This window comes from Lynx rufus, unplaced genomic scaffold (genome assembly GCF_022079265.1).
Source record: "Lynx rufus isolate CCGP_SWC_20201006 ecotype Redwood Valley unplaced genomic scaffold, mLynRuf1.p SCAF_6, whole genome shotgun sequence".
Lineage (NCBI taxonomy): Eukaryota > Metazoa > Chordata > Mammalia > Carnivora > Felidae > Lynx > Lynx rufus.
Genome location: NW_025814878.1, coordinates 101,995,095 through 102,283,452, shown reverse-complemented (window position 1 = coordinate 102,283,452; position 288,358 = coordinate 101,995,095). Strand labels below are relative to the sequence as shown.

At 43.0% G+C, this 288,358-nt stretch overlaps 2 protein-coding genes and 1 pseudogene across 4 annotated transcripts in view; all 3 read right to left on the bottom strand.

The window, feature by feature from the left end:
- ENPP5 (ectonucleotide pyrophosphatase/phosphodiesterase family member 5) overlaps positions 1-6,931 on the bottom strand; it is a 12,189-nt gene extending 5,258 nt beyond the window's left edge. The window contains exons 1-4 of one of the 2 annotated variants that reach the window (XM_047102956.1): positions 6,821-6,931; positions 6,413-6,515; positions 3,359-4,222; positions 1,463-1,639 (exon numbers count right to left, since the gene is read on the bottom strand). In XM_047102956.1, coding sequence (XP_046958912.1) covers positions 1,463-1,639; positions 3,359-4,187 — 1,006 coding nt within the window. In that variant the 5' untranslated portion in view covers positions 4,188-4,222; positions 6,413-6,515; positions 6,821-6,931. The remainder of the gene's footprint in view (positions 1-1,462; positions 1,640-3,358; positions 4,223-6,412; positions 6,516-6,820) is intronic. The other variant, XM_047102957.1, reaches the window with a different exon arrangement.
- Positions 6,932-50,719: 43,788 nt separating this feature from the next.
- On the bottom strand, positions 50,720-283,608 carry RCAN2 (regulator of calcineurin 2). 2 transcript variants are annotated; one of them, XM_047103198.1, is made up of 4 exons: positions 283,384-283,608; positions 77,480-77,653; positions 72,470-72,641; positions 50,720-52,737 (listed from the first exon to the last, which is right to left on the bottom strand). In XM_047103198.1, exons 1-4 carry the CDS (start codon positions 283,606-283,608, stop codon positions 52,577-52,579), a joined length of 732 nt encoding a protein of 243 aa, XP_046959154.1. In that variant the 3' UTR covers positions 50,720-52,576. The 2 variants fall into 2 exon arrangements, with proteins under 2 accessions (XP_046959154.1, XP_046959155.1); XM_047103199.1 differs by lacking the exon at positions 283,384-283,608 and adding an exon at positions 150,983-151,268.
- On the bottom strand, positions 227,101-229,261 carry LOC124528379 (heat shock cognate 71 kDa protein-like; annotated as a pseudogene).
- Positions 283,609-288,358: the final 4,750 nt, after the last annotated feature.

Here is a 288,358-nt window from a genome sequence, read left to right as displayed (position 1 = left end):
GTCATGTTAATATCCACGTCAACCAGGAAAGCAGAACCTACCCACTCAAGGTAGCCCAAAAGGGGGAATTTCATATGGGGACCAGTTACAAAAGTGTTAAGAGCGGAGAAGCACTCAGCGATGGCAAGGTTACCCAAGGATGAGGAATAGTAGGAATCTCCTATGTCCCCTTGGCCTCACAGGGCTGGAGAGACAGAAGGGAAGAGGTGGGGTTAACCAGAGCCCAAAAGTCAGGGCTGCCCAGTAGGAGCTCAGGCTGTAGACAGAAAAGTTGTCCAGAGGGAGGTAACAGAGGAAATGAAGTCACTGTTAGAGACACAGCCTAAGACAGAGAACATGGGGGACAAATATCCTGGCTTCTTCCAAACTCCTGCCTCCCAAACTCCTGTGACTGTCTTCTATTGGCCAACTGGTCAACATTTACCAGAAGCCAGTTTGCAAAGGAGCCTGTGAAATTTAGTCTGTAGAAGTCAGTCACTGGCAATACAAAGCAGAGTGGGGAGAGGGCAGGAGGTTTGAAAGCAAGTATGCAAATGACAGGCCCAATAAAGAAGAGTGAAATCCTATGGATGGCTTTTCCATCTCACTAACTTGTTAAAAGCTATATAAGAAAAAAAGTATACATTAAGGATGGCAGAAAGCACATTATTTTGCATGTTTGAATTTCAAATGGGATTGCCATTGTATCTGACATTTATTCTCCAAAATTATATTGCTAAGTATTAGAAAAATATATCTTGACATATGATTATCCATGCCAGATGCACTTCTTTTTAGAAATGTTTCCAAGGTACAAAACAAAGTTGGCCTATATTTGGTAGAGACAGAAGGGCAAAAAAAAAAAAAAAAAAAAAAAAAGAAAAGAAAAGAAAAAGAAAAACACCTAGAAAGCTAATTAAATTAGAATGCAGAAAGAGATTAAATTATTATGATATCAGAACATAAAACAGGTGCAGAAAATAATCCAATTTATACATTTTAGTTATGTTTTTCTCAGGAACATGACAGTTATAATTAGAGGTATAGGGCACTCTGAATATCTTTGGTCTGACGACTTCAAGAGAAATAAACATTTGGGAGATTACCTCTTTTTTAAAAATTTATGTTCGAGAGAGAGACAGAGACAGAGCATGAGCAGGGGAGGGGCAGAGAGAGAGAGAGAGGGAGACACAGGATCCGAAGCAGGCTCCGGGCTCTGAGCCATCAGCACAGAGCCTGATGTGGGGCTCAAACCTACACACCCTGAGATCATGACCTGAGCCGCAGTTGGACACTTAACCAACTGAGCTACCCCCCGGGCGCCCGAGATTACCTCTTTTTAAAGCCCCAGGGATCTTTGATTTGCTATTAATGTATGACACCAACTAGTTATTCGATCAGGAAATAAACTGCTGTATTACCCATAGCCTCTACTTTAGCAAATAACAATGCAGAATGGGAAGACACAATATAACATACTCACACAGAAAGTTGTCTGACTTGTTCTGTAAGATATACCACCCTTCATCAGCCACTGCTATGATCGGTTGAATTCGGCTGTTGTATTTGTAATGCCATCTCTCCGGAATCTCCTCTTTTTTGTAGACAGTGAGATTAGGATGACTGTGAACTAGTGCTTCATACACTTCATCAAATTTACCTAAAAGAGGAAGGATGCAGAGAGGCACTCAGAACAAGCCACTGTCCCAGTCAAAGAAACCACCATGGCAACAGGCGTCAAGGAACATTTCTTCCTTGCAGAAACGCCACTGAGGTAAAACGCCAGCAGGGAGAACATAACGAAAGAGAGCCAGATACCTGAGAATTCCTACCCCCTTGAGGAGAGAATCTTGAGGGGGAAACAGACATGATTCATCTTCTGTTGTAAGTAAAGTCACTTTACGGAATTGAGAGCACAGTCTATAGAACTAGAAATCTCTAAAGACTTAACCATACACATGCACGTGCGCACACGCACCCCCCAACTGGTGGCACTAAGTCAAATGTCTAGGGCACCGAAATACCCCCCAAAAAAAACAAAGAGCTAAGTTCTGAGAGATACGAGTGCAGAGAGTCTCTAGACCAAAAAATACGCTGACTGGAAGGTGAGAGAGCCATTGAGAAAAGGACAGATTCGCGGTGGAGAGCAGCTTATAAAATAGAAAAGTTCTTCAGTTTTTAAAAAAATGTATTGATTTCTGTCAGAAAGATAGAGAGAACGGGGTGGGGGTGGGGGCAGAGAGAGAATCCCAAGCCGGCTCCGCGCTGTCAGCACACAGCCTGATGCAGGGCTTGAACTCACGAACCATGAAATCGTGACACGAGCTGAAACCAAGAGTTGGACACTTAACGACTGAGCCACCCAGGTGCCCTGAAAAGGTTCTTTAAAACCCTGGAGGTGTGGCAAAGTACTCCCTGTGGCTTCAAGCAGTGAATCTGGGACCAGAGCTTTAATCCTTTTCTTGTTTTTTACACTGATTTGTTGGGGCTTCCTCTCTGCCTCCCACCATCCAAACAGGGAACACACTCCAAATTTATAAGGAAAACTGAAGAGTTAATGTGATTTTTCTCAACAAAAAAACTTGCTATTTTATACTGAATTTGTTAAAAAGTCTGTGCACAGGTGCCTACGTAGATCTTAACATTCACCGTTTCGTATTCCCTTGTAAGGAATACAATGCTCATTTGTGAGGCATTTGGTTTTTCAAAATCTGGTCTCATTTGATACCTAAGTTAACTCTAGATGGTGACAAAACAGAAGGCAAAAGTCCGAGTTTTGCTCTGCACTTCCTTTGTGAACTGGGGTGTTAAACCTGAGTTTGTTCACCCGTCTTTACAATCGAACTAACACTTAGGTGACGAGGTTGGTATGAGGCTTTGAGGAAAGGTTTGTAAAAAGTTCAGGGTGTTGTTATTACTTCCTCTACTTATACACAAGAAAAACAAATCTTCAGATTGGCCAACGCTTTCTCCTTCCCATACTGCACTGCTTCCCTATTAAGTGGGTCCTGCAAAAGGATCCATAGAAAGCTTTAGAGCTTCCATAAAATCACTGGAATTGCACGCAAATTCTACATGTTTTTCCATCTCAATTTTTCTGAGAAAGGAGGCTGTAGCTCTCATCATATTCAGTGACTCCAAAATGGTTAAATCCATCTGCCGTAAGTATATAGAGGACATCAATTTCAATATTCTTGGAAAAAGTGAAAAACCACGTGCCGAGAGAAGAGATTTTGTCTTTTCAGAGTCTAAGGGTTAAATCCCAGAATATTACCAACGCACAGGCACGCATATTTAAATTACAGAAACAAAAATTCCCCTCTCCACTGCACTGGGCACAAGTAGCCCCAGCCCCAGACGGCCACCCGGTCAGACTTACCTTCTTTTGGCAAGATGGCCGCTACTGGAGATTGGTCGATCAGAATATAGTGGTCTTTATCCAGATACTGATCAAGTTCTATTACTCTTTCTTCAGAGCACTGGGTCATTCCGTGATCGCTTGTGATAATTAGGTTCAGAATGTTCCACAACTTTGCCTTCTTCAGCATTTGTATGAGATATCCCAACTTCTTGTCAATATCCGAAATGACAGGCCCCATGAGCGGACTCTCAGGTCCCAAATGGTGGCCCATATCATCGGGGTCTTCCCAGTAAAGAAGACCGAGATTTATGGGCTCTTTTGATGTAAACCATTCAATAATTTTGGCAACTCTATCTTCAAATGAGACAGATTCATTGTAAGGCATGTAGTGAGTAGGAAAGCTATTATGTATTTTTACATCTGCTCCAGGCCACATGGCTGCACCACTAGAATGTCCTGCCTTCTGATTTGTGATCCATATTGGCGTTGCTTCCTCCCAAAACTCAGAATCATAAATGGTCATGTTATCCAAGGAGAAAGATTTATTCAGAATAGGATCAAACATGTCATTAGCAACAATCCCATGATTCTCTGCAAAGAGGCCAGTTACCAAAGTATAATGGTTAGGGTAGGTCTTTGTGATAAAAATATTAGTAACTTGCTTCACATGAACACCGTATTTCATGACATAATGAAAATGGGGTGTTGGAACTCTATATAAGTAATCCCAACGGAATCCATCAAATGAAACCAGGAGAACCTTTTGCTGGTCTGGTTGGAGGGAAAATGTAATTGAAAATATTAATGCAGCAAGTATGAAGGATACCCAGAGAAGTTTTGCAGTCATTTTCAAAGTATGTGATCAGTTCAGTGCAAGATAATCTGTATAAAAAACATATAGAAGTTAATGGCAATAATTTTTTTTTTTTGGCATACTTAATACCTTAACCACAACTGTCAGTGATGGTACCTAGGAATCCCAGTAAGACCATAAACCACAGCCTGGAAGAATTACGTTGTGCCATTTCAAACAAGAGACCGGGGGCTACCTGCATAATAAAACTAAGTTTAGTTGCATTTTAGAAACTTCTCCTTCCCAAGAATTTTAAAACATTTCTCAAAGTAATCACTTAACTAAACTCCCCAAAAATCATTTGAAAATAGGATATCATTTACTTTTTTCTTAATGTTTATTAATTTTTGAGAGAGCTAGCATGAGCGGGGTAGAGGCAGAAAGGAGACACAGGATCCGAAGTGGGCTCTGTGCTGACAGCAGAGAGCTAGAGATGGGGCTCGAACTCTCAAGTTCATGACCTGAGCCAAAGTTGGAAGCTTAACGGACTGAGCCACCCAGGTGCCCCTGATGTCATTTACTTTTAAGAAAAACAAAAGCTTTTTAGAAACCTTTGCAGGGGACCCAGACTTCTGGTCAGAAAAAATTATATAGTCAAATACCTATGAACACATATTTATCATTATGGTTAGACCAACTACAGGAACCTAGAAATAAGGAAGTACCATTAGCAAATCCAACAATAATGCTTTAAACACACACACACACACACACACACACACACACACACACACACCTCTATTTTCAAAGCCAAGGCCTTATGTTTGGTTCATCATGGTTAGGCATATTACTGGAAAAAGGAGAAAATAGATGAACTTGTTCTTCTGAAGTGACATAAAATTTGTGACACTCAAATATACTTGTGAAATGTAATCTGCATTCATTTAATAATTAAAGCCATAGCCTTCTTAAAAACTAAAACAATTAGTTTCCGAATTAAGTACAAACAGAAACATAATTCTGCAATTTGGTGTTGACTCTCCTGATGCTGAAATTCACCCACACTTAATCTTAGGGATATGTGAGAAAAAGGCACTTGACAGGATTAAAGGCTCTCCTTGGGTCAAGGTTGTTGAGTGGCTGGTTGTTTAAAATCTGCACAGACTTCTAAAAAGCGGTTATGCTATTCAAGAAAGCTAAGAAAACACAATATGGATAAGCAAGACATATGTAAATTCTGTCAGCTCTCAGTGGGCTTGCACATCAAACAGGATCTTTGGTTCCCTCCTTTCCTTGTTCCTTCTTGCATGAAGGTATTTATAAACCCACCAAAACCTGGATCCATCCACACTTTGTGCCAAGAAGTCTCCCGAATTCAGCTTTTGCCACCCTCCTAATTTGAATATGCTGAAGATACTTTTTTTAATGTTTATTTATTTTTGAGAAAGAAAAAGAGACAGACTTCTAGTGGGGGAGGGGCTGAGAGCCAGGGAGACACGGAATCTGAAGCAGGCTCCAGGATTCTCCACGATTCGAGCTGTCAGCACAGAGCCCGATGCGGGGCTGGAACTCACAAACTGCGAGCTCAGGACCTGAGTCGAAGTCAGACGCTCAACTGAGCCACCCAGGCGACCCGAACATGCTGAAGATATTTTTAAACCTCAAACACAGATCCTGTCTTGCCTCCTTGCTATATTACAAGTACAGGGAAATAAAAATGGCTCAGCATGCTCGCTTTGCTTTCAGATGCAGTAAATTTTAACTATGATTTCACCACACCTAGAACATTACCTAAACCGAAATTGCTTTAGGTACTGGTCTCCGTACAATGGTTCAAAAATTAAATTTAAAAAACTCTTTTCTCAAATGACCATAATGTTTCCAGTTCTGGAAGGAACGTTACAAATCAGTTCCAATAAGGAACTGCAAATATATTGACTACCATCTAGCTGAGGATGCTGTTTCCTCTCCCCTCTTCTGTTCTCCTTCACCTTCCAAACACAAGGAAGTCTGTTATGAAACAAATATAATTTAAGGCTAATAAAACAGTCAGCTACATGAGACACCTGATTTTTCCTCTAAGTAAATTAATTTAGCAACTGTGGTAAGCAGGAAAGAGCTCCTTTCCTGGACAAAGGAAAATAAACAAAGGCTAAGTGTTGCCTACAGCTTAGGAATGTTTGGTAAGAACCAACATTATCACATCGATGACATAGAGCAATAAACAGAGAGGTGGGGGGTGGGGATGAAAGAAATCTCAGATTTCGTTTCTTCCATACACAAAATGCTGCACGGTGCAGTGGAATCCCTCGTTCTGGGTCCGGATTTCACCTGGCTGCTGTCCAGTTCCTCCTCCCCTCCAATCCTTCCACCACAGACAGCCTAAGAAATAGAGGAAAGGGGCGCCTAGAAACGGGGAGAAGGAGTCGGTGTGTATCGGGGGAAGAGACGTCGAGAGGAGAACGAAGTAGCGCCCCATCTCCTCCCATGGGATTCCATCCTAGTCACTGGGAAGGGTCGCGGGTACGGTGCGTTCTCAATTCGTAGACCTCTACCGACCGAAGCCGGCCGGTGACCCACGTGGCTTGTGCGCTTGTGCAGTGGAAAGTGGGGGGAGAGGTCTGAGAGGACCACAGGACCCGTGTGAGTCTCCTGGAGGCAAGCCGCCCACTCCCCTGGACTCTTACCCTTGCAGCGATCCGGACGGTCCGCATGGGCTTGGGACACCTGGAGGGTGAGTCTGGAGGGGCCTCCCTCCCGCAGACCCGTGCGGAGAGCGGGGAGGTGGCGAAAGCGAGCGGCGCCCCTTGAACTTGCAGCGGCTCACCTGCAGCCGCCTCGGGGCAGAGCACCTGACCAGCACCGCCTCCCGGCCGCAGGTCCCGCCTCTTGGCTGCCATTGGCTGCGGTAGGACAGTTCCCTCTGCCGGGCTCCTGGGAGTCGCTGCACAGCCTGTCAATCAGCGGGACCAGGGGGCGGGCGCTGCTTGCGTTAGGAGGGCGAAGGGGCCACAGTCCTCGGGAGCAGAGGGTCACGGGGAGGCCCCAGGGGCGGGGCGAATGTGCCCCGCGATCGGCTCCAGCTGAAGGCCGCTCTCAGCCGGGTCACACAGCCTCCTGCGGTGTGCCTTTAACTAGCCCGGCAGTTTGTGTTGTAGTCGGTGATGCAGAAAGGTTATAAAACGCTACCCCAGTGGTTTGTCAACACCGTTTTGGTTAAAAGTACTTTTATTCTCTTATCTGATCTCTCAAGTTTTTTTGGTCATTTTTTTCTTCTTATCAAAAATTGGTGACTCCATACCCTAGACTTTGCTCAGAGGAACCCTTGAGCACCCCAGGGCCAGTGAAATTTTAACTCTTTATTAGTTGGTGTGACCGGCTTTATCTCAGAAAAATCTGATTTAAAAGGGTTTAATTCAGTCAGTTCTGCAGCCCCAGTGTTGAAGGTTTTTTTTTGCACTATAAGCCCCAGGTTTTTGCAGCATGAGGTCTCTGTGGTACCAGAGACTGCTCAAAGTCAACCAAGCCAGGTTCAGGGTTAGGTGAATCTGCACAGGGGGAGAGGCTACTCTGATAGTTTCATCTAGGCTCTAGACTCCGCTTCTAGCTTTTTTCCCAAATGCACCATCAGGCCACAACCATCAGGTCTCATTTCTCTTTCAGGAAGTTTTCTGGTTTGTTGGTGGCCGTGTTTGCGTGTGGGCATTGTGCAATGGTTTGTCAATTTCATCCCGGCTGTATTTACCATAAATTGTAATAATGACCTGGAGCTCCCTTGAAAGGATTTGTCCATCTACGTGATCCCCAGGCCTAATTCTGACCATTTTGCAATGGCAAATAATATCTGCCTGATTGTCACAATTTCAGTTTCCACATCTAATTAGCCCACAAAACTGAGGACAACCAGTGGCTTTGACTCCTCTCTGGAGCTTCCGTTCCCTGTCCAGTGTGTTGGCACTGTAAACTGAATAGACATTCTTGCTGGTAATTAAGGGTAGATGCTTAATTATGGGAATGTTGGGAAACATTTTGGTCTTAATTTTTTCTGTCTCTCAACTTCTTGTGGAGGGACAGCCCCTAACCCAATTTGCTTTCCTCTGATTGCATCATATCATCCCAAAGGGTATCTGGGCACTCACTCTTCCATGGCCTTTTATTTGTAGTACTTGGGTTTATGGTTTTCCAGACACAGGGCGGGGATTAGAGAGGCTGGTTTCTGTGTTTAGCCAGACCCAGTGACAGTGAAGTTGGACAGATTGTTCCAAGTTCCCTAAGCCCTGTCCTTTGAAATTGCTCAACCTTGGAACGGGGTGGCCTGACGTTATAATTCCTCGTCCCCCACAGACAGGCCAACCCTGTGTTCTCCCAAACACTCAAAGAACAGTGCATGCTGACTAGTGAGCAGAAGGAGTGAAAAACTGGATTTTTATCCGGGTCACTGAACAATGTTGGGTTCTGATCAGATGATGACACTTGGCCTTGCTCCGCAAACTTGTTATGGAAGGCATGATTGCGTTCGCCAGCCACCCTGGTGAAATAGGTACGGTGCACCTGTTAATCGCAGCACACAGCACGAACATGACTCAGGAGGGGCTCAGCAAGTGCCAAAGACTCTTCCCAGATCTCCCTATAATGACGCGTAGTGTTGTACTGATAGGCTTGTGGTATATCTCACGTCACTACTGGGGAGAAACTCGGTCTTGAATAGTGTAGGTAGAGGAATGACTGTAAAAATGTGGAATTTCTACTCACACATCTGTACCACATCGTCTGCCCTGTTGCCTCGATTTCTATCCAATTGTAATAGCTGCTGAGCTATTGGTAACATAAGCTACAGCCTGTTATTGACTTTTGTGGACCGCCTAGTCCTTTATTTTATGTTATTAAATTAATATAATCATCACCGAGCTAGTAATGTGTTTCTGAATAACAGGGTACCAGAAGAGCCAACTTCTTTCATGAGTTTTGGAGCAGGAATGGGGTCCCTCTGCCTATCTAAGGAAGTTTAATACCGGATTATTTTCTTCCTCAGGAGCCGGAAGAGGTGTTTGTGCTAAAACTGACATATGAAGTGTGATTTATGATAGCCAAGACTGGCTCGGCCACAGCAGTTTTGTTTTCAAAACTGGTTGGGGCGCCTGGGTGGCGCAGTCGGTTAAGCGTCCGACTTCAGCCAGGTCACGATCTCGCGGTCCGGGAGTTCGAGCCCCGCGTCAGGCTCTGGGCTGATGGCTCAGAGCCTGGAGCCTGTTTCCGATTCTGTGTCTCCCTCTCTCTCTGCCCCTCCCCCGTTCATGCTCTGTCTCTCTCTGTCCCAAAAATAAAATAAACGTTGAAAAAAAAAAAAAAATTTAAAAACTGGTCTCATGGCAGGGGAAATGAGCAAACTATTTTACAATTAAAAAAAACCCGTGGGGTGCCTGGGTGGCTCACTCGGTTAAGAGTCTGACTCTCCATTTCAGCTCAGGTCAAGAGCTCATGGTTCATGGGTTCGGGCCTCGAGTTGGGTTCTGCGCTGACAGTGTGGAACCTGTTTGGGATGCTCTGTCTTTCTGCGCCTCCCCTGCTCATGCTGTCTCACCCTCTTTCTCAACAAACAAACAAACAAACAAACAAACCTTTAAGGTTGGCTACATTGTACCACAAACTGCCAAACTAAAAGAAAGTCGACCTCATGATTCTTTATAGAACAGTCTGCAAAATGTGGGTCTCCCATATTCAACAGCCATAGGTTAGGAACCGTTGGGACTCTGGTTCTGGACTGACCTTGATTCTTGATAAAAAGTAGGTCTTCACTAATTTGGACGTACTGATGGAAGTTCAGTCTGATGACTGTAAAGTTGAATTAGAGACTTAGTCCAAGTATTTTATGACTATTAGTAATTTAGGCTGCTAATGATATATCTGTACCGATGAGAACTATGTTCTCCCGCCAACAATTACTATGTGTTTTATCCTCCGAAAGCTTTAGGTAAGCCAAATGTAACCTTATAAACTTCTTTGTATGCTGGTGTTTTGTAGCTTGTATTCATGTGTATCATTTTTATAGGGCTGCTGTAACAAACTCCGAAAAGGAGGTGGCTGATCACAGCAGAACTTTATCCTCTCACAGTTTTGGAGACTAGAATTCTGACATCAAGATGTTGGCAGGGCCACACTCCCTCCGGAGGCTCTAAGAATCCTTCCTGTCTCTTCCAGCTTCTGGTGGTTTCCGACGTTCCTTGACTTGTTGCAGGGAGCTCCAACTGCTGCCTCCGTGGTCACATGGTGGTCTTCTCTGTCTCTGTGTCTTCGCGTGGCCTCCTATAATGACACCAGCCACTGGAATTAAGACCCACTTCAATCAAGGAGGACCTCATCTGCGCACAAGTAATTGCATCTACAAAGATCCTATTTCCAAATAAGGTCACATTCTGAGGTTCAAGGTGAAACGTGGATTTTGAAGGGACCCTATTCAACCCGGGAGATGCAGCTGGCAGACATGTTCAACTGATTTATTTTTTTAGAATGTGGAGTTCTATAGCTCAGGCTAGAGAAAAAATTCGTGAAGAATTATTAAAATGGCTCACATCGAGGAAACTGACAACGTTTGGCCCTGACGAGGATGCAGAAGGATCACAGCTATCCTACACTGCTGGTGGGAATGATGCAGCCACTTCGGAAGATAGTTTGGAAGTTTCTTATAAAGTTAAATATTCATGTATTACACAAGCCAGGAATCCCACTCCGAGGTATTTAGACTAGAGAAGTGAAGACGGTGACCCCTCAAAGCTTAGATGCAAATTTTAGTAGCAGCTTTGTTCGTAATCATTAAAAACTAGAAACAGCCCAGATGTCCTCAACTGTGAGTAGATAAGCAAATTGTGGTATATCCATGAGTGAAATACTGTTCACCAATAAGAAGCAATGAAGTGGTGATACATACAATAACATGGGTGAGTCTCAAAAGCATTTTGTAAAGTGAAAGGAGCCAAATACAAATGACTATTCACTGTTTGATTCCACTTATATGACATTCTAGAAAGGGTAGAAGGATAAGGACAGAAATCAGATTGGTGGTTTCCAGGAGCCTGGGGTGAAGGGAGGGCATTAGCCTCAAAGGGGCACAAGGCAACCTTCTGATGTGAAGGAATTAAAAAAAATTTTTTTTACAAACTTTTTTTTTTTTTTTCAACGTTTATTTTTGCGACAGAGAGAGACAGAGCATGAACGGGGGAGGGGCAGAGAGAGAGGGAGACACAGAATCGGAAACAGGCTCCAGGCTCTGAGCCATCAGCCCAGAGCCTGACGCGGGGCTCGAACTCAGGGACCGCGAGATCGTGACCTGGCTGAAGTCAGATGCTTAACCGACTGCGCCATCCAGGCGCCCCCCAAAAAATTTTTTTTAATGTTTATTTATTTTTGAGACAGACGGAGACAGAATGCGAGTGGGTTAGGGGCAGAGAGAGAGGGAGACACAGAATCTGAAGTAGGCTTCAGGCTCTGAGCTGTCAGCACAGAGCCCGACGCGGGGCTCGAACCCACGAGCTGTGAGATCATGACCTGAGCTGAAGTTGGACGCTCGACCGGCTGAGCCACCCAGGCGCCCCTGATGTGAAGGAATTTTTTTAAAAATACATAATTTATTGTCAAGTTAGCTAACGTACAGTATACAGGGTGCTCTTGATTTCAGGGGTAGATTCCCGTGATTCATCACTTACATACAACACTCAGTGCTCATCCCAACAAGTGCCCTCCTCAATGCCCATCACCCATTTTCCCCTCAGGAATTTTTATTGTGATGGTGGATGCCTGACTCCAGGTTATCAACCTCATAAGGTTGTCAAAACTCAGAGAACTCTACACCTGAGAATATTTAACTTTACCATATGTAAAGTATACCTCAGTAAACAATAGCGGCAAAAAGTTAAGTCCTATTCTGTAATCATCCGCCCGAAAGTTCGCAAATCGGGCCTAGCGGTGTTTGACTTTTTCATTGGTACTTTTTGGTGTGTAGGTCAGCATACATATACGTTCAGTCTGTAGGATCTAAGAACTTGCAACTGCAGAAACCCTGTGGAGCCCCTGCTCTGCTGGTTTTCATGTCCTTCCACCTAATGGAGGGAAGTGTGGAAGTTACACAGCAGAGAAACGATTATTATTTTCTAGGCTAGAGCTGGGTGTCATCTGTTGAGTAACTCGGTCAGTCTTGCATGTGGTAGTGTCGGGCAGAGGGCACTTGTCTTTCGGTATCTGGTTTGAGGCTTATCTGGAAAGGCACATTCTCAATGCAAAATTGCACGTAGACTCACAGAGTTTGGGGTGAAAACATTTGGTCACGACCACATCCTTAGTTCTTCGTAAAGAATGCATTCCCTAGGAAGCCTCAAAGTACTTAGTTTAACCTCACCGTTTATTTTGACAAGTATTGGCTCATCATGGGTATTATAATCCTGCAAATTCACTGTGAGTTGGGGAAGGGCCTAAAAAATACCGTCCTACACTTAGATCAAAAAAGATATTTTTTCCCGCTCTAGGTATTACCTTCAAAACATAAATGTGGACATCCTTTGTAACTATTATGTTGCTTGAGGGTACACTGGGTTCTTTGGTAAGTGTGACAATATAGCAAGAGGCAAAGCAGGTAGCAATTGCTCTATAGCTTTATGGGTTTCTTGGAGTGGCAGCATGGGGCACATCAGGGCAGGCGTCCCCCTGCCCCCTTCCTGCATGGCTCCAACTCCATAATCGGAAATTCATCACTTCACCTTACGGTGTTTTTTGGTTTTTTGTTTTTTTCCCCAGGAGCCATGTCAGATCCACTTCTCTTAGCCATTTACTTACACATGTGTGTGACTCAAAGTCTCTCTGAATCCCTCAAAGTAGCATGCTTTGCTGGAGAGAAAGGCTGAGAAGAATGGGTCAGTAGGCTGGGCGTTTTCTTTTGAGAGATGAGTAAACGGACTGGCACCTAGAGGAAGGTGAAAGCGGAAAGAGAAAGTAAGGGGCAGCCCACCCAAAGCTGACATCTCCCATAGCTTGCTCAAGGCTGGCTCTGCTCTTTGACCGTCATTACGCAGCAGGCCGCTGGAAGAAGGTATAAAGCCACAGGCGACAAAGAGGACGCTTGGCTTATGGAGGTTCGAATAGTCTTTGGCCTGGAAAACTCATCTTAAATGTTGAGATTCGTCAGAAAATTCAACATCCTTCTCATAAATTTTCCGATATGACATCCTTGAGAGCTTCTTGACTCTTCAAGTCACTTTCACCTTTATTCATTTACACCTGTTGTCACCTGTTCTCCGATTTCCGAAAGGACTCCATCCATCTCCACCTTGCCTGGCTATGAGCCACCTGCTGGTCTAGTTCCTTCTCTGCTCTCTAATGGGGACTCTGTTTCATAGGAGAATCCATCTAGTGTGAATGGCTTGTTGCTGATTTACTCATCTGTTCTTGCTTAGAACTAAAGGTGTATGTTGGGGCACCTGGTTGGTTAAGCGTCCAAGTCTTGATTTCATCTAAGGTTGTGATCTCGTGGTTCGTGAGATGGAACCCTGCGTTGGGCTCTGTGCTGACAGTGTGGAGCTTAGGATTCTCTCTCCCTCTCTCTCTGCCCCCCGCTCCTGCTCATGCATGTGCTCTCTCTCTCTCAAAATAAATAAATAAACTTAAAAAAAAAAGAACTAAAGGCATATGCGTGCCTGAATTCACTGGCCAGAGTGAGCTATGTTGCTCATGGTGGTGGGGCAGAGTAAACTCACTGACCCATCTATAAAGATTTAACCTACTATTTTCTAAATAACATCTTCATTGAGGTACAATCCACATAAAATAGAATTCACCCATTTAAAGTATAAAATTCAATGTTAGCCACCATTTAAGGTCTCCTAGGCCTGCCTTAACCAATTGAATATTCATTCATAGGACATGAATAGAATAATGAGACTATTTTACATTTGTATAGCGCTTCATAGTTTTTGATGTATGTTTGGAACACCTTCGCCAATGTTGTTGAGTTTGTTTCTCATGGCCACGCTCTACATTCAGTGAGAATGAGTGTCTTAACCAAAGCTACATATTTAAACATCAGAAAACAGGGCAAAACATGGTATTTTCTACAAGAGAGGAACAGACAGAAGTGATACAGAAATATACAGGACTGAGAAATTGGCTGTGACTGAATAAGACATTGGGATTTCATGGCAAGAGTAGGCAATGGAGAGGCTAGTGTTCAAGCAACGTCTTGAAAGACAGGTGGGATTTCAATAAAGTAGATGGAACAGAGAAGACGGCAAGCATTTAAAATCATGAGGTGAGAAAGTTCGAGGTATATTTGGGGGTAGCAAATAGAGACCCCCATACCAAAAGGCCTTGGAAACCGGACCAGGAGTTTGGAGTTGTCCTTGTGGACAGTGGATAGGGGGGCAGATGAAGGTTTTTGCTGAAGGGCACATTGTCACCAGAGCAGTAAATATCATTTTTCGATCACAAGTGGTGCTAGGTGGCACAATGGCCCAGCACACTGACATTTAACTGATGTCAAGGTTTAATTGTGACTGAAATGAACATCGCTTCTTTAATTCATCTGGCAGGAATTGCCAGTTCTCATGCCATGGGTCAGGCTCACCCGCTCTTTGGACCCTTGTACTGAAAAATGTAAAGTACTTGGGCTTTTGGTTTTGTACACGTTGAGAGTCAGTATGGTTTTCTTTTCTTGTTTTGTTTGTTTGTTTGTTTTTGTTTTTTCTTGTGGTAACATCTATTGGCCCATTCCTAGTTTACTGTGTGTCACATGCTGTCATGTCATGTGTTTTCAGTGCTACCACAATTTTAGGATATGAACCTGTCATTAAATCACAGACTTGTGAGTCAGAAGAAATAGGCATGTCAGCACAAATGGGTATATGCTTTCCAGTCGTTTGTGGACGTGACTTCATCGTCACATGCTATAAGTTTGTTTGCACATTTTTTATGAATCATGAAGTCGATAAGAAAGGGGATGGTGTACAAGGCAAGGTGAAAAGGAGAAGGGGCATTTAAAAAATCCAAGAATGGGTACTATAGCCTCATTGAAAAAAAATATTAAAGTCCACTAGGGAGCCGGATGTAAGAGTAGGAGGGACGTAGAAGAGACGGGGACAGTGGGACAATTATAAAGCTGGAATAATTATCACCTGCACGGGAGGGTAAATGGGCATGAAATGAAGTAAATAACAGTATTACTAAAATAATACTAACAATATCTATTGTTTAGTGGAAACCAGATACCAGCCACTGTGCCAGGCAATACAACAGCCTTGTGAAATACAAATGACCCTTTTCTTATGACAGCTCAGTGACGGGATCTTGGGGAGACACGCACAACTAGTACGTGGCAGAACCAGGCTATTAATGCGTCTCAGTAAGACCCCAAAGGGTGGACATCAGAGAGATATTCTGGGGACAGACTTGGAATTCAGGCTGACAAGACCTTAGCTCTGTAGAAACCAAGCCCATGTGTTTACTGGCAAGGTGTCTGTGGTCTTCAGAGTGGGGAATTCTAAATTTCCTTCTAGACCAGGAGGTTTTCAATGGTATGAATCTGCAGGTTGAAGAGCACAGTGGAGGACTGCCAGGGCTCAGTCTTGCATCTACGGAAGGAGGATTTGGTATTTTGCCAGTCAGTTTAATAACTCAGTTCCCTTATCAGGTGATATGGAAACGTGGAGCTTTCATAGTCTCTTTCTTCAACAGCCATCACACAGATACTGTGTAAGAGAGAGGTAAGCAAACGGCACTGGAGTGGTCACTCAGAGAGGAGCCATCTTTAGAATTGAAATGACACTGGGTTAAGGATGGCTGCTTTGTATTGAAATAAAAGGTAGAGTATGAGTTTGAAAACCTTGGTGTCTAATTGAATGGGATTCTGCTCACCAAGGTTTATCCAGCCTGAATGTCACCAGCCTGCTCACCAAGGTTTATCCAGCCTGAATGTCAGCACCATAGACCAATGCTAAGCCCTCAAATGAGGAGAACAGCAGCAGTTTTTCCCTACCAGAATTTATATCTACACCAGTTACAAATCAATATCTCCATCAAATGGCATCTGGATGTCTAGTCTACCAATGTGGTATCCCGCAACAACATTTCCTTAGATGAGGGACCAATTTTACTGCAAAGGAGGCAAAACCAGGGCTTCCTGGTTTCACCATATACCTTATCAGCCAGAAGCAGCTGGTCTAGTTGAATAGCACAGTGACCTCTCAGAGAACACACCATGAGGACTAGAGTGTAGCCCTCTGTGTTGGAATAGATGTATTAAAATAAGGGCACTATATGGTGCCATATCGTTAATAGTTGGAGTACACAGGTCTAGGAACCAAGGGGTGGAAGTAGGAGTAGTCCCTGTAGCTTTGATCCCAGTGACCCATTTGTGGAATTTGTTCTTTCCATTTTCATAACTTCAGGCTCCACTAGGTTAAAGGTCTTAGTTCCCAGAAAGAGCTATGTCTAGAGTAGCAGACAAATTAGGGGTTCTACTAAATTTGAAGCTGTGTCACCATCGGGCCACTTTGGGCTTCTCACGCCAGTGGATCAGAAAAGAGTTACAGTAATGGGGGGATGATCGACTCTGATTCTCTTGAGGGGGGAGGGTTGATACCATATCATAGACACAAGGTGGAGTATGTTAGCTCTTCTATTTTAATCCTTCTGGCTACTGAGAGATTTCCTTCATGTCTGATTTTCCAATTTACTAATTCATTCTTTAGCTGTATCTATCATGTTCTTTATCTCATTTTTTTGTGTATTTTTCAGCTATTATACCTTACAAAATTCCATTTTTAATAATTTCTTATTCTTTTTTTTCAATATATGAAATTTATTGTCAAATTCTTATTCTTTATAAAGTAATATTACTTTATTCCTTTAAGAATATTTATCGTGTTTACATAAAATTCTTGACCCTCCTTTTCAATCTTTTGCTTCAGATGGAACATCTTAACGATTTCTGTCCTTTTTTGAATTTGAAACAATTATATTCCTTAGATACATGGTAATTTTGGACTTCAAACTTAGGGTTTTCTGTATGTTAATACGGAATTGAGAGGAACTGAAGGCCAGGATTTAACCTAATCTGAATCAATCCTGATGGGTTTAAAAAGGATGGGAGAGAGTCTGAGCCTGAGGGCAGATGCTTTTTCCTATAAACTTATAATTCAAGGTTCTCGAACTTCTATTTACACATCTTTCTACCATCCAGAATGAATTTTTGTGCATGGTGTGAAATAGGGATCCAAGTCGGTATTTTTTTTTTCCCATGTGGATATCCAGTTGTTCCAGCACTGTTTGTTGTAAAGTATTTCTTTTGCCTTTGAATTTTTTTTTGGTTCTTTTGCCAGAAACAATTTACCACATACATACCTATTTCTGGACACTCTTCTGGCCCATTGATCTATCTGTATTTCCTTATGCCAATACCACAGGGACTTGGTTACCAAAACTTTATTATACACCTTGAGGTAGGTAGGATGAGTCTTCTGGCGTTGTCTTTTTGAAAATTGTTTTGCCTATTTCAGTTCCTTTGCTTTTCTTGTAAAGTGTAAGAGCAGCTTGTCCATTTCTTTTTTTTTTTTTTAACGTTTATTTATTTTTGAGACAGAGAATGAACGGGGGAGGGGCAGAGAGAGAGGGAGACAGAGAATCGGAAGCAGGCTCCAGGCTCTGAGCCATCAGCCCAGAGCCCGACGCCGGGCTCGAACTCACGGACCGCGAGATCGTGACCCGAGCTGAAGTCGGACGCTTAACCGACTGAGCCACCCAGGCGCCCCGCAGCTTGTCCATTTCTATAGAGACGTTGGCCTGGATTGAAATGAAGATTTCATGGAAACTATAGAGAAGTTAGAAAATTGACCTTAACAATATTAAGTATTCCAACCTATGAACGTGGTAAATAGCCCCAAGTTTCAAAATGAGCAAATGGTTTAGAGAGCCTGAGTGACCTCCTAGGGTTATAAAACTAAAGCAGCAGAAACTCTCTTAATATATTCACACCTAATGGACTCACCAGAATCGCCTACCTTCTTACTTCCTTCTGCAAATCATACTGACTGCTACCCCATGGCATTGTAAGCCATGCTGGCTCGTCTCTATTTCCGTCTAACATTTCTGCTTCTGCCAGGTGATTCGAAGGCTTAACCAAAGTCAGCTCTGTTTTTCCAGTATCAATTTTTGCCAGTGGTGCTGGCGGTCGTCATTCACTGATTTAAGGAAAAAAATATAAATTCTGACCTAGTAAGTCTGTTTTTGAAGAATTTATCCTGTCAGAGATGGGAAACACAAATTTTGGCATGCATTCACCCAAGTCTTAGTACTAATACTCCTCAATAAGGAACGACCTAAGTGACTTATGAAAAGCAACGATTAAGAACATTTTGATATTTTCATATGATGGCTACAATTCAGCCATTAAAGAGCATATTTTTGAAGAATATTTAATAATAAGGGGAAATTCTTATGACAAAAGAGAATAGCAGGTTAGGAAACTCTCTATGTAGAAGGATCCTGTTATTTATAATATTTATATTCCTGGTTTTCCAACTACCCTTTGCTGAGTTCTCCATGGTCTTTCATGTTATTTGGGGGGATATTTCCGTTATCACCTCAGTTCTCTGTGTGAGGCACTCGTGTGGTAAAGCTGACACGTCCACATTGACTTCTTACTCCTCCAACCCCGGTGACTTTATTACCAGTGATTCCTTTTCACCACCGTCCTCCCCACCTGTGCCCTCTGGACACATCTCTTTGTGTCCTGTACCATCTCTTTGGATGTTCAAAAATATGAGCTCCTGGAAAGGCCAGTGAAGACAAACTGCCAAATTCTGAAGCAAAGGATATCCTTCTGGAAATTATCTTGATTTGCATATGTAGTCCCTTCCTTAGTAGAGGGACCAGCAAATAAAATCTCTCTCTCTCTCTGTCTCTTTCTTTCAGAACAATTCAATACTGGAGACTCAAGCCACCTCTGCAAGTCCTGCCAGAACGCTGACCCCATACTCTGCCCTTTATGTGCTCCTCTCTCTCCCTCATATGATGCCCTTTATGCTGTTATGAATGCTGTGAAGAACAATCTTGCCATCTCCCATAATTAAGGGCGTTTCGTGACATTTAATTTCCTCTGTGAGATCTTAGCATTATCAGGTAGAACATTCAGTGATGTGTTTTGTACCCCACAGCTGGCCACATGAATTTCTACGTCGTAGAAATGATGTTAGATGAATCCCCTGGCATTCTACACTAATGGTTGTGTCACTCTACTGGGACCACTGTTTATACCCAAATGATGAGTTCTCTTTCTCCATATCAAACTGGGCAGGAAACAAAATGAACAGGACCGACCTGACCTCAGGATTCTCGTATCTTTTATTCGTTCATCCATACGTTCCCTGAGAAATTTTGAAGTGCGATACATTAGACTCACTGTTTAATCCTTGTCACATCGGAGTTAGAAAGGAGAGGACTGCAGGCCTGGAGGAAGGTAGAAATGAAATCGGGAGGTCAGTGAGGCTCACACATTGACACCTGGAGGGATGAGTTAGCCTGTGCCATCACTGACTCAGTAAAAGACAGGAAACCGAATGGGTGTCACGGATTGCTACTGCACTTTCCCTACAGCTCTTGGACAGGTTGTGAACATGTCTGTTAAAAAAAAGAACAAAAAACCTACAGCTGCAGCATAAACTCATGAAGGGGCCACGAAGAATCCCCAAAGTGATCCGGAGGTGATCCCCTGACGACCTTCCATCTCTGTCCCTCTGTATTGATAGCATTCCAGGACCTGGAAAACACGATTTGCTGGGGGCCTTGACAAAATCTCCCTGGAGGAAGCTACTCATCAATTAACTAATGGCAGAGAGTCTGTATCAAACGCTTCCATAAGCCATTTCCTCCTGTGAATTTCTTTAGCTCTCAGTGACCTGGCTACTATTGTCATTCCCCAGTTTACACAGGAGGAAACTGGCCCAGAGACATTGAATCGCTTGCCTGGTTCACAGAGCCGCTAGGTGTTGTGTCAGAGCTCAAATTTGACCCTAAGAAGTTTGGCTCCAAAGTGCCACTATCAACTCTGTCCTGCCTCTAGTACATCCTATGATGCTAATAGCCCAAGGATAATTTTTTTTTAATGTTTATTTATTTTCGAGACCGTGGAGACTACTTGAAACACACACACACACACACACACACACACACACACACACACACAGAGCATGGGTGGGGAAGGGGCAGAGAGAAAGGGAGACACAGAATCTGAAGCAGGCTCTAGGCTCTGAGCTGTCAGCACAGAGATTGATGTGGGGCTCGAACCCATGAACAGCAATATCATGACCAGAGCTAAAGTCGGATGCTTAACCGACTGAGCCACCCAGGCATCCCAGCACAAAGATAATTTTTGAAGCAATGAAATAGCTTGCATTTTCTATCTATCACTTCGGCATTTCTTTTAAGTCTATTTACAGTTGATGTCCTTCCTTCCTTCCTTCCTTCCTTCCTTCCTTCCTTCCTTCCTTCTTTCCTTCTTCCCTCCCTCTCCTCCCTCCCTTTCTCTTCCTTTTCTGGTTTTGTTTGCTTTTGTTTTGCTTTATTTCATTTTGTTTCCTTTCTTTTTCTGAAGTGACTAGTTTTCAACCTATCAATAACATGGGGATGAATTTAAGAATCTCCTAGTTTCACTGGTACATGTTTAACTTGGACTTACTACTTAACGCAAAACTAAATATACAAAAGAGCAAGCTACATCCTCTGTTGTCAAGCTACGCAATCTATTGAAAAGAAAAACCAAGAACAAATAATCCCAACCCCTTCTGTAACATTTCTCCCCGTTCTCGGGCAAGCATGGTGCTTCCAGAAAGCAATACTATTCACGGCTATAGATGAAATAGCTGAGGTGAGAAATCTAGTCTGGATATATCTCTGTCTACTCTTTACCTGCCTACCGCCTTCAAATTTGTAAAGACCAAACTCATGCCTACCTTCCTCCAGGGAACCTCCGCCTCCCTCAGCCCTGCCTGGATATGCGCCTCTCCCTCGTGCTTCCAGGGTGCCCTGCACACCTCTGCTATTGCATTAAAAGTGTTGGTTCGTGTGGCAGGTAGCCAACACTGGGCCTGACAAGCCACACGCACCCAATAACAGCTCAGTAAAAGTTTACTGAAAAAAAAGTATGAGGGAGTGAGGAGGATCGTGTTGAGTTGCCTTGTTGGGTTCTCAACTTTGGTGTCCCTTGTAAATAAGGACGATGCTTCCTTCATAGCACCAGGCCTGACACAGCAGTCTTGTTCAACGTTCTGAACTCACTGTTCTTCACCACTTGAGGATGAGACTGTTCATTGAGTGACACAGCGCTTGTGTCCCAATGGTCTGCCACACTTGCCAGCCATGTATTCACAACAGCTTTTCTACCGGCTCATTTCGTTTTTTAGAGGACATGTATCTGGAGTGTTTCCAAGCAGAGAGATTGGCATGCTTAACAGAATGAACAACTTATGTTTGGCTGATAATGATAGGGCAACTAATCCTGGGAGGAGTCCCCGTGGGAAGTCATGGGGGGGGCGGGGAGAGAGTTGTGGAAAGTTCTAATAGCCAGCCAGGCCAAGCAGTTTGTGCTTTGACCTGTAGGCAAAGGGAGACCATGGAAAGCTTTTGAGTTGTCAAATAACAAGAATACATAGTTACTAGAAGAGATTTTCTTAAGTTTATTTATTTATTTTGAGAGAGAGAGAGAGAGAGAGAGAGAGAGAACAAGTGGGGGAGGGGCAGAGGGAGAGGGAGAGAGAGAATCCCAAGCAGGCTCCGTGCTCTGTGCTGAGCCTGATGCGGGGCTAGGTCTCACAACCGTGAGATCCTGACCTGTCTTGAAATCAGGAGTCAGAAGCCCAACAAACTGAGCCACCCAGGAGCCCCTAGAAGAGATATTTAAAAAAAAAATTTTTTTAACGTTTATTTATTTTTGAGACAGAGACAGAGCATGAATGGGGGGAGGGTCAGAGAGAGAAGAAGACACAGAATCAGAAGCAGGCTCCAGGCTCTGAGCTGTCAGCACAGAGCCCGACGTGGGGCTCGAACTCACGGACCGCGAGATCACGACCTGAGCCGAAGTCGGACGCTTAACCGACTGAGCCACCCAGGCACCCCAAGAAGAGATATTTTTTAAAAGAAGCTTAAATGAGTCTATTATCTGCTTGAAATGTATCTTTCAGCCACTGAATTTGGGGCTTTATTGGCAGCCACAGCTTAGTTACTTAAGTAATAGCTCAGTGCCTGTCACACAGTAGGAACACAATATAAATATAAATATAAATATAAATATAAATATAAATATAAATGTATGATGATGTCCAGAAAATTAGTCACTGCAGAAAATAAATGCAAGGAATAATGTTACAAGTGTTTGCAGACCAGAGACATACAGCAAACAGAAAATGTAAACTCCATTTAAGAATCAAAATGAATGGGGGCGCCTGGGTGGCTCAGTTGGTTAAGCCTCTGACTTCAGCTCAGGTCATGATCCCTTGGTTCGTGTGTTTGAGCCCCGCGTCAGGCTCTGTGCTGACAGCTCGGAACCTGGAACCTGCTTTGGAGTCTGTGTCTCCCTCTCTCTCTGCCCCTCCCGTGCTCACGCTCTGTCACTCTCACAAAAATAAATAAACATTAAAAAAAATGAAAATCAAAAAAAAGAATCGAGATGAATAGATTAGTGATCTATCAGGTCAAGAAAGAAAGGATACAGTGGAGCAGGGGTCTGCAAATGTTTGCTGTAAAGAACAAATGGTAAATATTTTAAGCTTTGTAGGCCATGTACAGTGTCTTTTGTGTTTGGATATTTTGGTGTTTTGGTTTTTTCCCATCATTTCAAAATGTAAAAACATTCTTAGCCCAATGGACTATATAAAAACAAGCTGCATGCCAGATTTGGCCCATGATCTCTGTTCTAGAGATCTAGGCCACTAACAAAATTACTCCTGACCCCTTTTCTTTACATCATTATCAATGTTCTTTTTATTTATAGGTCACAGTAAATTCAATTTTTGGTATTAACTGTTGAATTTTGCTAAAGCCTAATATTAGTAACCTTATGAAAACCTAATAAATAAATACTTAATCTCAGGGACAGAGTCTCAAGTAGGAAACGAGAGAGCAAGAGACATGTCAGTCTTTTTAAGGTCTTTGTAAAGAAGGGGGAGAAAGAGACAGAGAAGGCAGGGGAAGAGAAAAAGCAGCGGTAGAAACAAACAAACAAACAAAAACAGATTAGCCCAGGGCTACTTACTAAGCATTCCTGAGTGTTTGTTTAAAAAAAAGAAAACAAGGAATTATTCCTCCAGGTTGAATTTTGACCTAGATTCAAATACTGCCCAAACAGTCCCATTTCTTAGAGTCATGGAGCATATTTTCACAGGAAGCTGTTTTAAAAATGAGATACTTTTGGGGCGCCTGGGTGGCGCAGTCGGTTAAGCGTCCGACTTCAGCCAGGTCACGATCTCGCGGTCCGTGAGTTCGAGCCCCGCGTCAGGCTCTGGGCTGATGGCTCGGAGCCTGGAGCCTGTTTCCGATTCTGTGTCTCCCTCTCTCTCTGCCCCTCCCCCGTTCATGCTCTGTCTCTCTCTGTCCCAAAAATAAATAAACGTTGAAAAAAAAAAAATTTAAAAAAAAAATGAGATACTTTTACCTTTATTTCGTAAAACCAGCCCTGACTGAAGGTGAACCACGGAAGTCTACAAATTGCACAACTTACTTCAGAGAATAGTAAATAGAAAAATGCAACCGATTCCCTATCTTAGCCTTTTTATAAGGAAGTAGGCTCACTGACCTCAACTTTTTGGAAGATATTATGGGCAAGAGAGAAAGTATTTTTGATAATGACCTTGAGGTCTCTTCCTGGATTGGCTGTTCAGAGAAAATAAATAAGCAACTTGATGTGTCATGTCACGAACACATCGACTGACCCCGCAGAGACATCGAAACATCAAGGCATCGTGGAGCGGAGCCCTTCCCTCCTTATTTTGAATATCCTGGTGTAATTTCTGGATTTGGTGGACCCTTCAGATGGTGTTGACGCTTTGGAGCTTCTCTGGCCCGAAGACTGAAATAAAGGAGGAATGAGATAGTGAAATGACCCAGAGGGATGTCTTCAGGAAGAGAGATGACGGTGCCCTTGAGTGAGCCCAAGGCTCTCCCTGGGTTCTTGGTTAGGTTCGAAAAGCCTTGAGAGGAGTGCAGATGAAATTTCTGCAGGTGTGCAGCCTAAAGGACAGACTCTGATGATCACAGGGCATGTGGGAGAAAAGAGTGCAGGAGAAGTGTTCAGAGAAAAGAACAATCACCCTGCTTACAGCACGCTCCGTAGTCAACTCACTTGTTGGACGTTGGTTGGTGATTCCAGGCCTTTCCTTTTCACAGGTGGCTCACACGCAGGTATTTGTTTAAATATAGCAGCTATCCAGCCGTCCTCTTGCTCAGTTAAGAGATAAATCAGAAAGAAATCCAAGAATCTGACTTCTCCTCCGTTCTTCAACAACCTGAGCACAGACTGTTATTCCAAAATGCCCTTAAGCAGAAAGTAGCAATAAACGCTTTATCATATTATCTCTTAAGAAAAATAGCAGAGGATCATACTGGGCGGGTGTTAGAGATAGCAGTCTTGAATAGAAAGGAAAAACTGAGAAAAGAAAGCATAAAAAAAAAAAAAAAAGCCAAAGTCGCAGAAGAGAATGTTAGCAATGGTCCTCCCCGCCTCTGCCTCTTCCCTGCCCCATCCGGCCCTTTCTCCAGCAGAATGGACCATGCTTCTGCATTGCACATCTTGTATGTGAATTTTACATCACACTGGACTGAGCCCAGTAAGCCCAGACTGAGACTGAGATACAGAGTCCAAAGGAAATAATTTCTAGAAACTCATGGAACTCAGAATGATCTTCCTGGAAGCTATCTGGGCCATAGAAAGAGTGGGTGTCAGTAGGTGGTTACTCCAGAATTGGGCGAAACTATGCTTTAAGGACTCACTTAGACATTGGAATTTATGTAAATATAAGGCAGTACTCTTGCGTTCTAGCTATTTATCAATGACAACGCAATAAATTTTCAACAGCTTGCCCAAAGTCACCCAGCTAGTAGGTGACAAAGGCAGAATTAATACTGTGGGGGCTCACATGGAACCTCAGAGTTAGTATAGATTCTTTTAAGCTGCAAACATTAGAAATTCAGCAGCTGTAGAAAGAAGGCTTCTCAGTTTCCCTTATCTGACCAAAAGCAGAAACTTACGCGAAATGAACACGATGTTAGTTCCACCTTAGAAGCAACTTGTACTCCCAAGAGAGCGACCAAGAGTAAACCTGCCATAAATCCCCTCTCTGGGGGGAGTATTACAGTCCTAAAGAAGACAGAAAGACCACTCGCTGTCCCAAACTTTGTCTCCTGTTCTTCTAAGACCCATTCGTATTTCCTAAAGAAACCTATTTGCTCTTCCCATGGAACCCTTTCTCCCCTCTCCCTCTCCTCTACTGAGTTAGCGGTATAAACCTTTAACCATTCAATGAGCCAACCCTGGTGTGCAAATGAATATACCCTTTTCTCCTGTTAGAACCTGCCTATTATCAGTTTAATTGGCAGGATCATCAGCGGACAGAGGAAAAAGCTTTTCCTCCCCTATAAAACCCAGGCATTCTGGCTACAGAATCCATGCTTTAAAGTAGGGGTTCTCAAGGTCAGCCCTCCCGACATTTGGGACTGGAGCATGTTTTGTGTCAGGACTGCCCTGTGCATTGTAGGGTGTGAACAGATCCCCTGGCCTCTGCTCACTAGATGCCATTGGCATCTCTTTGTGATAACCAGACATGGCTAAATGTCCCCTGGGTGGGGGTGGGGGCAAAATCTGGCCCTCTGGTTGAGAACCACTGTTCATTACACTGCCACCCCTTTTACTCTGTTGTCTCATTTCTGGGGAGGGCTTTCCTTTTTTTTTTTTTTTTAATATTTGTTTGTTTGTTTATTTATTTATTTATTAAATATAATTTATTGTCAGATTGGTTTCCGTACAACACCCAGTGCTCATCCCAACAGGGGAGGGCTTTCCTGATTCTCTGTCAAGGCTCAGTCAAGTGCTCTGTGATTCTGTAACACTTAACACTAATGATTACTGATACTTCTTGAGCTCTTACTATGTTCTAGGTGAAAGCCCAGCTTTTTACATGTATTTGCTTATCACTCCTCACAAGAAACCTATATGGGCAGGACTTATTGGTGGAATGTATGGAGTTTGGGGACATCAGAGACTCCATTTTGAGACTCGGGTTTCTTCTCCAGCAGATGAATTCTTGAACTGGGCCAAGAGCGGCAAATGTTTTACAAGCAGTTGCTCAGAAAGTTTCCACAGAGTAGCTGGCACGCTGATCATCGGACAGTGAAGTTAATCGATACGTACCAGGGACGGTTTCAATCGACAGCACCCAGGAAAATAATCAGTAAGACAGAAATCAGAAATGGCTCAACTGCTCAGCACCAAATTAGCAGGGTTTTTTCTTCTCTTCATTATCCAAATCATGTGGTCACCCTTTCCCTCTTTCTCATAAAACCCCCCTACTTGACCCACACGAGCGCAACACTTTTCTGGTTACTCCAGAATCTGTGCTCCCCAAATTGCAATGCTGAGACCCCAAGTAAAGGCTTTTTGTTCTTGTTTAGTTTTGCCTCCTTTTCCGAGTCGACGTATTGTGATTTGCTTCTGTAAATGAGAAAATGGACTTTGCAAGGTTCAGATCTTGCCCAAAGGCAGAGAACCAGGATCCCTGAAGCTGAGATCCACAGAGTCTGTTGCTTTCCACCCATGGTTTGTGCTCTGAACTATCCTCTGCCCTACATTGCGAGGCCTTGTTTCTATCCTGGCTTCCTCCACTTGCCTGTGGACTTTTTGGGAGCGGATGCCAGTGTGGCCCTAACACCCACCGCATAGCACTCAGCTCAATATTTCTTTTTTTTAAATTATTTTTAATATTTACTAATTTTTGTGTGAGAGAGAGACAGAGTGCGAGTGGGGGAGGGGCAGAGAGAGAGGGAGACACAGAATCGGAAGCAGGCTCCAGGCTCTGAGCTGTCAGCACAGAGCCCGACGTGGGGCTGGAACTCACGAACCGCGAGATCACGACCTGAGCCGAAGTCGGTCGCTTAACTGACTGAGCCACCCAGGCGCCCCTCAGCTCAATATTTCTTAAGTGAGTAAATAAAAGACAGTGGATTAAAATCTTCTTAGCTCCGAGGGCAATATTGTGTAAACCACGAAGCAGAATGTCCAGGCCTTACCTGATATCAAAACACTCTGCGTTAGAAAAACGTTGAGAATAATATGGGATATGTGTCTGGATGTTTCCCTGTTTTAAAGCATGTCTTTAAAATTAATTCAAGTGACTAGAGAGAGAATATAATTAAATTAACTGCACATTCTCCTTCAAAAAAAAACAAAAACCAAAAAAACAGAAAATCAAAGAAACCATACATTCCTTTAGGATTTAATCACTTCATTCCAATATGGTTTAATAATTTCTTTCATCCCACATAGGATTTTATAGGTAAGTATGCTTAATGAAATGTTATAACCAGCTGAATTAAGTCTTGGCTCTGTTACTGACTAGATGCGTAACATTAGGCAAATCTCTACTTCTCTGGTATGTTTCTTTATCTGTAGAATGGGGAGTTTCCTTGATCTTTTTCTTGTTTTTTTCCTAGTGCGTCATAAGGTTAAATAAGAAAGAAATATATTAGTTACCTTTTTAAAACATTCTAATTTCTCCTACGTTAGCAGGGAGCTGAACTGACTCAGGGCTGTTGGAAGTGGCTACTGGAGAGAATGTTTTCCAAGCAGTTGTATGAGGGCCTTTGTGTGACTCCCTATTCCTTTTCTGGGTGGTTCCATTTTTGTGTTTGTCACTCTCCCTCCCAGACACTATCAGCATTGCGGGGGAAGCCACAAAACCGTTCTTGGGGGCATTCATCTGGGGAAAGTTACACTGTGTTCTCTCCGGTCCCCAGCACCCACCAGCCCCCAGCCTGAGGGAATTGTAGTTGGTGGCCTTGAGAGAATAAAGGAACTGTAAAACATGTGACCAGAGGGATTTGGGGGGCAGCAGGGAGGGGCAGTCCAATGACGCTTGCTGTGATGGTCTGGTGTTTTCTGAGCCAATCGTATGTACATGTCCCTCCGGGGTTTTTTGTTTGGTGTCTCGGGTTGTTTTTTTTTTTTTTTTTAAATTTTTTTTAACTTTTATTTGTTTTTGGGAGAGAGAGAGGGAGAGAGTGAGCAGGGGAGGGGCAGAGAGAGAGAGAGAGAGGGAGACAGAGAGACAATCCAAAGCAGGCTCCGCGCTGTCAGCGCAAAGCCTGACCCGATGCACCATGAGATCATGACCTGAGCCAAAGTCAGCCGCTCAACTGACTGAGCCACCTGGGCGCCCCCCTTCCAGGGTTTTTTATGCTTGTGTTCTCTGGGTAACTTCTCCCTCCATAACTAACTTGATTTGGGAGACAAAATGATATTTCTCGGGCAAGGTCGGATTTACCATGTGTAGGAAAAGATACATGTTCTATTTCTATTATCCTGTCCCTACTTTCTAGCTGAAATCATTCAGCATGGGCTAAGCATCCATTTGGTCTTTCAAAAAATGAGATTCTGCAACTTTTCTTAATGCCCGACTCTACACGTGGCATTCTATTTCAGAGGGAGGAGTTAGAGCAGGTTAAGAAATGGGTCATTAGCGTCTTTCTTTCCGAAGAGACCGGAAGAAAGCTCCGATACAGTCAGAACGATGAAAGTTATCCTTCTGATTTTTTTGCATGCTGCTGTTTTTCTCAACAGAAGTCAAAGGATGCGCCTACAATATTGCTTCACCCTCATTATTAGGACTTTTGTCATCTTAAACAGTTTTCCACACTGTGGTTTCTCAACATGGAGAAAGGCCTTTCTTTCTGGAAGATAATGACAAAAGTTGTGTGCCCACACAGACACGCAACAGACACCCAGGCAGAGTCGTGCTGTCTAGCCAGGCCTTGGAATGGAGCCATTTCTTCCCAAGCAAAGAACATTTCTTCCCGATAGAACGTTTGTTGTTGCTGTCCTAACTGGGAATTGAAAGAAGGCTTTCTTCTTCAGTTATCAAGAGACTTTGGACAAATTTCCTTTTTATTTACACATTCTGGATTCTAGAATCACCATCCACAGGAGAAAGAAGAGAAGAGAACACGGTGAGAGATTGTGTCCCAATTAACTGGCTCTGCCAGAGAGGGGCCTAATGGATCCTGTTTCTCTCCGCCCTATGTGGGAATCGGCGGTCCAAAAGAAGTCTAGGAAAGAACCTGGGTTTGCTACCATTTTTTGCTCCTTGGATTGTGACCCATTAGCGAGCCCTGAAATCAATCCAGCCCGAATCACTTTGCCTCCATGACTTCTTTGGAGATTCCAGAGTCAAAGCTCAGATCCCCAACACCCAGGCCAGACAAAGATGCTGGCTGCCATTTCATTAGGTGCCCCAATTCCCTTAGGTATAACTCTGAGATTGTTTTTCAACCCGGGGTTTGTGGTTTATTGGTTGTCAAACTCATTTAGCAGTTGGTGACAACATTTTTAAAATAATAGAACTGGGGTGCCTGGGTGGCTCAGTGGGTTAAGCGTCTGACTTCCGCTCGGGTCATGATCTCGCACCTCCGTGGGTTCGAGCCCCGCGTCAGGCTCTGTGCTGACATCTCAGAGCCTGGAGCCTGCTTTGGATTCTGTGTCTCCCTCTCTCTCTCTCTCTCTCTGTCCCTCCCCAGCTCACACTCTGTCTTAAAAAATTAAAAAAAATAAAACAATACAATGTTTTTTTAACGTTAAAAAAACGTTAAAAAAATTAAAAAAAATAAAACAATACAATGAATTGGAATAGAAAATATCAGAGTGCGTCACACATAACAAGTACAGGCATTATTTTGTAAAAACTTTATTTCAATGTATACATACCCACACACCCAAACACACACATATATGTATTCATGCATTGAGTCTCATTGTAAAATGTGCTTTCTTTAAAAAATTTTTTTAAATTCTAGTATAGCTAACATACAGTATTGTATTAGTTTCGAGTATACAACACAGCGATTCAACAATTCTGTTCATTACTCAGTGCTCGTCATGATACATGTACTCAATCCCCATCACCTATTTCACCCATCCCCCACCCACCTCCCCTCTGGTGACCACCAGTTTGTTCCCTATATTTAAGAGACTGCTTTTTTATTTGTCTCTTTTTTTCTTTGATGGTTTGTTTTGTTTCTTTAATTTCACATGAGTGAAATCATACAGTATTTGTCTTTCTCTGGCTTATTTCACTTAGCATTATATTCTTTCTAGATTCATCATGTTATTGCAAATGGAAAGATGACATTCTTTTATGGCTGAACAATATTCCACCATCCATCTATCTGTCTATCTATCTATCTATCCATCCCATACCACATCTTTATCCATTCATTTATTGAGGGACACTTGGGTTGCTTCCATATTTTGGCTATGATAAATAATGCTGCAATGAATATAGGGGTGCGTATATCTTTTTGAATCAGTGTTTTCATATTCTTTTGGGAAATACAAAGTAATGTGGTTACTGGATCATATGGTAATTCTATTTTTAATTTTTTGAGGAATCTGCGTACTGTTTTCCATAGTGGCTGCACCATCTTGATGAGATTTGCAGTAGAGTTTGGGAGCAAACCACCAAGAAAGAATTCTTGAGACGTTTTTAGTGCAAAAAGGTGGTTTTATTATAGCACAGGGACAAAAGCCGTGGGCAGAAAGAGCTGCACTGGGCTTGTGAGGAGTGACTGATGATATACTTTTAAGTTAGTGGAGGGGGGTAGCAGGGGGATAGAGATCATGTTAGTTTCCAAGGAATTTCTGTATGCTGAAAGCAGGGTCTGACAGGAACCTGAAGATTTAGCTATTGTCAAGATGAGTTTGCTTTTAGTTTTCAATGACATGTAAACATTAAGGCATTAAAGCAGCTGTGAACTCTTGAGGAATGTTACCCCTCTGTGGGTGTCTGGTATCTATCAGTGGGCTGTAAGCTGTAAGGAGATTTAATTTAAACTACATATTTCTTGCCTTTGTTGCTCTCATCAAGCTTGCATTCCCACCAACAGACAAGAGCTCCTTTCTCTCCACATCCTCGCCAACACTTGTTTCTTGTGTTTTTGATTTTAGCCATTCTGACAGGTATGAGATGTTATCTCATTGTAGTTTTGATTTGCATTTCTCTGATGATGAGTGATGTTGAGCATCTTTTCATGTGCCTGTTGACCATCTGGATGTCTTCTCTGGAGAAATGTCTGTTCATGTCTTGCCCATTTTTTCATTGGATTATTGGTTTTTTGGGTGCTGAGTTGTATCAGTTCTTTATATATTTTGTATATCAACCCCTTATTGGATATATCATTTGCAAATATCTTCTCCCATTCTGTAGGTTGTCTTTTAGTTTTGTTGATTGTTTCTGTTGCTGTGCAGAAGCTTTACATTTTGATGGAGTCCCAATAGGTTATTTTTGCTGTTGTTTCACTTGCCCCAGGAGACATATCTAGAAAAATGTTGCTTCCGCCAGTGTCTAAATTGTATTCTCAGTTACGGGCCCCAATGTAAACAGATTTACAAAAACAAGGTGGGGCAGGAAAGAAAATGCAATAGCCACACTTCCTGGGCTGGCAATCCTCTCCCCTGATGGTGCTACCCAAGCCCACCTTCAAGAAGACAGTCTTTTCTCTTATAGGCTGGAGGTGGGTGAGGGGGTGGAGGTTACAGTCTTCATGGTGCTATTTTGTAACTAAATCCCACTGCGGAATGTGCCTAGTGCCTTTAGAAAGGTGTAATCGAGGGGGTACTTCTCTCCTGTCATTCTCAGAGTCAGGGCCTCAGCTGCATATGGAGAGAACTGGAAAATAGGCTCCATGCTAGACATCGGGAGTACAAAATAAACAAGACAGCCAATGCAGCTACCTGGGGGAGCAATTCTCCAGCTTCCTGATGACTACTTTCTCTGCGGTGGGAAGAGCCTCTGTTTGAGAACAGATAGGGGCAGGAAACCACAGAGTGGCCTCTGGGAAGCTGAAAAAGAACATGTCAGATGAGAACCAGCAACCATTTGTGAGCCCTCACCTACAATTGTACCCCCCCCCGCCCCCCCACACCCGCCATGTGGACCAGACCAGAATGTGGATCTTAATGAATCTTACTTAAGGAGATAAATGTAACTCACAGACTGGTAGACGTGTTGACTGTCGACGCCCCAAAAGATCACTAGAAAACCTATCACTCAAACAAAGATAAGTTTAGTAGACCCACTGGAGTGAAGGGGAACTCCACTTTAACAGAGTCTTAACGTGTCCCCGGGGGTGGTCAGAGAGATTATTTGTTGGATTTTGTTGATTGGGGTCCAGTGGGTTAAGGCAATTCCTTCAAGGCAGAGAGCTGACTGAGAACTGGACAAAGATTATGCATCATGTATTCTGGATTAGGGGTTGCAACCAAGCATGTGTCTTGAAATACTGTTTGGTTGGTGAGCAGTTTGCCCAGGCAAGGACTCCATTGTTCCAAAAGGAGAACCGCTTCTCCATTGAAGCAAACTCTTTGTCTGGACACATGTATGTGCGGGAATTTCCTGACACAGTCAAGTTCTTTATTGGTGAGCAGTCTCATTTTCGTGAACAAGAATTTTCTGGAATGAACTGTTAAGTAATACTGACCCACGAATAAAACATTTACTTATCTTGACCATTGGGAAGTTGCTGAGACAGTCAGCATCTCCAGACAGAAAGAGTTTGTAATTTTTTAACAGTGTATTTGTACCCTGCCTAGTGTTTTTGGAAAGAGTAGGGGTCATTAATGATATATTACCATATAGCACTATTGTATTTAAAAACTGTGTTTGGGTAAATGGGAAAGAAGAGGTGTGCTTGGAATTGGAATTAGGTTGTTGAATTTTACTGGAATTTGTTAAGTATTGAAAATTTCCAAGGTAGAATAAGGAAACTCAAAATAAGAATATTCTAGAGTTGTTGGTTTTTTTTTAAACAAATAAATAAGTGGTATTTATGTTGTATGTATTATTCTTCTTTTCAGTTAATGACATGTCTTGGGAGTAATTTCTTATATAATTACTTATATATAAATGGAAGACTATATAATATGTGTAATATCTGTATTTTGAATAGACAGATTATCACTGGGAAGAATCCTCCCCTGTGCTGGATGACTGCTTTGCTTGGTCTTAGGCAATGACATTTCTATGGTGACCTCATAGGGGCAAACCCAACCTTAGTTCTGAAATGCTGGTGATTGGGGTATGTTCGTACAAATACAATCATTTAATTAATTAATTAATTGAACTTCATACAACTACAAATAAATTATTGCAGGTAGCAGCTTGTGATTTCTACTAAAGGGGGTGGCTGGAGTTCCCACGGTTATAAAGAAGACATTATAAAGACGACCTCCAAAGGGTCTGAGACCTTCTTCCTATTTCTTTTTCTGCCTTTTCCTAATCGGCTCTGTTCCTCCCAGAGGATCTTCCCCACTTTTCTTCTTAATCCACGCTTTACACGTGGGATAAGGCAATCAACCCAACTAGTATGTATGTGTATTTTCCTTTTCTCAAATCCTCTTACCCCAAATCGTTCTGTGAAAGTTCTTGGATTTCTTTATGGAAATAGAATGGCATGGTGGGAGGCAGCATATGTGAGAAAGAGTTCATGGAATTTGGAATCAGATGGATATTGGTCTGGATCTAGGCTCTGGTTCTCTCTAGCTTTGTGATTCTGGGTGAGTTAGTTAGCCAGGTGGTGCTTCCGGTTCCTCATTTGTAAGCTGGAGAGAATTTTTTTGAAGAACACTATGAGGGAATGTGTGTGCGTGTGCGCATGTGCGTGTGTGCGTGTGTGTATGAGAGAGAGAGACAGGGACAGCGACAGAGCTGGAGACAGAGACGGGGACTGTTACTTACCTGGCATAGTACTTGGAGAAGTATGAACCCTCAAGAAAATAGTGATAACTGCATTCTGCACATGAAATGTGAACACAGTGTAGTTATTAATTCTCATAGGAAACTGTGTTATCATATGCTTTAGAAATCCACGGGCAATCCAAATATAATCAATTTTCGTGAAGGACGTTAATATTCAAATTGATTGAGTAGCTGATAATTGAATGAGCATTTCCTTCGTCCCAGCAGTGTGTCACAGGTAAGAGTCAAATGATTTGGCATTGCTGCTCTTATCAAGCTCTCTGTTTTGTGAGGGTGGTGCACCATATGCAGGAAAACGATCAGAATATTGCAAAAGGGAATAGCATCAGAAGATGATGCGAATTGCAAAATCTTCTATAAGAATAATGGCCAAAGTGACCCATTTCCATTTAGCTTATCATCTATATCCTTATTACCTCTCAGGAAAAAAAAAAAAAAAGTCGATGGTGGTGTCTAATAGGACCTAAGCTGCACGTAACATTACACTTACCTCCAGGTGGCTTCAACAATGGCATTTGTTATCTCCCTTAAACATAAGCCCGGAGAGATGATTCCAGGTTTCGTTATGTCAGCGGCGTAACCAGGTGAGGGACCCAGCTGCGTCCCTTCTTTCTGGCTCTGACTCCCCAAGCTTGCACCATGTGGTAAGCTGAATGATTGCCCCCCAAAAGTTATCCCCATCCTAATCCCTGGAACCTGTGAATGTTATTTTATATGGCAGAAAAAGGCTCTGAGGTGGGGACATCTTTCCAGATTTTCTGACTGGGCCCTAAACGCCGTCTCAGGTGTCCCAATATGAGGGAGACAGAGGCAGATTTGACACCATCCAGGAGAAGAGAAGGCAATGTGACTGCAGAGGCAGAGACTGGAGTGGTGTGGCCACGCTAAGGAATGCCAACGGCCACCAGAGGCCAAAAGAGTGAAGAAACCCAGGCTTCCCTCGAACCTCCGGAGCAAGTGTGACCATGCTGACTCCTTGCTTTTGACCCAGTGATACCGATTTTGGACTTCTGTCCTCCAGAACTACAGGAGAATACATTTTTGTTGGTTTAAGCCACCAAGCTTGTGATCATCTATGACAGCAACCATCAGAAACGAAGATGGGGAACAAAATGGACATTTCTTCTCATGTGTTTCCTTTTCCAGAGACAAACCCTTCCCAGAAAGCCTACCGCCGACTTCTCTTTAGATCCTATGAACTAAGTTCGAGCTTCAAGGATGCAGGAAAATTAGTATCTGGCATTTTTAGCCTCTATACACCTCTGTTGGCAAGGACAAACTGTGGTGTAGTTTGGGAAAAGCAACCAATAGCATCTGCCGTCGAGTAAAGTGACCACTTCATGGGCAATAGCAGGGAGATGCATGTGGAAAAGTGTACTGGCCAAACCCAGAGTCAAGCATTGGTCATATGAGGACCACCAGCATGGGAGGTTCACACTGTCTTTCTCACCAGGCAAGTCAATGGATTCCCACGTTCTGCTGTGAGGGAACGATAGACACATGGCCAAAGAAGCTGGCCACTTTTCCCAGGGTGAATTTTTACCCAGCCATGGCTTGGCTGACCTTCCCGAGTGAGCACACAGCAAGGAAAATCCTTCTGGGGGTAGGTGGGTTTCCTTAGCAACTTCAGCCAACAAATTCTGTCTTCTGACTCCTGGTCTGTCCTCCTGGATGCTGTCCACGGGCAAGTGAAGTATGGTCTCAGCTTCACCCTCCCTTGTAGATGGCTTCCCTATGTTTCCAGCTTCCTAATTCATATGTGATAGTCATGAATGCGACATTCCTAGCAGCCGTTCACCAACTGATTTGGGACAAGGGGAGGGGAAGCGTTCTTCTTACCTTCAGGGTTTGGTATTCATGGACCATTTGCCTCTCTTTCATGCTCACTGAGTTGGCTGAAGGCTTGAGGCCCTGGAATAGCTTGGCTTCTACTACAAAGATCAAGAGAAGCCCTTGACAGAAGACCTCTATACATAGGGCATTTGTTGGAGTTAAACATCCTTCAGTTCTAACTAGTAACTCCCCCCCCCCCAAGTAAATGTATTTTCTTTTTGCTTCGTTAATCTTAAAAATGTGGCTGGTTTGGGGTTTGGCTTACAGAGCATTATAAAACAAAAGTCGTGTCATTTGGAAAATGCCCTTGTTTTCGACACTCTCAAACAGGACTAAATTTAAAAGGAACCCACAGAGACCACCAGGTAACAGAATGGCTTTTTGCCCAAAAATCGTTTAGAGGCGAATGCTTCTGCTGACCCACAACCTGGGCCTAGTGAGGTTTTAAATCTATTACTTATGGGATTGTAACTCTCCTACTGGGCCGTTAATCTGATTGTTTATTAAAGCTCCGCTGACTTGTTCATTTAATGAGTTTCTCCCGCACAGCCGATGCTCTTCAGAGAGCAAATGCTATGCGACTCCAGGCTCTTAATGGAAACCGACGATATATCACAGGGGATGGAGGCCTTGAAGGCTTCAAGAAGAAGATGGACGAGGTTCCCTACCTGTAGCTCATTTCAAGAGTAGTTCAGCAGTTCCGTGACTGAGTTAACTGCCTGGGTCTCTGCTGTGCGGAAAAACATCTGTCACTTTGGTTCCATTTGCTCACCTTGCAACAGGAGTTCCATAGAAGTGGCCCCAGGGCATTCAAATCCTTCATCACGCTGGGAGGCTTGGAAGGAACTGGAAGAAGCAGCCAAGTGAAATAGCTCATGGAGACCAAACATCCCTGGGAAGGTGATCAAGGCAGACAAATAGTACAAGAAACAGAGAACAGCGCGACAAGATGGGTGGAATGAGCCCCAGGTGGGATTAATGGTCTGAAGACAATTTGTAGCCAACTGTTGTAAGGATCTTCCCTTTTCCTCCACACCCACCCCCCCACCCCCAGCCTCTCATAAACCTAGTTAAGCCTGCTCTCCATTTGTCAGAATCACGCTCACTTTCTGCTTAGACCTATCTGCCCTGCACATGGAAATGTCCACATCCAGTGGCTAGTCTGTTGAGGCTCAATTCTTTTAATCTGGTACATGAAGTTGGGTCATTGTTCTTCTGAGAGCCATGTTCTAGAGCAGTACTCTCTCGTAGAAGTGTAGTAAGAGCCATATGGATAAAGTAAAATTTTCTATTGACCGTATTAGAATAATGGACACAGGTTAAGTTGATTTTGGAGCAGGTTTTATTTTATGTTCTAAAACTTCCACAAAACATTTTCATTTCAACATGGGGCACTGACCACACTTCAAGTGCTCCATGGCTAGTGGCCACTGAAGTTCTAGAACCAGTCTCTTTGCCATGTTCTCTGCACGGCAGGAATTCTCATGGCTGCATTTTCAGGTAAGTCTTGGCATTTCTAGGCAGGACTTGGACTAGATATTTTGTAGCAGGTGAATCCTCACTGGGCTCTCATACTGGTTCGGCACAAATTTACTTTGCATATTGCCCATTTGATATCTGTATATGGAGGTCTTTCACGATCCTAAAATGTCACTCTTGAGAATTCTTAGGAAGAGATGAAATGAGGGGGGAAGTTTCATAATAAATATACTCCTGTAGGTAAATTCTAAGATCAGTTCTCTAAAAACTTTGGAAATTAAGGGCTGATGCTGCCTATGGTTATATCAATATACTTTTCTCCTTCTTCTTTTGTTTGTTGTCTCAGAAGTTCTGCCTTTTTTTTTTTCTCCTCATGCCTTTTCTCTTTGATGCTTCTTTGACATAATATTAGAGCTTTGAATATGTGGAACTCTTTTCAAGGTCAGGAATATGCTTTTGAAATAAATGTAGTAAATTTAATAATAAGAAGAACAAATAAGGGTGCCTGGGTGGTTCAGTCAGTTAAGCATCCAACTCTTGATTTCGCCTCAGGTCATGATCTCACGGTTCCCGAGATCGAGACTTGTGTTGAGCTCTGCACTGACAGCAGGGAGCCCGCTTGGGGTTCTCTCTCTCCCTCTCTCTCTGCCCCTCCCCTGCTCACACACTCTCTCTCTCTCAAAATAAATATTGGAAAAATATAAGAAGAACAAACAGAGCATATTATAAAGTTCACACAATTTCCTTGTGTTTATACCATCTATAAGAAGCTACCTAATGTGGAAAAATAGAATTTCAAATATTGGATTAAGGTCGTGACCTTGGTCCAGATTTCTGGCCTAAAATTTCAGATAACTGAATTGCAGGGTATTGAAACACATTATCTGTGAGGAGGGCTTTCAACTGCAGATAACAGAATACCTGACAAAACGGTGGTTTTCGCACGACAAGAAGCCTGAAGGTAGCTGGATATTGGCCTTGGTTCTGCTGTTTGGCAATGTCATCAGGGACAGAAACTCTTTCTGTCCACCGTCCTTAGTGTGTGGCTGTTCAACCACATGCTTGTTATCTCATGGATGCAAATGGCTGCTAAAATTGCAGACACTGGATCCATCTGTCTTCAAGGAAGGCAGACGTGCTTAACAACAGAAGCACAAAACAATTCCAAACCTGTGTCCCTAGATACCCAAGGCTATGAAACGGGTTGGAAAAATGTGTGTTGAGCTTTTTAGCCTCTAATGTGGAGGCTTTGAGAAGAGACTTCTGAGGTAGTAAGCAAACAAAGATGGCCACAGTGTGGCTCTCTAATAGCTCGATAGGAGCAAACATGTACTGAGGGCTCATATGATGTGGGAGAATATGCTAAGCTTTGTACAGGTATCATTTCATTTTATCCTCAGAACAGTCCTTTGACGTATGTTTCCTATTATTATCCACTTTTTTTTTTTAGTTTAAAAAACTAGACCTTAGAGAGGTAAATTAATTTACCCAAATCACACAGGAATCCCCTGTAGGCTCCATTATCAGCAAATAACAACCCTTATGACTATGTAGGTCCTCTGTCACGTGACTTACACTTTATCCAAATACTTGTTTAATATTTTACTCCGTGAAGGTAGGGAAAGAGAGAAAGGAAGGAGTCAGGGGTAACTTTGTAGTTTCTGGCTTGAGACACTACTGTAGGATGGTCTATCACCTGGGAGAGGAAGAGTAGTTTTTGGCAGACATTATGTAAGTTCTGTCTAGGATGCGTTTGATAGGTGGTTCTTGTCAGTCAGCCAAGTGGCTGAGGATAACGGGTATGGGGAGTGCAGGAGAAATTGCACAGTTAGAATTTCTCACTTCTAAGAGGTTGACAGTCACAATGAAACCGATATCACCTTCTTCCACTTCCTTTTCTTTTCTTTCTTTTTAAAGAAACGTTTATTCTTGAGAGAGAGAGAGAGAGAGAGCGCATGTGGGTGAGGGGCAGAGAGAGGGAGACACAGAATCTGAAGCAGGCTCCAGGCTCTGAGCTGTCAGCACAGAGCCGGACGTGGGGCTTAAACCCTCGAGCTGTGAAATCATGACCTGAGCTACAGTTGGACACTTCACCTGTGGGCCCACCCAGGCACCCCAAGACTTCCTTTCTTAAGAAACATGAAGATAAATAGCTCTTTCAAGAATGCAGAAGAAACTTAGAGATGACTGACACATCACGGTGGCTTATTTTCTGCTCATTAATACTGTGGTGGGTAGCTTCTAAGAGGGTTCCTGATGATGCCCATCTCCTGCTATTCACATCTGCATGTAATCAACACACAACTGCCTTGAGGGGTTTGGACCTAGTGACTTGCTTCTGATCAATAGGACAATGGCAAAGGTGATGAGATGTCATTTCCGTGATTAGGTTACAAGAGATTGTAACTTCTGTCCTGCCAGCAGCTTCTCTTTATATGCCCTCTTAGCTCTCATGCTTTGCTGAAGTAATGGACATGTTGGAGAGGCCCATGTGGCCAGGAAGTGGGAATGGGCTTCGCCAACAACCAGCAGGAATCTGACGCTCAGCCCAGCAGCCCCTGGAGGAAAAAATTCTGTCGACAATCTGAATGAGCTTGAAAGTGGATCCTTCCCCAGTCAAACTTTCAGATGAGACTCCAGCCTTGTCAACAACTTGATGCAGCCTGTGAGAGACCTGAGGTACAGGACTCAGCTGGGCTGGATCCCTGACTCCCAAACATGGAGATAATAAGTCTGTGTTATTTAAATAACTGACATTGTGGTAATTTATTCAGCAGGAATAGATAACAAATATAAACACCCCAAGTTCAGCTGTGAGAGCAGAGACCAAGCCCATGTAACAGTTAGCTGGGGTATATACTTACCTATTTCCAAGACCCAAGGGGAAGGTAGACGGTCTTTGGTGATTCAGAAATACTGCAGAGAGATTGCTTATACATGGAAACAAATTACCTTGTTGGCCAGTTGAAACCAGAACTGAAAATCAAAGCATTTGGTTCATAGGAGAAACAAGAAAACCCTGGGAGGGCTGTAGCTATATTTAGGCCAGACTCCGAGCAGTGGCAGCTGGCATATGAACTAGGCCGAGACTTGCTTTGGGAGTAGGCTAGGAGCCTCAGGAGGTAGATAAACATTAAACATAACCATGCAGTGAAAGCTTTAGACAGGGTTGGGAAAGCTAAGTGATCAGCAAGGGAAATATCAAGGGAAACTGTAGATTTTCCTTTACTGGAATCCATGAAAAGTAGAAATGATCTTAAAGATCCTATCTCCAAATACAGTCACATGGGTGTTAGGGTTTCAACATATGAATTTGGGGGGATGCAATGCAATCCCTAAGACTTTCCAACCACTAAATGCTATAAAGACTTGAATCGTCTCTTCCACCAAGATGTCTTGTTTTTCAAAGAACTATTTCAGCGCCTGGAGCATAGGAAGTCCTCAATAATTGTTTGTGGAGTGAATGAATGATGGTATCATTTTCTTCCATCAAATGGAGATTGCAGTTGAGGAAGTCTGTGAAAATAGGTCAAGCAGCCAAGTATTTATTCTTTCATGGCAAGTTTTCATGTGGTCTTGTATAAAGTTTTTGTTTTGTTTTATTATGATTTGTGCTTATCATTTGGATTTTGAATCATCTGATTTATTTACCCATTTTGGTCACCAAAGATTTATTGAACACTTACTAGATGCTCAGCATAGGACCAGGTGCGGCAGGTCAAGCTAAGCAGAAGGGACCATCCTTGCTCTCAGAGCACTTGCCATGTGCTTATCGAGGGATGTGGTCAGCACAAGAAGCAGTTGTGTAACCACGCAATTATATTATATATAACAGAACCATTGAAAAGATCACACTTCTCCCTGAGGGCTAATACAAGAAAACAGTCCTAAATAAAATACAAAGGATTCCTGCTAGCTAACTGTAGTGATTTCTTTATGTCAGAACTGCTTAAGGATTAAAGGAAGCAGCTCAGGTAAGCTCAGGAAATGCTTTAAAACTCACTAGTATGAAAGTCTACTATAAGGCAGTTGAGATAATATAAAATGAGCCTTTGGCGATGGGCTCCCATCTTCTGTCATAATCTCATACACGAATAGCAGCGGATTCAAATTTTTTATCTTTAAAGGTTCAGGAAGGGGAGAAAGGAGGACAAGAAAAGGAGGGAAAGGCCTGGGGGGCAACCTGTCTCCAGGGGCAGGTAAGGGGTGGGAAGGTCCCCATGTTTTTAGGATTCCCCCTTGCCTGATCTTCCCAGGCTGGGCCAGCATCTACAATGAGGTCCCTTGAACCTTTGCTGCTGTTCTGGGAATATCAAACAGCCACAGAACCCAGAATTGTCCCTAGTTTTACTTAAGCTAGAGAGAACGAACACTACGAGGTGGTATCACCTCACAGCCAGACCTCCAGAACCCACCGCTGGCCAGCTACTCGGACTAGCCCACTCACTCATTGGTCTCAAAATAATGTGACTCACATTTTACATATTTGCATTTTTGAGTTCCACTTACTTTATTATGATTTCCCCTATCAATTTATGAATTGACTAGCTACCCATGTGCCCTGAATAGATCAGATACAATCCTCTCGGGGCATAGGACCCTGATCCCCAGCCTTTCTCACGTTTCTTTCTGCTCCTGGATCTGTGAATCACAGGAACGAACGTCAACTTCTGCCGTCCAATTTCAGAAAGAAAGAATGACAGAGAGAACGAACAAGGATCTGAGATCTCCTCGCTAAAGTGTGCCACTCCTGGAGAAGCCCGCCTCCCTCTGGGACCAGAAACGATGTTAGACACAAACCGAACCTTCGTGCTCTCTTGGAAATCACTGAGCTGGGAGCAGACCCAGAGTGGAACTTGAGCGGATCCAGGGGCCGGAGCAAAGGTAGTGCCCGAGCACGACTGCCATTCTCTCTGGAGATCTCACACGTTGTGGTATCTTTGCCAAGCTCTTCGGTGTGGGTAGTCCACCCACGGCATCAGCTAGTTTCCTGTGGGTGTTCGATGAGGTCAAATAATACAGCACACGTGAAGGCGTTTCACAAACCCCAAGGTCCAATGATAACGTGTGAGTTAAGCTTCTGTAGCTGCTACTGTGCCATCGGGAGTGGATCGCAGTTTCGGGAAGTGGGCTTCGGGGGTGCCTGGCTGGCTCAGTCGGTTGAGCTTGAGTGTCCGGCTTTGGCTCAGGTCATGATCTCACAGTTCGTGAGTTCGAGCCCTGCATTGGGCTCTCTGCTGTCAGCTGGAGCTTCTGGATCCTCTGTCCCCGCACCCCCCTGCACTTCCATTGCTCTCTCTCTCTTTCGAAAATAAATAAACATTAAAAGAAAACCCACAAACTCCCCCCGCCCCGCACACACACACACACACACACACACACACACAAACCTGTTGGACATCAGACCCAGACCATCTGAGCTTGAAGACTAGTGCTTTGCTAATCCAGACTTCCTCATCTGCAGATTGGAAGAATAAGAACAAAGGTCAACTTTTGTAGTCTGTCATGGGGATCAAATGAGGAAAACCATGTACAGGACAGGACTAGGAACAAAGTAGTCAATAAATGTTCCTTATTGTTCCTCCAGTGAACAGAGCTGGTTGCTGACTTGTCTTTGGTCTCCTTTCCTTTAGGCGAGGTTTTGAGTTCGTGCAATCAACGTAGATCGCAGTGGTCCAGCTAAAGGCCAGAATGAGGTACATTTACCTATTAGGAATTGTAACAAAACAACACAAAGAGGTAACACGCTTCTGTAGGCTGGGGGAGATCGTCGCCCTGAGGGAAATCATGCGTAAGGCCTTGGGAAAAGCACCGGCTGTCAGAGGACTTTTGTCCAGTGCTCTTACCATTTGTGGGGAACTGATGGAGGTTTAAAATCTACCTTTGCTTCTCTCTTCTCTGGCTTCACTCAGGTAACTTGGTGACACATTTCTTATTGTGACACACCCAATAGGTAAAAGAGCCTCAAGTCCCATTTTCAGAAATTCTGTAATTCTTCAGAGGTGAGAGCGTCTGAATGACTGCCCATGCACTAGAATGGTCCTTTCGAGAGGACACCATGCCTCTGCGCCTTTGGTAGTCTAAGGATATCAAAGTCTTTTGGTCAAAAGGATGCATGTGAAAGAAATCCACTCCAGTTTCTGGCTACACATGGTCAAGTGAACTCATGAGTTCATTTTTGCTTTCTTCAAAATCCTAATGGAAAGAAAAAGATAGTTATAAGCCCACAAGGTCAAGGGGAATGGAAAAGGGGAATAACAACAACCTTTTGGAAGCTAGATAGCTGAATAAAGCATGGTTGCTTACTTTCCAGACTAGGGAGAGCTAAAATCTCAGCAGGTGTAGGAGACAGGCAGGGGACTAGTTCATGGGGAGGGACCTCAGTAACATTAAGCACCAGCTTCCTCTGAAAGTGGGCGTTCAGGTGGGGTCAGTAAAAGGAAGATTCTTTGAAACATGTAATAAATTAAAAGACAGTCAGAATCCTCACGCAGCCTCCCTGCCCTGCCAGGCGCAGGACTTCACTTAATAGACTATGGTCATTTTTGACTGTAAAGATTCCTACTCCCCGTGGTGATATAATTTGATGTTTTCTGTTGTGGTTATTCCCGTTTCAGACTTTCTAGAAGCCGGAATCCCTGGGGAGACTCCAGGAGAAACATTTGGGTGTCAGGGATAGTGGGTACAGCTGGGGGTTGTGGCAGTGGGTGTGGTGAGCCTCTCTACTGAAAACAGTCTACAGACAGAGGCTGTCTGTCTTGTGCCTCTTGGAATACAGGTTGCCTGAGTTCAACCCTGTAGGCAGGAGGTTGGACAACTCTTCTCTGGATAAACTGATTTCCTATGAATGGTAGTGAATGATAATATATTAATCTTGGTCCAAGTTCATCAGGGCAGTCATAATATCCTGTTATTCCTAGCCTGGTATCTGAGAATATGAATAAAGACGGAGGTTTTCATGGTGGCTCACATACCGTGGCAAGCGGAGATGACTTTAGTCTTATGCTAGCCCAGTATATGCAGTACTGGGGTGCTTACCTGAGACTATTCTGTTATTCCTAGCATCACCAGGAACGGCTGTTTCCCAGAACTCTGGCGTGCTCCTGGGGTATAACTTCCTTTCTGGAAATCACACGGTAGCTTATTCAGAAGCACATTTGCTGGAAATCATTGGAATGGCCATTGGCAAAGCTTTATCTGAGCCTGACACATGGCAGTGATACCTGGGTATTTTAGTCAAAATACCGAGGTCAGCAAAACGCGAAGGATGGGCTGTGGATGGATGCAGAGAAGGCAGCTTGGCCAAACAAATGATTACTGGAGGAAGGGAAATTATAGACTTAGAGCATTTTCTTTGGCGAGCACTCTACACATTGAAGCAGTTAAAAGTATTGGGTCTACGGTCGTAGCTCGGCCATGATTTGATTTGGCGCTCGATCTTGAGTGGTGTTTAAAGTGTGTAGGAATGAATCATGGGAGTGAGGATCTTGTTTAAATGCAGATTCTAATTCTGTAGGTCCTGGTGGGGCTGAGACCCTGCATCTCTCACCAGCTTCCTGGGAAGCCGATGCTGATGTGGGCAGTGCATGGAGCACCCTTCGAGTATCAAGGATATAACACTTCCGGGATTTGGTTGCCTCACATGTAAAATGAGACATCAGTACCTTCCTCATAGGATCGTCAAGAAAATTAATAAGAATGTAAAAAACTTAGAAGAGCAGCTACTGCAGAAAAAGCCTGTGATAAACGATGACTGTTTTTTTATGAAAAATGGGAGCCGTGAAAGAACCACCATGAAGATTATGTGAGGCTATGATGGTCAAGTGCTCCATGTGAGTCCTGATGCATAGCAAACATTGGCCATGGACTTCCTATGTGCCCAGCCTTGGTGTGTTTTCTTGATTCCTCTCACTCTGTGAGGCAGGTACTAATATTCTGCCCTCTTAGCACAGGTGCAAACCAAGGTTTAGCTTAAGAAACTTGCAGAAGATCTCAAGTTGATTAAGTGGCAGGGCTGGGGTTTAGGCACCAGTCATAATTGCTGTCATTAGTATTGTCATATTAAGTCCTTACGACCAAGGTGGGTTTTTATACCCCTTTTACAGGAGAGGAAACAGGTTTAGGGACTTTAGTAAACTTGCCGAATGTCATATACACAAAGTCTATCCCTTTCTCACATTCAAGGCACACAGGTCAGAATTTGTGGCCTCCTTTCCTTGCCACAGAGCCCTGTGTTTTTCATAAGGGCCTCCAACAGAAGCTGAATGGGTATTCCCTTTCTCACACCATGGGGGAGATTGGGAGAAGCCCTCCTTTCTCACCATGGGACTTTGGGCCAAGTTACTCACATTTCTATTCCACGCCCCCTGAACTCGGCTGAACAATGCAGTGCAACTTTGTTGTACTGCTGTTGGCAAAGCTACTAACCCCGGTATAATGGATCCATATTAGGCATGCACAGGGGATGGCATGGATGGAGAAAGGTGACACAATTCTAGAGAGCTCGAAGCGATGGAGAGAAAGCAATTGAGGTTGTGTTAGACTTGTTTCGTTGGGACACAGACTCTGAGAGGGAGATGCGCATGCAGGAAGTTTGCTGGAAAGCCTTTGGTGTCCACCCCTGTGTTGGGGTGAAGGAGTATGTTTAGGCAAAGGGAAGAGTGGAATTGAGATGCAGAGACCCCTCAGGTGGCCCCACAGGTGGCTCTGGAGCTGGGGTAGCCCTTCTGAGCCATAAGATGGGGCCTTCCCACCTCCCGCGTGATGGGTTACTTCATACACAGTGTCCTGGGGTAGGGGGTGGGACCATGGGGAAGGATTCTGTTCCAGCTGAGTGCAGTGCCTGGCCACTAGGTGGAGGGTCATGAGCCACCAGCGCCCCAACCTCCAGGGGCATGGGTGACCCCCCCTCTGAACGGGGAGCTGGCACTTAGACCACAGCGCCCACTCACTACGGCACATCACGTGGGCTATCTGGTGCTGAATGTGGCAACACTATGGAAACAGCTATACCCTTGCTTTCAGAAAAAATGACCCCACAGACAGACGCAAAGTCTCTTTGGGAAATCATAATGATGTCACTAACGACTGCAACTTACCAAGGAGGCCCCCACATTCCTGCCCAGCCTTGAGAGTCCTTCCAACTCAATTATTGAGAAGGGAAAATAATGCAAAAGAGCCAGGGAGGTATTGTGCATAAAAATGCTCAGCACAAAGTATTTCAACCATTTCAGCCAATTCTGGGTTTTCTATTTCCAACTTATATCAAATGCGCTTGGGTACACACACACACACACACACACACACACACACGAGTTAACCTTGGATATGGCTTCCTTTTAGAAACATAAAAATCTCCTGAATCAGCTCCAATAACATCTCCCAAGACTATCTTTGAAAGGAACAGATGAATGAGTTTGACAGAAAACTTTTGCTTGAAATTTTCCCCTTTCTCAGATTGCATAAATTTGAGGGGAAAGCCTGCCAAGTGTTCAATGACGCTCTGCATGGCGGTTTCTGGCAGGGACACTCTGTATCAGCAGCTAAATGGATGTTTTTCCTGAAACACTGACTTCACATTCTTTATCACTTGCCCTGTTCCCCCTTTCCTGCACTAAGCCCTTCTAAATGGCTTGGGTAAGGATAGAAAACAGCAACAACAACAACTTTTCTAGAACCATGAAAGATACTGCACGCTGATGGGTGCGGAGGGTTCATGTGGCAGATAAGATTGCAGTGATGACGAACCCAGCTATTCAAAGCCGTCTTTTCAAGCCTAAATTGGGTGATAGGGGGTCAAGTCCTCACACCGGAGTATCTATCTGGACATTTAGGGCTGTTGCTTTCTGTTAGGATGCTTCTGTCAGAGCGGGGTGTCTCGCATGATGAACCGAGGCGCATACTCCCTGGCTGAAAACGCTTCTCTTGTGCTTAAAATGAATCCCAAGCCCCCCCAGCTTGGCCTGCCACATTCCACAGAGCCCAGGCCCGGCCCTCTTTCCCACCCACATTTAGGGCATGCTCCCCCTCATCCTGTACTCCCCTGTGCTGATGACACCCTGCGGGCTCCTCCCTCATGAGGAGGACTTTCCAAATCCACGGCCTTCACCCCTGCTGCCCAGAGTGCTCTTCTCGCCCTTGGATGGCCCATTTTTCTTCAGTTCAGCTTCAAGGTCACCTCTTCGGAGAGGCTGACCCTGACCATGGTCTTCCACTTATATTCTCTGTCTTCATAGTGTGCTCTTGCTTTTCCTCACTGTGCTTGCCTACCAGAACTTGTCATTCTTTATTTGCTTGTCTCTGTGTTTATTATCACTTCCCCACACTAGACCCTCCTTCCTGAAACGGCAGGGACAATACCTACCACGTTCACCACTGTTTCTGGTGTCAGGCACACAGTAGTTCCTTGGTAAATATTTGTCACCTGAACGAACAGTGCCTCACCCAGTGCTTAAGGTCTTCGCTTTCTATTCTAGAAAATACTTATAGATTTGAAAGGAGCGCTGCGTACACGTGTGGAAGTATCTCCCAGACATCAGATGAATGAGATGTGTTTTTAGGATGAGGGCATTCCAAACCCTTTTCGCAACCAGGCGTTCCTTCCTCCAGTACTCAGTTGAGGTATAATTTACATACCATATATGGTGCATATTTGAAATGAGTTTTACAGGGGCGCCTGGGTGGTGCAGTCGGTTAAGCCTCCGACTTCAGCCAGGTCACGATCTCGCGGTCCATGGGTTCGAGCCCCGCGTCGGGCTCTGGGCTGATGGCTCGGAGCCTGGAGCCTGTTTCCGATTCTGTGTCTCCCTCTCTCTCTGCCCCTCCCCCGTTCATGCTCTGTTTCTCTCTGTCCCAAAAATAAATAAACGTTGAAAAAAAATTAAAAAAAAAAAATGAAATGAGTTTTACATATGTATATATCCAAGGAGGTCTAGATGGAATGTTTGTAGCTCCTTTTAGGGGAAGGCTGGCAGATGTCCCCTTTCATTCAATACCCTCCAAAAGGTAACCACTATTATAATTTCTATCTACATAGGTCAGTTTTGACTGTTTCTTAACATCATAAATGGAGTCATACATCACGTCTATCTTTTCACGTCTATCTTTTTACTGAAGAGTATGATTTTGTGGGGTGCCTGGGTGGCTCAGTTGGTTAAGCATCCGACTCTTGATTTCAGCTCAGGTCACGATCTCTCAGTTCCTGAGTTCAAGCCCCACACCGGACTCCTTGCTGGCAGCACAGAGCCTGCTTGGGATTCTCGCTCCCTCTCCCTCTCAGGAGAAATAAACCTTAAAAAAGTAGGGTTTTGAGATATATCCGTATTGTTATATATCTCAGTAATTTGTGTTTCTTTTTTTTTTTAATTTTTTAACGTTTTATTTATTTTTGAGACGGAGAGAGACAGAGCATGAACAGGGGAGGGGCAGAGAGAGGGAGATACAGAATCTGAAACAGGCTCCAGGCTCTGAGCCGTCAGCACAGAGCCCGACACGGGGCTCGAACTCACGGACAGTGAGATGGTGACCCGAGCCGAAGTCGGCCGCTTTTCCGACTGAGCCACCCAGGCGCCCCAGGAATTTGTGTTTCTATTGCTTTGTAATTCTCTTCTGTGCGAATGTACTGCAGTTCAGTATTCATTCTACAACTGAAGGACATTCGGGTTGTATCCAATTAACGGCTATTATAAGCAATGCTCCTGGGGACATTCCTGTACGGGTATTTTGGTAGACGTGAGAACACCTATCTGCTGCTTGTATGTCCTGGGGCCCTGGAATGGGATTGCTTCCAGATTGGCATATGTTTGACCTTCAAACAGCGTTCCCAGGTGGCAGTGACAGTTTAGTTCGCCTCATTCCATATCGTCACCAGCGCTTCATAGTGCCTCGTGTTTAATTTTGGCCATTCGGATAGGTGTGTGGTATACCTCTTGGAGGTTCTGATTTGCATTTCTCTGATGAGAAAGGACGCTGAGTACTTTTTTAATGTTTATGAACCAGATGGGTATTTTGGGTTTGGGTGTGTATGCGTGAGGTGCCTGTGTATATGGAGCGCCCATTTAGGTAGTTTGACCATTTTTACAAGACGACTTGTCTGCCTTTTTCGTATTGATTTGCAGGAATTCTTCTCGTGTTTTAGTTCTGCGTCATTTAAAAACTATACGTATTGCAAATATCTTCTCCCAGTCTGGGACTTTCCTGTTAACTCTCCTAATGGTGTAATTTGAGAAACAGACGCTCTTAATTGTAACGAAATACCATGTACCCCATCTTGTACTTTGTGTTCTACATAATAAAACGTTTCCCACTTTGGGTTTCTTACAGTGCTTTAAACTAAAGAAGAGTGTGGGAGAGATGTTTCAAGAGGGGTCCTTAGTACATTTGAAATGGCCTTTCAGACCTATATGTTTGAGGCATGACAATAAGATAGTTCCCCTTATCAGAGCCCAACCCATCCCTTTATGCCTTGCTCAAATTTCCTGTTCCTTCAGGAGATGGTTGCCACCCAGCTTCCCCCTCTGCTCCTTTCAGTAAGAACTCAGAGAAGTGAATCTCACCTGTTGGTAACTTTTTAGAAAGACTATTAGAGGCTGCATTGCACTCTTTCACAATTACCACTCAAAAGTAGCTAAGAAAGACAACACAGAAATTATACTACACGGACAAAGAGTCATTCACCAGGTATATTTGAAGTCTAAGCTCTTTTGAGCTATACACGTGCACAAATGATTCAGTTGGTGGAAATCTCCCCTTCCCCTCCATATTTAAACTTTTCAAACTTAAAATAGTGATAAAGAGATTTGCATAATGTGCGTCATGGAAATGCTGAGGCAATTCTGACTTTCACAGTGCAGGAGGCTCTGCTGAAACCCTTCCAGGAGTCCTTCCAGTTTCTTACTGATCTCCTGGGAAAAGTTCCTCCTCCCCCCCTCCCCAAACCCAGCCTAATGAAAGAAGTACTTGACCTGAGACAGATTAACATCGAAACTTTGCAATAAATGTCACCAAGAGTAACCAGTTCGGTCATACGCTCCACTGTGTTTTTATTTTGTGGAACACAGAATGGTCATTTTAACTTTCACTAAATTTGGCTGGAAATGACTGATGGTACCTGCTCTAAAACACGTCAAAAATTATCTCCAAATATTTTTCTCAGCCAGATCTCCTTAGAACTTGCATTCTGAAAATTCTGAATAGTTTAGAAAGTCAAATGACCTTCAGAGGACTGAGAGATTCAGGACAAAATGGCCGACTGCTGCAGCTCTCCGTTAGTCTCAGGAGCTCAGAAAATATTTCTTCCACTAGAGGGCAGCATTTCTCCACTCCTAAGTCTAATCTTTGCTTTGTTAAGGAAAAACCAAAAACCTCCACAGCAAAGGAAAGCCAAAGCATTTGCTTATTATACACTCCTCAGATTTTATTTTTGAAAGGAGCCTTCATTTTTCGTATGGCAACTCAGGGTTTTACAAGCAATGCTGTCCTCAGTTTCACCTGTACTGTGTTCAGTACTATATTGCTATATTCACAGTAGAACGGACTTTAATTTCTGAGTGATCATTCTGTTTTAAGTTTCTGATGAAACTTACATACACCTTAGTCAAAAACCACAACAATCCTTCCATAAGTTGGCTATGTTCTTGTTCTTGTGTGTTTCTCTGAGGCTTGGGTAATGAAAGTATTTCCCCTCTCCATTGTAACTGGCGTTTGCATCTAAAGTAATTCGTTAAATGTACAGGAGTAGATGAGGCCTTGCACATATAGCAGAAGGTAATGGTTTTATAGGTGTATCTTCTGTAATGCACTTCGGGCTACAGAAATAGAAATATCACATGTGACGAAAACAAATGTTTTTGAGCAACATGGCCATTGCATGAGTAGGATTGGTATACGTTTATCTACTATCCTTTCCTTTTTCAAATGCTCAGTGGCTGCTACGTTCTGGCGATTTAGCTTCATCCAAATTGTCTACAACGGACACTTGCGCCTTGCCTTTATTTAAAAACAAGTGTTCTCGATAGCAAAGATGTTGGCTAATCATTTATATATTGGCATGAGAAGTTTTGTGCCCTTTCAAAATTTAGCATTATCCATAATAGAGTGTAATATTATCAGATTATCTGTATTAGTATATGAATGCATTCATAAGCAATGCACGTATCACGTTTGTAAGCAGCTAATGGCTGAACAGTCACTAAATAAAAAACATCCAGATTTTAAAAGCACAGCTGAAACATTTGTACAAATATACAAAGAGAAAAAAACAATCATTCAGACACCATGAAACTTTTATAATAAATAGGTTTGTCTGAAATCGGTCTCTATCACCCTGGACAAGCCTCCCCAGTGAGGCTGGGAAAATTCTATACGGAAGTGGTGTTCAAAATCTACTGAGGAATATCTTTGGGGCCAAGCTCAGTGCCGCCTCCAGGAATTTTAACAGAGCTATGAAGTATTGACTCAAAATAGTGGATATACCCAGACTTTTTGAGCTGGAGGATGCCAGTAAGTTTTCTAATCTAGATAGGACATGGCTGGATGCTGACAGTCTGTGAGTTATAGTATATCCTCGAATCATGAAAATAAATGCTGGTGATCATGCATGTCCTGGGAATGTCGGGATGCAGAGGACTGAGTGAGACCAGATAGGGATATCTCATGCAGTCAAAGTCAAGTTTACTTATGGTCCTACTTAAGTGGCCAGGAAGGAACAACGCACACACGTCAGGACTGGGACTGAAACAGATCACAAACAACACAGGTGCTATTTGTTACTGATGTCTCTGGCTTAGATCAACAAGAGAGAGTGAAGATATAGGCTGTGCTGATTCTTTAATAAGAAAATACTACTTTTTTTTTTTCTAGAACCTTCTAAATAATGGATTATGCTTGATGGGTATGATATGATCAGGAAACATATCACCTTTTCCTAGCCCTTTTGTCCGAGAGGCTTGATTACAAGGAAGGAATCTCAAACAACCAAACACCCAGGGATTGAAAGGCAATTATTTTTTTTTGACAAACAAACAACAGAGGGAAAAAAAAGCATGATAAAGAGGAGACAGATATTATCGTTGAGGCGGAGCGGTGAGCTCAGTTGGACACGGAGGGTGGCAGGCCAGGACGCCGGGTTTGGATGATTTTTGGCTTTGGGGAAGTCTTTGGATCCTCTTCTTCCTCTATGTCACTGTCACACACGTGCACGACGACACTTGGGGTGGACTCAGTCCCTGCATGGAGCTCATACTTCTCTCCTGAAAAGCAAGAAAAGCGGAGGTGATAAAGCGGAAGGGAGCTCGGAGCAGATTCTTCGGCAAGTTTCGTTCTGCAAGGAAGAAGACAGTGTCACAGTGTCTCAGGAAACCTGGGTCTTATCCAAGAATGGCGGGGGGCGTTGGAAAATGGAGTGAGATCACTCTGTCATTGTGTCCCTGTTCTACCACCTATAACCAGACAGCCCTGAGCGGACCACTCACCCTCTTGTAGCCTCAGCACTCTCAACTGTAAACTTCAACACGGTCGTAGCCACAACCCACAGGACCGTGGTGATGACATAGTAGGTCTGGTAGGGAGTTCTCAGTTTCTTCTGTTTCCCATCATTGCTGCTAATTGCTGAGTGACCTTGAGCCAACAGCTTCACTCGTTCACCTTCTGGACAGCACAGTCTCTAAGGTCTCCTCCAGCCGCATACTTCTTATGGCCAGAGCCGCCCCAGGAGGGAATAAGGCGGGATCATCACTTGTCTGGGATTTGCAGTGGTTACTGGGGGATGGGGTTCGATGGCTGCCGAGGTCCCTTCAAGTTATAAGAGTCTGTCCTTCTTGACTGGCTCATCTTATAGTCAGATGGCTGTTAAGCTGACTGGCTTCGTGCTTTTGGTTTATCTCAGGAGGTATTTACTGAGCATTCCCCATGGGCTAGCCTATTGCTGGTGATAAGGCTACAGGCACAAGAGCACAGCCCTGCGGCCGCATGCAGACACAGGAAGTACCAGAAGATACCATGGTAAGCACTAGCGTGGCAAAATATGTCAAGGACTGAGGTGCCAAACTGTAAGGAGAAAGTAACACTGAAAGGCTTCCCAGTAGAGGCGACGATTGACGTGGGTATAAATGACAAGTAGAAGACCTCCAGGCGGTCTCCATCTGCATGCTTTAACTTCTCAATTTAACTGTTGACACACTCATCATCTTCTCCTGACATCCCAACCTTCACTTCCCCTCCTTCACGATGGGGAAAAATCTAAAAACAAACTGCCGCGTCCGAGCTCCTACTGATAAAGGAAATATTCAACTTTCACGCTTGTGGGCTCTGCCCCTGGGCTCCCAGGGAAGCTATATTTAAAAACAATTTTTTTTAATGTTTATTTATTTTTGAGACAGAGAGAGAGCATGTGTGGGGTGGGGGGGGGTGGGTAGAGAGAGAGAGGGAGACATAGAATCTGAAGCAGGCTCCAGGCTCCGAGCTGTCAGCACGGAGCCTGATGTGGGATTTGAACTCATGAACCGCGAGATCATGACCTGAGCTGAAGTGGGATGCTCAACCGACTGAGCCACCCAGGTGACCCTCAGGGAAGCTATACTTTAACATTTACCAAGGTCAACATGACTCGGCAAAACCTCTAAAGCATGGGCTGTATTTCTGCCCTGCGCACACATCTTAAGTCAGCTTCGTTAAACAACAACAACAACAACAACAACAACAACAACGGCACCTGGGCGGTACAGTCGGTTAAGCATCTGACTCTTGATCTCAGCTCAGGTCATGATCTCACAGTGTGTGAGTTCAAGCCCCACGTGGGGTTCTGTGCGGATGGTGCGGAGCCTGCTGGAGATTCGGTGTCTCCTTATCTCTGTCCCTCCCCAGCTGTGCTCTCTCTCTCTCTCTCAAAATAAATAAATAACCTGAAAAAAATAAAAATAAAAGGCAAAACAAAACAACGACACAACCCAAAACACCAAAAAAAAGAGCATTCCAAACAGAAGAAGAACAAAAAAAACCCCTCCCTGGTTCCCAGAAGATTAAAGTCGTACAGCCTTGCAAAGACTAAAAACATAAAGTGTGTACCTGTCTGGAGTGCCCTTTGTTGTGATGGTTTGTAACTCTTTCTGTAAAAAGCATACCTAACCCTGTCCCCAAATGTTCCTTCCTCAGAGCACTCTCTTCTTTGTAAAGCCTGTGCATTCTGGGCAGCTGTCCTAACTTGGGCTCAAATAAAACTCTCTTCCTTTCTCTGTAACATTTTAGAAAAGGTTTGTTCACTTTTGTGTCCGCACGACCAAAGCAGCTACTTTTCTCTGGCCTTAGGCTCACCTCTCTTTGCGAGCTTCCTAAAACCTGCCCTCCCTCCAGGATGAGAGGCCGATACCACCCAGTCCAGAAGCCTTGCCTGTCATCCCCAATCTGTAGTGGGAAGTGTCCTTTCCGGCCGGCCGGAGCAAGTACGGTCAGTTTCGGGGCCGGGGTACTGTGTATGTGCCGCTGGGTACATCTTGGTGAGCACCCACGGTGAAAACAGCAAATGCTTACGGGGTACAGGCTTAAAATCTGGGCGCTGGCATAAAGGGGTGAGGACCACTACTCATGTAACAAGGGTCAAAGCTCTTCTAAGTGATGCTGGGAAGGACGTGAACGTTCAGAGTCTGCTATTGTTATGGGGTGAATTGTGTCCCCCCCCCGCAAAGACGTCTAAGTCCTAATCCCCGGTACCTGCGACAATGACCTTACGGGGTTCTCGGAGATGATTAAGTTAAAATGAGGCCATTAGGGTAGATCCCTAATCCAGGATGACTGGTGTCCTTACAAAAAGGGGAAGTTGGGACGCAGGCCCTCACCACAGCCCAGGAGCTACCAGAAGCCGGGAGAGGCTCCTGGGACAGGTCCTTCCCTAGAGCCTTCAGAGGGAGGGAGGCCCTGCTGACACCTTGGTCCCGAACTTGTAACTCCAGAACTTGAGTCAGTACATTGTTTAAAATGTTTACTCATTTCTGAGAGAGAGAGAGAGAGAGAGAGAGGGCAGAGAAGATCTGAATCGGGCTCACACTGAGAGCAGAGAGCCTGACACGGGGCTCGAACTCACGAGCCAGCCTCGAGATCATGGCCAGAGCCGGAGTAGGAAGCTTAACCACCCGAGCCGCCCAGGAACCCCAATACCTTTTTTGAAGCCCCTCAGCTCGTGTTTCCGTGGCAACCTTGGCAAACTAATATAGCCACATGCTGCTAAGAGTGTTCTCTTTCTGTTAAGGGTCAGAGAAGTCTTCGCGGGGCTGCCCTTGACATCCTGGTGTGGAGAGCAGAGGCTTTCTTGGGTGAGGGAGAGGAATAGCTCACAAAAATGGAGTGGTTCAGCTCCAGGATTTCCCCGGGGGATTGGCAGGAGCCGAGAGTGACAGCACTGGCCAGAGCCGTAGGAATAGGGCTCATAAAGGCTCTATCTTTTCGAGTCTAGATTTGGTGAAATTGCAGGGAGCGGAGAATTGCGTCAGCGGGTGTGAAATCTCTGGCAGAAGGGAGCGGAGGGGGACCGGTGTGGAATCAGGAGGGGACAGTGACACAAACAGGAGCAGAAGCAGGAAAGAGAAACTTGCCGCCCTCATTCATGCTTGGCTTTGTCTCCCTGCAGCCGGGATTGTTGGCATTACGGGAACCGCGTGGCAACCCGCTCTGAAGTCGTGAGAACGCTCACACCTACAGCTGTGGTGTATACGCGTCGATGCTTATTCAGTGGTGCTCCGCCCTCCTCTGAGGTATTTTGTCATTGTAACCAAAACCCCCGGGGCAGAAGAACCGCACGCGAAGGACAGGAATCTCCATGACGTGGCTCCCGGCGTAAAAGTTGCCTGCGAGGCTCCGGGCCAGGGGTGGGCAGACCTGGCGGGTGGCATCTCGGAGCAGGGCTTCTCGAGCTGCTGACAGCCTAGCGGCGCTGCTTGTTGAAAACAGAGGTGACCGCGGGGCTCCTGGTTGGCTCGGGCATCCGCTCAGGTCGCGATCTCCCCGGCTTCGTGGGTTCCAGTCCCGCAGCGGGCTCTGAGCCTGCTTGGGATTCTCTCTCTCCCTTTCTCTCTGCCCCTCCCCCGCTTGTGCCATCTCTGTCTCTCTCAAAAGAAATAAATAAACTTAAAAAAAAAAATAGTTTACTGGTATGAGGATGCGGCCCTGCCTATTCTGAGCGACATCTCCTTTGGTAGCCAGCATCCCCTGGTGCTTCTTGGTGTTGAAGGGCAGCCACTCTTTCGGGGGTTCACGTGGCGGGCTGGAGGCTGTGGTCCTGCCAGGGCGCGGGCATGCACCCAGCGTGCCTCCTCCCTGCCTCCCTCCTGCATGCTAATTTTTCATCGGAAAGTGAGAACGGTGCAGGGAGAGGGCAGGAGGGAGGGACGCTGGATGCATAGCGGGAAAGCAGCCAGGACTTATCAGCTTGCGAGCCGCCCCCCAGCAGCTCGAATTAATCTGTGGTCTTCTTTCTCATCTTTGTTTTCTGGGGGGACAGCAACCCCTCCCGGTGCCACCGCAAACGGCGGGCAATGACTTCGCTGGACCCAAGCTTTCCGAAACGCTCTCCTTCCTCTGGGGATGCTCTGCAAATTCTGAATGAGAGACGCCCTCCAACAAGAGAAGGAGAAAGGAACGAGTACACAAATAAGGCCGTTCTTTGTTTGCATCCAGGATGTCTTGCAAATTCTCAGGTTTGGAGGAGTGGCACTTCTTGGAGGGACACCGATGGCTGCTGGAGTCCCGCGCGTCGCCCTGTCGCTTGCGATGCAGGGAGAGGCGATGGCAGTTCAGGATGATGGGACAGAATTTGCTGTCACCCAGCAAAAGCGTGGAGACTGTGAGGCCGGCGGGGGAAGGGGTGGTGGCAGGTCCCCAGCCAAGGGGCTGACCAGACACCCTGCCCCTTTCCTTACTCGTTGGCCAGAAGCTAGTTGCTAGCTTTATATGTATTTATATTCATATTACAGTTTTTTTGATGTTTATTATTTTTGGGAGAGAGAGACAGACAGACAGAGCATGAGCGGGGGAGGGGTAGAGAGAGAGGGAGACACAGAATCGGAAACAGGCTCCAGGCTCCGAGCTGTCAGCCCAGAGCCCAATGCGGGGCTCGAACTCACGGACCGCGAGATCATGACCTGAGCCGAAGTCGGACACTCAACCGACTGAGCCACCCAGGCGCCCCTCTATTTATATCTGTATCATAGTACAATGTATATAATGAAGCAAGCCTTTTAGTTAAGTCACTTGTTTGCCCTGGCTTGCATAAAGAACACTCCTGTAAAGATACGTCTAGTTGCAAGGTGTTTACCAGTTCCAACCTGAGTGCTTTCCTTTTAGGCCAGATGTGCCGGGGGTACACTCGGGATGGAACAGGAAAGCCCAGGGCCCTGCTCCGTGCGGGGCAGCTTTATGTTGAGCACGTGGAGCTAACAGAGTCAGACTACTTGGTCGTAGAGAGACTTTATTGCTGTGATCCCATTAACTCTGACATTTCACTGTTCTATATTTGGAAACTTTCTTACTATCAAAATCCAGCAAAGCTTAACAGCTGCTAAGAGGCTACAAAATAAAAAAGAAATAGCTTTGGTGTTGCTGGATTGAATTCTTCTTTTTTTGGCTTCTCTTTCCCTTTGGGCTTCAGGTAATTCCTCTACCACCAGGGCTGACGTCAATGCTGTCACCCTGCATGGTGACCAACTGGGCTTGGTGGGGGACAAGGAGCCCGTGGGGCCCTGGCCACTCAGGGTGGGTCTATCCTGCCACACCACACTGAGCACGGCCACAGCATTTCTTTGAAAGGACAAGCAGAGGGTCACCTATCACACTCCCAATCCTCAAGTCTGTATTCAAACTGTCCTTTCCCCTGTGAGCAGAAAGGAGGCCGGAGCCAAAAGCTTCCAGAAAGTACATCACGCGGGGTTTTCCACCTACCCCTGTTGAAATGAATTCCCAGCCGAGCACATGCAAACTCCTCCAGCACGTGGCCAAAAGTGAAACTGTCATTCAGGCCTTTGGAAGTGATGTAGGCGTGGCCACTGTTCGAAATAAATGTCAAATTCTGTCGCCTCTTTTTCTGAGTGGATGGAGACAGGTTGATGACAAGGTCCTGATTCCTGCGGGTCTGGAGGACATGGAGGTGTCCACGGGCTGCCTCCTGTTCTCAGGAGGGAGAAGGTCACATCCCTGTCTGCGGGGGGTGGGGGGGCACCTGGGGGATGTGGTGACACAGTTCTGTCACACTCACAGAGATGTGTGTTGGTGACCGCTGGTCCCAGTACCCCTGGAAGTTCTCCATCACGCTGCCCCCTTTGGCTTATGGGTCAGGAGTTGGCTCCTTCTTGGATTCTCTCTAAAATAATCAGTGTGATTATGCACAGTGTCTAAAAATCAGCATAATGAGATGCGTTCAAGGCAGGGAGATGTTACAGTGCTATATTTGCATATATTACAGCAGAGCTGAGACCGTTCAGATTCCTGGTAAGAAAACTCTCGAGATGGCAGGAAAGGGAAACCCTCCTGTGACCTGAGCGCCTCCTTGCACAAGTCCTTACCTGAGCTCTGCCAAAGAGATGGGACCCCTGTCCCAGAGGCTTTCAAAAGACTGCAGGGTCTAGCAGGCACGAGACTAGGGTTTGCTCTATTCCTCACGTGGCTTCCATTCATCTCTGAAAGATTCTCTCTTTCAGAGGCAGATCCACTTTCTGTCTCTATGAGATGCTATGTCCCCAGCCTGGTCTCACACCTGCACCTCTCTGGCCTTAGGGACATCTCTGCAAAAGTCTTCTAGTCTTCTCCAAACTCACATATCCAGAGTAGAATTATTTATGTTCCCTGTCAATCTATGTGTCCTCTCCAGCTATCACATTTCTCGCGGAGGTTCTGTCTCCTAGGTGCCAAATCTGTAGAGTTGGTCACCTTGGAAGCTTCTCTGCCTTCCATCCATGGTAGTTAAGCCATCACAGAACATTATTCAACACTGCTCTGAAACATTTCTCCATACGCTCCCTTGCTACCCTGCTTACAATGCCTGCATTCACGGTTCACCACTTCCCACCTGAATGCTCTCAGCTGATGACCCCACCACAGGAACTAACGTCCACTGCCGGAATAAGCTTCCTAACGCAACGTTTGGAGACGTCACCTCATCCTGGGCCAGCGATGTGACGCTGAGAGATATATAACATTCTCCGCCCCGGTTTTCCTCATCTGTGAAATGGGAATAACCATCACATCACCACGCTACGAAATAAGGAAATATTTGTCAGATACTTTAAAGCCCTCCTCAGATGCATGACATGATTATTTAATGATTATTTAGGGTGATGTTGTGGTCAGTGCGGCTGCCCAAAATAATTTCCCGTTTTCAGTGTGATGAACCAACCTGGTCACACGGCCAGACACTTCGAGAATTAAGAAATGAATAATTGGAAAGAGTTTTTATTCAGTCCAGTCACTGTTGTAAGCAGCAAGAGGAGTGGATGGTGACACGCGGAGTCCCATGAAGGGCAGAGGGGTGTCATAAATCCCGACCCTCAAAATGAACTGATCCTTGTTCTCTTTACCACTCCCCACCCCCACTGGTAAGTTTCTCTCCTTTTTCCTGTCTCCCCACCCTTTTCCACACTTGTGTTCCCACAAGAAGGAAGATCTCACGTTGCTTTTGAAATGACATCTCTCTCTCTTTTTTCTTTCTGAGATCGTGTGAATCACTTGTGTATAACGCCTAGTTATAGCACCTTTTCTATTATACGTTAGTTGTTTCATCTGGTGACGTTTTACGTTCCAAGCTGCTGCAGTGGTGGCCGTAGTGACGGATGCGGCTTCAGGTATATGTAAATGCTCCAAAAACACGTTACTGGGTCGTGACACGCTTTTGACACGCTTCTGCCATGTCCAGTAGGCACTCACACATTTGCCTCCTATTGTTTAACGTGTGTAAGCTTTAGCTTTTCCGCTAAGCAGAAAACCAAGTAAGGGCAGGTATTTACTCCGTTTTCAGCATGCCGGCCGTGGTAGGACACGGGAGGTGTCTTGGAAACTCGCCATCCGCTTTACACACGGCAACTATTTACCGCGCCGTCGCTAAATGCCAGATGCGTCTCTAAGTCCTTCACACAAATTGGATATTTAATTATGATGACAGCTCTGTACTGTGGGCGTCATCCTCTCTAGGTTATGCAGGAGGAAACTGACATCACCGAGGAAGTCAATGGCAGAGCCGGGATTCAAACTCAGGCATGTCTGACCTCAAAGAACGTGCTTACAGTCACTCTCAGGCTCTGTCTGTCCTGACTCCCGTGGTGTTCACCTATGACAAGAGCTGGGTTTAACTTTCACTTTTAATGTATCTTTAAGGCAACTTCTAGTTTAGCGAATAGTTGCTCTCTAGCTAAAGAGGAACTATTTATTCCTTCTGCATCCTGCCTCTTCTTGTTCTGGCCAATTGCTAGTTATCCTAGACATGGTCTCCTTGACAATGAATCTTCTCAAATGATAACACTTAATCATTATGAAAAGAAATAGTCTATACCATACATTATAAAAGGATTTGACTCACATCTCTTATGGTAGCTTTGGTCTCTGGCGTTGGGGGGATGTTTCCTTCTGGATTTAATTTTATTATCTTTCATGTGAAAGGCGAATTCTCAACAGGAGAGTTAGTGTCGTAGCAGACCGACTGTGTTCGGCAGAGATGGCCATCAAATTTCTTGCTAAACATTACTCTTCAAGAACCTTGCCACTCATTCATGGAGGACTGTTCCCACTGTGGTCCCTCCCCTCAAATCTGGACAGGCGTTTATTTAAAAAAATTTTTGTAAACGTTTATTCATTTTTGAGAGACAAGAGAGAGCAGAGCGTGAGCGGGGGAATGGGGAGCGGGGCACAGAATCCAAAGCAGTCTCCAGGCTCTGAGCTGTCAGCTCTGAGCCCAATGCGGGGCTCGAACACAAGGACCGAGAGATCATGACCTGAGCCTAAGTCGGATGCTTAAGGGACTGAGTCACCCAGGCACCCCCGGACAGGCCTTTATGACTGACTGCCTTGACTAGTATCCTGCCGCAGAAGTAACCGGTGTGAATTCTGAGTCAGGTCACAAAAACGCCATGCACGTCCACCTTGCTCTGTCAGGATGCTCATTTCTGGAACCTCGCCTCCACGTTGTAAGGAAGTCCAAGCAGCCCATGAAGAGGCTCGCACGGAGAGGAACCAGGGGCCCTGACCCACAGCCCGTCTGAGCCGTCAGCCACACTGGCTTGCCAGCCCTGTGAGTAAACCATCTTGAAAGCAGATTTGCTGGTCCCGGCTGAGCTGCCCCAGGAACACTGCAAGCAGCAGACAAGAGAATGAGCTCTCCCCCAAGCCCTGCCTGAGTAGCAGATCCGTGAACAAAATAAGTGACATTGTTTCAAGGCCTTCATTTTGGGATCGTTGTTACGTAGCAATCGATAAGTCATCGGTCACACACGCTCTCTTTGTTCGGAAGCAAGCTGAGCCACTAAATTGACTTGAAATTAATTGCCTGTGTTTTATCCTCTTTCCCTGCTCAGGTGCTACCTTCGACTGGACACCACCCCAGTTCCCGTCCTTCCTTCCTTATGGACGAAGCTCCACAGAGGGACCTCTCTCTGTGGCCGCTCTCTCACTCCCCTCCAGCGGAAGCGGAGAGGTGACTCCGGGGAAAAGAACTGTCCCTGCTCAGCTCGCCCTCTCCACTTTTCCCTTTGGGCAATCCCTGCCTGCAAAGGTCCTGTGCCCTTCTCTGTGCTGGGCCATGTGCTAAGGCCCCCGGAGGAGACCCAGCCCATGTGGGGTGGTCTGTGGCAGGCATGGCGAGTTAAACTCTGGGTTCTGGATTTCAGCGTTAGGAAACCCGGGCTGGGGTTCACCTCGGCCACATTCTCAGCCTCAGTATTTCATCAGAAACAAAGCTGGCACTACTCATCTCATCTGTCTTATTCTGACCTACCCTTCAATGAGTTCTCAACCCGACAGGGAAAATGAAGGCATCTGTTATTAATCGGCACTGAATTTAAGAATGGATGAGGGCTTCTCAAGGCCCGTGCTGAGAACACTTCCAGCAGGACTTTTGAACATAGATAGAACCATGCTGGGTGCTGAGCGCTGAGCTTTGGTTTAAGTCAAGAGCCAAGATGAGGAATTTTCAGTAAGATGAGGAATAGGGATTCTAATATTAAAACACGTTTAGGCTTATCATATGTAAAAGGCACTGCAAACCCCCCTCCCCAGTATTTTTATTGTGAACGTGCTATTTTCAAGAGGAAATAGAAGCATCAGTTCTGATCTATGGAACAAGCAATGAGGAATTTCTATGTGTTAGTTTTATCAAACATGCTGCCTGTTGATGGGACCGAAAACAGGGACTGAGGGCCGAGTTCAGCGTAATTAGAAATGTGCTTGAAAGGTGTTCATTCACACTTAAGGGGCACCTGGGTGACTCAGTCGGTTAAGCATCCTACTCTTGCTTCTGGCGCAGGTGATGCTCTCACAGTTTGCGAGTTCAAGCCCTGAATCGGGCTCCGCACTGCTTGGGATTCTCTCTCCCTCTCTCTCTGCCCCTACCTTGCTCACGCTTTGTCTCTCCAAAATAAATAAATAAACTTAAAAAAAAAAAAAAAAGAAAGGTATTCACACTTAGATTCCCTTTCCTTTCACGTATCAGGTTTAGGACTTAAATTTGGCAGGGTGGGGAAGGGGAAGAAGGTTGCCAAGCCCCGGTAAACCTATCCCTTGTCAACAGCAGAGACAGAGGCTGCTGGCCCTATGTAGCACTCAGAGGACTGGGGAGGAGGGGCAGGACAGCCCCCTTGCGGGAAGCAGGGGTGCGGCGACCTGCCCTTCCTTTCTTCCACCAAGACCCGGGCTGCTGTCTAAAGTCACCATGTCTTTTAAACCTCTCTCAATCCAGGCAGGGCTAATGCTGGTTTGATGTGGGGCCACAAGCGTTCCTCAGGAGAAAGAGGAGTTATGGGGAAAAGCATCAGGAAGCTTCCAGAAGCGATACCATCCTCCCCCCGCCCTCCATACGCGATTTAACAGTATTTTTAAGTTCTCTTCCGGCATTCTTGTCTTCCCCTATTTTTCCAAAGGGAAGCAAAGAGAGCATGTGCGTGGGCGCGCGTGCGTGCCCGCTCATGCGTCTGGAAGGGGCACGGGCGTGGGTGCACTTCTCTGGACGGCTCCCCTCTCTCCTCGCCCCTCCTCCATCTGCTCCACACTGGTACCTCTGACCCCCTCCTAGGCACTCCTTGCCTCTATGTCTTTCTCGAATTTGAGACCCACCTGATAAATGCTGCAAAGGTGTAATTACTATGGTTCTCAAACAAGGGTGCTAAGGTTTTTTTTGTTTTTTGTTTTTCACAGGGACAGGGTTGGGTGGGGATGCTGGCATTCAGTAGGTGATGCGCGAAAATGCTAAATGGACCACAGGGCGTAGGGCCATCCGTTCCAAAATATCACAGATTTCACACTAAGAAACACGGCGCTAAGAGCTTGATGCAGGCACTTACATTTTAATAAAAGGCTAAGATATGATTTAAAAATCAAGTGACCCAAACCAGGTAATACATATTGAGCATTTACCATGTCCTGTGCTGGACATGGAGATTCATATGGGCTATCTAATTTGATGACTGCAACAATCTGGTTTTACTGTTGAGGCACACAGAGAAATTAAGAAACTTTCTCAACGTCACACAGCTAATAAAAGGTGGTGCCTGGGTTTAAACTCACAAGTTGGAGTCACCATTGTAAAGCAAGAGAAATCTCTTTCTTCATGTTGGAGCCTCTCTGACGGCTACAAAAATAAAAGAGGAGATATTTCAGGGAGGAGGGGCTCTTCCTGGAGACTTTGCAAATCACAGCTGTCTGTTTACAGGCTCAGTCTGGGGGTGGAGAAAGAACTTATTTTCTAAGTAGAAGTGGAAAGAGGCTTCCCGATTAAAAGAAATATTCCAGGGAGGAAGAAACATTCCAGAGAGAGAAGTCCTTTGCAATTTTTTCTCGCGCGGATACCTCTGTGTTTCCATGAGCTCCCATCTCATTTTGATAGACCCCCAAAGAAAAATGCTGTAGGTAGTCTTGAGGGTGGGGTCAAATCATTGAATAGTAACTCTGTCCCTTGTCCTTCATGCAGCAGCTGCTTCTGTTAAAGAATGCCCTAGAAGCTTGGGAGGCAAAGAGTAAAAGCAAAGCACAGACCAACCCAAGTCCATGGGAAGTTCAGAGAACAAACCCATGTGAAGAGCAACCACGACCACCTCAAAGGAGAGGGACACTGTTCTCGCTGGCAGGGAGACACTATTCCAAGTGCTTTACGTACCTTAATTCATGCAATGGCACAGAAAACATCTCTCAGAGGATGTCCTGCTAAACAGTTCTGCTCTGAACAGAACGACCACAGCAACCACCATGGATCTGATAGTTCCTGTGTGCCAGGAACTGGGCTGAGTACCTCATGTATATTAATTATTCCATCTTCACGATGATCTTGCAGGTTGCCCAATAATCACCATTGAAAAATAAAGAGGTGCAGAGAAGTGAAGTAAATTGCTCAAGGTCCAGCTCAAACAAGTGGAGCTAGGATTCCAATCCAGGCATGCCGAGGCCAAAGCATGACCACCATGTTGCCTGCACTCAGGTCTAGTGTGAGCTCATGTCAGGAAATTATTATCCACAGAAACGACTGGGGTTCTTCCTCCTTACCTCCCATCCTCAGTCCCAACCCACATCAAAGTAGGAAACCAGAAAGGGTCCTTGGTAAAAGGGGCTAGGAGGAGAGGGAGAGAAGGGGCGGGGAAGAGAGGCAGAAGGACAGAGAACACTTCTGTAGTTGGGTGATAAGAGGTGTTCTAGTTCAATAAAAGAAAGTTTGCTTATCTTCTGGGGGTTTCCCTCTAAGACTGGATGAGGTGGGGCTGTGTACCTTCAATCCCTCCTGAGTCATTTAGGACCTAAAGTACTTCACGGGGACAACTGATTGACTGAGGACCTGAATTAGTGGTTGAGCCAAGGAAGTAGAATCCTACAAGGAAGGTATGGACAAGAAAGACTAAGGAAACCGTGGAGGGAGGAGGATTGGGAAGATAAAGGGAGACTCTGAAGCCTGTGGGGGGGGGGGCTCATCCACCCAGGTGAGAGAAAAGTAGCAACATAGGGAAAGAAAGAGATGCTTGGTCAAAGAGGCATGAGGATTTGCTCTCTGAAAGTAACCATTGTGTTTGACCTTGGCTGATATTAGGGGCATGGCTAAGGGCATAGCTTTAGGGATGGTCAGGTGTCTTTTCTATTGTTCTACAATGTGCATATTTTACCTGCGAAGGAAGAAAAAGAAGAATTTTATATTGCTACTCATCAGTGATTAAAAATAATTGTGGGGGCACCTGGGTGGCTCAGTCAGTTAAGCATCCGACTCTTGATTCCGATCGGCTCAGGTCATGATCTCACAGTTCAGGGGATCGAGCCCTGCATCAGGCTCCGTGCTGGCGGCGTGGAACTTGCTTGGGATTCTTTCTCTCTCTCTCTCTCTTTCTCAAAAATAAATAAATAAGCTTAAAAAAACATAAAAATAATTGTGGAGTACATGCTGAGAAGAAAAGCTTTTCGAACATTAATTTTTCCAGGGAAGATTCTTTGAAAGGAGATGGAAAATTCTGAGCATGTGGTCCAATATCACAAATCTGCGTGCCTCGGGTGGGGGATGACGGAGGAGATGGTGTGAGCGGAAATCCTGGAGCCTGACTGTTTTATTTGCTTTTCATATCTGTGACCAGGAAATAGCAGTTGTTGAACAAGAACTGAGGCTTATATAATAGTCATACATATGCACCCAAAATATAGGTGTTCATCTATATTTAAAAAATAGAATTTGCTCTACCTTTGAATCAATGAGCCTGGAATAGAAACTCTTTCTTCCTTATAAGTTACACGAATTAATGAAATATATTTTCCTTGTAGAGGAAATGCTGTATACTAAGCAGCAAACCAGCAAAACTGCTTTACTATGGCATGTTTTGATGGAGAGGAATTTGGAAAAAGGAAAAAGGCTAAATATAGCAGATGTTCGCAACTTGAAACTTGGGCACCATTTTAAGCCCTGCTCTGCAGTTAACTAAAATTGATCTCCCTAACAAGATCTAAAAATAGCAGGAGGAAAAAAAGGAACAGACAATGACTTTTCATATCGTTCCCTGCAGGCATTTTCAGTGACAATGAACATGACCTTCCAGAGCCATCCTAGAGAGCAGAATAAAGGCTGGCATTTCACATCTCACTTCTGATTTACCACCCATTTAGTACATTGTAACATCTTTGTGTTTCCATTTTTGCTGATTGGTATAGATAAGCTGGCTTGCTGGGCTGGGTTTTTGTGTTTCCTATTTTGCTGTATATCTGAAAAGAACGTAGCACCGTACTCTTTCTGGAGTCAGGAATCACAGATGTTATAAAATAAACCAAAATACATATTCGATTCATTTTCTTCTTGGTCTAAGCCCACCTTCTTTTGTCTAGATGATTGTTTGATGATGGGCTTCTCTAAATTCACCAGGAGGAATTATGTAAATGTAGAGGGCCTCTGTTTGATAGACATGGTAACTGTCCTTTACACAGAGCAGAAGAAGGCAAATCCTGATTGGCATGTCCCAGAGGACGAGAGCAAAAAGCACCGAATGGACCTTGGAGGCCTGCGTGTGTTGTCGGGCGCTTCCAATAAGCCCAGAAACAAAATGTGGAGGAACAAATTGTGTAAGTTGTTTCACATTTTTAAAACTCCCTCTTGCAACACTCTTGAATTTCTTCTAGAGAAATTAATGTTACCGTTCAGGAGACCTCTCTGGCTTCTCACACTTTTCACTCCCCAGGACAAAGGCGCTGGCTCAATCAAATCTTTCTGCTTCTTGCCTATGGCAGAGGTGCCTGTTTCAACTTACCAGCTGTGTAGCCTTGGGCAAGCTACTTACCCACTCTGTGCCTCACATTCCCCAGCGGTGTAAATGAGGAGAAGTACAATTCCTGTGTCACAGACTTGCTGTGGGCATTAAATGAGATAATATACTAAAGGTGTTTAGAACAGTGCCTGGCCCATTATATTAGTAAGCCCTAATGTATGTTTTAACCGTTATTTCTATTTAAAATGTTTTTCCTAATTTATCTATTTTACTTAGTTTGGATCAAAAACAGAACATACAGTCTTGGGGACAATAGTTAAGAAGGTTTGAAATTGTGCCTCTCCCATTTTCCTGATATAAACTTGTTCTCTCTGCAACGAATAGAACCAGACTTGCTTCTCCAGGGTGATGTGGCCCTTGTGTCTTAAGAGGTGTTGTAACAGCCTGTTAAGGATTTCAAAGGAATCCCACGGGCTTGGGTTTGATCACGGTTCCACCGTAATTGCACTCTCCACGCTTACTTCCAGAGCCTCTCTGGAAGTTCCAGGGAGCTTGCGCTGGCCCTCTCTGGAAGGGGGTCACCAGGGTTCCTTTCCTGATGAAGGAAAGGGGGCACCATGTTGCCCCTGCTTGTTGGAGCCTCCGTGAAAGAGTCTTGGTGATGTCCGTCATTGCCTTTCAGGGTGGCTGGACGCGTCAGAGCTCCCACTGGGGTGGGATCCTGAACCTGGGTGCCATCTTGCCCCAGATCCCTGCTCCATGATGCTCTTTCTTCAGACTTAATTCTTCCTGGCAGCTTCGGATTTCCATGTCTCTAATCAGTCAGTCCGCTCTCCCAATTTTGTGGGGTTGGTCACCCCTCCCAGGCCAACCCCATTCCTCTGACCCTTTGAGTTGCTCTCTCTGCTCTCATTCTGCTGTGTTTCTGCACTCCTGGAATGGAGGCAGCCATCCCTTCATGTGGAATGAGTTATCATTTGTTACTGAAATGATTCTGCCAGAGAATTAAAAATGAATCTCACGAAATCATTTTTTTTTTTTTTTCCCCAGACGGAAACGCTAGAAGTCCTCCCCTTGGAGAAAACATTAATTTAGTGTTGCCTGATGCAGTCTGGCGAAAGCCGTAAGAAAGCAACAATTTGCCAGTGAAGGAATTATCTCTAGGCAGGCTAATGGCTCTGATCTAGTCACTCATTCATGCATGCATTCATTCATTCAATATTTATTGAACATCAACTTGCAAGGTGCTTTCAGGCGCTGGGAGTACCAGAATGAATAAAACATGCTCTCCCCCCTCAGAAAGTAGAGGCTGAGAATCAGATGATAGAAAATCACCAGAGGAGGGAGCGAGCATTTGTGCCAAGGGCCAAGAGGAGACTGAAGAAGCAAGTCCTCGCCCGGGCACCTCGTGGGGAGGGGAGAGGAGATGGGCATGGGAGGGACGCAGGGTGTGGCTGTGCTCCTTCACAGGTGCGGCGGAAAGGGCCACCGGGGGCCCACGCTTCTAATATAACCTCTGTGATATTTTCAACTCAGTGGTTGGCTCCAGATCATCCGTCTGTGTGGAGCGAGGAAGCTTCAAGGACACAGGAAAAGGACAAATGGATAACTAAATAAAGAGAAGCAGACTCAGACTGCTGGCAAAGGATGCAGAGAGAGCTAGCCCAGAAAACGCATCCGAATGGCAGCTGTTCCAGGGGACGCAGTGTCGGGCATCCCTAAAAAAGCAGAAAACCCTCACTATCCGCTCTTACACACGCAGTGCACAGGCCTTCATTTGCACACTGGCCAGGCCCGGGTTTGGCCTTCTGAAAGTCACAGTGGCATTAAAGAGAACTGCCGACTCAGGGTCGGGATAAAGGTTTTGCCAGCATCCTAGGCCTGACGTGTGCTGAGGCCACCAGTATCCTCAATCAAAGGCCATGGGATCTGGCCCCAGATCTCATGGAGTCAGAAGAGCCAGGCTGGACACTTCTCTCTGCCACCACCCAGCTGCGTCACCTTGGGCAAATTCGCTCGCCTCTCTACAGCTTAGTGTTCTCCTCTGTCAAACGGGGGTAGTAATGATTGCTCTCTGTGTGCAGAGCACTTCAGAGTACATTTACTTGGTAAAGGGAAAGTCAAGCCCGGAGTTTAGCAGCACCACTCAAGTAAAAGGGATGCATTTTAAACGGCTGTTGATAAGTTCCTCACAACTCTGAAAAGAACCCCCTTTTTTCCTCCGCCTCTTTAAGACCATTTCATTCCTGGGGCGCCTGCGTGGCTCAGCCGGTTGAGCGTCCGACTTCAGCTCAGGTCATGATCTCGTGGTCCGTGGGTTCGAGCCCCACGTCAGGCTCTGTGCTGACAGCTTCGGATGCTGTGTCTCCCTCTCTCACTGCCCCTCCCCCGCTCACGCTCTGTCTCTGTCTCAAAAATGAATACACTTTAAAACAATCTTTTTAAGACCATTTCGGCCCTCCTTCCTGCCTCCTCTGTGCCAGGCTCTGTAAGCACCCCTTCTGAGGCCTAAACCCCCCACGCTATCCGTTCCTTCTGCCTCCATCAGGTCCGGCTCTCACCTGCCCCTGGCAGTGTCTTCCAGACCTGGGACTCAGCTCCGTCAGCCAGTGAGGGTATCCGAGGCTTGCCCTTATCTTGTCTTTGCACCCAGCTTTGTGAACATGAACTACAGACGAATTTCTTTCCCAATTTTGGATAAAACGTGATTCGAGTTGACTGGGTTACCGGCTCCGAGTGAGTGGACCCGAGGCCAGCTGGGATCTGATGGTCACAAAGTCTGACTCCGCCTGGGCCTCCTTTGTTCAATAGTGAAGTAGGAAGATCACCGCCTTGGAACCCTGACTCTGTCCCGGCAAGTGATTTCTCCCCTGTCGGGGCCTCTCGGCTTCCTCCGCTGTAAAATGCAGCTTGGCCAGTGACTCCTAGGTCCTCCGGCCACGACCTCAGGGACTCTCTGAAGCTCCACTTCCTGCCATCCAAGCAACTGTACAAGGGGTTCAGATGGGTTCTTGTCAGTATCCGTGCGTGAGGATCAGGCGTACCTTGTCTCCAGTCGGTCCACCTAGGGGTGTGCCTTCCTGTTTCTGGAGTGTTCTGAATGACTGTGGGAAAGGCTTGCACAAGGCCTGACTTGAGAAGACCCAACTTATTTCAACTCATTTCATACACTCTACATTTACCTATAGCACAGACACGCGTGGGAAGTGTGTCGGCTCAGGATTCCTGGATATGGACCGGGCTTTCAGAGAAATAACACGTCACAAATACGTCTCTCGTTATTACATTGCTTCTTTTATCAGTTCATCTTAGTCAGGCACCTACTGCTTCTCACAGTGGCTCTTTAAGGGTGGAACCGATGGCCACTGTAGAGGCCCCAAGAAGCTGAGTGATTTGATGGTAATTAGAAAGAAACCCCAAAGGGGCGCCTGGGCGGCTCAGCCCTTTGAGCATCCAACCCCCCCCAAAAGCATTTCTGTGGAATCTCAGAACTGTGGCAACCTAAGTAGTGCCCCCCACCCCAGGGAACAAAAGTCCAGCATTTTTAAAGAAAAAAGGGAATACTTGTAGATGTTGTTCACAAAGGATTCTGGTGGGTGTTGGTGGCAGAATATCTTGGCTGAACAGAACTGGTTGTTAAGGTTGTCACTAAGCAAAGTCTCTCCCTATGGAAAGTTGCCGGCTGAGTTCTTGCAATATCTGTGGTTTGGCCCAGTTCAAAAGTTCATGGTCCTACCGAGTGAGGATGTGCACAAGGCCCATCTCTGGGATGGGCCTCCCAGCGCTGTTTGAAAATGCCTTGGCATAAGCAACCCCATTTCATTTCACCTTTCTTAGTACTTTGGAGTATTCTTTCCAGCAAGATGGCAACATCTGCTGGAAGTTTTCACTCTTATGTGGATCCTGAGAAACTTAACTGAAGACAATGGGGGAGGGGAAGGAAAAAAGAAAGGTTAGAGAGGGAGGGAGCCAAAACATAAGAGACTCTTAAAAACTGAGAACAAACTGAGGGTTGATGGGGGGTGGGAGAGAGGGGAGGGTGGGTGATGGGTATTAAGGAGGGCATCTGTTGGGATGAGCACTGGGTGTTGTATGGAAACCAATTGGACAATAAATTTCATATTAAAAAAAAAGAAAAGAAAGTGAGGACGATATCACTTGGGTACAAAACGTACAGAAATTCTGGGCAAGTGCATAGGAGATATGCAGGAGGATGTTAACTGTAGCTTTTTAAAAAGATGTTTATTTATTTTTCAGAGAGAGAGAGAGAGAGCAAGTGGGGAGGGGCAGAAAGAGGGGGACAGAGGATCTGAAGCATTCTCTGTGCTGACAGCAGTGAGCCCATCATGGGGCTCAAACTCAGGAACCACAAGATCATGACCTGAGCCGAAGTTGGACACTTAACCGACTGAGCCACCCAGGTGCCCCAACTGTAGCTCAGATTGTAATGGCAAGAAACTGGAGACTGTCTTAAGTGTCCAACTCAGGAGACTGGATGAGTAAAGCGTGATTGCATATTCACCCAATGGAATACCGTACTGCAGAGAATGAGAGAACCTGAGCCTCCTGTACCAACCACCAGAATGAGGGGACTGAAAGATTTTTTTTTTAAGTTAGAGGCTATTGTGATCTGGTTCTTGGGGACCTAGAGACTTCACTTTGGCAGGAAGATTGTCTTGTTTCAGAGGGTTCCTGGGCTTTCCTATGGCAGCAGTAAAAGAAGGTTGCATAGCATCGAAGCCTCGTGCCTGTCGCTAGAGCTCATTTTGCCTGTTCTGAGAAAACAAACAACTTCCTCATGGTATAGGAATCCGGTAGCTCTTCCCCGTCTTAAAGTATCTGCATTGCAACGCAGAAGTTGCACAGACAGGCATTTTAGCACCGGTTCCTGAATTGCAGTTAAACAGGGACAAAGTCCGGTGTTGCCTTCCCATCCATCAGCCCTCTCGCTGTCCACACAGTGCAATAAACCCATTAGCAATGCCCATGTTACCGTGAGCCCCGGATTTCAAGGCTGTTAATCTTGTTTGGCTTTTCTAGGTTGCTGACGATGTTTCTTTCGCAAAAGGGTCGCAGAGCGTACCTGGTCCTAGTTTGGCCACGGCATAGAGGAGGTCGTAGTTGAGGACTGGCGTGGCATCACTGATGGGCTGCCAGCCCACGGGAGGAGACGCCGGGGGTGAGATGAGGAATTGTTTGGCAGGCTGTGGTGGAGCCAAATGCAGCTTGTCACCGTCTGTCTCTGGAGTCTGAACCTTTCAAAGAGGGAAAAAATGAAGACGCATTATTCATTAGGGCCTCAGATGTGCCGTGTTGGTACACGATGATGCAGAGTCGCATTTGGAGCCTGTGACAAGTGATCCAATGAAGCAGGCTATAATAATAATCACTACTTACCACACACCATATGCTCAGTTATCTTATTTCATCCTTAAAACAGTGGCTCTCAACTTTTAGCGTGCATCATAATTACCTGGAGAGCTTACTAAAAGCACAGACTGCAGAGCCCCCACTCCTGGAGTTTCTGATTCAGCAGAGCTGGGGTGGGGTCTGAGGATCTGCATTGCTAACAAGTTCCCAAGTGAGGCTGAACTGCTGGTCCCCAGGCTCCTTCCTCCCTCCTGCCCTCCCTCCTTCTCTCCTTTCTTTTTCTCTCATTCTTTTAATTGAGGTGATATTCACATAATATGAAATTAACCATTAGAGTAAACAATCAGTGGCCTTTAGTACATTTCCAGGGTTGTGCAATCACCACTTCTACCTACATCCAAAGCATTTTTTTTTTTTAATTTTTTTCAACGTTTATTTATTTTTGGGACAGAGAGAGACAGAGCATGAACGGGGGAGGGGCAGAGAGAGAGGGAGACACAGAGGGAAACAGGCTCCAGGCTCTGAGCCATCAGCCCAGAGCCTGACGCGGGGCTCGAACTCCCAGACCGCGAGATCGTGACCTGGCTGAAGTCGGACGCCCAACCGACTGCGCCACCCAGGCGCCCCCCAAAGCATTTTTAAAAAATGTTTATTTATTTTCGAGAGAGAGAGAGGGACACAGAGAGAAAAACAGAGAGAGAGAGAGAGAGAGGGCAAGCAGGGGAGGGGCAGAGAGAAAGGGAGACACAGAATCTGAAGCAGGCTCCAGGCTCTGAGCTGTCAGCACAGAGCCCGACGTGGGGCTCAAAGTCACCATCCGAACCCTGAAAACATGACCTGAGCCGAAGTTGGACGCTTACTGGCTGAGCCACCCAGGTTCCCCCAAAGCATTTTTTTAATTTAATCTAATTTTTTTTAATGTTTATTTATTTTTGAGAGAGAGATACACACACACAGTGTGAGTAGAGGAAGCACAGAGAGAGGGAGACACAGAATCCGAAGCAAGCTCCAGGCTCTGAGCTGTCAACACAGAGCCTGATGTGGGGCTTGAACCCACAGAGACCATAACCTAAGCCGATGTCTGCTGCTTAACCGACTGAGCCACCCAGGCGCCCCAACATTTTTTTAAAGTTTATTTATTTTGAGAGAGACAGAGACCGTGTGAGTGGGGAGGGGCAGAAAGAGAGGGAGACAGAGAATCCAAAGCATTTTTATTGCCTTAAAGGAAACCCTGTACCCATTAAACAGCTACTACCTTTTTTGCCCCTAGTCAGACCCTGCAACCAACAATCTGCTTTATGTCTCAATGGATTTACCTATTCTGGATATTTCACATAAATGGAATCATATGTGACCTCTTTGTGTCTGGCTGCTTTTACTTAGCATAATGTTTTCAGGGTTCATCTATGTGGTAGCATGTATCAATGCTTCATTCCTTTTTATGGTTTAATAACATTCCAATGAAAGATGGACCACAGTTTGTTTGTTGAAAGGTGGACCATAGCCGCTGATGGACATTTGGAGTGTTTCTACCCTTTCTACCCTAGTCATAGTACTACTATATATGAATATATGTGTACATGTATTTTTTGAGGCCTATTTTCAAGTCACTTAGATGTACACCTAGGAGTGAGTATTTGCTGGGTCAGATGGGAACTCTATATGTTTAACTTTTTAAGGAAACAGGTGGGGTTTCATTAGATGAAGAAACTGAGGTTTCTACAAATCACATAGTTACTAGCAGCATGGGATCTGAACATGGGTCTAAGGCCAAAGTCTAAATTCTACTTATTTAGTTTTTATTTTATTTTATTACGGTAAGAACATTGAGCAAGAGATATACCCACTTAATAAATTTTTAGGTCTACAGTATATTATTGTTAATGGGTTTTTTTTTTGTTATTGTTTATTTTACTTGTTTTGAGAGAGAGAGAGCACGCAGGAGGGGCAGAGAGAGAGGGAGAGAGAGAGAATCCCGCAGTGACAGTGCGGAACCTGATGTGTGGCTCAAACTCACAAACCGTGAGATCATGACCTGAGCTGAAATCAAGAGTCAGATACTTGACTGACTGAACCTAGGTGCCCCACAGCATATTATTGTTGACTATGGGTACAATGTTGTGCAGTAGATCTCTAAAGCTTATTCATCTCATCTAACTGAACTTTTATACCTGTGGATTAGTAACTCATCGTTTTCCACTCTTTCTAGTCCCTGGCAACTACCATCCTACTTTTCGGTTCTATGAATTTTATTTTTTTAGATCCCTCATATAAGTGGAATCATGCAATATTCGTCTTTCTGTGAATGGCTTATTTCACTTAGCATACTGTCCTCCAGGTTCATCCATATTGCACAATGCCCACACTATCCAAAGCAAACTGCAGACTCAATGCAATCCTTATCAAAATTGCAATGGCATTTTTCTTTTACAGAAATAGTGAAAAAAACAATTCTAAAATTCATATAGAACCATGAGAGACCACAAACAGCCAAACCAATCTTGAGAAAGATGAACATCACACTTCCTGATTTAAAAATATATTACAAAGCTACAATAATCAAAACAGCAAGGGACTGGCATTAAGACAGACACGTAAGCCAATGGAACAGAACAGAGAGCTCGGAAATTAATCCACACACAGAGGGTCAACTGATCTTCAACAAGAGTGCCAACAGTACACAATGAGGAAACAACAGTCTCTTCAACAAATCGTGCCGGGAAGACTGGATATCCACATGCAAAAGAATGAAGTTGAAACCTCATTTTACACCATACACAAAAACTAAGTCAAAATGGATTAAAGATTCTAAACATAAGACCTGAAACCGAGAAAGTCCTAGAAGAAAATAAACAGAAAGCCTCATGACATTGGCCTTGACAATGTTTTCATAGGTATGACACCAAAAGCACAGGCAACACAAATAGAAATAAACAAGCAGGATTACATCAAGCTAAGTCTTCTCCACACCAAAGGATACTATCAACAGAGTGAAAAGGTGACCTGCATAATGGAGAAAATATTTATAAACCAGATATAGGACAGGTTAATCTCTCTACTCATGTATAGGATGAGAAGTTAAGGAACTCCTATGACTCAAAAGCAAAACAAACAAACAAACACCCAAACAAACACAAAACAAAACACAACCAAACACAAACAAACACAAAACAAAACAAAAAAACCACAAAAAAACAAAATAAAACCCAGTAACTCAGTGAAAAAAAAAAAAACAGAGTAAGGACCTGAATGGACATTTCTCCAAAGAAGATACATAAATGGCCAACAGGTTTATGGAAAAATATTTAGGTCACTAAGCACCGGGGAAATGCAAATCAAAACCACAATGAGATATCACCTCACAGGTGTTAGGATGGGGTGTTATCAAAATTAAATAAACAAATAAAAGACAACAAGTGTTGGCAAGGATGTGGAAAAACAGGAACCATCGTGTGCTGTTGGTGGGAATGCATAATGGCATAACCACTATAGAAAACAATATGGAGGTGCCTAAAAAAATTAAAAATGGAACCGCCATCTCAATGACTAATTCCGCTCCTGGGTATTTATCCAAAAGAACTGAATTCAGACTCTGGAAGAAATATTAACACTCCTGTGTTCATTGTAGCACTATTCACGATAGCCAAGATGTGGAGACAACATAAATGTCCGTTGACAGATGATGCGTAAAGAAAAAGTGGCATCTACGTACAACGGGATACTATTCAGCCTTAAAAAGAAGCGAAGTCTATGTTCTTTTTACTATGCCATCTTCGTAGGGTCCAAAGGTGGGAACAACGTTTACTGACCGATACGAGATGGATCAGGATATCTAATGATGAAGGGAGGGCACTGATGGAACTAATATGAGGACACTGATTTTCTATTGCCGTGGACTTTGTGAGCATTGCCAAGAACTGTTCATCCCCGTTTGGAATAGCCAGCGCTTATTTTTGGATGAAATAAAACACACAACTGATTTTCATATGTTTGTAATCTTTTCTCATGAATCGGAGTCATTGGGAAGATATACAGTCCACTAAAACTATCATATAACTGAACTTTTAATTATAAGCCTGCTAGGAAGTTTAAGAGTAGTTGGGAATAGACCATTCTTTTTTTTTTTTTTTTTAACTTTAAGTTTATTTATTTATTTTGAAAGAGCAGGTGGGGGGAGGGGCAGAGAGAGAGGGAGGGATAGAGGATCCCAAGCAGGCTCCGTACCAACAGAGCTGTGAACCTATGAACCATGAGATCATGACGTGACCTGAGCCAAAACAAAGAGTTGGACGCTTGACTGACTCAGCCACCAGGCGCCCTAGGTGTAGACCATTCTTATTACAAGTACTAGCTGATATTTGCTGTGCATTTACCAAACACTAGGTACTTTAACATGCAATAGTCCACTTAATCCTCGTAAAACAGCAGAATGGTGTGTGTATCATTCTCCCTATTTACAGGTGAGGAAACTGAGACCCACTGACATTGTGTAACTTGCCCAGGTGACAGCTCAGGCTGTCAGCCCTCAGAGCCTGCTTTCTAAACCTCTGTGATACCCCTGTCTGGGAATCAGGGCATAGGTTTATTTATCTGTGAACTAATTATAGACTACAAACCAGTCAAAGTAGAAAGGGCTCCATTTACACTTTTAAAAAGGCAAAATAATAATAATAATAATAATAATAATAATGATAATAATAATGTAGAGCAAGAATTACCTTACCTGTGCAAAGTAGAGTTTCAATTTTTTCCCTCTGAACTGGGTTTCATGAAGCTCTATCCTGGCTCGGGCTGCAGATTTGGGATTGCTGAAGTTTATTCGGACACGTCTGAAACTCTTAAATAGCTGGAAGGTCACACAGTCATCATAAGTCCGAAACAGACCTTCAAATTTTTCCTGATAAAACAAACACAGAGGAAAATCCGTGGGTCATGTATCTTGCACGACACAAATAATTAATAAATAAATAAGTAAATAAATAGGCTGTTCTCAACATAACATTCGAGCAGCACATTAGTCATGCATTTTTTTTCACCTGTCAATCTGTTACCGGGTGTTAAACATGCCCGTGGATTCAGTGGAAGGATTCGCAACCTGGGTCTAGGGATCCTTAGAGGAGCAGTGAATGGGGTTTGAAATGCATAACAGACCTGAAAATTATGCAAAATGTTGAGGAAGTTTCTCTGTATATGTATTGTTTTCTGGGGAGAGGGATCATTGTTGTCATAACATTCTCAAAGAAGTTCATTAACTCTAAAATATTAGAGCTCTTTGAGTAAAGTATGCGGTAGACATTACAAGTGACGACCCACTTTGGTGGCACTAGTTAGATGGTGTCATGGGATGAGTCCTGGTCCATAAAATGTGTGCAGAAGGCAAGAAAAAGCCCTTGAGAAAGTTTCCTATCTTTCTCTGAAGATGCCGTGCGTTCCAAATGGTATACCATCGAGAAACAGGACTTTCCTCGGTCCCTCAGGAGATTCTCCTGGGTCCCTGAGGGGCTGTGTGGAGCAGAAATATCTTTCTCCCTACTCCCACCCATCCTAGAGTTGACTTTGCTTTGGCAAAACAAATAAACAAACAGACTTCTATCGCATTAAACCACGGAGATCTGGAGATTATTTTATTCCTACGGCATAACCAAGCCTATCGCAATACAAAGTAATCATTTGAAGTTTTTGATTCAGTACAATTTTCAATTCAACTAAACACATCTCTACTAAATGCTCACTTATTACAAGGCACGGTCGCTAGGCTTTAGGGGAGTACACAGATGAGTATTACTGCGTTCCAGCTCTCAGTGATCTAACAACCTACTGTGAGAGGCAGACACAGACACAGATATGAGAATGCCCGTAAGGCGGGGGCAAGGCACAAAAGGAAAATTAAAGACTTAAAAAATACATATATTAATACCATCTGTCTGGTTTCTCTTAGCTTTAAAAAATCCTTGTTATAAGTAACACAACCAGTGTATGCGGAGTTACTGTATGTGCTTAGCGGAGAAATTGTTGCTAAGTAAAGAACTTCTACGTAAACAAACCAACAAACCCTGATTCTTTTATTTCTACGACGGAAGGTATATCTTTAAGAGTGAGTACAAGTCGGAATGGAGATGCACCAAGGTTCAGCAAGATTCACTGAATTTGGTTTGTAAGGGCCCCAAGCCATTTCCTTCCTCACCTCTATCATTCCACAAATCAGGACCCTGAAGTCTGAAGAGACAAGGACCCGCCTTGGTCACATGGGCACTTAGTGGCAGAACTACAACCAGGCCAAAGTCCTTGTGACCCTGAATATAGAGACGCTTTCAATTATATAAAGAATCACACTGCTGGGCTGAGAAGAAGGGAGAGGTGCCACAGCAGGAGCAAATGATGGGGATCAATAAACTGACCCAAGCTTGTGTGTGACCACATCTGGGAGAATCAGCAGTGTGATGCGAGGCTGTGACGTCACTGACTTCTGGGGTTTGCACAGGAAGAAGAGCCCAGATGGCAGAGAAGTTCTCCCCGCCTGTTGGGCCTCCAGATGAACACGTCTCAGACCCTCAGATCCATGGCTCGCGACCCTTCCAAAAACGTGGCTCGTTTCTCAGATTCCCCAGGGCGTGCCTATGGTTCCTTCCATTTTTGACTCCTGTGTCTTTCTCTTTATGCCTTATCCGTCCGGTCCAGAACCACAAATGATACATTCAAAGCAAGTTCTTTTTTTTCAAGTTTGATGACATCATGGAGATTTAAGGGGCTCTTTCTCCCCTTTTCAGACTGAGTTCTCAATCCCCTTCCCCTAACAAGAACAAAACAAGGAAAGAACCAAAGAAACAGAACAAAGACAAGGATCTTTCCTTGTCTGTTCCTTGGGAAGTTTTTCCTTCAAGTCTCAAGCCATGGGATGAGCCGACCCCTGGGCCTGGGGCCTCTGCTACCACTCCAAGAGGGCTCATTAAGGAATCGTTTCCCAACAACATTGTGTTTTCCTGAACAGGGGTCCTGGTGAATACAATGTTTTCTGGTTTCTCACAATGACAAGTGCCCTCAGCTGCTCACATCACAGCTGGTGGTTTAATTAATTTGGGGAATTTTTAGGAATGGAAGGAATTAAGAGATTAAAAGCTTTTATTTCTATCTAGAAATAGTCATATTTCTCAGGACAAAGTTCTTGGGTCTTCTTTGTAGCTCTATGTTTTTCCACCTCTGGTTTGGGAGTTCACTTCTTCATCTCCTCCCCCGCGCCTGAGCGTGGCCATGAAGACCAACTTGGAGGGAGGGTGTTCTTTTCCTTTGACTCTAGTTCCTTGTTTGCATTGTATATCTCTTCTTTATGCCTCGCATCTCAGTTGCTCAGAGCTGTTTGGCCTCAAGAGCCTGGATTAGAAAAAAAAAACAAGGGGTCTTGGCATCGGGCTTAGGGGAGGGCTGACAATGAATGGCCTATATGCCGACTCCTTGGCGGGCTTCGGCAGATGTCAGTAACTGAAGGCAATCGTTTTCTCCACCGATCTTCAAAAGAGGGCCCCAGGCAGCTCCTGCATCAAGCTAGAGTTGGCAAGTGACAGGAACCTCATTCCTCTCCTTGTTTTGGGCCTTTAGGCTGATCATCAAAAGAGGTCGGTCACCAAACCTGGACTCAGGGGCCAGGGTTTTCACAAACTCTGTAATGATAATAATCATCATCGCAATAAACGAACATTTACTTGGCTTGTCCTCTCGGCACAAGTGTTTTGGGGACTTGTAGTGGCAGTGGCGACAGGCAGCTGGCCAAGAATGGGGGGGACTCACTGGCCCTCTCGATTTGCTTCCAGGAGTGATATGACAACCATTTCGCTGGTGGAGGTGACAGAGCATGAGGAGAAATTGGTTGAAGGCAGGCGAAGCACAGCGACAAACCCTTAGGCAAAACGGAGTCCTGAACACAGGTAGCCACAGGGGTGTCTCACCTTCCTGTAGAGCAAATCTAGGGTTCGATGCCCCGGTTCCCCCCAGACACACAGTGACTGGCACCTCACACGCCCAATAAATTCCTCATTTCCTCAACAGTTAGCTCCCTTTGTAACCACTGGTTTGAAAAGAGTTCCACAGCAGTGATCTCAAATTCTGGTCTCTGGACCTCACCATACGCTTAAAAGTCAGGGAGAATCCTAAAGAACTTTTGTTAATGTGAATTTCACTTACCAATGTTCACTGTACTGCAAAGTGAAAAATATATACACTTATAAATGTATTTAAAAGTAACAATAATAAGCCCATTAGATGTTAAAATAATATTTTTATGAAAAATAACTCTTCCAAAGCAAGAAAAAATTTAGTGAGATGAGCATTTTTTTTCATTTCTGAAAGTTTCTTTAATTTCTGACTTCATAGAAGATACCTGAAATCTCCATTTGCTTCTAGGCTCAATCTGTTATACTATGTGGTTTTGTCTGAAGGATATGAATCAAAGTTGGCCTCACCCAAATACATGGTTGGAGACGGGAGGAGTAACTTAATAGCCTTTCAAATATTCTTCGAAATTCCTTGTGAATATTTTTTCCTGATACTTCATCAAAGCTTGACAAGGGGCAGTTTCGTAAAGTATATTACAATGTTGACTCTGAAGCTATAATCAAATAACATTTTTATTTGATTATACTAAGGTCCATTTATCTATTTTTCACCTTTAATTTTTAAAAAACATTTTTAAAGTTTATTCATTTTTCAGAGACACAGAGAGAGCGTGAAGGAGGGAACAGCAGAGAGAGAAGGAGACACAGAATCTGAAGCAGGCTCCAGGCTCTGAGCTATCAGCACAGAGCCCAATGCGGGGCTTGAACTCACGGTGTGAGATCATGACCTGAGCTGAAGTCAGATGTAACCGACTGAGCCACCCAGGCGCCCCTAATGTGTGTGTGTTTTTTTAAACCCATGCATGATTCTGTAATGACATACGTTGACCACTTGAAAAATATGGTTCCTTGCGTTATGTAGGTTTTCCAAATCCTCACCCATTTCATCACACAGTATAAAAAGTCACATTCATTAATATTACCACCTATCTTATCAAAGAGTCTTTAGAAATTGGAAAGATGTCAGATTCGTGTTGGTAAATACAGGCTTTCCAAAATTCTAATTTTTGCTTGAAAGTTCATTCCTAATCACTGGCAACAAACACTGACAGTTATTTTCCTTGGAGTAACACACTCATCCATTCACTTTTGAGAAAATATCTGACAAATATCTAAGTCTGCATAACTACACTTTGTTAGTTGTTCTTTTAGGTACAAATGGTGTTCCGTGAGAAAAACAAATGCCTAGTTCAGCTTAGGACAGTTTAGAATGTCTCCTCAACTCAGACATTGTATCTCATTGTATCTCACCTCAAACATTGTATCCAAGTATACTTAGTGTACTCCCTATTTTGTTATTCAGATTATTAAAAAGGTGTATGTTCAAGGAAAAAAGATAATAAAATTAATATATTTCATGGCTTCATCAGGGACATTCTTTCTTTTTTTAAGTTCTTTCTTAAAAGTTTATTTTGAGAGAGACAGTGAGAGCAGGGGCAGGTGAAGAGAGAGAGGGAGACGGAGAATCCCAAGCAGGTTCCATGCTGTCAGCACGGAGCCTGGTGCAGGGCTCGATCTCATGAACTGTGAGATCATGACCTGCGCTGAAACCAAGAGTAGGGCTTAACCCACTGAGCCACCCAGATGCCCCCATCAGGGACATTCTTAAGTAACACTGGTGTTTTCTTTCTTACTTTCTTCTATCTTTTTTTTTAGTACGAATAATACTGATATCATTTGCTGCCACTGCATTGACTCATACCAAAGCACCAGCGGCTTTAACTGCCATTGCTTTTGCACCATGGATATAACTGTCAAAACAGTTGAGAAGGAAAATAGTGTCTTAGCCTTACTGTGGAAATAGTTTTGACCTCATGGAAAAGCATCTGTAGACCATCCTTTGAGAACAGCAGTACCATAATATCTCAGAGAAAGTAAGGATTTAGTTGGCTTGGGTTGAAGTCTAGTGAGAATTCTAAGGACACAACATAATGGAAATCCAAGAGGGGCTATCATTCGAGAAAGTGTTGTTATAGTAACTGAATGCTGCAGGGAAGGTGAAAACGACGAAGACGGTTTTGGCCAGTGCGAGACCACTGGTGACACTGAGAGCTATTTGGACAGATGTGGAGGTGAAACCTGGATTATTATGGATTGAGGAGTGAACGGAGGGGAAAAGGTGGAGAAAGAGAGTGTGGTAACGAGAAAGAGGGAGGTGGGATGATAACTACATGGGAAGTCAGGTCACAACAAGATTTTTGGGAGTGTGGGGAGACACTTCCTGGTTGATAAAATGAAACTATGATGAAGGGAAGAGAGGAGACAGGAAAGAGGAGAGGGTAGTGGAGACAAGAAGAAGAGGCTTCAGAGAGACTTGTAGACACTTCTTCCCGTGAGACAGGAGGTGATAGATCAGGATGGAGGAGTATGGAAATGGAACAAGCAAACTGAAGATGGCTTTTCATCTCAGGGAAATGGATGGTGAGGTCCTCTGTTCAGGTAGGGAAGGTGAAGGGAGACTGAGGGCTTGAGAAGCTTGAGAAAGACTCAGAACAGCTGCTGTGGTCAGAGGTAAGGAGAGTAAATGTGGATGAGTCAAAGAACGGTGTAATGGGCTGAATTATGTCCCCTCCAAAGGATACGCTCAAGTCTCCAGTACCTGAGAATATGACCTTATCAGAAATGGGGTCACTGAAGATGTAACTAAGTAAGAGGGGGGGTCATACTGGCATGGGGTGGGCCCTCATCCAGGATGACTGTTGTCCTTATAAGGAGATAGCCATGGGAAGACAGGGAGACATAAGGAAAGTGTCATTTGAAGACAGAGGACTGGAGTGATGCAACTGTAAGCCAAGGAAGACCAAAGATTGCTGGAAGACTGCAACTACCAGAAGCTAAGAAGAGACGAAGAGCAATTCCCCTGCAAGCTTCAGAGGGAACGCCACCCTGCCGACACCTGATTTTGGTTTTCTAGCCTCCAGAATTGTGCGATAATACATTTCTGTGACTTTAAGGCACTTGGTTTGTGGTATTTTGTCACAGCAGCCCTAGAAAACTAACATAGGCAGTTATGCAGCACTAAGGGACCGAATGAAACTGGGGATCCGACGGTTTTAACAGAGCCAGCGAATTCTGTTATGCCATCTTTTTCCAGATGAGTGGGAAGTGGAAAGCGGGGTCATTCCAGGGTGGGGTGTGCAAGACAGGTGTGTGCAGTGGGGGGGAGTGGAAAAAGAAGGAAGAAGGGAAACTTGGTTTCAAATATGAATACTTGGGGATTTTAAATTCCCTGCCTTTCAATGTGTTTGCTTAATACGAACTGAGTTACAGAAATAAAAAAGGAGAACAAAGGTAGAAACATAAATTGGAGCCAAGAACGCCTAGTTATTCTTTTCACATGAGGAGTCTGTATTGTGAAAGATTTACAAGGGCAGTCCCTCTGACAGGACACCCTCCTGAAAACCAGAAAAGCTTCTCACGGGGTCTTGAACACGCGCCATGCATGACTGGGACAACAATGTGCTTCTAATCTTTCTCAAAGCTAACACGATATGGCACTCCCCACCAGCGATACAATGGTCTCGGGGTCCACAGGGTAGAGAGGAGCCTTGTCTTGGAACCAAGAGGAGGGATCTGTCCAGGGTCCTCACAAAGAGGCTCCAGTGATGGGAAGAACCCTGCCCTCAGAAATGATGGAACAAAATCAAGTAGCAGGTGACTAATTATAGTTTCCCAACAACATGGGAACGACTATTGCTTTTTAAGCTTAGGAAGACTTAGGAAGGGCTCAATGCATTCTACTCGATTGGTTGATACAAAACCGTAAGGTATCTTATAGAAAGACTATTAGCATATTAAAATTTAACTCCAAACCAGACAGGCTACAGAAGAACAATTCTGTGTAATATATTATGTCCCCGAATCCTTACTTATCTGAACTGACCCTCTGAGGGAGAGTTGAGATTGTTATTGTCCTTGAACAACATATGAAGCAAATGGAAGCCAGAGAAGGTAATGACCTCCACAAAGTCACTCAACTACCCAGTTAGCAAAACCAGAACTAGTAAGCTCAAGTTGTTTACATGACGTAAACGTCATTGATTAGATGCAGGCAAGAGAGAAGTCTGAAAAGCAAGAACAAGAAAACCAGCTTTCCTTGTCAGCCGGGAAGAATAGTGCTATCCTTGAGGACGCAGCTCCTGGAGAGGTCCGACGCTGCCTTTATCCGCATTCCAAACGATGCTGTATGCCTTTATATATTTTTCAATTTTCTCACTTATGAGCCCGTTGGGTATAAATTATCTTAATAAGAAATTCGGCTTCTTTCAAAATCACAAGGCTCTCCTCTGTCAGATAATACCTCCCAGAAACTGCTGAAGAATGAAATAATTCATTTCGGTGTATCACCTCTCAATGGAGTCCACTGACAAGTCATGTGAAAATCCCATGTTTAAAGATCATACTGGATTTATTTTACAGGCTGCTCAGGAGGGCCTCCTGGCACAGGGACCTGCTGTTATAAATCTTCCCTAACGCAGAGACTGCTTGTGTGAAAGGAATATCAGGACTGCACGGGGGGATTTTTCCTCCTGGATTTTAACCTGCCAGGATTTCTTAGGCCAAGCAGATTTGTATTAAATGCCGTTTCGTTTCGTTTCGTTTGTGGTCCCGATGTTACCTAAATAGAAAAATCAATATGAAAAGGAGGTTCTCAACCCTTTTCTACTGATAAAACAAGCGGACAGACCTTGTGCCACGTGACTGCTTTGGGAGAAGATAATTCACTGGCAAAGGCACAAAAGGCTTTGTCCCTTCCCACTGGGGTCCTTGTGAGAGTCAAAGGTCTAAACTCTAAAAGAACCCACTTTGTCCTAAAACCTCATCACCTGCTTCTCTCAGCAGAATGCTTTCCACGGCCTGTGTTCGAATCTGTTCTTTCTTTCCCACCCTAAGTCTCGCGGTGGCTGGATAATGTTTCTATGCGAGAGTACATTTTGACTTCTTTCTAGTGGAAGAAGTCTCCGTTTCCCTGATCTCACTGTGCTGCCATCTACGCATATAGAACTGGATAAACAAACCCCTCAAACTCCTCTAAGCCAAGAATATGTACAGGGGCTACAATCTGGAATGTTCTTTGAATGGGGGTCAACCTAAGCTTTGTGGAGCTTGAAGCTTTGAGAACTTGGGAAACCCTCTTTAGGCAAAATAATATTAAATAGGTGCCAAAGTGGAATATTTTTAAGTTTATTTTTATTTATTTTGAGATAGAGAGATAGAGAGATAGAGAGCAAGCAGGGGAGGGGCAGAGAGAGAGACAGAGAGAGAGAGAGAGAGAGAGAGAATCCCAAGCAGGCTCCACATTGTCAGCGCAGAGCCCAACGTGGGGCTCAAATTCACGAACTGTGAGATCATGACCCGAGCCAAAGTCAAGAGTCCGACACTTAACCGACTAAGCCACCTGGGTGTCCCAAAGTGAAATATCTTTTTAACGACAATAAGAAATTCTTAAAAATTAGTTTTATGTATTTTACCAAAAAATATATAATCATGTGAAACACATTGTCAGGGTCCTGCCAGGGCCTGGGTATAGGCCCATGCAATGAGGGCCTTAAAGCTGAAATTTCATTCATTTCCCAGGAAATATGCCTAAGAGAAATGACAAATATACTGTGCCATCACAAAGGAGTCTGGAGGCCATGTGTACAATACAGCGAAAATATGGTGTTTGTATGACTCTCGGGCTGATAAGGAACATGTCCCTATGTGTTTGGATCACCTGAAAGAAAGCCAAGAAACTTGAATTTGCAAAATGTCAGTTCATTTATCATACAGATGCCTGAGTATTTCCCTGCTATGCACACCAGCACCCATTTTGTAAATACCCAAGATGGAGGACTGGCGGGGGGCGGGGGGAGCCAGTAAGAGGGGTGGGTGCTCGGAACCTGTCCCAACAGCTGTACAGTAAGGGATGGTAAGTGTTAGATGAGTGGACCAAAAGGGAAACGTACAGGTGGCATTGTCCGTGTGCCTAGGACCCTTGCGGAGTCTAACTCCCTGAAGCAAATATGAGAGACCCTTCTAGCACCTGAGCCCAGGGCTTGTTCTGGGAGGTCACTCTGCCCCCCACCAAGAGAGCCCAGGGGACATGGATCTTGCTGTACCAAGCAAGGTACCATTTGTGGATGGCTGCAGCCTCCCTGTCTGCCGCAGAACGTTTTTAAGCATCCCGAGGGGTCTCTGGATATCCAGGGAAGAGTGGGGAGGAGCACCCCACACGTACCGGGGATGAGTACGGGGTCAATCAGGTAACCTCGAGACCTCTGAGGGAGGAATTATGAGCACAGATCTCAGGTACAGGCCACAAATGGCACATATCTGCATGGTTTTAAATACAAAGGAAGGATCTGATGATCCTTTTAGAGCTGCCACATTGCAGTTTACAGTATCAATGGCTGCCTCGGTTCAGGGCATTTCCTGAGGGCTAATGACAGTTTCATCCTTCTCTGGGCCATCAGCTCCTCTTCTTTGATCATCAACCTGCAAGAGCGCCTATGGCTGTCCCCAGCCCTGACTAGATAGAAGCTCTCTCTAACTGTGCCTGTGTGATTGGTGAAAGGCACAGCCTCCTTCGTAGCTCGTAAGACCAGGAATTGCATTTTAACTTCATTTAAATATCGTCCTACCTATTACATTTAGGCAATGAGAGGGCCGCCTAAAGCCACGTCACTAGCGTAGACTCTGGAGCCACGCTTAGCTCGTTCAAATCCTGAACCCAGGATTTGTGCAACCTTGAACAATTTACTGATGTATCTGACACCTCAGTTTCTTTGTCTGTAAGATGGAATAATAACAGTCTCTATGTGATAGGGGTTCCCCGAACATCAAGTCAATGAGTATGTTTAAGTCACTTAGAAAGGTACTGAGCATTAGTGTGCTCGTACCAGATTGGAGGAGAAGCGATATTTTGTTCATATGTCTGTTCACAGGCCTGCTAGCCCTAGATATGCACATCTCCCTATCCCCAGGTCGAGGTATACCTACATCTGTGTCTATATCCAACTGTATTTATATATCTAGCCTTGTTACCTGGATCTAATCCTTTACAGATGGTAAAGCGCAATTACAGGGATGCCCAGAGTAATAGCTCACATAACATTAAGTCTAATTATACTAATATGATTTTATTGATGTTATTATCTACTTAAGATGTAGCGTCCAAATTAACCATCAGTATTTCTTTCTTGGCTGCGAAGCTTTCAAAGTTTTCTTGACAAAAACGGCACGGTAAATGAAAGAATTCTGAGGAGGAATCAACTGGGTAATTGCTGTCAATTGTTCCCTTTGGAGATCCTGAACATCAGCGGCGGCCAGGGCTCGGAGAGACAGTGAATACATGACAAAGGTGCCAGCCACTACCAAAAATGTTTGAAGTTCAGGTACATAAGGGATTCATTCAGCCCCTCCCTCACACCTGGCTCCTTTCGCCCCTCCAACAACACTTCACCTGTTTCTTAGACAAGCCCATCTCCAGAACTCTATTCCCCATATTCAACTTTTTTCTTGGACGTTCCCTTAGAGGCCCTAGCAGAGAATTTGGCTTTGGAACTATTCAGTTTAAGGCACCGGTTGGATATCTTTAATTCTGCTGCCCCCACCCCCCTGTCTCAATGAACGGTCTCCATACCCAGTTGCTCAAGTCAGGAAGCCGTGGGTCACCTGATGTTCTCCCTCTCCCCCACTCCCACATCCTACCGCAACTCAACAAGACCTGTGCTCTCCCAACCCTTCACCCTTGCACCAATTCCTTGGCTTGTCACAGCTCGTCCCATTACTGCACTAGGTCTCTCTAGATTCAGTCTGGCAACCCTTGAACCAACTTTGAAAGTCTGCCTCAAGAGAGGTCTTTCTAAAAGACAAAATTCCGATATATAAAATCCTTCCGTGGCTTCACACAGCTGTTCGAATACGGCTTGGCTTAGCATTAAAGGCCCTTTATAAAATGGTCCTCACTCACCCTACTAATCTCACATTCTACCCCTTCTCCACCCCATCCCTTATACACCAGCCACTCACTTCCTAACTTCCACTCACAGGTTCCTAAGGCAGGGACTTCTGTACTTCTGGCCTTCCTGCACCTGCTCCTTCTTCTGCCATTGACACCCTTTTCCTTCAGATAACTTTTCCCCCCATATTCTTTTTTTCCCCGGTTTTATTGAGGTATAATTGGCCCCTATAACACTGCATAACTTTAAGGTGTACAATATAATGGTCTGAGATATATACAGATGGTAAAATGATTGCCATAATACATTTAGTTAAAAGATACCACCTCAAATAGTTGCCAATTTCTTTTCCTGTGAGGAGAATGTTAAGATCTACTCACAAAGCAAGTTTCAAGCCTACAGTATACTGTGTTGTTAACTGCAGTCATCACGCTGTATGTTACAGCCCCATCAAGTAAGGTCTCGTTGTCTCTCAAGTACCAACTTAGGTCTCATATCTGAGAAATCTTTCTGATTTGAATCCTCTGGAGGTTAAGACATCCCATAACACAGTGATCTAGTTAGTGAGGGTAACTGCTCCCTCATTAACTAGACTATAGAAACTTCAAGGGCAGAAATGGTGTCATTTTGACCCTTGTGTCCTTTTCACATGTATGCATTATTGAGTGCCCGCTGTGTACCATCCAGGATGCCTCACTATGGGAAGGGGTCCCTTGGTAATGAAATGACAAGGCAAGATGAATAGAACAGTCCTCCCCTTCTCCCCCATGCTACCTTTGGGTGAATTTTCTCTTCTCTTCAAAGTCATCCTTCCATAAAATCCATACATCTGTGGGGCACCGGGGTGTTAAGTTGGTTAAGCATCTGACTCTCGTTTTGGCTCAGGTCATGATCTCACAGTTTATAAGTTTGAGCCCCACGTTGGGCTCTGTGCCGACAGCATGGAGTCTGCTTGGGATTCTCTCTCTCTCCCTCTTTTTCTGCCCCTCCCCTCCCTCTCAAAATAAATAAATAAATATATAAACATACATTTAAAAAAATCAATAAATGTGTACTGAACACCCTACTATGATAGGGAAGTTGACGTCAAGTTATACACACTTCTTTCCTGAAGTCTTTCTTGACCCCTTCTTCCGACATACCCTCTCTCCGTTTAGGGTTACCCTCCTCTTCCTTTGATTATTTCACACACTCTGAATCTCCTTTCAGAAATGATGGGTCATCAAAGTTGTGTGTGTGTGTGTGTGTGTGTGTGCACAAGCACATGCAGGAAGAGTCAAGAAAGACTTCAGGGAATAAATGGTATGTGACAAATGGACAGAATATTGATGTGTGGAAATGAATCGTGGTGGGGACGTTTGAAGAAGCTTTTTGTTCTGGGCAGGAGAGCATCATCATCAAAGGATTTATATGTCCCTGTTAATCTGATGTCACCTCTAAGGAAAGGCATGCTGGGGGACTGAGGAAAAAGATGACGAAAGGAATCATATTTCCCTTGTGGCACACTCACAACTGTTATTAAATACTTATAGAATTGCTGTAAATGTGAACCAAGTGAGGTTTGAGAGTTTGCTATTTTACGAGTCAGCTCATACATGTTTCTTACAACATTTATTTTCCTGGCAATATATATGCTCCACTGACTACATTTCATTTGAATTCTAATCCTGCTGATGCACGTGGGACAGAGCGCTCACTAGCCCAGAGACCAATTTTGGAAATGACCCCTTTCCTGAATGCCACTCTGTGTTGTCATTGAAAGAGGTAGGAAATGAACGTCTAAAAACAAATAGTGTTCTGTCTTCTCGAGACTGAAGTGAAGCCTCTGTTTTAATATCGGGAAGTTAATAATTGATGAGGACATTTTTAGGATGTTTAATGTTAAATTAAAGGGCTAAATCCTAAATATGTTCCATATCACATCCTCCGGAAGATAGGCGATTTAAAATTTAATTCATTCATTTTACCATTTGGCATATGATCAAAGCAAGCTTTTCAAAGGCAGCATGGTATCCTTAACTTACTTTTCTCATGAAATTGAAATGGCATTTCCATTCTTTGGAGAGGCAGATACGAGCAACTTTTTATGACTTAATCTTAAATCTAGAAAGAAAACACAGTTTCTTATGGTCCTATTGGTCCACCCCACTGTTTCTTCCTCCTTTCAATTACACTTTTTCTGTTTTATTTAGGTCCTATCCTCTGTTCTTCACATAATGGCACAAAAAGAATACTTGTTAATGATAAAACCTTAACACAGTTAAATCCCTCATGTTCAAATTCCTTGAGATTTGAAACTAAAAGGTTTCTTTCAATCTGTCCCAGAGTTGGGACACACGCTACCTGAATGAGAGCTTTCCAGACTGAAACATGAGAGCCAATACCCATCGAGGCTGCCACGGATCTCCTAAAAACAAAACCACTTCTGCAGCTGTCGCTAACGCTGAGCATAATTTGGGATCGCGATTTTGCACAGTGCTTAAATTTCCACCTGGACATTTATGAGGCAGCCAACCCCTCACTAAGCCCCTTACATATGATAATCCATTTCAATCTCACATAAAGCTTCTGAGGCAGATGAAGAAATGGGTTGAAAGAGACTCGACATTTGCCTTATGTGGCTAGCCGGTCATGACAGAATGCACATCTCACCCCAGATAGTCCAGTAGCTGGAGTTATGGCCAACCTCTAGGTCACCCCACTGCAAGCAGAGAGGAGCCGGCTGGATATGGGTTTCTCCCTTCTGTTACCTCTCACCCAATGAGACAGATGCATCTTTTGTCTTCAGTCAACTTTGCTCCTGTACATGTCATGGACCAGAGGCAGTGTGAAGAATTCTGGTGTCATCCTAGGAGAATGGTTGGAACCCAAAAAGAAGCTTCTCCTGGCAAAAGGATGGGAGCTTCACATAAGCATTTCAGACTAGAAGTATCTGCAAATAGGATCGTAGTAATGAAAGTATGTTTTTTTCCACAATACACATATTTGTGTGTGTGTGTGTGTGTGTGTGTGTGTGTGTGATTTACACACAAAAGCTCAAGATTATTGAATATAAGCCTGATGTAGGGCCAAAACCACTGCCAGCCAAGAAGAATGATTTGACTGAGAATTCCCTTCTCTCCCTGTGGCAGAAAGTTTGGGGAGAAGCATGGGAGCCAAATGCAGCCAGTAACTTGTCGTCAGTGTCCGCTATCATGAGAATCACTACCCTATGTATTGCCCAAACCAGGGCACTCTGAAGTGGGAGCACTATTGATTATACTGTGATCTCAGGACTGTTCAGGGCATGCTGGCTATGTGGTCATCACCTGGCTGGGCCTCTGAATCAGGGATGGCAAAGCTGTGATCCTCAACACCCTAGAAAGAGGTGATCGTCCTGCCGATGGCCACTCCTGTCGGAACGTGCAAGCCCTCTCTGCTGTTCATGGCCGCCAGTCAGGCACATTTCATAGACTTTCTAGTATGGGATACTTATTTGTAATCTAATGAGGCAGATACAGAATACGTTTTTAGGGATTACTAAAATTCATAGATGAGTATGTGAAAAGATTCTAGGTAGGTGTTCCGCCAAGAAGACTGACCATTGCACAACCAAGTGCTACTGCGCACGAGCATGGAGAGCTGGAATCCCTGCACATCTCAGCCATAATAATAATCGCCAGCACTTACCAGACCTTCCTAAGTGCAGACACTGTTCTAGGTGCTGTATGTCATGCTGACAGCACAACCTGTGGACCACAGACCAGCAGCAGCAACCCCAGGGGCTTGTTAAGCAAGCAGCATCTCAGCCCCATAAAGCCCCTGGACCTACTGATTCAGAATCTGCATTTCAACAAGATCCCCAGATGATCAGCATCCCATTTAAGTTTGGGTAGCACCAGACTGGAAGGCATGGGTTGGACAATTTCAGACTTAGGAGCTTCCTGACTCAGTGAATACTGATTTATGTAATTGTGCTATTAGGAATTATCAGTGCTGTCCTTGGGTATTAGCGGTTTTCAATACTTTTTGCATTAATTCATATATTTGCAAAGTTATGGTTAGCAATGATACCCATTGATTGCTTTGGTCTTACAATCACTACATTGTTTTCTTTAATCATTATTTTTTCAATGTTTATTTTTGCGTGCGCGAGAGAAAGCATGAGTAGGGAAGGGGCAGAGAGAGAGGGAGGCAGAGGTTCTGAAGTAGGTTCTGCACCGACAGCAGAGAGCCCGATGTGGGGCTTGAACTCACAAACCGTGAGGTCATGGCCAAAGTTGGATGCTTCACTGATTCAGCCACCCAGGCACCCTCACTACATTCTTTTTACATTGATTATGATCTTGCTCTTTGCAAGTTCTTTGTTTTCCCTGGACTCTTTCCCACACAAAGGAGGAGTCCATTGGGTAGGTAGGGTTCTGTGTTGGAGGTTTCCATGGACAAGTGAAGAGGAAAACCAGAACAGATTTCCAAATGGTACCAGCTGTGGCCTGAGCTGACCAATCACGTGAACTGCAATCTGCCTTGAAGATCGACTGAGCAATCTATTTCTGTTGTGTGTCGCTTAATCAAGCGACATTTGAGACCAAGCAGTACATATGTAAGAATGATACCAACCTCAGCCACCTCCTGATCTCACTCAGTTTTAATGACTTTTTCCAAAGGTTCACTTGATCAGTGATCAAGTTAATCTCTAGTCTTAGAGGGGATAGTAGAGGTGACCAATTCCAACCCCTTGACTTGCAAACTGGAAGAGGTAAAGCAGAGCAGTAGGTAACACAGCCAAGGCCTCATCACCAGTCAGAGGCAAAACCGCACTAGAATTTGGGTCCTAAATGTACACACACAACAAAACCTAAAGATATTACAGCAACGCTTTTTTGTTTGTTATTATTTCTTTAAGTTTATTTATTATGAGAGAGAGAGCAGGGGCGGGGGGTGGGGGGGGAGAGACACAGAGACAGGGAGAGAGACAAACCCAAGCAGGCTTCATGCTTCAAGCACAGGGCTCGAACCCATGGACCGTGAAATCATGACCTGAGCCAAAACCAAGAGTCGGACACTTAACCTGTCCTAGGTGCCCCTAGGTGCCCCTACAGCAAAAATCAAGAGTCTCCTCTGATATTTTTTGATCTTGTGAACAATGCAAGGCTTTGAACCATACAAAGATATTCAGAGGTGTAGTGCTGGAGACCATGTATTCCCTAAAAAAACAGGCCTGTGGTAATTTTATTTTAGAAAATCTCAAATACAAATTTCATCCCAATTTTCCATATCAAAAAGCCAAGGCCAAAAGAAGTTAAGTGATTTGTTAAAGGTTACAGGAAAGCAACAGTAATATGAGGTCAAGCATTGGTCAATCTTACTTAAATTTATCAGAAAAAAAAAGATTTAAAGAAAAATAAGAAATTGCTGGCTTTCGGAAAAAGGTTTCCTCAAAACAAGGAATATTAGCTTCTTCAAGGAGTCCTCTGAAGTTTGATTTAAAACTTTATTTTAAAAAGGTCTTAAAAATGGGTTTGTTTCTACGTGTAACACCTAAGTCATCTGTCTCATGAAAATCAGAAGATAATGCTAATGTCTAAATCAAAATTTGAAACTTCTATTTTTTTAATTAAAAAATTAATTTAAAACAGCAGCAAAGGGAAGTACATATAATGGCATGAAATCAACCAACCAGAACTATTGTGACACACTCAATTGTCCTTCCTTTTAAATTTCTGGACACATGGGGGTTTGGATTGGTTGTTTTGGAACACGTTATTTGTTTCACTCCATCAATGGCACAAATTTTCATTTGTTTCGTTACAGAATCACATCTGTTTCATTTTTCCTTCCTAGAATTTCTAAATGCCTTTCTCTTTTCATTTTCATTTAAGAGACAGAAGCTCTTATTTCATTAATAACACCACACAACTGTACATCCAGGTTCCAAATTATACAATTTGTTTTACATCCAGTCGAGTCTCGAAGTCACTTAGCACAGACCCCCAGCAAGGCAGAGGCCCTCTTTCCACTGGTTAAATTTTGGGCCTGTTGTACATCAGCCATGACAAGATTTCTTTGAATCTCAGTCCTGGGTTATTTCCACCACTCCATGTATGTCCTACCTTTCTATTTCATGAATTAACACTTTCTGTTGGGTGGGAAAACATCTTTGAGTAGTCTCTCTCCCCCACCAAGGTGACCGGTGGTGAACATTCTGGATCACTGCATTGACAAATATGTCTGTATTTTGCCATCACATTAGACGACAGTCCCAACAAACTTAGCAATCATCTCCAGTTCAGCACCTTACATCCCTTGGATCAGTCATTGCATGAAAGCTACCCCTAGAGAAGGGCCAGGGCCATGGTGAGATGGCTCCCTGCTCTCCTGGGCTGGGGGGCTCTCCTCACAGGGGGACTCAGCAGAGTGCCTTCCAAGGCCAATGCCTCAGAGACTGGGGAATGCATGCCTCAGGCATGTTGGGAGGACCTGGAGGGTTCTGAGGGCGAGGGTGCGTGGGTGGGAGGTACTGACGAGCTTCCGAACCCAGAAGCTGGGAGGTGTCAGCTGAGTGCGGGAACCCAGGGCTAGCCAATGAGGGCGACGGCTCTGGGGTGGGGGCTGAGCCTGTAGCGCTGCCTCACCGTCATTTTGAAAGTCATTTGACTCAGATTCCCTGAGGCTCAGCTCTTTCTCCCGCAGCCCCGACACTCTTCAAGAAACCCCACTTCATTTCGTGATGGCCTACTCACAGGCTCAGCCTGGGAACGCGTGCTGAGGCTGCGAACATGAATGTAGGGGGGCCTGTGACTCCACCTGGTTGGCCAGGGTGATGCTCAGAGAGCGGGGCGCTCCTGGGGGGGGGCGCCCCTGTGGCAGCCTGCTCCTGCCCATAGGATCCCACTTGCCTGCTGTCTTCCAGAAGGATTCCCGATCTGCTCATATGGCACTTCTTCCTACTTCAATGCCATGGATTACTTCTTCCTATATTTGTTCCTGCCATTTTAGAGAGATTTTAGTAGAGAGAGGAGTTCAACTCTTTCTAAGCCTACTACTTTGGGCCAGAAGGGCACCGGGGACATATTGCCAAACGATACTGGGTTGAGCCACACGAAATTGCATTTTATGGAGTTAAAAAAAAAAAAAAAAACAACATCGGGGGCGCCTGGGTGGCTCAGTCGGTTAAGCAGCCGACTTCGGCTCAGGTCATGATCTCGCGGTCCGTGAGTTCGAGCCCCGCGTCGGACTCTGTGCTGACTGCTCAGAGCCTGGAGCCTGTTTCAGATTCTGTGTCTCCCTCTCTCTCTGACCCTCCCCCGTTCATGCTGTCTCTCTCTGTCTCAAAAATAAATAAATGTAAAAAAAAAAATTAAAAAAAAAACATCGAATATTGGTAATTTCACGTGGTTCAATGTAACAAAGACTAAGTCCACGGGGCATAACATAAATGAGATGAGCCAAAGAATACCTTCATAACTCTCCTTAAGGAAATCATTAGTCATCACCTTTAAAAAAAAGGTACCCTCTTCTTTTTCAGAAAATTCATTCATTCTTCAAATCCAAGGCAGGGAACTTATAATTTAGCTCTGGTGCAATGTCTAACACTGTGCTGGGCATTTCTCCACACAATTATATGTGTTTCAGGTGTACAACATAGTGATTCAACATTTATATACATTATGCAATGCTCACCATGATAAGTGTATTCGCCGTTTGGCACCCAAGTTATTACAATATTATTGACGATATTCCCTGGGCTCTACTTTTCATCTCTCTGACATATTTATTTCATAACTAGAAAGTTGTACTTCTTCACCTCTTTTGCCCATCCCCCCACTCTGCTCCCCTCTGGCAACCACCAGTTTGTTCTTACCAGTGGTTACCTCTACCATTTTATGTATCATCTATCTTCCTCTTTCTTAATATTTTCTGTTATGTGGGAAAATATCTCCAGTAGTCACCCTTCCCCCCCCGCCACAAGTTTGACATATGGTAAATATTCTGTGTCCCTGAAAAACTGGTAAGTGTCCCATACACTGCTTCAAGGGACAGCAAAAGTAGGGGACCTGGCTCTACACTGTGGCGATTGGGTCAATGAACACCAGCCTTTAACACTTTTTAGGCATAAGCTTCACATCATTAAAACTGTAACAGAGGGGCGCCTGGGTGGCGCAGTTGGTTAAGCGGCCGACTTCAGCCAGGTCAAGATCTCGCGGTCCGTGAGTTCGAGCCCCGCGTCAGGCTCTGGGCTGATGGCTCAGAGCCTGGAGCCTGTTTCTGATTCTGTGTCTCCCTCTCTCTCTGCCCCTCCCCCGTTCATGCTCTGTCTCTCTCTGTCTCAAAAATAAATAAACGTTAAAAAAAAATTAAAAAAAAAAAACTGTAACAGAGATAATCCCTTCTTTTTAAAAAAAATTTTTTTTTAATGTTTATTTTTGAGACAGAGAGAGACAGAGCATGAACGGGGGAGGGTCAGAGAGAGGGAGACACAGAATCTGAAGCAGGCTCCAGGCTCCAAGCTGTCAGCACAGAGCCCGACGCGGGGCTCGAACTCACGGACCGCGAGATCATGACCTGAGCTGAAGTCGGCTGCCCAACCGACTGAGCCACCCAGGCGCCCCGAGATCATCCCTTCTTAATGAAACTATTGTGAAGAAGTTAAAGACCTTGCCAAAAGCTACTGGGCTACTGACAGGACAGCAGGTGAGGGGGGAGGGGTGCGGGTTTAACCCTAATGTCTGTCCTGTGTCCTTTACAATATAGCACGGCTTTTTCAAGTGCTTGCAACATGCTGTCCCAAATAGTTTGTTATAATATAATATTTTGTTATCCAAAATAGCCGATAGTGCTACAAAGATGGACATAGTAAAATATTATCATTCTAACAGTCGTCTGAACCTTCAGAATGAAGTGAAACACAGAATACACCCTTTACAAGGTGTCTCTCAACTTCCACCTGTCCCTCACCTCCAGCCTGGTAAAGCTATCACAGCCTCATTTGACTCCTTTGACTTTAATGAGGTTCTTCCCTGCCCCCCCCAACCCAGCTTTATTGAGATATAATTGACATATATCATTGTGCAAGGTTAAGGTGTCCAACAAAGTGATTTGATATATGGATACATAACAAAATAATTATCACAGTAGAATTAGTTAACACATCCATCACCTCACCATTTTTATTTTATAGTTTTTATGGTTACCATTTTTATTTTTCTAGTGAGAGTCTACTCTCTTAGCAACTTTCAAATACATAATACACTATCGTTAACTGGAGTCACCATGCTGTTTGCTATATCCCCAGAATTTATTCATCTTATAACTGGAAGTCTGTACCTGTCTCCCCACTCAATACCCTGTTCCTGCCCCTACCACCAGCTTAATCTTTGTTTCTACGAGTTGGTTTTTTTTTTTCCACATATAAGTGAGATCTATAGTATTTTTCTTTCGGAGTTTACTTAGTACAATGCCCTCAAGGTCCATCTCCCATCCATGTTGTCACAAATGGCAGGATTTCCTTTTTTCTTTTTTTTCCTTTTAAACAACATGCATTTATGGTCCCACATTTTCTGTGGGCCCGCTACTGAAGGTCTCACAAAGCTTGAATCAAGGTGTTTGCCAAGATGTAGTTCTCAACTGAGGCTTGACTGGGAAAGGAACAGATTCCGGGTTTACGCAGGTTGTTGGCAGAATTTAGTTCGTTTTTATTGTAGGACTGAAGGCTTTAGTTTCTTACTGGCTGTCAGCCAGAGGTTGGCCTCAGCTCCTAGAACTAGCCTCCTGCAGTTCCCAGACATGTGGCATTCTTTTTTTTTTTTTTAACTTTCTTTTTTGTTTTTTAAAGTTTACATCCAAATCAGTTAGCATATAGTGAAGCAATGATTTCAGGAGTAGATTCCTTAATGCCCCTTATCCATTTAGCCCATCCCCCCTCCCACAACCTTTCTTTTTATGACTGAGTAATGTTCCATTGTGTATGGAGACCACATTTGCTTCCCCATTCTATCAGCCTCTTGAAATAAGGAACGATGACTGTTCCTAACTTAGTAGGTTTATAGGGATTTGTTTTACTATGCTTCACAACTTACAAATACATTACATAAACACTTCTATTTATATTAAATATTACACAATCAATTACACAAAAAGGAAAACAATTGGAAGAAGATAATGTTTTTGTTACGAACCTGTGTTAATATTCTTTATCTTTTTTGTTTTTTTCCAATTTTTCTATAAATGTGTCATGTTTCTATAATTAGAAAAAAACACAAATGTTATTAAAGGTAAGATTCTTTAAAGTAGTATTTTCAGCCTGTATTACTCCTAAAAAGAATTAGTTCCATAAGTTTTTCCAGATTTAGTAGATAATTCTGAAAAAGTGTAGATTCTTTCTTTTTTTCTCTTTTTTTGTCCTGAGTTTGGCTTTTGTAAGTTTCTAATGGTTTGCTATACCATTATGAAGTTATGAAGAAGTTATGAATAAGGGCTATGTTCACCTCCTGTAGGCCCCCCTGGGTAAACATCTTTCATGTAGCATTTTTTTGTTTGAGTTTAAGGGTATCTAATGTTTTCAAATGTTCTAGAATATTTTACCTGTCCTGCTTTTATGCCCTTGTAGGCCTTGGCTATGTCTTTATCCAGGAACGGTAACCAGAGCTATGCTGTTATTTATTTTAGGAGCTGGTGTTCCAAATATTGGATGTAGGTGGCTCATGCTGACACATTTTTGCCAATGCCCTTCCTGATGGTACCAACATTATGCTGTCCTTTTGGCCACTGAAGCAATTGGGTTAATTGACTTTCAAAAATTTGTTTCTTCTTTGACTAAAGATGAAGGCATGGACTTCAGAATTTTTCTTTCTCTGTTTCATCCATGAAAACATGTTCTATATTACCACTAATGATGATAAAAACATGAACATCAGGTGTCTTTGTTGTACTTCAGGCTTTATACATTGCTTTTACCCATGTAATCTATGTTTTATATAGATTATATCTTAAGGTTCACAACCCTCTGAGGTATGTAAGGGAAGCATTATCACTATTACCATTTTTAGATCAAATAAGACTTAAGGGGCTTAAGTGATTTTCCTTCGCTGAAGTCAATCTCTTCCTTCTAGTTAGAATAACTGAAAATTATTACCATCTTTCTTTGATTAGCTAAAAAAATCTATGTGTGTAGGATTTTAAAAATGCAGGGATCATATCCATAAACAGACATAAACAGTAGCCTATAAATCTTGCAAACAGTAATGTATTTTCTCCTCGTTCAGTGCAGAAAGGATATGGATGTAGACTTAGCCGAATGGCTGTGTCCCACCTATGACATGGGCATTTTCTCTAAACGGAATCATGGTTGTTGCACTAATGATGATCATCTTCTCTTTAGAAAGCTGAAAGGATGTGGCCAATGTTGGGGGGGGGGTCATAATTTGTTTATTTCTTTTGTGAATGAGCCTAACCATTGCATTTGGGTCTTAGGTGAAGTTGGCCTGTAACCAGCTCTGTGAAAGGCTAGATGCATAAAATGCTGATAAAGATGATGACGAGAGTTTTGGTTCAATGGGATAGAGCATAGAGGTTTCCTGGATCATGTGGCCAACAAAATGTGGCCTGTGACTGTTTTACCATCCACTTTCCAGCAGCAGTTTATTGTTTCCTGTTTGTGATTAACACAGAGCTGAGTTCAGACGAGAACAAGTTCGACCTGCAAACCTTTGATAACACAAGCAAAGTGTTTGCTGACTTCTGTTTTTTGGAAGGTTGGTTGTATTTGTTGAGGGGTGTATTAACTGACAGTTTCTTTCTTTGAATGCTATTACTCTATTCAGGTAGCTAAATGTGGGTCAGATGCTCCCTCAGCTGTGAAAGCAGAAAACAAGGGGGTCAGATTCTCAGCTTTCAAGTTTAAAAGATGAGGTCCAGCTACTATATAAAATATTTAGAATATTTACAGAGTCAGTTTTTCCCATCAAAGATGACAAAAACTCTCCAGACTAGAGAGCGAGAGGGAGCTGGAGAAGAGAGAAATACAGTTACGTGCTGACATAGGTCTGAGTAGGGGTCCTACATTCTGCCCTAATCTTGGCCAAAACCTCAAAGAGGCAGGTAGAATTCTAGGATCCCCAAGTGAGTTTGGGATCTGAGAACAGATAACACCTGTGCCTCACTTCCTTGGAGGGGAAGGGTATCTAAGAGAGCAGCAAGGCTCCAGAACTATCCCCACCACGCCCACACACATACTATTTTGTACAGGAACAGTAGAGTGGGCACAGTTGTATGGCACATCCAGGTGGAGAGAGCCCAAGGCAGCCCCAGTGGATGTCCTAGGGCTCTAAAGTGTCATGAAAGAACTTTAAGCACCTTTGGGGTTCTTTCAAGAGGATTACAGATGTGAGCAGAGAGAACAGGGGACACAAGGACTCACCCTGCAATCAGAGCAAGAATAGAGAGTAACCTAAAACAAATGAGCATAGGGAAAAAAAAAAAAAAAAAGAGAGGCCAACCCAGAGACAAACTCTTAACTATAGAGAACAGAGAGGTTACCAGAGAGGTGGTGGGTAGGGGGCTGGGTGAAGTAGGTGATGGGGGATTAAGGAGTGTACTTGTCATGATGACCACCAAGTGTTATATAGAAGCATTGAATCACTGTATTGCACGCTTGAAACTAGTATTACACTGTATGTTAAGTGGAATTTAAATAAAAACTTGAAAAAAAAAAAGAATAGAGAGTAACCTCACAGTCTTTTAACAGGGTTGCAGATGGAAACATGAGCACTTCATGCCGGACAGGTGGATGCAGATGACTGGGACCGGCAGCCTGAGGACGGTAAGTTTGATTGGCTAAATTTAAACAAGGCCACCCTTACCCCCAACAGCCTATATCTCAACACTGTGGAAATGTGTAAGGGCTTTAAACCCAACATTGGTTTGGATGTGTGGTCGAAAGTGACTGAGAAAGCCCTGGAGCAATTATGAGAAAAGCCAGAGTGATTTTTACAATCAGTGGGTTAGGGTTTCACAGCAGATATTACTTTGTCCAAAAATAAAGGACATTATTGCTTTCATATTCCTGAGTCCATGGCCCATAAAGTCTGTATCTTCTATGCCCCTCTAGAGCTCCCGATGAGAATACAATCACAATGCAATAAATACAGTTGGCAATTTTGCCAAGACTGGACTTGGCCCCCATCTTCTCCCAACCACAGACCTCATCTAAGCCATCAGATGGCTTGCATAATCACTTTAATTTTTTTAGTGACTTGTCACTAAACGTAATGAATGAGTGCTTTTTGTTAGGTTGGTATAAGCATCATTGACTTTGTAGTTCTTGAAGAAGAAAAGCTATTTGGTTGTCAAGACCCATGATGATGGCAAAGAGCTTATGGAATGACCACAGAGCTAAGTCCCCACTTTGCTACATGGCTATTGAAACATAGGCTTCTTAGAGCCTGGTTAGTTTCTCATGTGCTATTCATACAAATGGCACATAAAAATGGTAAAATCAGATTAGAAAGTTTCTTAAATGTGGGATATGATCCACAAATCTAACAACAATGGAGGACCATCCATTATGAGTTCATCACCATTTCAGTGAGCTGGTTTCTTTTCCGAAATGAGAAGTGTTCCAGGGAAAGAAATATGGGGTCAGGGTCATGCGTGTAGAATTCTACTGGATGTCTTAACATACCAGAAAAGATCTCCTAAAAGGTCAGGCCAGAGCTTACAATGTCTGCCTTCAGCTGTGGATGTCGGCAGCGCCCATCATAGGGCATATTTTGCCACAACACAATATTTGAGGAGAGACAAGCCATTAGGAATGGCAACCGTGTCCAGGAGTTCATGAGGTGTGGCCATAGCTAGGGGTTCTGCAGCTCCAAGATTTTAGTTCCTCCATCAAAAGAGGCATCCATGAGACCTGTTGGCCTGCCTCAGCTAAAACAGGAAGAATGTGTTTAAATTCTAATCTCATCACAATCAAACTGTCCTTGTCTCGGATCGTGTGAGCTACACACACTCCTTCCCTCAAAATGTTGCTTTGGGGAACACTTTAAACATGAAAGGCTGTTTGTGTTTGAAAGAAGCCATCCCACACTCTCATAAATAATTTAAATTGCAGTCACACTTTTGCAATGCTGAAGCATGGGAGTTGGAACTGCATTGAAAACTCTCTGGACTGTGTGAACTCATCCCCTGGCTATGCATCAGCTACAATTTATTTCATCTTGATGGAGCCTTTGCTTCCCAGGTAAGTTGAATAGAGTAGTGGGTGTGTGCACCATTTTGTGAGCTAGGCAGGGCCAGCAGCTGGTTGACAGCTAAAGATGCAGTGAGTGGCAGCTTTCAGCAAATACCTGGGTGAACTTCCTCTGAAAGTAGGTGTGAGTTTCATTAAGTTCTGGAGCAGATACTGTCAGTACTATTGGGCCCTTTTGTGGCATTGAAACACAAATGCCAGGGGCGCCTGGGTGGCGCAGTCGGTTAAGCGTCCGACTTCAGCCAGGTCACGATCTTGCGGTCTGTGAGTTCGAGCCCCGCGTCGGGCTCTGGGCTGATTGCTCAGAGCCTGGAGCCTGTTTCCGATTCTGTGTCTCCCTCTCTCTCTGCCCCTCGCCTGTTCATGCTCTGTCTCTCTCTGTCCCAAAAATAAATAAACGTTGAAAAAAAAAAAAAAAAAAAGAAACACAAATGCCAGTGGAGAATGTAAGGCTCTGATCTGGAAGGGCAGGAGGGAACAAAACTTTATGCAGGAAAACTGTCCTGTTGAATCGCCTTTCTGTTCTCAAGTCTCTGTTTCATTTGTAGGACATGTTTCCTTTCTATGTGTATATCTATCACTGTTCTACCTCAAATGGGCTCAAATTTCCACGTGGTTATTTACCTAGATCTGGTTAATTTTTCATTATGAAGCCCAGTGATCTGAGTAGAATACCAACCTTTGTGTATTCTCCCACAGGAGGGAGGATGTCCCCCCCAACCTGGGACATTAAAGGTGTTGATAATTCTGCTAGGAGGATAGGTACCTACTGGGACTGCACTACGTAAATTCAGATGTGTGGTTACCCTATGCATGGATCATATAGAAAAGTTAAAAAAATCACTTTCTCCAAAGAGAGATTTTGTATCCAGAAACACTCATTTACTTTTTCTTTTTTCTAGAAAGATTTTAATTTTATTTACTATTTCATTGTCTGGAGAAAAGGAACAGTCTCTCTACCCTTTTGCTCCACCTATTTTTTATTCATGCCACAGGGAGGCTGGGGCAATATTAAGGATGTTTATGCCCCTCCAAAATTCATATGTTGAAATCCTAACCCCTAATGTGATGGTATTAGGAGACAGGGCCTTTGGGAGGCGACCAGGCATGAGAGTGGAACCCTTTCGAGTGGAAGAGGTCCCCGAGGAAAGCTCTCCTGCCCCTTTCACCATGTGATGTTACAGCGAGAAGAGGGATCTATGAACCCGGAAACTCTTTACCAGACACTGAATCTGCCAGCACCTTGATCTTGGACACTCCGGCCTCCAGAACCATGAGAAATGAATGTCTGTTGTTTAAGCCACAAGTCCATGGTATTTTTGTCACAGCAGCCTGAGCTAAGACAGGCAGGGTGTGGTGGGTGTGGGGAAGGGAAGGGTTCTGGAGGGTTATATTCAACTGACTGCTTAGTCTAATTCTGTACTCCTGGGTTGCCACTTCTCCTAGCCTCGCTCTCCACTTCACGAATAAGGAATTTAAAAAGAGGAGGACCATAATCTCTGACACCAAGTGCTGAATAAAGCTATAGCATTTAGGTGACCAGGACACCACAAGGGCTGAAATATGTGGTCAAGGTTGAATGAACTTGTTCACATTAGGTGCTCAATAAAAGAGCATCTGTGTAGAGCTGACTTAGCTCTATCAGAAGAGCCAAGGGGGTCCTAGAAGTCACAGTGAATTTCCCTGACTATAAAAAAGAAAGTTATTTCACAACCTTCAGGCCACCTCTTGTGCATTTCCATCCATTTCCTCTTCTTTGAACAAAAGATGTCACCTAAGTCACCCGCCGTGAAAGGTGGGCATATATCTCTCAGTGCTCCAGGACTCTAGAGACAGGGCCCTCCTTTCATTCTTTGGAGTATTTTAACTTTGTATTCTGCCATAATTTCAACATTTATAGAAAAATTGCAAGAATACGATAGGACAAAGTATCTGCATATACTCTTTATTCAGATTCCTCAAATGTTAACATTTTATCATATTTGCTTTAGCTTTTAATCCCTCCCATCCCCCTCCCCCACACACCACACACACACACACACACACACACACACACACACATGCTTTTCTTCGGAATCATTTGAAAAAAAGTTTCAGGTAAGATGCCCTTTGCCTTTAAAAGTTTTATGTATATTTACTAAAGCAAGAACATTCTCTTACATAACCGCTGTGCAGCTACCAAAATCAGGAAATTTACTTCAATATGATATGATAATCTACCAATCATTTTCATTAATGTTTCATTAGTGTCTTTTACAGAAAGAGAAAATCCCACATCATGTATTGAACTCAGTTACTGTGTCTTTTTAGTCTCCTTTGTTCTGGAACATTCCTCAGTTTTTGACATTGACATTTTTGAAGTGCTCAAGCCAGATATTTTCTAGAATGTCCCTCAGTTTGGGTTTGTCTGCTATTTCTTCATGATTAGACTAGGTCATACATCATCTCTAGAAGGCTGTTGCAAGTATTTTAAAGTCTCCTGTACTGACTGGATGCTTATTTTTCAATGGCCAGCTTATCCCTAAAGCTGGTGGTTCATCTTCTACTCAGCAACCGTCCACTTTGATCCAATATAGCCAGTGACTCTCAATCTTGGCTGTGCCCTGGAACCACCTAGGCTACACCAGATCCCATTAACTGGAATCTCTTGGATTGAAATCTGAACATGGTTATTTAAAAAGTTTCCCAGGTGGAGCACCTGGCTGGCTCAGTTGGTTGAACGTCCGACTTCGGTTCAGGTCATGATCTCGCGGTTTGTGGGTTTGAGCCCTGCGTCGGGCTCTGTGCTGAGAGCTCAGAGCCTGGAGCCTGCTTCGGATTCTGTGTCTCCCTCTCTCTCTGCTCCCCGCCCCCCCCCCCCCACTCACACTCTGTCTCTCTCTCTTTCAAAAATAAATAAACATTAAACAAAATTTTAAAAAGTTTCCCAGGTGATTTAAATGTGCAGCCAGGGACCCTTCCCCCACCACCCTCTTTGAACAGGTGCTAAGTTTTCTTGGCAAATGTGAGAACTCACATTACTGGAAGATCTTTCTATCAACTCACTTTGCATTATACTTGATTAATAAAAGCCGAAGTTTTGCTTGCTGACAAGGAAATCTGTTGGCTCTTTCTGTGTCCTATCACTTGATAGCTGGAATTCTACATTACCTAATAAACATATGTGGGTACTTCATGTCATCAGGCAACACCAATAAAGTGCCTAATCATCTCTTTCTTTGGAGTTGCATAAGCAGAATACTCTTCCTCTAGAACAAGAGGTTTCTTAACCTTGGCACATTTTGCAGTCAAGTAATTCTGTATTGTGTGGGACTGTCCTGTGCATTGTAGGATGTTTATTGCCAGCCTTGGCTTTTATCCAATAAATGCAAGTAGCATCCCCTGATTGTGACAATAAAAAATGTCTCCAAACATTGTCAGATGTCCCCTGGGGAGGGGGGAATTGCCCCCTGTCGAGAACCACTGCTCTAGACTTCTTTGCCTCTCAGCTTTTGATCAAACTACTCTCCACACCCACCTCCACCTGTCCAAATTCCACTTGTCTTCTAAGACCAGCTGTATCAGGGCCAGCACAATGTACACGTGGTTGTAAACACTGGCTTAGTTATCGTATTGAACTGGGTTTAAGTTTTTGCTTTGCTGCTTACTGCAGGAGAGCCTTGCTCAAGGAACTTGGCCTTTGTAACTCTCAGTCTTCTTGTCTGCAAAACGTGAACAATAACAGCCCCTTCATAGCGTTGTGAGAATCAGTGAGATAAAGTATAAAACGCAGCTCATCAGGAGCAACTGCTCAAAAAAAAAAAAGGATTTCTTAATGAAATAGTTCCTGTAAAGTGATGAGAATAGTGCCTGGCACATGATAAGAACTCAGAAGGTATTTGTGGTCAACGTCATCGTCCTCACTGATGAAGACATGTTGGCACAGAGTGATTGAGAGTCTTGGTCAAGGTCGAATACTCCCCGCAAAATGCTCTTTACCCCACTCCAAGCTTTAAAAGATCAAGGACGATTCCAGGAAAGATGAAACTATTGGCCAGATGAGCTCTGGGCAGTGCTGTAATAACCAGGACTTGGCAAGTACAGGTGGGGTGATTAATCATTCTGAATTAGAGAAGTCAGAACTAATGCTGTTCAAGGGAGCATTTAAAGGCACAGAATCCCTTAAGTGCCATCCTCTGAAAATGATTTTTTGAAAAAGGAAAGAGGAAAGTATTAGGAATACTTTAATCTCCTTAAGCGAAGAAGTGGCATACCAGATCCGGACATTTATAAGACAGCAACCCTTAATAGTTAAAAGAACCTTTGTCTGTGAAAATAGGCAGGTGAACATATTGAATATGACTACTGCAGGCCAAATAAAACTACAAAAAAAGGGCAGGCATCACCAGGCACCCAATAAACACGTTACGAGGTAAAGAACTAAGGGGACTTGTTCTCCCTTCAGAGCAATATGTAAGTGGGCTCCTATCAGTTCTTATGGAGCCTTGGAGAATTACTTTTACTGTCAAGAGGCTGTTGCCTCTTATGAAATAATAAGCACAGGAGTTCATTCATCATATCCGGTGGGTTGGCAGCCTTTGTCATCCTGTTCTTTCTCCCCTTCAGTAAAGAAGCTGGGTTTTAATTATACTGAAGGACTCTCGGTCAACTAGTTAGGAAGCTGTAGGTGCCTTGGCGAGGTGTGTGGGCACACGGCATGCATACATGTGGTACGGTGTGTGTGTGTGTGTGTGTGTGTGTGTGTGTGTGTGTGTGTGGCTCTTTTATTCAGGAATGGAGCTGTCACCTTTTCCCTATGGTCAGTCGTTTTCACGGGCCATGTTAAAGTTATTTATCAATCGGTCCAGTTCTAGAGCAGACATCAGCCACATCCCTAATGGTAGAGGCCCATGCTGTGCTAGGCTCTTTGGTTGTTGGTTGTTTGCGAGGGTTCTGAGGGGAAGGGTCAGGCAGCTGGGACTTGGGGTGGGAGGGCATCAGAGGGGGAAGGAGGAACACTCAAGGACTCTGGGCAGCAGCTAGTTAGGGATGGTGGTAGGGGGTTAGCTTGATATTTTAACAGGTGTGTGCAGTCTAATACCAATCCAGGACGTATGTCCAGAATACGGCATCTGCCTTTATTTTATAGGCATAAGTAAGCGAGGCTGGCTGTCATGGGACGAGTTTCTGAAACTTGTGTCCACCAGTTGGTCTGTGTATGAGAATCCCTTGGTTTGCTTGTCCCAAACACACATTCCTGGAATGGCTGTCTGGGAATGTGTGTTTTAAACAAGCTTTCCAAGTGATGCTTGAGGAGCTACAGGTTGTGATCTACTCCTCAAAAATGTATTCAAGGACTAGGAAGATGCTGATGATTCCGAAAGGTGACATGATCCCACAGCAAGGGAAAAGAAACTGTTTAATCAGATGTGATATAACAGCTTTCATACACTTTCAATTAGCACGTGCTCCAAAAGGCACTTGAGGGAGAGAACTAAGCTAAACCTTTTTTTCCCCTCATTTTTGTTTATTCTTATTAGTGACTCTTAACTTATGAATAGTCAGAGATAGCATGTATTAGCACTTACTATATGTGAGTTAACATTCCAAAGACACTATAAGACATAGTATTTTTATTTCATTAAAAGATTTGTAAGTATTATTGCTTCCACTTTATAGATAAGGAGACTAAGCCTCAGAGAGTTTAAGCAACTAATTTGACCAAGGTCACAGAGTTAATAAGTAGCTGTATTTCTCCAGAGCCTACATTATTAACCACTATAGTAATCTGCCTCCCATTATAACCTTTAATGATACCTTTCTTTCACTGAATAACAAATATGCTGGAAACACCATGAGGCCAGGGACCACTTCTGTACTGTTTACTCCTATTTTCGCACAGTCTAGCCGAATCCTGAGCTGCCCAATTTTTTTTAATTGCATAAAAGTGAAAACTTCAAGATGTGTGTTTTAGAACAAATAATTCACATTTTCCTAATAATTTGAATATGCTTATCAAAAAGAAACCCTCAATGGGGTGCCTGGGTGGCTCAGTTGGTTGAGCGTCCGGCTTCGGCTCGGGTCATGATCTCACGGTTTGTGAGTTTCAGCCCCGTGTCGGGCTGTGTGCTAACAGCTCAGAGCCTGGAGCCTGTTTCGGATTCTGTGTCACCCTCTCTCTGCCCCCCGCCCCCACCACTCGCACTCTGTCTCTCTCGCTCTCTCAAAAATAAAATAAACATTAAAAAAAAAAGAAAGAAACCACTCAAATAGCCAACATGTAATTTAGGTCACTGCTCTATTCTTGTGGTTACTGATAACTCAAATATAGGCCATCCAATGTGTTAAGAGGAAATCATGCGATCTCAGTCCTTAAATTCCTCTGTAAAGAAGCCCTCTGTCTTCATCTATTGAAAATGCTTGTGTTCATTTTCTAAATCGCACCATGAAACCAAAGCCTGCTTTGTGGACCACTGAGCTAGAGCCTAGGAAAAACCATCCATCTTTACGATGCAATGAGGGCGCCATAGTAATCTCACACTGGGAGTTATTGATGGGCCAAAGCCTACAGATCAATTTGGCAGAGAACTCATTTGAGGCTCTTCCTGGCCTTCAAATGCAAATAGAGCATCATACCCTTTCCCAAAAGCCAGTTCCAGGGGCAAAGGCTGAGTTCTGGCTCCAAGTCAAGCCTGTCTTTTCCTCTAAACCTTAAACATGTAAAATAAAACCTCAGGTTTTTAGGGTTAGAAGGAATCTTACGGTGACATCCAAAAACCCTGGTTTTCTGATTCCCCTCCCGAGATGCATGTGTGGTCATAATCAAGACTACTTTATTTCTTTGTCCTCAATATTCACACACCTTGATGGTGGCTTGCCATTAACATAACACTTTGATGATAGCTCCTGTAGGGCCAGTTAACTAAGAGATAAGAATCCTTTTCCATTTACTTATAATGTTTTAAAAGAATTCTTAACTACTGTAATTAACTATAAATATACTACAAAATCATCACACGAATTACAAATGGAGAAAAAAGAGGTGGGCCTCCCTTTAGCAGAAGTAACATAATGATAAGTACCGACCCCAGACCCACTGGGCGCCTGGTTTCCTTTGCGTTCCACAAACCTTTCTTTTCTTTTTAATTTTTTTAATGTTTTATTTATTATTTTTGAGAGAGAGGGCAGGGGAGGGGCAGAGAGAGAGGGAGACATAGAATCTGAAGCAGGCTCCAAGCTCTCAGCTGTCAGCACAGAGCCAGACATGGGGCTCAAACTCACAAACCGTGAGATCACGACCTGAACTTTTAAGTTGGGTGCTTAGCCAACTGAGCCACCCAGTCACCCCCTCCACACATCTTTCTAAAGACCTAGACACTAATCCAGGGCACAGCTGGTCACACTGTAGGTGCCAAGGGACTTAGAAAAAAGGGAAATAAGGCTTATATATATATTTAAAATTATGTTCTGGTAAACTTGGTTGTTGCATTAAGCTCCTTCAGATAATACTTTTATATATATATATATATATATGTATATATATATATGTGTATATGTGTGTGTGTGTATATATATATATATATATATATATACAACTGAAAGATAGTTTGAACTATATGTAGCTTTAAAGAATAAAGGGATAGAGTTAATATGAAAAGGAGCAGTGAATTTGTTCCTTCTCCTTGCAAAAATGGTGGTGAGGGTCAAGAACTCTAAATACCAAGAAGAAGGGAGCACTTCGTAATCTCCTCTTGAATTTCTGCCAACATAATTGGAAATAAAAAGGAGAGTGCAGGAGACCACTGTTAAGAGACATTAGTGTATGGGTGGTCGTGGAGGTGGGAGGGAGAATAATTCAGCTGTCCTCTGTGCAGGAAGGTCTGGGATCTGAAGTAACCACAGCTGCATCACAAACCTTTGATCGCGGGTGGCCTCAGGAAGAAGTTACCTCTATACTCCACAGGACTTTTGACTCCAACCTAGAATTCTCTAGGCAGAGTTAAAAGAAGTGCTTGACTAAAACTTGGGGGTAGGTAGGAAGGAGGCTTAGATTAACCAGAGTTTCCCCTTTATAAACTGTTGAGTGTGAAAGAAATGCATATTGCTTATTTATAATCACTGTCTGAATATTCAGGTGAGAGGCTTAAGAGCTCAAATGCGGCCCTTGGGCTGGGGTAAGGATACTGAGTCCTCGCAGGGTAGAATCACCACGGTGATGCCAGGGACCCGGGAGAAGGAGGGCAGGGGCCACAGTGGTGCATGACCCAGCCCAGCGAGGACACTCCACACGTTCCTTCTGGCCCAGAAGGGACAGAGGATGTCACAACTGTCTAGATGGGAGTGGTCTGCAAACATGGACTTCAAAATTGGTAAAGGGAAGGAAAAGAACTAATTTTAATAAAATTCATTAAGCCAGAACCCATAGGTCCTGCTGCATCAGACACTTGGTAAATGAGGAACTGACATTTGACTTTTGACTCTTCCTGAATGGACATGAAGCTCCAGGACCCGGAGTGACTGTAATTTTGCTGAGGGAGGGAGCCTGAGTCATGAGTGGGGCAAGCATGGCACAGTGAGTGGAGCTGAGTGGGCCATCCAGTAGAGAGAACTGATGGCCACGGGGCCCCCACAGCTAACATCATTTCGGTGTCAGTAACACCTGGTTACTGTATTCCTGGAACCCCGATTCTGAAAAGCAGGTGGAATTATTCTTTACTGCAGTGTATTTGGGAAAAACAGTGTGCCATGGCACGTGGGATTTGAGAAAATGCTAAGTAGCCACCCTTTATTACACTTCTTAAAACACCTGTCCTCCATAAAAACAACACAGATTCTTTCGGTCCTTAAGTTTTCTCTTTTTCACTGCCTGGAATCTGATTCTTTACCACACAGTTAGTATTTGGTTATATGCTGTCTTATATATCTGTTCGTTTTTCAATATGTGTTTGCCTTGCTTTCCCTAATATTGATGGGTTCTCTAATGCAGGCCAGGTCTTAATTTCTTTACCTTCACCTGAACACACATAGACACGCACGACCTGGAACCTTGCTGAAACTTGCTGACATGTCATTGTCCATAACAACATGTAATATGCTTAACACAATGTATAGTTAAATATATTAATAGATATTAGGCTCTGTCCCATTTCCAGGGATGGAGTCTGGGGCTCTGCACTTTATATAAACCCCCTAAGTGATCTGATGCAGTGGTCCAAGATCACACTTTAGGAAACACTTGGAGAGTGGGGCTCTTACTCTTATTTAACAGATGAACGCATTCCTGAGAGTTCTTCATAGTCAAGAGTTTCAGGAAGAATGCAGTCAAGCCCTCTGCCCCTCAGTGTCCCTTTCTGTGCCTTCCATTCTCAAGCAGCAGCCACAGGGAGCTGGGGCAGGAAGAGACTGACTGCACATCCCTACAAAACACTGTACGAAGAAACTAAAACAGTCCACTAAATAAAACAGCTAAAGGAAATAAGTAAACAGGGCAGTGACTTTTGGAGGATCGACCAGCTTTCTTGTCACAGAAGCTTTGTCTCTGATGAGGACTTTTTCCTCCCATTCAGGAATCCAAGTCACCAGCAGGAGGGTAGTGAGCGGTGGAATGAGGAGAGGGGAGCTTCCTGGATCCGGGATGTAATCTCCAGTGGCTGTCCCCCTGCCCACTTGTAAGGCAGGTCCTGAGTTCACTAACCTTGTATACCCTTGTAACTCTGGAAAATTAGAGGCGGATTAGAGGATTCTAATACTGGATGATTAGGATTCTAGCGCTGAGGACCCGAGAACATGGCTATTCATCTAGAGACTACATTTCCCAGCCTCCTTTGCAAGTAACTATGGCCATAAGCTAAGTTTGAGCTGTTGGAATACAAGTGGAAGTGATGCATGCCACTTCTCAGTCCCTTTTAAAGGAATATGGTTGTCCTCTACTTCATCTTTTCCCTTCCTCTAGGCTGAAAAATGGAGAAAACTGGAGCACCCAGCCACCTTGTACCCAGAGGGGAAGCCATGTAGGGAACATGGCAGGGCTTGCTCCATCCCTGGGTGGAGCAGAGTTACTGACCCACCATGGATTGCCAGCTATCCCCAAACTGTTATGCAGAAAAGTCCATTTCCTTCTCATGTAAGGCACCACATCTTTAGTTCTCTTTCTACAGTGCTTTAACCTGTACCCTGATACAGGATTTTACCCATCTAACATGCTTAGAATATGCAGGAAGAACACAGAAAATCATGAACTAATGCAAATTAGGAAAGAACTTGCAATTGTGTAGGCAGAATTAACAGTCACGATATTTTGTGCAGTAAACATGATAAGTCAGTGCTGATATGTTAAATAATGAGAAAGAGAAACATACAGTAAGATGAACTGGGGTGAAGCTTATAAGGAGGTCACTTTATCTGTTCTTGGTTTATTCTCTTCAGTGACAAATGAAACTTGGCATCACTAGAACTTTATTTGAACTCTTTTCCCCCCTTCATTACACTCTTGTCACCCTTCAATTTTCTAGAAATTATTGTTTCAGAATAGTTTTTGTGTACCTGAAGTACTTCTTTTTCTTTAAAAAAGGTGGGGGGGGAATCCATCTCAGAAATCCAGGGAAAGTGTAGATGGAAATGAATCATTACAGCAACATTCGTTCAGTGCTGTCAAGTTCACAGGCACTAGTTGTGATACATGACTAAGCACGTGAACACGGAAGCCTGAAGGAAAGAATCCTATCTCATCCACTCAGCATAAGTATGAGGAAATAGAGCAGCAAGATCATGATGATAGGGTTAGAGGAAATTATGACATTTCAGGGGGGAACTTGGAATCCTGATTAAAATGCGTGGGGAGCAGTAAAATTGATATACGTCTCCTCACCATTCCTGACCTAATAAGCTAAGAATAAGCACAACCAGGACTGAGCCACGATGCTCAGTTACCCAGCAACTGGCCCAATTACATCCTGCACCTGACAGACAAGTTGAAGTTCTAAGAGGCTCCGGAGGAGTTCAGGTCCAGGAGACATGAAACCCAGCTTATTGTTAGGCCTAGGAAAGGGTAGAAGAGGACAAGAGAGGCTTCGATCGTGAAATAGGAAGGGGAAATTTAATCAGTGTGTTTCTAAGAGGTCTTTTATTTACATCTTAAAAATTCAGCAATAAGGTAAAAAAAAAAAAAAGCTGAATCCAGCTGAACCGAAAGACTTCAGTGTCATTAACCAGTGGTTTCACTGGTGTTATTTTTGCTTTTTAAGTAAAAGCAAGAAGGGTCGGAGGCAGGGAAGGAAAATGAGAAGGCATGAGGGCATTTTCCTAATGCTGAGTAACAAGTGTTGAGCAGTGAGCTGCTCTGGTGTAACACCGGGACCAACACAGAGCCAGGGGGACCAGGTGCCTTAGCTTCCTTCAGGAATCTCCCCTTCCAGGCACTGCGGCGCTTTGATTAAAAGCTCAGAGTTGAGGATGCTTTAGGAAGGAAACTAAATGAAAGCTTGTGTCCTTTTCTTGACAACCAAAAAAGAATGTCCCACACATAAGCACCTCTATTTCCCCCCATAGACAAGGTCACCTTTATCTAGAACAGAACATTCCAGTTCCCAGCCACAAATGTTTTGCAATTCTGTAGCCTTACTTGGCTGGGATTCCTTTCGTCAATGTCTTTCAAGGATACATCTGTCTCTGAAATGCAGTTTTGCTGTGCCCTATGCACCTCTAAGAAGTAACTTTTATTATTCGGTCACATACATACCTTTCCACTAGGAGCCACTGGCAAATAGGGAGGGATTTGAAGTGATGAGTGACTGTTTTACGCAGATAGACCAGTACTTGGAAAGGCACAGAGGCATGAATGAGCAGACAGTATTCAGCTACCAGAACAAATAGTTCAGATCTTTCCAGTTGCTTATTGATGCTTAATATTTCTTACACTCCCAAACTGGAATTAAAAGGCTGAAAATGCAAATACCTTCTGTAACTGCCCCATCAGCAAACCTATTACACTACACTGTGATTAGTTAGTCAGGCAACTGGTATAATGCCAGTCTCCGTTCCTTCCTTTTCCATAGAGAGGAACAGATAAAACAGTAGTGCTCAGAAAGCTACTAAGAGGTGAGGCTATAGACATTGACTGACTCCATACTTGAGAGACTGGTTGGTCTCCAAATCATTAAGCAAACCAATCAAGTAAATTGCAGGCATGCAATTATGATTTCAATTTTCTCCAAGACAAATGTGTTTAACAAGTGAATCTTGGGGGAGCGCCTGGCTCAGTTGGTAGAGCATGATGAGACTCTTGATCTCAGGGCTGTGGGTTTGGGCCCCACGTCAGGTGAGGAGCCTACTTTAAAAAAGTGAATCTTGGCTTCCTAATATAATTAATTGATTTCGGATGTTCGTATTATGCTTTCCTTTTGACAGATCCTGGGGACGGACTTCTTTGTTTAGTTTTGTTCTAATTGTACAGCAAAATTTTTGTCAGTTTCCCTTTTTATAACTTTATTATTATTTTTTTTATTTTAGCGTGTAATTTAATTGAAACTTGAATGGCCTGTTGGAATGCTACAGATGCATTCTCAGATAATAGAATGAATGCTATGGTCTGGACATTTGTGTCCCTCCATTCCAACATTCATATGTTAACATGTAACAGCCAAATAGTGGTATTAAGATGTGGGGCCTTTGGGAGGGGCTTAGTCATGAAGATGGAACCCTCATGAGTGAGATTAGTGCCCTTAAAAAGGACACCCACAAAGCTCCCTAGTCTCCTTCTGCCATGTGAAGTTGTAGAGAGGATAGTTGTCTATAAAGACACAGGCTTTCACGCCATCATCTTGGCCTTCCCAGCCTCCAGTACTGTGAGAAATAAATATTTGTTGTTTTTAAGTAGCCCAATTTATGGTATTTGGTTACAGCAGCCTGAATGGACTAAGGCAGTAGGTAAATTTATCGTTTCCAAATGAATATGTTTTCTAATCAGCAAGTAAATGTGAGATGTATTTTCCATCCATCCTTCCGTCCATCCTCTATCATCCTGTCCTCCTGCCCTTCTCTATATTCTTCACATCTCACTATGTTCATCTTAGACTTAAGTTGAGAAATGAAATACTATGACAACCAGCCTCACGAATTTCCAATTCTTTGTGCTTAATAGTAAATGAATTTTGGAGATAATCAAATCCATGGTAAAGAATTCTTCTTCCACAACTTCATAATCAAGTATAGATACCTGATGTATGGCAACCATACATTATATACGTAGGGGCTTTAATAAACAAGAAAAATACTCGAGTTTTACCCACCTGGACAGAGGAAGAATCAGAATATATTATTTTAATATTCAAATTGGGATAAAATTCCCAGGACAAATATAGCCTTTTTTAGAAACAGACCAGCAGCTTCATTCATCCTTCCCTCTACTTCCGTCTTTATTGTGTATCTACTCTCTGCTAGTTATTGTTAGGTCCTGGGAAGGTAGAAACAAAAGACTCGTCCTCCTTGCGAATAGGAAAAAAATACAGTGTAGTGAGAGCTGTGAAAGAGGCTTGCCAGATCCTATAAGAGCTGTAAGTAGAGAGACACATAATTCAGACCAAGAGGTCATGAGCAGGTCCCACCTAAGGGAGGTACCTGCTGGGTGAGTTTGAAGGTGACTGGCAGTTTGCTAGGCAAAACAGGGGGCAGGTGGACAATGGTGATGGGGGCAGAAAAAAGAGAGCATATTGCACAGAAATGAGGCATATAGAACAAGTACGTTATTTTGAGAGCTGGAAATAGTTCAGAATGGCCTGTGGTGTATTTGTCTGCCTCTTGGCACAGAGAGGGCAGACGGTCAAGGGCAAAATAACAGAGGGCACTGTGTGCCAAGCTGAGGGATTTCAACTTTACTTGGAGAGTTACAGGGAAAACAAAGGATTCTTAAGCAAGGCTTAAAGTTCAGAATGACTGCTCACTCATACAAATTAATAATAATAATAATAATAATAATAATAATACCTTAATATAAAAACAAACTGAAAACATAAATAGGCAATTCACAGAATAAGAAATAGTTACAGCTAATAAACATGAAAGCATGTTCAACTTCATTTAGAAAATGCCATGGTTTTGGGGCGCCTGGGTGGCTCAGTTGGTTGAGTGTCTAACTTCTGCTCAGGTCATGATCTCACAGTTCATGAGTTCAAGCCCCACATTGGGCTCTGTGTTGACAGCTCAGAGCCTGGAGCCTGTTCGGACTCTGTGTCTCCCTCTCTCTCTGCCCATCCCTCACTAGTACTCTGTCTCTCTCTCAAAAATAAATAAAAACATTAAAAAATAAATTAAAAAACAAAAGAAAATGCCATGGTTTCATTTTTCAATTATTGAATCAGAAAATACACTACTTAAATGTGAACATTCAATTTTGGCGAATGTGAATGAGACGTTCAGTTGCAAACATTCGGAATAATTTCCTACTTTTTTTTTTTGCGGGGGGGAAGCAATTGAGTAAAATATATGGAAAACCTCAAAAATACTCATTCTTTAACAGAATAATTCCCCTTCTAGCAATTGATCTCAAGGAAATGAGAAGAGTTAAAAAATCAAGCACAAAGTTTTTCACTGTTAATTAAAATAATAAAAAATAGATACAATCCAAATGCTCCACAATAGAGGAGTCATTAAATTATGGTTTATTTGTTTCATTTTCTAGACTATGAGGTAGTCATTAAAATCATATTTTTAAATAATTTCTAATGATATGGGATAATGCATTATGCTTTATGGGAAGAAATCAAGCAATAAACTGATATATGGAGCATGATCCCAGTGGTGATTAGAAAATACTATGCATTCATTTTTTTTTAAACTGGAAGGAAATGCATCTATAGGCTTCTAATGGTTATATCTGAGCTTTAAGATAATGAAAAGCTTTCATTTTCCTTGTTATTTTCCAAGGCATTTCCAAAGATTTAAGAAAAATCGTATGAGCACATATAATTTTTATGTTTTCAAGTTATTTTTAAAAGGGTTAATATTAATTTATCTGTGCTGTGTAGGTAGAACTGGAGGGTGACAGAGAATTTAGACAGGAAGTTCACCTGTGGGTAATCTGAAAGAGAAAAAGTAGGGGCTGGGACCTAGGTGGTAGTAGGAGGATGGAGAAGAAAAGAAAGCTTCAAAGCACATCAAGGAAGAGTCCTCAGAAGAATCCATATTGCTTGGGATAGGGCCATAGGAAGAAGGAGGCAGTGGGTGGCACCCAGATTCCTGGAGATCCTGGGAAGCAGCAGATTTGCAGGAATAAAGATATGAAACATTCCACCTTGAACATGTTTTGTTAGCTATGCCTTTGAAATATCCATGTGGAGATGCCCTATAAAGAATTCTTTACAGATCTGGGACTCAGGTGACAGTTCTGGGTCTGAGGGACAGGCATGGAAGTCATCACGATATATGTGAAACTTGACTCAGTATTTGGGATGCATAACACGGAGATGAACTGCGGGCCAAAGACAGAACTTAGAAACATTGACATTGAAGGGAAGATTGGGAGAAGAGAAGATCAGAATGAAGGTGAAGAGTAGTTGAAGAAGAGAAGAAAAGCACACAAGAAGAGCCTGACAGAAGCCCATGAAGAAATTCATTCTAGGAAGTGGAGACGAGTGGCCTATGTGGAAGGCTATGGAGGGGGCAAGGTCAAGACTGAGAAGTGGCCATCAGAGGGGGCAGTAGGCAAAGGCAGTCTCCATAAGCAGAGGATGAAGGCAGGACTTCAGTGAGTTGAACACAGGTTACAAAGCTTGGGGAAACAACATGCTATTGAAAGACACTGAACAGTTGAAGAGAAGAACAAAAAGGTGGGAAGTGGGTGGAAGGAGGCAAGGCTTCAAGACTGCAGTCACTGTTAGGTTGGAGGACACCTGGGCAAGTTTGCAGATTGAAAGGAACCAGGAAAAGGGTGGGGGTTGAAGATTCAGGGGTAAGAAGGATAGTGATGGATCTTGGAAGGCAGCAGAAGACAGGATCCAGAACCAAGTGTTATTTTAGGCCAAAGAAGAAATACTTCCAACGAAATAGGAAAGGAGGAAGGAAAGAAGACATAAACTTATTAACAGCAATACTCATTGGCTATGGGGCCAACTCTTGTACAAGGGTTAAGAATGCCCTGGAGTCAGGCTGCCTAGGTTTGTATTGCAGTCACTCCATTTGGGGAAGTGAAAGATATTGGAGAGGAGGGGGTTGTTTTTGCTAACACTTACTGAGCATGCACTGTCCAGCAGTTATTGCTCTAAGATGCAAACAATGTCATAAGGTAAGTCCTGCTCTTATCTCCACGTTCACTTATTGGCATAAGTTAAAGACTCGTCTAAGATCGCACATTTGAGAAGCAGGGGGCTGGTATCAGCTCAAGCACATGAGCTCTGGAGCTAAGCTACTTTTTCTATCACACTGAACCACTGTGGGTCTCAGTTTTCTCATCTGTAAAAAAATGAGTATGATATTGAATTAGCCTCTTCTCTTGTCATGAGCATTATAAATGAGCTAATACATATAGAATACTTAAGTAGTCCCTGGACGAGAGTGAGCACTCAATAAACATTAGCCATTATTATTATTGTTTATCATAGTGACACATTGAAGGTGCCTAAATGTGTAATAGAATAGGACTGTTTAAAGGAATTATACATATCCACGTCTGCCCCCAAACTAAAAATCAGAATAGCTCTGAAGAATGAAATTGTGGAAAGTCACCTATTAACCAAGCAATAAGACATGTAACAGACAAGTACCCTCAATCTGGAGCTCTGGGCATAACCTTGAACATATCTGAAGCTGTGAAATTCAAAATGAGGTTGGACAACATGCCCCGCCGGAATTGGCAAGGGTATGCTGGGCCCTCCCAGTACTCTGAAGAGGCTGGGGTCTCCAGCAGATCCACCTTGAATACAGAGGACATTTATAACAGTTGTTATCGGTTGAATTGTGTCTACACCCAAAAGATAAGTTGGCACTGTAACCCTTAGTACCTCAGAATGTGACCTTGTTTGGAAAGTATAATTTGTTTGAGAGCTAATCAAGTTGAAATAAGAACACGAGGCTAGGTCTGAACCCAATGTGCCTGGTGTCCTTATAAATAGGGGAAGTTTAAAGACACACTTCCTGCCATGGGAAAATGAAGGCAGAGATTGGGGTGCTGCTTCTTCAAGCCAAGGAATACTGAAGATTGCCAACAAACCACCAGAAGCGCAGCAGGATTCACGGGGCAGATTCTCCCTCACAGCCCTCAGAAAGAACCATCCCGGCCAACACTGGACCTCAGACTTCTAGTCTCCAGAACTGTAAGACAATACATTTCTGTGTTTAAAGGCCACCCAGTTTATGGCGCATTTTAATGGTGGCCCTAGCAAACTGGTGCCATAGCCATAATGCTAAGCCATGAAGCACACAGTCCTTGCTCTGGTTCTAGGATCACCGAGAAATCTTGGGATTATCTTTGGCCTGCTGCGATGTTGATCTCCCTACATGGAGAGCTAGTCAGAGTATGTGAAAACCAGTTACATTTGTGGTTCTATTTGTCAGTGCATATTAATGAAGTGGCCTGGTTTACACATCAGTCTCTTGTGAGTTTGCGCGCGGTCCAAGGAGATTGCGTTACTCTTGGAACATTGACAATACCAGCTTTCTGAGTCACAAAAATGGAGGGTTATTTGCTGTAATGTAATAAAGACTTCTATAAGACAGTGTCATCTGTTGTTTCCTCTGATGGCAAATTTTGGGAATCATGCATTCCCTTCTTAAAAATAATTACACTAAGTCAGAGAGTTTAATTGATCCTTAGTAGGTCCCATCTGACTTTGAAGATACCTAAGAAACAAATGGATGCCTATGTTTCTCCTTCCTTCCTTAAGGTTGCGTTTACTTAACACATAAGTCTTTGTATCTAATTGAAGTGGATGTTTTTATTATAAATTTTTAAAATGTAAACCAATTTGTCTCCACTATAAATCATTAAAACTTGAGTCATAATGGAGGGAGGAACAGCAGCATGGGATACGGTTATATGACACCCAGAGGCCATCTTACCCACCATCTGGCCTCTTATTTGTGCATAAATATTCCTGGAACAAGAGCCTATGATGGTCTGAAAAGCTCCAGGAAAAGATAAATGGCATAAAACACTACCAACCACCTGTGACAAGATTCGTTCCAAGACTAAACTATCCTCTAATGCAATAAGTTAAAAAAATGTATCTCTGTAAATCTTTCCCATTACCAGTTTATGCTTTTCATGGAGTGGCTGAACAGGTAGCCAATTACACAGAGAAGATTCAGAGCCAGGCCTTGAAGAAGTAAATCCTGCCTCTTCCTGTTATACTGTGGTGCACCACCCAAACTATTCTAAATTCCGTCTTCATTTTCTTTCCTTACAGTGAAAACTCTTCTCATTTTTTTCCCTCTTATCTGAACTCTCCCCAAGAGAAACTTCGAGATAAAGCCTTGACACAACTTGTAGTATCCCTTTATTATGTCGTAAGGACCTGGTCCTGAACTTGCATGGTTCTGCAGCACGGGCACCCCCTCACTGCAGCAGGTACCCCAGTGGGGCATCCAATTTTGCAAGAAAAGGATGGTAGGGCAGAGGCTCTGCAGACAATGATTGGCTCAACAAGGGCTCTGCCAGGTCTTCAAGATGAGAAGAGGCAGCCTCTTGTTACTTCAGAGGGTGAGACTACTCTTTCTCCTTAAGGGAGTAATCAGAGTATAGCTCCTTAGCCCTGGAACAGTGAAAGGGTTGTATACAACCAATGACTCTCCTTTACCTCCCACGGGGTATGGAAGCGCTAACCAACCCCTTACTGAAATAACAACCACTGCATAGTCTGAACAAGTAGAATCACCACCCCCCAACCTAAATACATACATGTATATATAATAATGTGAAGGAGAAATGTTAAAAAGTGCTAGGAATTTCCATAGGTGGAAGCAACAGAACACATATTTTTTTCAGAATCCTTCAAGGACCAAATTAAATTTCAGTATGTCTAGATATTCTAAAATATTTGGATAAATATAAAATATATTGGATCCACTATGGATCCAATCATTCTAATGGAAACATAGACTATCGGTCTCCAATTCTTTGAGGTGATAAGAAAATTCCATCTTTTTCATTGATACTACTTACTAAGACAGGGAAATGTTTTAACACACTTTTGGAAGGCTCCCTGCTAAAAGGAGTTAAAATAAAGGAATCGATTCTAATTTTCTGTGAAAATCACCTGACTGTAATTCATTCTGCCCAAAAATGTTTAATAGAGAGAATGTGCAGAGAAAGATCTAATAGTCTGAAGTGAGAACTTACCCCAAAAGATGGAAAAAATAAGGGAAAATAGAAGTGGAGCACCTTGAAACAAATTTTGCCTGCTTAATATTCTGCAAAAGTCAAACTGGCTTGCCAGCTCTAGTCAAGTCCTGAAGGTCCAACAAACATCAGAAGAAAGTTGTTAATTTATGTAAATTGCATTACAAAGTCTGTTCTATTGCTTAATGACAGAGGGCCTAACATTCACCTTGTGGTTTCAAAATGCAATTACCTTCTCAGCAGCTTACAAGGGAATACAAATACTAAAAATAATCTCATAAAATACTTTTCCTCCTTACTCTGAGATATTTTAAATGCTTTCCCAAGTTAGGCGACATTCTTCCTAGTTGTAAATAAGACTGATTTTATGTGAGGGTCATAAATGTCATTCAGCGTAGGGCAGTAGCATCATGACAGTGTTCAACTAATTAAAAATAATGTTGGGCTGGGAACAGCAGCAAGGGAAATATCAAGCAAAACTGGTACCACCACGCTCTCCGAGGTCTGGCTTAGGCTTATTGACTTTAAACATTATTCTCTACCAACGGCTCAATTTTTTTACAATGTAGTATTACTAGTGCTTATGCTAAATCAATGCATTTTTTATTTGGTAAACACCATGCAAGCTAATCACAGTTGGAAACTCTCTGTATAAAAAGTGAGCCAACTTAAAAAAGAAAAAAAAGAGTAGAAACTGCTTTAGTTTGTTTGGGTTGCAATCACAAAGTACACTAGACTGAGTGGATTGTAAATAGCAGAAATTTATTTCTCACAGTTCTGGAGGCTGGGAAGTCCAAGATCATGGCGTCAGCAGATTCAGTACCTGGTGAGAACCTGCTTACTAGTTCATAGATGGCTCTCTTCTTTCTGTATCCTTACAGGGTGGAAGAAGCAAGGGAGTTTGCCGGGAGCTCCCTTTTATAAGTGCACTAATCCCATTCATGAGGGCTCCACTCTCATAACCTAAGTACTTCCCAAAGTCCCCACCAACAAATCCCCTCACACTGGGGATGAGGTTTCAATATATGAATTTGGGGGGACACAAACATTCCGTAGGTAGCAGAAATCAAAGTATCATTAGCAGAAATCAAAGTATCATCTGAACATAAGCATAGTGCAGTTTGAAGGCTGGTTTCTTAGGGTCATGTCATCAATGCACATGACTGTCAAGAGCACCGTTACTGGCTCCTCTAATGCAAACATTTTTAGGACTTGTAGTTCATATCAGAAAACCTGATCAGAACTGCTGTCAGTAATAATAATAATAATAATAACAATAACAATAATAATAATAACATTTGGGTACCTGCTCTGTATCAAACATTTAATTTGCATGATCTCATTCATTATCACAATAACCCCACATAATAGGTTCCATTCCCATTTTAACAGATGAGAAAAGTGAGCCTCAGAGAAATGGTGGGTGGCCTGCTATACGTCTAGAAACAAAGAAAAGGTGGGTGGCCTCCTATACATCCAGAAACCAGAGATCTCCAGAAGGCTCTCTGTAGGACTCTACACAACGTCTGGAAATAGGAAAGCAAAATTATGTGACCAAAACATGGATAGGTGTCAGTAACTCATCATTCTTCTTGAGGATTCATGTATGGAGTTTACAATTTAAAACTGATACAGGGTACCTGGGTGGCTTAGTCGGTCAAGCATCTCTTGATTTCAGCTCATGCCATGATCTCATGACTGTGAGATGGAGCCCCATGTTGGGCTCTGTGTTGGGAGTAGAGCCTGCTTAAGATCCTCTCTCTCATTCTTCCTTTGCCGCACCCCTGCTTGCATGTGTGTGTAAGCGCTCCCTCTCTATCTCAAAAAAAAAAAAAAAGTTGATATGCATTTGACTCTCTCATCTACACTTGAGCAAAATTAGGGAAACTGAGATAACGCTATCATAATCAGGAGGCTAGTGTGTCCTTGAACCAAAAAGTTCATAGACTACAGAAAAAAATTCTCAAGTTTTGACTTAAACCATTTTTATTTTAATGTCATTTGAATATTCATTAACACAGAACTAGGTATAATCATCTTATGCTTAAAGCTCATATAAAATTTTTTTTTAAAATACCCAAATGTTCAAATTAGATACAAATTACAAAGCCAGTACAGTTCAAATTAGCAGTGGCTCACAGTGATAATGGGGTGCTGGCCTGTCTACACAGAAGTGTTCCAGTATGGCTCACCACTACCATCCTGTTTGAGAATACAGTTCTTCCTCCTTTTCTTGCATGGAAACCTGAGCCACTAAGAAGCTTCAGTTTCCTTCCCCTTCTAATGGATTAAATCCTACATTGTTCTTTTCTCCTAAAATAAAAGTAGTATTGCCACTTAGTGCCTTGAAACCTGCAGCAAGTTATTTGACTTCTCTCTGCCTCATCTTTCTCATCTGTAAAATGGAGATACATAAACAGGACCTATTCACATTGGATTATTGCGAGGATCAAGTAAGTCAATAAATGTAAAAGTTGTCACAATTGTGTTTGTCACAAAGTAAATGCTCCTAATTGTTATATATTATTATTGTTGTTGTTATTATTATTATTATAAATACAATTATTAAGAAAAATATAAACATGGGAACTGAGATAGAGCTTCAATGCTCAGTTGGTAATATGGTGATCATACCAATGATTCAGAATCTAATTGTATTAAATTGTCACACACATAAAGATAGACTAATTAATTAAAGGTGTATATTGTATATATATTGTAAACTCTAGGGTAACTAGTAAAGCTTTAAAAAGAGATTTTAAAGAATCCAATAGTTGAAATAAAATAGAATAATCAAAAACACTCCACCCAAAAGCAGGCAGAAAAAGAGAAAAAAGAGAACAAAACTGGATGGAATGAATAGAAAGCAATTAGAAATGTAATGGACTTTAATCACACTAGTAATTACAATAAATGTAAATGATCTAAACAAACGAATTAAAAGACAAAGTTTATCAGACTGGGTGAAAAAGCAACACTCAACAATATGCCATTTGACCAGAAATACACTTTAAATACCAAGCCATATATAGGTTTAAAGACAAAGAATGGAACAAAATATAACATGTAAACACTAACCAAAAAGAAAAAAAAAGCTAGTGAGGCTGTATTAAAGTTTAATTACCACAGAAATGAATACATAAAAATTTAAAATGTACAATTGCCATGTCTGTATCTAAATTTCTGATCTCTAATGATCTCCCTGTTAAAGAACCACAGATCCCTGAGAAATAAGGCTAGGAGATAAAACTGAATTAATCTTACTTAATACCATGCCTCATATGCTTTAGAGCTACAATATCAAATTTATTAATACATTTTTATTTTATTCTTTGAAAACAGATGTTATGGCATTTATTTGTTTGGATGGAGTTAAGATAAAGTAGAACAATTAGGGAGCAGGAATGTTAGACTGAAAGTTGTATACGAATTCTAGCTAGCTAAAAACAAATTTGAATTCTTGTCATGGATTAGGCACATATTTCACTATTAAATGACCACATTCTAAAGATTTCATTTAGCTAGAAGAAGAAACTAAAATGGGATCCTATTTTCAGAATTCCCCAGGTAATGTAGGCCTTAATTAAAACAAAGTAAAACAAAACAGCTTTCTAAAGGAAATGTTTAGTAACTGAAGGGGCAGCAAGACTCTATTATCATTTAAAAAAAACTGAGACGTGAAAAAAAAAAGCTGGCGTGGGTAAGCTGAAACATCTTGTCCCACAGTGAAAATCTGGGCCATATTTCTTTCTTGTAGGAGGAAATGAGAATTCCAACACTAGTGTTAACATAGAGTAGGTGGAAATGAAGGAAAATATTTATCAACATATAGTTAACACTATTGGTTTTAAAAGACAGAGATGTGGAGTTGTTTCAACAAGAACAGACAAAGCAGAGTCTGCTAACAGAAAATGACATGATTCAATAATGGGAATGTCTCTCATTCACTCTGTACCTTAGTGTCTGTATTTGTAAAATGAGGACTAAGCCCGCTTAGGATGGCTGTTAGGACTGCAAAGATGCACAGGGATAGGTCTCCAGATAGCTGTGCCTGTGCTCAGGGATGCTGGAATCTTGACCAGAGGTGAACAGCCCAGGGGTAGGCATTGTATCCCCTGATCTGGAACAATCAGATTCTCTCAGGCATTTGACATTTCATAAACAAGTTAACACATTCATTCATTCATTCATTCATTCAACAAATATCTATTGTCTACTAAGGAAGCAAGGAAAAATTAGGTCCCACACAACAGCAAAAATATAAAAATGCTGAAGTGATGAGGAGTGACTGAGTAAGAGAGCAGCTACTTCAAGTTGGGTGATGAGAAAACTATCTTTAGGGAGGTGATGAAAAGGAGACCATCACATAGAAAATCTAGGGGAAACCATTACAGGCAGAAACAGAAAGGAGGCCAGTGTGGCCTGGAGCATAATAATAGGGAGTGAGCATGTAGAGACGAGTTTAGACAAACAGATCAAATCATGTAGGGCCTTGTAGGACATGGTAATGTGGTTAGATCTTATTCTCAGAGCAAGAGGGAGCCATTTGGAAGGTTTAGTCATAGAGTAACATGACCCAATTTGTGGTTTTAAAAGACCACTCTGGCTGAGTGATCCAGAGACTGGGGTAGAGACTGAATTAGAGTAGAGCAAGAGGGAAGCAAAAGACTTGTAAGAAAATGACTTCAGTGTCCGGGAGGAAAGTGATGTGACTATGGTTACAGTGGGTAAGAAGTGGAGTTTGGAGGTGAAATCAGTAGTCTTTGCTGACATGGGGGGTGTGGGAAAAAAATACAGTCATGCAGGGAAGACTGCTTTGCTTAGAGTCTGAGTGACTGGGTAGCTGAGAGTACAAAAAAATTTCCTAACATGGGGAAGACTGGAGAAGGAGCAGGGTTTGGGGTTTGTTGTTTTTTTTTTTTTTTTTTTGGTGGTGGGGGTTGGGGGTGGAATCCCAGAATTCTTGTTTGTCCAGATTAAGTCTAAATGCTGTATTAGACACTGAGTGATGCGCTGGGGTTATGTTCTGGGAGATATCAGAGCTGAGTCATGTTAATGGTGATGTCTAGGTAAGCATCTGCAAACCCTGCTACCCTCAGGGTGGTCCTGCTTTCTGCCATTCTGTGGTCCTGCTGTTTTGCTTTTCCTGTGACTGCATAAGATGCTCCTACAGACTTTCAATCAATTTCCCTTTTTGCTTAACTAGGTTTTCATCATGTATTGTTTGCAATCCCAAAGGACCTTAACGAATCTTGTTGTTAAGAAGGTCATTTCTAAGGTGCTTTCTGGCTTCACTACGTTATGAAACTAAGAAGCTGTTTTATAACTAAACTTGGTGTTAAACTAAACTGAGAGTACATGTACTAAGTACATGTTTAACTAAACATGAGAGACCCATGTACTAAGGGCTTTGGCATACTTTATCTCATTCAACCCTTACAAGAACAACTCTGAACTGGTGGTGACTATCCTATTTTGCAGATGAGAAAACTGAGGTTCAGGGTCTTACGTGACTTGTCTAAGGTCACAAACAGCGTTAGAGCTGAGTTTCAAGCCCAGATCAGGTTGACCCCCAAAGTGCATCATCAGTTGCCACTGTTCTGCACTGTCTGGACCAGGTTTTCCCTCCCATGACTGGAGATGATTCAGTGAGGGCCTGAAACAAAATTCATGATCCGTGTGGTCGTGGTATGGGAACGGCAGGAACGTATGTGTTGCGTGGTTCTAAATAGAATGTGTAGCGTCCCAAGCTCCACCCCTCTTCAGCTCAGGACCCTGTGCTCCTCAGTGTCATTCAGCAAAGCAGAGCCAACACAAGACACACATCTTCATATCGGCCTTGGGTGGGAAGGCAGGTCACTGGGACCTTGTGATTTGGGAGGACACGAGATACCTTCAACAGTCAGACATTTTATAGATTGGGAAACTGAGGTCTAAATAGGCCATTTTCCAGGATTGCATGGCTAATTAGTGAAGAGTTAAAATTTAACGACCACATTTCTTGAGTCTATGTCTAATTCAAAAATTTCCAATGTTATTATGGTGCTGTCTCCTCTCCCACTTGACAATGAGGTCTTGGAACCTTTCCTGAAGGGATGGGTCATCAAGTTTCTGTTCTCAATCTTCCCCATGTTAATTTATTTTAATTGAGATTTAAGATATACATATAAACTTTAAGCATACAATGCAATGATTTCTTACAGTATAACCACCATCAATGTTAACTAGTTCCTAGCTCTGGATATAAAATCTTTCTAGCACTTTGGAAGGCTCCATTCTGCCCCTTACTAGACAGCAACCACCTTCCCCACTGCCTGAGGTAACCACTATTCTGAAGTCTATCACCATAGATTAGTTTTGTCTGTTCCTAAATGTTATTCAAATGGAATAATAGATATTTACTTTTAAAATCGGTCTTCTTTTACTCTACATTATAATTGTGGGATCCATCTATGTTGTGCATAACAACTTATTCTTTTATATCGCTGTGCAGCATTCCATTGTGTGAATAGATCTGGACTTATTCATCCACTCTCCTGGTGATGGATATTTGGGTATTTTCCCTTTTGGGACTATTATGAATAAGGCCACTGTCAACATTCTGTATGTGTTTCCTGGTGAACATATACAATCATTTGTCTAGGGAAGTAGAATTACTAGATCATAGTGTAGACATACATTTAGTTCTAGAAGACACTGCAGTTTTCCAAAGTATTTGTAATAATTTTTCCTCCTACCAGCAATAAATGAGAGTTCCAGTTGTTCTACAGTCTTGCCAACCCTTGGCATTGACTGTCTTTTTGCTTTTACCACTCTGTTGGCTGTGTAACGGTATCTCATTGTGGTTTTAATTTGCATTTCCCTGATGAATAATGGTTTTGGCCATTTGGATATCTTCTTTTTTGAAATGTCTGTTCAAGTACTTTGCTGATGTTTAATTGGATTGTTTGTCTTTCTCTTACTGATGTTTAGGATTTCTTGATATATTCTAGAAATGAGTCCTTTGTCAGATACATGTATTGTGAATATCTTTTCTCAATCTGTGACCTTGCATTTTTATTTTCTAAGTGGTATCTTTTGATGAGTAAGAGTTCTTAATTTTTAATAAAATTCAACTTATCCATCTTTTTATTATGGTTAGCGCTTTTTTGTGTCTTGTTTAAGAAACCTTTGCCTACCCTAAATCTTGCCTCTTTAAATTCAGGAAGCTCAGAAACCATTTAGAAGCTGTGTGTATTTGACAGGTTTGGAAAATGCTGACAATTAAACTTTTTTTCAGGCATAGGAGAGGAAAGATGTTGGGAGGTCAGCAGGGAAGGAGCACAGTGGTTCCCAAGCAGGTGGAAATGTATGGGATGCTTTGGAAGGCAGCAATCAAGGACTTATAACTGGAGTTGGTGGGGATAATTTTTTCTTGAGAGAAAATAACAGCAGCAACCATCAGACCAATCTGGGCTATAATGAGCCTCTTACTGATCCCACCCCCATGCTTTTGATGGACAATAGTCAGCACCTCACTTAGCAGTTACCATAATCTCCTGACCATATTTAGAGCAGGGTCCCAGCAGAGTGCTGCAAAAATGGTAGGTGTGCAAACAATGTTCTGCCTTTCTTAGAACAAGGTGGACTATAAATAAATAAGGAGTCACAAGTATCCAGTGTTTGTACTGAATATTTCTAGTTCATCACTTCATATTCCCTTGGCCCCACCTGTGTTTTACTCCATCCACTGTTGTCATAACCAGTTCTGTGTGGGTTCTGATCGGCTTCATGGAGTTGCAACCTGAGGGTCTTTCACCTCAGTGCCTGTTCCTTTCCATTCCAGGCTTTTCTGCTGATACAGAGGCAGATACCCCAGGAACATATTTGGTATTTATGCATGCACATACCGAAGGGGAGGGGAGTTACAATATGTGAGGAGAAACTTGGGCCCATGGGGGCTGGGAGCCAATGAGTAAATGATTCCTGGTTCCTTTCCTTGGATAGAAGGTTCTGTACAATGTTTCACAGAGCTTCTCGGGTTTTCTAGGGAATCCAGCAACCAGCCACCATAGCAGGGGCCTGCTCCACTACCCATTATCTTTGCACTGGTTCCACTCCTTCCCTGCTTCCCTCTATGTGACCTCCCTTTCTAGTCATTAGCTCACACTCACCAGGAAAATGCTTACACTGCAGCTTTATTTCAGGCTTTGCTTTCTGGGCACCCGGGCTAAGAGAGCACTCAGTAAGACTTCTGCTTGATTCATTTGACTTCATTGGATTTCAAATGTGGATCAATTTTACACTTTTATAGCTTCAAAGGAAGACTCATAGCTTTTCTAGGGAAGGTATCATTATGAATAAAGTCCAACCAATTGGCTACATACCAATTCAGCCATAAGGATAATTTATTCAAGAATCAACATGAAAGGGGTGTCTGGGTGGCTCAGTCGGTTAAGCATCTGACTTCAGCTCAGATCATGATCTCATGGTTTGTGGGTTCGAGCCCCGTGTCAGGCTCTGTGCTGACAGCTCAGAGCCTGGAACCTGCTTCAGAGTCTGTCTCCTTCTCTCTGCTCCTCTCCCACCTGTGCTCTGTATGTCTCTCTCTCTCTCTCAAAAATAAATAAATAATAAAAAAAATTAAGAATCGACGTGATTCTCTGTTAGCCGCAGAGCTGAAAATATTTCTCTGTAGACTGCTGTTGGAGAGGGTCCAAGACCAGGATCAAAATTTATGGTGGTTCATGAGCTAATCAAGGCATTGAAATTGGTTAAACCAATTCAATATATGAGAAATGTAGTAAAAAGCTGACTATCCAAGAAATGTGAACTTGTCATTGACTCTCACAACCAGGGCATAGTCCTGTCCTCAACTGGAGGCCTTTGTGGTCATGATCGCCATCTTATATGCCTGGCACCACTCGTGGTAAGCTGAGGTGCTCAGAACATGTTGCTGAGGTGGTCAAGAGGGAGCCTTTCTAGGTACTGCTGAGGCATTAATGAAAGAATGCTGTAGATAGAACCAGCATGCTACAGAGCGGGGCTGTTGTGTACAAAATGCCACCTGATGTAAAGGAATGTAATGAGAAGTAGGCAGTGTGTCAATAACAGTGTGACATCTGAAGGGGCTGTGTGGCTCCAAGATTGGCTTGTTTTCATGTTTAAAGAGCCAAACAACGAGAGTTGTCAACAGATGGCTCAATTGAAATCACTTTCTCCCTGGCCTGCTCAGTGCACTTCTCCTGCAGGAATCCCAGGCCAAGAATGATGCTGTGCATCACTGAATAGAGAAGGCACATCAACACTTCCAGACCAACGGTCATCCTCTGGTACACCTAAGGCTCCTACAGCCCCAGAGAACTACACTTTATAGCTTTTCCAGATAAATGTACGTGTTCTGGAATTACCATCTTCACCTTGTGGGCAATGTTAAAGGCTACGAGACAATGTAGAAAAGAACAGGGAGGGTTAAAGAGAGATGAGGATGGCAATGGTGACATTTATGACATTTATGACTTTCTGAAAGTCAGTTTTCTCTGCTCACACAGCCTACTAGCATCCCGTTTTATTTCAGCTGCCCTCACATTTATCAGACTCTGGTTGACGTGACTGTCTTCTCACTAGTGTGAGAGCTCTATTTTGGAATTCTCAGGCTTCCACGTAGTGCCTTGCTCATTGCAGTAGCTCAGCAAATGTTTCTGGAAGGCTTCTGAAGCCTTTGCTCAGATGCCATCTTCTCAATGAGGGCTATCTTGGCCACCCTGTTAAAATTTCCACCTCTTGTCCCAACTCATAATACCACATTGCTTTTACTTTTTCACTATGGCACAAATTACTCATAGCGTACTATGTAACTTATCCATTTATTATTTTCCCTCTCATCTCTCTCCTCCTGCTAGAATGTTCCATGGTAGTCATTTCTGACTGTCTTGTTGGGTGGTATACAATGGGCACATGATAAATTCTGCTTGGATAAAGAACTTCCATCTCCAAATGAAAATTTCTGTCTTTAAACCCACTCAGAGCTAGTTTATTCCTCCCCTTGTGATTCCAAACCTCCATTTAGAAAAAACACAATATTTTTACTTCACTAATTAATTATGTATTTTGCACTGACTCTATGCCAGGCACTGTGCTGGGTGTTGGAGAAACAAACATGAAGAAGACCGGGTCCCTGCCTTCGAAGAGTTTAGGGTTAGTGAGGGGACATCTACAAACATGGGCTACTGTAATGCAGTGCAACAAATATGATGACGGAGACACCCACAGGGTGCTAAGGAAACACAGAGGAGAGCACGTGTGCCTCAACAATCAGCTAGGGCTCTGGCGGAAATCAAAGCCCTGGTGCGCTTCGAGGCTGTATAGATATTAACTAGAGAGGATGTGTGAGGATGGAGGGAAGAAGACACGGGGTCATGGTGGTAGCTGAGAACAATGAGCCTCAAAGCTCAACTGTCTATGGTCAAAAGGTGATGACATTGTTTTCTTGTTGTATCACACATTCGGCATATATCTGCTGTGCTCCTGTTCTGTGCTAAGTTGGGGTTGCAGCGATAAACAAGAAAGACGAACATTTTTGCCCTCATGGGGCTTACGTTCTATTGAGAAGAGACAGTTAATAAAGTAAATAGGTACGCTATATATTATGAAATAAGTGCTGTGGACAAATGCAGAGCAAGGAAGAGGGGTGAAGAGAGACAGGGATGTGTACTGCAATGCTCAGGGTTCTAATACATTCACCTCTCTGTGGATCATCCTGACACCCTCTATTAGAAACCTTCCTGCAGATGGTGGTGGCCGGCCTACGGTATTAGCAGCTTTTCTGAAGGAAGAAGGAAGGAAAGAAGCCTTCATGTGTCATAGTAATGATAATAGTAATAACAATTTCTGTTCGAGAAAGGACTTTCCTGTGAAAGCCCTCAAGTAATTATCCAGCAAGTGGACAAATGAAAGGACATTCATGAACAGGCATCAGACAAGGACGTGGAGAGGAGGCCCAGGGCAGTGCTGAGGCACGCAGGTGCCGAGCCAGGCAGCCCGAGCTGGGATCCTAAGTCTGCCACTTCCAGGCTGGCTGACCTGGGCAGTTCCTTAATCTCGCAAAACCCTACACTCCACACTGTGAAAGATAAATGGTGATAACAGTACTTACTTTACATGGGAGTGTGAAGAATCAATGAGATGATGTGGAAACACAGTAAAGTACAGGGGCCGGCAAGCAGCAAACACTCATCGTTGTCAAACGTTGCTCATAGAGCCAAATATGGTTTCCTCGGAGACCCCGGAGAACATAAACCCTTCTCTTAGACACATTGGCCTCTTTGTAGCACAAAAAGGCGAGAAGTCGGAACTATGGGAGAGGTGAGGCAAATGCTGGGTTGGGTAGGGCTGAGGGTGCTTTTTTTGGCAGAGTCTAAGGTAGAAGGAGACCAAAGAATCCAAGCGCAGAACGGCTGAGTGAGTGGGAGAAGGGAAGAGTAGCTTCTGACAGCGTGAAATATGGTGAAAGTTGGGCAGACCTGCAGGATAGGATGGGGGCATTTATGGCCATGTCACATAAACAATAAACTGAAGAAACTCCACATTTAGTCTGGAAAGGAAGATCTGCATCTGTGAAGGACAACAGAGTAACTGTCTTCAAAGAACAAAAGCTAGGGAGCCTGGCTGGCTCAGCTGGTAGAGCATTAGACTCTTGATCTCAGGGTTGTGAGTTCAAGCCTCGCAGGGCTTGTACCTCCACAGGGTGTGGAACCTACTTCAAAAACAAACAAACAAACAAACAAACAATAACAACAAAACCAAAGAACAAGAGCATTTTTTTTCTGGCAAAGGGAGAGCAGACTCGCTCTGTTTACTCACAGAGCATACTACTACTGTTACCAGGACAAATAGGTTGAAGTTACAAGATGGCAGAAACAAAAGAATAATCATGGATACAGTCACACTAAGGAATGAGGGTGGGTCCCTACACTGGAGGAGTTCAAGGACAGGCTGGAATACTGGAAGGGAGATGGCTACATCAAGGAAGGGGACCTTCGTCATCTCTCCAGTTCTTCCCCACCCTGAAGTCCTGACTTACAGCCTCAACAAAGGGGGCAAAAAGAAATGAGAAGCCTGGAGGGCTCCAAGCTTGAAAATAATTTTAATAAAGATGATCAATAGATAAGAGATGGAGGTGAACCTACTGATAAGTTTATAGAAATAAAGTCAGGAGGTGATGATAATAGCGTCCATGAAGAGTGCCCCCAATACTGTTTTGCTTAATCCTCACCATAAGCCTGGATTAATATTACCCTCATTGCCATTTCATACGTGAGCAAAGGAGACCTAGAAAGCTCAGGTCTCTTGCCCATGCGTTCTGTCAGAAAGGGCAGACCTATAACTAGACCTGTTTTCTGACTTCTAGTCCACTATATTCTTTCCAGTTCATTCTACACAATCCATACAGGACTATGAAAGGGCATAAAAATGGAGACATGGGTGTTTAAGGAATTATAACAACCTCCTGGAGAGCCTAATGGAGAGTCCATATTTATCTCCTTTTTCCTATTTAGGCTAGACTCCTGGGGTCCTGTGATCTTCCTAAATTATGGCTCTTAACACTCTGATGGTTCTCATGGCTCATGGTATTTATTACAGTGGTTTGGTTGGTGGTCAAGGTCATCCACAACATTAGCTATCCTCACTCCTCCCTCTACAGCATTATCTTCCCCTACGCTGCATATACTGCTGTAGGGCAAGTGGAGGACAATAGAGAGTGGTGGGGATTGTGGGATGCTGGCTTTGTTGAAAAGAGGAGACTTAGCTCATCTTGAGCCAAGAAATGGAGTCAGCAGGTGATGATAATACAGTTCTTGAGGACTGTCCAAACTGTTGTGTTGAATTCTCACCATAATTCTGGGAGATCAATGGCAGCCTGTGGGAAAAGAGATTCAGGGATGCCAGTTCTACCAACTCTTTAAGAGAAGATAGGATGGAGATTTAAAAAATTTTTTTTTTCAACATTTTTTATTTTTTATTTTTGGGACAGAGAGAGACAGAGCATGAGCGGGGGAGGGGCAGAGAGAGGGGGAGACACAGAATCGGAAACAGGCTCCAGGCTCCGAGCCATCAGCCCAGAGCCTGACGCGGGGCTCGAACTCCCGGACCGCGAGATCGTGACCTGGCTGAAGTCGGAGGCCTAACCGACTGCGCCACCCAGGCGCCCCGATAGGATGGAGATTTTAAATGTAGAATCTCCCTAATTTGTAAAGGCTGGCAATGACTTATGTTTAATAAGACCACATGGTACAGGACAAATAAAACCAACCTACAAATCTCGTTCATAGGTGGCATTTTTTTCAACTTCTGATCTAAAGATGCACCATTTATTTATTTATTTTTTAACAAGTAAGGCTTTATTTTTAAAAAGTATTTAATTATTTATTTTGAGAGAGGGACAGAGAAAGCAAGTGTGGGAGGGGCAGAATGGGAGAGAGAGACAGAGAGAGAGAGAGAGAGAGAGAGAGAGAGAGAGAGAATCCCAAGCAGGCGTTGTGCTGTCACTGCAGAGCCTGATGTGGTGCTCAAATCCATGAACAGTGAGATCATGACCTGAGCCAAAACCAAGAATCGGATGCTTAACCAATGGAGTCACCCAGCACTCCTAAAAATGTACCTTTTATATGAAACTGGTCTTTATTTGACCAACTTGAAGGGAGTCCTGCTTCCTGGAAGCCCATTATTACTAACATGCACCTTTCTCAGGGCACTTACGCTAGTCAGCCCTGCTAGACTGTAAGATTTTGAGGGAACAAGTTTTCTAGCTTTTGAGGATTAACATGGTGCTCCATTCACATTAGGTACTTATGAACAATTTGTGAACTTGGATTTAATAGAAAAAGACTTGAAAGGACTCGGTTTCGCTTACATTTGAAGCCAGTAAAAGGGGTTGATGAGAAAGGTTCCAGACTCCAAGCGTGGGTAATGACAATAATTACCTGGAATAACTGTGTAGGTGGATTAAGCAGAAGGTTCAAGGGGAAGTTGAGATATTCAGAGTTTCATATTATGCTCATTCAGACTCAAGAGCTTAAAGTACTTTTGGGTTTATTTCACTTCCAGGTACAAGAAAGAATCTGGAGCAGGAACACCACCAGGCAGTCTACAAAATTTTTTGTGTTTAGAGCTTCTATTCTGTAACACAAATTAGAAGGAAGACTGAATGAGGGCACATACTGTCCTGTTCCAACACACTCAGTAGAGAAACTTTGTTTCCCAATATTTGTAAAAAAGAATGAAGACGGATTCATATTTCTTCCAAAGAAATCTCCTAGTTGACCTAACGCAAGATTGCTGCTTGCTCATCTCATCTTAGTATTGGCAAATAAATAGTGGCTCTTAGTAATTTTCGATTTTTGCCACAGTGTTGAACCAAAGGAAGCAATTGGTATCATCAATATTAGCAACCTCATGGGAAAATCGTCTGTGTTATCATTTTTGCAGTCTTGAAAGACCTGATGGATTTTTATTTAATTTTTTTTTCACTAAAATGGTTGATGCCCTGTGCAGGAATGTTATTCAGAACATTGTGTGGACTTCAGGAAAATGACATATTTGTGGCTGGAGTTAATATGTGATCTTAATAGAGCAGAACTGCTGTGTCTTTAACAGAACTAAATCTCATGATTGGACTCAGATGAATTTAAGGTATTTTCATCATCAAAGTTTAAAGAGGAAGAGGAAAGAAAAATAGTAGCCATTTATGGAGTAGCTGTATGCTTTAAGTACCTTCTTATTCCATTTATAACACCCTAAAGAATAGCATTATTCTATCTGCTTTACAAATGAGAAAACTGTGACTCAGAGATCAAGAAAACTCCCCAAGACTACAAAACTAGTAACTGTTAGAGTCAGGATTCCAGCCCGGGATGGTCTGGCTTTAAAACCTACTCAGAGACCTCTTCATGCTACCCAGTGCTCATCCTGGGATCTTTCCTTCCAGTGGACTACCAGAGAAATTAAATTACTTGCTCCTGGGTCAGCCCTCCTTCTGTCTCCCCACAGCCCACGGTGCATGATGGGCTTTGTTGCATCTCTGAAGGGCAGAGGAAGGCTGAAGACATCTCAGTAGCTCTGGAGGCAGAAACTTGCTGGCTTATTCAACATAGTTCCAGCCCTATCCAATGGCTTCAAAGGATCTGAATGATACTCTGGATCTGATTAGAGATCAGTTGCCATCTCTTAACAAAGTTCTGTCTGCAAACAGACAGAACTACCCCAGTGGTTAGCAACAGTACATAAAGCAGGGTAAGTGTGAAGGACACCTAGTCAGCACGGACAAATGGCAAGTGCCATGGCACTGAGATGGGACTGGAGAGGTTGCCTGCTGGGCTCTAATTTCACCAGCTGATCTAAAGGGAAGTGGCCGCATTGGAGAGCACTTGGTACGTGCCATGCTTTTCAAACCCCAGATCAAAGCTCGCCTCTTGCATGAAACTTGACAAATTTCTCTTAAGTCTGTGTGTTCTGAGGATTCATTAACCCCTTCTGTGCTGTTATTCAACATATGTGAATTCTCGAATGTGAGTTCTCAAGTCATTTATTTAAAGGGTACATTTGTCACCTGCACTAGACATTGCCACGTGCCCCTCAATATCCACCTTCCTCTTCTGTTTATGAGTTTTAGTTGGGCACAGGGCTACCAGGAACATTCTCAGCCTCCCTTGCATCCGGTGGTGTTTATGTGTCCGTGCTTCCAGTTGAATCTAGGAAGTAGTGATGTGGATATGTGCCCATTTCGGAGCCTACCCTGACAGGCGGAGACTTTCCCCCTGCCCTTCCTCCATCTTGCTGAATAAAACAAAACCAGCAATAAACTCAAGCACCATTACTTCACTGCCCCATCTAACCTTTATTCAGCATCTATTAAATTTTGACTATTGTATGGAGGCAAGACTGCTGGCACGATGGCAAAAGGACATGGCCTCAAATGTTTCTCTCTCTTTGCTTTGTGGCTGCTAAATTCAGGGAATTTTAGCCCCTATGAATATCTTTTAGCAATGATATAATATTAAGTTGTGATCTTTTGTTTGTTCTGTGTGTGTATTTGCTTTCGGGAGGGGCTCGGAATAGTCTAGGTCCTGCATTTAACATCACTGAATTTTCATCCCCAAGTTGTTAAAAATCTGAAGAGCCTTAAGGCAGACTTTTTGGATAGAGGACATCTGTCTGTGAGTGTAAGTTTGTCTCCTTCACCCACAGAATAGGCGACTCTCCAGGGCAGGGATTAGGGTTTGGATTCCTGATTTTAGGTTCTTGGCTCTAGGAGACAATCAATACATGCCTGCTGAGGTGAAAGTACTTCCTGAGTACCATAGTGCTAACAAACACACCTTCCTTCCCCAAAATACAACCTTGTTGAATCGCAATCTGATGACATCCTCCAGACCGGCTGCCAATCTGTTTTGACTTCTTTCCTCTTTAAAAAGAAGAAACAGAGGGATAACCAAAGGCAATTAACAAGGTGATTTGGAGATGCTGGGACTCTGCCTCTTCCTGCCTGGCCGGGCTGCGGGCTGAGGCAGTCCCCTCCTCTTTGATGGAGCTGCAGGAGTAGCCTTGGTGTGGCCACAGTCACAATACAACCAGAGAGGATTTTCTGTCAGAGCAGGCGGATGAGTCACTCCTCTGCTTAAAATGCTTTCCGTGGCTCGATCCGATTGGACTTGAGCATAAGGTCCATCATTATGTGGGCCTGGCATCCACCCAGGCATTACTTCTTAGCAGCATCACAATTTTCCCTGGCATTTCTGCTCTGACACAGGCCACTTCCACTCCCAGAGCTATCCCCTCCTACTTCTATCTTTCCTTCACCTATCAAACACCTACTTAACCTGTAAAGCTGTAATTTAAGAGTTGTCCCTTTGGGGACACCTTTCCTCATCATCCCAGACCACCCTCATATCGGTTCCCAAAGCATACTGGCTTTACCCAAACCATAGCATTTTCTAAACTTTACGTATCTATTTACCACCTCCACTCCTCCACCAGCCTGTGAACTCCTTGAGGCCAGAGGCATGTCTCCATTCCTGAACTCTCAAGTATGGAAGCAGTGCTTACTACCTTACAGGTGCTCCATCACGTTTGATAAATGTGGGGGGAACGGATGAGACGTCTCATAGGCATTGGTAATAATTTATTGATCACCCATCTACCAGTAGCCCTTAACCTAAATCTGTACCTTTCTTTTACATAAATAAGAAAAGTCATAAAGAAGACATAGCATGCATTCAGGTCTTTTTGCTTCCGAAGACCAAATTGCTTTGCACTAAACAAGTATACCAAGTTATTTCTTGGGTCTACTGCCAAGAACTATACAATGAGGATGCGAGATAAGAATAAGTAAACTTTAATGTCTCTACTGGGCGGGTACATAACTTGGGGGAATGCTTCTATCCTGAATTTCTCATTGAGAGCATACTTCCCACCTGCATCAAAGGGCTGGCATGAAGAAACACTCAATGAAAGACGGTCCAGTCTTCTGAAGCTTATGGAAATGTTGATTGTTGTTAATAATAGGGTAAGTGTTATTTAAATATAGAGTATTATTTTGCCGAGCATACAAAGTATGGAACACTTCTTACAATGTGAGAATATAAAGTAGATCATCCACTAACCCACTCATTAATGATTCAGATCTACTGAGTATTTATTCAGGCAACAAAGAGTAGAGCTTTTAGTTCAGTTCTTGCGTGTGAGTGTGTGTGTGTGTGTGTGTGTGTGTGTGTGTGTTTTAAGTGTCACAGAATTGTTTACTAGTCTTATGACACAAGTTAATAAGGAGTCAGAGGTAGGTGCACATGGCAGGTACAGAGTTTTTAGGGCAAGAAGCCTATTAAGCAAAAGAGAAATTGAGCTCAGCTTGGGTAATTAATCTAATTTCCACCTATCTCCGCAGTTTTAAAATAGAAATGAGAAGTGAAGGTCAATATTGAAAGTATTGCAATTACAGTTTAGCATTACTGTGGTGAAAATAGTCTATAAGTCCATTTAAAACTCCTGCTCAAGGAGAGGTGTTTAAATCTGTTTTGAAGACATGGGTTGCGAGTTCAATCTCTCTTTACATTAAGGGGCATCTTGCCTTAAACCTCTGTGTCCTGCCATACATACCTCTCTCTGACTGCTGATTACACCTGACCTTTTATCTAAAAACCGAGACCTTCCCTTCCAAAGAAGGTGGTCTAACTGAATGTTCAAGGACACTCAGAATGGGAGCCTGTCATTCCTTTGTTAACATACATTTTCTCAATGCTACCACAAGGTAGCCTCTCGAAACACAGCGGTGGACAAGGGGAAAAGCCCCTGCCCTCAGGAAGCTTGCATTTGGTGGGAGGGGATGGAAATAAACTCACAGTGTGTCACCTTGTGATTGTGTTGTGACAGAACACAAGGCAGGGTGAGGGGTGGAGAGTGACCAGCAGGGCTGTGTTATTTTAGATTGGGGGGGTCAAAGAATGGCTCCATAACAGAAGAGCACGCCAGGTGGACCGCCAGGTGGACTCTAAGAGCACTTCGAGCAGAGCTCACAGGAAACACAAGTTAAAGAGACTGCCTGGCATGTGCCGGGAGCAAGGTGGTTAGAGCCAAGTGAGAGGAAGAAATACCCAGAGGAGATGAGGTGGACAAGGCAGCTGGGGTAAGGTCCGATGAACCTTGAGGACCACAGCAAGGCCTTGGGCTTTATTCTGAGTGAGATGGGAACCACTGAGCCTCTGAATTTTGGCCAAGTCGGGGTGGGGGGTTTCCAGACTGCTTCCCTTTCCATTAACTCAGTCACATCAGCAACTTCCGCATGGCTTCACTTCCTCCACCCCCAAGTGGCTGCGGACTGAGGATACTTCCTGTTTATCCAGCCACTTGATTTCCTGCTGCCTCCTGCTCTCAAGGGGGCGCTTACCTAGGGGCGTCTGGAAAAGACAGGAGGAAGCACAGACCAGCGAAGACACACAGCCTGAGAACTGCAGCATCCCTGCCACCTGTCTGGGTCTCTGGTTTCCTCCCCGGTTGCTGAGCCAGTGGCTTCCCACTCCAGTTCTGTGACCTCGGAGTGTCACTGAGGAAGGGCACTGCTGCCCCTGTGCAAAGCTGAGTTGAAAACTGCAGGGGAAGAGTCTGATGTAATTAGGGGCGGGAAAAGTAAAGTGCCCGGGCAAGATAACTCAAAACTATATCAGAAGTCTACTAATATTGAAAATGATGATGGTGATGGTGACGAAGGCTAACTTTACTTATGCCTGTTCTGTCTGCTAGTCACTGTGTGAAGTTTTTTTATATACTCAAATGCAGGGGCTCCCCGGTACTGACCTCTGAGGTAGATACTATTATTTTGTTCCTTTGGTAGTTGAAGAAACTTGAGGCAAAGAAGTAGGTCTCCTTGCTCAAGGTCACAGAGTCAGTAAGTATCCAACTAGCCAAACAGAGAATTCTAGGTATTAGGCGGTCTGACTTGGAGGCTGGGGTTGCTTCCTTCTCACATGCCCTATGTCAACAAAGGAGGCTTCTCTAGAGGCTGGAGCAGTGTGGTCTTTTTTTGGGAAAAATGAAATGGAGTGGAGCAAAGGCCAATACTGCATCATGACAGAGCACAGGCTTTTGCACCCAACAGACCATTAATCTCTGTATCTCTGGAGTCTAGTGTGAGACCTTGAACAAGGAAGGCACTCAATACATATTTGATGAATGAATGAATGAATCAATGAATGAATAAAAGCACTCTGCATAGAGCCTGACAAATGGTAAGTGCTCAATATATTGTTGCTATTATTAAGTGTGCTCACTGCTGATGCTTCCTATTTTAGGAAAAGTGGCCTGAGATGACTGTCTTAGTCAATACCTAAAAGCTCAGTGAAGTCACAGAAGATGAAATCAATTCTATTAGATGTATTATCGATGCAGGCAATGATAATACCCCAAGAAATCTTGGGTTCTGAACAGAATCCCAGTCCCAGCTTCCCCTTATGAATTGTGTGATCTTATTTACCTTGGAAGCGTCCTGTGAGAACGCTGAGTTTTGCGTAATTTAGAAAGCACTGTCCACAAGTAAATTATTATTATTGTGATTAGCACCCTCATCACTGCTGCTCCATAGTTCTTCACAGGTCACCCCTCCCCCGTCAGTGGAAAATGTTCGTGACCCCAGGAAAGCAGTAGAAGAGCCATCACGCCAGGTGTTATCAGCCTATTGGTGAGCCCTAGGGTTTTCCATCACTTTCCGTCCCTCCTCCTCACGACTAGATGGCATTATTAGATTTTGAAACAAATTTTAAAATGAAATCCAGAACCGATGCTATGCCTAGGATTGTCACAATGTTAGATTCATTGAGAAAAGTAAAATGATCTCAACTAGGGATCTATAGAAAAAAAAGTAGTATTCCTACCTCTGATAAGAAATACAAGCCAGAAAGGGTGTTTCAAATACTAGAAGAAATATTATATATGAGTTCAATGTCTTATCCTCTAAGAGTTACATCTTTTCCCCCAATAATGAAATAATGGCTTATTAATTAATCCTTGGGGATTAATCCTGTAGTAGCAGAAAGAATGAAGCAAACCACAGTTTGATTCCCCGTTCTGCCAGGTAATGGCTACGTGATTTTGTGGCAAAAAATTTTGTCTCTCTGATTAGGAATCTGTTTTTAATGGGGCAATAGCCTTTGCCTATTAAGGGGATGTCAAGGAGTGCCTGGTGTGTGCCTTTTGCTGACACTTAGAAGTAGTCAGTGAATTGGGGGCGCCTGGGTGGCTTAGTCGGTTAAGCCTCTAACTCTTGATCTCAGCTCAGGTCATGATCTCATGGTTTGTGAGTTCAAGCCCAGCACTGGGCCTGTGCTGACAGCGTGGAGCCTGCTTGGGATTCTCTCTCCCCCTACCTTGCTCTCCCCCATTCATTCTCACGCACTCTTTCTCTCAAAATAAATAATAAATAAATTAAAAAAAAAAGAACTACTCAGTGAACAGGAAGAGTTGTTAGAATTTCTAAATTGCTTATCTTGATAACATATAATATTGTTCTAAGGAGATGAAAATCTCTTGGGATTTACATTTGTCATCATGTGGAATGGTTTAATGATCAACATATTAAATGGCTCCCCGAAATCAAATCTTTGGGGCACAGCATGAACACTGATCACCTATTCCTTTAGAACCACCAGAGATGACGGAAAAATCTTACAACTGAGCAGCAAACTACCTTATTGTTGAGACATGAAGAATATTATGGAAGGTGCTATTTTGAGGGATCAAAGCTGGTCTGTGGTCTAATCTACCAGAGAAGGATAAATTTGCTAACATCATCTTGCTAGAAGTGGAGGGATCAAGACCTTTTGAAAAACCTTTAAAAATAGGTGTTCATAGTTCAGGGCTCACATACCGGATTCTGGAGGAGCAATTGTGCCACTAGACTATAGAGATATACAGATCCCTTTGGTCTATAATAAGAAGAAGAAAAGACCATGGGTTTCCTAGCATTTCCCCTGCCTTCAGGAATTGTTTAGGCTTCTGTTTAACTTTTTTTTGACAGGAACCTTCTCTGGGCTCTTAATCCCCTGACAAGTTTAAGAGCTAGATAGGCCAGAGTAGAAGAGAAGAAACCTTCCACGGTCATGGAAGGAAAAAAAAAGAAAAAAGAAAAATATATAGTGTATAATATATAGTGTATATATGCAACATATTGTTGTGTGTGTGTGTGTGTGTGTGTGTGTGTTTTCCACCTAGATACATTTCATCAAAAAAGGAATATGAAAGAGCACATACAGTGAATATTTTCAAGGGAAAGTCTAACTTGGTAGGTATTTCATTCTCAACTACTTTTCAATTCTCCATTCTAGATAAAATGGAGAGAATACAACTTGTACCCGCTTGAAATCCTCATTAAATGAAATTGCATTGTGTTTTTATAAGTCGTATTTGGAATGAGTTTAGATTTAGAGCTGGGAAAGGATACATTCTCTTTACGTAAACAAATTCTAGGCCACGCGTGGGCTGGAGAGCTTATGACCTCTCTGGAAAGCTGAGCTATTCACCACAAAGTCACGATGGCTATTAAGCTTACAACCTGAACAGATCAAGTGATAATAAATGTTTCAGATATCATTTTCCTTCTTATTGTCAATTCTGAGCTTCATCAGAAAGTACTAAAACAGGCTATTATAAATTATTGATAGTTGTATTTGAACAGAATCAGATGCAAATCGTACTCTCTGAGTTTGACATTTAAATCTACTACTTTAGGAGAGCAGTGTTAACAAGGATGTTGTGTCACTGTTGTCGCTCAATAAATCTGGCACTTAGGGTAGAGGTGGAAACTGTCAGTGTCTCAGTTACTTTCCAACAGTTAAAAGACTCTTTGAACAGATAAGCAAGTTTTTAGTTGACTTTCCTGCTTGACAATGTCATTAGTTGAATACTATACCTTGTCTTCCCCTAACATGACAGGTGGCTGAGAAATCTGTCTGTTAACCTTCTCAAGGAGCATCTGCCACTCGCATAAAATCACTTCTTCCAAGTCTGTGAAAGATGTTTGCTACTTTCTTCAGAGGCAAGAAAATAGTCAATATAGCACCTCTAAGAACATTAGGTTCCTCAAAGTATCTTTAGGGTTAACTTCTAACATTCAGTTTTGCGTTAAGTCATTTATTTTCAAAAACGACCTCAATTCCAGCGCATTTTATTATTGGAGAAAAGAGCAAGTTTTTGTTTTGCTAGAGGGTTAAGATCTGCTATGAATATGCCACCCCACCCACCCTCCCATACACTCCTTTGTGGTGGTCAGAAAATAAAGTGGACAGATATATGAAACAAATGTTATTTAATATTACAGCCATCAAAGACAGTATGAGTAACATTTTGGCTACTCTAAGTTACCATGTATACTCTAGAGGGTTTCATTCTTTGTTGAAAACTAAATCATGTACAGCTCAAAATGGTCAATGTTACCGAGTGAGTGCAATGGTTTCTGAAGACTCTGAAAGAACTGTAGAGCTCTGTAGAGACATAAGGTCATGGGTTGTGGTCACCACAAGGTCATAGTTGCGATCACCATAAGGTCATGGTTGCAGTCAGACCCTCTACCCAGCACTGTGTTTGCAAGAAGCAGGAGAAATAGGCATGAGGCTTGACCAGCTCTCCTGACAAATACCCACAAGCGTCTCTTCCAAAACAACCCGCAATACTCATTACCCACATATTCACTGTGTCGCTTGTCTCTCTCCTCAAAGCAAGGTACACAGTGTATCATACCAGCTCTGCTCCAGCCTTCTCCTCCTACGATCCCACCAAACAAAACAAGTAATTTGAAATATCCAGTGGTTCAAAATGACAAAGAGATTTCATTGTATTAAGTGGCCTCGATGTGCTGGTTTCTTACATAACTCACACAACAGCATGACACAGACCATGAGTCAGCCACCTCATACTATTGTGTGAAAAAGAAAACCAAATACACAAAGCATTGAGCATTTCCCTCAGCATGATTATCATGTGTCCAGAAAAGTTAAGAGACTTGCCCAAGGTTACATGGATTGGAAGGATACTGGGACGATTTCAAAAGCAGAGGAGAGAAAGTAGGACTCAGGAGTTGACCTTAAAAAGGCCCTGGCCTTTCTGAAGTGGGGGGGGGGGGGTGGGGGGCAGTGCAAGGGCAAGTCCTAGAGAAACCCTAAGATTCCAAGCATAGGAAGAACTATTATGCTGAGAATAATTTCCTGCTTATATTACTTCCTCACCCCAGAGAACTAACAGGCTTAAAATGTAGCATGAGGAAATCAGCCTAAGCACAGCTTCTAGAAAGGAGAATCTTTTAAAAATCTGAATAAGGGCCTAAGATAGTAATAGCCTCAGTGGGTCTCTGAATGAATGCTTGATTGAAATAGGTTAAATGGGGTCCTGAGTAAAACAGCAGAACTTCAAATAAGATGGCCTCTCTTCATCTACAGTCCCCTCTACTGGAATGCTTTGCCCTCAGATCTAAATGTGGCTCTCTCCCTCACTTCATTTAGATCTCTGAATGACATTGCAACAATGACATTTAATAAACTGTCACCTCCCAGAAATGTTTCTACTGGACATCCATTCAAAAGTCGTGAATGGAATTTCCGGAGAAAGACAAATAGGGCAGAATTCTATTTGCCCGATTTCCTCCCCTTTCTTGGTACTATTGATTTAGCAGCTTTGGAAAAAATTAGGAAACTGGAGCCTGAAGGGCCCCCAAAGCAACCCCCTCCTCCAACAATTTATCCCCTCACAGCTTCATTTTTCTTCATAGCCCTTATCACTACGTGAAATTACAGAATACGTTTATTTGTTTACTGGTTGACTGTCTACCTCCCCTGTTAGACTATACACTCCATGAGGGCAGGGATGTCTGTCTTGTCCATCTCCCGGTGTCTAAAGCATTGCCTGGCAAGTAGTTAAGTGCACCACACATGTTTTTGAATGAATGAACAAATCTCTACTACCTTTGGAACTTTTGTTTTTCTAATAAGATCTGTCCTGTTTCCTGCCTGTTTCCTAATGAGAAGAAAGGAGTTTGTGAGCCCCCCTGTCCCCTGTATGAATGCCCATGGAGAAAAGACTGGATCCATGGGATATGAATCAGGAGCCCTCTACCCCAGAGAGGAGGCATCCACCTCTTTTCTGTAGGAAAGGCTTCTATTACAGAGGACGGATAGTCCCAGCCTTGGACGTCCCCAAGGGGATGGGAGACATTCTGCTGCAGGCTGCCTCTGTAGCTCTGAGAAGGCCACCCATGGTGGCCAGCAGTGGAGAAGAGTGTTTAGCATTGGTTCAGAACCAGGTGGAAGCAACGCAGGTGTGGTGAACTGGTCAAAAGTATTGGGTGAGTCTCAACATTTCTGACAGCTTAGCGACATTGCTGCTAAAACTGCATGTATCATACCTTCATTTGGGGGATATGGCTCAAAGTGTGTAAGCAGAGGTTACTCTAGGTAATTCTTGACTGGCCAGATCTTCACTTAGCTGTGCCTAAGAGAGACAAGATGCTGACTTTATATGATAATCCATTCAGATCAGCCAAGTTAGAAGTTCTGGGCTTGAGGCCTGGGCATTGTCAATACTTTTTAAAGTTCTCCAGGGGATACCAATGTGCAGTCAAATTTAAGAACCACTGGACTAACGTGAAATATAAATTTCATTATCCATATTTAGATCCCTTTCATTTTCTCAAGGGTGTGGTTCCCTGTGGAGGAGGAAGACCACTTTTAGAAATATGAGAAGAACACCGGACAAAATCAACCCCCCACACACACATACACAATCTACGATTCATCAGATCATTTTCCTTCTATTGGGAGGGCTTCAAATTTCTTCATCTTTCCGAACATTCTTCTGCCATAAAACAGACCGCTAAGTTCATACCACCACCGACGGGATTTCTGGAGACAGACAAATATGGCAGAACTCCATGTGCTTGATTTCTTCCTCTTTTCGGTACTATTGCTCTAGCAGCTTTGACACAATTTAGGAAACGGGAGCCCGAAGGACCCTCAATGCAACCAGCTGAGACCCACCATTGAGGATAAAGCTTTCTATGTTGCGATAAGATACTAGAGAGGGAGAGAGCCAAAGCACAAGAGACTCTTAAAAACCGAGAACAAACTGAGGGTTGATGGGGGGTGGGAGGGAAGGGAGGGTGGGTGATGGGTATTGAGGAGGGCACCTTTTGGGATGAGCACTGGGTGTTGTATGGAAACCAACTTGACAATAAATTTCATATTAAATAAATAAATAAAAAAAGATACTAGATTTGCATATGCCTCTACTCCTTTCAAATAAACAACTGCATTTGTGAAGAGTGCCTTGCATAACCATGCTTTTGCATGGGTGCTATGTGTAGAATGTGAGCGTCTGTACAACGCAAAAAGGCCCGAGATTAATCAAGCTGGATGCAGGCAGGTGAGACAAATCCTCCCTAGGTGCCTCCTTTGCTCTGACACTAATTATTAAAGACTCTGAAGAGAGGAACTCCTGGCTCTACCCTGTATCAGGGATTGGTGATTAATGAAATTTACCTTGGGAGAAACTTTGGTGCCAGCATTTTACATTTGAACATCTCTTCCTGACAATAAGCAGTGCTCACCTCTCAACAAACCTCTTTAGCCTGCCTTAGTTTGTTCATTTCCCCCCTTTTTCATAAGCACAAATTAGGTCTTTGCTTGATAATGATGTCACCATTTTACATTAAATGATTAAATGTCTGAAAGGAAGAGCTGTGCTTTCTAAATTGCTAGTGTGTGTTGTGTGTGTGTATGTGTGTGCGTGTGTGTGTGTGTGTGTGTGTGTGCGTGCGCATATGTGTTTGGGGATTTGGAAGGGAAAACAGGCTCTGTGTCTCGGATGGTCAGTGTAAACTCAGCTGGAGTTAGGACATTCCAGTTAACTGGCCAAAATAACCTATCACCTTCAGAGAATGTCTCAAAAAGATGACAATGACAATTATGGCTACAGCTAACAGTTATTGGACACTAAAGATGTGTCAGGCACTGTGTTAATTATTTCGCATATATTATTTTCTTTAATCCTCCTACCAAGCCAACGAGGTAGAAACTACTCTTATACCCACGTTACAAGTGAGAAAATAAGGCACAGAAAAGATTTGACCCAAAGAAACAAATCCATTGTGATTCAGAGGTGTTTAGCAGTAAAGACATCTAACGTGTCTTTCTGGTGAGAGTCTTGCCAGAAAACCCCATGAATTTCTGATGAACAGCGTCAGCTGCTTTATAATCTGGCCCTGCCACACTCTGCTGTTTCCTCTCCAATCCCTCACAGACATCCTACTGCAGTCAAATGCATTGACTCACTTGACTGCAAAATGGAATGTTTCCCGTCCCCATGCCTCTCCTTTCTGTATCAAAATCCACCCATCTTCGAGTTCAAGTTATCACTTTCTCCACGAAGCCATCCCAACCATTCAGGTACAACCAGCTGCACAAATTTTGCGTCCCCTTCATTCCACAAAACACCCCCTGTCTTTAAGAAATATTGTATGTCTTTATTGCAGACACCTCCATCATATAAGCGTATTTTAAGCTCCTTCTGTGGCCTGGCATATCGCAGATCCCTAATACACATTTCCTCATTATCATTTCTTGGACCCAAAAAAGTTCAGATGATCTTAACAACATTTGCAGAGCAAGCATGTAATCAACAGAGAACGGGTAAGGACAGAGGGAACTATATATAAAGTTTTGCTTTACAGACACGTAATTCTGTTCCAGCAGTTGCTGGAAGACGTGTCTCTCCTCAGTTACCCACACCACGCTTTGAGTTGGCTTTAAACTGGAGGGGCTTTGATGGCTGCTCTCTCTCCGGAAAGGCTATGGCAGGTATGAGCGGCAGAACCGGGACTCTTTGCACGCGTGTTTCCATTCTGGACACCACCATAGGGGGTGCCAAACCACCGCATTCTGATTTTCTGAACCTCAATGTGACAGGTGGTAGACACTTCCACAGCACTGGCAGAATTGGTGAACGCGGAGCCACACATTTGAAATAGGCAGGAACACCAAACCGGATTCTTGAGTCTGTTTCAAGAGTGCTCGACACCGCAGTCTTGAATGACAGAGCCAAGTGTGATAATTCTAGGGAACGCAAAAATCCCCACCTGGGAAGCAACGGGGTGTCACCTACACAGTCAACAATAAAGAATTCAGGGACCTCCTTTAAGTAAAGACTAAGGTGAGGGTGGAAAATGATTATGCAATGTAATTCCCCTTTTCTTCCTCCCGTTACACAATGAGTAACTGTCCTTTCTGTGTGTGTGAACTGTTTACACAAGAAGCTTCTGCTCATTCTTCTTTTCAGTACGAGAGGAGAAATCAAAATTCCCATTGTACAAGCACGGAATGTTTTTCATAATATAAAACCAAATGGAAAAAAACAAAAAAGGCTGAATATCATCAGGGGACAATTACCCATGACAATTAAACAATAGCTGCAGACAATCTGTGAGGACCAACGGCCTGGAACGTTCCGTCTTAAGATGCAAAAGCTGTTTATGCCTGAACTTTCTTTATGGACAACTGCTGAGGGAAAATGACTTGCTTCCTTTGCCTGACAAAGCAAATGGAGGCGGCTGCCCTCCAACTTTGATTTCCAGGGAGCTAGAGATTGAAACTGCCATCTGTGGAACAGCTTTTGTTCAGTATGAAGACCGCACCGCGGCACCTTCAAGTGACATGCCACGAAGGGGGTTGCTTGTCCCACTACCAGGGTGTCCCGGGTGCGGTGTTTATTACGTGTGCTTCTTTTCATTCACTCGTCAATCTAATACCCCTCTCAACATTAAGGACCGGCAAATTCTCCCTATTGACACGGATACGAGACAACGAAAACATGTCTACTGTGAAAGGGCTGACTGGGGATCACCTAATAGAAAAGGCAGAACAGACCACGGTCGAGCTTTGCACATTCAAAATTAATGTGCCGTGCCGGTCCCTCTTCTAACTTATTCTCATTAACACAGGCATGCACTCACCGCTGGCATTTCTAGCGCTGTCTGGGAGCTGAAAACTATGAACCAAAGTCCCGTTTCCTTAAGCTAAAAAGGCTTTGCCGAGCAGCTTCGGTAACAGCAACAACGAAACACAAGATTGCAGGTGCATACCTTAACCTCCTGATTGGTAAAGACCTCGACATCCACCACACAGGCAACCAGAGTGGAAACATCACAGTCCATGCTAGGGGCTGGCATTCCCCCTCCTGAATTTTCAATCAAGAGCCAGGCGACCTCAGAGCTGTGTGTGATGGGAAGAGCCGCCAGGTGGATGCTGCCGTGGCCAGCCCGGGTGTCGCCTCGCCCTGGGGATCGCCGGTGCTCGGCACCTGGAGCCCGCTCCCTCTGCACGCACGCAGCCCGCGTCTGAGGCTGCACAGCAGAGTAATGAACGGCCCGGCTCGCTCATGGCAATGACATCACCACAAAGACTGACACAAGCTGAAGCTATTTTTTTCCCCCGAGCCTTTTATCTCGAGGCAGTGCAGTGGAGCAAATTGAACATGATTATGTGCTAAATCTGAACTCAGACTAAATCAATTCAGGCAGCGTTAGCTAGGAACTGAGTCATAGCTGTTGTTTCAGCCGAGTGCTTATGTTTGCAAAAAGCAAGGGGGAGAATCTGACACCAGAGGCTCTGTTTGGGGAGGGTGGGGAAATAACTCTGCAGATGAGCCTCCTGAGGTTAAGGTGTGACAAGTTTCTGCCTCAGAGATGAGCAGGAAGTTGAGGCATTCTGCAAATGGCTTGGCTTCTGTTAATTGCCCCGTGCCGCTCGGAGCAGGCACACGCGTTCTGGGCATCCTAATGCATCCCGGGCACGGGCTGAATAGAAATCCATTCTTGGAGTAACTAAAGAGCTGGTCGTCAGTCATTTAGGCCGCCTGGTAAGAGAAGATAATTAGAGGTCTGTGAAATTCTATTTGAAGCACATAAGTGCAGACCAGTTACTCTAAAAGCACCCTTCCAAGCACGGGATTTCAGGCTGTCTCCAAGGTCACTCAAACCAAAAGCAATCATGGAAAAGGAGTTACAGCAAACGTCTCATGTGGGGACAGATGGCAGCGTCTAATGGGCAAAGGCACTGATGTGGGTCATTGTCAGAGCCTTGGGGATCTATTTCACCTGAGACTTTGAACATGTCTGGTTGCTTTTTTGTCTCTCTTCCTGATTGTGAATCGTTGAGGGGCAGGGCTGTGGATAATTCACCTTTATACCTTGAGGCTTTAGCAGAGTGGCAAGAGTAAGTGATAATTGCTTAATGAATGAAACTACTGAACAGGAATAGCCTTCTTTGGCAGTAGGAGTGAGCAAAGAGAAAACGTCAGATTAGTTTTTAGTTTAACATTAGTGGGAAAAGTCTCAGCAAAACTCAGTAACATTCTAGCAGGATCTATTCCCGGTAGGAGTACAGTTGCATCATCGATGGCTGCTGGAGCGTCATGATTTGCAACAGATTGGCGCCTTTCTAACACATGATTGGACAAGAGCGTTCCGATTTTGCATGCAGATGGGAAAGGTGACTTTTCAGACTAAACGTACAAGTTTTGTGGCTGCTCATTGGACTACATTTGAGCCTAGTGTTCCCCTTCAATGAGACATTTCCCATGCCAAATGAAAGCAGTCCACAAACACAAACATTTAGACTGATGAAATTGTGTGTGTGTGTGTGTGTGTGTGTGTGTGTGTGTGTGTGTGGCACTTCCTATGTTGTCCAGGGCACTGTGGGGAATATGAAGTCCTATATGCAGATAATTTAGCTCACACTTACTGAGTGAGGACTGTATGCAAAGCTCTGTACCAGATGCTCTCAGGGATAAAATGATGAAGCAGCAAAATTCCCCATCCTCATGGGGCTTAAAATCCAGTGGAGGAGATAAGACATGGAGACAAACATCTATACAATGAGGCAGTGGCAGTGGCGATGGTGGCTCAGGAGCTACAGACAGCGTTTAGTGGGAGCACTAGCGAAAGAGCAATGGATAATGAGAGCGGCTGTGGAGGGTGAGCATCAGGAAAGAGAACATGGCCTCTGCTCTGATCTTGAAACATGGGTAAGGCTATGGCAGACAGGGAAGGGGGGAGGGGAGCCCCTCAGAAGGGGCAGCAGACTAGAGGTGTTCAGACCAAAATAAAGAATAGGTTATTTGAGGAGCGAGGCACAGTGAAGCTTAAGTTTGGAGCCCGGGGGGGACAAGGGAGCAAGAGCCAGACGGCTCATAGCCTTGAGGGACCCTGGATGCCGACCCAGTCGACCATGGAATGCAGGAAAAGTTTTTGAGAAAGTATATACATAAAGTATATACAAAGATGAACATAATTTTGAATACCATTGACGTCTGTTCAAGAGGCAAAACAAAGAAATAGCTATTGCTTTCATATGCCATGGCACACGCTAAAATTGACTTTTTAAAAGTTGCATACCAGTGACACGCTGGTGAGAGCTTAACCATCAGCGTTCTGTAAGGAAAAGCCCAATGTGTAGTGTTTGCTGATTTCTGTGGTGTAAATATTCTTATCATGGCTGAAATCAAGCAACCAGTGTGAAGTCACTTGAATGCGAAGTTGGGAGGCAATGCCTATGTCTGTGCACAACGGCCGTTTGAGCAGCTTCCCGCACACCGTTTCACAGTCATGAATACATTTGTTGGCAGAGGTTAGGTCCAGGATGTAGGTCCAGAGCCCATCAAGGAACAGCAGGGCGGAAGGAACATTTTAATCACTGGGATCTGTGCATCCTTTCACACTTTCTATTTAGGAAAGGACACACATGTGTTATTTCAAGAAAAAGAATCCTGTGATGATCAGTCTTGGCCAGAGGACATGAGTCTATCCAGGAAGCACAGCCCCACTCAAAATCGTAAAATAGGTTTTTTTTTTTTTTTCCTGATACATCCTCAGTTTCTCCATTCTGATTGGCTCCTGCCCTGGAGATTCCTTCCTTTGCTCAAGAAACCACTAACTTTAGCTTCTCCTCTTTTCAAGGACACAGCCGTCAATTCATTTATATGAGCATGAAATGACTGATAATACATAGTCTTACCCGTCAGAAAGGAATCTGTATTTACAAATTTTTTTTAACGTTTATTTTATTTTTGAGAAAGAGAGAGACAGAGCATGAACGGGGGAGGGGCAGAGAGAGAGGGAGACACGGAATCGGAAGCAGGCTCCAGGCTCTGAGCCATCAGCCCAGAGCCCGACGCGGGGCTCGAACTCACGGACCGTGAGATCGTGACCTGAGCTGAAGTCGGACGCGCAACCGACTGAGCCACCCAGGCACCCCGGAATCTGTATTTTAATAAGTGATCAAATATTAAGCTGAGTAAATAGTGTTTTTATTGTGGAATTATATACATTAAGAGCATATGGTGATTCTATTTTTTTTTTTTAATTTTTAAATACTTTTTTTTTTTGAGAGAGAGACAGAGCACGAGCAGGGGAGGGGCAGAAAGAGAGAGGGAGACACAGAATCCGAAGCAGGCTCCAGGCCCTGAGCCGTCAGCACAGAGCCCGACGCGGGGCTTGAACCCACAAACAGCAAGATCATGACGTGCGCCTGACCCGAAGTCAGATGTTTAACTGACTGAGCCACCCAGGAGCCCCAGAGAGAGCAGATGGTGATTCTAAAATAACATAATTGGGTTTTTTTTTTTTTTTTAACGTTTATTTATTTTTGGGACAGAGAGAGACAGAGCATGAACGGGGGAGGGGCAGAGAGAGAGGGAGACACAGAATCGGAAACAGGCTCCAGGCTCCGAGCCATCAGCCCAGAGCCTGACGCGGGGCTCGAACTCACGGACCGCGAGATCGTGACCTGGCTGAAGTTGGACGCTCAACCGACTGCGCCACCCAGGCGCCCCAATAATTGGGTTTTTTAAATAGGTTGGTTCAACAAATTGGATATACAATACAATTCAATTGCCTACACAAAAACACTCATTTTCCTACAGATCAGAGCCCACAGGGGGCTTCCCTGGTAAATAGTGTCCTGTTTCTCTCGAGAGAATGTACTTTTTATAGCTGGGAGATGAGTTAGCAGGCTTGGAAGTGTCTGGGGTATGTATATAAGCACCTGGCTGAGGACTCTAAGGCCTGACATATCTTGGCTCCTACTTCCTCTCTTGTCTCATCTCATGCCGTATTGCCCTGTGCTGTCCAGGTCCCAGACCCACCCATCTTCTTGGCATTCCAAAGAAGTACTGAGCTCTTTCGCATCTCAGGGACTTTGTACGTATTGCCCTTGTCTGAACACATGCAGACCTTTTCACGGCTGGGTCCTTCCTATCATCCATGTCTCAGCTCAGGCATCATCTCCTCGGAGAAACCCTTCCTGATCGCCTGAAACACAATGTGTACGCACGCGTGCACACGCACATGCGTGCACACACGGAATCAATCACTATCCCAGCGTCTTTGTTTTAGTTTTATTCATAGCACCTTTCACTCTCTGAAATCACTGTTCACTTAGTTCTTACTTAATTCTTGTTTCCCCAGCTAGAATTTAATCTCCACACAAGCAGAGATTTTTTTTTGCCTATTCTGTTCCCTGCTTATTCTCAGTGGCTAGAAGCCTGACACTTAGGAGGCACTCTATGAAATATCTGATGCGTGAATGGGTAAGTAAATGAATGAATGGATTTTATTTTATTTTTTAACATTTATTTATTATTGAGAGATAGACACAGAACATGAGCAGGGGAGGGGCAGAAAGAGGGGGACAGCAGGCTCTAGGCTCTGAGCTGTCAGCACAGAGCCCAACGCTAGGCTCAAACTCACAAACTGCGAGATCATGATCCGAGTGGGAGTCGGACGCTTAACCGATTGAGCCACCCAGGAGCGCCGCTGAATGAATAAATTTTAAAAGGCAAGTAGAGGGACTCAACCCAAAAGAGGTGCCTCGTGATCTGGGAGTTTTAGGAAGGTCCTTTCAGGAAGGTATAAGGTATATGGGCAGGGGAGTTCAGTGATCACCCCATTCTTGATAGCTGAACCCTGGCACAGCTCTCCTCAGGAGCACCCTTTCCAGCTGAAGTGGCCATAAAATCATAGGATTCATCCCAAGCCACTGCTCTTCCGATGACTGACCACATCACGAAAATGGATGCAAATGATGCAGATCCCTTAGGCAAAGATCACTTCCCTGCCCCTCTGGCCAGGCAATTCTTGCAGTCGTCTCCAAGTGGGCAGGAAGAGATGTGCACCTTTTATTTTTATTTTTTTAATTTTTTTTAAACGTTTATTTATTTTTGAGACAGAGAGAGACAGAGCATGAACAGGGGACGGGCAGAGAGAGAGGGAGACACAGAATCGGAAACAGGCTCCAGGCTCTGAGCTGTCAGCACAGAGCCTGACGTGGGGCTCGAACTCACGGACCGCGAGATCATGACCCGAGCCGAAGTCGGACGCTTAACCGACCGAGCCACCCAGGCGCCCCGAGATGTGCACCTTTTAGTCCCAGAGGCCGGATCTGTCTTGCTAATGGGCATAGATCTTCCCATTACAGCTGTGGGGTGTCAAAGGCTTTGTTCCTTCCATGTGTCTTGCAGGATCATTTGCTTTTAACGTTCATTATAGAACATTTCAAACATACTCAGACATAGAATATAATAATAAGCCTTCACATACCCACCAGCCAGGTGCAAGAATAGCTTTGGGGATCAATCTTGCGTCCTCTCTGCCAGCGGGTCTCAGAGTGTGGTTCAAACTAGCAGCAACAGCAGCATCCAGAAACTTGTTGGAAACTTACATTCTTGAATCCCACCTAAGACTGAAGCAGAATCTCTGCACGTGTGGCTGGTATCTGTAGTCTAATAAGCCCTCCAGGGGATTCCAATGCAAGACCACATCTAAAGATCACTTCTGCATGTCCCCACTCACACTCACTCCTGGTTATTTTGAAGCAGGTGCCTGACATCGTATCATCTCATCTGTAAATATTTCTATATATACCTCCAAAAGGTAAGGGCTCATTTTTGGAAATTACAATACCTATCATCACACAACCCAAGAAGAAACAGTATCATCATCAAATATCCTGCCAGTGTGCACACTGCTCCAAACTACCAATCTTCTCTTCCCTCTCATCCTCTCCTGTCCCCCTTCCTTCCTTCTTTCCTTCTTTTGTTGCTTGTTTATCTAAATTGGGATCCAAACTGTGGTGTCTCTCATGTCTGTTTTAATCTATAGAATTCTCCTCTATCCCTTCTTTTTTCCTTCCTTGCAGCTTGTTGTTGGCGATGAAACCATGTTATTTGTCCTTTAGAGTTTCCCCAGTCTGGAGTTTCACGATGAGCTCCACACGGTGTCATTTTTTTTTTTTTAATTTTGTTTTTCAACGTTTATTTATTTTTGGGACAGAGAGAGACAGAGCATGAACGGGGGAGGGGCAGAGAGAGAGGGAGACACAGAATCGGAAGCAGGCTCCAGGCTCTGAGCCATCAGCCCAGAGTCTGACGCGGGGCTCGAACTCACGGACCGCGAGATCGTGACCTGGCTGAAGTCGGACGCTTAACCGACTGCGCCACCCAGGCGCCCCACACGGTGTCATTTAACTGGTTTCTCTGTTACCTGCAGATCCCGTTAATTAGGTCCAGAAGCTTGATAGATTTGGGTTTGGCAAGACTCCTTCCTAGATGGTGATGTGTTCTTCCACCAGGGGGTATGTAATACAAGGCTGTCTCTCTTTTGCGATATAAGCGACCTTTCATGCAAATGCCTCGACTCATTCTTTCGTTAGGATTTGTGAAATAATGGTATTCCTTCATGCATTCATGGACTATTTCCACGGAGAGGAACTGCTTCTCATCTACCATGTAGTTACTCTGAGCTACATTTTTGTAAGACAGGAAAAATACACACGTTACTCTTTTCCTTTATTAGCTAGTGTGTGTGTGTGCATATGTGTGTGTTTGTTTAAATAATTTGCTTCCTTATCCCTCAAAGAAGATCATTGAGGGTTTTTTTTAAGTATCATTAAGAACTTATGAATTAAACATTTAATGAGTTTAAATCCATTGTAGTTTTATTTCATTGATGCTTCAATTGCCCATCTTTGGCTGGTGAGAGTCTAATCAGGTTGGCTCCTGTGTCCTTTTGACGCAATCCTAGTGCCTTTGAGGGCTACCTCTCCTTACAGCGTGACAAGATATTCCAGGTTTATCTTGTCCTTTTTCTCTTCCAGATAAAGAATCAACCATTTCTCCAAGGAGCCCCAGTTCCATTTAGCAATTATTTTAACATATTTCCAGATCATAATCTATATACTTATAGACAGGTCACTTTGCACTGGGTTGGTTATTGTTTATAAGCATTTCAGTGGACAGACCTAGGAATTATATCAATATATTTAGAAGAGAGCATATGAGTTCAGATTGATGATTCCAATTCAAATCCAAAAGTACAGTGTTTTTGCTGAAACTCATCAGTCTTATATCCGTATCCTATTTCTTCTACATCAAATATCTTGGTAGTTACTAAAACCATAATTATTCATTTGCTTTATCCAATAATATAGGTACTGCAGTCTTGGAATCACATTATTAATACCGCAAGGACGAATTTAAGATTTTTCCCCAATTCTTTTGTCCTTTGGGTATATCCCATAAAGGAGATACAACATACTGTGCCTTGCAGTCATTTGAAATAGTTACTCGACCCCATCATCCGGATACCAAGTTAGGTTTCATTGGTTTCAAAAATTTATGCTTTTAGAAGCATTTACTTTTTAAGGTTCATTTGCTTCCAAAATGTTTCCAAATTTACTCTCTTTTTTTAAAAGTAACACTGAATTCATAAGGATTATTGGTCCCATTAAACTTAATTGTGTTTTATAATTACAAAAATTTTGCATGGTTCAAAAATCAAAACTACAACTCTACAAAGAAATCTGGCTTCTAGCCCTGTCTCCTCCATCCCATTTCCTCCCTCCCTCCCATACGGGTTACTGCCATTTCATCTTTACTGTTTATCCATTCTTCCATCAAAAAAAAAATTAGCAAATTTATATGTATATTATTTTCTCTCTCTTAGACAAATGGGAGCATACTTTTCACACTTTACTGTCTTGCTTTTATCACTAAAAAATGTGACCCTAGAGATCATTCCATAATAATACATAGAAATGTTCCTATTTCTTTTAATAGTATTCCACTATGTGGATATGTGAAGTTTGTACAACTAGGTCCCTACTGATAGGCATTAGGATTGTTTCCAATCTTTCGGTATTAAACGGTGCAGCCACGGATAGACTTTGCTCATATATATGTGATTTTGCTAGATCCAGTCAAATTCTCCTCCACGGGGGTTGTGCCATTTTGCTTCCTTACCAGCAATTTATGAAAAGCGTTTCCCCACAGAACGTGTTGTGGAATGTACTGGACATCTGCCCATCTGGTGAGCCAGATGCAGTCAGTCTAGAGGAGCTTCGATTTGCACTGCCATTATGGGCACATTTAAGGATCTTTCTATACGTGCATTAGTATAGCCTTGTTCTTGTCAGTAGTCCCTACCTTTTCTCCAGGTAATTTAGGTTCTGTTTCTCACCTGAGCAAGCAAAATGTCCTAAACACACACCAACAGGCCTCCATGAGTTTTGTTCACAACGCTCTTACGAACAAGGTGGAGCATTTGTTCCAGCGGTTAAGAGCCATTTGAAGCTCTTTTTTCTTCCCAGGACAGCACATGTAGGCCCGGCTGTCACAAGTCAAACATGGTCCCACCCCAGGTCTCCTTCAGGTGGTATCCCTTGCCTTGAATGCCATTTCTCCCCATCTTAGCAGGGCTCACTCCTCCACGTAGGCAGGTCTCTGCTCACGTCAGAGAGGCCTGCCCTCATCAGTCTCGCACGAAGTCTCACACTCTCACTACCTCCTTCCTCTGTTATATTTCTCTTCAAAGCACTTACCACTCACGGATGGTATTCACTTATTTGTGTGGTTTCGTTTTACCTCTCCCATGAGAATGTAAGCCCCGTGAGGGCAGGGCTCCCCTGCCTTGTTCACTGCGGTTTCCCTAAGTGCCTACAACAGGGCCTGTTGTACTATGAGAGCTCAATGAACATGTGTTGGGTGAATGAATAACTGAATAAGTGAAATCCTTGTGCTCTGAGAGCCAGCTGAGGCCAGGTGCTGCCGGGAACATGGACAAAACATAAGTATATGAAATGGGTCCCTGTGAGGGAGCAATGAGCCTGAGAAGGGAGGGTGAGGCCAGTGAAGATGCCTCAGGTCATTGGGTGGTGGGGATGGTGAGGTGGAGGCAGGGGAGGTCCATAAGAAGTGGGAGGAACACGGAAGGGGAGAAGGAGGGACACGAAATCAAAGGTCCCCATTCTGGGGGCGCCTGGGTAGCTCAGTCGGTTAAGCGTCTGACTTCACCTCAGGTCATGATCTCACAGTTCATGAGTTCCAGCCCCACGTCGGGCTCTGTGCTGACAGCTCAGAGCTTGGAGCCTGCTTCAGATTCTGTCTTTCCCCCTCTCTCTCTGCCCCTCCCCTGCTCATGCTCTTTCTCTCTCCAACTCTCAAAAAACAAATAAACATTAAAAAAAAAAATTTGCACCTGGGTGGCTCTGTCCGTTAAGCATCCGACTTTGGCTCAGGTCATGATCTCATGGCTCATGGGTTCAAGCCCTACGTCGGGCTGTGTGCTGACAGCTCAGAGCCTGGAGCCTATTCCAGACTCTCTGTCTCCCTCTCTCTCTCTGCTCCCCCCCCCCCACTCTCCCTCTCTGTCTGTCAAAAATGGGTAAACATTTTTATTTTTTTTTTATTTATTTTTTTTTTCAACGTTTATTTATTTTTGGGACAGAGAGAGACAGAGCATGAACGGGGGAGGGGCAGAGAGAGAGGGAGACACAGAATCGGAAACAGGCTCCAGGCTCCGAGCCATCAGCCCAGAGCCTGACGCGGGGCTCGAACTCCCAGACCGCGAGATCGTGACCTGGCTGAAGTCGGACGCTTAACCGACTGCGCCACCCACGCGCCCCTGGGTAAACATTTTTAAAAAGTCCCCATTATGCAGCAGCCCTATGTTATGTGGCAATACCCTCAGTCAGACTCAAGGACAGCCATTCCACTACTCCCCAGTTGGCACCTACTGAGGTCCTACAAATCTCTAACAGCTAATCCCCAAGTGGCACGCTGAGGGAGCCATCACCATTTCTTCTCTGCCTTGCCCTCTTCCCCAGTTCCCAGGGTCTTATACCTGCCTTGATCCATCCTTTAATAAGAAGACATATTTCCCCTTTGCAACCTTCACATAGGAATCAGATGGTACATTTTATACTAGGCAGTGCTACGGCCTAAGAAGCCGACATACTTGAAAAATGACAGGGATGAAACTAAATAGAATGTTAGCTTAAGCACCCCTGTGTTTGGCCATTCAATTCTCTGAGAACTGCTCCTCCTCCTTCCATCTTGGATTCATCTGAGGGGGCCCTGATCAGACAAAGTTAGTCAGAGTTCTCATGAAGATTTTCCGAACCAAAACTGGGCCAGGAGAATATCTATGATATTCCAGTATTATTTCAACCAATGCCTCCCTCTTTCCTCAAGCAAATTCAGATACTATTTCCATTACTAACAACCAAAAAAGTCCTAGCTAACTCACATACACACATGCATGCATGCATGCACATACACACACACACACACACACACACACACACACACACACACAGCCCTAGGTTAAATAACAGGGGACAAGGGTACAATAAAGCGGAAGTCATTTGTCAGGTTTTCCAATTGTCTCATTAAAACTACCCCCCAGTTATATTAGAGGTGAGGGAGCTGGCATCATCTTAAACCCCTCCTAAGGTAATACATATCAGGGGTTCCAGGATGGATCTCTGCAAAGAAAACCTCCTCGCAGAACCATCTTTCCACCTCTGATGGCTTTGCCCTGCTCATCCCTCTTTTAGGTTTTCAGCTATCTAACTAGTTTTTTGGCCACCTACTTTGAATACCTTCATATTGGTCTGATATTTACCTCTACCTGGAATGTCATATTTACTATTTTATTGTGTCTCAGTTGAATCCTGGAATTTTTCATCCTGTCGTACATCATTAAAAATTTTTTTTTAAACATTTATTTATTTTTGAGAGACAGAGAGAGAAAGAGCATGAGCAGGAGGGGGAGAGAGAGAGGGAGGGAGACACAGAATCTGAAGCAAGCTCTAGGCTCTGAGCTGTTTGTTAGCACAGAGCCCGATGCGGGGTTCGAACTCACGAACCGCGAGACCATGACCTGAGCCGAAGTCGGACGCTCAACCGACTGAGCCACCCAGGTGCTCCTGTCATACATAATTTAATTAGGGCTAACCTTTGAAGTCACTGCAAAAATTTATTAGCATTGTATTATTTAAACTTCACAATGGGTCCCATTTAGAGAACGAGGAATTAATCTGCCTCAGATCAAATAGCTAGAAGGTGGTGGATGCAAACCACTTGTCTCCAGAGCGTGAACTCTGAACGTCTCTACTACATCAACTTTAACATGCTGGAGCAGAAAACATGAACACATCTTTGCTTTTGAGAGAATTCTAGTAGTGATGCGAAGGCTGGATTGGAAGGGATCAAAGTCTTATCTTCAAGAAGATGGTGTCAGGGATAACAGTGGGTTTCTTATAGAGGATGAAAGATTCCATCTACCAGCAAAATCAAGACTGCCTTCGTGAAAGAGGAGGGCATTTGACATGGATACTGCATACAACTACGATGGATCCAGGTCTTATGAGCAAGGGTAGTTGTTCAAAAACCAGTGTACGGGCCATTTAGTTGTAACAGAAAGTGTGAAGAGGGCCATGGTGAGTTATAAGATCTGAAGGGAGGTTGTGGCCAAGTAGATGAGGGCTTTGAGTGACAGGGCGAAGAGTGAGTATTTTACTCCGTAAGGTATCTTTCAAAAGATCATGGGGCGCCTAGGTGGCGCAGTCGGTTAAGCGTCCGACTTCAGCCAGGTCACGATCTCGCGGTCCGTGAGTTCGAGCCCCGCGTCAGGCTCTGGGCTAATGGCTCAGAGCCTGGAGCCTGTTTCCGATTCTGTGTCTCCCTCTCTCTCTGCCCCTCCCCCGTTCATGCTGTCTCTCTCTGTCCCAAAAATAAATAAACGTTGAAAAAAAAAATTAAAAAAAAAACAAAAAAAAAAACAAAAGATCATTAAAGATCTGTGCACGAGGTTGAATTGGAGTGAACAAGGACTACAAATTATCATAATTCCAGACTCTTTCCAGAAGGCGCTGAGGGGTTGGGTTATGGAAGTGCAACAGTAAATGTAAGCCAAGGGGTGGATACGAGAAACACCATGGAGAAAGAACGTGTAGGATTTCACAGTTAATTGGCTGCCCAGGTAACGGTCTGAGAATGGGAAGTGACATGAGGAGGGATGCCGGTTGGAAGTAACAGAAAAAGGAGAAGGGGAGGCAGGAAGAGGAGGAGATTCTAAAGTTCCAAGCCTGGGTAGAGAGTGGTAACTTTATCAGAAATAACTTAGTTATGTAGGTGACAAGAGTAAAATGTGAGCAGTTTTATCCATCCACGACAGTTAGATACATGCTCACGGTTTTTCATTTCAATCCTTAACCAGTGTCACTAATCTTTAGCAAAAAAAAATTGCAAAAAAGAAGGGTAAGGGTAAAACCTGAGATTGTGACTCACGGTGGTAATAGGTACTAGTCTTTAGGTATTAATCAGGGATGGACATTACTGAAAAACCGTTATGAGTCAAAAGCTAGAAACATGCCCTTTCACCCCTTTCCCCCCACCCCATTCTCCTTCTCATGTTAAGACCTGACATGGGAAAAATAACATGCAAATCTATGAACAGGGGTCATTCTACACAACTATTCCTATTCTCTTTTAAAAAGGCTAAGGCTTTAGTTTGACGTGTCAAAGATGAAGGTATTTGATAAGTCTTACTCTTTATTTGAAATTAACAACTTATGAAGCACAAAAATACTTCTGGAAAAGAAAATGGACCATTTTTAGACATGAACTTCTAATCTGCTTAATCAAGTCTGCTACTCTTCCTGTGTTCCCGGTCTCAATTGTGACAACATCTTCCACCCAGTCACCTTCCATCATAACCCCACCCACCTCTGATCCCTTTCAATGGCAGACACCAGGGGTGCTGGTTGATCCAGAGGCTCAAAGAGGTTGTCAAAGGGTCCTATCTGACTCTGTCTTCTGAAGGTCAATGTCATTCGAAAGGTGATTCCCAGGATGGCTGCCAGTAGCAACCACTGCCACTATTTCATTCTACAATTGGCCCACATAGGTCACATGTTCACCTCTGAACATGACTGTGGCTGGGGTAAGGACTGTGGGCTGGGCTGTTGATTGGCTTAAGCCAATTTGAACCTGCTCCTCCAGTAAGAAGTGCATGGTGGTTTTCCCTGAAGGTGGTTTTGGGTGAGAACAGATGGGTGCAAGCAAGTATCTAAGTTAGGAGGGGGGTGGACGCTGGATGGATATCCATCAATGTTTCCCACTGTTTTGATTCCATACCTGTCAGAATATCGGCTCTTGGTGGCAAATGATAGAAAGGGCTCTTAGCTAACTGGCAGAAAAGCATCATGTAAGGAGGTTATCAGGTAGCCTTTGCAGAATTAGCAATTTTGAGAAACAGCTGTAGAAACTAGGTTGGAATGAAGAGGGTCTAAACTGCAGAAGATAACCTCTAAGGTGACGCTGTAGGAACAAAGGAAATAGGACACTACCACTGGAACCCACAACCATCAGATGTGCCACTCCTTTTCTGCTGCCATGAGTGATACATAACTGTTCCTAAGACTTTGTGTAATACTCTCTGGAGTCAAAGTTCTGAGTGTGGTGTTCAGTTGGTCAAGCCTGAGTCATTTACCCCAAGCCCAACTGCCAGGATAGCTAGTTAGGGAAGTTTTGGTTCCCATGGCCTCTCAACAACAGGTGGTAGCCCCACCAAGGGTCATAGAGGGGAGGCTTCCTCAACATAGAACAAGAGTGGGATGCTGGACAGCTCAAAAATAACAAGGGTCCACTATCAGCCTCCTGTCTGCTATTCCTCCCTGCCCACTCATCTTTTTTATTTACTACCACCAGATTCATCTTTGTGGAACTAGTTCTGATAACATCACTCCCCTGGCTCACATATCTTCATTGCTTTCCTACTGCTGGTAGAATTAAAAAAAAAATTTTTTTTTAATATGGTGACACCAACCTACTCCTCCAACTGTTGTTTTTCTAAATGCTCTTCTGCACAGATCCTATTTTCCAAACAAAAGGAACTTCTTGATGTCTGCCATATTATTAAAAGTATTCTATTTTCCGTAGGTTGTTTCCTGTCATTGGAATTCATTCGTTCATCCACCCATTCCATCCAATGGTTATTTACTGAACATACTATGCACGCAGCACACAGCAAAACACTGGCCATCGAAAGATGGTAAGTCACTATCTCCTTCTAAGGGAGATCATGGTAAAGGCAGTAAAGAATTACAATATTATAGGACAGGCTAAGACAGAATAGAATATTATGTACCATAAATTATATTTTCTACAAACGACGTTGGTACAAAGCGTAGTAGAGAGGAGGGCATTTAGAGAAGGTTTCCCTAATAAAGGAATATTTTGCTCAACTGTGAAAATTAAGTAATTTGGTATTCTTCTGGATGGGCAAGCAAGTAGGGAGATGGCTATTAAGATGACTGTTAAGTCATCTTAATGGAATGATGTAGTGAAGTATGAGAAATGATGAGTAGACTCCTATTGCAGAAATTCCCAGGTGGAGTCAGAGATTAGCAGTAGAGAGCTACGGAAAATGCACCCAGACTGTTAGGCAAGGGTCTGACCATGAAGAGTTCTGTGAGTTATAGGCAGGGCTTTCAATTTTGTTCCACAGAGAGAACCAATGAAGGCTATAACAGTAGCCTCTTGACTCTCCCTGCCTCTAATTTCACTGCTATTGCATTTATCTTGCCAACAATGTGAGGCCAGACAGATCTTTACACTAAGGAACTATACCCATATTACTCTCCATGAGAGTGGAATGCAAAGTAGGAACCAGGGCTGCATATATGCAAAAGAATGTAGTAAGGAAATGTTAAAAATCTAACAGGGAAACAGGCCACTAAGACCTTGTGTTGGAAATTTCTCATGCTACCTTGGTAGAAGGTCAGCCTTCACCACTAAAATAATGCATATTACCTCCAAATACATAATGCGCAAATCCATTATAGCTCTTACCCCACTGTATGGTTTAAATGTTTTATTGTACACTCAGCATGTTGCTAAACATAAAGCATACAGCAAGTAATCAAGATAATGTCTGATAAATGGGCAAAGGAATGCATGAGTGAAAGACAAAACAGACTAATGCGTCCTCACTTCCTTTCATGGGTGGATTAGTTCTGAGTTGTTCTACCATAGGAAGAGCTCTATTTGCTTTAGACTTTGGTGCTCAGCGTGAAGCCCCTGTGCCACCACCCTATTCTTGAACTCCCCAAGCTTGGAGAGTCCTGCGGGTTTACACCGGAAGAACGAAGAAGCGTAGCCATGAGGCCTCAGATGCATTTGTGTGTATAAAGAGAAGTGGCTGAAAGTCCACCAAAGGTTTGTGCTCTTTCCATTGTACTGAATGGAGTTTCCCAAACAGGGCTACAGCTCCCAGTCTAAGGGTGATCCTGTGACTGTTCTGTCCAATGGAGGAGAAAAAGAATTAAATATGCCGCTTTCAGACTTGGCCCATAAGAAAGTCTTGCAGGACCCTCATTTCTCTTCTTCAAAATGATCTTTGGAGCCAAGTTATGAAAATGGTAGAGTCTAGATCAGCCTAGGTCTTTGAATGACTGCATGCATCACATTCCTATATCCTTCAACCTCCTCCTCTATCACACTGCCAATGGAGTTTTCTATGAGGGGGGAAATAAACCTTTCTTTTGGTAAGCCTCTGAGATTCTAGAGAATATCTGGTGCAGCAGATATCATCACCCTAGCTAATCTAGCATCCATGTGTACGTGTGTGTGTTAAAGTATGTGTGAATGCAAAATCCAGTTTTCTACAGAATCAAAACCAAAATGGGGATAGAGCCAGAAGTAAGACTATTTAATCCTTGAATGAGGAAACTCTTTCATTTTAAAATTTAACTTGAATGGCTTAAATTAGCAAGTAAGCAGGTACTTGTGTCGTTATTTGTATAATGGTTAGTATGTGTCAGGACACAGACCAAGGAAGAAAATGGAGCTTGAGAAAAGAGCTGGAAAGCAAAAAAAGATAAAATGAATAGGATCAAAAAAGACTTTCTGGTAAAGTTCATGATTTTTTAAACAACTGAATTAGAAATAAACACTGATTATGATTGGTGAGATTTCAAATAAATAAGCAAATCATTGGGATTATATGTAAGAAACATAACTTAGAAATAATTAGAAATACATTATGAGTATATCATTGGATCTTGTCAAGCTTCAGAATGCTAATGCCCCACGCTTTAAGACGATTTCACTTGGAAAAAAAAAAAAAAGATTCCACTTGCCTAAAAATGTCCCTAAAAAAGGACATCAAATGAGTTGCTCTATATTTCTAAACATTCTAGGGCTAGCCTAGCCTAAGAAGGCAGGCATCTAAACAAGTCAATCTTCTTTCATAACCCATATCTTCTTTCATTTACTTTCCCTTTTGTTGTGGTAAATCCAAAAGCTAGAACACAGACAAAGGTAAAGAGGGAGAGGTAAGAAGCTGCATGGAATGCACGAAAGAGAAGTTTCTGGTATTAGATGTCAGGCTGATTATACACATTCATAACACCTAGACTGCAGGTTGGGTCAGTGGTCTGTTGGGCATGACAATACCTTTGGAAATTTCCAAAATTTTGAGAAATCACATTCCTTCTTTCACTGAGATACTACTTTTGAGTGTTTCCATAGAATGGGGGTATCAAGAGTAGAGAAAACAAGAAGGTGGCTGTGGAGGGATGGCTGTTGGCTCAAGGAAAAAAAAGGGAAAGAGATTTTCAGGTTACTTTTCAGGCAAGCCAAACTAGTTTATCAGTATACATAAGAACAAAGAATCACAGGGAAAATGCTGTAGAAAAAAATAAACACTATACATCCGGTGGTGGTGGTGGTGGGGTTTTCTTTGTGCTGTCGCTGGGACACCTGGTATGGAAGGCAAAGTGGAGAAAGATGTGGGATTCCAGCAGTGGAATCATCAGTGAACTTATGAAAGAGGACATTTTCAATAAGCACAGCTCCGGGACATGCATTTGAATTTTGGGTTTTGTTATTTTGGGTGGAGTATAAATGGAGTTTGCAACATTCTGTGGGTAAAAATGTAACTTGGAATAATCTTTCTAGAATTCAAGAGGCTTTACAAAATAAACAAAACTCACAGAAACTTCCACTTCCAATTAAATACATTAAATGGCAAGAAACCATTGTCACTCTCTCAAAGAGACACCCAAAGCTCACAACTGCAGATTTGTAACCCCCTCAAGAGAGTTAATAAAAAAGAAACCTAAGTGAACTAAATTCCATAAAGTGATGAGCGCTTGTCATGAGAAAAGAGATATAGGTCTGCTTTCATCTTTCATGTGATACTGAGAGAAAGAAGAATTTACCAGAGACAGGTGTAAGGACAGATGAAATAAACCCCTCGGAAACGTTTATGGTTTCGTGTGGGCTAGAATGACGAATTTGAATCCCAAAGAGTCCCAGGCCAAGAGCACATGTGTAAAGACACTACTTTCTTTATCCAGACCAAAACTAGAATAAAGAAAACGAGATCCGTGGGACATGATAAAGCATTAAAACATATCTATAACTAGAGTTCCAAAAGTAGAAGAGAGAATGATGAAGAAGAAATATTTGAAAATATAATAGCCAAGATTTTCCCTAAATTGATTAAGGATGTCCATGCATCCAGCCAAGAAGCTCTTTAAACCTCAAGATAAACACACGTAAATGCATTATAGTTGAGCCCCTACAATTCAAAACTGAAGAGAAATATTAAACCAAGAGGAGGAAAATAACATGTGTGTAAATACAGGGAACAACAATCAAAATGATAACTGGCTTTTAATGAGAAACAATGGTGGCCATGATGCAAGAGAATAACATATTTAAAGTAAAGAAATAAAAATGATTAACTATCAACCGAGATTTATATATCCAACAAAAAATGACTTTCAAATATGAAGGCAAACACGTATCTGTTGCTTGTGAGAATGTACAACAATACAGCCACTTTGGAAAACAGTTTGTTAGTTCCTTAGAAACTTAAACATTGATTTAAAATAGGACTCAGAAATTACACTACTAGGAATGGGGTAAATACCCAAGAGAAATGAAGACGTATGCTGACACAAAGACATGTATGCAAATGTTCATAGTAGCATTATTATAATAGCCAACAACTGGAAACAATACAAATGTCCATGAATTGGTGAATGGATAATCAAAATGTAGGATATTCATACAATAAAACGCTTAGTATTCATCAATAGAAAGGAATGAACTACTCACATGCTGTAATATCGATAAGCCTCATAAACATTATGCTAAATGAAAAGAAGCAAAAGATCATACATTGCATAATTTCACTGATACGAAATGCCCACAAACAAGGATTAATGATTGCCTGCAGCTATGGGTGAAAAGGGGCATTGTCTGCAAATGGGCATGAAGAAACTTTTGGGGGAATAAAAATATTCTAAAACTGCATCTAATGATGGTTGGATAACCCTAAAAGATCACTAATAATCACTGAATTGTGCACTTAAAAATGGGTGAGTTTTATGGTATGTAATTTATGCCTCAATAAAATTGTTAACAATACGAAGACAAAATTAAAAAAAAATGTATTCAACAACCACAAAAAAAGGGTAGGAGAACTCATCAACTGCACATCTGAACTACTAGAAAGGATAAAGAATATTCTTTCTACTGAAGGGAAGTAATCCCCAGTGGAAACTCTGACTGGCAGGAAGGAATGAAGAGTACTAGAGGGGTGAATTTATGGGTAAATATTCAAGACCTTCAAATTGTATTTATTTTAAAAATTTTTAAGAGAATATGCATTATTTAAAGTAATATGACACTAGTGAATTGTGGGTTTACAGCAGAAGTTAATTCTATAATAAGAGCCCAAAGATTGGGTAGGTGAAAAAGGAATTATAATGTGATGCTCCTTCTTATTATATAGAAATGATATAATATTCCTGAAGACTGTGATATGTTAAAGATACATATTGTAGTCTCTACAACACGAGCAATCGTTAAAAATAAAAGTCCACAGAAGGGGATCAAATGGAATACTAAAAAAATAATTGATTTATGCAAGAGATGGCAGGAAAGGAGAACCAGAATAATGTGAACCAGATGGGACAAATAGGAAACCAATGCCAAGATTGTAGACTTAAACACAACCATATTGATAACTACTTTAAGTGTGAAGGGATTGTAAACACTTGGATTAAAAGGCAGAAAATATCACACTGGGTAAAAAAGCAAGAAAGATTATCCTTATATTCCACACACATGTGGATATGAAACATATTTTCAATCTAAAGACACAGACTACTTAGGGGCAGCTGGGTGGCCCAGTTGGTTAAGTGTCCGACTTCAGCTCAGGTCATGATCTCACGGCTCGTGAGTTCGAACACCGCATCAGGCTCTGTGCTGACAGCTCAGAGCCTGGAGCCTGTGTCGGATTCTGTGTCTCCCTCTCTCGCTGCCCCTCCCCCACTCAAGCTCTGTCTCTCTCTCTCTCTCTCTCTCTCTCACTCTCAAAAATAAATAAACATTAAAAAAAAATAAAGACACAGACTATTTAAAAGTAAAAGATTAGAAAAATATAAACTGTGCAAACAGCATAAGAAACTTGTGTCTGTATTAATATTACACAAAGTAGACTTTAAGATAAAGAGAACTACCAGAGAATAAGGATATCAGAATATCCTTATTATTTATTATCCTTATAAAAAATTATCTTATAATTTTAAAATTAAGAAAATATAACGTTTTCTTTGTCTCTGTCTTTAAAATATCTTAACTTGCCCCACTCTTTTCTTGTATTTCTGGGATCTAAAAAAAAATTACATTTAATTACATACATTACAAAAATTACATACAATATTAGGTATGAATGTAGTTAATAACAAAAAATCAAAATACGTGAAGAAGAATTTGACAGAATTAAAGGGAGAAATAGAGATCTACAATCACAGTTGGATATTTTACAATAGAGATTAACAAGAAAATTAACTCAGGAATTAATGGAAACTAATAAAACAAATAAAATCCTCTCAGAAATGAATAGAAAAACTCGGTAGAGATGAAAAGATACAGAACATTTGAATGACTCTACAAACCAATTTGGCCTAATTGACATTCATAGAACGCTATGCCCAACAACGACAGAAATACACATTCTTTTCAGATGCACACAGAACGCGTACTGTGAAAGGCCATATGCTGCATTAGAAAACAAGTCCCAGTAAGTTGAAAAGACAAAAATCATGTAGATCCGAAGTTCTCAAAATATTGTCCAGGGAACCCATGGGGTCCCAGAGACCCTTCTAGGAGATTCATAAGGTCAAGATTATTTTCAAAGTATCAAGACTTATTTTTTCTCTTTTATTCTCATTCTCTCATGAGTGTACAGTGTGGAGTTTTCCAGAGGCTGACTGACTTGTGATATCACAAGAGGCTGAATGAAGAAGTGTGAAATCCAGTTGTTTTCCATGAAGCCAGACATAAAGAGGTTTACAAAAAAGAAGTCAATCTCACTCTGTTCACTATTTTTTTTTGGAAAATAAAATTATTTTTCAAGAAAATGTGATTTACTTTAAAATGTTATTTTAAATATCTTAATAAATATTCTTAAGCTTCTGTTTTAATATGTAATATAAATATAAACAGATGTAACTCAAGCAAAAGTTCTTTGGGGTCTTCAATAATTTTTAGGAGTTGTAAAGATGGTGAGACCAAAATTTTTGATAACCACTGGGATGGAATATACTCCCTGAACACAATGAAATTAAATTAGAAGTCAGTAAAAATAAAACATGTAAAAAATCCCAAGCATTTGGAAACAAGATCATGCTCCTATAAATAATCTTAACAGGAAATTTAAAAATATTTTAAACCAAATGATAATGATACATCATATCACAATTTGTGGGATGTAGCTAAACCAGTGCTTAGAGGGGGAAATCTATAGCTTGAAATGCCTATATTGAAAAGAACAGTAAAATTAATAAACTAAGCATCAATTTTACACAAGACCTTTCAGAAAATAGAGAAGAAAGGAACATTGGCCGAAACATTTTATGAGGGCAGCATAACCCTGATGCCAGAATGTGCTAAAGACATTAAAATAAACATGCATAATCTTTTATTGGTAACTTAGAAATCGCTCATAAATCTTTATGTGCAAGAATTATAACGTAAAAAATATATGTCCAACCATTAGGGACCATTTAAATAAATTATTACAAATCTATAGGGTGAGACATTATGCATCTATTAAAAGTATGTTCTCAAAGGAATTAATGACACAGGAAAAGACAGAAGTAAAAAAACGTAGTCTGATCCCATTACTATATTTAATAAACACACATAGAAAATCGTGGAAAGAAATGCACCAAAATGTTAGCAGTGCCTAACTCTGAATTGGAAGGATTGCTAGTAATTTTGTTTTCTTCTTTTATTTTGCTGTATTTTCCAAATCTTTGTGATGTAAATCTGTGCCATTTTAATAATAGAAAAAATAGGAAAAAAAAAAAAACCCAATCAGTTTTTTGAACAGAAGTTTGGATAATGCAACACCATAATTCACAGAATGATGTTTCTCTGAAGTACCTCTGAAATGAATCCTTTCTATGCTTGCCATTTTACAGACGGGAAAATGGAGCTCACCCTCCTGGGTAGATATATGTAACTTGTATATCAGGTCATGCATTGAGTTAATAATAGAATCAAGTCTAGAATCTGGATCCTCCTCCTCCCAATAGCATGCCTTTTAATTTACGGCACAATGTAAGGAAAATGACATTACTGTCTGGTGTACAAAAATTCTTTATATGTAACCCCTCTCTCCAGCCTGTGACACTGGTTTAAGCCATACGTTCAATGTAAAGTATTTAAACTTATGCTAAAAGTATACTATTAACCATTTCACCAAAAATGCAAGGGCTAAATAATTTACATATTTATAAGGGGATAGGTTTTTTCCTATCTAAATTTTAATAATATTTTTCCATGTTACCTAAAATATTCCAATTCACTAAAATCTCAGAGTAAGAGAACCCATCACAATTAGAATTGTCAATTGCACAAAAAAGCTGAATGGTCTATGAAAGAATTCTGCAAAAAACAAAACAACGCAAAACAAAACAAACCCCCCCCCCAAAACCAAGGGGCGCCTGGGTGGCTCAGTTGGTTAAGCGTCTGACTTTGGCCCAGGTCATGATCGCGCTGTTCCCGAGTTTGAGCCCTGTGTCGGGCTCTGTGCTGACAGCTCAGAGCCTGGAGACTGTTTCAGATTCTGTGTCTCCCTGTCTCTCTCTGCCCTCCCCCACTCATGCTCTGTCTTTGTCTCTGTCTCTGTCTCTCTCTCTCTTAAAAATAAATAAACATTAAAGTTTTTTTAAAAGAAAGAAAATATAAAATCAGTCACTGTTCAAAGTGTCCGGGTTTCACTCAGTGAAAGATTCAGCTTAAAGATCATTTCTGCATCAAGAATTTGGATTGATTCACTAAGAAATATCTGTTTAATAGAAACATATTTAAAGAACAGAAGGCATACATTGGGTTTTTGGCATATGAATGAATAAATTGAGCCTGTGTGAGAATGAATAATCAAGACCCTTTATTGTTCAAAGTCTGAAGAGGACAGCTTGGCTATTGGTAAGACCTGAGCAGAATACACTATTGTGCTTTAAACCAAAGCATCCATCATTTTCAACCATAAAGACTAGATTTCCACAGATAGCACATCTAGTAAAGCAACTGAAATAGTGTTTGTGTCACTTTCTGTGTTGAGGAAATTAAATAGCCAATTTGTAGTGGATCTAAGGTGACTGAACCCAGTCACCTTAGTAGGCAATGCCATTTCAGTAGACAATAAGAGAATGCTTTTTAACTTTTTAAGTATTTAATAAAAGGAGAAAAAAAAACCCACATCTGACTAGCATGTCAGATCACATCCTCCATGATTTGATTGGATAAAAGAGGCTACTGTATACGTCTTTTGTCTTTAAATAGTCATAAAAGTGGAATAAGAGTCCTAGGTGACAGCCAGCTTTCTGCTAAGGTTCAGGGAACATCTGTTGAAGCAAGGCACTCTGGGAGTTCTTTCTATTCCAAGCCTTTCTGAGGGGCTTCCCTGTCTCCCCACTGATTCTGAACCCCACTCACTGCCCTTCACACACCCCCTTAACACACCAGTAGAGCTTCTTCCTGTCACATCTGACCTCGTCTGCATGAGCCTTTATCATTCAGTCAACATCTACTTGAAAGCAGATTGGCCTGGGAATCAGGGTGCAGGTTCAGGCCCTGGTTTTGCCCCTCTGTGCTTGGCTGGAATGGGGAAAGTCACCGACTACCTCTGGGCTTTCATTTCCAACTATTAGATGAGTGGGAAGAGTAACCTGGAGTGCCCTGTTGAGAAAGATTCTGGAGCTGTTTCCAGAGCTCCCGCGAACGAACATTCAATCAGCAAGGCCTTCCAGTGATATAGAAGAGACCGGTGATAATAAAGGCTGCTAGTCTGAAATGCATGGTGTTGAGTGGCACCTCAGTAAGACATTTTCCCCAAATTATTTCCACTATTCTTTCTCAATACAGATAACTGAAGACCCTCTATCCCATATCCCCATATTGTGCGCTACCCACAATTAGGTACATTGCTGCTGCATTTGCATTATAAAGGCAAATATTATGAATCCTATTTCGCAACAAGAAAACTCAGAAAGTGAGATATTGTCTCCAAACCATACAGCAAATCCAGCACATGTATTCACTAATAAACATCTTAGGTGTTGTATTTGCTTGTTTCACAGCTTTCATTATGCATTTACCATGTGCAAAGTTCTGGAAGAGTCACTACCAAGAGGAGAGAAAGGGGAAAGGTAAAAAGAATAAGGATTCCTGGTCTCAAGAAATTTTAATTTTCCAGTAGGCAAGGAAGATATACACAGACAACAGAGGTCAACACACAGATGCCCATCTCAGAGAAAGCACCGTTCACTCTGGAGTCCTTGATTCTTTTCTTTTCTTTCTCATCCACATCCAACCCATATGCAAATCCTGTTGACGGAACCTTCAAAGTTGACCTCAGCTCTGACCATTCTTGCCTCTTCCACCCCTACCACCCTGGTTCAAACCACGATTTTCTCTCACACGGACTAACGTCAGAGCCTCCTGACTAGTCTCCCAGCTTCCCCTCTTGTTCTAATACAGTCTATTCCACACAGAAGTCAGAAATACACACCTTTACAAAAGCCAATCAGTTCATGCCATTCCCTGGTCTCCCCTGCCAACGACTTCCTATTACACTGAGAACAAAATCCAAAATCTTCATCATGGTCTAAAGAACTTACCCCATCTGGTCCTGGCCCCCACTTAACCTGATTTTCCACTACTCTGCTCCTTTTTTACTATGTTCCAGACATTAAGACGTTCTTGCTGTTGCTTTAATTCACCAAGCACTCTCCTTGCCCCAGGGCCCTTGTACTGTTGCTTGCTTTGCAGGGAATATTCTTCCTCCATACCTTCGCATGATTCCTTCACTTCATTCAGTCCTGTCTTCAAATGTCACCTCTTCAGGGTGGACCTTTCCTAGGGCCGCCTGGGTGGCTCAGTTGGTTAAGTGTCCGGCTCAGGTTATGATCTCACAGCTGGTGAGTTTGAGAACCCGCATAAGGCTCTGTGCTGACAGCTCAGAGCCTGGAGCCTGCTTCGGATTCCGTGTCTCCCTCTTTCTCTCTGCTCCTCCCCTGCCTGTGCGGTCTCTCTCTCTCTCTCTCTCTCAAAAATAAGTAAACATTAAAAAAAGATTTAAGATAGCACCTGCCCATTTCCTACACCTTACTCTGATTTATTTTTTTTTTTTACCAATAGCACTTATCACCACCTACCACATCATATATTAATTTGTTTACTTTTTTCCCTGGTTTCTCCATCAGAATGTAAGATCTATGACGCCAGGAACACTGAAGGTTGCATCCAGTGCTGCAGCCCCAGCATCTGTAATAGTGTGTGGCAGGCACACAGTAGCTCATCAATAAATATTTGTTCAACAAATGAATGAATGAGTGAGTGAATGAACGTAGGAGACAGCTAGCAATTGGAGAAAAACCTGATATTGAACAACACCAAGGAACACTGTATTATAATTCTGGCAGGAATCTTTCTGGTATTTAACAATTCTGTCAGAGCTTTCTGTTCCTTTTCAGGCTGTGTGTGTGTGTGTGTGTGTGTGTGTGTACGTGCGCGTCTGCATGTCTACATGTCTGCATGTAGATTTAATTCTGCATATAGATTCAATCCTGCTAGAACTTGTTAATTATCTAGCATTCTAGCCAAAATGTCTCAAGCCCGGAACATGTCTTGTTATGGTGGAGTGCTGACACCATAAGGGCAGCCAGTGTGGACATTTCATTTTGATTCTATTCTGAGATCCCTTAGCAGAGATCTGAAGGAAGCCATGTCCTTGAAAGTCTCTCGCATACCAATGCTCCACACTCCAAGAGGCTTTATCTCCTAGCTGCAGTGCTCACAAGATATACAGGTGAGAAATTTAATAGCTCTTCTAGTAAACAGCACACATCGCCAAGCTGGCAAAACAGGCTACCCCACGGACAGGAAAATAAGTGAGTCAGTGGGACCCAGACAATAAATACTTTTGGCAATGATGGATGAGCAAAACAAAATACACCTGCATGCAGTCACAGATGGCTCAGGGAGTTGATGGGGCAGATTGTTTTTGTTTATTTTTATAATTAGGGTGGGTTGGGTGGGAAGTCAGGAAATTGAGAGGAGTGACAGCTTTCTGTGGCAAGCAGCACTCCAGACTTCCCTTCCTATGTCCTCAGGAACTCAGTAGACTCAGAATGTCCTTTGTGCTTTATCTCCTCTCCTTGTTTAATGCTGGCTTCTAGAAAGGGTCAGACACTTCCCATTACACTGCAACTAAATGGCTTTTACCTTTTAAATAATGTTAGCCATCTCCGATTATAATTGGATTTGAATAGGCCCACACAAAGCATAAGCCGTGGGCATAGAGGTATACATTAAGGTGTACCAGTAGGGTATTCCTCCAGGAAGGAAATTCTAGAATAGGCCCCTACTGGGATCTCTGAAACCACAGCAACTAGCCAATCATCATCTCTGTTCAGAGGAAAAGCTTGAACTGATGAACATCCAAACTACTGTTATCTTTATCCAGCTGATCTATAATAATCAAATGTTCCAATAACTTCACCCAGGTTGCTATAGGTTCACAGCTTTAAGTGGAAAAAAAAAATGATGGATTAATCGATGGGATAAGGAGGAAGGAATGATTCTTTGTACCAAAATTTCTGAGAATGACCCATTTCTCTCCCTCCCAGCCCATCCTTCTCCCTTGAGGACTGATTTCAGGGGCTTCAGCCCAGAGCAGGAAAGTTGTATCATCTGGATGAACAGCCTCTCTCCTTGGCCGAAATATGACATGAGGGTCTTCAGCAGTCTCCCTGTGCTCCTGTAAGTGCCACTCCAAAACTGAACCTCCCCCTAGAATATTAGATAGAAAGAATATCCTCAAAACTCTGACTCAAACATTCATTATGCTCTATAAGTCTGTGGAATTCATCCAAGTAAAATTCCCCTGGGAGCTCCAGGCTCCAGGCCAGGAACAGGAAGTTGTCAGGGTAACGTGGGGACACAGAGTACCTTGGAGGGATCAGAGAAAAAGCAGAGCACTGTCATTGACCAGGAAGAAGACCTCTGAAGACAAGAGTCATCCATCCACATCTGAAACCTTTGGCCATCATCTGTTCTTGGAGAGGGCACCCTGAAAGACCCCAAGAGACGGGGATATACAGAGAGCGGAGCTGTAAGGGAGCCAGTAGAGACAGATGGGTCCTGCAGAGACAACCCTTAGTAAATAAATTCCAGCCACTAGGGCAAGGTTCTCCATTAACTTAATAAAAATTTCATCTCAAATAAGGAGAAATCTCTTTTTTGTATAAGGTGAGGACAAGTTTTGTACTCTGACCCAGGTTTGGCTTAGAGCTTATAGTGGTTATAAATGTCCCTATTTAACCTCACAGTTAATACCTGAGAGTAGACGCTAGGATGAGAGGTGGAGTTTATTCATTGCTCCCACTGCTTAACTGATTAATACTCATTTCCACTCTTTTTAAAGAGAAAAAGCATGGAAACTTGCCCAGGACAGTGTTTAATTTCCCAGGTGGCAAAGGAGGAAACACTGATTTATTTAAAGAGAACAGCAGTTGCTTACATGCATTTGGAGTATGATAAATGGGGATTTCATATACATAATTATGTATACAAGGAGTCTTTTTCCATGTTACCCGACTTTCAAACTTAAATTGTGCCTATAAATGACACTTTCAAGACCCATGGAATTTTCTACTTGTTCCTCATACGGACTTTAATTCTGGGAGTCATAAGCCCCAGTTTACTTTCTCAGGAATGCAGACATCTTTTGTTTGATGTAGGATCTAAACCAGGGTACATTTTGTACAATTGTGAAGTGCAGTTGTCCAGCAGGTAAGTTTGCTTCTAAATGCCAGTTACTTTTATCCTGCGGTCTGTTGTTAAAAGTTTTAAGTGTTTAGGATGTGCATATGTGAGTGTGGTCTATATTTGCATACATGCATCTACAGGTATTATTTATGTGTGTGTAGATCCAGTCTGATGGTTGGATGTGAGCTTAAACTGCACCCAGAGCATAGGGGCACCCGGGTGGCTCAGTCGGCTAAGCGTCCAACTTCAGCTCAGGTCATGATCTTGCCGTCCGTGAGTTCGAGCCCCCCATCGGGCTCTGTACTGACAGCTCAGAGGCTGGAGCCTGCTTTGCATTCTGGGTCTCCCTCCCTCTATCTCTGCCCCTCTCCTGCTCACGCTCTGTCTCTCAAAAATAAATAAATATTTTAAAAAAAAACTGCACTCAGAGCAGAAGTCTTCAATGCCAGCTATATAGTAGAATCACCTGGGGAGCTTTTAAAAGTCTTGATTATCAAACCAGAGAAATCCAAATAAGGTCTGTGGTCTTCTGGTTACCAATATGATTCCAATGTCAGTTCCTTGGCGTTGATCTTGCCACTGGGAAAAGTTGTCACAAGAGACTTCTCTGCATTATCTTTGCAACTACTTGTGAGTCTGTAATTATTTCAAACTATAAAGTTAAAAAATGCTGATGCATGGGCCATGTGCTGGACCAATTAAACCAGAAGTTCTTAGTGCGAGACCCTGGAATCAGTCATTTTCAAAGCCCCCCAGGTGATTGAAAAGTGAGGCCAAGGTAGAGAGTCACTGATCTTTTCTAACTAGCTACCTGATGTCTACATATTTTATAGTCTCCTCACACACCACTTATCAGTTTGATAGTAACGAAGCACATTTCAATTACTAAACAAAATATTTATTATGAGCTTTCTAATGTTCTAGGAAATACATATATGTTTTAGGCAGAATGCTATGCTAACTTAATAAATAATTCCCAAATTACATTTGAATAGACATTAGATCACCCTAAGGGTTTCCCAACATTTGTTCACAGTGGCAGGAATGAACATGCTATTACTGCATGAAGACTTAAATTACTGTTGTAAATAAAAATGTAAACACTTTTCCCACAATTAAAGCTGGTCAAAAATAAAAGAATATTGTATTTGTTAATACCTATTGAACTTCAAAACTTTTGCAATGCACAACCAGAATTTGTCTCCCCAAATAATAAATGAAAGCAAAAAACCTTATTTAGATATCAGGTTGAAAGGAAGGTGAATTTGCAATAAATTTACTTCTCAATCTAAAATTCAATAGCTCTGGTCTTAACTGCTGTGTATCAGCCCTGTGGGATGTTTCTTATTAAAAGACTCTCAGGAAATCTTCTCCGTGCAGCCATATGCATACAGACTGAGAAGAAATATTGCAAAAAAAAAAAAAATGGAAAACTGCAAAATGAGGGAAGTTCATCATTAGGTCGTTGCTTCCTTTACTGGCGAAATAGAGCGTATTTCAAACACTGAAGCATTCCATGGTCAGGAAACCCACAGAAGTTTCTTAAGAGGTTAAATTGGTCATGTAGCTCCCACTCACCACTGGCTAAAAAACATGTGTCCAGTAGGGTTCTGCACAGGCAATAAGTAAGTTCCCGTACAATAGGATGAGAAATAAACTGCTCAAGAGGAATAAAGTGAAAATCGAAAGTGAAAAAAAGAAGAGAAATTTTTTCCACAATAATAACTGCCAACTGCATGTTCACATATATAATTTGATAGGTTAAGCAACGTAAAAGAAATAAAACTTGGTATCTAATAATTTATACTTTATCTTAACCTAACACCTACATTGACATCAATCACCAAAGAAGCCTAAGGACACTGGCTGTCTGTGAGATCACCATGGGAGTAGGCTTGCTATTTTGTTTTAAGAGCAAGTATTATTTTTTTAATGTTATTTTTAGTTTTGAGAGAGAGAGACAGAGAGAGACAGAGCGCGAGCAGGGTAGGGGTGGAGAGGGAGATACAGAATCAGAAGCAGGCTCCAGGCTCTGAGTCTGACGTGGGGCTCGATCATGACCTGAGTCGAAGTCGAACGCTTAACCGACTGAGTCACACAACCTTCCCGAGAGCAAGTAATATTTTTATTACAAGTTCTCAGAAAGGCAAATTTAGGACAAACACAAGCAGACATGGTAGCCAATTCAAAGGCGTATTAAATGGAGTTATTTCACCTACATTCACACCTTCTTAGCCCAATTTAAGATCTGATCTCTTTTTCTAGTTACCATTGAACTACATGGGCAGTCAAATCGTCTAGGCCCATGATCAAAAACATCTGTGGGGACCAAGCACAGAAGGAACTAGGCAGAAAGACATGGAAAACATCCACAATATCAGGTCTGTGGTGAACAGGAGCACATCATTGTCTTCTTATTTTTTTAATGGATATACAATTTACATATAAAATACGAGTTTCACGTGTACAGCATAATGATCTGATATCAGTGTATATTGTGAAATGATCACAGTAAGTCCAGTAACACTCATCACCACACTGAACTACAATTTTTTTTTCTTGTGGTAAGAATTTTTTTTTTTTAAGTTTTACTTAAGTTGCAGTTAGTCAACATACGGTACAATATTAGTTTTAGGTGTACAATACAGTGATTCAACTCCTCAATAAAATACCCAATGCTGATCACAACACAAGTGCACTCCTTAATCCTCATCACCTATTGAACTCACCCCTCCACCCACCTCCTCCCTGATAAGCCTCCGTCTGTTCTCTAGTTAAGAGTCTGTTTCTTGGTTTGCTTTCCTCTCTTTTTCTTCCCCCTTTGCTCATGTGTTTCTTAAATTCCACATATTAGTGAAATCATATGGTATTTGTCTTTCTCTGACTGATTTAATTGGCTCTGAAAAATACTCTCTAGCTCCTTCTATGTCACTGTAAATGTCAGGACTTTGTTTCTTTTGATGGCTGCATAATATTCCATTCTATATATGTACGACATCTCCTAATCCATTCATCAGTCAATGGACACTTGGGCTACTTCCATAATTTGGCTATTGTAGATAATGCTGCTATAAAGCTATGAGAACTTCTAATATCTACTCTCCTAGCAACCTTCAAGTATAAAATACAGTGTTGTTAACTGAGATTTGCTATTTCCAACTGAGATCCTTGGCCATACATGGCCATGCTTCTCAGATTTTATTGTGTCCCAATTCACCTGAGGGTCTTATAAAAACACAGAATCTGGATCAGAAGGTCTGGAGTAGGACTGAAATTCTACACATCTAACACCTCCCAGGGGCTGTGCCCACTGCTCCTCCAGGGCCGTGTGCCCAGGAGCCAGGCATGACGGCCCCCCATGTGGGCATCCAGCGGACTGAGTCAGGCTACTGTGTTACCTGAGTGACCAGGTGAAGGCTGTGGTCACTCTAAACTATCTCATCACACCCACCCTCGCATAGCATATGCCTTTATGGCAGTGGCATTGATAATTATATCACAAGAATGAGGCAGCAGGGCAGAAGAGAAGGTGATAAAGCTAGCCTAGGTCCTTTTTGGTCTTTAAATAATCTCAGATATGCTTCATTTACTCTTATTACCAAATTAAGAACTATATCCTTTTTTTTTTTTTAATGTTTATTTATTTTGGGGACAGAGAGAGACAGAGCATGAACGGGGGAGGGGCAGAGAGAGAGGGAGACACAGAATCGGAAGCAGGCTCCAGGCTCTGAGCCATCAGCCCAGAGCCTGACGCGGGGCTCGAACTCCCGGACCGCGAGATCGTGACCTGGCTGAAGTCGGACGCTTAACCGACTGAGCCACCCAGGCGCCCCCTATATCCTTTTTAAAATTATAAATAGAAATAGGAATCTGAAATTATGGGTTACTCAAAATCTTGAAGTTCTCATAGAATTCTATGCTTTGATTTCTTATGTGTTTCAGTGCTTTGGGATGAGATATCCTATTCCTGGCCCAAAATAAACAGACAAACACGCTTTATGACTTGTAGAATTGGCACAATAATATGAATATTATCTCTTTTATAGGCCACAAATATGTCTACTAACCATTATGAAAGAAATTTTAAAGTAAACGTATATGGCAAAGCACTAGACTACCGGCTATTTATTCTGGATCAAAAAGGCCACTTTGAGAATAAGACGAAAGCTAGTGTCTCTTCTCCAATAGGAAGACGCAGAAGCAAATGGTTCATAGAAGTCCCACCATGGAGGCTGCAGGGTTTAGCAGAAGCCATTCTGGATTCTGAGGGGGAGGCTCTGACTCCTGTGTCAACTAAGCCTGATGTGGGGGCAGTGGCTTCCCTATGCCAGCCCTTGGCATCCTCTTGTGTAAGTTAAGAAGCAGTGGTGGCTACGATCCTGTTCCCTCTAGAAAGCCATGATGAAACCCAACCTCACTCAGCTCAGATGCTACAGCTTAAAATACCTTTAAAAGCCACTGATTCTCCAACTAGTTCATACATCACGCAAAACCTAGTATCACAAAGCAGCTAGTCGTTACCACAGCTTTGGGAAATCCACGGTGCTACCATTTCCATTGCTCACTGGGTAACCTAAGAAATGCATCGTTTACTTCCAAGAGTTCCAAGGAAGGCAGAGAAATGAAAAGATGTTGAGCGATGACTAATGGCTCAGATAAAGCTTGAGGTGACCTCCAGAGTCCGATCCAAGGAACCTAAGATAGCCCTTTGGTTCAAGTGCTTGAAAATCAAAGTGGGGAAATAATGTATCTCCAGGCTTGGCCTGAGTGGCCAAGGGGCTGGTCTGCTTCTCCATTTGGGCTGGCTGAGCCTTTCTTTACTGACCCAGCTGGCTGAATCTCCAACCTGCCACCTCCAAAGGGCTGCCCCAGGAAAAGGAAGGTTGCAGAGTAGTCTTAGAACATCTGCCATGAAGACACAGATAGGAGTCATTCTGAGGGCCAGAAAAGGCTCACATGATGGCCCTACTTCACAAGGCACTCTTGGAAACTGAGTCAGTGAGTCAGTGACTAAAATAGGATGCACGGCAAGAAGGATCATAATTTTTGCTCGTCTTCACACACTTGCCCAGCTCAGTAAACTGAATTGACAAATATAAAGCCCAATTCTGATTCATGTTTCTCCTCTGATCTTGTGCTGACTTGGGACCCATGATGTGGCTGTCCTCTCTTGTCCTGTTCTTTAGGTCAGCTGTAGGCCTTCCCGCTAGCTCGGTGATTTAGGGCCACACTCCCTGAGACTTGGATTTCATTAGTCTGGCATAAAGCCTGGATGGTGGTATTTAAGTTCTCTCAAATCATCCCAAGGTGCCTACGAGGTTGAGATCCTCTTTTCCAGCCCACCAGAAGTTTCCTGGGGGAAACCACTCCTCTCAGATATAGGTGCATTCCTTATGGTCAGAGAAGCATGGATAGAGACACCTGTGCAGATCCATGCTCTGGTGGACTGGAAAAGCTCTGCAAGGGGGATGCTGGCATTCTCAATGTCATTGAGGAGAAAATTGGGAGTCAGAGAGGGAGGGAAAGTTGCCCAACGTCCTAAAATGAGTAAATGGGAGACATGCAATTCTAACTCAGGGCCTGGCTTTTCACACACCAGCACGCTGTCTCCCTGCAATGACCACATACAGAGTGACAGATACTGCTGTGTCATACATTGTCCAGACCAGGCATTTCACCCCCCTTGTGAGATCAACATTGTATTACAGCCATTTTACCAAATAAGAGAACTGACACTCAGAGGGGTTAAAGGACCTATCCAAGTTCAATGGTTAGATATAATAAGTAGCACTTCCAGTCTTCCCAATATTTATTTTCTGAGGCCAGTCTTGGCTCCTTATAATTCTGTTGTGATGAACTTGGTCCTCCCCTGCTATGCAGGCTGAAGATCACTACCAGGGATTAGGGTGTGTCACCAGTAAGGGATAAGTGGAGCAGGCTGCCGCACAGGCTGCCACTGACCAAGACCTGAGGGCCCAGCTGGCCTTCGGCTGAAGATAGAATGACAAACTCATCCCACTGTGCTTGAGTCTGCCTCAGTATTAACACTGCAAGTGCTGCATTCTGGAACCCCCTCAGTCTTGGGAAAACCAGGATGGTTGGTCATCCTAGATGAAGACGGACCTCAGGGCAATTAAATGGGAGTTGAGACGGCTGGACCCGGGGCTTGCCATTAGAGGAGTCATTAGTCAGGACCTAGAGAAGTATCCACATCTGGCTATGTCTTTAATTTTTTGTTAATGTTTATTTATTTTTGAGAGAGACAGAGACAGAAGGAGAGCGGGTTAGGGGCAGAGAGAGAGGGAGGCACAGAATCCGAAGCAGGCTCCAGGCTCTGAGCTGTCAGCACAGAGCCTGACGCGGGGCTCGAACTCACGAGCTGTGAGATCATGACCTGAGCCGAAGTTGGACGCTCAACCGACTGAGCCACCCGGGTGCCCCATGGCTATGTCTTTAAAATTCAGGCGGAAATGTGGAGGTGGCTCATAAAAAATAGTCCGTAATAATCACCAAGATAACTTATGGAATGGAAACCAGGCCTTAGCTCCGGAGTTAGTTACTGGCTAGCAACATTTAGTTAATGATTGTAAATATATCATGGTAATAAAACATAAAACATTCACATATTGCTTATTGTATGCTAGGTACTGAGTGCTTTAAAACCCATATTCACCATTTAATCCCCTCGGGAACCCTACAAGGGAGGCCCTAGTGTTCTCCCTGTTTTAGAGATGAAGTTGCACAAGCCCAGAGAGGTTGACATGTTCAAGGTCACATAGCTAGTAAGTGTTGAGGCTAAGATGGTTTTAATTGTTCATAAGGATTTCTTAACTAGGATACCAAACCTCTGGCAGGTGTTAGCAACAGGAATCACAAACTTTCTGGGAAAGGCAGACCACGTAGGGAAGAGGCTAGGACAAAGAAACGTGTTTGAGGTAGTTTGGGTTTCACCTTGTCCAGGGCAGGAAGAGACTCGGAATGTCTTGGAGTTGCTCCCAACTTCCAGCCAAGATATTATCTTTCCTTCCCCTCACCAGAGGACGCATAGGCTTAATGTGAACTGGAAAAATCTATCCGGTCACCTCAGAACTAATTTTTGTATAAAATCTTTAGTGTATTTTTACAACATGCAAATCAGAAGTACAGACGGAAAATTCAATAACGTTATAATCCTGGTGGTGCCCTAGGTCTAGGATGACATTTATCTAGGCAAAAGCATTTTTGTGGTCCTAGGAATGGTGGTTGTGGCATTTTAAAGCCGCATTAGACCCTGCTGCAGAAATCCTTTCTTCCACTTTTGTAAATCCTGTGGAGTGAGACAGAATTTATCAAGTCAATGAAAAATACACTTCAATAATGACCAAACTGTGTGTGGGGGGCTTCCTGCCCACTAACTGTCACAAGCACATTTCAGAAAAGCTTCTCTGGGCAGCTTATTTGAGGAAGGCATAGTGGCGGAGGAAGGGAAGAGACCCTCTCCCCTCGATGGTCACCTGGCACCCGGATGTCTCCAAGAGCTGGTCCAAGAGCCTGGGATTCTCCCACCCTTGACCTTCTCTAGTCTTAACTGGCATGTCCTCCATTAAAACATGAGTGCCTGGTATAGTGGGAACATTAGCAGGCACCAAGCCCTGGACATGAATTTTTGAGAGGAGTTTTCCCATTTTCCCATCTATAAAGTGAGGCATTACACTTGATGAATAATTCTCAACCTCCCCCATGTATCAGGGAAGAGGCCTTTTTACAACCTACAGATGCCCAGGCTCCATGAGATTTGGTTTCAATTGGTCGGGAGTAGGGCCCAGGAATGGCAATTGTTAGAGTGCAAGGTGATTTGAATATGCTGCCCATGGTGGTCTCCATCAGTGGTTCCAAGCCCAGGCTGCACATTAGAACCACCCGAGATTAGGAAAGATTCCAGTGCCCAGGGTACACTCCCGGCCAATGAAATCAGAATCCTCAGGGGTGAAACCCAAGCATGATATTATTTTTTGGTTTTTGTCATTTTTTAATGTTTATTTTTGAGAGCGAGAACACGCGTGTCCGTGAGCAGGGGAGGTAAGGGAGAGAGAGGGAGACAGAGAATCTAAAGCAAGCTCTGTGCCATCAGGGCAGAGCCTGATGCTGGGTTCGAACCCAAGAACCATGAGACCATGACCTGAGCCAAACGCTCAACCGACTGAGCCACCCAGGTGCTCCAAGAATCCGTATTGTTTAAAGTTGCCAGGTGATTCCAACATGCAGCCAGAGGGAAGACTCACTGGGCCAGGTGATGGCTAGAGGCCCCTCACAGCAGGAGAATCCTACTGTGTTTAGTCTTGTAGTCTCTCCATGACTAGTGCTCTGTATTTCCTTCTAACGCAGTCTGTGCCCAGACGTGAGCATATCAGAATCACATGGAGAGTTTGTAAAAACACAGCCTTCTGTGCACCCCCCTTGCGCCTCAGAGGTTCTGACTCATTAGCTCTAGGATAAGGACACAAGAACTTATGTTTCTAATGAGCTCTCAAGTGATGCTACTGCCACTCCAGAGGTCACACTGTGGAGACCATTGCTCTAAGGCATGGTGAGCACCAGATTTCAGCATCACTGAGAAGAAAACCCAAGACAAGTCATTTTTGTTGGAGACAAATAATCGGTTTGAGAAAAACAATTATACAGGGCTGCCAGGATCAGCCCCATAGGCAGTCTGGATGGTTACGGCGCGTGGAGGCACTGGGCACTCCAATGTAAAGTGGATGAGAAATGAGAAGACTTCATGTCTGTCCACACTGGGCCTCTAGCCTAGAGCTATCTGCCAGTTCAATCGCAGAAGGAAGAAATGGCAGAGCATGTGCTGATTTCATCAATAATTTCATTCTTTTTGTCAGAACTCTTCAGTGAATCTGTTTATAATGTTTCAACTACTCATATTTTATGAATTGGGTTATTTATGATAGTTTTCTAGGCATATATATGGATACATTCAAGTTCTGTCCCAACACGTAAAAAGTGCATAATCATGGCTCTGAATGATTTGGGATGCTCAAAAGATGGAACAGTCAAGAATGGGGAAAAGTACATGGTAGGGGAGGGAGGGGGAGATGGACATACATTAAGCATCACTTGTGTGACCGTATCTTGCTTAACTCTCATCAAAACTAGTTTGATAACAGGAGTCACAATGTACAGATGCTAGAACCAAGGGTCAGATATCCCAAATCATTAGTCCAAGTGTCTGGAACTCCCAGGAACAAGAGCCAAGATGTGAACCTGGGCGTGTCTGACTCCAAGGCCCAGGCACATTCCAATGCTATATCTCTTGTCCCTCACTCCATATACACCCTGTCCCTTTGTTTCACCTACTCAGGGGCTCTGGAAATCATCAGCTTTCCTGATCCAGGGCTTCACAAACTTTCACGTGATGATAATCCCTGAGGGATCTTGTGAAAAATGCAGATTCTGGGGCACCTGGGTGGTTCAGTCGATTAGGGGTCCGACTTCGGCTCAGGTCATGATCTCACAGTTCTTGAGTTTGAGCCCGGTGTTGGGCTCTGTGCTGACAGCTCAGAGCCTGGAGCCTGCTTTGGATTCTGTCTCTTCTCTCTGCCCCTCCTCTGCTCATGCTTTGTCTCTTTCTTTCTCTCTCTCTCAAAAATAAGTAAACATTAAAAAAAATTTAAAGAAATTTAAAAATGCATAGTCTATGATGGGACCTAGGATTCTGCATTTTTAAACCAGCTAGCAGGTGATGCAGAGGCTGCTGGTCCATGAATTACACTTCATATCAAGGTTTTAGGAGGTGTGGGTTGAAAGACAGCTTTATGTAAATGAGAAGGGGCAACAATAAACTTTCAAAAGAACTGTTTTGAAGGAGACGTTGTTGGCTTAAGAAATGGAGGCTCATTAAGAAATGGGGCAGAGGCAGGGTTTACAAGATACAAAAACAGCTGGTTACATTTTGGTTATAAATGGTCAAACAACCACCTGTTTGGTACCAAATAGGCAAATGAGCCATAATCTGTACTGGGTTCAATCCAATGAACTTTCAGGTGGCTACAGTGGGGAAGAATCTGGAAAGGCGACTTACCTGTTGATACAAGGGAGAGAAGTGCACTCATGTATGGTTCTAATGTATGTTTTTAAATGGTCGTTAAATTTGTACGGTGGTGGTTGCAGAGTGACAACATAATGACAGGTCTTCTCCGTACCCCCATGTAGGTGTACTTGACCTGGGTTTTTAGAAAAATAATTCAACCATACACGGCAATGGTGCTTTGTGTCAAAATATCTGGATGCTCTCTCAATCACAAAGTGGTTGTAGGCTCAATCGTGTTCCAAACCAGTGCCGGTAGTTTTCAAATACTTCTTTGCTTCCAGAATTTCTCCACGGATTGCGGCCCTGACATGGTAAAGAGGAAATCGATTTGGCTGCACAGCACGCCCAGAGTATGAGAAGTGACGCGGAGAACACTGTCCTGGGGGAAGGGCGAGAGAAAGTTGAGCTGCCTGGAAGGAGACTGAAAATCAAAGTGAGAGAAGCGGAAATCTCTGGGGACAAGAAGCAAGAGGGAGTAGCTGGACACCAACAGAGTCTGTAGGAATACAAAGAAACAGCTATTTGACAAGGGCCAGCTTTTAAAATAAGAAACAGAGAGCTACACCGGCTTCCGTCGCACTACCTTAATTTCAATGCACACTAGGTTCCCACAATGCCCAAAATCCAGGTAAAAGGTAAAAAAGTCAACCAGGTGTTTTTATTTAAAAAAATTTTTTAGGAATAAAAAAACTAGTTTAACTATTGTTATTATCTGAAATAAGGATTGAACAAGCTATTTAGAAGTCATGTTGATGTTGCCTTGGGCTCTTGACTTTGCCACGGAACCTGAATATAAATCGAGATTATAGTTGAATAAAATGACAAGTCTGTCTAGTGAAAGAAAGAGATCTCTTTTAAACTCGGAAAATCAACACTTTGGTATAGTGTGCTTTACTCAAGAACTAGGTGCCATTTTTTGCTGGGGTGAAGTGACACCTAGATTTGTTGATGTATGGATCAGCTTAAATTTTCTTGGCAGAAATAATGCCATGAGGTTACTTGTCTTTATACAGTCCCTGCCGCTAAAGGTTTTATTTCAGATCAGAAAGATGGGAGATATTATTGGTGCCTAAGGAGGTTTTAGGGGAATCCCATGGCCATTCTTCTTTAAAAATGAGAACTTACCTTTTTATCTGAACTTTTCAAACACCTATCATCATGGTTTGAGAAGTTTTAAGAGACGGAGAAAAACATCGATAAAACAGAGGTTTGCAATTCAAATCTTTACTGAAGCCTTGGACTTTGAAATATATTTCATCTCACAATCTGACTCTGATCAATTCATATGGACTAGTGTGTTGAGAAGGATTCTGAGGTCTCCTACTGAACAGCATTAAGAAGTGATGTTTGTCATAGACCTAATTTAGTATAGTGACGATACCTCTGCCGTGAACTTGTCACCCACTCTGGGACCATACATGATCAAAAACTTTACATTTAAACGGGAAACTTTATTAATAACTTCTTTCCTGCTCAAGAGAAGTGAATCCAAACAACATAGATTTTTGTTTAGAGAAAATGAATGGACCAATACCAGGATTTTCTGCAAATCATAAACGCTGTAGGATTTCCCCTTCATTATATGGTAAGGTGATGTTGATCAGTGGGGTGACAAACCAGATAAATCCTTGAGGAGGTGGCAATCTTAGACTGCCACAAGCTTCTGATGCAGCAGGCTGGCCATTTCCTTTATTAAAGCCTGCATTATGCTAGTAATTTGATCATGTCGTGGTTCTATACTTTCATTTTGCATTCTTTCACCCTCTGGCTGTAACTTGTCTTCAGACGGGAAGTCCAAATAACCTAAGGAAAGGCATGATGACACACATGGACCCAGACGATATTTTCTTCGTGATCAGAGAGAAGACAAGTTACTTTGCAGCAGTTTTCTCCCTTATGAGCATTTTCATTGTTAACGGAAGAAATATATTTCTTCATGCCAAAATGTATCCACTCTATCCTGTTCTCATGGCAAACGCACGGAAAACTCAGTGAAGCCTGCCATAGCCCATTCCTTCCCTCAGGGCATATAGCACCGATAACACACGGATTTTGAACTATCATTTACTATACACGGTACTTGTATGGTGTGATACAGAAATTTTTAAGACTAACTTTAATAACAGAAACTTTTTAAGGAGTAGGCCTCCTGTTCAATGGCATGTGACGATAATTATGCCTTTTTTAAAAAAAAAATAGGGCGCCTGGGTGGCGCAGTCGGTTAAGCGTCCGACTTCGGCTCAGGTCACGATCTCGCGGTCCGTGAGTTCGAGCCCCGCGTCAGGCTCTGGGCTGATGGCTCAGAGCCTGGAGCCTGTTTCCGATTCTGTGTCTCCCTCTCTCTCTGCCCCTCCCCCGTTCATGCTCTGTCTCTCTCTGTCCCAAAAATAAATTAAAAAAAAAAAAAAAAAACGTTGAAAAAAAAAATAGACGAATCCAGTAGTATAAAGGGGAAATTGGTAGGAAACTCAAATTCATATGAAAACCATCACCTCTTTTGGTGAAGCGGAGAATTCATCATTTACTTTCAAATAGCGAAGAGCACTCTATCAGGGTCTAAATGTGCTGTTCCACTTGACTTTCTTTTCTTGCGTGTATCCTAGATCGGATTTCGAGGTTCTACCACGTGTGCATTGTCTAACTTAGCTGAACACAGGCTGCAATATAATGAACTGTAAGTACACTTCAGGAGTTTGAAAATTCAAAGAAATTATCATTTCTAATCTCACAATTTGCCAACTTCGTGAATTCCAACTTAAAAATGCATTGCTCTTTAAAAACAAACAAAGCTAAATCATACTCAAAATAAGAAACGAGGGCAGTAAATTAAAACAAAAGTGGGGCGTCTGGGTGGCTCAGTCAGTTAAGCGTCCGACTTCAGCCCAGGTCATGATCTCACGGTTCGTGGGTTCGAGCCCTGCGTTGGGCTCTGTGCTGACAGCTCAGAGCCTGGAGCCTGGCTTCGGATTCTGTGTCTCCCTCTCTCTCTTTCTGCCCCTCCTCAACTCGTGCTCCGTGTCTCTCTCTCAAAAGTAGATAAACATTTAAAAAAATTAAAAATAAATAAATAAGTAAAACAAAAGTGAGAAGTAAAGAGAAAATTCAAAAGATAGATAAATAGGAATCGACCTTAAAGGATAAGGAAGGCCTGTGATTTATTCTCTTATATATGCATCGAGGAGCTTACCCTCAAAACCACAGAAATGAATGACCTAGTAGACAAGGCAATTAACTGTATTTAATGGTGGCACTTGCTTATTATCTCTGGGACTTCCTTTATCACTTATTTTATAGAGGTGTAACTGCAAAGCATGGTTAAAAGATGTTGTGCATTGGTTTGATATCATTTCAAATCCACTTGTTTATGACCATAGTGGTTTTAATTCAGTTATGACAAAGACCCCCAAAAAAGTCGTTTTGATATAAGAATGAAGTAAAGTTGTGTCAGGATGTCATCTCACCTGTTTTCACTGATAACTCAAAAGCTCAGCTGCTCAGGGGCCCCACTGGTGACTTAAAGATAATAACGAGTGAAGAAGCAACTATGGCAAGGGACATTTAGACTACAAATACCAAGAGTTTGTGAGGACTGTCAAGAGAGTGTTCGGTCTGGGCAAAGCAACTCTTTGTTGATACAAAATAGCAAACTGGGTGTAGCCCCTCTGGAAAACAGTATGGATGTTCCTCAAAAAATGCAAAATAGAACTACCCTGCTACCCAGCAATAGATAGCACTATTGAGAATTTATCCAAAGGATATAGGAGTGCTGATTCGAAGGGGCATGAGCACCCCAATGTTCAAAGCAGAGCTATCAACAATAGCCAAATTATGGAAAGAGCCCAAATGCCCATTGACTGATGAATGGGTAAAGAAGATGTGATATATACATACAATGGGATATTAGTCGGTAATCAAAAAGAATGAAATCTTGTCACTTGCAACAATGTGGACGGAACTAGTGGGTATTATGCTAAGTGAAATAAGTCAGCCAGAGAAAGATAAATATTATATGATTTCACTCATATGTGGAATTTAAGAAACAACAGATGAACATAGGGGAAGGGAAGGCAAAATAAGTTAAAAAGAGAGAGGGAGACAAACCATAAGAGACTCTTAAATACAGAGAACTGAGAGTTGCTTGAGAGGTGTTGGGTAGGGGGATGGGCTAAATGGATGATGGGCATTAAGAAGGGCACTTGTTTGGGATGAGCACTGGGTGTTATATGTAAGTGATGAATCACACAATTATACTCCTGAAATCATTATTTCACTGTATGTTAACTAACTTGGATTTAAATAAAATTAAAAAAATAGCTCTCTGAAATGGCAAGGTTTCATTTTTTTTTTAAGGCTGAGTAATAGTCCATTGTATATTCATACCACATTTTCTTTATCCATTCATCTACCAATGGACAGTTGGGTTGCTTTCATATCTTAGCTATTGTAAATAATGACGCAACATAGGGATGCATATATCTTTGTGAATTAGTGTTTTTCTTTCTCTGGGTAAATACCCAGTAGTGAAATTACCAGATCATATGGTATTTCTATTTTTAATTTTTTGAGGAAACTCCATACTGTTTTCCACAATGGTTGTAACAATTACATTCCCATCAATGGTACACGGGGGTTCCCTTTTCTCCGCATCCTTGTCAACACTTATTATTTCTTGCCTTTTTGATACCTGACATTCTGATTGGTATGGGGTGACAACCCCCTCATGCTAAGTGAAATAAGTTGGACAAAGAGAGACAGACACCATATGATTTCACTTATATGTGGAAGCTAAAAGACAAAATAAATGAACAAACAAACAAACAAAACAACAGACTCTTAAATACAGAGAACAAATTGATGGTTGCCAGAGGGGAGGTAGGTTCGGGAATAGGTGAAGGTACAACCTTCATTAAGAGGCACCGACTTCCAACTATAAAATAAACAAGTCGTGAAGATGAAAAGTCCAACATAGGGAATAGAGTCAATAATATTGTAGGTAATAACTTTGCGTGGCGACAGACGGTGACTACTCTTACTGTAGTGAGTACTGAGTAGTATATAGAATGGCCCAATCACTATGTCTTACACCTGAAACGAATAGAGCATTGTATTTCAACTCTTAAAACTGTACTGTATTTCCACAATTTAAAAAAAATACTTAAAAAATTGAAACATAAAACAGCTCTCTGAAGACCTTGGAGCAATTAGCTCTTGACATGGTAAAGGCTACTCTTTTATGGGCAGTGGCATCAGAGCAATCTCCTGAGAAGATTATCTTGCCCATCAACACCAGCACCATCGTTCCCTAGTGACCTGCTCTAGCAATAACGGACTTCTACTTTTTGCACTGGCAGCTGGACCTCAGCTCTTGGTTGGCTAAGCTATCTTTCCTAAGTACCGACTCGCATAAAAGTATACCTCGATTGGGGCGCCTGGGTGGCACAGTCGGTTAAGCGTCCGACTTCAGCCAGGTCACGATCTCGCGGTCTGTGAGTTCGAGCCCCGCGTCAGGCTCTGGGCTGATGGCTCAGAGCCTGGAGCCTATTTCCGATTCTGTGTCTCCCTCTCTCTCTGCCCCTCCCCCGTTCATGCTGTCTCTCTCTGTCCCCCAAAGATAAATAAACGTTGAAAAAAAAATTAAAAAAAAAAAGTATACCTCGACTAAATTCGATGCTATTCCTTTCATCTCCCCTTGCCTGGAACAATAGTGTGATTAATCTATTATTGATTTGGCATATGTGATTTCTTCAGTAGTTGCTTATGAGACATCACCCTGTATGATACTGGCTTGTGAAATTATTATACTTCCCACAGTGAATCTGTGTTAAATAAACTATTGACGAAGACAGTCTCAGTCTCTGAGCATTAATTTGTCTCCCAAAACAAAAAACAAAAGATTATTTTAAAAAGGTAAAATCATGACACTCTTACAAATATAAAATGAAAGGTTTTATTTAACTCACTATATAATGTATAATATATATTTCACTTCTCTCCTTTAGCCGGCGGATGGTTTTCCATAGCTCACTAGAAAACATGAAGTCGATACAAACTCCTCAGGGCCTTTGTCCCAACACTGGGGTCTTTTTCCTGCCTGATGGTATCTGCACCTCTGCCCTCACTGGCCCTGCTGCAGACATCATCCCCTCAGGAATCCTGTCTCAGGGACCTTTTTCCCCCTTCTACTCTGAGCACCCTTTGCCTAGCTATCACTAATCCTTGCTCCCTCTTCTCCAAGCCTGGCTCAAATGACCTTCTTGTGGAACCTTCCTGACAACCCACCTCCCCATTTGCTTCCCCACAGTCGTGTCCATGTGACATGCTGTCTCACTTTATCCTTTCCCGTCTTCTATCATCAGACCTTTCATGACAATCCACAGTCAGCATCTTGAACCGTGCCTCACATGGACAGACTCTGGGGACATACATTTTCCAAAAAGTAAATTCAAGAATAGGGGTAAACAATAAATCAAAGCCCCAGAGAAGGTACAGTGGGGTTGGATGGAGGCACACAGGAGAGAATCCCACCTGGGGGAAAGTGGGCCAGTGGGGTAGAGGGATGGGAGAGGGCAACAATCTTTCCCATGGCAATCTTTGGGCTCTCTTCTTCCCTTTGGCCTTCAAATCCATACTTCTGGGGTACTTTAGGACACTGAGCACAGGGTGGGCACTCAGCAGGCCTCTGTACTATCCCCATCTCTGAAGAACCAGCACACCTAACGTGAGGCCATGGAAACAAAGGTGACACCATTGGTGGTCACCAAGCCACTACTGGGCTGCCCCCTCCCGCTGAGCCTCCTCTCCCCATAACCCCTTCCCTCTGACCCTCTCTTCCCATGACCCTTTCCCACTTGACCTCCCACTGCCCTTGACCCTCTCCTGCCGACCACCTTCCCATGACTCCCTTCCTCATGACTCTCTTCCCAGGATGAAAAAGAAAAAACAAAACCAGTTTAAAAGAGAGATTAAAAGAGAATCCGAAGTGTAAACACGTACATATTTCAGGAATGTTGAAATGAAATTGGTTAATAGATATGTTAAAAAATAAAACAACAGGTCTAAAATGGAGTCACTTATGCTAAGTCCCACATAACCAAACAGAGATTTAATTAGAGTCAGCTCTGCCAGAAATAGAATCTTAAACCAGTCCATCAGGAATCACCTGATCATCATTAGTTAGGTAATCTGCCTGCTAGACTCCTGCTATCCTCTATAAGGAATAACCAACCTGCTTTTCCTGCCCAACATAACTTTTTAGTTCCTGTTCCCTTTTGCCTATAAAATCCCTTAGCCTGGTATAGCTCTTGTGAGCTCTTTTCTATCTACTAGATTGTATGCGGCCTGATTCATGAATTGCTGAATAAAGGCAATTAGATCTTTAAAATTTACCCAGTTAAATTTTGTTTTTTAATATATACAAAACTGGCTTCTTCCACAATGGAGGAGGTAAATAAACTGAACCTCCATGAGAAAAGTCATTTGCATGTCTGTGGGCCATAACATTTGTATTGCTGTCTGTTATCTACAATTTAGGTCTTAAATAGTTCAAAGACCCTGAAAGACTCAGAGACTCTATGGGATCAGATAACCAGGAAGGATATGTTAGACAATGCCTAGTTGTCATCGATGACATCCAGTCACCTTTTTGGTTCATTTCAAAGTCTTCAACAATTTTTCCTTATGGTATATTGACTTATTCCATAAATTTGTTCTCTTCATGTTGGTTAACCTTTACAAAGAACTAAATAAAGAAAAGGGGCCAAAGGAGTACAAAGGTGTGACATGTAAAAGCAGATATAGGGGAACAAAACTTGCTACCCCCAAATGTGTCTCTTTGGCATGTGGATTATTCTAGGCTGATTATTTTTAAGAAGAAGAGGCTCCCCCTAACTGCCTAAAAGTATTTAGACAGACAACCTGTATCAGGAAGGGAGATATCACCATAGATAACCATAGTATAATATGAACTAGGATAGTAGACGGGGAGGAACCTAACAGAATCTGTCTGTTAAAATTCCTTTCTGTCTTATTGTTTCTATAGGGCCAAGTAAACATTTGTTTACTCAGCACACATTTACTTTTCATCTTTCTGTAAGTTGCTTTCCTTCCCTTGGAAGTCCCAGAGCCTTATCCCTTCTTAGTCCAGAATGATATATATACCTCATTTTGCCTGTCTTTGGAATCTCTAACGTTTATGTAGATTCCCCATATTGTATGTAATTAAATTTTATATTCTCCTGTAAATCTGCCTGTCAATTTAATTCTTAGACTAGCCAAAAGAATCTTGAAGGATACAGTGAAATATTTCCTCCTCAACACAGATCATACTTTCACAATGTAAATTTCCTCCCTGATTTTTTTTTTGTACTTACATAAGAACCCCTAACTGTTATGGCCCCTTCAACATCACTTCCAAGATCACAAAGATAAGGAAAGGGAAAAGCTTGGAAATGTAAACTGATTTTTCTTTAATTAATATAGAAGGTTATCTGTAAACTACATACTCTGATATAACTCCAGGTTCTCCAATACTCACTAGCTTGTTGGTAACCAAAACACCACAGACTCCTGTTTCCACAGCTTGTGTGGGACTTGAGCTGTCTGATTAGCCTCACTCAGTTTGGCTTGAGACCTTAGGGATTATCTCCCAAACCTGTCCCTTAGTCTCTGCAACATGATGCATGCTTTCTCTTTTTCTCTGGCCAAGCTGGATGGTACGTACTGTTTGAGAAGTTGCTTGAGAACTCCTCACTGCAGCCCCTGCTGTTGATGCCCCCCATGAGTTCCGATGCCCCTACCTTGGCAAGTGCCCTGCCCCCGCCCCCGCCCCCGCCCCCCACCAACTACTATCCCTAAGGGACAAGGGAGGCCCCATCCTCCCTGGAGTCATTGGTGGGCCAAGGTTCCAGGAAGAAATGAACTTATATAATTCTCCTGCTTGCTCACTCTGCTTCAACCACCTCAGCCTCCTTGCTATTCTTTGAACCCAGTGGGCACCCTCCAGCCTGTTCTCTTAGCCCAGACTATTCTTTCTCCAGGTACCAACATGAGCCATTCCCACATCTTTTAGGTCTTTACTCAAATGTCACCTTCTTACTGAAGACTTCCCTGGCCATTCTTCCTAAAATTACCAGCCTTATCCCACCCTGACACTTACTACCACTCTGCCTTGCCTATCTGCTTATTTTCTTATCAGTTATCACAGTCCAACATAGTACATACTTTTACTTATCTTATTTCTTGTCTGATGAAGGGGAGCAGAATATATCATCCCAGAATATGCATCTTGGGCATAAGAGTTATTTTGAGCAGACTGTTTTTGAGAAACAGCAGACACAGGAGAATCTCTGAAAACAGTCTACAAGCTACTCTTCAGTAAAAGAAATTTACGTAAATAAAGGATATCTCCATTTGTAAGTGTCTTCCTCTCTGTACCAGGAAGTGAAACATGACTGTTGTCACAAGAAAATCTAATCAGTGAAGAAGACAGACTTAGATCGGCATAACAACCTTATCCTTGTTTACTGTGCTTTTCCTCGTAACCTCCAATAACTACCTCCAACCCCCACACCCCCCGCCCCCTGCCCACCACACACAACTTCTTTTTCTTGGAATTTAGCAGAAGATGGTATTTAAGGTGGTACCTTCAGCCACCTTGGGGGAGTTTCGCATTTTTCCTGGGTATCTCCCCAAGTACACATGAGATACTAAACTTCTGTTTGTTTTTTCTCTTATTAAAAGTGTTTTTCTCGGGGCGCCTGGGTGGCGCAGTCGGTTAAGCGTCCGACTTCAGCCAGGTCACGATCTCGCGGTCCGTGAGTTCGAGCCCCGCGTCAGGCTCTGGGCTGATGGCTCAGAGCCTGGAGCCTGTTTCCGATTCTGTGTCTCCCTCTCTCTCTGCCCCTCCCCCGTTCATGCTCTGTCTCTCTCTGTCCCAAAAATAAATAAACGTTGAAAAAAAAATTTAAATAAAAAAAAAAGTGTTTTTCTCTTGTTAATCTGCCTTTTACTACAGGGGTCTCAGCCAAGAACTTGGGAGGGTAGCAAGAAGATTATTTTTCCTCCCCATACTGACTTCCTCCATCACCATGGAATATACAAAGGCAGGGGTGCCTGGGTGGCTCAGTCAGTTAAGCGTCCGACTTCGGCTCAGGTCATGATCTCGAGGTTCACGGGTTCAAGCCCCGCATTGGGCTCTGTGCTGACAGCTCACAGCCTGAAGCCTGCTTTGAAGTCTGTGTCTCCCTCGCTCTCCGCCCCTCCCCTGCTCACGCTCTGTTTCTCTCAGTCTCTCAAAAATAAAGAAATGTTAAAAAAAAAAAAAAAAGGAACATACAAAGGCAGAAGATTTTGTCTATTTTGTTCACTGCTGCACGTCCAGCACAATGCCGAGCACATAATAGGTGCTCAGTAAGTACTGGTTAAATGTTGAATGAAATGAGAAAGTCCCTCTCCGTAAGCACTGCCGTGTGTGTGTGTATGTGTGTGTGTGTGTGTGTGTGTGTGTATCTAATGGGACATTCTCCATAACAACAGCTTCTCTGGTGTCTGTCCGTAGTTGAATTTCTGGTACAGAGTTGGTGGATGACAGTTACAGCAGGCAGGCCGCCCTCCCTGTCTCATCCTAGGAGGCACCTTCTTTCTGCACAGATGACCTTATACAAATTTTTGCCTTCAGGATGCTTGTCCTACCTGCCGACCCACCAGATCAGTCTTAATGGTTTATTTAAATACAGATAGGGATTTTGAACATTTCTTTCATTTTTACTGTAAAGTATGATTAAAAAGTACTGACTGTCAGTAGGAAACTGTGAGTTTCTTCAGTGGTCTCTCTTCTACCTCCTTATTGTCAGTTTGCAGCCTTGGAAGTTCCTTGGGTGAAATTTGAAACTGGCCCCACATACAGAGGGTAAGAAGAGATGGAAGGAAGAGACAAACCACTCTAGATTGGTAGGTGGAAGTTTTTTTTTAAATTTTTTTTTTTAACGTTTATTTCTTTTTGAGACAGAGAGAGACAGAGCATGAACGGGGGAGGGGCAGAGAGAGGGAGACACAGAATCTGAAACAGGCTCCAGGCTCCGAGCTGTCAGCACAGAGCCCGACGTGGGGCTCGAACTCATGTACCGCGAGATCATGACTTGAGCCGAAGTCGGCCGCTTAACCGACCGAGCCACCCAGGCGCCCCGGTAGGTGGAAGGTTTAATAAGCAAGGAACTTACATATGAGTTGTATTGGGTGGCCTCACGATGAATAGATCTCTGTACCAGCCAACAAGAATCTTAAAAGTTTATATGGCGGTCTTAACTGGGTTCAGTCATAAATTGAGTCCAGATGGTCTCAACAACCCATTGTTCTCCTAAGGTTACATCCTTGAAACAGCATCTACTATGAGAATAGTGGGCAGAACACACATTCCAAGGACAGGGGAAGGGGTGAGGAGCCCGATTTATCAGGTGCCACTTGCAGGACAACTGGAGGTCAAGTCCTCTTCATGCCCTCTTATAACACTGACCTAAGAATTTAAAATCTCACTTTATAGATTTACGGTATCTACTTTAAACCCCATATATTTGTTTTCCATTTATCTTCCTTAATCACTTAAGGGGTTCAAAACAAGTCTCCCCAAATATGCCACTTTGGCATGTGGATTATTTAGAGTTGAAGGCAATCAAGACTCAGCAGACTTAAGGAAAACTTTACTGCTTCCTTAAACTTCCTAGAAGAATTTACATAGGAGGCCTGGCCCAGAAAAAGAGCTATTACCAAGACATAACTATTTTTTTTTCAATCTGTGACCTATCTGTATGGCAGGACGAGTATCTAATTACCAAACGCCTGTTCTTCTTATCATCCTGTGGATCACTGTCCTCTCCTCTAAAGCCCCAGGTAGGCCCATATCCCATTCTTTAGCTTAAGAGGGCATATAATCCTCAGCTGCACCAGCTTGCCCTTGAGTCTTATATTCTTATAGGGCTTCCATACATGTACAATTAAATTTGTTTTTCTCCTGTTAATCTGTTTTACGTTAAGTTGGCCATTAGGTAAGCCAAAGAACCTAGAGGGGTAGAAGAAAATTCCCCCCCCCACCCCGCCCCACACCATCATCATTCATTAGATATAGCTCACTTAGCTGGTTATTTGATGAGACAATAACTAGTTGACTACGGTTTAAGGAATTCTAGCATACAAACCGTAAGCACATTTTAGATAGTATTAGCTAACATTATCAGTGACTTTCTGTATCAGGCATTATGGCAGGTGTTCTTCCTGTATTATGTTACTTAACATTCAGAACAACCGTCTTAGGTATTTTTATTGTCCCCAGTTTATGGATGGAGAAATGAAGTACAAGGAGGCTTAGGTAACTGGCTCAAGCTTATACAGCTGGATGGATCAGGCCAGGATTTGAACTTGGATCATTTGATTCTTGAGTCTGGGATTATAACTATTTTCCTGTAGCCATGGCAATCACCCAGAATCAACACAGTGCGGTTCGTGTTCAACTTCTTTGGCTGCTGCCCTAAGAAACCTGGTTCCCTTTGCCGCTACCCTGTCTCTAATTCTCAGCTTAAAATAAATCCTAGCTCTATACCATCTGGAGAAAGTCAAGACCTTTCCAAATGGCTCTCCAGGCAAAAATTCTAAGACACAGGATGACGATAGTATCCAGACATCTTTCTGCCACTCCTGAGAAGAAGCCATTTTTCCTGGGAGCTTCCTGGCAAAAATCCCAGAGATCACTGGCCATCCCCTGCCTCCCACTTTTCTATTAGATTTCTTCTGTCCAGCCCATCTCCTCACTTCCCTACCTGCTGTAAGCATTTCTTTTTTCTCTTTTCTTTTTTTTAAATGTTTATTTATTTGCGGGGGGGGGGGGGGAGGCACAGAGGGAGAGAGAGAGAGAATCCTAAGCAGGTTCCACCTGTCAGCACAAAGCCCGATGTGGGGCTCGATCCCATGAACTGTGAAATCATGACCTGAGCCAAAATCAAGAATTGGTCGTTTAACCAACTTAGCCACCCAGACACCCCTCTTTTATTTTTAATTATCTTCGACATATCTATCCCAGCTGATGGTCCAACCTTTACAGAATTACATGTGTTAAGATAACTTTCTAGGCCCAAGATGGAGGCACTCCTGCCTGAGGTGCCACGTCAGCAAATGGAAACTTGGTTAGCTTTTGTGTCTCTGTAAATGCACAGCTTTCCCAGAAGCATAGTCAGCCAATTCCTAAATGCCAACCTACTCTGGCTCTATATTTACTTCCTTCTTCCTTATTCCTTATCCTACACTAGTTTCCTGTCTTCTTCCCCATTTTCCAGTTCTCCACATAGAGATTGCTTCACAGAGTGCTAAAATTTGCTTGTAACACCTGCATAGTCTTCTTTAATCATTTTGTAACACATGCAAATTTAAGTAGAACCTGAAAGGGGACTTCTGTTTATGACATTAGGGGGCTCATAATAGGGAAGCAACCATCTCAACACATAAACTATTATTGGTATAGTTTAAGGAATAGTTTTGGAAATGGAAAAGTCTTGACTGAATGTACTATCAGGTATGTATTTTATTTGGTTATTTTTCTTCACAGGACATTGATAATTCTAGGCTTACAAATTATACCATCAGATGGAATTACTGTATTTTTTTAGAGGAGAAGGTTCAAAAGAACACCTGTTCTTACAAAAAAAAAAATACCCAAAATATCTAGTGACAGTCTGAAGATTACATGAAATGCTGACCTATTTAGAAAGCTCTTAAAAGCCCCAGTATTAAAATTATGCCACTGTGGAACTTCAAAGGCTTGGCAGGTTAAGATGAATTTGAAATGTCAGTTCAAGATCAAGCAAAATCATTTAATTATTCTCCCCCATTATTTTCAGTCAAGTTGGGGAGTCATTCTTCCTTTTTTTTCCATACTGCCGGATCTTTTATCAATAGTAAACTGATGATCTACACATCATCTTTTAAACTAAGTATGTGATTTTTCTTGCTGATTTAACTTCTTATTCTTGAAATAGGTATAATCTCAGAGTATAAGATCATAAAAATAAACCACATATAGGTTGAAATGGTTTTCTCCTCTTCTTTTCTGTGTATGTTGTAATTTCCATTTTTTTTTGTTTATGTAGCTGGCAATTAATCCTACCATTTTGAAATGCACATATGAGGCAAAAGATAATTAAAAACAAATTTATCTTGGCTTGCCTTCTCCTAAATTCCTCTTCAAGTTCAACTGGCTCCAACACACTTTTCTCTCCTCTCTGCTCTAAGTTGCATATATTATCTGGATGTATAACTTAAGAGCTATTTATCTTTCAGTCTAGAGCAGAGGTGGGCAATTTTTTTTTCTATAAAGGAGCCCTTAGACTTTGTTCTTTTACATTCAGATTACTTTTCTTCGGGACTTGGTCCTCAGCATACACCTCCGGTCTACACACATTGACAAGCCCCTGCAGGTGCCTCCTCAGCACCCACAGTACCTCTCAGACTTCTAACCTTGCCCTTTTCTGTCGTTTTGCCTAATCCTCTATTCTAGTTGGTCTCTGTTTGCCTCCTAGATTCATTCTTCATTCTTCTCCACCCTACTATGCGCCCCAGGAAGCTTTCCCCATGGAATCTATCTCACTAGCTCCCCTATCTTCTGGTCAAGGGCAGCCAACGGGGAGGCCCCAGCAAGTGTTGGGGGCATGTTTACAAACTAGTGTGACTATAGCTCCCTCTAGGCAAACTATTTAAGCTCTGACAAGGCCTGGTGAGACCATTTCTCCTTCTTGCTCCTTTGGCCCCGAGGATAACACTGCTCCACTGTTGCCAGCCTGAATGCCTCAATACCCAGCTTAGTTATTCTAAAACTACCTATGTTTCAGTGGGTAGTCTCTTCATTAAAGTCTCTTTGTTTAAAGCTTCTGAGTGATTCTGTTTCCTGCTTGAATCCTGACTGACAAATGCCCTGAACTCAGTCAGTACCCAGCTCTAATACACAGCTCCCTCTCCATATTGGATGTGTTTTCCCAGGCATCACAGGGAGTCACCTTGACCATCACAGCCTCATCCTTTGCAGGCTTCTTTCTTCTTCAATTTAAGCTCACTGCTCAGTGATCTATCTTCTGAGGACTTAACTCAGGGGACGTGAGATATGAGGACCCATAAGGGTTTCATGGGTAGATTTGAAGAGCGATACATGCATATTCCAGCACTATATAAAAAATTGTGTGTTTGTGAATTTTTCCGGAGAGAAGATCTGGATATTTCATCAATTTCTCAAAAGACTGATGACCCAAGTGGCTAATGATTAATTTTAACTAAAGATGGAAAGGAAGATACGCATGAGGGGACCTCATGTGTTTTTACCCTAACGGAAATTTCTGACAATTTCTTATTTATAATGAGAATCAACTCTGCTAGGTGCCAAACAAACAAACCAACCATCCTAGGTTCTAAACAATTGGGGGAACAAATTAAGAAACTAAAGATGGTAGCCAAAATATCACTCTTATTAATCATAAGGCACCTTTAGGGTGAGCTAAGTAACTTAGTTAAGAGCGAAATGGGGCTTGATAGGCTTGCTCATCCAAACATAATCCAAAGTTGGGTCAGGGCAGACTTTTCCACAATGAGTTTGTCCAAGTAAGACTTACAACATGGACGGTAGAAGACAATCCCCTACCCATAAACTATATATTTTTTCCTACTCTTTGCCTTAAATTATACAAGATTATAAATTCCATCACTTAGTAGTGTCATATGACACCTCAGAGGTGTAAGCACAGGTTTGCTGGCCTTGCTGGGGACTGTGTATTAGGCTTTAGTCATTCTATCTAGTGGCATCTCCAGGCCAGTTCTACTCGACAGCCATTCGCCACCCAATATTGAGGGCAACTTGTAAGAAGGATAAACATGTTAGGCCAAAAAGTCTGCACCATTTATACACAGAATTGACTCATGCTAAGTGGGTGTATCAGAATACTGTTCACCTCAAATAACGGAAAACCCAACTCAAATCAGTTTAGACAACATGCAGATTTTCTTGTTTACCTAACTTGAAGCCTGGCCACCCACTGGTATGCCAATACCTGATAAGCGGGATAGGATTACTCCTGGACTCATCAGGTTTATAGTGGAGATCAGGATGGGGTCAGCTTCCCCTGAGGCACATGGACAGAATGTGGGAACAATGGATATACCTGAAAAAAGTGGGGTTCTCTAAGAAGAAGGGGAGAGTGGATGGGGGAAAACCAACAATGTCCAATACAGCTGTCGCATTAAAAGTTGTTCCTCCTTTTATGACTGCCTGTCTCTGTATAAATAACATTTTGGTCTATCACTGAAATCTAGTTTTGATCAATCAAATCCCATAAACAGTGAGAAGAATACAAATGTTCAATAAACGTGTGTTGAATAGAAACCAAATGTACCGAACCATCATATGGGTCACCTGGGACCAGCGTTAGACGAGGTGACCACAGACACCCCTTCCAACTCTAATTCCAAATTAACTTATGAGAACTGTGTGAAAAATTCTCTCCTGGGCAGCAGACTCAAGAGTGTTTCTTATTACCTGTGGAAAAGATAATGCTGAAGACTATTACCTGATTGCAATAATCATTATTTTCTAGTAGTCAACTGGGACTGGAGACACAAAACAGATAAGACAGAATGAAGCAGCCATGACCTCAACAGCAGCAACTACCATGTTTCGGGCACTCTGTTGGCACCAAGCAGTGTGCTAGACATTCAATACGTTTTATTATTTAATTTAAACATTGCAACAACTCTTTGAGCTAAGTACGATTTCACCAATATACAGATCAGGACACTGAAGCTTAGAGGTAAACCCTGTTGCCCAAGATTACCTGTAAACCCAAGTCTGTCACTTGGAAGTCCCAAACTAAGAGTCATGGATATTAACCAAGACCACCTCAGGAATTCTCCTTTTCTTCTTCTCCAATTGTGTTACAAAGTCAGAAATTCTAAAGGATTCCTTTTCCTAAGCAAAATATCTAGGCTCCATGCATCATATAAACTGCTAAGTGGCCACAATTACTTCAGATAGGATCATCCAGAAAGTGTCCTTGTCAATTGTTCTCGGATATTGCAAAATGAGGAAAATGATTTGGTCAGCCATACTTACAGTGGAGTCCTTCCAGGTTGGGAGCAAAGCTAGCCCAAGACTTTCCCTGGTCATTTGCCAACCAAGAAAACAAAAAGCCATGTCTCCTCATGGCTCTTTAAAAGCCATGCCAACTACTAGATGTCAAAAGAAGAGTTTTGCACTTCTCAGCTCATATCTTACTGGATCCTTTTACTATCAGAAGTCCAAACCATTCCATTTGTAAAACAAGGAAAAGAACATTTGTTCCAAGGTACTATAAAGTGAGTGTTCCGAGCTTATACGAAAATAAAAACAAAATGGTATTTTTGGATTTCGAAGAGATGTCAAAGATCCTGGGGTCAAAGGAAAATGAGTTCCAGAGAAAAGGAGTCCTTTGTGTCTTATCACACTCCCAGTGAATAAGCGAGCTGGGATCAGCATCTCGGTCTCCCACTATCGAGCTGGTGTTCACTCGACATGAACACACCCTAGCAGTAAGCTAAAGTGAGGTCGTTGGACAATTTAGTGTTGTTCCATGAAGACTGCTCTGAGTTTCAAGAAATTCCTGTTAATTAACTTTTGTCGATTGACATGAAGTTCAGTTGTTGGCAGGTAAACTAAAGTGAACCTACAGGGTCGAGAGGCATAAAACCTGAAAATCTGCTTGTATGAGGTTGGTGCTTTATTTTCATGTAGTAAGAACTAACTAGTCCTTAAGCAGAGGAAAATGTGTCCCTACATTTGTCCTGACATGTTTTCTTATCGTGAAATAATCATTCAAAGAAGACAGTGATATAATATTTTACTAATCTAGTAAGACAAAGGCAAGAGAGATATGGGCACCTGAGAACAATAGCAAACATAACCCAGTCTTATGGCAGAACTTGTTGACGGAGAACCTTGATAGATTTCCCCTGCTACACAATGCCTAGCACAGAATCAGCACTCAGTAAATGTTCATTTAATTGAAAAAATCAATTCCTTGCCTCTTTCCAAAACGAATCTAGAGAATTGATAGTGAAGTGAAACCAGAGAACTGAGACCAGACAAGTTGGGTGAACAGATCGTCAAGGCCAGTGTCACCACTGGGGCTGGGCTCTGGGGCTCCGTGCTAAAAGGCAAAGGTGACCGTTACAAGGTCTTCTCAGAAGGGAGGAAGCAGACCACATCTTCAACAGAGGCAAAGGTTTGTGACATTTCCCCCCTGGCATTAGGTTTTAAAAGTAGCTGCTCATGTAGAAATTTGTGTAGGGCATTTGGTGACAGGCTGGATACTATCCTGCATGACAATTAATACTGCGAAAACAAATGTGATTTCTATATGGCTGTCTCTCCCCAGCAACTTGGCAAACAGAAACGCAACTCCATGAGGAGAAAAGGCCCCAGGATGCTGTTTTCTGGAGATCTCATTTAAAACAAAGACAGAACTTAGAACATACCCACGGCAGACTCGGGGCCCCACATTCTCCAGCCCATTTTCCTTAATGCTTCTTCTTCAAGGTCAGAGACCCATGGTTGATGGGCTGGAGGCCCCAGGCTGGATTTCTGGCAGGGGCTGACATCTAAATGAGAGAAAGGTAGAACTGGCCTTCTCTCCTGAGAACAGAAACACACTCTGCCCCAGACAGAGGTTCAAGGGAACCTACCCACAAAGTGACCGGTAGGCTCACGGCGGGGAGCCTGGACGCTCCAAGCACTGGTTCAAGGATTTAATTAAGACCCCAGAGATCTCCTCCAAAGAGCCTAGTGGCAACGACTCTAGCTTGGAAAATGCTCCGAGTGGGCAGTGCCCCATCCAGGCAGGAAGAACGCTTCCATATGTTTTTTTACACGACCAAATCAGAGTAGCATAGCTCTCGGTGGAACTAGCAGGGTGAGGCAGCTGTGAAGTGTAGTCCGAAGTGAAAGAAAAAGGGACTGGGTGTGCAGAGTTATTTACTGTCAACTAACTGAAGAGCCACGAGCCCAGCTGTCTCTTCCCGGCTGAAGTTAGCTAATGGGCCAGAGTGCCTCTTGAGGTCACTCCCAATTTGTGCTATCAATACTATTTAGTTGACATAAATAAAGATCCTACTTCCTGCTTGTTATCGGGCATTTACACCCCCTCTGTCTAAAATTGTATCAGCCTATTGGGGGACAAGTTGCAAAGATGGAAGGCTGCGTCCTGGCCAGCCTGGGAGGTCAGGGGAAGAACAGTAGAGGGTAGGAGTTCAGTGCACCAAATTTGGAGGCAGGAAGACCTGGGTTCAAGACCCCATGTGACCACTTGTTAATCGTATGACCTCGGATTACTCTGTGGGCTCCACGCCTCACTTTCCTCATCTACAAAATAGAGATACTGACCGTGACCCCACGAAGTTGTTGTAAGATTAAAAGAATCACCACACGGGAAACACGTGAACACTCAGAAAACATAGGCTGCTCCTGTAATTACCTGCATCCCCACAGTGTCCGTCACAGCAGCGTGCACACAGTAGGCACTAACTACATACGTGCTGATGGATTAGCTAATTTCTGGCAATTAGGCCGATGGCCATTCACGTGCTAATTCATGGGGCCAGTTCAGAGAGGCTGAGCTCTGCCTCACAGATTCCATGAGGTTCATGATTTGTTTATAAATAGCCAAGGCTTGTCATTTAGAAACTGCTTCTTATGAGTGAGTAAACAGGAGACAGGGAATGGAATGTGATGAAAGACAACTTAACAAACATTACTCAGCATTGACAACCGGAGCCACAGGCTGCTTGGCAAAGCTAGCAGATCCCTGGCCCGAGGCCTGAGCCACTCAAAAAGTGGTAGGTGCTATTATGATCATCATTCTACTGCTTAAGCTTGAAATCTGGCCTTCTGGTGTAGTGATCCTATCCGAATAGAAACGCGGGGTCTATAGGAGTATTAACAACCTGGGATTTATGTAAATCCCATATATATTGGGCTGTATGGGCTTGATGATGGTTCAGTGAGTCCTGTATTCTTGGAATGTTTACTTACGAAGCGTGAGACGAACGACAGCTGCCACATTTGGTTCCGCAGGTTGCACCCTGCACAAGCCTCAGGGCGCCAGCCGCATGGACCCGGATGCCCCTAGGGTTACGGGGTGTACAAACCAATGCTGCGGCAGTCCTGCTGAACAGTGCTTGTGCATGAAGCCTCGCTCCTCGCTGAAGACGCTGAACCCAGAAGAGAAGTCTCTTAAGAACACAATTGGTATCATTTTGAGGAGATGCTTGACAATTAATTGGGTTATGGTGCTGACAGTGTAGAGAGTTGCTCCTTTTGGAAAACTGGACAGATAACCCTTCGGATCTATCTACAGGGTTCTGCACCTAACGTGCACATTGAATCAAATCATTTGACTGGAATAGTGGCCCGGCACATGAAACAGGCAGCCCGGGGTATGGAAGCCAAATGGGGACACGATAGGCTTTGTAAGTGTGATACGATGACTCAGACGAATGTATTCTGGCCCTAGCTGAGAGTGCACACAGATCTAGAAAACAGAAAGCAGGGAAGTGAGCATCACAAAGCTAGGAGAAATAAGTCTCCAAGAGGGCAGACAGAGTTTGTTCATTACGTGGGTATGTGCTGGGAACCAGGCAACAAAGAGCCTCCTTGCCACTGGGGATAAGAGGCTGATGCTTCCGGGCACCACACTCTGGACACGAGATACCAGTCTCCGAAAATGATTAAAATGGTGCTGCTCTGAGTCTCGAGAGCACCATCCAAGAGACAGGGGGGTTCTGGAAAGCATGGCCAGGGACCGCATTTACATCAGCTCAGTGATTGTGGGAACACAACACCAAACTATAAACTCCAGATAAATGGATTGTGAAGGTTGCAAATATTTTTTCTCTGTAACTCATTTTAGCTGAGGCAATTTCAGGTAATCCCGTTATAATGTGGGTTCATGTTTCCTGATGAATGTGATTTTTATGGTTTTATAATAGGTCTAAGAAGCATTCTCATTTAAATGAAATGATGTTTGAGAGATCTGAATAATTGTCTCATGATTTAAGCCTGACTCATTATTAAATAAAAATACTAAGTTCTCCTCTCCTTCCCCTTAGCCTGAACTGCAGCCTTAATGGCATCTCATTCCCAGGTAGAGAAGCAAAGCTTTAGAGGAAGTATGGTCATAAACGTGAATGTTGTTATTGATGGTGTCCCTATTAAATGGAATTAAGCTGCAGGAAATACTCATTTCAGATCACTGTGTCCTTGGGACTTGCCCAGGTATCTGCGGGAAGGACTGCTCAACACTTTTTCTTGTAGCTAGCTCAGCACGCAGCAGCATTTCGGCAGCCGAAAAACAGAAGCTTTTGAAGAAAATCTTCCAAAAGGATGCCTCAAAAGGTATGTATTGAGTTCAAATGTGTACGCTTCCGGGGCTACCCAAAAATGGCACTTTTGCAACATCAAAGGCGAAGAATACGATCCCTCTTGTCAGGTTAGTACACATTTTTAGTCCCTTCTATGAAATCGTTGGCGCTAGATGTGTTTTGGGTTTCGGAGTTTTTCAGATTCTAAAAGGAATTATGGTAGGTCTGGGAGAGAACGCCCCCACCCCACAAAGTCGTGGGACATCCCCTGTAATCTAGTATGTTACCGCTTCTGCGGTAAACTGTATGAGCAGTCACACCAAGGGGTAAAGAAAACGAAGCAGCCTCACCTCAGCGCAGGTCAGGATTTACTGCCAAGCGAGACCGCGCCAACCTTCAGAAAAAAAACGTTCAGTGTTCAGAGCTTTGTGGACTTCAGTATTCAGCAGTTGAGGGATTGATTACCTGCCAAGTGTTCAGAGGCGTTACGGCCAAGCTGCAGAGCAGCGCTTCTCAAGGTACGGTCTCTGGATCAGCGGCAAGTGCCTCCCCTAAGAATGTGTTAGAAAAGTGAATTCTCGGATCCCACCCCAGACTTTTACTGAATCAGAGACCCTGGAGATGCCCCCCCCCCCGTCTGTGTTTTAATGAGTCTTCTAAAGGATTCTGAAACCCACTTCAGGGCAGGAAGTGGGCATTCTTGGAAAGGTTCAGCATAAACACTGGTCTAGGAGTAAAGAGAACTGAGTCCTGGTTTAGTAATTCAATTTTCGATCTGCCAAGTAGGGATCGAGTCTACCTGTCTTTTTTGTTTAGCAGTGTTGACAGGAAGAGGTAAAGAGAGTGCATGTAAACAGGCTTCAAAAACTATAAGGTACTACGTATATGTTAGTTCTTTTAAATAAGAATAAAATCATAAGTGGAACAGAAGTTAATTAGCAGAGCAAGAATTTATAATAAAAGTAAATACGCTAGACACTAGGCGTGTAGGACAGCACTTCTGTACCTGGAAAAACGATACAAGAAAACCATACTCACAGTGTTCCCTACCTCGGGTCTCTTGTCCCTGGAGGCCCCCAAGCTATGTTCTCAGTCAGTTCACAATGTAACATGGCAATGTACCAAAAACCCTGAAATGTTCAATGAAGTATACATATGAATACCCTACCCCCTCTCATTCCAGAAAAGACTTAAGTCCGAAAGATATATGATGTTCCACTGTTTGGATTTCTGTGCTAGCAGCAGCAAAGAGAACAATCCCAAGAGGCACATAAAACAATGGGAAGAGGCTTGAACAGTCAGGAAACCCGAATTCTAATCCCAGCACTACAAGAAGTGAACGGGCCGACCTTAGACAAGTCCCTCTGCTCTCTCTGGGTATCACCTCCCATTTCTTAGCACCTGCTCTTCTAGTTGAGGTGTCTTATCTGCTGCTTTTGTTTTTCCTAGTTCCTAGAATTGGACTCTACAAACGGAAGGAGGGGTGAAAATACAGCAATCCAGTGACAATGAACCTGAGATGAGCTGTCTCCCATTCCACAAAAACAGACTGGAGACAGAAATACAAGCTGGATTGGGTTTTAGGGTACTGAGCCTTTATATAGTAATCCTACTGTATATTACAGTTCCACCTCACAGGCAAGGATTTTTATTTGCAGTGGTTTCCTAAAATGGTTATTGATACTATTAAACAAAAAAAATTTCACAAAGGAAAGCTCAGTCTGTACAGGAATTCTCCTCTTTCCTGTGGCCACAGTCCAACAATTAAACTTCAGTCAAGGTCACTGCATCTTGTTCCTACCTGCTCACCTTGGATCCGAGGTGACAGCATACAGCTGCCCTATCCAATCTCTTTGGCACTTTGTATCTTACCTGGCAAAGTCATGTCTTCAGTGGCTTTCCTGGCTGCAGCAACTACCCTACCAGGTAAATACCTCCTGAGGCATTGGCTCATGTTTTCTAACACACGCTTTCCAGTTTTTATATGCTCATGTGGGACACAAGATGGTGATGTGGTGAAGGACAGGGTCTTTTGGGCACCAGACTCGCTCCCAATGGTTAAAATTTACACCTTGGATGATTCATTGAACTTCTCCAGGTTATGATTTGTGCATCTGTAAACTGGGAATACTACTAGTCCCTTTCTCACAAGGTGACTGGGAGTATTAAATTATATTCTTTGTGAAAAACCCAATCCCCTATCCAGAACAGTACCTCCCACATGGCAAGAGCTCCCGATCGAAATGCCACGTCTGTCCTCCAGCTACTCTCCAGCTTCAGTCATGGAAACTCCATTCAGCTCAGCCCTGGAGTCCTCAGGAAGCCGTGGTGGGACAGAAACCTCCCCCCTTGAGCCAAAGATAACAATTCCCAGAAGAATGACAGCAACTCAATTTGTCCTCAAGCAAATCTGGTGGCACACATGGGAACGATGCAAACCCAGCAAAACCAACCCCAGGTGAGTGTAGAGACATCACACTGCCGGTCTTGGGTGCTTCTATTAATAAAAGTGCTCCAGGGCATGATTTGGTTTAAAAAAATTTTTTTTCAACGTTTATTTATTTTTGGGACAGAGAGAGACAGAGCATGAACGGGGGAGGGGCAGAGAAAGAGGGAGACACAGAATCGGAAACAGGCTCCAGGCTCTGAGCCATCAGCCCAGAGCCCGACGCGGGGCTCGAACTCACGGACCGCGAGATCGTGACCTGGCTGAAGTCGGCCGCTTAACCGACTGCGCCACCCAGGCGCCCCTGGTTTAAATACTGCTATAGTCATCCTGTGTTTTTGTAAGATTCCTGTGTTTTGTAAGCAAAGTAAGACCACATAGAAAGTAGTGTAGGCTAACATGTCAAAATAAACTCTAATTGTAGATGAACTGACTGGTTTGTATATGGAAATGGAAAGCAGCTTTTTCATTACAGTTGTTTCCTGGAAACATGTCAGGAAAACAAGCAAATAAGCCAACAAACAAACAAAAACCAAAGAACCAGCCTGAGAAAGAGAAACCTCTCTCCTTGACAGGTTCAGCATGAAGTTACTTCTCATGGCCTCTAGATGGTGGACTTGGGTTTACAGGGTAATTCGTTCACCCTTCAACAGCTACGGGGGAAGAAACTGAAGACTGGGTTCCCAACAGTCTTCAAGCAGAACAGAGAATCTTCAATATACCACGTGTGGTACTAAGTGCTATCTGGGACAAAGAACAGAACCAACCTGAGTCCTCTCGTCAGGAAGCTGGTCGGAGAGAGAAACAAGCCTAGAGCAAGAATTCGAACACAAAGTAGAACACGATGAAAGCGGCCAGAGTGGAGACAAAACACGAGAGGAGTTTATTTTAGACACCTTGGAGAAGCAACCGGGGAAGACTCCGTGGAGGAGGAGGCCTTGGAAGTGTGCCTTGAAGAGAGGAGAATCAGGAAGGACGGGCTGAGAGAAGAGGAGTGGCAGGGGAAGGCTTTCCAGGAGTCAGACATAGTCGAGGCAAAGGCCCACTGGCAGCCAGTTTGATGTTTCCTCTTCTCTCGCCCTCACACCTTCTCAAGGGAATAACTCTTGACTCCACCTCTTAAACTTTTCTTGCCGGACCAGAGAAGTTTGAGTTCCTCAAGGTTAGAGGCACACTTCCAGTCTGCTGGGTGTTCTTAGTTCCTAACATGGTGTCCGGGTCCCCCAACTCAAAATGTGCTTACTGAATATACATATGAACTGATGAATGCATGACAGTCCATAAGCTGTGCTGGGCAATATGGTGGCCACTAGCCAGTTATTTAAATTTAAATCAATTAAAGTGAAGTAAAAGTGAAAAATTCAGTTCTTCTCTTGCACTAGCCACTTCTTAAGAACTCAGTAACCACATGTGGCTAATGTGTACGTTACCGGACAGAGCAGGTACAGACTATTGCCATCATCGCAGAAAATTCTATTGGTCAGTAGTACGGGAAGGGAAGAATTACCACAATGTTAATTATCACTGAGTGCAATTTTCTTAAGTATCTCTGCGTATGTTTTCTCCTCTCTCTCTCTCTGTCTCTCTGTTTGCCTACATGTGCTGATCATTTTCCTGTTGATCCCTGACTTCCCTACTCTTCTGCGGAGTCAGTGTGGATCACTGATTCCTGCCACTCTTTCCCAGGCTCCCTAGGCACTGGGTACATTAACAGGAGACTGGGTACAGGAGGAAGGGGAAGGTCTACCTCCACATCTTCCCCCACCTCGGCTTTAGGAGGTATCCCTGGCAGTGAAAGCATCTTCTCCATATTCCCAGCAGCCTTCTAGGAGGTTCTAGGACCTGCCACTGGCCCTACTTCTGGGGGGACAGGGGACACCAAGTCTTCCACATGGCCCTTCAGCCCTGGGAGTGCTGCTAGATTCCTGCTTCGTTAATTTCCAGTTTGTCTCATGGCTTCTTCAGTTCTACAAATACCTTGCAACCAGTTCCCAGCGTTAAATTCCTTCTGTTGAACTATCTGGTGTGAGATGTTTTCCTGCCTGGATGCTGACCGATATATTACGCCTATCCAGGTATCATATTTGAAGACAAGCAGTTATCAGTGGAAAATGAGCAAATATGGACTATCTATCTTTGCAGACAAGAAGTAAACCCTGAAAGTGACCACATTCCCACATCTTGGGTGCAGCACAATTAGCATTAGTTTGCATTAGAGAGGACACTTCTATTATCTTAAAGCCCATCTAATTTTTGTTAATTTTTATCGCTGTTACTCCATTTTCTAGAAAAGGGAACTGAGTCTCCAAGAGGCTACATAACTCATCCAACGACATACAGGCACTAAAAAGAGAAATTCAAAGCCAAGCCCATTAGAAGATGGTGAACAACTGAGGCACAAAAACAACATATATTATAGGGTTCCATTTATATGAACTTCTAGAATGGGCAAAACTTATCAATGGTGAAATAAGGCAAACAGTGCTGGCCTCTTGGTGATGGGGAGATTAACTGGGAAGTCATACAAGGGAGCCTGCTGGAGAAGTGGTCTCTATGGTAAAAGGGGAATGGGACAGACACATGTATACACGTTCGTCTTAACCCTAGTTAAGATTCCGCGTTACCCTGCATGTAGATTTTACCTTGCAAATAAAGCACTTGAAAAAAACATCTTGCGAAGCATGAGGAGTGAGTAGAGTCACGGACAGAAGAAGAATGGCAGAGCCCTGGTAATGTCTGAAGCTGGATGACAGGGTTCATCACACATGTTGTTTACTTTGTACGTGTTTGAAATTTTCCATAATAAAACATTATCATAAAGACCACAGAAAGAATCTCTAGGTTTCTCTGGCTTTCAGGCTCAAGCTTTTCCTACCAATCACTTTGCTCCAAAAGCATTTTTATAAGTGTACTCAACCACAGGAGGCCAATTCCAACCCAAGGAAAATACAGAGGAGAGGTACAAATCCACAGGAAGGGGAACTGGGCAACGCATCGGAGAAGCCGCCACATCCCAGGAATCGCATTCGATGGAAGAGGCACCATTGCCCTACTCCTGATTTGCAACTCTTCTATTGCTATAAATAATATTCAGGCTGGAGAGCAGAGCACGATTGACAGGATGAGGTAGGGATGCAAGACAGGATGAAGATATGCAAATGAAGCAAAGCTCTAGAAGCAGAAAATTTTGTGAGCAACTTTGGGGGAACGTGAGAAACAAAAAACACAAAAAAGAGCAGAAGACTAAGATCAGGCAAATACTAATTATTTAAGAGAACAAATAGTTTCAAAGTTTCCCTGTGGCTACGGGATGCAGTCTGGACTCTGCAGGGGGAAGGCAAGCCAGATTCCGTGCGAACCGCCAGGGCAAGACTTCTCTCAGGTCGCTCCTGGCTCCTTCTCCGCACTGTGTCGATAGCAAAATTTTTACAGCCATTTGCACTCAGCCTGCTGTTCTAGGCTTCCTCAGTTTTCTTCCTGCTGTTCCCTCTCACTGGAATGTACTTTTCCTCTTTCCTCTTACTCTTTAAGATGCAGCTTAGCAATTATTTCCCTCAGGAAGGGTCCCTGGAACCTCAGCCCCCCTCGCCTCAATGCTCCCTTGGCATTGATGATAGTGAAGTGATCTGCCTGGGTACCAGCCTCCCCACGAGCCCATCCTTACCTCCTCCAGGTTCCATCCTGTGTGATGCATCTCTGTACTTGCAGTGTCACGCCCAGTGCTTAGGACTCTGCAGGTGCACAGTGTGTGTGTGCTGCACCTTACGTAGCTGTTCTGGAGCTCGTTCTATGTGGCTTGTGAATGCAAAGAAAACGAGATAGTGGCTTTATAGCCTTCCCGAGTCTACTCAGGACTCACCAATGTTCTCTACTTATTATCTCCATTGAGTCTCAGACTCATGCCTTCAATTAGGCTGCCATGTTCTTTTTTTTTTTTTAATTTTTTCAGTGTTTATTTTTGAGAGAGAGAGAGAGAGAGAGAGAGAGAGAGAGAGCATGAGCAGGGGAGTGGCAGAGAGAGAGGGAGACACAGAATCCAAAGCAAGCTCCAGGCTCTGAGCCATCGGCACAGAGCCCGATGCGGGGCTCGAACTCACCAGCTGTGAGATCGTGACCTGAGCCGAAGTCAGACCTCAAATGACTGAGCCACCTGGGTGCCCCTAGGTTGCCGTGTTGTGAAGGAACAACATTTCAAGTGGGTATTGAGATTGCCAAGGAGCCTCTATCACTACCGGGTCAGATGATTTGGGAATGCAAGATAACAGGATGACGGCAAAGTTCCTGTCACATAATAATAAAAAAAAAGTGCTTCTGTCAAACATCCACCTCGATGGTCCTTTACCTTATGAAATGCTAAGAATAAAGAGAGGTGAACAAGTACCATCACTATCTGAGACCAAATAAAACTGAAAAGTTGACCAGACCACACTCTGAACTAATTCTGATTCAAGTAATTAAATGTTAAGCGTGTGCTCGACGTTACAAGCAAAACGGTTGAAAGTATGATCCCAGGGAAACCAGAGGGGGTTTTCAAGGCAGTTGATATCAGAGAATGATCTCAGTGAAATGGAAGAATCTTGAAGAGGACTCAGGACAGGCAGAAAAGGTGAACCCTGTGCCCCTGACTATAATGTGAAATGATTTCGAGTCCCACCTGGGACAACTTGGTTCAAAACTGTTACTATTTTATAAATCAAAGGCAAATGGAGCACCAAATATACTGTATGAGAAGGATAATGTTCCCACTGTACTTGTGATCGTTCTAGAACACGGATTCAAACCCCAGGGCTAAGCCTCTCCAAATAGAAAAATCCAACCTTTGCATAAAGCACGACTACAGGTAGGTTCCCTATGGAAAGTGACATTTGTATCTTCTTTTGAAGTTTTTTTACATAATGCGTTCATGTTTAGTGTTTGACCTGTTATCATTAAAGTCAAACAAAAACAAACAAACAAAAAAAAAACTGGTTACTATAAACTTCCACTGCTTTACAGAAGTCCAGTTGAATCCCCTTAACCGTGTTTCTGTGAAGATTACTAGACTCTCAGGGAATGTCGTCAGCAGAGGGTTGGGAATGACTTCGTCTAGAGAACTCAGAAGTGGGTAGATAGAAGCAGAGTAAATAGAGCCCTGAAGCAGTGAGATGCATTTTTGGAAGCATACTGACGTTGAGAAAGTTACTTCCCCCTTTCTGTGTCCTGATCTATAAACAGAATAATAAGAGCTCCCTCGTCTGCAGCTGAGTGAGCACATGTACGTCAAGTACACAGTAGAGTGTCTGGATGTCATGGCAGCCAAGTGTATGGTGAGGGGAACGAGAGAGTCTTTCGGAACAGCCCTGAGCAAAGGAAGGCGAGGCAAAGGCCAGCCAGGCTCTGAAACCACAGCTCCTACGGCAGAGGGGAGAGGTCGGTTCTGTGGGCTCCGGCAGCCTGGTCCACACTCCAGCTCCATTTCTCCAACTCCCAGACTTGGGCAAGTTTCACAACTGCCCTGTGCCTCAGTTTCCTTGTTTGTGACACGCAGGCCCGGCACGGGGCTGTTGTGGGGACAGTGCCCGGCATGAAAGGGTTCCCCGGAGATGTGACTGCTGAATTTCGGCTGATGGACAGGAAGGGCGGGGCAGGGCTGGTGCAAGAGAATTGATGGCCTCAGCCCACAGCATTTGGGAAGAGTCACGGCTCCCAGCTCTGCCGGAAGCTGTGCATGTCCAGGGCGGGCGTCTTCGCTTATGAGGCTGACTTGTGCAGCAGACCACATGGCCATCTCTTTCCTTCTTCAGAGGGCAATCTACTCTGCTCCCGGGGATACATTTCAAATCTTGAGAGCATGAGCTAACAAAACCCTGGGCGAGGTTCTCTTTCTATCCCGAGGACAGCAGGGGCTATATGACAGCGGAAGCTGGAGGATTTATAGCTCATTAAACTACCGATCACGAGAGTATTGATTATGAGAAGACGTCAACCCAGAGGACTGTGGCGGGTCAGGGGAATAACGATACAAAGAATACGTGTTTATTGTGCTCACCGCGGACACTAAGGTAGAGAGGAGAGAGGCTTTGAAGATGGGTCCTGCTGGGTTGTACATGCTCACTAACCAATGGTTTGAGTGAATGGAGGAATGAAAAATCAACATTTAAAAGGCTTTCAATAGGCTAAATTATAGGTCAAAAACCAATATGAAATGTAAAGGGGATAGATGTTAAGTGTTGCCCGAAGCTAGACACTTTTACCTGATAAAAAGAAATGTAACAAGGATTCAGGAGATGTCTCAAGCATACGCTAAATAGATGAACCATATAATGTGACCTAAACAGCGCAGGCTTCAGCCGTGTTATGAAGGTCAGAGGGGAAACACACCCTTGGGAGCTGGCCGTGGCGAAGCCCCATGGTGCCCGGCTTCCGGTGTTTAGGCAATGCTTTGGGAACTCCACTTACGCTCTGGGGTGGTGCAAAGGCAGAACACCAGCAAGAGCCTAAAAACTATCACGGGGGAAGCAACTCAGGGGATTGGTCATTCTTAGTCTGGAAAAAGAAAGAAGCCTTACTGGGGGCATGAAAGCTGACTTCAACCATTAAAAATTTGAAGCACTGGGGCACCTGGGTGGCTCAGTCGGTTAAGCATCCGACTTCGGCTCAGGTCACGATCCCCTAGCTCGTGGGTTCGAGCCCCGCGTCGGGCTCTGTGCTGACCGCTCAGAGCCTGGAGCCCGCTTTGGATTCTGTGTCTCCCCCTCTCTCTGCACCTCCCTCATTCATGCTCTGTCTCTCAACAATAAATCAAAGGTAAAAAAAAAAATTAAAATAAAATTTAAAGTGCCGTCAAGTAGATGATGATTAGCTGTATTATTAAACTCAGCAGATATTTATCGAATGTCTGCATTTACAAAGTACCCATTTTGCAAATATTGGTTGCTTACCTCTTCTGCGCCAGGCACCATCCTAGGCGCTAGGGAAAGGGTCTCTCTGCTTTCATGAAGCGGCATCTAGTGCGTGATGGGTAAGACAGCCAATATGCAAGTATTGGAAGGAGGAAAGTATGGGTGATGGGTGCCTCACACATTTGCCTTCAAATCTAGTAGGATATGCTTATTCTTTGTTGTTCCATTAATGAGATAAAGACAGACTGTAATTCAATAAAAGGAAGAAAATTTTCCCAATAGAGCAGGGACTCTGTGAAAAAGTAGTGAATTCTTGGGGCACCTGAGGGGCCCAGTCGGTTGAGCGTTCAACTCTTAAACTTGGCTCAGGTCATGATCTCATGGTTCATGGGATTGAGCCCAGTGCTGGGCTTTGCGCTGAAAGTGTGGAGCCTGCTTTGGATTCTCTCTCTCTCCCTCTCTCTCTGCCCCTTCCCCTCTTGCATGTGCTAGCACTCTCTCCCTCTCAATAAATAAATAAACATTAGAAAAAGTAGTGAATTCTATCATTGGAAATATGGAAAAAAACCAAAAAACCTGTGTGGCTATCTTTTAGGGATGTTGTGGGGAATTCCCAAGTATAGGTTAAAACTGGATCAGTGGTCCCTAGACCTTTGGATTTCCTAGACAAGTACAACTGAAAACATGGCAGGTGGCAACACAGAGTCACCAAGTATTTATATTTCTACATATACGAATAGAAACCCAACCATCATTAACATATTTTCATTAAAGAAAGGTCATTGTTTTAGAGACTTATGAAAAAAGGATGACACACTATCAGAATAAGAAATTCTCTAAGAGGGGCACCTGGGTGGCTCACTCGGTTGAGTGTCCGACTTCAGCTCAGGTCCTGATCCCACGGCTGGTGGGTTCGAGCCCCGCATTGGGCTCTGTGCTGACACCTCAGAGCCTGGAGCCTGCTTCGGATTCTGTGTCTCACCCTCTCTCTCTGCCCCTTCCCCACTCATACTCTGTCTCTCCGTCTCTTAAAAATAAATAAACATTTAAAAAAATGCTCTAAGTAAAGTTGGTGATATTAAAATTTCATAATAATGGCCTTATTTTTCTAACTTTGCAACAGACCATTAAAAATCCCATCATCAGCCTGAAAGAGTTGACAGCCTGGAATTTGACAATGGAACCAGATGACCTTGAAATTCTTCCTAACAGTGTTTCAATGTGTTATGTATCACAATTTACTACACTTGTGTAAGTGTGGGGTTTGGGAACTGATGTCCATGAATTTAAAGCCACGGCTCGAACTAGCTGTGGGCAACTTTCTCTCACTGTCAGTTCCGACTCCTGTGACAATGGGGATAATGACATTTATTGACTCGTGGCGCTGTAAGAATTCACTGAGATCACACAAACGGAGCACTCAGTGCAGCAAGTGGCATGTAGTAATTGCTCAATAAAAACGTGGCTACTACCCCTTTTGGTCAGACTTTCTGTCCCAAAGGAAATGGTGAGGTGAAGGGCATTTCTTATGGATGATGGTGTCAGTACACAGAACTTTCCATACACCGTACTTGGAGTACTTGGATTTCTGACGAAGGAACAGATAGCCTTTTTAGCATGTAATACTTGAACGCTGCCCCTGATTGCCAGGAAAAGGAAGCATCACAGCTAGCTCCTAAAAGGATGGTTCTCTCCGCCCTCTCCTACATTATCCATTTCCCTACACTCCTGCTTCTCCTTTCTCTTGCCTCCCTTCTCTGGCACTTACTGGCTTCTCCACAGAATGCCTGGTCACTTACTACTTTTTTTCTTGTCTCTTGGAGCCTCTTCTGAATTTTTTCTTTCTTTTTACGTTTTATGTTAGTTTGTCTGAATTCATCTAGTTTGTGGTGGTCGGTGGAGCCTCCTACATTTTCTCTTCCACCTGCCTGTTTTCTCCCCAGTCTCCTAGGGTCCAGCTTCCCCTCACCTCTTCCCCACCCTGCCTGCAACCGCCAGCGTGGCCAACACTGTGAGCACACGTTCAGAGTAAATCAGCAAATCTCGCTCCAGGTGAACACGCCTGAATGCTGTGGAAACGTAAGTCCTTAGGCCTGTGTTTCCAAGTCTGAATGATAACTAACGTGCAAGATGACTTATGTTTGAAAGCTGAGCCACACCAGTCAACCCTCCACGGCTCACGCTTTGTGACAATGCCCTGCAGGGTCTATTCAAAAGGATGCGTTGTTCTAACAATAGCTGATACTTCTCTTGTTTGGTAAGGAAGTGATACACTGTTGTTATTAGCAGTGATCAGATTTAAGTCCTTGACAGGTGCTGAGCACTCTAGAATTCAAGAACTCTATTCGTCAGCAGCAGTAAATCTAGACAAAAAGGTTCCGAAATAAGTTCTTTATACACAGGTCTTAACCGAGAGACGTCAGCGGAGCTTCTACGATTTGGCATTTGCGTAAATTAAAATGTGCTGAATAAGTCCTGCATTACTTTTCATTAGTGCCTATGCCAGTTCCACATTTATGACTTATTAGCTCAAAATGTGGCTGGCCATGCTGGAAGAATAAAAGCAGGGTGTGGTAGAATTATTGAACACAGTCCAATGGATAAAAACTGGTCCAAAAGTCAGGACATTCAGACTCACGTTGGAGATTTCTTATTATAGATATGGGCTATGTATAACTGATTCTTCAGGATCTCAATAGATAAGTGGAAGTTCTTCTCTGCCTGAGAGACTGCTACACTTTTTATTCATGCCCTCTATTCTCCTTTCTCTTTTACATTTTCTATATAAAAAGTAGGTCACATGAGGCCTTGTGGGATACTGTTAAGACTTTTGCTTTTGTCTTTAATGAAATGGGAGCCGGCGGAGGGTTTTGAGCATTGGGGAGACGGGATCTGCCTTACCTTTTAAACAGGATCTCCTTGGGGCGCCTGGGTGGCGCAGTCGGTTAAGCGTCCGACTTCGGCCAGGTCACGATCTCGCGGTCCGTGAGTTCGAGCCCCGCGTCAGGCTCTGGGCTGATGGCTCAGAGCCTGGAGCCTGTTTCCGGTTCTGTGTCTCCCTCTCTCTCTGCCCCTCCCCAGTTCATGCTCTGTCTCTCTCTTCCCAAAAATAAATAAACGTTGAAAAAAAAATTAAAAAAAAAAAAAAAGAAACAGTGGAGATAGTGGAAATGGAAATGGTAGTAATCATGTGCTTTGAAGAAGCAGTGAACGCATTCCCTGATAAGACTGGTTGTGCCTCATGAGAAAAAGGGAAGCGTCATGGATGACTGTAAGAATTTTGGCGTGAACAAGTAAAAGGAAGAGTTTCTTGCTGTCTCCTGAGATGGGGAACCCTTAAGGGAAAGAAACTGCCAGGGGTCGTGATAGGGTGGCGGTGATATGGGTCATGAATTGGGCTTAGCTCTACAAGGTTTGCGAGGCCTTGACGGGAGCAGGGATGCCAAAGAGCAGACGAAGATCCAATTTGGGATCTCAGAACAGAGAACCAGGTCAGATACGTGCATTGGAGGGTCACCAGTGCATCCGTGGTGTTTATGCTGTGAGATGGGATGGGGCTAGGGAGAGTGGAAAGGTAGAGCCAAGGCTGAGTCCGAACACTCCAACTTGAGGTTGAACAGAGGAAGACAAATCAGCAAAGCGGCTATAGCACAGGCCTCGCGCAAGATAGGATCCTGAGAACCAGATGGAGAAAATGCTACAACGGGGAAGAATCAGCTGTGCTCAAGGCTGATCTCTTAAACAGGTAAAAAACAATGTACATATGTAATCAAGGTATTGTACCCCTCTCGAAATAAACTAATACGTCTAATATTAATTACACATTCCAAATCAAACTTCAAGGCTAATTCTGCAATATTATGTCAGACCATTTCCGACACCTTTAATAGCGTCTAACCGCAAATAAAACTGATGGCAAGATGCATTCCTAAACTTAGCAGAGAAGCATTAGGGCTATGGAGGTTGGCTCATTTCATCATCTCTCTGCTTCCTTTAGCATCTTCCGTGGGTTGTAAAGTCATTTTCCCAATTTGGGAAGAAACATTTACCCACCAGGGGTGCCATGTTCTCTGGGTCAAAGATTCAGGACTGTGACACATTTATCTGTCAAATTCAGTATCTAGCCATGGGATCCGGGCACTGTGTTTCAAAGCTGATTCTGCCCAGATTCCAGATGAACAAGCTGGTGTCTTTCTAACTGTTTAGTTCTGTGAGCTATGTCAGCAGGGGACCCAATGCCCAGTTCTTCCAGTTGGAGTTAGTTTCGGAGCCCTGCATATTGAATATATTTCTAGTTATGCCTTAGACTAATTTTTATCATTCACTTATTTCAGTGTTTTATCACCTAATTTAGGGAGAAGAAATTCTGCTCCTTTAACCAAGTTGCAGCTAGTTTCTTTTCCCCCTCAATTAGATTCACCTAACGTCTTTGCTCCGTGATTGAATCCCACATTCTCTCCCTATGTTTCGTGTCTGGATCTTGGGCATAGGTTTAGAATCACTTGTATTAAGAAGAGAAGATTAAATGTAAGGTCGGTAGAAGCAGTAGGACCAAACGTAGACTGGATTTCTTTATTCCACGGCATTGCACTGAGGGTTACTGCTCCAGGGTTTGTTAACATGGTGTTCAGAATTGTAAAGGATGCACATCTTATTCGTGCTTAGCTGTGAGAACACCACACAGAAGGCCTACAGACTTCTGGGATTTGGGCCAGAGGAACCATAAAAGAGAGACAATAATGCCTCATTCATTCAAAAGACATTTATCTGGTGCCTCAACATGGAATCAATGCCTGTGTCCCCCCAAAATGCATATTTTGAAACCACACCCCAAATAGGATAATATTAGGAGGTGAAGTCTTTGGGAAATAAGCCAAAGGGTGGAGCCCTCGTGAATGGGATTAGTATCCTTTTAAGGAGGGGACACAAGAGCTCGCTCCATGTCTCTGCTCTCCACCATGTGAGGACACAGCAAGAGTACGACCATCTGCAAACCAAGAAGGGGGCCCTCACCAAACCCCGGATCTGCCAGCACCTTGATCTTGGACTTAGCAGCCTCCAGAGTTGTCAGAAATACTTGTTTGTTGTTTAAGCCATCCCATCTATGGTATTTTTGTGATAGCAGCCCAAGCTGACTAAGACATACCAACATCTGCCTGGCACTGTGCGAGGTGCCAGGCAGGGTTGAGATGCGAGGGTGTCCAGTGGCATGGTGAAGCTGATGAATCTACAGCTCATGTCGATTCTGATCGCTTCAGGTATTGTTCCTTATAGGCTATTACATATAATGAGTATCACCCGGGATGACAGAGATACGAAACTGAATAGAATACATTTCCAGCTTTTAGGGGATTTTTGTTCGTTACAATGATGTCAAAGAGACATCTCTTCCTTCTGATCTCAGCTACAACAACCTTGATGGCCAAAGAGTAAACAGAAACCTAGGGCATACTTCCCAGGCTTGTTGAAGTTACTGTGTTTCACAACAAATGCCCTAGTGTGGCTTCATTCATGTAACGTTCTAAAAATGACAAAATTATAGAGGTGGGGAACAGAACAATGATTTCCAGGGAGTGAGGGGAAGGGGAGGCCGGAAAGGATCGTCGAAGGGAGTTCCCGTGTAGTGATGATGGAACAGTTCTCTAAGGAGAATGTCCACATATGAGACAATTTCATAGAACAACACACACACACACACACACACACACACACACACACAGTGAATAGATGTAAAATTTGGTAAAATCTGGGGCCCTTGCATGGCTCAGTCGGTTAAGTATCCAACTTCAGCCCAGGTCATGATCTCACCACTGGTGAGTTCGAGCCCTGCGCTGGGCTCTTTGCTGACAGCTCAGAGCCTGGAGCTTGCTTCCAATTCTGTGTCTCCTTCTTTCTCTGCCCTTCTCCTGCTCATGCTCTGTCTCTCTCAAAAATACGTAAACGTTAAAAAAAAATTAAAAAAATAAATAGAAATTGGTAAAATCTGAGTAAGCTCTATAATCTAGTTAATAGTATAATCCCAATATCAATATCCTGGTTCTGATAATGTACCACAGTTAAGTAACATGCTACCTCTGGGGAAAGCTGAAGGAAGGGTACAGGGGATCTCTCTGTACTATTTTTGCAACTTCTTCTGAGTTTATAATTATTTCCAAAAAAGTAAGAGAAAAAATCATGTATTCATTCATGTAAAACAATAATAGGCCCTTTATATGCAAATAAATTACTGCCCTATGATATTAAAAAGTTTTCATTTTAAGTCAGCTTTCTCTGTCCCAGAGTACCAATAATGAACCAATCATTTTTCACAATCACCTAAGCCATGCGTCCTCATCCAGCTATGAGTTATCACCACCACGTCTTTATTTTAACATATTGATTCATAAAATTAGTATGTGCACAAATCTTTTAAATTTTGCATTCTCTTTCATGTAGGAGTTATAATACTAGGACAATATCCCACGAGTAAATAGACTCATTATTCACGAGTAACAAAACTCAGGAATAAGCTCATTTATCACAGCATAATTTATGATGGCAGAAAACTGGAAACAATCTAAATATTCAATTAAGAACATTCTGACAGACACCAAGAATTGACGAATTGAAGGCAATCAAAATGTTATTGTAGGAGAATATTTAGTAATCTGGAAAGCTGCCCTCAGTGCTTTGCTAAGTGAAAAAAAGTTCTTCAATAGGGTACAGAACGATATGCATACACATGTATTTGCATAGTGAAACAAAAGATATTTAAATGTTAATGGTGCCTTTTCTCTGCATGATGGCATTATAGTGTTTATTTTATTTTTTGAATTATTTCAATTTTCTGAAATGTCTACAGTGAATATCTATTATATTTGTAATAAATGTAAAATGAAAAAACCTAATTCATATATTAAGCCCAGGTTCTGTATAAACCAGTGTTTCTAAGCTGTGGTGAGTCGACAGAGTTCCAAAGATGTATTCAAAGTGGTCCATGGCTACTACTATGAGAATGTTTAATGTGGTGTTTTCGTTTAGATGACAACCTTAACACAGTAATATTGACATCTTCGGGATCATCTGGACGATCATGGTACATCACAGATGACCAGAGCCCATACTGGCATTTATTTTTATGTCTGCAGGGTTGACACGGCTGCTACTCGTTCTCACAGACTAATGAGAAAAGAAACAAGTCAAATGTAATAGATGTATTTGTACAGCCTGCTGCACAAATTAGGGTTTGCAGAACTTCCAAGAGAGAAAGTCCTGGAGAATATGGGGCATGCCAAACTCCAAAGAACTTGAGTCAGCATTCAGTACCCAGTTCACATTGTGATCAGTGAATCAACTAGCAAAGAATATCATCAGTCACACTAAATTAGCCAGTGTTTTATAGTGGTTGTTTTTAGTTTTTGTTGTATTTAATGTTTGGCCTATATGAAAGCAGCAAGTATAGGGACTTTGTGCCTATTTATTTTATTTTATTTTTGGTGCCGATTTTAAATACAGTTTTATTTAAGACATTGCATTTTCCACTTACCATACAGTGCTCATAAAGTGCAATGTTTATTTTCTTCCCCTGCACACACATTCCATATTCAAGTATCAAGGATTCCTAGTTTATTTACTACAGCAGCTTGACTTTAAAACTTCCATGGCATTTGCTACCGATTTGGGTCCTTCAAACGTCTCATGCAGAACAATGCTAGACCTATTCTCAGGTTGGCTTAATCAACCTCTTCAATGGTGGGCACAGAGGAGGCACCACCAGATGGGGGAGCTCCACCACCAGGGAAGCCCCAAAACATTCCTCCCAGCACGCCTCCTGCGCTCTGGTACAGCTTGGTCATGATGGGGTTGCAGACTTTCTCTAGCTCTTTCTGCTATGTTCAAATTCTTCCTTATCAGCAGTCTGGTTCTTATCAAACCAGTTGATGACTTCATTACACTTGTCAAGAATCTTCTGTTTGTCCTCATTGTTGATTTTGCACTGAAGTTTTTCATTTTCAATGGTTGCTTTCATGTTGAATGTGTGAGATTCAAGTGAATTCTTGGAAGACACCTTGTCCCACTGCGTCTCATCTTCAGCTTTGTACTTCTCGGCTTCCTGGACCATGAGCTCAATGTCTCCCTTGCTCAAGCAGCCCTTGTCCTTTGTGATGGCAATCTCGTTCTCTTTTCCTGTGCTCTTATCCACAGCAGAGACCCTGAGGATGCCATTAGCATCAATATCAAAAGTGACTTCAATCTCAGGAAAGGGGTAGGAATAGTGGTATTGCCCTTGATAAGGCAGTCATGACTCCTCTACCAGTTTCAATGCCAAGAGAAAGAGGAGTGACATTCAACAGCAGCAAATCTTGAACATTTTCAGATATTTCTCCAGAAAGAATGGCTGCCTGGCCAGCTGCATCATAAGCAACAGCCTCATCAGGGTTGATGGTCTTATTCAGTTCCTTTCCATTGAAGAAGTCTTGAAGAAGTCTATGAACTTGGGAATATGGATAGAACCACCCACCAGGACAATATCATGGATCCAAGACTTGTCTAGTTTGGCATCCCAAAGGGCTTTTTCTACAGGGTCCAGGGTGCCGTGGAACAGGTCAGCACTTAATTCTTCAAACTGGGCGTGAGTAATAGAGGTATAGAAGTTGATTCCTTCACACAAAGAATCACTCTCAATACTGGCCTGGGTGCTGGGGGGCGCCTGGGGGGGCGCCTGGGTGGCTCAGTCGGTTGAGCGTCCGACTTCGGCTCAGGTCACGATCTCGCGGTCCGTGAGTTCGAGCCCCGCGTCGGGCTCTGGGCTGATGGCTCAGAGCCTGGAGCCTGCTTCCGATTCTGTGTCTCCCTCTCTCTCTGCCCCTCCCCCGTTCATGCTCTGTCTCTCTCTGTCTCAAAAATAAATAAACGTTAAAAAAATTAAAAAAAAAAAACAAAACACTGGCCTGGGTGCTGGAAGAAAGTATATGCTTAGCACATTTGCGAGCAGTATGGAGGCGACGGACTGCCCTCTTGTTCTCGCTGATGTCCTTCTTACATTTACACTTGAACTCTGCAATAAAACGGTTGACCATTCGGTTGTCAAAGTCTTTTTCACCTAAGTGGGTGTCTCCAGATGTAGATTTCACCTCAAGGATCCCATCTTCAATAGTGAGAGCTGACACATCAAAAGCGCCACTTCCGTAGTCAAAGATGAGCACATTCCTTTCAGCTCCAACCTTTTTGTCTAAGTCATAAGCAACAGCCACAGCAGTTGGTTCATTGATGAATCTGAGTACACTGAGGCCTGCAACAGGTCAGCATCATTGCTAGCTTGACGCTGAGCACCATTGAAGTAAGTAGGTACTGCGACAACAGCCTTGGGAACAGTCTTCCCGAGATAGGCCTCTGCAATTTCCTTCATCTTTGTCAAAACCAGAGAGGACGTCTCTTCTGGATAGAAACAGTTTTGTCTCTCCCTTGTATTCTGCTTGGACTTTGGGCCTGCCAGCATCATTCACCACCATGAAGGGCCAATGCTTCCTATCGGACTGGACAACAGCATCGTCGAATCTACGTCCAATCAGGTGCCTGGCATCAAAAACCGTGTTGCTGGGATTCATTGCGACTGGATCAATCAATGGTTTGGTGTCACTAAAGGTGACATAACTTGGGGTGGTTTGATTTCCCTGATCATTTCCACTTTCCTGTGCCGGAAGACACCCACACAAGAGCAGGTGTGCCAAGATCAATGCCAACTGCAGGGCCCTTAGGTAGAGTTGCTTCCGTGTGGTCCCTGCTCAGCACAATCTGGAGAGCCAGCATGGCGTTCATGGACGCCCTGTGCCCGTTTAGCTTTGTGTTGTATTCACTCAGGTAGCACATTGTGAAAACTATTAAATTGAAGTCTAGACATTTTGTTTTCCTTTTCCAAGTGTCTGCACACTGCTCGGGTTTGAGAAACACTGTTCTAGAACCAAAAACATTCCGGGGCACCTGGGTGGCTCAGTCGGTTGAGCGTCCGACTTCGGCTCAGGCCATGATCTCACGGTTCACGAGTTCGAGCTCCGCGTCGGGCTCTGTGCTGACAGCTCAGAGCCTGGAGCCTGTTTCAGATTCTGTGTCTCCCTCTCTCTCTGCCCCTCCTCTGTTTGCACTTTGTCTCGTTCTCAAAAATAAATCAATATTTAAAAAAACCCAAACATTCCTTATGCATGAACACAGTACCTTTAGAAGCTACATAAACTCAGGGCACTAAGATGTCACTCAACACTGACACTCCCAACAGCATGTCACTAACCGAGAAGGGATCCAGTTGCAAAGTTGGTCTCGATATTATTTGGCACCTCAACTACATTTTTCTTCTTCACAGACATTGTATTAAACACCATGTTAGGGTTCCAGATCAGTTGGCCAGAGCCCTTTTCATGTAAAGTGTTCCTGGACCAGGAAGAACGATATGTCCTGGGGTACATTTGAAATCCCTTCTTTTTTCATTAGACCAGGAAACATTTCATAGCAGAGGTTTGGGGCTACCTGTCCTTGTCTTCCGCTTCATTCCAGGCCAACCTTTTCTATAAATCTAAGCAGCTCTTCCTCCTAAAAGCGTTCCCTGCCACAAAGCAAATGCTATTATACGTTCATATAATCGCCCAAGGTTTTACAAACAGCTTGACAGGGCCTGTCTTACTGATTCCTTATATTGCAGCAGCTTGATATATAAGCATTAAAATTCTCATCTTATAGATATCGAAACTAATTTTCAGAGAGGTTAAGTGACTTTCCCGTGGTCAAACAGCTAGTAACAAAATATGCCTAAAGTAGAAGTGTTTGATTCCAATTCTCCGGTTTTTCTTCCCCAACCCCTGGGAATAACTCACAACTATTTCTCTTTCCTAGGTCATTAGGAGGAGTAAAATGTTTAGTTAACAAAACTTCTTCTGCATGACGAATAATAAACACTTAACTCCCTGAGATACTTGCATTTTCAAAGCAGAACGCCAGGTTGCCCAAATCTATAACATCGAGAACGGCGGAAAAGATGTGTTTGTTTCCTAGGGTTGCAAATTACCACAAACCCAGTGCTTTCCAACAACAGAAATGCATTCTCTCACAGTTTTGGAAGCCAGAGGTCTGAAATCAAGGTGCTGGCAAGGTTGGTTCCTTCTGGAGGCTTCAGGGCACAGTCCCTTTCCAAGCCTCTCTCCTAGCTTCTGTGGCTGCTGGCTGTCCTGGATGTGCCCTGACCTACAGACACATCACCCCAATCCCTGCCACCATATTCCTATCACCTTCTCTTCTGCGTTCTCCCCTTCTCCTTTCCTCTTCTCAGGACACTTGTCATTGGATGTGGGGCTCACCCTCATCCAGGAGGATCTTATCTTGAGATCTTTAACTTAATTATATTTGCAATGACACTTTTATCAAATAAAGCCCCGTTCACAGGTTCTGAATGGACCTACCTTTGGAGGTGGGGCACAATTCGAACCACCGCACGAGGGTAACTCCAAAGTGAACACCCCTGTTCCTGGAATACACGAGGCAACTCAGCAATCCTATATCCCACCTGCTATCTTCTAGCCAAAAGCAAATGTCCCGCGTCTGGAAATTTCCTCCAGGTTCTGGATTCCACCTCTGGTTTCCACCTCTAATTGTTGGCTTCCCATCTTTATGTATTCTGCCAAAAACTGGAATTTCTTCTCTACCTTGCCTGTTCATGCGACCACCTCCACTGGGAGGGCTGCCTGGTTTTCACTGGTTTCTCTACCTGGCATGGTCTTCCACTCTCCTGGGTACTTACTCAAGTCCACTGAATCCAGACTTCCAAGAAAGCTCATTGCCCACCCCTCTCATCCTCAACTACCATTTATCTTGAACCAGAATGCTAACATCGGGGAGACATGACTGGTTGCTCTCAGAGGTGAAGGCAGCACTGACCTGCCTGGGAATCAGTTTCTCCCATTAGTTCCTGACAGTTGATGCTTTTCATTGCTTCCTTCTTTCTCTTGCCCCTGCCCTCACATCGGCATCTATTCCTGTGGCCCAGAAATCCCAGGGCATTGTCCATGCCCCACTGCATGTAGGGGAGACCTGGCTCAGGGCTCCCGTGGCCACTATCCCATAGCAGTGGGGCGAAAAGGTGGTACTGGCCATTTTCAAGAAAAAAAAAAATGACCAATACTTGTAAGAAAAGAAAGGCTTCCCTCTGCCTTGGACCCTATTCTCTATGGCCGGTGGCACTTCTTAAAATACCTCCTCCACCGACCACCGGAGGGAGAAACACCCATGATGGTTGTTAAAAATGCACCTTTCTGAGCCCAATTCTAGGCCACTGTAACAGAAACTCTGTGAAAAGACAGAGAACTCAGTTTTTTAGCAAGTTTCCTAGTGATCCTCCTACAACTAGATTCCAAGAACCGTCACCCAGGATAATCAGAGGGACAAAACTCAGCCATGCTTCCTGGCATCAGCAGGCAACTTCTGCTCCCATACAGAAAGAACACTTCCTGCAGCACGAGTTTGCCCACAGTTTCGGATCAGAACCTCCTGGCTCCAGAATCACCTTTCTTCCTCTGTCCTTACGACTCAGGCAGGAACCAGCCCATGGTCTTATCTCTTTCCGCTTTGGTTTTGGGGAAGGTGTTGCCCATCCCTGCAACTGGGCCATTCATTGCCAGTGCCCCCCAAGAGTCTCCTTTGAGTTTTGGAAAGAGGGTCGAGATTTGGGTGCCTTTCCCCATGAGCTCTAATTATCAAAGGTAAGAAGAAGTGCAGAGAGGAAAAAAGAGCCGCACAAGATGCCCCAACCCTTTCCCCAGGAGGAGGTGTGCCTGCCTGACTTTGACTTGTGTAGTGCAGGAGGCTGGTCCGTGCGTGCGGCCCCCAGTCTGAGTATGCTCAGGTCAGTTTCAAAGTAACTTGTGAACTGTGCAAGCGGAGGTAGTGGGTGTCACTTTAATTTCTGCTTGAACATCTCCCTGAAGCTTTCCAAGTCCTCCACAATCATTAGCACATCTTCAGGGACGTGGCAAACGGCTTTAATGGTAAATATACATATACTGATTCACTGGACAATGAAAATACTCATCGTCAAGTCAGATGTCTTTCTTCCACTCCCAGCAGAGCCCAGAGAAGTCGGATGCCTGAGACTTCGCCCTTATAATGAGGTGGAAGCTTGTGGACAGACGCATAAATAAATAAATAAATAAATAAATAAATAAATAAATAAGAAAGCTCTGGAAAACAGTGCTTGTGATTTGGGGAACTTGGTAATGTTGCCACTAACATATTAGGAATGAATGTATCTGAAATGCTGAAGTAGCAGAAGTTTGAGTACAAAACCCAAAAACTTGAAACAACTGGATTCAGCCTACCAACCAGCACCTAGTTACCCAGCACTTATTATGTGCTAAAAAAAATATTTTACATGTGTGTTGTGTGTCTAGATAAGTGTCCGTGTGTGTGTGTGTGTGTGTGTGTGTGTGTGTGTGTGTTGCAATAAAAAAATAATTCTGCAAGCTCCGGCTGCTGGGCAGTTCTTGACCTTGGATGTTTAGCTTTTCAAAGGCCTGCTGGCTAGATTTAGGTTAGTGGGATGTACCATTAAAGGGTGGTATCTAGAATGTATTTTTCATTCCTACCTACCCTTCCCTGCTCCCACACTCTTTAAAATAGATCTTCACACAGAGAGAATTATTAACAGTAGCAAAACTTTTACATGCACAGAAAAAGTTTACAAAAACCTCCCAAGATAATTGTATCCTGCTGCACAGCGACCAAGTGTTCTGGGCCTCTGAGGGGAGGATTTGCTACTTGGTATTTGTGTTTTAGGGCAGGGTATGGGGGTAGTGGTATAATCTCAGAGGAGGTGATCTGGAAGGGGATATTGTTACTCTTTTGATCACAGACCCCGCTGCTTGAAATATTAATCTTTATAACTTCATAACCACTAAGTATTTATATCTAAGGTGCTATACAAAGGTAATTTGCTATAAAGTGAGTACTATACTTTTGCTTATGTTATTTGGGATCTGCTCGTGAAAGCTGTTCTCGAAACCCTGCTTTTGTTCACACTGACCCTCCGGCCTGGTCTAGAGTACCTTACTAGCTATATATTCAATTCTTAAATGTGGCTTGGAATAGAAATTACTCTAGAAATTTAAATAGAATCCACGAAATAAGTATACTTTTAATACAGTTTAGAAATGTAGTTCTTTGATATACATCGAATATATCGGTTTTGAATCTGTCAATTTCTTTCTAATACAAACAAACTATCAGATGTTAAATGTTGCAAAGGCAGAAAAAAAGGTTAACCTGGCAGTAAAATGGAGGGCAGGGTCTAGGAAATCTGAGATATATGACACTGGGCACACTGCTTCCCACATTGTTATATCTGCTTCCCCATGGAAATCTATAGAAACATGCACACACACACACACACACACACACACACAACCCCCTACAAGACTGTACCACAGATATTATTTCCTTTTCCACATACCAGGGGTAAAAGCACCCACTTCCCCAAATTCTGAGCAGTTCTTTCTTCTAAAGAAAACCAGTTACGATCTCATGAGTGTAATTAATTACAAAAAATTAATTGCAAAAATTACACAATAGCTGGATGCAACCTATTTTGCAATAAAAGATGGCATATCAGTAAATTTAATCTGCAAAGATTCATACTACCATCTTATAACAGGCTTGGGAAATTTGGATATGAGAGTGTCCGTGCATACTCAATGTAAAAAAAAAATAAAGATAGATATGTAATTTTCTCAAATAAAGTCATTGCTCCAAATCTCATTAAATTCTGGCAGATATTTCTTGGTCTGTTTCATTTCTTTCTTAGGCTTCAAATACGCTTATCAAAGCCATAAACCTTTGGTCCAGTCCTCACTGATCTCAGCCTTCACAGCATTAATGATTTTGATGGGAGTCCAGGGACGGCTGTTTGAGGTTTATAGCAATTTGAAACAAATGTTTCCATCCACTCTTTCTGTTCATGTTCATATAAGACTCAAGAAACAGGTCTCCTGCTCTGCTTTTAGTAAACCCTTTGCTTTAACGTTAAGTTGTCTGTGAACACTTTAAAAGACACACTTCACACTTTTAGAGGCCACCTTCTTGAATGACTTGGCTACAAATTATCGGTGAACTTTCAGTGTAAATAACAGCATTTTAATCCCTTCTACTTTATGCTTTATTCCCATTATGTTTCAAAAAACTAGACAAGTAGCTGATGGTTTCTCTAAAATAAAAATCACCCTATTTCATTTGGAGACTAGGTATACAATTAGGTATGGGGGGATTCAGGAACAAATATCCAAAAACTAAGTCCTCCGACCTCCACGGTCCACTGAAGGTGACAGAGACCTCTAAAGTTGACCCTAAAACCCCGAAGTCTCATGGGGAGCCTGGGTGGCTCAGTAGGTTAAGCATCTGATTCTTGGTTTCAGCTCAGGTCATGATCTCATGGTTCGTGAGTTCAAGCCCCACATCAAGCTTTGTGCTGACAGTGCAGAGCCCGCTTGGGATTCTCTCTCTCCCTCCCTCTCTCTCTCTGTCTCTCTCTGCCCCTCTCCTGCTCTCTCTCTCTCTCTCTTGCAAAATAAATAAATAAACTTAAAAAAATTTTAAACCCCAAAGTCTGAGCTCCTGGAGCATGGGAGTGAGATGGCATTGTGTCCCAGTACCAGAAAAATATTCAATGGCTCTTTTCCTCATGAACTCTTATCACTGGACTGTTTGGTCAAGCAGCCATAGACTGCCAGTGGGGTGGGGAACAGGGAGGAGGCAGCCAGGGAGATAAAGGCCAAGGTGCAGAAACACAACCCAGTAAGAGGTCCCTTTTAGCATCTTCAGCATAGTCAGATTTACATGAAAGCAGGGTCAAAACTAATGCAGTCAAGAGCCAATGGCAGTATATGCTGCTGATTTTTAAGTATATCTTTCCTCAAACAGGTAGCAACCACTCAAATAAAAGATCTCAGTAAGAAATGAAACTTGGATTTCTCATGAGAGACAACAAAGTAATGATTTAGACCGTTTTAAACAGCTGCTTTATCTAAGTCTCCAAGGAGAATTTCAAGAAGACTCAGGCCTTAAAGCATCCCTCTTTAAAAAGTCCACATTCAAAGAGTAGTAAGGACAGGACAAATACAGTAGTCTGATTGTTCAGAAGAACAAAAGCATCCTTGTTGCCGGGAACTGCTTCATGGACAGGGCACTAGACCTTGAAGGATGAGGATTTTTTAAAATAGTGGTGGAGTCTGGGGGAAAGGAACCCACTTCAGGAGTGATAATTTTGTATCATTTTAATTTTGTATTTGTTGATATCCAGCTTTGTGACAGGGTCAGGAAGTTTGTATTTGTCATAAGTTATTTAGGCGACTTTGTGTGCAACCAAGTTTGGAAACCCATACCTTGACCTACAGCTGTGGTTCTCCCAAGTGTGGTCCCTGGACCCGTAGCCTCAAAATTAGCATGTCCTTGGAACCTGTTAGACAGACAAATGCTCAGGGCCCTCGGTGGAACTATTGAAGCAGAATCCTTAAGGGTGGGGCCTGCGGATTTTAACTAGAAGCCAGGGAAATGGGATGTAGGTGAGGTTTAGACCCACTGGCCTACAGAGATGCCAAAGTTCCCAAGGTGCCTCTTCAGGTGATTCCTGAGAATTTCTGATGCATGGGTAATTTAACAGTACTAGATAAAAAGAAAGGTGAGGGGCGCCAGGGTGACCCAGGTTAGGCGTTCGACTCTTGATCTCGGCTCACATCATGATCTCATGGTTCGTAGGACTGAGCCCCGCATCGGGCTCCATGCTGACAGCGTGAAGACTGCTTGGGAGTCTCTCCTTCTCTCTCTCTCTGCCTCTCCCCGACTCATGCACGCGCACACGCTCTTTCTCTCTCTCTTTTTAAAATTTTTTTTTCAACGTTTATTTATTTTTGGGACAGAGAGAGACAGAGCATGAACGGGGGAGGGGCAGAGAGAGAGGGAGACACAGAATCGGAAACAGGCTCCAGGCTCTGAGCCATCAGCCCAGAGCCTGACGCGGGGCTTGAACTCCCGGACCGCGAGATCGTGACCTGGCCGAAGTCGGACGCTTAACCGACTGCGCCACCCAGGCGCCCCTCTCTCTCTCTTTTTAAAAAGGTAATATTAAAGAGGTTAGAGTGGAAGAGAGCCAAAGCATAAAAGACTCTTGAAAACTGAGAACAAACTGAGGGTTGATGGGAGGTGGGAGGGCGGGGAGGGTGGGCGATGGGTATTGAGGAGGGCACCTGTTGGGATGAGCACTGGGTGTTGTATGGAAACCAATTTGACAATAAACTTCATATATTGAAAACATAAAATAAAATCAAATAAAAAGGTAATATTGACTGTAGTTTACAGTAAACTACAAAAAATTAAAAAAATAAAGGTGAGATTACATAATCTTACAGAGGGGCCGATCTTTAGAAGCATGCCCCTAAAGGAAGAGAGAAGAAAAGGAATAATACGGATGGGGGACTGTATAAAACTAAAACCTTTGTGTGTCCCGAAGAAGTATAATGAAACAAGACATTGGAGATTAAAACGGAATGGTACTGGCCGAGGCTGAAACCGCTCATCTGGAAGAAGCAGCTTTGATTTTTCAAAGTCGTCAATACGTCGAGATTGATATTTACAAAACCCGTGATTATTCTCTCAGGAGGGAAGCTGTTTATAAAACAACTTCTGAGGATTTTCTGGTCGGAGTCCTTCTGGAACCAGGCACATCTTCCTTCCTAGGCAGCCTGTGTCCGATACCCTGAAGAGACAGCTTTCGCTGACAGTGTGCCTATTACTCCCCTACGGGTAGCTCCCACTGCTCTGTTGCACATTCTTCTGTCCAGGTACCTGTTTACATGTTTAGAGCCATCCGATACGAGGCTAAACAGCTGTGATGTCTGCAGGCTCTTCGTGGTAACCTGCTGCAGATGGGGCCAGCTGGTGAGCTGTTCACCCCGCTACACGGGCTCTCTTTGTCCTGCTGTGGAAGATGGTGGCTCATTAGCTCACCCTGGCCTCCCTTCTGTTAGAAAAGCAGAACCGGATGTGCTGCCCTTCATGTACCGAAGATTCTGCTAGGAGGGAAGCGTGTCTAATTTTGAATATTTCCAGCACTGCTCCTATTTCTGGGAATGGTGACAGATTGAAGTTCAGTGCCACCACTAGGATGCCTAGTGCAGCGACCAAGGTTAGGGTACCGTTCCCGCCAGCCAAAGAGAGCAAAGCTGCCAGCCCACACAGAGAAGAGACTCACTTGCTTGGCCTCTCCATTTGATGCTCTATGTGACCGAGCATAACCAGATAAAAAGGAATACAAAAAAGATCGGTTAGGGGCTTGGCAAGGAACGACATTTCTGCATGGTTTGTTGTTGTTGCTTCTTCGAGCAGGAAGTAGTTTGACCAAGAAAAATGCCACCTTCCTAGGGATGCTTGGCCTCATGTTTACTCCTGCACGTTGCTTTTGCATGTCAGAAAATCAAGAGGAGCGAAGAAAGGGCCAACCCTCACCTAGGATCTTGGGACCTGAGACATTGCAGGGCCCATGACTTTCATAGTGTGAGGTCAAACCACAAAAATCCAAACCCAGATCACTTGCCATTCGGCTGTCTTTTAAATTATGCAAATAGAGTAGATTCCTTAGATGTTGATTCATTTGAATGCAAAAGTTATCTTGGAGTTTTTAGAAACACAGTTCGTAAATATTAGGAATTCTGTGTAAAGGAAGGGAATAGTCTAAAATGATTTTTCAATGTTCTCATCCAGTCCCAGAATCCTACTGATTCACTTGCTTTTGTATACAACTCTACGAGCAAATATGAATGCAATAACTAAAAATTACATTTAGTAGATACATAAAGGTTATATATATAATAAGACCAGAAATATTATTACAGAGTCTGTTCTTACATTATTATTCGCCTTTCGAAGGTTTCTTAATTCCTTTATGGATTTTAAATACCACTTAATCACTTCTGGCTGCAGTTCAATTCATATATTCAATTGATCTGTATGGCAATGCACTTCTAAAACATATGCTATAGATATTTACAACCAGACTCCATACTTTCATTCCACAATGTCAAGAGAGGAGAGGCCAAAAAGGATGAACTGCAGTTTGTATCCATGCAAGTCCTAGACCATTTTCTCCAAAAGCACTTCTGTAACAGGCTCTCAAAAGCCTTCCTTCCCTCTTTCCCTTCCTTCCTTCCTTCCTTCCTCCCTTCCTTCCTTCCTTCCCTCTTTCCTTCCTCCCTCACTCCCTCCCTGGGTGCCTCCCTATGCAGAAAGAGCCTGTCATCTACCAGGAACTATGCCAATGTTTTACTCTCTTTCATCTTTTACACATTTTTCTCCATGTAAAAGTTCAAAAAATATTTTTGCCCAACGCTTTGAGATAGCAGGTGATGTGAGATATATCAATAACAGACCCCATTCTTTCTGAAGTTGATTAGGATTTGCTAAAAAGCGTGATAGTAAACAACACATCAGGATGCTCTGTCTCTCTCTGTCCCAAAAAAAATAAATAAACATTGAAAAAAAAATTAAAAAGAAAAAAAAAGGGGGCGCCTGGGTGGCGCAGTCGGTTGAGCGTCCCACTTCAGCCAGGTCATGATCTCGCGGTCTGTGAGTTCGAGCCCCGCGTCAGGCTCTGGGCTGATGGCTCAGAGCCTGGAGCCTGTTTCCGATTCTGTGTCTCCCTCTCTCTCTGCCCCTCCTCCGTTCATGCTCTGTCTCTCTCTGTCCCAAAAAAAAAAATAAATAAACATTGAAAAAAAAATTAAAAAAAAAAAAAAAAAACAACAACACATCAGGTATTTGACATCGTATGTCTCCACCTTCTGGCCACAAGGCAGAAAGGCATATGCCTGAAAGATAGTGAACCAGTTCTGGGAACGGACCAGCTTTTACAAATGGAATCTCTTGGCTGTTACTACAGTGTTCAAATATTTTCTGAAAGCCTCGTCTGGGTGTGGTTCCAGATAAGAAGCAGACTCATAAGAATAGTTGGTAGGAAACATGATTTTCTTATTTTGTGAAAAACCCTACCTTATATAAGAGTAAATCTTTGAACAATCCAAGCGCACATAGCTTAACAATGTTGTTTGCAAAATACTCAAATGTTAACAAGGATAATATGATGTTGAGCCATTTGTCAATTTGTGGTTTTCAAAGTCCTTTCATATCCATGACGTTGGTCATCATTACCATGGAAAGGTGGCTGGGTGGGGGGGGGGGTGGGTGCCGGGGTGGCTCAGTCAGTTCAGCATCAGACTTCGGCTCAGATTTGTGAGTTCTAGCCCCACATGTGGCTCACTGCTCTCAGTGCAGAGCTTGCTTCAGAGCCTCTGTCCCTCCCGCTCTCTGCCCCTGCCCCGCTCACACTCTCTCTTTCAAAAAAGAAAGGTGGCTGGCACATGTAAGAAACAGAGTTGGGGAGAGAACTCACGGGTTTTATAGTTCAACAGGGACAGGTGTGCTTATCAGCAACTCCATTTTTTTCCCACGTAACCATAAACAAATACCTTAAACTTCTGAAGACACTTACTTCAAATATCAAACAGTGAGAAGAGCCTGTGGTGGCGGGGAAGATCACACAGGGTATATAGCTTATTTAAAAGTACAGAGAGGGGCGCCTGGGTGGCGCAGTCGGTTAAGCATCCGACTTCAGCCAGGTCACGATCTCGCGGTCCGGGAGTTCGAGCCCCGCGTCAGGCTCTGGGCTGATGGCTCAGAGCCTGGAGCCTGTTTCCGATTCTGCGTCTCCCTCTCTCTCTGCCCCTCCCCCGTTCATGCTTTGTCTCTCTCTGTCCCAAAAATAAAAAAAAAAAAAAAAAAAAAAAAGTAAAAGTACAGAGAATGCCCGATGACAGATGAACAGATACACCAAATGAAGTACAGCAGTCCCTCCCTTTACCCACGGTTTTGCTTTCCACGGTTTCAGTCACCCATGGTCAACTGAGGCCTGGAAATGGATCTCCTTCTGCTGACATAATCAGGAGGTCAACAGCAGCCTCACACCACATCACAGGGTCTATGTCATTGCTCTCACCCCATCTCATCACGTGGGCACGTTTTCATCCCACACCGTCACCAGAAGGAGGCTGAGTGCGGCACAAAATATTTTGAGAGAGACAGAGAGAGACCATATTTGCATAACTTTCATTACAGCACATTGTACAATTATTCTGTTTTATTACCAGTTACTATTAATCTCCTACTGTGCCTAACTTATAAATTAAATGTTACCATAGGTATGTATGAATAGGATAAAAATATTGTACCTCTAGGGGTCAGCACTATCCGTGGTTTTGGGCATCCGCTGGGAGTCTTAGAACGTGCGCCCCACGGATAAGAGGGGACTAGAAATATTGTTCGGTCTTAAAAAGGAAAGAAATCCCGGCACATGCCACATTAATGAATCTTGAGGACATGATGCTAAATGAAATAAGCCAGACACAAAAGGACAGATACGGCATGATTCCACTTAGCTGGAGAACCGAGAGTAACCAAAGTCATAGAGACAGACAGTAGAATCAAGGTTAGCAGGGGATGGGGGGGAGGAAGGAATGGGGAATCAGTTTAATGGTATAGAGTTTCAGTTTTACAAGGTGAAAACATTCTGAGAGACAGCTGGCTCATGATGGCTGCACAACAGTGTGACTGTACTTAACAGTCACACTTAATGGTTAAAGCGGCCAATTTTACATTGTATCTATTCAGCACATACAAAACATTAGAGAGATACCTAGCCCTTGGGGAACAGAAGCGCCTAGAAGCTGTAACAGCTCCCCTACTTGGCTGTATCACTGCCATGGATCATTTAACGATGATATGAAGGCTAGGGCTTTCAACGTTTATTTATTTTTGGGACAGAGAGAGACAGAGCATGAACGGGGGAGGGGCAGAGAGAGAGGGAGACACAGAATCAGAAACAGGCTCCAGGCTCTGAGCCATCAGCCCAGAGCCTGACGCGGGGCTCGAACTCCCGGACCGCGAGATCGTGACCTGGCTGAAGTCGGACGCTTAACCGACTGCGCCACCCAGGCGCCCCAAGGCTAGGGCTTTCAATGATGGGCCTAGGTCTCTCCTCTGTGGCAAAGTAAGTTACCAGACCCTTCCAGCAGACTAACCGAGGTATGTATGTCCATAGGAGTTTTTAATGTTTAGAAACAGTCCAATGGCCTTGCACCCTGATGTGGGATATGCTATCTAAGAACACAGGGGTCAAATCCACTAAAGACAAGTTTTAAACTTTCTGGTAAATTTGAACAGAATGTGGCTTCCATTGCTTGTCTTACTTTAGGTGAGATAGATTTTTAGTGTAATAAGTCATATCCAGCACCCTCCTTGTGCTCTGACCCATAAGGAAACATGGCTGACATCACTCCATTACATAGCGGCTGGTGCCTCCCTCTGCCACGTATAACCTCGAGTTTTCAAAGGCGGTGTCAATGGCTGAGTCTAGGAGGTGGCTCAGGCTATAAAACTGAGTCCAAAATTGTCATTTAGTCATAGAATTATGACCAAAATATTTTAAATCATCCACACTAATAAACCAGATAGGTTTCATCAAGAGACCAGGTCCCTGAGTAGTAGATTTTTGGGTATCCTGCTTGGTGTGTCAGGAAAGTCCTAAATCTGTGTCGCCCTCGCAAAAGGTGGTGACGGAAGGCCTGGCAGGCAGAGCACAACAGAGCGGAGGGAAGTGGGGAGAGCGTATGTGCAGCATTTACTGAAGGGAGCCAAAACCCATCTCCAGCAAAGCATCAATAGGCGTTGGATGGGGTATTCCGTGAAGTCCCTTACTCACGTGAAGACGCTCAAACATTTCACCATAGGGTTCTGAGGTTCTAGACAGAATAAGCAAACACCTCAGAAGGCCTGAATTAGAGACAGAATTGTTGCCCCCTAAAAAACAACTTGACAAAAATATTAAGAAGGGTCTGTTACAATTTTCTTCATCCATGAATCATTCAAGAACTCTTAGTGACCTTTTTAAACTTTAAATCAGAGTGTCAAATAAAAATTATTGATTGTAATTGCAGCTACTATTTATGAACACTTATTCTGTGTTTTCCTACATTCTAACTCTCCTGACATTTGACATACGAAGGACCAAGGGTCAGAGATATTAAGGAACTTCTGCAAGGCCACAGTTACTAAGTGGCAGAGCTGGGTTTTCAGCCCAGTCTGTCTGTCTCCAAAGCCTGTGCAATTATCTACTGGATCTACCTTAGGTTTTTAGTGTGGAGTTAGCTCATTCTTTAGTATTTTCAAAAAAATATATTGGGGCGCCTGGGAGGCTCAGTCAGTTGAGCATCTGACTTCAGCTCAGGTCATGATCTCGCGATCTGTGGGTTCGAGCCCCGCGTCGGGCTCTGTGCTGACAGCTCGGAGCCTGGAGCCTGCTTCAGATTCTGTGTCTCCCCCTCTCTCTGCCCCTCCCCTGCTCACGTTCTGTCTCTCTCTGTCTCTCAAAAATGAATAAATGTTAAAAAAAAATTAAAAAAAAAAAAAAGAAGCCGAGTGGAAACATGGTTTTCCTCACCAGATTTAATTTCAGAGAGCAAAGACAGAGTCCTTTTGCTCTTTGCATCTGCGCTTCTGGTTCAGTGCCTGAAATTGAGATGTTGGAATCAATCCATGAATCAATGGACTCCACACAACTAAATTAAAAGAGTGTTGCCAGAAAATACTGATCAATACAGATCATGGGCAGCCACCTCCAGTGGCTCAAGTCACCTCCAGTGAATGAAAAAAAAGTCATCAGTCTCTACCTTGCGAATATTTTTATGTTAGAAAAATATTCCCTACTAATGCCCTTGCCCCCTCAGGGACAAAGCGGTGTGAGCAGTGGCCATATGTGATGGACCTGAAGGAGATGAGGCGGTCTGGAGGGAAGGGAAGGCAGCAACAGTAGCCCTGAAGCCTAGCACAGTGCCTGGTGCATGCAAGTGTTTGGTAAATATGTAAATGAACTGATGAACCAGGGCACAATAGCAGGTCTGCCCTTAGAAAGACAATAAGGGCACAGGAAGCAACAGACCATCACAGGGGACCTCATTCCTCCCGTAAGACAGGGGCAGCCCCCTGGACACCCTTGGAGAGGCACTGTTTCCAGAAGAAGCACTACTCAGGTACTCACACCTGCCTAACCTATTCAGCTGATCCTCAGGTTGCAAAAGATAGCAAAGTTATAGGCAAAGTTGTTAGAAAATGTAGTAAATTCTCAATGATTTAAGTGCTGGTAATTTCATTTGTGGATTACTTGAGTTAATGTTGCTTTTTTTTTTCCCCCTGCTTACGTCATTTCATTGTTCTTTGGTCCTTCCACCATGACAGGGAAACAAAACTAAATTATATCTAGAAAGCCAGAACACAGCAGCTATTTCAAGGAGGTTTTCAGCATACCAACCTTTCCCCACCCTTACTCAATAATTCTGAACGGCTTATTGTTGTTATTTCATGCATTTCAAGTTCCTCAAACTAACATATAAGAGTGGCATAGTTTAACTGCTTCTTGTACCAAACCAACCTTTTTGCTGTCCATTGGTATCTCTGAAATAAGACTTGTGAATACATTTTCATTTCAGCATACTGGTCCATTCATTCATTCATCAACAAAATGGATACAGACACGGAGAATAGCGCAGGAGGCAGTTCAGACAAGGTCCTTCTCTCATGGAGAGAGAAGCCATTTTTAAGCCATTTTTTTATCAGATCATTTTCAAGTAGAGAAAGAAAAAGGGATATGAGAGTAAATCTGACCTCTAAGGATGAGACATTAAAGTTGAGATACGAATGAAAAGAAGCACCCAATCCTATAACGACCAAGAAGAGACTCTGCAGAAGAAAGAAGAGCTGGTTTAAGGAAGACAGAGAGAGAAGGAGAGAGAGAGGGAAGGAGAGAGAGAGGGAAGGAGAGAGAGGGACTATGTGGCCGAAACAGAATGGGCAAGGAGGAGAACAGTATGAGATAATATTTGAAAGATTGGCAGGGCATAATCAGAGTAAAGAGTTTTGAACTTTACTCTAAGTATGATGGGAAGTGATTGGAGAGCTTTAAATAAAGAACTGACGTAATCATCATACTTGGAATTTGCAGAGGTTTCATTGGCTGCCAGGAGCATGGCTTGCAGACAACCCAACAGCAGAATCAGGAGTACCAGCCAGAAGACTACCGAAGGCAAGAGACAATGGTGTCTTAATCTAAAATGATAGTGGTAGAAACAGAATGAAGAAGTCTGATCTAGGATTTTTTAAGACTTGTATAGAGATTATATGTTAAGGAGAGGAAAAGGAAGAAAGATTTCTTATTTGAATAACCCAGTAAGTGGTAATGGTGTTTATGGAGACGTAGTGGGACACACAAGCTTCCTGAGAGGTTACCAGAAGGTCTGCTTCGCCCGCATTAAGTTTGAGAAGAAGTTTCAACTCACATGGAAGTGTCCAGTGGACAATTAAATCTTTGAGTCTGGAGTTTCTGGGGTGTAGTCAAGGCTAGAGGTAGACAGTGATGGGGTCACTGGCCATGACATGGCTGAGTGAGATCACTTATGGAGAATATATAAATAAATAATGGGAGGTGGCTGATAACTTGCCTACGGGGCACCGCAAGTTCAGCTTAGAGAAAGGAAGAGAATAGAGCACTGAGAAGAAGTAGTCGGTGAGGAAAGACAAATGGAGATTACAGTGTGATGAAAGACAAAAGAATTTTGAGGAGGAAGTAATAGTCAACTTTGTCATATGTTTTTGAGAGGTCAAGAATGATATGGATAGGGGGGCCTGGGTGGCTCAGTCAGTTAAGTGTCTGACTTCAGCTCAGGTCATGATCTCACGGTCCATGATTTCGAGTCCTGTGTCAGGCCCTGTACTGACAGCTCAGAGCCTGGAGCCTGCTTCAGATTCTGTGTCTCCCTCTCTCTCTGCCCCTCCCCCACTCATACTCTGTCTCTATCAAAAAATGAATAAATATTAAAAATAAAACTTTCAAAAAAGAATGATATGGATAAAGATAACTATTGAGTTTGGCAACATGAAGGTCATTATCACTTTGATGAGAGCTTCCTACTGGAGTAACAGGGAGAAATGTCTGGTTGGTAGCAGGCTGAGGAATCCACATGAGGTAGGGAGACAGCGATTATAGAAAACTCTTGCAAGAAGATTTTCTGTGAAGCAGACAGAAGAAATAGTTGAAAAAAGACATAAGGCAGAGATGAGACTGTTTCGTTTCAAGGACAGGAGATATCTCTATATGCTGATAGGAATAACCTAGTAGAAAGAAAGCAATTCATCATGTAGGGGTGAAGGCTCACTTTAGGTACAAAAAGTTTGGGAGGCAAGAGGGGTTGGGACTGTGAAAAGGTTGGGCCCTTGCTGGGAGCAGAGATATTTCCACCTCTACAAAAGGAGACAAGGCAGAGAGCGTGAGTTAACATAAAACCAGGTTGGTATACTTGGAGGTGTGAAGGTAAGGGTGGAGAGTTTCTGCTCGTTTCTCGGGGAAGCATGATGCAACATCATTATCTGAGACCGGGTTTGGAGGAAAGATGAAAGTGTGAAGCAACCATTTTAGAGAGTGAAAAAGTGAACACCTACGGCAGAAATACCAGTAGTACTAAATGTCCAATTGTGGTGTCTAATAATGAATATAAACTAGGATCAGTCATTCAGTTGTGTGTTTTTCTCTAGCAGCTGTTCATGCGCAGACTCCTGAATTGGGGCAAGCTAGGGTAAAGGCTTTTCCAAGAAAGTATAAGACAGCAAACGCACTGAGGGCATTCTGAAGGAAGCCATTATAGTAACAGGTCATGACCTTTAGGCTGGTGAGGAGGTAGTAAGGTCATGAAAAAGGATAGACTGGACATCTGTCCTAAAAGACTTGAGGCACTCAAGAATTGCTAGAGTAGAAACGTGTCAGGGCGCCTGGGTGGCTGACGCAGTTAAGCATCCAACTCTTAATTTCGGCTCAGGTCATGAGCTCACAAGATTGAGCCCACATTGAGCCCCGCCTCGGGTTCTGTGCTGACAGTGCAGAGCTTGCTTGGGATTCTTCTCTCCCTCTCTCTCTGCCCCTCTCCCTCCCCCTCTCTGAAAATAAATAAATAAACATAAAAAATGTGTGAGTACATAAAGGATAAGAAGTGGGATGCTTGGAGTTAAAAACAAACAAACAAACAGGGAATGATTTGCTTTATCACCTCTTCTTAGTGTAGCCCTAGTTCTAAACCCTAGGAGATTGAACTTGGCTACTCTTCATACTTTCTGTATGCCCTTGGGCAAGCCGTGTAATATCTCTGAGCTCCTATCTATAAAATAGAGATAATCGTCCTTTCCTATTACTTAGAAGGTTACAGATAACATATGTAAAGCTATTACTACTTGGCAGGTGTTCAATCTTGGCTGCTATTTATAATGATTTTCATTATAACACACAGAATGTGGCTGTCCCTACATTATGTGTAATATAATGTATATATAATAATATGTGAATAGATTGCTCTTCTCTTGTAACTCAGGTTCCTGATTTTTGCAGCCTTTTTAAAAAATCTTTCTCTTGGCAGACTGGTAACTATCACTCCTGTGGCTATCAGGAGTGGAAACCAGCTTCTGAGCCCCTATAAATGCCTGCGGCAGGAGATGAGACCCATCAGGGAGTCAAGCATCTCCCACTGATGCTTCTTTTGTGATGCTTCTTTCCCTATTCAGAATTCTATTTTAATGGCTTCAGGCCCTCCTGTGTTGTGCCAGATACTTGAGTTTTGGCCTCGGTAAGAGTTACTGTTGTTGTTGGTTTTTTTCACTATTCTGCCATCTGAATGAAGGAGTATCTCATACAGGTATGTGGCAAAAATAAAAAAAGGAAGTACCCATACATTGTTGAGTATATTTGATTTCATCTATATTAAAACAAACAAACCAATAAAGAACACTGTAACACGGAAATAAATGAGATGGGAGTCCAGTGTTCTGTGACTCTGTGGGCTAATAATGCTTCTCATTTAGGCTCCCTGTTGGGTGTTCCCCTGGTTATGCTTACATCACTAACGGTAACTTAAGAGTTCATAGAATGGGGAAAAAAAGGCTTTGTCTAGACCATTAATGACCTTCCCCATCTGTAGCTGATGCCACAATTCATTCTCTGGATTTAAATTTAGCCTACACAGTTATCAAGAGGAATTAATAAAGTTATCCATTCCATTTAAATTTGCAATTTATTTCCAAATGTCTAAATAACTTAAAGCCAAATGAACCAAGAACCACTTATAAAGAAATCCCTTAATTTTGTCTTCTTACACTTAATTCCTTTTCTTAACATTTAAAAACTCTTTAACCAAAACTGCTGTTGTAATAAGGTGCAACGAATAAGCTGGGTAGTATTAAAGATTTAACTTCTACTAACGAAAAGCACTTTCACTGATACTGGCAGAATATATAAGTAAAAAAGAGAGAGAGAGAGAGAGAGAGAGTGGGGCGCCTGGGTGGCTCAGCTGGGTAGGCGTCCAACTTCAGCTCAGGTCATGATCTCATGACTAGTGAGTTCAAGCCCCACATGGGGCTCTGTGTTGACAGGTCAGAGCCTGGAGCCTGCTGCAGATTCTGTGTCTCTGGCTCTCTCTATCCCTCCCCCACTAGTGTTCTCTCCCTCCCTCCCTCTCTCTCTCTCTCAAAAATAAATAAACATTAAAACACTTTTTTTTAAAAGCAACAAAACTTTATTATAAAAAAAATTCGGGGTGCCTGCATGGCTGTCGGTCGAGCGTCCGACTTCAGCTCAGGTCATGGTCTTGCAGTTCGTGAGTTTGAGCCCCGTGTCGGGCTCTGTGCTAACAAACAGCTCAGGGCCTGGAGCCTGCTTCCGATTCTGTATCTCTCTCTCTCTCTCTCTCTCCCCCTCCCCTGCTCATGCTCTGCCTCTCTCTGACTCTCAAAAATAAATAAATGTTAAAAAAAATTTAAAAAAACAAAAAGATTCCCCCTAGGAGGAAAGAGGCAACAATGGATCAAAAGGTTCTCAGAGACAAACTGAATGAAAATAAAACATAAGCAGAAGACTGTGTGTCTTTTAAAGAACAAATAACATCTCGGAAACACAGTAATAATCGGTCAGTACTTAAATACATTAATTAGGTTCATCAGATTAGGAAATCCAGATAGATACCTTGCTTAGATTTTTAGTGGAAAATTCCCTCCAGTTCTGTGGGGCACTTAAAAGTCCTCTCGTAACTTGTGGATTAGCTTACCTGGAAGACATCATTGAATCTTGGAGCAACAATCAATCTTTGTTGTATCAATGGAACTGCAGCGTGAGTGCAATTTCACAAATGTAAGGGTTTGGGGTTTTTTGTTTTAACTTTAGGGTTGTAAAAAACCCTTGAGGAGCAGCATATGTTGATTGATGTTTTAGATCAAAGTTGACTCCAGTGGGGAGCACCAAATGCCCCTTCCCTGTCTTTTCTCTCTGCCACCTGCAGAGGATGCTGACATGAGAAGATTCTGGGAGAAGACGTCTCTCATGGTTACGGAGCAGAGCACACAGTTCCGAACTACCGCTTACCAACTGGCCGGATCAACCCCTGGCAGAGTGGAGGTGCGGCTTCCTTGAATGATACAGGAGCGCTGTATCGTTCCTCACTCTGGTATCACTGGTGGACCGGAGTGAGGGATGGGACCCAGACAGACTTGGTGACCAGTCCCAGAGTTTTTTCCCCATCACTTTGGTTCTGGTGACAAGACCATGAGGCCGGCCATCTGGCCCTGAAAAAGAGTCATGAAGTGCCTGTTTCTATTTAAAAACATTCAGAGATACTACAAGGTGGGAAGGAGTTGGGGGTAATCTGCCAATCGGTGGGGACCCAGAACACAGTGCATTCGAAACCAAATTAGAGATGAACATGCCAGTAGGTTGAGTTATCTTTTGATGCTAAATGTACTAAGTGCTCATTTTGCAGAGCACCCTGGTATCGTGAATTATACAAAGATAAACGAGGCATAGAGGCTCCACTAGTATAAGTGGGAGATAAACCGGAATGACAAAACTGCAAAGGCCTTGTAGAGTATGGTGAGGGCTAGAAGTTTCCAGACCACTAGCTGTGGGAGTGAAAGGTGGGAAAGGCTACTCATGGATAGACAGATAGATGACAAGGGACTTCCTGGAAGGTGGCTCATCTGAACTGGTCTTGGAAAATGGGCCATATTTTAATTAGTAGAGACAGAGGAGAAAGTGAATGATGGAAATGGAAAGAAGTGCATCGCGATGGGTGAGCGAAGGTTGTGTGTCCAGGGATGATGAATTCCAAATTGGGCTGGACTGTAGATGAGCTGCAGGGCTGTAGAGTGGTACACAGGCCTCGAAAAGTAGTCTGAGACCCGGTCATGCAGGTGTCCTCTGTCTCCTGAGCCAAGGAGCTTGAGCTTTATTCCGTGGAATGGTTTTGGAGAAGAGCAATATAGCCCGGCCTGTGGTTAGGAATATGGCGCTGGCCACTGTGCAGAAAACAGAGACAGGCTCCCCCAAAGATGCCTGCATTCTCCACACGAGAGGGGCCAAGCTAATGAGGGCAAAAGCAGGGCACTGGCTACAGGAATGGCTTGAGAGATATACAATCACGATACTTAAAATACGCTGGTAAGGAGAACGGTCGTAATCAAAAGTGCCTCTAGAACTATTGTGATGCACTTGCCAGACGGTGACACCACTAATCAGGTTAGAAATACAGGAAGAGGCCCAGGAATGAAACTGTAGGGCCGGCGAGTTCAGCCGTGGACCCGCGAGGTTTCAGGCATTACCGGTGCAGGTGGGTGAAGGAACTCGGTTGACACACCGGGCTGAGGTAACACCGAGAGCATCTAGTAGACCAGACACTGGGGACAATGCTGAGAGAGAAAAGAAAAATATCACAGACGCCGGTATTGGAGGACTGGGTAGAGAAAAAGGATCTAGCAAAGAAGACCGAAGAAGAAAGGCAGGGTAAAATTAGGAGAACAGGTGCCTGGCGCGTGGGTGACACCCAGTGACTAGAACAAAAGAAAAAAAGAGACATAATAAACCGGGATAGTGCCCTGACACAGAGATTTTAAAAGATGGTTATTTTAATAAAGGAGTGATCGTATATGGTAAAAGGGTGGACTTTATTGTATGCGAATTATATCCAAACAAAGCTAGCATGGAAAAAGATTAAAGGGATAATTGATTGTGTGAGATGATACAGAAAAATTAAGGAGACTCAGGGCTGAGATGAGGCCAGAGGAGTCATCAGTGGGCGATACGAATAACCTCTAAAAGAGCAATCCAGTAGAGAAGGAATGGCAGAAATTGAACCACTGGATGCAAAATGGGGGTTGAAAAGTGGAAAGATCTAGTCTTTTACCTTTACACTAATAAGTTCAATATCTCTTACTGTTTTTTTAACACTTATTTATTTTTGAGAGAGAGAGAGAGAGAGAGAGAGCACATGGGAGACAGAATCTGAAGTGGGCTCAGTGCTCACAACAGAGAGCTCAGTGTGGGCTGGAACTCGCAGAACTCAAGATTACGACCTGAGCCAAAGTTGGACACATGACCCACTGAGCCACCCAAGGCACCCCTCTTCCTGCTTTATATTTAGTATAAAAACAATACATTGTTACTGTGAAGTAACTGGAAAATGTGGAGGGGCTTTAAAAAAAAAAACAGGACTTGGGGCACCTGGGTGGCTCAGTCGGTTGAGCGTCCGACTTCAGCTCAGGTCACGATCTCACAGTTCATGAGTTCGAGCCCCGCGTCAGGCTCTGGGCTGATGGCTCAGAACCTGGAGCCTGCTTCCGATTCTGTGTCTCCCTCTCTCTCTGCCCCTCTCCCATTCATGCTGTCTCTATCTCAAAAATAAATAAACATTAAAAAAAATTAAAAAAAAGGACAAAATGAAAAAAAAAATCCAATTTTCTACCATACTGAGATAACAATGGTTAATGTGATGGATTTATTTCAATAAATTTTTTCTGGACTTATTATTTATAAGACTTAAAATCATGTGAAAACTTCAGTTTTATATCTAGAGGTTTTAAAAATTTTTTTTAATGTTTATTTTATTTTTTGAGAGAGAGAGACAGACAGACAGAGTGTTGAGCAGGGGAGGGGCACAGAAAGAGGGAGACACAGAATCCGAAGCAGCCTCCAGGAGCTGAGCACAGAGCCCGATGCAGGGCTCGAACCCACTAACTGCAAGATCATGACCTGAGCTGAAGTTGGACACTTAATCGACTGAGCAGCCCAGGCGACCTTCTAGGGTTTTTAAAATTTATTTATTTTGAAAGAGAGAGCGCACACGTACACACAAGCTGGAGGAGACTGAGAGAGAGGGAGAGAAAATCCCAAGCAGGCCCCGCAGTGTCACCACAGGGCCTGATGTGGGACTCGAACTCATGAACTGAGATATCAAGACATGATACTACATCAAGAGTTGGTCGCTTAACTGACAGAGCCCCCCAGGCACCCCTATAGCTAGTTTAAAAACAAAAGAAAACAAAACAAAACCGTTCAATCTTACAGCGTTTACCATTGTATGGATCTGTCATCATTTAAGAAATCATTCTCCTATGGCTAGACTGGTTTATCTCCCCTTTAGTTATTTTGCTATTTTCATTGTAATGAATATATTTATTCCTAAGTCTTTATCCAATACCGTTTCCTTAGAAAATATACTTAGATGGGGAATTGCCGTGTCAAAATACATGGCCATTTTTATGACTCCTGCTGCATTACCAAGCAGATTTTCAGAAAGATGGTACCAATTTACAATCCTTCAAGCAAGGATTCATTGCACGTTCTCCCCTACTGAGTATTTTCATTTTCTTTTCACTCACTTTGCCTATTTGAGAGATAAAAACAATATCTCACTGTTGGTTTAATTTACATATCTTAGCTCAGAGAGCTCTCAAATAAGATTCTCCTTGAAGATCTGTGATTTGTTTCTAAGCTCCCTGATTAAAAAGGCAACAGAGGAACACAAATTGATGAAGAAAGATTATGAAAATGAACACAGATTCAAATTTCGTTCTATAAAGCCAAAAGAGGGACGTATCAATTTGGACAAAGAGAAATTAGCTCTTCATTTATGATAACCAAGTACCGTAGGGAAAGAATCTGCCTCCCGTTCAGTTGTTAGTAATCCTTCTGGTCATTTTCTGAATTCCCTGTTCTTCCCCAAACAATCACAGGAACTGGGGTAAAATACTGATACATCAATTTTTTCGTATTCTTTATATACATCTCATTGACATGATCCATAGTCCATTTCACTTGTGGTGGTGTATTTCTAAGAAACAGGCTAAAATTATTTCCTAAGTATTTGTACTAAAGGTCTAATGATACTGGAACAGAAATAAAGCTGCCATTTCCTAAGAGACAGGCACTGTGCCACGGATGTACATGTACTATTGACTCTTACAACACTTCATAGAGGAAACTATCAGGCCCATTTCTCTGATGAGAAAACTGAGGCTCAGAGAGATTTTTTTTTGCTGTGTCCTCAGCCACACAGCTATTCATTCGATGATGTGAAACTCCAGTCCAGCTGCTGGTGCACTCTCCCTCATATCCCACCCTCATTTTGTATGTCATTTTATGTCATTAATAAGCTGCGAGGCAAGTTAGTATCATTATCTTTATTAACCTTATTTGAACTTCAAGAACAGCAAAGTATTATAATATAGCAATTCCACCGTATCTCAACAAAACATCTTGAATACTGTAGTGGGCTAACGTTTATTATTACGACGAGATCAGAGAAAAATAACTTGAGTTTTTAAAGAAAACGCTTCAAACACCGCTCTCTCTGATCTTTCCAATGTTCTTGCACTTCACTCAGCGCTCCAAACAGTGAGGCTCCCACTTTCCCACCATCCAGAATCGAGGTCACCCCGTGTCCTCGATTCCTCGCATACCTCGGATGCCTTGCCAGCACCCTTAATTACTGCATAGATCTCTCTCTCTCCATGATTCTCCTCTGACCAACCTTAGGCTCCTCCATCACCCCCTCCTCTGCCCCAGCACCCTGGCAACTCAGTGTTACTAGAGAAAATGACAAACCTTGCCAATTGATCTCACTTTACATTCATAACCCAAAATCTCAAATGGCCACTTAACATTGCCCAGCTCTAAATGGACTGCCTTAGAATATTTATTTTTCTCCCACTCCAAAAGACTATTTTGCATCTCAAATGCGCACGCCCTTCCCCAACTCAGGCTGAGGACTCTGCCCTCTTCCACATGGGGAAGACAGCAGTGATCACGCAGGGAGGGGCTCACTTCACGCCCCCATAATAAATGCCCATATGGGCATCCCACCGCGGCTTCCCAGCCATCGCACTGGCCGAGCTAACCCTGCTCTAATCCAAGGTGAGTCCTACGTGGTGCTGTTGAGCCCAGCTTTTCCAAGGCTGGAGTTTTCTGGTGGTTCAGGGCTCAGTTCGAATGCTCCCCTCTCACAGAACATCCCTCACCCATCCAAACTGAAATGAACACCCAGTCACTTTCTAGTGTTCTCTTCTAACACAGTGCTGAGTATGGGCCACGGAATAGCTGTGTCGGCATCATCTGGGAATGTTACGGATGCAAATTCTCGGACCCCACCCCAGACCCACGAAATCTACCCCAGATGTAGAGTCAGTTGTGTGCTGGGGCCGGCTCCCACCCGCACTGGAGACCAGACAGTTAAATTTCCAGGAATTCAGCAAGCTGATCGTTAAGCACAACCACTGTTACACATCAAATTCCATACGCTTTCAAGTAAATAAATTATGTTTAGAATGGAAACAATAAACATTCAAAACTCAGTGCTTCCTGATAAAACAACTACGTTTTACTATTCGCTACGCCCCTGCGGTTATTTGCAGCTAGCGCTAGGTGCATGGTGGCGACTGTATGCGGGCGAGTGACCGTGCGGCTCTTCTTGATTCCACGTTGGTGCCATGAAATCAGCCACGGTGGGATATTAGCAGCTGCTACAAATCAAGAGCCTTTTTTTCAACGAGCCGGCTGTGAAACATTTCTCAGGAGATCACTGGTTGAGGCCCAACAATCTGTATCCGACCACGCCCTCTGGGGGATTCTGATGCAGCCAGGATTGGAGCACCGCGGGCTAAGAAGGCCTTTCCTGCCCATCTCTAATCACCCAGTCCTCTCTTTCGACCGCTACCCAGCCCAGTTCTCTGTCATCCACACGCACGAGGCCTAGTTTGGAGATCGCTTCGCTTCAAATCTACCCCCGCGCTTCATGCAACCCGACTTTACCCGTGGAAGTATGTTTTCTATTCTTCTTATACTTTTCCTCTAGAGGAAAAGATAGGACTTTTCCTGGGACCCAGGGCAAATCCCTGTTTAATCTTATATTTATATTTATGTCCAGGGGTCTATAAAAAGATATTTTTTTCTAAGTAATGCCTTTGTAACCTAATCTCACTTTAGTGTTTACTTCTGTTTTGAAAACGTAATTATATTACAAGATGATTTTTTTTTTTCTAAAAAATAACCTCTTACTGAACACTGTCCTTAAGAAGTTTGCTGCTGAAAATAAACCAGCAGACCAGCAGATGGCAGCAGGGGCTCTTGGAAAAAAAGTCTAACGTGTTCAAAGCATTTTGGCTCTGAAAGAACTTAAATTGTTATTGCAAAGTCAAGCACATTTCTAAATCATTTGCTGGTTCATCATATTCTTTGTGTCAGCAAACTGCCTTCTAAAAGGCAAGAGAGATTATGAAAAAAAATAATAAAATGCAAGCTAATGTTTTATAGTTTCCTAAGGTGAATAACAATCAAAAAAGCTATTTACTCTTTTAATGCAAATTGGTCCCTGTCAGACAGGAGTAGAGTTTCTGGCTGTTCTGTGTTGCCAGGTTGCAAAATTTCAAATGCTTACAGATTCAGATCCAAATTGTTTGACTAAATTAATATTTTTTAAAGCTTTTTATTTTATGTCATCATTTCTACAACCAGTTTTCTTATAAATTCAGGAAACAAGATATGGACATAAAGAGAACAGAACATAAGCCACAGAACCCCCACATTTTTCAACATGAAAGACTAGAGCATTTTAATAGACTTTCTAGGTCCATATTATTATATAGTATCACTGAAGGCCATTGCAAGGCAATTAAATTGAGTCCGATATTAAGAAGGATATAAAAGCCTACTGTGTGCATGGGGTCTTTCATTGCATAATGAAGGAAAGCTATTCACGAGGAGTGGTTCTGTGTCTACACAGCACTGAATGTTAAGAACCCATTAGGGGCCTTGAGGTTCAAGAGTTGTTAGGTAACAATGACAGTTATGGTCTAAGGAGGTGATTCGGTGCTGAGCAGTGCATGGACAAACAGGACCAGCACTGAAACAGGGAGAAAACTGTCCTTTGTGTGCCTGAATTTCAATGACTCCTGATCAAAATAGTTTGGGGGCACATACGATGTGCAGACATTAGGGAGAAACAAATACATAACACAATATTTGGTGCACATAATTTCTGTAGTAGCATGGTACGAGGCACTAAGGATGCCAAGCTGAACAAAATGTCACCTCCGCCTCCAGGAGCTCACGGACTACTGGATTATAAATTTAAGAGATCTTTAGGAAAATATCATCCCGTAAAACCTTGGTTTGCTAGCATAATTCGTTCCGGAAACACGCTTGTAATTCAACGCACTTGTATATCAAAGCGAATTTCCCCATAAGAAATAATGGAAACTCAGATGATTCGTTCCACAACCCAAAAATATTCATATAAAAATGATTACATTACTGTAATATAATACAATATAATAAAGAAAAATGAACAAATTAACCTGCACTTACCTTTGAAAACCTTGATGGCTGGTGTGAGGGGATGAGAGAGAGGAGGGTTATCATGTAGGATGACTTTCACTACCATGAATGAAATCACTGCTGTCTATTGGCTCAGTGGAATCTTTTCCATTTTGTGCAGCTTTAACAAGGAACCTATCCAATGACACTTGCTTTTGCCTCCCTTTGAGGATTTTGCAGAAATGTGACATTGCATTGTCTTTAAACAGATTCATCGCTTGCACTCCTACAGCCTTATTCAGGTGGTGCTTTTCTACAGAATTTTGCAGTGTTCCCCACATTTTACACATCTCCCTAATCTCATTTGAAGTGAGGGATTCCTCTGCCTTTTTCTCCTCCTCCTCTACAGATGAGATGCAGATGTAGACTTCTTATAAAATCTTGCAATTTCAGCCACTCACATACCTCGTTCATACTTCTCGACGATTTCCTTCTTAACTTCCACCATAATCATTCTCCTCCTTCATTAAGGCCTTTTTTCCCCAACTTTTTTCTGCATGGGGGCCATTGTATTTACTCACATGGATGTTGATGACAGTACTGTATTAATAAGCTCTTGTCATATACTGTATTTAACGTAACTGGCAATAAGGTGGCAGAGGAAAGGGTCTATATCTGCAGGCAGCCTGACCTAGAATGAAGCAAAGCATTCTCAAGCTTACTCGTGTATGGAAAAGCAAAGGACTGTCCATAGGTGCTCTGAAGTGACAAAACATACCCTAGTGCCAGTTGTGGGCACCTTCCAACGTTCTGGAAAATCACTGATTTCTGCCAAACCCCGTGGCCTGACACTGAGCATTCTAGCATGGGAGACCATCACCCACAATCTCACAGAGAGAGAGAGAGAGAGAGAGAAGAATCATGGGCTCAGTTGTGATCATGTGACATCTGTGTGTCATGTACAAGTATTGCAAGACACTGCTTCTTCATCAAGTTCAAATTTATTAGAGATGTTCGCTCGTCTCGCAGAGCACTCGCAGAACAGGTTACTCGCAATCCAAGCTTTTACTGTATTTCTTTCACGAGACTGTCCTGATGATGTGCACTGGATAAATATCAGGTTGCCATTATTTTTGAATAGATGAGGGACAAAATCACATGTGTTTATCAAAGATTGATACGGCATTGATTTATAAGACAGATTAAATGGGGAAGGCGACCTCAGGCTGACTGACAAGCTGGAAATCCACTGCAATAACCCAGACAGCGGGTAACACAATATGAATGGGCTGTGGCCATGGGAATAATCGAAGGAAACGAAGAAGGAAGAGCGCAGATGCCTTTGTGTCTGACACCAGGGCAATAGAGAGAAAAGGGACAAAAGTGCCTGCAGTGTATTATTCCCTAAATGACCTGGGGGAAGAATTAAATAGCAAAGTCAAGTGGGTGTTGAAATTTAGGGAGAAAGATGGAAATGTGACTTCTGACACGTTGAGTTTGAGGTGACAGCAGAACGTCAGAGAAATACAACACAAGGAAGTCCCGGGATGTCAGAGCTCACCAACTCCTATTCAACCTTCAAGACCCACCTCCCATAACCTCTTGTCTGGGAAGCCTTTCTATGATAGCCTCCAGATTTATTTAGTTTCCCATGTTCCAAAAGCAGTTTTTTAAATACTCTATCCTAGCACCGTCTTACTGGCTTGGCTTTATCAGACTGTATGTCAGGCACTTCAATTAGACTCCATTAGAACTGCTGAAAGTAGAGAAAAGTCACTCATCTTTATATCGTTAGCACCAACACAGCGCACTATTCAAGGTGTGCAGTAAATGTCTAGCAAATGATTCGTGGACGTAACTGAGGGAAAAAAATCTTAATATCAAAATATACGATTTGGAGGTCATCTGCTTAAAGGGGATATGAAGCTGTAACAGACACAATTTTCAAGTGTTACAAAGAAAGCCACAGGCTCAAAATAGTGTCACTTAAGCCAAGTCATGAACTTAGTACCTAACTGAACTGCAGTTTCACGCCCCCTTCCCCATAATGTAGTCTTAACCTGTCAGTTAGGAACATTCTAATCAGCATCCATGAGGTTATCTGTCACATAGGCCCTCTCCATCCCCCCAAAGGAACTTGAGGTAATCCGCATAAAAAGACCCCCTCCCCTTCCCCGTAAGGGAAAGTGACCTTATCTGAAACAATTCTTTCTTCCTTTGCTAAAAACTTTCTTGGGGCGCCTGGGTGGCGCAGTCGGTTAAGCGTCCGACTTCAGCCAGGTCACGATCTCACGGTCCGGGAGTTCGAGCCCCGCGTCAGGCTCTGGGCTGATGGCTCGGAGCCTGGAGCCTGTTTCCGATTCTGTGTCTCCCTCTCTCTCTGCCCCTCCCCCGTTCATGCTCTCTCTCTGTCCCAAAAATAAATAAAAACGTTGGAAAAAAAAATTAAAAAAAAAAAAAAAAAACTTTCTTGCCTCACCCTTCTTCCTGCAAAAAAACCTTCCATTTTGCACAGCCCCTTGGAGTTTCCCTCCACTTGATAAATGAGATGCTACCCTCATATATTGCTTAACAAAGCCCATTAATTCTTTAAGTTCACTTGGTTGAATTTTGGTTTGCAACACAAGGAAGAATATTTAGAAAGAAAAAGCGAGAGCTAAGATAGGACAAATGTGGGCAGTCAAGAAGAAAGAAAGTTTGTGAAAAGAGTCAAAGCCTCATAGAGAAGGGTGCTGTCATTAACAAAGGAGGGGCATAGTCCAGGAAAGGCTTAAAATGCTATTGACATCTAAGCAAATGAAGATAAAGAATGAGCCACTGAGTTTCAAAGCCAAACTGATTTGAGAAAATTCAGGTTGATTTCACTGAGAACAAAAATGAGAACAATGAGTAAATGTAACTTAATTTAGTGAAGACATCAAGGATATGGGGACAATCTATGTCATTACCATGCTGTACGAAGGCTGCACAAAACTGAATGCAGGCTGGGTGCGTATCTCAAGGCAGAGAAGCTGAAAATATTAAAAGGATTAAGAAGCTAATTTTAAAACATGATGAACAGCAGGGAGGTTAGCACAGTAGTGCTGATGAGGTCCTGATGAGGAGGTGAAAAAAGGATAGATGAAGCTCTCAAGGGCATTTTTCACAGGGAGTGATGACTTTGTTAGGATAACTAACTACTTGTTAAGTGTGTGTTACTTTAGGATGCAGCTCACAAACCTCCTCAGGTTGTCCTCTCCCAGCGGCCAGACCACAGGGTCAGAAGGGCATTTGATCCCGGGGGATCTCTAGATGTTTCATTTGGGACATCCTGCGCCTTGCTGAAGGGGTGGGCCTAAGCATGGGCGCTAGACCATCCGAATTCCTAATTTCATTCCAGAAAGTCCTAGTATTTCTGGATAGCTTAAGTGAATTCCCAGAATCAGCCTAGGAAGGGACTTTAAAAATAATTTAATTTGGCCTTCCTCTTTCCAAATGAGAAGACTGAAGTCCCAGGAGGTCAAGTGGCTTGTCTAGGGTCACACTGTTAGTTATGGCAGACCAAGACTAAAACTCTGGTTTTCAGACTGCCAGTCCTACGGTCTTTCTGTTTTACATTTTTCAATATTAAGGAGTTCAGGGGGAAGAAAAAAAGCAGAAAAGTAGGGAAAAGAGACAAGAGGAGAACTACCTACCTACTGAAGACCTGAACTTTTGGCCACAGCTCTGGCCCAGGCCTTCTCTCTCCCTCGTGCCCTGTGGAGCCATCAGGTGAAGAGGACTAGAAGGGTGATGCTTTCTCTCAGGAATCTGTGCACAGGGTTTTTTGCCTTTTTTATATAATTTCTATCCTCTTTTGTATAAACTGAGAGAGCCCCGTTAGTTCATTGTTTTTACTGTGATTGAATTAACTTATTTAAAATCCCATTGTCTTGGGACAGCTGGGTGGCTCAGTCAGTTGAGTATCAGACCCTTGATATCAGCTCAGGTCATGATCCCAGGGTCATGGGATTGAGCCCCGTGTCGGGCTCTGCTCTGAGCAGGGAGCCTGCTTAGGGTTCTCTCTCTCTCTCTCTCTCTCTCTCTCTTCCTGCCCCTCCCCCTGATTCACACTCTCTCTCTAAAATAAAATAACATTGAAAAATAAAATAAAATAAAACCCTCTTGTCTTATGTCACTATGATCTTTGCCACTTCTTTGATTGACTTTTGAGATTGGACTGAACTTCTCCAGTCACTGAAGACATAATGCAATTACACAGTATGAACTATGTCAAGTACTTACTATGGTCCAGACACTCCTCTAAACAGTTTTGATTCATTAGCTCATTGTTTCCTATCATTTGTTGATGTGAGCACTTCTCTCTGTCTTATAGAGGAGGAAGCTTAGGCGCAAAAATGTTGGGTAATAATTCAAGATTATAGAGCGAGCAAGTTCCAAAACTCTGGTTCCTGACGCCGTGTGCTATAACCACCCTGCCCCACCCTCCTGATAGCCCTGCTTCTGATTCTGTTGGAAACTGGACTCATCTCTTTGGCTCTCGGTCAACACTGATGAGTCCCAGACAATCACCGATAAAAAAAAAAATAGCTCGCACTTACGTAGAGAATTTACTAAGTGCAATGCACTCTCTGAATGGTTACGCATATCTCATTAGTTCATTTAATCTCAAACGATCCTCTGAGGTAGGTGAAGGTAGTGTCATCACACTCCCTTTACACAAAACACGGAAACTTAAGCAACGTGTCAAAGGTTATACGGCCAGCAAATGGAAGAACTGGGACTCAAATCTGGGCAGCGTATCTCTGGAGCCCTCCCTTCTTAACCACCATGGCGTCCTGCCTCACAAGCAAAAAGTGTAAAACAAGTCAGGAAGTAGTCTGCCTTTGTCATGGAGTCAGTCTATCAATCCACCTGCAGTGCCTCCTTGCTTTCTTTTTTTTTTTTTAATTTTTTTTTAACATTTATTTTTGTGAGACAGAGAGAGAGAGACAGAGCATGAGTGGGAGAGGGGCAAACAGAGAGGGAGACACAGAATCCGAAGCAGACTCCAGGCTCCGAGTTGCCAGCACAGAGCCCAACGTGGGGCTCGCACCCACTAACTGTGAGATCAAGACCTGATCTAAAGTCGGACGCTTAACCGACTGAGCCACCCAGGTGCCCCTGCAGTGCCTCCTTTCTGACCCAAACTTGACACCAGATCCTGCCTGCCACCTTCCCCGATAACTCACTGTTTTCCTCCTAAATGAACTGGCCTCTCTAGATTGAATTCCTTCATTTGTGATACCCGCCCCACCTCCTATTTCCGTCGCTTTGGCCAGGAGCCAAAAATACAGCCGATCTGTTCATGTGGAGAGCAGGCAACGGGTCAGCAGATCTGCTGCCACTGACTAGCTATGTGACCCGGGCAAGGAACGTCACTTCTGAAGAATGGAGACAGAATGGAGATAACAACAGCACCCTGCACACAGGGCTGCTGAGGATATTACAGATCTCACGCATCAGAATATTAGCACATAGTCAACAGTTTATACATACACTTCCAAGTCTTAGTTTAAAATCCATTCATTCAGTAATACCTATTGGGGGCCTGGTAGATACTGTCATCAGCCCTAGAGATGGGGCAGTGAGCAAAGCAGTCAGGGACTTCACCCTCGCGGAGCTGACGTTCTTGTCGGGGAGAACGACACAAAACCAGTGAGCCCGTGACTACATGATACACAACATCAAGTGATGCTCTTGACGATGAAAATCAAACTTCTACGGCCACGCCTGGGGTCCCCAGCTTCCAACTGGCTGGACGTCAGCAGCACTTACAAGATGACGCCCTCGTCTGTCTGAAGTCACGTCTCTAGAGCTGCGGTTCTCAAACATTTTGGTCCCAGGAACCCGCTACGCTTTTGAAAATTATTGAGCATCCCAAAGAGCTTTTGTTTGTTTGGGTTATACCAGTAGCTATCTTCCATACTAGAAATTCAAACAGAAAATGTTAACACAAGAATGCATGGAGCACGCTGCGCTAGGCATCAGAGCCATGGCATCCTCACGCATCACGCGGCCTCTAGAAAGCTCCACCGTGCACCTGTGAGGGAAGGAGAGTGCAAAAGGCAAAGCCATCTTATCGCTGCAGTTACTTCACAGAGCTCTGAAAGGGTCTTGCCACCACCAGGGGTCTTCAGAATATACTTTGACAGCTGTTGTTCTAGTGAAAATATATTTAGACTGATACCAGCTTTAAAATTTTTTTTAAATGTTTATTTATTTTTGAGAGAGAGAGACAGAGTATGAGTGGGAGAGGGACAGAGGGAGAGAGAGAGGAAGACACAGAATCGGAAGCAGGATGCAAGCTCTGAGCTGTCGGCACAGAGCCCGATGCGGGGCTCGAACCCACAAACTGTGAGATCATGACCTGAGCCGAAGTCGGACTCTTAGCCAACTGAGCTACCCAGGCACCCCAAGACTGATACCAGCTTTAAAAAAAGATGTTTAAATTTACTTCTCCATCTCCGTTGATGTCTTCTTGTTGATTTTTCTACAATCAGAAGCTGAAAAATTTGAATTTGAATTTGAATTCCATAAAGTACGAAGACCTGTGATTCGTTTCTCGAGTTGTATGCTTAAATGCTTAGCCAACTTAAAAAACAAAAAACAAGCAAATATCAAAATTCTGGATCTTCAGAAGCGCAGCCATCCTGATGAAATGAAATGTCCTCCCCACTAAAGTTTCCATGTGAAACATTTCTCAGGAGGTCACTTAGTAGCTTTACCTCTCAGAGTTGGTTCAGAAACTGACGACTTCTTTTAAAGTACACCTCCTAGGGGCACCTGGGTGGCTCAGTCGGTTAAGCATCCGACTTCGGCTCAGGTCACGATCTCACAGTCCGTGAGTTCGAGCCCCGCGTCGGGCTCTGGGCTGATGGCTCAGAGCCTGGAGCCTGCTTCCGATTCTGTGTCTCCTTCTCTCTCTGCCCCTCCCCCATTCATGCTCTGTCTCTCTCTGTCTCAAAAATAAATAAAAACGTTAAAAAATTAAAAAAAAATAAAGTACACCTCCTATTCCTTCCCAAAGAAATTCTGTTGTTTAATTGTTATTTTAATATGAATAAAATTATTCTGAGTGTCTCTAGGCATGGTTAAAGTGGTTTCATAATTGCATTTCACTATACTTTTTAAAAAAATTATAAGAATGTCTACTTATCTATTTTTTTAAGAGGGGGTATGAGGGGGGAGGGAGGGGCAGAGAGAGAGGGAGAGAACCCAAGCCTACTCCTCACTGTCAGTGCAGAGCCCCATGAAGGGCTCAATCCCACAAAGTGTGAGATCATGACCTGAGCCAAAATCAAGGGTCAGAGGCTTAAATGACTGAGCCACCCAGATGCCCCACATTTCGCTATACTTAAAGCAACTTCTCTAAGTTTTATTTTCAGTATTCCTCTAAAATAATTGTTTCTAAAGACAACAGGGGCTTTTTGCCATGGTAATTTTTTCATCACCAAGCAGTTTTGAAAAAGACATCCCATTTTATTACTTTTAGTAGTAACCAGTTTAATTAATCTATATGGCAAAACAGCAGGCAGCTGAACACTCTGCAGTTCACAACATTCTTGAATAAAACGAGCAGCTGGCTATGCAAATACGTAAAGGTAAACAGAGGAGCCCTAAAACTTCCAATGGAGAACTAAAATTCCTCCTCAATACAAAACCCATTAGCATACTAGAAGGGAAAAGGAAAACAAGTAAATCTGTGGGCAGCAGAGGAGGTATTTTTCTTTAATTTATTTTTTTACTGCTTATTTTTATTTAGCGACAGAGAGACAGAGCACAAGTGGGGGAGGCGCAGAGAGGGAGGGGGACACAGAATCCGAAGCAGGCTCCAGGCTCCCAGCTGTCAGCATGGAGCCCAACGCGGGGCTCGAACCCACGAACCTTGAGATCATGACCTGAGCAGAAGTCAGACACTCAACCGACTGAGCCACCCAGGTGCCCCTACAGGAGGTATTTTTTTTATTGAGCCCTTACTGCAAAACAGGCCGTGTTCTATGCACTTTGTAGACATTACTTAACTTGTTCTTCATCCTTAGGCTTACATTCATTTTACAAATGAGGAAACTGAAGCACAGAAATGCTAAATAACTTGCTCAAGGGCACAGGAAGTGGTGGGGAAGGGGTTTGAACTGTGTAACAAGCACAGCTTAGGGTTTGAGTCCGCAAACATTTGGTTACCAGTTAGCAGCTCTGCGACGTTGGGAAAGCGCCTTTGCGCTTCTAAAGAGAATGGTGCTAAGGGCGCCCTTCCCGTGTAGGATGGTTAAGGAGCAGGATGGAAGGGATAGTCACCTCAGGAGGGGCAAGAAGCAGGAGCGCTATCACCGGGATGGTGTCCTGAACCCCTAAAATAATGAAAACTGTCTCGAATAACTTGAAATTAGAAATCCTAAAAATAGGGAATCTTGACGAATGCTTACGCATGACTGAAAGACTGACTAAATGAACCATCTAAGCCAAAATCATAGGGAAATTAAATAAACAATCCCCCCAAATTATAGTTAATTCCTTTTTTAAAAACCACACTGTCCTTTATTACTATGCTCCTTTGATATGCCATAAGAATTGCTACTGATTCCTCTCAGTGGCACAGCGTTAGTGGTCAAGTGCACAAGCTTTGGAGCCAAATTTTCTAGACCCACATCTCTACTTGACCTCGGATGGGCTGCCGAACCTGCGCTTTAGTTCTTCATTGGTAAGTAAACATAAATAGTGGTACCTTCTGCATTGCATTGTTATTAAGGCTAAACGAGTTCCTATATATATAAAATAATTAAAACAGTGCCAGGCGTATAGTAAGAGCTCGATAAATATTAGCAATTATTTTTCATTAAATTGTTTTCCAAGCACCTAGTGCATGTCAAGATTGGACAAGTATTTGTACTGAATAAATAAATGACAACACATCCATCAGATGAATATAACAATGCACATTCTAGGGGCGCCCGGGTGGCTCAGTCAGTTAAGCATCCGACTTCGGTTCAGGTCATGATCTTGCAGTTCGTGGGTTTGAGCCCCATGTCAGGTTCTGTGCTGACAGCTCAGAGCCTGGAGCCTGCTTTGGATTTTGTGTCTCCCTCTCTCTCTACCTCTGCCCTGCTCATGCTCTGTTTCTCTCTGTCTCTCAAAAATAAATAACTGTTAAAAAAATTTAAAAAAAAACCATGCACATTCTAAATGCTAACATCCTGCTTCCTTAACCCAGCTCTCAGAGTCACATGACCTTGAAAGCACTATATCTGTATTGATATATGATCAACAATGAGCTCTGGTTTTTCAACAGTGATAGGAGAAACCAACAAATTTTTACTATCAAAAATGAGAGGAGATGAATTCATATGGTCAAGGTGTCACCTGTAAATGGAAATAACATAAATATTCGGAAGATAAAGGCACATGAGTCCAGCCTCAGAAATGGTATCAGGCAATCAATTAAGTAAAAGCTTGTAATACAATATAAATTAGATTTTGTAATACAATATAAATTAGATTTATAATTATTTTAAAGAGCAAACCACAGTATGAATAATAGGCAGAAACCATGATGACCCAAGATGATAGAAACCAGAATCCATTATGGAACTGTCCCGAAAGTATTCCATTCAGTATAGGGGAACACAGTATACAAAACATAAATGAATAACAGAATGGCAGGAACATTTCTATGGGGTATAACCTGAACACGCCGCTTAAGAGGAAACTTGCTACAACAGGAAGATCTGGTTTTAGAGACAAAAGACATGGTTCAAGCCCTGATTATGCCACTTCTCTGCGAATGCTGGCAAATGACTGTAGCACTCCACATCCTCTAGCTCACATCTTTGCCGTAGGAGTCAAATGAAATAACTCAGGTGAAGTCCTTTGTAGTATTTTCTATCGAAAATATAAAAAGTATCACATGTTCATTTCTCCAATGCATACGTGTGTGCCAGGCACTGTGCTAAGTGCTGGAAAATGGCAAATAAGGGAGACATGTTTCTCTCATGGGCCCTAGATTTTAGTTAACAATCTTATAAATAAATAGATGGCTCATTCATGGTGAGATGAACACTCTGAAGGAAAGAAACGACACACCATGAAGATGCATAACGGAGGGATTAATGAGGTCTGGGGCTGGCACGGGAAGGGTAGGGATAGAGGTGTACATGACAGATGCTGGCAGAAGCAGCAGCATGTGCAAAGGCCCTGGGGACAGGACAACTCTTGACAACTGAAAGAAGGCAGAGAGCCCATGGGACAAGGATGTGAAGGAAAAGCTTTAACGTGGGCAGGGCCCGATGGCCAGGCCAAGCATACTATGAATTAAAGGATCATTTCCTTGTCCTCAAGGACATGGTAAGCCTTTGGCGAGTTGCACACACATCAGACTTGAGATGTGACACAGTTAACAACAACAGATCAAAGAGTCTGTACAAAGTGAAACGCACTGAAGAACAGCAAGAGGGAGCTAGTCAGAGAGGAGGAAAGACGCAACGGCAACAGTCCAGATGGAAGATACTTGGACCAGGGATGATAGAAAACGGTCAAACTGGACAGAAGTAGAATCACCAGTATTAGCTGTTGATGTGGGGGTGAGGGAGAGGAGAGTCGCTCATTTGAAGAACTGGGTGAAGGGACCTCCGGGTCAGGAATGCAGGGAACAGTGGAGGGAAACATGGTTATCGCAAAGGGCAAGAGTTGAGTTTGGAATCTCCTGACTTCCAAGAACTCAGGGTAGTTCCGAGAGCTACCAGATACCTGGCTCAGGAAGGTGGTTTGGATCAGGGAGGAATTTTGGCAGTTATTAATTAGGGTGTAGGTAGCAATTTGGATGAAAATTGCTTAGGAGGAAAATAAAGAGACGAAAGGAATATATTCATTCACATTTATAGTTGAACTCAATCCACCTAGTCCCCCCTAATGTGGTTTAAAACTGGCCTTCTCATGGCGAGTTTGTATTTGCAACCCCTTATCACTCACTAGGTGTGGTTTCCCCGTTATTGATTCTGACTGAGAAATAAAAGGTTGCTTTCTTTAAAGAGATGGGCAATAGCAAATTCACAGCACATTTGTGTTTAGTAGGAAACAACAGAGAAGGGAACTAAGGGAGGCTGTTAGCTGGAGGGTCTAAGAGTTATTAAATATTGAGGGATGAGGAAAAAGAAAAAGTCATCTTCCCTGACACAGCCTTTAAAATACTTTTGTGTAGAGGGCTCCAGATGCCATCAATCAGGAAAATGATCTCTGGCAGAGAAGAATATGGCTGGTGTAAATAATTAATGAATGAAGGCAGAAACAGACTGTGGAAGTGAGAGGTGCTCTTGGAGGAACTTTTGCTGGAAAGTTCAGGCAACAGCTAAATGATTTTCTTCTTATTAACAGTCTTCCCAGAATTATATGTGTGTGTGTATATCTATATCTACACCTATCTATACACTTCTATGTATCTAGATGTACATCTATGTCCATCTATAGATATTGATAGATAATAGACGGATACAGACATACACGCACACATATATACACACACTTTTATTGTCTTGTTTGAACTTTAGATATCATGGCAGCTCCTTATTTAAAAAGAAAAACTGCTTGCTTTCAAATGTCAATGAAAACCTCTAGAGAAAAAAATAACAATATACCAAAGGTATGAGTTAATACATATCAGTCCTCAATGAATTCTCTCAGAAAAAACAACCTTAAAAAGCCAACTCCTTGTCCTGGATGGCACTCAACAACAATGAAATGCTGGCAGTGATTCATGTGCCTTCATGGTGCTCTCAGGTATTTAGAAGAACTTAAAAATATTTGTCCTAGGGACCATCGAAGCGACTCACGTCATATTAGTAAAATTGCTCTCTAAATCCACAAAAAGTACACACATTAAAGCCCTCGCATAAGTAAAAGAACAGCGAGCCATTTATTCACTGGCCTCTTTTAATTTCAACCCAACATTGATCCAAAAGTTAAAGATAAAAAGGGGAAAAATGCCCTAGAGTGTCCACCGATTCACCCGGGCCAATGCTCCATCCATCGTTTCAAAGTGTAATTAGTACTAGAACGGATTTCTACTTTCACAGTATCAGAGTAATAGTACATCATCTCTGATCAAAATAGGAAAGAAAAACACCCTGGTATTTATTGACTTTTTATCACAAGCAACATCTGTGTATTTATATGTCAAAATCATGGCCCTTGGGTTCAAAATTAGATATGTGGACGGCCGAACATGGAGACAAAAATGTTGGGACTGAGACGGAAGGCTTGTAATAAACTCTCTCAGTTACTGCTATTCCGCTTTCCCCCTAATGAATTACACACTGTTGTTTTTCAAGACGGTTTAGAAGCTGTACTTAAAATTTTAACTGCACTCTGCATCAGCGTATGAAAGCTAATTCACCATAACAACTAATTTGTACGACTGTTAATTTCATCTTCTGGTGCTACTTATTTTGGGTGCTTCATCAAAAGCCATCCACGTCTTTAAAAACAATGCCGCACAGGAAACTTGGAAGTCACCGATTAGCGGCAAATTTGGCCAATGGGTTCATTGACTCAACTAGCGCCATAATTACGGAGCTGATAATGTACTCAAGGTACTAAGTGCAATACAAAAATTGCTCATTGTGATAATAAATAATGTTGAGGCTGGTTTGATTTTGTCCTTTCACCACTTATGCTTAAGAGATATATATGTCATTCTGCTCTATTAATAGTCAAAAAGTGGTATAAAACTGAGAACATGGCATGCTCTCCATAACATTTTGAACATTATCCCTGGATTTTAAGTACTGGTTGTTTTACTTTTGAGGGGGGAAAAAAACCCATCTTTGCTCACCAATTAAGAAAGTCCTAAATGGGGCGCCTAGGTCAGTTAAGCATTCAATTTCGGCTCGGGTCTTAATCTCATGGTTCAAGAGTTCGAGCCCTGCCCTGGGCTCCCGGCTGTCAGCCCAGAGCACGCTTCAGATCCTCTGTCCCCCTCTCTCTCTGCCTCTCTCTGTCTCTCTCAAAAATATATAAACATTGTAAAAAAAAAAAAAAGTCCTAAATTATGAGTGTTCTCAAGATGGCTTTGGGTGAGTAACTAACTTCTGCAACTCTGTGTGTCATAAAAATGGAGGTAAGCAATAATAATCATCAGGTATACAATACCAAATCGTAACGGTCGTTTTGACAGAGTTGAAAACTATGTTTGTATAATTTGTTACAGCAGCTATAGGAAACTAATACTGTAGGAAAACAAACACATGTGATTTCTAGAGCTTGCTCATTTCCTTGGTGTAAACACTCCCATGGCCAATTTTCAGCCGTGCTGTTAAACGCTGTGCGCAATCCACTAAGCCGGTGAGAGCTCACTTCAACATACCACTGGTGTAACTATAAAATGGCACTAATAACATGGCCTACCTCTAAAACCCAAGACTTTCGTGTGATTCTCATATGGTCACTAATCTATCTTCAGGACCTTAAAATTTCCCTCAGCTGACCAAGGGGCTGACTATCCATGATCTCAGCCTCACCTTTCTTCAAGCTCCATTCACACCACACGCCTGACCCACACACGCGGTCCAGCTGCTCTTCCTGGCATGCCAAATACACGCCAAAATTATAAAAGTGCTAAGCCCAACCACATGGGTACTTGGTACCCGTGACACCAGTGATGCTGATGATAACTCAACAAGTTCTCTCAAAAATCTTCATTGGCCTGAATGCCATGATTTCTGGCATCCCGAATGTGGGGGCCGTAATGGCGGCAGCCAGGGAGAGGTGTCAGTCAGTCAACCAAGAACAGGTATCCTGTGGTCAGAGGAGAAACACTCTTGAGTGATCTCACAAAAGAGCTTTTTTGGGAACGAAGGGAGGATTTCTCAGACGGCTGCCTTATGGAAGCCTCCATGTTACCAAGCCAGTGACTGACTGAGGTTTGTAAAGAGAAAACTTGAGGAATTTCAGCCTCATTTGGAATGAAGAAAAGAACAGAACTCAGAACGATAGGTAAAGAATTGGACTATAACTTTTTCTTTCAGTGCTGCTTCTAGGAACTCACCCCCGGAGATTCTCATCCGGTGAGATGAGGTGCCGGAATTGGTATTAAAAAAATGCCCAGGCAGTTCTTCGAATCTGTGGTTAGAAACTATCAGCTAGACCAGTGCTTCTCAAACCAGGGTGATTCTGCTTCCCAGGGGACATTGGGCAAAGTCTGGGGATGTTTTTGGCTGTCAAGCCTTGGTGGGGGATGCTAGCGGCATCTAGTGGGAAGAGAGGCCAGGGGTGCTACTGAACATCCTACAATGCACAGGGCAGCCCCCACACAGAGGATTGCCAGTTCAGAATATCAACAGTGACAAAGTGGAGAGACCCTGAACTAGATCAGACCATGGCTCTAGGCCTCCCCGATGACATCTATTCCTGGCAACAAAATCTCTGACGATCAAATATGTTGTTACAATGCATTATTTACTAATGATAAGATTTCTGTATAGATCAGAATATAAATCTTCACACCTTATCTGTGCCAAACAATAATCAGTGTTACAGGAATAACAACATGTGCCAAAGGAGATTTTAAGAGTTACCATAAATGGCATTAACTATCATTCTATCTACATCAATTGCATTGGGTTCTCTAAAGAACTATTTTTTAAATGTTTATTTCTTTATTTTAGGAGAGAAAGAGAGAGAACGCGAGTGAAAGAGGGGCAGAGAGAGAGGAGAGAGAGAGAATCCCAACCAGCTTCCACACTGTCAGTGCACAGCCCAACAATGAGACTCAATCTCACAAACCATGAGAGCATGACCTCAGCTAAAATCAAGAGCTGGACGCTTAACCGACTGAGCGACCCAGGCATCCCTAAAGAATTATTTTTTAAATCGTTTCTTTAAGTGTAACAAAGTCATTCATACAAATGTAAATTCTCTCTGTAATGATGTTTTTCTCCCACAGAAGCCACTTTTCATTCATCTGTTTTGTTAGGATGTTTCCTGCACTATTTTCTTCCGAAAAATATGCTTGCATTAAGTACAGAATCTTCTAAGCAAAACTCTTAAAATACTTAATGAATATGAAAAAAAATCATATTCAGATTTTCTCATTTACCTACTCTTTCTAATGTAAATGTTAATCCCTTCTAAAGTAGTTGGGCCCGCTTAAATTGCCGATCGCAATTACCACATACTCGAAATTTGGTACAAATGAGGATGAAACACCAGCAAAGCAAAATATCTTGTATTCAATAGACTTTTGTTTCCTGCAATGAAAATTTGAAATGACTTTAATTACTCACAAAGAACGCTCTGTTGACCAATCCATCAAGTTTTCTCTGGAAACAGATGAAAAGATAGCCCAAAAGGAAAGAAAAACGTGAAGGCAAAACTTGTCTTTTCAAGAAACTTCTAAGGACGTTGTTCAGACCGTAACAGAAAGCCCAGTACACATCAGGCTTCATATTGAAGTATATAAATGGGATTGCCAAATGACTATAACTAGTCTTTTTAACGTTACATTCAACATTAAGGAAAATGGAGCTTTCTAGTAAGTACTGGCAATTTACTGGTGCAATAGAGTCATGTATGGCTGTTCAAGACACTGTATGTAGGAAAGATTGCAAATGATCGTTTCTCTGGGCTGGTTCTTGTGAATAAACTGGTATTTGTTCAGATTACAAAAGAAAGTCGTCTTGTTTACCCCTGACCTTGATTCAGAAGCTCTTCCGGAGGTGGAGGGAATAGTCAAGGCAGGCTGACTACTGCTCTTTGATGAGTTAGGCAACAGCTGTAAGCCAAAGGAAGCAAAAAAGTCCTATGAGTTTTAAATGATGCCAACTATTAGGGGTGCCTGGGTAGCTCAGTCGGTTGAGCGTCCGACTTCGGCTCAGGTCATGATCTCACGGTCTGTGAGTTCGAGCCCCGCGTCGGGCTCTGTGCTGACAGCTCGGAGCCCGGAGCCTGCTTCAGATTCTGTCTCCCTCTCTCTCTGGCCCTCCCCTGCTCATGCTCTGTGTGTGTCTCTCTCTCTCAAAAATAAATAAACATGAAAAAAACAATGATGCCAAATGCAAAAGATCTGACTGATGGGCAGAAATTACTATTACTAGCTGACATTTTCAGTTGCTATGATCAAGGCATGGTGGACTTTATCACTTAGGTCTTCATAACACCCCTATAAGGCAAAAACCACTACTTATGCTATTTTACAGGTGAAGACACCGAGGCCTGCGAAGGACCAATACACTGCCCATGGTCACACAAGTGACAAGCAGTGGAACTAGCATTTAGACCAGGCTAATCAACGCTTGAGCTCCTCTCTCTTAGTCACTATGCTACGCTATTTCTCTAAAGACAGGATGGCCCCCGTGGGGAGGGGTTTTGAGGTCTGAGGGAATGAAAGAAGAACTGACCCCGTCAGGGTGCCTATGGCTCAAAACAAAGCTGTCTTCCCAGCAAGCCCACCGCACCATCACTGGCCCTGTCAGCCACGCGTAGACGCAGATCACGTGACTGCCCTGTCACCTCCAGACACAAGCGGTGTCCTGTACCATAATATTAAACAACTGCCTCATTTTATTCCAAGCAGTTGCTTCCCTTTATGCTTCAGTTAGAATAGCATTTGGCTCGGCTCACAAGCCATTAGTACTCCTATGGGCTTAAAAGTGCCACATAAAATAAATTGATCATACTTGGGTATATGCTCTGAATAGGCAATGGGAAAACCAGCCTCTATATTGACCCACAAAGTTCCATTTCTAAGCTTGCTCGGTCCTTTTTATTGCCCTGTCATCAAGTTCTAATATGGTTTACAATTTATATGCTTATTTAGTTTAACAGGCTATAAAAACATTTATTTTGGCTGCTTTCAGTTGATCCTGTGTGGATGCCAATGGTAAGCACCCTCTACCCCGCTCCCAATGTGAGGGATCTAGATTTTACTCAACCCACAAAATACAAGGCATGGAAATATGTCTTGAAATGTTTAAAAACTGGGTAAAGTCACGGGTGAAGGAATTCACAAACCGAATGGGCATCGAGTGCAGGCAACACGGAGCCCTTACGGAAGGAAGGCATTTGACTCTGTCGTGCCTGGTGTTATTCACAACAATATGTACTGAACAAATTCAAGGGACAGCTCCTGACAAAGTCATCATGTCGACTGTAGAAAACCTCAAAACGTGGAATGTTTGGGAGGTAAAGTGCTGAAGAGTGTGCCCTGAATCTGGCAATTAAGAAAGCATTCCATCCCGACTGTGAAGTGGTGACAGGATCTTTATTGAGGTGACTTTCTGTAGAGTCCAGACACAGGGGCTATTCTTAGAACAACCAAAAAAAGCATGGAGTTGCCTAAAAATAATGATGACTCAACACCTAGAGGCTTCAATGACGTAATGTTGTCCAAGAACACCCTCTCTCCTCACAGGGTGCAGTTTTTAAAATAAGCAAGCTCACAGCTCACCTTCCGAGGAAAGCAAAAATTTCACACACTGAAGGAGAAAATTAGGACACGTGGGTCACATATGGAATGTTCCATCCATGCATCGCCTGTCACCGTGGCCCGGTTTACTCGGGGAAGAAGCCCCTGCCAAAGTCAGAGGCAGTTCTTTCCCTCTGCCACCCAGCACACGTCAGATGTCCTTTCAAAACAGGGCCTGTGGGACAGGACAACAATGCTGATTACACAAGAGGCGGGCTGAAAAATCTGTCCTCGGGTCACCCCAGCCAGCACACTGCATGGCGAAGGATGGGTCCACTTGGAGACTATTGTATAGGGTCAAGGTATAGGCTCAAAATAAAAAAACAAAAACATATCGCAGAGCCTTCTCCCTCCCCTCTTAGGCATGCCCGTTCCCTGGGCTTGTGTATATGTTGCGTCCACTTCCATCTCTCACGTCACCTGACGTGTCCTATAATTATCACATGCCGGGAAACATTAAGCTTCGTGAGGGCTGGCACCTCGTTCGTCTTTGTACTCTCGGTGCGAAGGGCACGGGACATGGAAGATTTTCAATAATTGTTAAACTTGATGGCTGGATTGAGTAGTCTGATTAATGCAGTACTCTCTCCCCTTGCCAGTATATGTATGAGTCACTGCCCTTCCCTGGGTATGTAGATTATACACCTTAGGATATATCTTAAGTATATCTTAGGATGTAGTGTACCCTAGGGGTAGGTTCACTGAAAAGGGAATTCTTGATTAGAAAATAATCTTCGAGTCCGTAAGACTCTAAGAGCACAGCAGGAGGTACTTGGGAACGGGATGTTCCTCGCACCACAATGTATTTGTTCTTAAGGCTTGCTCTGTTCAGCAAGAAAGCAAGCAAGAGACAGGTTTGCGAGTCAGGGTGCCTTATAAACAGATACAATAAAAAAAATCTGCATCCTATGTAATCCACTAGGTCTACAACTGTTTCGTTTTCCAAAAGGTGACCTTGCGGTAGCAATGCCTTCGTGGTTTATTTCTGGAATTCCCCAAAGTCAGTCCCCAACCTCCAAAAGAAAATCATTCCCATGGTTTCGCAGCTCTTTTTCATGATGGCATTTTGTGTGTGTTGTTTTTAAATAAAAATTATTTTACGAGGTCTGGTTACCTGCCCTGAATCACCATACACGGCTCTGAGTGATTTGTTTGTTTCCACAACTTCCAATCCACAAAGGCTTTGCACCACTCGCAACATTGCAAAGGACTCGCTATCAGTGATGCCCAAAGAGGAGTCCTTTTGGAAGAGAGACCACAGTTGCTTAGATATGTAAACTCAGAGAAGTTTCTTTAGGGGAAAGACAATTCCACTGCAGCTGAGAACCCAGGTGTTAACAAGGAAGCAGATCAAGAGCAGGGCCAGGAAACCACATGTATACTCACTCACCTTCTCCTCTTTCTAAATCATGATGACCCCACCCTCCTGACTCCCATATTTAGCTTTAATGAAAACTAGTTATCAGTGCCAAATTTCCAATATTGAAGACTCATTTCTCTGAAGATTTGGAAAGAAGCTATTTGAAGAGCTAAACTCTTGACTTCTATGCCCCTTGCAAAGCTTTGAACTTCATCTACATGGTGATAAATTTAAAATGCACTTCTAGGGGTGCCTGGGTGGCTCAGTCTGTTGGGCATCTGACATCGGCTCAGGTCATGGTCTCACAGTTTGTGAGTTCGAGCCCTGCATCGGGCTCTGTGCTGACAGCTCGGAGACTGGAGCCTGCTTCGGATTCTGTGTCTCCCTCTCTCTCTGCCCTCCCCCACTTGCAGTCTGCCTCTCTCTCTCAAAAATAAATAAACATTAAAAAAATTTTTTTGAAAATAAAATAAAAATATATAATCTACTAATTTAGGTCATTTTTTTCCTACTCATAGTGGAACTTTAAACATCTGCAAAATATACCATCAGTGACTCCTGGCCAGCCTCCTTATATATTGAAAGATGATTGTTAAACTTTCCATAAAAATATGAACAAAGTTTGATTAGATAATTCAGAAAGTTTTCTTGAATTATACATATACATAATTAGGTTACTACAAAAGAAACAGCATATCAAGACCATTAAGAATCAAGAGACGGGCCTTGATTGAGTATTAATTCTTAATTTGAGCTTCCTGGAAGCCAAGAAAAACAAACAAACAAACATGTAAGTTACATAATCGTCCTAGTGAGAAAAATACCAGTTCCCCAAGGTAAACAAAGTTTTCTTGGTAGTATATTCTAGACAAAACATAACACATGACTCTTATTTGGGGAACCGTGAACAACATGTATCTTAAAACCAACACAGGGGGCGCCTGGGTGGCACAGTCGGTTAAGCGTCCGACTTCAGCCAGGTCACGATCTCGCGGTCCGTGAGTTCGAGCCCCGCGTCAGGCTCTGGGCTGATGGCTCAGAGCCTGGAGCCTGTTTCCGATTCTGTGTCTCCCTCTCTCTCTGCCCCTCCCCCGTTCATGCTCTGTCTCTCTCTGTCCCAAAAATAAATAAACGTTGAAAAAAAAAAAAATTTTAAACCAACACAGAAACAGTTTTCATGCAGCCAAGACTGAAATTAAATTTTCAAGAGCCCAAGGCTGTGATATGGGGGGTACAACTTTGTTAGCCAAGACTGGCTAAATCAAGCCTTTCTTCCTACTTCCACAGTACATGCGCCATCTAAACACATGATTTTAGGAGGGCTCTTTCCTTCCTTGAACCAGAGATGGACGGTCACAGCCTTGGGTGATGGGGACAGGAATGAAAGAGAATGAGAAAGGGAAGCAATGTTTACCAAGAAGACCTAGTGTTGTGCCCCCTCCTCTAAGCATTTCATCTCATTTAATCACATAACAAACCTACACGGAAGGTACAGTTAACCCCGTTTTATAAAAGAGAGAACTGAGATTCAGAGAAGTTAAGTTAACCAAGATCACATAACTAGTCTGCGGTAGCCGCAGGATTTGGACCCAAGAGCTTCTGGGTAACCCAAGCCCTCTCACAGGGCCCTTCTGTCTCTCTGGAAGTGCCCGTGTTATATCTAGGACCGTGGGGGACTTTACAGGATACAGAAGAATGATGAGCTTTGCACTATTGCCTTCAAGATACTTGCAATCCTCCAGGTGGAGTTGGAGACCAGACCATCATATAAGGCAGTGCACTCTATGCATAATAACATACTAAATAATCTGGAGTTAGTAACAGCTACAAGTATGGGGAGGGAGTGTAGGCTCTGAACAAGATACGAGATATATTTCAACATGTTTGATGAAAAGTCTTACCCATGTCCTGTATCTGATCAAGTCTCCACCTCAAAACATGGGTGGAGATTATAGTGTTTGTATTTAAAACATGTGTTGTTGTGCTGTATGATAAAACATCCCCAGCAAAATACATTACCAAAATACCACTGGAAAGTGATCAAACTTAACAAAATGAACTACACAGGTTGTCTTTAGATATATCCATTCTTCCCAAAAAGCAGGAAAGTATGGTTGAACACTGTATGCACAAAATCATAAATGAGTAGACAATAACCAAGTATAAGCAGTGCAGTAACGTAGAACAAGTATCACATGATATTAATAGGACTGGCACTCAGCTCATCTGTATCACACTGATCTCATCCATGGAGCTAAATGTCAGACCTGCTGTGAAGGATACCTTGGTATTGTTTTAAAGTTCATGTCCCAACTCTCTGACTTTCTCTGGTTATCTCTGAACGGGTCCAGCGTTTCAGACCACCGAACCAAGAACAGCCTCAAAAGCAGGGTGAAGTCAATGCCATTTTCAGCTGGTGAGAGCAAGGAAAAAATAACAATAAAGCTCCTTCGCCAGGCTTCCCCGGGGCTCCGTCTCTGAAACTGCCTCTTAAAAAAGGAGGTTCTTAGGTGATAACTCAATAGTTATCCTTCAATTTACATATCCTTTAAATTCGAAATAACTAAAAATTATCCATCTTGACCGGGGCCACTGTGACGGTTTTGCCTTCTGTGCATTTTTGAGAGGCTGCTGGCCTGGGAGGAAAGTAGAGGATGGAATCAAGCTTGCCCTCCACCTGTCAAGCCACCCACAACGGCTCAGGGCTTCACTCACTCCTTCAGCTTGGGGAAAGAGGGGACCATTTTTTCAAATTCACCCATCATGACCCAGGTAGTATGCCCTAAGACTCTGCCCCTGGGGGCAGCTTCTCATAATTCACAGAGTCACTGGATAGGCCAGCAGCAGCTCTGGTGGAAATCAAAATTAGTGGCTTCCAAGGAACCTTCATTTTTCCAAGAAGGGAAAAAAGCTCCCTGTCCCTCTTCAATATTATCCCAGACTAATTGGAACATGGCAGCCATTTTTCCCCAGGTGCCATCAAGAATACATGCTCACCTGCTCTTTGGCACAGAAACCAAATGTTCTCAACTCTGTATGCATCAGGCTTAATTCTTTCCACTGCCTCAATTATTTTCAGGTAGCTAAGTGGGGCATTTAGAGTGGCTCGTCAGGCGCTCGAGCCCCAGGGGGTCACTCAGTGCTGTGGCGAAGCCAGACACTAAATATGCCTCTGGAATATTTCAGTCACTTGAAGAAAGGTTAAGGTTCCAGGGAATGTCCTACAGCAGCTTTCAAATCTGCCCCACGCTGGGCCTCTCATCTGGCAGGTGCCCCCGAGTGATTAGCGGTGACTAATTATGGTTCCCAGCCATCGTCCAGAGAAAGGAGAAAACGGGAATACCTGACTGAGTACAATGATATCCACTGTCTTCTTCACAATTTAAAACCTCTTTAAAGCAACAAACCTATTTGTAAATGTCACTTCCACCTATCAGGGATGAAAAGCACAAGAGAAACAGTGAGACTCAAAAGTATTCCTTGAATATTTGGTATCTAATTTGTTATCTGCTTTAGTTATTTTTTTTGTAAGTTCATTTATTTTTGAGAGAGACAGAGACAGTGTGAGTAGGGGAGGGGTAGAGAGAGAGGGAGACAGAGAATCTCAAGCAGGCTCCGTGCTGCCAGGGCAGAGCCCAAAGCGGGGCTCGAACCCAGAAACCTCGAGATCATGAGCTGAAACCAAGAGTCGGATGCTTAACCGACTGAGCCACCCAGGCACCCCTATCCACTTTAGTATTTAAAACAAATGCTCAGTTATCATTTTCTCACCCTCAGGTCACCACAGTTTACTTCATTTCTTGTTTTCTTCAACCTATATTCGGTGACACTTAAACTACAATCATCTTCTCGTTTAGCCTTTGCTACATATCCATAGCATGACTTTTTTTCACCAGCCTTAAATCATCTCATTACAGGGAACCATTACACGCTTCCATAAGATCTTCCAAAGCTTTGCCTATCAGCTTTCATTTTCTTTTTTCTTTTCTGTTCACTTATTTTCTTTTATCTCTCCCTCTTCTTCTCTAGGGGTAGTTTTGAAAACAAATGTGCTTAAGACATCTCTAAATTTTTTTACTCACTTGGCTTACTCAATATATCAGTCACTTCTAAAAATGTTACACAAAATGTCAGTATAAGCGGACATACAAAACAGGTTTTATTCATATGAGTATCACAGCTTAACTACAAGAGTGATTTGGATTCAATGCATTTATGTTTAGCTTGAATCTTGCTATTGAATTACCTGAGTTCTCTGCCTTACATTCTGTTACCTGAATGTTCATGCTGGTGGATAGCCAACTTTATTTCTAGAATCTGCTTTCCACGGTAGAGTTGAGAGAAGCTGAGGTATGGTGGGTAATGAACCAGAAGTAAAAGTCAAGAGGCCCTGTACTTACGGTACCAACCACGAGTATCAGTCTATTTAGACAGACTAAGTTACACTCGGGACAACAAACCCCCAAATCCCAGTGGTTTAAAGCAACAAAGGCTTTTTTGTTTTCTTGTCATGTTGCAGGCTCCTCATGGGCCCTGCTCTGCGTCCTCACTCTCCTCACCCCACAACCCGCTCCCTGGGCAGGCACTCCCAACAATGCCAGTTGCCCCGGCAGCATGAAAAGAACATTTTTCAGGGTCAAGCGTTGGTAATGAAATGCTCGACCCTGGAAATGACAGGTCGCTCCTGCTTCCACATTGAGCAGAAGTAGCCTGAGTTTCCAGGGAATGCAATTCTGGTACATGCTCAGGAGGTAGCAAAATGGAAAGACACCGCCCTCATAGGGTTGTCATGACAATCAAAGGCTTTCATGTTTATAAAGCATTTGGAAGAGCTCCTGGCACCTTGCTATATGCTATGTAAGTATTCGCTGCTATTATCATCACCATCATCATCATTAAACTGAATAAATTCATAATTTTTGGAGGCCATTATCAAGTCAGGGTTCTCCTTATTGAATTGAATTTGGTGAAATGTTTCGTGGGTGTTGTTTCCTTGCTCTCCTTTAGCTACTAGTGCGTGCCCATGTCCCAGTGAGCAGACCCTCACCCGTCTTCAGTACAGACACAGGGCAGGCCCCGGGATACCCCTGCGGCCTCACCTACCTCAAGATGACTTTTTGCAACCCGGCTGGATCCAGAAAGGCCAACCCAGGGGAGCATGCCAAAGGGAAATGAACCCCAGTAACTTTTAGGTGTTGCACGCTGTGAAGATCCCAGTTCTAAATGTGTTTCATACAAAAATATTTATCCTTCAAGCTGTAGCACACAAACAGCAATCTGCATTTATTGGTTTCACATGCCAATTTCCTCCAGCTCCGGTTTTCCTTTGTGTTATATAAACAAATCTCAACCATCTGGACCACAACAAGCCACTCTGAAATATGTGCTCACTCCGTGCAAAAGCATCAAATCAAAATACAATCTCGCGGAATTCTGCCTAACAGAAAATCGGAGTGAACAATTTTCACAAAGCTGTTTTTAAAATGTTCTTTAGGTGTCAGAATAGGATACAGAGGATAGCAGAAATGAACTTATCAGAATATTTATTACTTGGACAAACAGAAACTAGCATAACAAGATCATATCCTACGGTGGTACCTACGTTAATAGCCCAATTTAGTGGTTTCCAAATTACTTCAAAAAGGAAAAGGGCTCAGAAAAACGGTCTCAGACAGGTGGGAAAGCAGAGAAGAGACTGCTGAAAGACTCATACACGACAGTTAGGAAAGCAGAAGCTTTAATTCCTAGCCAGCTAAGGAAATTAAAATGTATGCATTATAATAACTGCAAGAAACAATCTAAACTGTAGTCCGTCAATACCAAGAAACAATGAACTGGAAAGTAGACTGTGCCAAGAAAGAAAGGGCTCTGCCAAAACAAGTTCCATATATTGCCAACAACCCACCGGCATCTCTGAAATGAACACTAAGCTCCATTTCCAATGTCTTATCTCCCTGATAGAACTCCAGGCTACTGAAGGCATCTTCCAAGGCCAAGTATTTTAGAACATCACCATGGCTAGCCTTGTCCACAGGCAAATATAGGAGTGCTAGAAATGCTTCGTGTTTCTTTTCCCTCTACCTAAAAATATCTCTTCACCAACTTTGCACAGTGCCCAAAGTGTCCACCCTTTGGGAGAGAGAATGATCATCAGACTTTGTGACTTAGATTCATGAACTTTGCACGTTGTGGAAAGAATTTCCTGAGAGAGTGGCATACAAAATAAATGAGTTTTATTAAGATAGTGGGAAACAATGGAGGTAAAGGGAAGACTATAAAGGTCTGGAAGTTAAAGAGAAAGAGGTGGCAATGAAGATGGGGGGCCCCAAGGTTCCCAAACATTTTTTTCTAGTGTCCCGTGATCATGGCTCCTTGCTATTGTTACCTCATCGGTATCTGATCATCTTGCTTTGTCATCCTTAACCATGTGTATGTAGTTAAAACTGAATCTAGATCAGATAATTTGACATCCTATAGACTCTCTTCTTCAAATGGGGGCTATAAAATCGCACCAAGGTAGAAAACTTTCCATCTGATTTAATAAGCCTAATTACGTAGACTTCGGCCAATTACAAAATTCACCTCGTCGGCTATTAAAATATGGTCTAAATAATTTGATAATTTGGTTCCGCTGAACTACATCTGGTTGATTTCAATTCAATATTTTATCAAGGTCACTTTAAAACCAAATACTTATGATCAAACTGCAATGTACCAACTTTGTACACAAATTAAATGAAAATATTTTGTAATCTGTGATTCATTCTCCGATTAGAACATCAGCATAGATGTGGGAAAATTCCCATGAACTCTCCCCACACTTCTGTCTTTCTACATAACCAATCCTGGTTCAGCAGATCAATCATGCTTAAGCACACTCCAAAATAAGATAAGCTCCTCCCTAGGTCTGAATGTTCCAATCTACCAAGAAATATTTAATCAGGAAAGAATCAAAATCCTCATTTGGCCTCTAAGGAAAATCCATCCAATTGTTGATTAATTTAGACAAATAGATGATAGAATGAGAAAACACAGAATCTTGTTTCATAGTTAATGTCAGGTAGGTTTCCGGGTCAGGGTGGGGGTGGGGGGGAGAGAAATTACTGGCTCTGATAAATTACAATCTGTGTTATAAACTGATTATAATCCAAGAGCAAAACTCCCAATTTCTTTCAAAGAAACTATGTGCCATTTTCTTACTTTAAATAGGGGATCACATCTAAGGCCTTGGATTTCAAGCTATTTTTAGCCTATCATTTCAATGTTCAACGCCAAAATAATATCAATATAAAACTATCTTTAAATGGCTTGAAATAATTCCTAGCTGTCCAGGCTATCAGAATTGCTTACAAAACCAATAAAATCCAGAAAAAAAAAAGATTTCCAGTAATTGTTTTCAGGCAAAGGAGACTGGAGTTCAGCAATTGGCAAAACAGCCCGAATTTGTAAAATGGCAATCAATAAATCCTACTCTTACGTCTCACACAGAGGCATAAACTTTAGTTTAGGAAAAAGAGTCCCTTCCCCCTAAAAATGTTGTCCATGTTTTACAACATAGTATAATAATTACAATTAGAAATCCACATCCACAGGGAAGGTTTAATCTATTCAGACACCCTACTTGAAAGGTCAGAGAAATCTAAAATGAACTTTGAAAAGATCTCCAAGCAGAATATTTAACTCTGATTTCCAAGAACACTTACACTGAATCAAGCTTGTGTCTTAAAATGGGAAGCTTCATTTTCTGGAAGATACTTGTACACAGACAACCTCATTCCCCAATCATTTCAAATCAACCACTTTCGCTTCAGATTCTCACCACCCACATAACATTTCCACCCTGTGTGGTATCACTGAGCAAAGCAAGACACAGAGGACCAGCCAGCTTACCTTCCCAACAACGGCTGCAGGACTCAGGTCACAGCTATTTTGGGAACATTCATCCCCCTGCAGGAGGGGTAGGAGTGAAAAAGAGCTTGTGCCGTTTTGAGAAAGGCAAATCATGGTTTTGGCAGAATAGGGAAATAGGAATAGGAAATAGGAATAGGGAATAGAATAGGAAAATAAAATTTTTTTGTTGTGACAACATCTGCTTCCTAAAGGGGTATCTCCTGCAATCGCTACTCCTAACAGCACTTGCTCTGTTAGACAGGCATATGGGTCTCCGAGGATGAGATCTGATTCAGCATGTACAACCTTGTCACAGTTAGTTGGTCACAGAGTAGGCTTTTCTACTGCTGTGCATGCCCAGAAGAGAGCCAACTACACATTTTCCGCAATTTCCAAACCGCAATCACAAATGAGCCACAAGACAGAGACAATGCCACATCTTCCCAGGATTCAGGAGCAGAAAAGGCTATTACCTTGCTTTCTTCTCCTTCGAACACTGACTGGTGAACATTGCACGCAAACAGTGAGTTGGGGAGGTCGTTGAAGTCAGTGATTGCTTGAAAGGCTTCCTCTGCGAAACACCGAGTTACAGCCCAGTCCCTGTCTATGCAGCAGAGCAAGAAAAGTTCTCCATCTTCCGGGGTATGCCCCTGCTGCCCGAGGCTCCTCATTCCAATGAAGTAAGATTCTCCCCTCATTCCTGAGGACACAAAGACGGACATGTGTTAGAACAGGCATCGATTCCTTAAAACTTGATCGTAAGGCCGAGCTGCCCAGTGTTTCCTAGACGTGGGACCCAGGAACATTACGTAAACTCTCTGAGCCTTTGCTTCCTTATGAGAATCAAATGGACTCAGGAGAGTGCTTTCATAAGTTGGACAATGAATTATAGAAAACCACTGCTGCTACTACTAATGACTGTCCTTTATCGAGTTCTAGGAACTGTTCTAAATGATCGACATGTATCAACTAACCTATTCCATCTCCACAATAGTCTGTGAGATTGGCATCAATGTTATCCTTGTTTTACAGACAGGGAAACTGAGGAACAAAGCAAGTGAGTAGCTTTCACTGTGTCAATGATGAAATGGCAGGACTAGAATTCAAACCCAGGGAGTTTGGCACCAGAGCTCACTTTCCTATATCATAGAAATGAAGCAGATCAAGATTAGTGCAAGTCTGTATTTAAGGAAGTACAACCTACTTCATCACCACCCGAGTCTTGTTTATGGTAACTCTAACAGTTAATAGTTTATCCACAATGAGGACACACACACACACACACACACACACACACCTACCTTCTGCCTGGGATGATTACTCTATTTGTGAACCTTGGATTTCGAAAATAAGTACTCTCTTGGTTAATAGATAGATCTATAATAGATCCAATAATAGATCTAATGGTTAGATATAGATATAGATATAGATATAGATATAGATATAGATATAGATTCCTTTCCTCATAGTCCCCATCGCAAAGCTTTCTCGTATTCATTTTACCTAGCTGTGTTCAATCATCCTGTTACTTCCTCACTCCAATGTTCAGATTTTTATCCCATTGCAAATGGTTGGAGAGTTTTATCATTTTCTGATACTGACGCATTGTAGTAGATTTTGTCCGTCTCCCCATATGCCCCAAGGATAGGTAGTGTCTACATTTTTCTTTTGTATCTATTTTCATGCCTATCATGCTCAATGATTAGAAGCCCCAAAGGTGAAATAATTTGTCCGGGGGATGCATGTAAGACTGACTGACACCTACAGTGTGGCTGCTGGGCCATCTTCTGGAAGTGCCATTTTCCCAGTCCCATCACTAAAGGGCCTCAGAGTACAGGACAGATGGGTGGGCAACACAGAACATCACTCTGCCCTCATGAGGTTTGTTAGACACAAATTCTGGTCCCCAAACAAGTACGGATGGGTTTCTGCATATGTCTCTCTCGAACTCTGATTAGATCACTCAAGTGATGAGGTTACGTTTTTCTGTTTTTATTTTTCCTAGAAACAAAGGCCAAGTGGGATCCTGATAAGCATCATTCGATGGTAATATAAATAATGCGTTATATATAAAACCTAGGGCCTGGTTGGGACAAGAGCCAAAACTTTAAAATTGTGACTTAGTAACTCTAAAAGCAGATCGTTGTAATTGTGGTAAGTAAAAATCCTCGTCTATATAAAATAAAATAGAACAATTCCTGTATTTTAAAGTTAAAACTCCAATGAATACATCTTCTATATTTAAATTGACAAAATACATATTTTATTTTTTATTTTTATTTATTTTTTTAATGTTTATTTACTTTTGGGAGACAGAGACATAACTCAAGCAGGGGCGGGGCAGAGAAAGAAGGAGACACAGAATCCGAAGCAGGCTCCAGGCTCTGAGCTGTCAGCACAGAGCCTTATGTGGGACTCGAACTCACGGACTATGAGATCATGACATGAGCCAAAGTCAGTGCTCAACCGACTGAACCACCCAGGTGCCCTACAAAGTACTTGTTTTAAATAAAAATATTGTATATCTCTTACGCTTTGTTTTATTCTATAATTAATCCAAAATATATGAATATTTGTAATTACAAAAATTTCAACAAAATACTTATATGTATTTTTTCCTTCATATTCATTTATACTATTGCTTCAAATGTTACTATAATATGCATAATAACCATCATTTATTATTATTAGAGTACTAATTATTTTAATAGTAAGAATAATTAGTAAGAGCATTAAAACAGTATTATTTTCATCAATGGATTATAGGAAAACCTTTTAATAATGAAGTTATAGTCATCCAGTAGCATGAAGTATAGCTATTATGTGTCAATACTGATCTTATTTTTAATCCTGTCCCTCTTATTTAAAATTTTTAAATTAATCAAAATTAATCCCCAAATGTCCCTAAATATTTTCCGAGAATGTTTCAATTACTCTTTTTCCGAAAGAAATAAAAATCCATTGCTGAACAAATTAATTAAATAGACCAAATATTAAGCCTTACTCAGGGCTCATTTTAATCTACTCAAATAGCCTTAACTTCTGTTCTAAGCTGTAACAATACGATTATCTTCAAGAGACTTTATTTTAAGCTCATTACTTTCAGTAAAGATTTAAAAGGTGAATGCATTTTTGGCAAACAACGTATTCTACTTATATGGAGAAATATTTTAGAAGTCAGAGCTCTGAACAAAGGCACCCTGATTTCTCGTGCCAGTTCCATTACTGACTCAACTCATAATTTGGAGAAGTCAATCGATCATTCGACGACTCAGTTTATCTTTATAAAATGAGATCAAGCACATCTCTCTGTTTCCCTCCCTCTGCAGAGGAGGAAGGGGAGGTGGGAATGAAAGGGGAGTGCAGGAAGTGCTCAAAATCAGTACTAACCACTACATAAAAGGATAAGTAATATAAAACACTCTAGAAACACATCATTATGATAATCTCAAGAGCAGGACTATTCGGCATCACCACTAACCTTTAGTAAACCCAAATAAACACGAAGGAAGGGAAGCTCTGAAGACCCAAAGAACTCCCCAATACAGAAATGTAAAGGCCCTGCAGCCTTTCTCTTTTTAAATTAATCTCAAGATTCTGAACTGCTTGTAAAACAAGTTTGAGGCAACAGTTACCTGCAAAGCATAAGAAGATTTACATGTGTCATCCTTATTTCTAAACCTGTGGTTGGTCATCCAAATGATGAGCTGCCTCTTGAGCTGAAGGCAGCTCTTCTGGGAGGGTTTGCCAACCACCCCCCCCCACGCCCCCCACGCCCCATGCATATGGCATCCTTCCTCTGCACATCCTAAGCACACAGGACACAGCCTTCTCTCCCGATCATCGTGCAACATGCCTACTGCTTTACCAGTCTGTATCTCAAACCAGAGCAGGTGTTTTTGACAGGAGAGACTGGCTTCACCAGTGAGTCTTTAGCCTGGGTCATAGAGAAAGCCCTCAAAATGATGTTCGACTGAATTAATGAATTCTGTAAGGAGGAGTCATGTTCAAAAAATAACAGACAAGCAAATGAGTTAAAGTGGCCAACTTAAAATACGTACACTAATAATATAGCATTTGCTTCAAATCCATCCACTAATAAGGAGGACAACCTGCTCACTCCAGTGTTAAGGTTTGACTTATAAAATGCAATTGTATAAATGAAAGATGGCAAGAACCACTCAAATGATTCCTCTAGCTGAAATGGAAAATCTGCAGGGTCTAATTAAAATCACACTTACATTTTTTAATTACACAAGTTCACTCAAGAAAAAACTGAAAAATTCAGAAAGTATTTTAAAAAGAAAATAAAAGCAAACCATAATCCTACTATCCAGAGAAAATTGTACTAACATTTTGGTCTAGTTAACTGCAGGGTTTTTTTTTTTTTCACATGTATAACTTCTAAACAAAATTGGGATCCTGCTGTTTCATATCCCACTTCTTTCTTGACACATTGATATAATCAAGAGCAGTTCCCTGTACCATTATATATTCTTTGAAAACACTAATTTTAATAGACACGTAGTATCCCAGTGTACAGATCTGTCATGATTTATTTAACCATTCTTCTGTTGTTTGACATTTAGGAAGCATAAATTTCCATCATCATGTGCATCTGGTAAAGGAAAACCACTATCCACTATTAAAATATAAAGGGTCCCCTGGAAGAAACTCAACACTTCCTTACATGCAGAGAAAGGACATCTTTATGAAACGCTAGGAGGGGCCCCAGGAGGACGCTTGGGTTCCATTCCTTCCGTACATCACATCCCTTCTGGACTGTGGTTTTTTACCTCAGCAAAATGGAGAAACAACGTGACTTTGTCTACCCTGTGGTCTCCCATGAACATCAAATGAGATAAAGTATATGAATGTCTTTTGAAGCTTCCAAAATAATATGTGAAGTAAAGCGATTCATTACTCTTGTAGGCTCATCGAGAGCAAGGCAATAGCAAAGGAATCTGGCACTAAGGAGGCGGTTGCCATCTACTACTACTAAGTATGTGGACACATGAATGTCCAGGAGTGTTAAGCCCATAGTATTTAAAAAAATTTTTTTATGAATATAATTTATTGTCAAATTAGCTTACCTACAACACACAGTGCTCATCCCACAAGTTCCTCCTCAATGCCCATCATCCATTTTCCCTTCTCCTCCACCCCCCCACCACCCATCCACCCTCAGTTTTTTCTCTGTATTTAAGAGTCTCTTATGGTTTGCCTCCCTCCCTCTCTGTTTGTAACTTATTTCCCCCTCCCCTTCCCCCATGGTCTTCTGTCAAGTTTCTCAAGATCCACATATGAGTGAAAACGTATGATATCTATCCTTCTCTGACTGACTTATTTCATTCAGCATAACACCTTCCAGTTCCATCCATGTTGCTGCAAATGGCAGGATTTGATTCTTTCTCATTGCCAAGTAGTATTCCATTGCATATATAAACC

Coding starts and splice junctions, on each gene's coding strand:
- RCAN2 (XM_047103198.1), bottom strand. CDS start 283,608: ATGAGGGGAGAATCTTACTTCATTGGAATGAGGAGCCTCGGGCAGCAG. Junction 77,654..283,383: donor TCGAAGGAGAAGAAAGCAAG/GTAATAGCCTTT, acceptor TTGTTTTATCAG/GAAAAATTTGAAGGTCTGTT. Junction 52,738..72,469: donor CGTGGCCAAACTAGGACCAG/GTACGCTCTGCG, acceptor CTTGCTTTTCAG/GAGAGAAGTATGAGCTCCAT.